General features: G+C 41.9%; 1 protein-coding gene and 2 long non-coding RNA genes across 19 annotated transcripts in view; all 3 read right to left on the bottom strand.

Moving 5' to 3' along the window:
* Positions 1–22,955: 22,955 nt before the first annotated feature.
* Positions 22,956–25,205, bottom strand: LOC113629049 (uncharacterized). Its single transcript, XR_003436352.1, has 2 exons — positions 25,092–25,205; positions 22,956–24,508 (listed from the first exon to the last, which is right to left on the bottom strand). It is a non-coding gene; the product is annotated as an uncharacterized LOC113629049 (long non-coding RNA).
* Positions 25,206–25,235: 30 nt separating this feature from the next.
* KLF7 (KLF transcription factor 7) lies at positions 25,236–148,305 on the bottom strand. 17 transcript variants are annotated; one of them, XR_003436302.1, is made up of 5 exons: positions 138,418–138,979; positions 97,575–98,205; positions 44,779–44,902; positions 30,294–31,491; positions 25,236–29,938 (listed from the first exon to the last, which is right to left on the bottom strand). XR_003436302.1 is itself a non-coding variant. In XM_027123002.1 (5 exons), the coding sequence occupies exons 2-5, from the start codon at positions 138,517–138,519 to the stop codon at positions 31,440–31,442; spliced, it is 912 nt and encodes a 303-aa protein (XP_026978803.1). In that variant the 5' UTR covers positions 138,520–138,657; positions 148,207–148,305; the 3' UTR covers positions 31,053–31,439. The 17 variants fall into 17 exon arrangements, 13 of the variants coding, with proteins under 13 accessions (XP_026978812.1, XP_026978803.1, XP_026978807.1 ...); XM_027123002.1 differs by lacking the exon at positions 25,236–29,938 and adding an exon at positions 148,207–148,305 and having other exon boundaries at positions 31,053–31,491; positions 97,572–98,205; positions 138,418–138,657; XM_027123006.1 differs by lacking the exon at positions 25,236–29,938 and having other exon boundaries at positions 31,053–31,491; positions 97,572–98,205; positions 138,418–138,657; positions 138,867–138,991.
* Positions 148,306–154,276: 5,971 nt separating this feature from the next.
* The window catches only part of LOC113629046 (uncharacterized), a 301,835-nt gene continuing 206,507 nt past the window's right edge, over positions 154,277–249,604 (bottom strand). Inside the window, exons 7-12 of the long non-coding RNA XR_003436346.1 lie at positions 246,364–246,477; positions 242,609–242,707; positions 231,710–231,797; positions 174,773–174,890; positions 167,235–167,237; positions 154,277–154,289 (exon numbers count right to left, since the gene is read on the bottom strand). This is a non-coding gene — a long non-coding RNA (uncharacterized LOC113629046). The remainder of the gene's footprint in view (positions 154,290–167,234; positions 167,238–174,772; positions 174,891–231,709; positions 231,798–242,608; positions 242,708–246,363; positions 246,478–249,604) is intronic.

Raw genomic sequence — 249,604 nt, 5'->3', positions numbered from 1 at the left:
TATCAACAGCTATATATATATATAGCTGTTGATAAGTCTGCAAACTACATTTCCCAGACTGCCTCATCAGTAGGCTTCCGGCCAGGTTCAGTCAATGCACAGGAGGATAGAAGGAAGGGAGGACCTGTGTGGGTCTGTCTTTCTGCTTCAGGTGACAGTTTACAGTAGTGGTTGAACTCCTCTGTGGTTTAAGCTGCTGTCCCGACCACCCCTCACTCTGAGGTCCCAGCTCCCACCAGGTAGCCCCTGGCTTCTGGCCAGGGGCTAGAAGGTGTCACATCACCTTTTTCTTGTGTTTCTTCCGTCCTAAGTGTGGCGTCAGCTTCCTGCTGTTGTTCATCTCTGGGTTGCTTCCCCATCTTCTGTTTTGTCTTCTCCTCTCTTCCACCACCTGCATAATCAGTTCTTCTATTAAATTCCCTCCATTTAAAATAGTTCGAATGGTTACCGTTTTCTTGACAGTCCAGTCTGTTCTTTTCTGAGACCCTTCCTTGGATACAGATTACACCTTAATCATATTTCAGGTCGCCTCGCCAATAATTAAAATTAATCACACATTCACAACAGTAATAATAGCATTTCTCACCACTCAGCCCTAGTTTGTGGTGTGCTTACATGCAGCCAGTACTATGCTAAGCACGTCACTCCCATTAACTCATCTTATTCTCTCCAAACCTTCTGAGCTAAGTGTTATTATTATTATCCTCCCCATTTTCTAGATGTAGAGGCTGAGGCTGAGAGAGTTTAAGTAACTCGATGAAGGTCGTGCAGATAACAAGTATCAAAACATTGATCTGAAAGTATGTTCATTTCGAGCCCCTAGTTTTTAACCCCTCTGAACATTTCGATGACAATCAACGCTGCATAGTGAAGGCATAGCACTCATTAAGAGTTCCACGCAGCGTGTCTTTGAACAACCCTGTCCATTCCCGGCCTTAACCCTTTGGGGTTATTCCTTCTGCTTAGAGGCATTAAAGTGGATCTTTTGTATGTGTCAAGGACACAGGGAAGAGAACAAACGTCCAAAGCTGAAGATGACTATTAATCTCCCTCAGGGTGCTTGTGAGGGATGAGAAAATCACCTTCTACTCCAGGAGGGCAGCTGCAGTGCCTGCTGGCCTCATGGCTGCCAAGTGAGTGTGTTTCCTGAGCTCCCTGCAGGTCCCGGCTGCCCGGAGAGCCGCCCGCCTCTGGAGCCAGTGCATAGACTCTGATCTTTCCCTACCTCAGGGCTGAGAGATAAGCTGCAGAGAAAAATTAATAAGAGTGAAGGAAGAAACAGTCATAAAAGGAGGAGGGGAGGCTTCCGAAAACAAAGGGGGATTGTCTAGACACAGGCTGCCTCCTTTCTGCTGGCTTTTTTCCCTTTTTCTCTTTCCATTTTTTCCTAAGCTTTGTTTTCAGACTGATTTGCCTAAGCATTCTTTTCTTAGTCTTTCCCCTTCCATGTCTAAATATGGCGGGGGTTGGGAATAAGAACCAAATTAGCCAACCATTTTACCTTTGGGACTGAGTGATAAAAATAACAGCCCGGCTGGCTGAATCATTTCAATAGCATTGGAGGCATGTGGAGGAGTGCAGGGGGACCTGGGAGGAGAGGGGTTAAGGTTCTCACCCTGTATTAGAACTTGATTTACGGCATGGATCGAGTTCATGTTCCTCTCAGGGTCTGGTTTTGAGCAAAAGCCATGACAACCTGCTAAGTATGAAGTCCAGAATGGGCACGCAGCATACGAACATGCTGCCTTGGCCTCCGGGAAGTGGGCACTGGTGAGAAGCTGCAAGCCCCTGCTTACTTTGAAGTGTACGAAATGGTTTTGGTCCTTCAGCCCAAGGGTGTGGCCAGAAATAAGAACGGTCAAGTTTCTATTGTTGGGGGGCAGCTTACCCAGTCTGTGGCAGATGAAAATCTTCTGATTTTGTTTCTCCCACTAGCTGCTTGCGTCAACACCTCTTCCAGAAAGGCGGGCAATGGGCAAGACTTGAGAAATACTAGCAGATTGGCCAACTATTGTTTGCTGGCTTCTAAGCAACAGCAGTGTTGCTTGTTTAGCTGTCCTTGTTTTTTTTGAGTGCACAAAAAGTTGTTTTCGAATACCAAAAAATCAGTAGATATAGGTGACCCTTCCCATAAATTCCTGTTTAGATTTCTGCATTTAACAGACACCATATTTTCATTTTGACTGTATGAAGGGGAAAAAAGGGGTAAAAAGATAATCTTGCTGACCTTCTGGCACAAATTGGTCAATGGTACGTGTGTGTTAGTGCCGAGCAGCCCCACATCTTTTCACACCCAAAGCCAACAAATGCCACGATGATTTAACACTGCAAACATAAGAGCTACGGAGAATGCAGTTTTTATGAAAGCAGGGCATCTACATATAAATATAAGGATGGTGTAAAATGAAAAACAAAAGCAAAGAGAAAAACAAAAACAAATGAAAAAGAAAAACAAAATCCAAAGATAAATCCTACAGAAGATAGATGCCTCCTATTTTAATTATTATTAAAAAGAAAAATAGCAGATGGAGAAAGCTGAAGAAACATACATGTGGATTGAAAGACAAAGGAAAGTGGAATAAATGATGTCTTGAGATGCTCAACTCAGCAGCGATTATCACCGGCACATTCTTCCCTGACAGGAGGAGAAGTGGATTGATGTAAAAGGGCTTTTTCATTTTTACTTCCTGGAGTTCATGAATAACCGGCTTCCCAGGTGACAATTACTCTGCCTTCTCCAAACACTCTTCCCTACCCGCTTCCACCTCTCACAGAACAAGCACTTAATAAAAATCCTATTGGTCCTCTGGTGCTCTTCTTTCTCTGAATTGCAAGTTTGGCCTTGATGCAGCTAGAGTTTGGAGGATGAAAATAGGAAGAGAGAGGATGCCTTTAAGAGAAAAATCTCCTTTTCAGAACTGGGCGACCCTCCAACATCACCTGAAATGAAAACATATTCCCCAGCCCTGTGAACCTGTCAACAAGACCTAGACATCAGGCCCCTTGTTACCTGGACCAATTTAGACCTGCTGGAGCGCCTGATGGGCCGCATCAAAATGTGCCAGAGGCAAGAAGGATGTACTGGTCTCTGGGAAATGGCTGGTGCCTGGCTTCAGGGTCCCGGCGGAGGCACCGTCTAGAGGATACCTTCACCTAAGATCTCTCCCCAAGGGTTTCAGAAATTCCATGAAGATCGGTTTGTCGCATTGGGGTAAACAATGGGCCATATTTGCACTTCAGAACATCCTAAGGAGACAGGATTTCTCTTTAGACAACATTTCTTATTCTCCCAAGAACTATTTTTCCTCTTTTAAGATCCCAGTTTCATAGGGGAAGCTGTCATATCAGTGGCAAACACCCGAGTGTGAATCAACTTGTTCAAATTACATTTCTGTAAGCACATGTGTATGAAATAATATACCAAGGTCACTTTTTGAAGATGCTGGGAATTGACTGGGGGAAGGCTGGGGATGACTGTAAAGGTTACAAAAAATATAGGACCGTGCATCTGTGCAAAATGAAGTGGATAAATGTGAAATTTTACAACAATTCAGGGAAGGGGTAAATCATGGAGTGCTTCAAGGAGGAGGTAAGACTTGAGTTGGAAGGGGAGATAGAACAGAAGTAGAAAAATATAGTAATTATCCAACTTTTTGCAATGTTCACCATTTGGAGACATTTCTGAGGGAATGATATCATCTGAGCTAATAGTTTTGAAACATTAATCTGAAATGTTCTCTTCTGGCTCATGCTACCAGGATCTCTCCCCTGGGTTCTCGCCAGCTGTCCTGCCCTAAGTCCTGCCCTCCCCCAATCTCTTCCACAAAGAGAAGCAGAGGGATCTAAAGCTCTAATTGGATCCTAATGTAGCTCCACACGTTAAAACAATGAACAGTTTTAGGAGAAAATCCAAACCCACACATACAGATCCAAACTCACACCTCCATCCCCAACCCTCCCCTTTCTCAACACTGACCTTCAATCATGCTCTCTCCTCCCCATTTAGAACAATAAATCCTCCCACCCCCACCATTCCCCTACCACCAGAAGACTGATTAACTCTTATGTATCCTTCAGACCATTTCTTCCAGATCATTTCTTCTAGAAACCTAATGACCCTCTAGACTGGGTCCTTTCCTACTACATTTCAGCACTTTTCTGGACCCTGTGTATATGCTGCTGACAAATTAGTCATGGTCCCTGCTCTTCGTGGAGCTCCCATTTTGGTGAGACAAAACACAAAACCAGCAAATAAAGACATAAATATGCACGATCATTTCAGATGGCATTAAGGACTGTGATGAAAATAAAACAGGATGGTGGGCTAGGGACCAATGAGGGCAATGAGGGGTTCAGTGAGTAGGGAAGAGTTGTGCCCGGCTTGAGCAGAGGGCTCAGGGGAGTTTGGGGCCCCTTCCACATATTTCCCTTTTTTTTTTTTTTCGCGGTACGCGGGCCTCTCACCGTTGTGGCCTCTCCCATTGCGGAACACAGGCTCCAGACGCGCAGGCTCAGCGGCCATGGCTCACGGGCCCAGCCGCTCCGCGGCATGTGGGATCTTCCCGGACCCGGGCACGAACCCGCGTCCCCTGTATCGGCAGGCGGACTCTCAACCACTGCGCCACCAGGGAAGCCCCTCTTTTTTTTTTTTTTAATTAATTAATTAATTGTTTATTTTTGGCTGCATTGGGTCTTCGTTGCTGCACGCGGGCTTTCTCTAGTTGAGGCGAGCGGGGGCTACTCTTTGTTGTGGTGCATGGGCTTCTCATTGTGGTGACTTCTCTTGTTGCAGAGCACGGGCTCTAGGTGCATGGGCTCAGTAGTTGTGGCTCGTGGGCTGTAGAGCGCAGGCTCAGTAGTTGTGGTGCACGGGTATAATTGCTCCGCGGCATGTGGGATCTTCCCGGACCCGGGCTTGAACCCGTGTGCCCTGCATTGGTAGGTGGATTCTTAACCACTGCGCCACCAGGGAAGCCCCCCTCCCACATATTTCTTTTGTACCCTACACTTCCCCATCACAGGTAATAACAATCCAATGTAGTAAGAGCCATTTATTCATCTATATTCCCCACGAGGTTATAAATGCAGGGACAAGGTCTATCCATTTTCTCATTTCCCCCTAGCCACTTAACATCATGCATGGACTATCGTCCTTAATAAATATTTGTTGAATAAATGAGAGATTAGAAGGGGAAAGATTTTCATTAGAAGGCCATTATAGCCCCCCAGTTAGAGCTTATGAGGGCCTAGCTAAGATGGTGGTACTGGATATGATGAATGGCATTGTGGAGGAAATATCAACAGGACCTGTGACTAACAGAAAAAAGGAAGGAGATCAGAAGAAGAAGTAGGGGTTACCTCCTTTGAGGTTTTGAATACAGGTTACAGGGAGAATACTCACTTAAACCCATCTCCCTCTGGACACACAGATAGACAACATTACCCAGCCTCCTTTGCAACTAGGTCATGTGGCCAAGTTCTAGCCAATGGAATGTGAGCAGAATGATGTGTGCCACTTCTGGACCTGGTCTGTACAAACCTCCCACACAAGAGTCTCAGTGCCGTTTCTTCTCTTGGCATCTGGATGTCATCACCTGAGACCCCTCCTTGGAAGGCATGCATGCATTGAAGATGGCAGGACCACTGTCTATCTGGCCCCTGAATGGCAGTTAGAGCAGAGCCCACCCTTACTCCACCTCTGTCCTGCCAGGGGTGGGGTGGGGTGGGGGTCAGGGCTGTTGTTTCTACCTTGAGCTGTTGCTAGATTAAGAAATGTTTCTCGATCAAGAAATGAACAGAAATAGGGAAGGTAGGAGAAAAAATGGTTTAGGTTTGGGCATGGAGAACACTGATAAGTTTGGTATTAGAGAGTAGAGTGTGAAGTTTCAGAGATGTATTCAGTTGAAGGTGTCTCAGAGGAAGTTGGAAAAGCTACCCCAGAGCTTAGGACCAGATTGGGGATGTGACTTGTTTGCAATGAAGCTGTGAGAGGAGATAAAATTGATAAGAGAGGAGATAGAGAGGGAACAAATGGGCAGAATCTTTTGAAATCACTACAGTTTTAGAGATCAGGAGGAAGAATAGAGTCCAAAAGGGACAGAGGAGTCGTCTGTGAGAACCAAAATGGCAGGTGGTGTGGAACCAGGAACCGAGTGTTCCAAATCCTGTGAAGAGGTCCAAGAAGAGGGGCCTTGGGTCAGGGAATCTGACAGAGCTGAGGCATGTGGCACTTTGGAGCCCAGTAGGAGTAGAAACCAGATTTCACACTGGTGACGTGACAAGTGTGTGGAATCAGTAACTGCAGAATCCTTTTCTAGCCCCACAAAAAAATGCTAAGGTGAAAAGTTGAAAGCTACGTGAGTGGGTAGAGAGCTTCATAGAAGAAAGAGAAGTCAGTCCTCACCTGGAGTCTTGAGGGTATGTGGATGTTTTGAGGAGGACCCTACTGAAGCTGTAAGACAGAGAAGGAATGAGGAATGTGAAAATGTCTGGAGAAGAATTTGGGAGGGGCTGGTGTGAAGGACAGAGGTTGGGGCTGAGGGACTCTTCCTATGAGACTTCAGTGAAGGGAAACATAACTCTGACTCCAAGAGAGGTAGAGGATGTGAGAAGAGGGGAAGGGTGCCACTCTAGGAGCAGGTGGCATAGATCTAACCCCACAAGGATCACAGTCGCCCTTGAGGCTGCATACTTGGGAGCTATCCCATCTCCCTCTTATTCTCATTTCATTTGGATTCTCATGTTCACTTATGTAGTCTTGCCCCACCAGCTCCATGTATTTCTTGGTCACCAAATCATAAGATTGTGTCCAATGTCAAGGTCTCGGGGCCTGAATGGTATTTGAATATCCTAAAAAGGGATGAGAATCATGTGAAAGCCAATACACTGGCTGAAAGAGTAGAAAAGAACGGTATTTCACTCTTGTAATACGATTAATATGGAGGCTGTTCTGGAAAACAGACTGCTTCTCTTGAATAGTCAACTCTCAGGGACACGGATTCATGGCATAGAAAGGAAAATCTATTTTCTGCCCCGAGCATAGCGCCTGAAACTTTGTAAGCGTTCAGCAGATGTTAGCTGTTCTTATTAATATTATCATTAACAACTTTCCCCCACGGGGATAAAGTCTTCAGCCTAGAAACATCATGACTAATATTAGACCACGGGGTCATTGATCATTACAGCTGAAGCCCAGGACTTTCTATGGGGGGCAGGGATGGGGGGAGAGAGGCAGGATGACCATGGGCCTGGGCTTCCCACTAACGAAGAGACTCAAACTGATACTTCAATCATTTCATCAAATGAGGTGGTATCTTCAGGCTCAGAGTCACCCTGACAGGACTAAAAGAAGCCATTCATCAAACAACCTTAAACTTGTGCTCTATTTTCAGATCAGACTCCCTATGGTTCCCCAAGAATGAATATTTTTCATAAATGTTTATCTTGTGAGATTAAATTGCATTATAATCCTACTTAAGTGTTATTGGGTTAAATATAAACACAAGTTGTGGGATTCAAGATGTGCTAACTTTTTAAATGATTTTAAAGCCCCATTTTGACTTTCCTTCGTTTTTTAAAATTACATAAATGCCCCAAAATGTCAGAAATGATTCTGAGAGTACCTGGCTAGAGATTACCTAGTTTAGTAATTTTTTAACAAGAGGAGCACATCTGAGTCTCTGGTGGAATTTCTGGGAAAACAGTGCCCCACCCACCCCAAGAGTCTGAATCAGGAGGTCTGGGTGTGTCCAAACCTGCATCTATTCTGAAAGAGTTTCGGGATTCTGACCCCCAGTTTTGATTAAGATCCACCGATGGGGTCCAGTTGGCTCTGCTGAGTCTCTGTCCAGATCTCCTCCCACCGGCTCACAACCCGAGTGTCAGTTACAAACACATGCCCTGACCTGGAGGGCCTGGGGCAGGTGTGTTTGCGCTTTTCCAATATGAGCAAGCAAGTCGTTTGTTTCTTGCCACCCTTATTAAATCAGAGCCCGGAAGCAGGACACGAGCTGGGGCCTCCTAAAAGCCATGTGTATCTGATTTCAGAAACAATCAAAGAAAAGAGCCATCTCTCTCCCTCTCTCCTTCTCTGTCTTGAAATTTGGTTTGGGAGGCGTATGTGCCCAAACTTGAGTTTCTGATGAACTGGGAAGCCTGCTTTACAAATAGACTGCAGTTCCTATGCCACTGGGCAAAGAGCTGTGAGAGAAATTTCCACTTTCTTAGCGCTTCAACCCTCCCCTGCACCCCCATCCTGGAACTCTGTGTGTTGCCCTCAGGGCACTCCTCCAGAAGAGGGGCTGAAGTCAAAAGGTCTGGTTTCTCCCCTCCAGGACACACAGGGAGCTGGGACAGCTGGCCTCTGGTGCTCCAGGAAAAGACAGAGCATTTGTTGCTGTGCCTTAGACTCCTGGGGGACAGTACAGGACACAGATGCTGCCTAGAAAAGATCGACCATGTGTCATCCTTGTGCGTTCAGAGGGTCACGGCACATTAGCATTGGTCCTGGTGCCTCTCAAAGGGACAGGGCATTCTGTCACCAGATTTCATTCAAATTCTGGGCTTAATGTCTGCATATTTGACACTAAATCATGTCCTGTCTCATGAAATCAATGCTCTTGTCTTCTGTTGTTCTATAACTTTATATGAGTGAATCTCATCTCCCTCGTTCGATTGTAGGCTCCTCGGGCAGGAACTGTAAGCTGTTCATCTTTGTCTCCCCACAGCTTAGTGCACAGTTTGGGTTCACTGATTTCGCATCAAATGAACAAAAGAGTTCAGGAAAGTAGTCCCAATTTAATTCCTAATTACTGGTGCTAATAATATTAAGTCACATCCAAAGGTGTGACCCTTAGGCCTTGTCTCTGGCAGAAAGATGAAGAGCAGTAAAGTAGATCATTGAACACAGCCCTGCTGCTAAGGGTGGGTCTTTGCCAGTAAGTAGATCTGGGCTTTGTTCATTACGGAGGAATCATCTATGGACATCACCATTTCAAGTTCCTGAAGTTTCTTGAATACTGGAAACACCAAGAAGAAAGATAAGCATGATAATGGATAGCAATTGAGGTGTTAGACTTTGGACTTTTCTTACTTGAGGTCCAGGCCAGATACATTAGTCGCTGAGGACCTGAGGAAGTAAGCACCCTGAAACACAGCTGGTAAGAGTGTGAATCAGTATCACCCGATGCAGACAAGATTAACAGCCTTATTTAATCCATCAATTGCACTTCTAGGAATTCAACCTGAGGAAGTAATAGGACAAGTATGCAAAGCCAGACATTAAGGAAAGTCATGAAAATTTGAAAATACTGGAAGCAACACAGATGTCTACTAATGGGGGATTTGTCAGGTAATTTATGATATCGTCATACAATGCAATATTATGCTGCTCTCACAAAGATTAAGTAAAAATTTTAATACTGTATTTCATTATTTATAAGATGCCTCTTTAATAGCTCAATATCTTTGAAATTAGGATGTGTCTCACAGTCTACAGAAGCCGCTAATTATATCTGTAGCGTTTTTTTTCCTTCTTACAGGTACATAATCTTATAATCACAAGCATCTTTCACTCAATGAAGTATGGCATATTGACATGGAAGGAAGGCCACCATACATAAAGTTTAAAAAGACTCCTACAGAACACTACCTAAATAAGATCTCATTTATGTTCATGCATGCATCAAATTCTTGATAGTGATGGTTTGGGTAGGGTTATACGGCCTTTAACTTTCTCTGTATTGGGGGAAAATTTTACAGCATTCATGTACCGTTAGAAAAATAAAGATATTTTCAAATAAATCGGTTGCTTTGCCTTTTTCTTTCCACCCACTATGAGAAGAACTTCTGGATGGATTGCCCATGAAGGAGTCAGGTGAGCAAAACATCTTTCTCTTCTCCAGCAACCGTCAGCAACATAGTCATGGCCACAGGGCTATGGTTCTTGGTTCTCAGTGCTGCAATCTCGACAACATTTTGTGAAGGGACCTTGTATGGCTGAGCTCCTACATGACCTGTAATACGTTTAGTCTAACAGGATTGATGCCATATTTTCTTGTAATGAAGGCAGGGAGGTGTTGTCCGAGGACCTGCTTGGTGAGAGGAGGAAGGAGAAGGAAACAAGGTAGTTGTTTGAAGAAAGAAGCCACCTATTCTGATAATGGAAAAATAAAGGATGGAGAAGAAAAAAATAAGGCATTTAGAAGCTAAGTTTGCCATTTATCTTCTTCTGATCCAACAACTATCTCTGTTTGGTAAAGATGCAGCCAGCAGGGTATTATTACCTCCACCAGGACTGCAGGCTTGAACGGTAAATGCTTAAAAGGAGAATTCAGAACATGAGGGTGATCACTTAAAATTATTAAGACTTCTTTTTTACATTTTATTGTATTATATTATTTAAACAATCATGATAACCAGAGTCACTGAAATTTATTTAATGTGTGATTTTTAAATTCCGAAGCACTGTGCTAAGTATAATGTTATTACCAATTAAATTAGCATTCTTACCACTTTGCTCTCAATAACTTTTCAGCTGCTATTATCTGGAGTTTTAGTAGCATCTCATCAGTGAAGGCTCATTGTGGCTGGCCCGTCTGTTCCATTAATAATTTCTTAATTAAATGAGATGACAGCTGTCCCTTCTTTTCCTCACTACCTTGTCACTCTCTTTCTTTCCAAAGTAATTTTTTTTTTCTGGTCTTTCTTATTTTTTTCCCCACAGGCAGGCTTAGCTCCTGGTGTCGTTCACAAATGGATCTGGAATTTCTTCTCTGATCCTCACTCCGCCTACCCCAATCTGTTCCTTCTCTGTCTTCTTGATTTCAGTTCCATATTCATTTCTCCCCTTCAAATGCTTTTCTCACTTCTTGCCATCTTTCATCGCTCGTCCTTTCAGTTGTCTTGGGTTTCTTTTCTGTGGAGCTCTCATTTTTTCCCCCCAAACAATTCAGTCATGTTACCTTCCTTTTCTGTCTGTTTCTCTCTGTATTTCACCTTATGTTCTGTCTCCACCTAATAGGAAGACAGTTCTCATACAAAGAGACAAAATTAGTGCCAGCTTCATCATGGAAACCCCTTATGACCTGGCAACTGTCATCATCATATAAACAGTCCGCACAGCAGCCATCCGTTTATTTATTCAATTCCAAACATTTTTCCCTGGCAATTTTTCTTAATGAGAAATGGAGAATGTTAACTTTGGAACAAGCATTCTACTTGATACCAAAATATAGCTCCCAGGAGAATGTATGCCTTGAGTATGATAGTTCATCTTCTAGGATTGCCTTTTACTTGAGACTGTGTTGTCATTGTTTCAAAGTCTTTCCTCCTGTTGATAAATAAAGCAGCTATGAACTTTTTAAAAAAAATCTAGGATTATCTTCGAGTCAAGAATAAGAAAAGTGACTCTGGATTCAGCTTTTATTTTATCCAAATTGGCTTACCTATTTCTGAATTATGTACGTAGAAGCATTGATAGAACTAGAAAGGACCTTAGTGGGTCCTCATTTTATAGATGAGGACCCTGAGAAAGTAGAGCTTTTGGACTTGTACTGTGCAATACAGTAGCCACTAACCACATGTGGCTATTTAAATTTAAATTAAAAAACTAAAAAATTAAATGTAGCGTTCCTTTGTCACACTGGCCATGTTTCAAGTGCTCAGTAACCACAATGGCTAGTGACTACCATGTTGGAGAGCAGAGATACACATTTCCATTTCAGCAGAGATGTCTATTGGATAGCACTGATTTTGACTATACAAGGCAGAGGTTCACAAATCTGGGACTCCATCTTCCTGTAAGCTGAAGACCCCAGTGTCCTATAATAAACTTTCTTTTGTAATATTGTCTTACAGTATAGGAACCTGCGAGGTCACACACAAAGGGAAACTGAATTAAATGTAATTTCATATAGTTGATCACTCATGAAAAGATGCTTTTCAGATTACAAAGCACTTTCATATCCGTCACCATATTTGACGTTATAACAGCCCTGTATAATAGAAAGAACAGGTGTTTACATCTTTATTCCTCAGAGGAAAGAAAAGCAGCTCAGAGAATTAGGATTTGTCCAAAGCCACGATTCTTTTAAACTAAGACATCAACCCAAGTCTCCTGCTCCAAATCCCTTGATCTTTCCATCATGTTGAAAAGCACCAGGAGGATGAGTAATAATGTTTTAAAATGTGCATTAAGGACCTTCTTGAAGTCAGGTGCTGTGTCAAGTGTTTATATGTGTTATGTCATGTGACTCCCAACTTGAGATTTAGTTTTAAATGTTCACCTACCTACTTCACCTCTCCCCTTGAAAGTCTGGTCAGTTCTTACACTCACAGTGTCTAATTTAGCCTTGCAATAGCCTAGACCAGGGAAGGCAACTTAGATGAAGGTAGTTTTAGTCGAAGCGGAGAGAAATTAAGATTCTGGGGATAAGTTTTAGAGGCCCAGTTCACTGGATTTGTTGAGGGGGAGGGAAAGGGAAATTGAGGAGCCAGAAAGGACTCAGGTTGTTCATATAAGCTGTTAGTTGGATGCTGATACTGAGGCAGAGTGCTTTTCTAAAAATGTAAATCGGGTAAGGGTACCCTTCTGTTTAAATTCCTCAGTGGACCCCCATTGCTCTGAGAGCAAAGCCCCAATCCCTGACTTTTCCCTACAAGGCACTTCGGGACCTGGCCAATTTCCAGCCTCTCTCCTACCTCGTACCCCTGGCCCCAGGGACCTCCTTGCTTTTCTTCCAGCTCTGCAATCCTGCCCCTCCCTCTGCTTGCCTCTTGCTTCCTTTGCCCAGAAAGCTCTTCCTTGGATCTCCCTTTGCATGCTCACTCTCTTCTCCCTGGGTCTTTGTCCAAATGTCACCTCCGTAGAGAAGCCTTTTCTTACCATTCTTTCTAAAGCAGTCCACATGTCCATGATCGAGTCTGCACTACCCTGTTTTCTTCCTTCACGGCACTGCATCACAATTAAAATTAACGCATTCACTGATTTATTGCCTTGTTTGTCTACTGCCCTTGTCACCTGTGTTTTCTGAGCTAGCTTCCTGAACCTTGAACAGTGCCTGGCGTATAGTAGATGCTCAATAAATTTTTATTCAATAAAAAAACAACCTCAGAAATAAGTTCCATTATATTTTCATTTCACAACTAAGGAGGTGGAGGCTTAGATAATAACTTGCCGATTACTTCACATTTAGTAGGTGGTACAGTCAAAATTTGATCCCAAATATATCTGACACCTGAAGTCCTGCTCTTCATCATAGATCTATGTTGTGTTCTCATTTTTAAAAATTCCCTGCGTTCATTTGTTTATTTATGCATTCATTTATCAAACATTTATTGAGAATTTACAACGTAAGGGCCAGGCACAACAGCAAGGCTGGGCAAATTCTGGCTTTTGAAAAATGTGATACATTCCCTGTCTTCAGGTAGCTTAAAATCTAGCAGGCCTTTTGGATGGTGAAAATAGACCACCAGTTCATTTTATGTACTTATGAGATTTGTGTAAATCTTCATGTACTGATTATAACCGAAGAATCATAAGAATAAACTAGTTATTGAAAAGTCACTTCTTTGTCCTCCTCCCCTCCCATTGCAGGTGACAAGGATTTCTCTTTCAGATAATTTCTGGAATGGAGATTTTACAAGCTAATAACTGACCAAAATAAAATATACATAATTCATTTGGGAGCATCTGAGTAGTTGGTCACAGTAGACTGAATTATTAGTGACACAGGTGTGATTCCTTAAGTTGACATTAAAGGAAAACCCCAAGAAGAGGCAGAAAGAACACTGAGTTGGGAATTGAAAACCTGGGATCCAGTTCTGGTTCTATCCCTAAACTAACCTTAGCCAAGTCACAGTCCTTTAAAAATTTCTTTTCTCATCAACAAAATTGGGGGGGAAATGTGAGTCTTACCTACATCATGGCAAAATTGTGTGAACCCAATGAAAGAATTTATATAAAAGTGCTCTACTATGTAAATTAAAAGCCAGAAGTTCCATATAATGCGCCTCTAGCATTTCAGGACCTCATTTGTTCCTTAGAGGATGGGGAAGGCAAATGGGTCATAGGTACGAAGGCGCACAGGGGGCTCTTCCCCTTTCCAGCCTCATTTTTTCACTCCTTCGTGTCATGGTTTCCTGCCCCTGAGACTTTGATTTTTTTGGGGTTTTTTTTTTTGCGGTATGCGGGCCTCTCACTGTTGTGGCCTCTCCCCGTGCAGAGCACAGACTCCGGACGCTCAGGCTCAGAGGCCATGGCTCACAGGCCCAGCGGCTGCGTGGCATGTGGGATCTTCCCGGACCGGGGCACGAACCCGTGTCCCCTGCATCGGCAGGCGGACTCTCAACCACTGCGCCACCAGGGAAGGCCCCCCCCACCCCCCGAGCCTTTGGATAAGTTGTTCCCTCTGTCTGGAATGCCCTTTCCTCACTGATGATCTTTTTGAGACTTAGCTTGAACCTTTCTCTGTACAAACTTCCTGATTCCTTTTAGGCAGAGTCATTGTTCCTTCTGTTCTTAGAGACATCTGATATATTTCTCTAACAGTTCATGTAACTGTAGTGTCATTATCTGTGTATAGATGATGAGATTGGGAGCTTCGTGAGGGTAGGGACTGTCCTTTCTTCACGGGATTGTCTTTTCCACATCCCTCTTCTAGCGGCAGCTCATTTCCCCTACACCCATGTGGTTATCAGAGGACTCTCCGTGCTAGTCCAGTGTAATCCCTCTCCCTACCTGCGCGGATGGATTGGTTGGGAGTGAGCACCTGCCCGAAGCAGAGCATACCATCCTGAAGGGCAGAGCCGTTTGGTTTAGGGTGAGCTCCTGGTCCAATGTGGGAATTGGAACTGAGAAAAGGAACTCAATCTCTTTTGGTTTTGAAGCCATGTGTTACCGACAGCCATGTTTTTAGATGTCAGAGCGAACAAAATGGGTGTCTTGAGAAAGAGAAGAATGAAATAAATGAGCTGAGAGGAAGAGAGCTGAGATGCAGGGCTCTGAGCTCTTGAATCCCTATTTCTAGTGGTTCTAGAAGTCATGTTCCACTTCTAGGGTTTCCACAAGGATACTTTAGTATTCCTACAATAAATTATACTGCAATCCTTATAATGAATTCCCCTTTGTGCACAGACCACAGGATGAATTTCTGTCACCACCTAAAATGAATAAGTGAACATAAACATACAGTTCTAACTCATATATATTGCCTCGGGCATTTTTGCTTCCCAATGTCGAACAGTCTTAGCTTATCGTACTCATTAGATAAGTTAGTAAATTCAATAAGCCTTACCCCAATTCTTGTGCCATACAGTTTTCATAGTACTGAATAAAACCACCTGATCCTATAAAGGACCAAATATAACAATGAAGTTGTGTTTTTAACCTTTAAACATGGACTAGTTACTTTAATAAAAATATAATGAAACTCATCTTCTGAACAAACTTTTGGAATACTATTAATATAATAGCTCCAGTATAAACATAAACAACTATTAAGTGAACTAAATATTCAGGCATCTCTTCACAGTAGGGCCGAATTTGCTTCATGAAGGTGCTGGTCAGCACATGGTAGATGGGAAAGCGCATTACTAGAAGAGAGATGTTTTCACCTCAGCGTTGTTGCTTAGCACTTTTGACATTGGACCAGCCACTTGACCTTCCTGGGTTTGAGTTTCCTCATTCAAAAGACAAAGAAGAGGTAGGGATTTGGGCTTACGTAAGTCTATCCTCCTGACCGCACAAGTTTATCATGAATGTTAAATGAGGTAATAAAGCTATTGACAAGCTATTAAAACAATCATCAAAAGGAGTATACTTTCTCCATTATCCCACTATATCACTAGTGAACACTTGGATAAATCCTGTTCTCTATTTTGTACCTGTGGAGAGCTGTTATTAAAAATATACATAGGAACTTCCCTGGCAGGCCAGTGGTTAGGGCTCTGTGCCTCCAATGCAAGGGGTGCAAGTTCAATCCCTGGTTGCGGAACTAGGATCCCACATGCCGTGAAGTGTGGTCAAATGAACAAACAAAATGTATATAAACATACATACAGTCAAATCGAGTCACTCAGTTCCATCAGCCCATAACAGCTTTACTCTTCTAAGTACTGCAACCTGTTATTGGTTGGTGAAAACCACTCTAAAGTTCCTCTTAGAGAGAGGGGAGGGGTGGAGGGGAGAATGTCTAGGAATATTCTTTTGTGACCCTGTCTGGGCCCTTTCCCTCCTCAAGATTGCCCTCTCCTTTCTTCACCTCTCACTGAGTGCTACTTCCCAAGACAGAGACCTTTTACAGTAATAATAGTACGTTAGACTTGCCTGGCATTTTATTTGGAAGGAAATCCAAGTCATTTCACAAGCAAGTATTGTCTCGTTTTAAGGGCTGAGGAAACCGGCCCAGTGAGCCAGTGCTCCGGAAAACCACACCGCTTGTGAGGGACAGAAGCGAGGGGAAAACGCTGACTCTCCCATGCATATCATCTAGGACCCCTTAACAAAGACACTGTTCTTTTCTGTGCAAAAATAACAGATGCGGAAACACCTCAGAGCCCTTGCCCGCCGATGTGAAGGAAAAGGACGGAAATGAGTGGGCGCTTAATCACTGTTCCCCTCTGGGCCCAGCTTCCTGACCCTTCTTCCTCCCGGTACTCTCCAAGAATGGCAGGAAATCAGACCTCTAATATGGAAAAAATAACACTTAGCCAAGAAAATGGCAAACATTTCCACCGGGGTTGTGTTTTCTGAGAACCCATTGATTTGCTCTGGGGGGATGAAGAGAAGGATTGAACCTGTGACGCACCCCCCGCCCCCCCGGGCCTGTCTGGTGAGTCATCAGTTAAGGAGAATCGGGGCTGGCAAGGACCGGGGGTGGGGGCACGCACTTGGGGTGGCTGCAGGAGAGGAGGGAAGAGGGAGGCTGTAGCTACTGTGCTGTCTCTCCTTCCCTGAGCCCAAAGCTGAGGTCCCCAGTCCAAGACTTGTGGTAAGTGTGAGCACCTGGTCCGCTTTCTCAAGGACTAGGATGAGATTCAGATCTAAGAAACTCTGCCCTGAAATGTGCCAGCTTTCTATTAGCACCAACAGTGACAGCCAGCACCTAGTGGGCAGGTAACACGTGCCAGGCCCAACTCTCATTGCCATGGGTCCACTTGTGTCATTCTTGAAACAATCTTCCAGTGGCTCAGAGAGAACGGGACAGTCAACGTGGGGCATAATTCATAATTAGTGTCTGCTTGTGTTTCATGATGCTTTTATATTTATCTTTGAATATAAAGTCTTCCGATGTTTTTGCAACTTATTCTGAACCTGAAGAGGAAGTCCTGTTAGAAAGACCTGACAGACACACACACACACACACACACACACACACACACACACACACACGCACAGACCTGACACAGAAGGAGATGGAAAAGCAGGCCAATTTCTCTATCCGGTCATGGCCATGTTTTTCTGTAGCAGCTAAGTGTTGGGGTTTCGAAGTGTCTCCCCGAGAGAGGGAAGGCTCCCATTCCAGTTAGGTGAAGAGAAAGAAGCCATAGATCATCAGTGTATGAAGAGTTCTACAGGAGAAAACAGCATTATACATAAAAGAAGGTTTATCTCGGAAATACTGCAATGTAGATGATAAAGATTTTCCTTAATGTGCTAAATTGTGCCTTTTGTGAGTGTAGGGATCATATCTACATATTGCCATTTGCATAACCAGAGCCCAGCCCAGATATTAGCTAGCATTAAAACATTAATTAATTAAGTGAATTAAAACATTAATTTTTGCTTGATGAATTAAAAGAATGAACAGAGGGCTTCCCTGGTGGCGCAGTGGTTGAGAGTCCACCTGCCGATGCAGGGGACACAGGTTCGTGCTCCAGTCCGGGAGGATCCCACATACCGCAGAGCGGCTGGGCCCGTGAGCCGTGGCCGCTGAGCCTGCGCGTCCGGAGCCTGTGCTCCGCAACGGGAGAGGCCACAGCAGTGACAGGCCCGCGTACAGCAAAAAAAAACACAAACCAAGAATGAACGGAAAGACGAATAGTTCTTTGAAACCATTCAAATTCGTTTGCTGTTCTATGATTTCTGTATCAAATATTTCTTGAAGTTATATTATCACAGAATTGAAGAAGAGGAAAGGACTTAAGATTCATCTAATTTATTCTTTTTAATTTTCAAGAAAGGAAAAGAGACGCCCAGAAAATTTAACTGATTTGCCTCAGGTCACACAGCCCTCAGGAGGCATAGTTAGAACTAGGAAAATGTTTCCTGACTCCCTCCTCCACTGTCCTTTCCGCCTGAACCCCTTTCATGCTGCTTCAGAGATGGATGGATAAGGAAATTCCACTTTGTCCTTACTGTAATGGAATTATGTTTTTTTTTCTCTTATTGCCGCAGCTCTTCTCTTGATTCTCATGGATCTGCCTTAAAATGTTTTCTGATTTTTTTCCCTCCTCCTAAATCTTTTGAAAGGAGATGTAGCAGAAGTGTGGATGGGGAATTGGTTCTGGTAAAGTAAGTGGGTCAGTGCAAGTGTTGGAGTCTATTAAAAATTATGAACATAGAGATAGAACTATTGGCAAGGCCATGTTGGATGTTCCAAGATAATTGACCCCAATATGAAGAGGTTGGCTCTTGGACACTGCACCGGGGCTGCCATCTTTTCCTCCTTCCCCCTCTCAGCTCTGGAAAAATGAACTTTACTTGCCTTACCCCTTGCTCCCCACTTCCCCGCCCCCACCCCCACCCCCAAGCAACAGCTGATTCAGCCAGTGATAAGCCCTAGACCGGAGCCTGGCCAATGAAATTCTTTCTCATGGGAAATTAGAATTGGGACCCTGAGACTATGTCAGTTCCTGTGGGGAGCCAGGAGATGGGTTCTGCAGAGGCTGGAACTAAGGGAGTTACTCGGGGGTGGCTCTGGTGAAAGGTACGTTGGACAGTATACATCGGGTAAGGAAGAAGAGAAGCTCGTTTGTGGAAGGACGAGCAAACAGGCAAAGGAAAACAGAAATGAAACATGAGGGAGGCAAGGACTCTCAGATTCTCTCACGGACTATTTTTCCCACAATGGGTTTTCATGAAATCCTCCTGCAACTTTTTTATTAATCCTTTCATCATGATGCAATTGTAGTTATTTTTTGTGCTTTTCAAAGAGAGGGTGGCTTTTGAGTTAGAGAAAGAAAAGTTGAGCAGAGGATGGTTTGCTTTTAAAGGGGCAGGTTTGCTTTTAAAGGAGCTGGAAAGGGAATATGACCTGGAGAATGAAGGGAAACGGAAGAGAAGAGAGCCTGCAGAGAGAGGAAGGGGATGGAGAAGACAAGGCACTGGGAGTGCCAGCGCTTGTGAGGCTGGTGAAGCTGAGGGGAGTTGGGTGAAGGTGGCTGCCTTCCAGATACCCCATTGACTCCGTGCCCAGCCAGCCTCATTTTCAACCCCAAGAGCCAATCAGCTGCTCATCACTGCTGCACAGGGAGAGCATCAAAGGGATTTAATAATGGTTGGCAAATGTCAAATTACATTGAATCTAAACCAAATTCCAGACATTGAGGGTTGTGTAGTCATTAACAATCAATTAGTGCACTCCGCTTTCAGTCAAGCATTTTTCACACCCTCCCGTTTGCATGACAAGGAAACACAAGCGTTGCTTCTCTTCCCCTCTGCGGCTGAGCAAGGCATCACTTCTTGAGTTTAGTCAGTGGAGGAACAAACTAGCCCCTGTTCTCATTGTTTTCATTTCCTCGTTTGCTCCCCGACAGCACTTTCAGGAGTGGAAGGAAACATTAAGCGCCATTCGTACATCCCGTTCTGCAAGCATGGGCTAAGGAACGAGACATGGGTCATTTTTTATCTCCTTCTTGGGAATCCTGAAGTAATAAAAAGGTAAAGAGGATGTCAAGAATCATCTAAAATCTTTTCTCTAGTTGGAAGCCAGGGACTCTGGGCTGCTGTCCGTGGAGGAGGGATGCATACCAATTACACACCGAGGGCATTAGGTGAACTCATTTCACCTCTAATGGTCCACGTTCTGATGCAGCAGGATTTCATTCCAGCAACAGAGCCGTAAACATTTACCACAAAACAAATCGTCGCTCTATTGATTGCTGAGTATCTGCTTCTTCCTTCCCTTTCCAAATTAGCTCAGATTTATGGCAATTCTCTTCCTGTTCCCTGAGCTACCTGCCTCATCCCTGGGGTGCTGTGGGTCAGAGGAAGGAGATAAGCAGGAATCTGTATCTGTACATTTTCAGGAAGAGCTTTCACAATCATTTTTAAAATTCCTTCTTTGCTGCTATATTTCCCTGCTAGGTCTTCCACAGGCCTATTTTTAGAACAGCTTCCTCAGAATATATAAAAGCCCATATTCTCCAACTGTGACATGAATTCTTTCCTCTCCTTCAGTTGATAAAATATGGATGTAAAACTGAGCTTAGCTCAAGGGGCTTTGCTGACAGACAGCAGACTCACATGGGCCCCTCCAAGCTCTCAGTCCCAGGGGACTTGTGCTTGAAGGATGCACTTCAATGGCATAAAGGCGGCAAAGGTTTAAGAAACAAATAGGACTTAACCCAGAGGGGGTGTCATTGGTGTCTCAGAAGCCAAGGTCAGGGCCCAGTCTTAAGCCCAAAGTGTTAGGTAAGTTGTTAGGTCCTAGTAACAGGCTGGCATTCCTATGCCCTGGTTAGGACCTCTGCCAGGGACCGTCTTAGCACAGGGCATAAACTGCCAAGGCCAACTGAGAGGATTGAGTCAAAAGCAACAAAATCAAAACGCACTGTCCCCAAAGAGTTACCACCAGAGGTCTTATCTAAGAAAAGACCCAGAGAAGGTCCATCTCAGCACATTTTCAGGAGAAGGTTCCTGGGACTTAACCTGATCAGCTACCTCCTTGGAAGTCACTCAGATGGGGCTTTTCTTTGCTTCGGTCCCTTTATGAAGTCATTTGCCTACACTGTGGCTCCGCAGTGATGGGCAAAGAACTGCCTGCCTGACTCCTTACCCCTCCCCCTTCCCGAGGCCTGAAGTTAGCAACCTACTTTCCTATCCATAGTCCCCATGTCTCTCATCTTCCTTGCACTTAAAGTCTTTTCTTGTGAAAGGTTGTAATACACTCATTCACATTAAGGTACACATCATGGATAAAGTATAGAGTTACCTCTTCCTGGCTAGCTGAAGTTTTAAAATAGGGAAGTGTTTAGGCAAAAAAAAAAAAAATTTTACTAGTAGAATATCAGGTGCCTGGAAGCTGGTTGGAAGAATATTTTGGGGGCTGAGTTGTGTGTATGTGTGCATGTACAGGTGGTGGGCTGCGGATCCCAGGAAACATGCTGTGAAGGTGAACACATCTTTGATGCCATGTTTCATAGCATGCATTTGTTTCTAGGCATTGATTGTTGACTGGGGGAGGACACAAGGAAAGGGTGATTTCCTTGCTGCAGTCAACGCCCAGTGTTCAGAGCTCCATTCCCAGAATAATGGCATGACCTGGCCATGAGCCCATCCACTGAGAGTGCCTTGCCCTGAGGGAAGATGGGTGTTCCAAGGATGGGAAAGCAAGGCAGAGAATGCATGCTCACTCCACTCACGGCTGCATTATCTTCCTCCTAAGAGACCTCTGGGTCCTTAAGTAACTTCCCAGTCATCAAATCAGTCTTTATTAAATTTTCACATGCACTTAGTTTTAGATTCAATTTGAAATGTGCTCCAAGGAGCATCATATGGACTAAATAATTAGCTAAAGAGAAATGGTACAGAAAAGATTTTACAGAATGGCACAGAATGATGCCTCTCCAATACCACCAAGAGTAACTGAGTCTTGCAATGTAACACAATTATGTGTGTGTTTATTTTGAATTATACATTTATTTTCATTTATATTTAAAGAGGAAACAGTCAAATCAGTGGTTTCAGGAAATTTTTGCTTAGGACAAAGCTAAAACAGGTATTTGAGATTTTAAAAAGTGGGTCGATTTAAAGAAAAATATTAAGGAAGTATTAGAGCAAAGATATCACAAGAATCTTGAGGGCCATACTCAAGTGACTAAAGTTTAAGAAACAACGTCAAGACTGGTTGAGCATTACTGCGTATCCACAACCCTGGGTTGACTCCTGTTCTGCAAAGGACCTGCTGTATGACATTGGGCAGGTTGCCACCTCTCTGAGCCCCGGTATACTCAAGTACAATGGTGCATTGAAGGAGATCTCCAAGATCCCTTCCAATTCTAGCAAGTGATGCTTTATCTCTATTATAGGTTACCGTCTGTGACTAAAGGTAAGGAAATTGGGAAATAAAGTCAGTGTTGTCAATGGTGATGTTATTGATAGACACACATAAGCATCAAGTTGGCTCCTGGGTCACTGAGGAACAGTGAGGGGCAGAGGAAAGTCGAGTCAGGGGACCTACGAGCCAGTGCTGTCACTTACTGTGTCCCCTGGGCCTTCACAAAGTCACATGCCCTCTTTCAGTCCTAGTTTCTCTATTTGTGAAGGCAAAGCGTCATGGTTGTGAACGATACCTATTCTATTACTATGCAGTCTTGCTGGACGGCTCAAATGCAGTGTACACGAAGGGAAAATTCTAATCAAACAAATCTTGTTCTTCCCTAACCTTGTAGCTCTCTTTTTTTTTTTTTTTCGGTACGCGGGCCTCTCACTGCTGTGGCCTCTCCCGTTGCGGAGCACAGGCTCCGGACGTGCAGGCTCAGTGGCCATGGCTCACGGGCCCAGCCGCTCCGCGGCATGTGAGATCTTCCCCAATCGGCGCACAAACCCGTGTCCCCTGAATCGGCAGGCGGACTCTCAACCACTGCGCCACCAGGGAAGCCCCCTTGTAGCTCTTTTGTCATTTCAGTATTTTTAAATGTAGTGGGGTGGTATGTATAATTATGTTAATTTTAAGATCAGGCAGAATTTTAAGAAAACAATAGGTTGAATTGACGTTCAAGCCAGTCAGTACTGATAGTTTTGAACAGCTGGGATAAAATGTTTAATGTTGAAGAAGGAATCACAAATTGGCTTATCAGGGGTAACCCAAAAAACTATCATCATTCACCAGTCACCTCAAAATCTCATTTCAGTTAAAAGTTTTAATGATCTCCCCTTCTAAACCTATAATCCTAAGTGGAAGATGATCTAGCTATAATAAATTATTTATCAATTCCACCGAGCTCTGCTTTTTACAAGGTTCCTTTCCATTAGCACAGAATTTCCAGTCGGATACATAACCTCAGATTAGAGCTGTCACAAAGCCTATGCACTTTACTCCCCTAGGTTTACCCAGGTTACACTTTCTGACTACTGCCTGTTGAACTAGAATTATACTTACATTTTGCACTTACTAAGTGGCCAAGCTTGCTTCTCTGATCTGTGAGTTGACGAGGAGATAAATATTGCTAGAAGGCAACACAAAGAACTTGCAACTCGCAAACAGGGAGGACACAGCAGAGGAAGTAGAGTCACTCGGGGTAAAGACTGGAGTCATTTAGTTTGGGGGTCAGACAACCTGACAGTCTGGAATCATCCCTGAATTATGTTACACGGCAAAAACGGATGCTAGAAAAATTGTGAAGTGGGTAATGTATTTTTAGACATATTTTAAACAAAAGTTATGTCTCTAAATGTGGAAGCTTCAGTCATCTAGAATATTCACTTATGTAAACCATCTCCTTTCCTTATGGCAAAAATATTAGACTTACCAGCTTCCCCTCTTATCATCTCAGCGGGGTGTAGGTTGTCCCCCACTTAAAATGTTCAATTTGATATGCTTTGACATGTCAGGCTTATTCTTACGGAAAAATAAGCCATGCTCTAAGTAACACTGCAAAACTATCTTATCCTTCCTCGCACAAAGAAATTTCTAAGCCAATGACTTTGGTTATGAGATGGTTAAATTACTCCGCTAGGCATGGACCTACTAAATGACCAGGGACCAGGAGGTGGGGCTGTGGACTCCAGGGCTGGTTCTTTTCCCACTGGAGCCTGTAGCTTCTTGTCAGCTGGCTTTGGGTTGCCCTTTTGCCCAGCTCACTTGCTTACTTGAAAGATGTGGCCGCAGATCTTTACAACTTTCAAAACCATTTTCCTGGCCCCTGACGCATCTACTGTTCTCTTTCCCTTAAGTTTTATTAGGGTGAGGCCACAAGCGCTCAGCCTCCCTTCCCAGCCCCCTGCAACACTCCTCACACCCGTTTTCCTGTTCAGAGATATGCATGTGCCCAGGCAGCAAGTTTGGTCACCATAGTCACAATCTTTAATGTGAAAATTGATCGAAAAGTTTCTCGTCACATTCGTCTGAGGAGGGATAGAAGTGATTCACCACTGCATCCGTTTCCCTAAGTCCAAAGCGTGAAAAGAAAGCTTGAGTAGCACTGTGTCCAGTGTAGGTGACAAATGTGTTCGTTTGTGTCTCCCAGTTAATGATAGCACTTTTCTCGGAGATTCGCCCTGCAAGGGGTGCTGGGATTGTAACAGCAGTTAGGTTCTCTACCTTTCTGCTTACTTGGATGTTCTTTCCTGGAAGTCGTGTGGGGAAGAGAAGATTTTAGTAAGTGTTCTTTTCAGTTCTGAGAATTCTCCCTAGGCCTTCCATCTCCCTCTTGTCAGTGTTTGCGGCTGCTTATATCTGCATCTACCTTCTCGTACTTACGCCTAGCCACCCACATGGCTCTGCCTCTGGTTAGCCTTCCCTTCCCCACTTTGTCACCAAACTCCTATAAATTGATTCCTCAACACCTCACCTCCATTATTCCTTCTCACATTTGCCTTCTTCTCTCCTGCACCAAGCGCTTCAAGTTGCCCTTTCCAAAGCTGCTCCGTTTAATGCTACCCCAGAACAAACCTTCCCCTTCTCTCACCAAATAAACTGCTTTCAATAAGCTGCTCCTAACCCCCTAAACAAATGACATCCCACAACCCACCTCGTTCGAAAATATTGCTTTTCATAACCTCCAACCATTTGCTCTCTACTTCCCCTTAAAGAAATAAACTGTCTTTAGTGTTCCTTCTTATCCGGGCTCTGAGCTACCTCACTGAAACCATAAAATACACACACACACACACACACACGCCCAACAGCCTCCCAAATGAAGAAAAATACCTAATACAATCTCTTGCCTTCCCTTTTTCTCTCTGAGAAAGAAAGTTCTCCTGAGGTATATAAGGACCCGTTTGGATCTCTCTGAGGATTTTTTTTTCTCCCTGGTGAGATAAGCTAAGGAGAAATACAGTAAGGCATTCCAAGGCCAAACACATTCTACTGTTTATTACACATATTACATTCTTAAATAAAAATGCGTCACATAACATTTTTTGCATAGATATCTTACAATATACCAATTTAAAAAAGAATTATGAAACAGACCAGTAACAAAAATAAATTTTTTCTTCATTAATAATTTTGTAACATTAACATACCACCATCATATAATACAAATAATAGTTTTAAATCTTAAGACTTTTGTACAGCAAAAAAACTTGACAAAGTAATATATTTATATATATATATAAAAAGCTTAAAAAAAATAAAATGTCAAAAAAAGGCATAACCGAGGGCTATAAGACTGGGTACTTCTGTGATATATTATAAATACCAGAGAAGGCCTGAGAGAGAGCATGTGACCGAGGGAGGTGTGGGAGGGGTAGGGCTGGGAGTAGGTCTCTCCAAACACACTTGTTAGACACGTCTGGCAAAAAGAAAACGTACAGTGCAAAAATAAAGTTCTTCAAGCAACTGTTACGAGCATGATAGAGAGTTGAAAGAAAAGTGGCAGTGGCTGGGAGGTTGCATGGTAGGAGGAGGGAGAGGGTGACAGGAGAGAAGGAGTTTGGGGGGCATTTATGGAAAGGAAGGGGGAGGCTTCAAAAACATTAAACATTTATTTTTGCCTCTGTGTTAGCAAGGAGATCTTGGCTGTAACAGGTGTATTTTTCCTCCCTGGAATGAAGCAGAAGTGAAAGATCAAGAAATTCAACTAAATCTGGGTTTAGATAGAAAATGCATGCTGAGAAAAACAAAAACAAAAAGGTTGAGGACCAGCCAGTGAGCCCCAAAGCCTTTCGGGACCTAGATTTGCAGAAATCATTCTGCCTCAGGTCCAAAGGCCTAGGATTAAAATGTCCCCTCTCCCCACCCTCAGCCCCTCCCCTCTACGTGGAACTCCCAGTGTGTTTTCAATATACTGGCAATTATAAGCATCCATCCCCCCCAAAAGATATTAGGCACTGGTGGCTACTCCTCGTAAACGTCAGTAGCCTAACTGTTTTCCTTCTGCGAAGGTACATTAGGTACACGTGCACACGTGTCTAGCTGCGTGCACGCATACCACCCTCATTATTCTGACGTGGGGTGCATTTTATGGCAGTAGACAGAAGCTGGAGTCAAAGCAGTTTACGATTCCAAAGCTCACAGTTGAAAAAAATTGTATAAACAGTCCCCAACAAAGAACGCATCAACCTTCCCTCGTGACTGCTGAGAGGGAGCCCTGTTCGAAAAGAGTATCTCGTTTGGGATATTTGTGAAGTGACGGCCTAGGATTTCTCTCTCCGTTTTTGATACCTGTTTCCCGAGGACTTATACGTAAATGCAAAACACCTGAAGAAGACAGTACTATACTGGAAGGGTGCACGGAAGAAAGTTAATTGCAGCTTTATTTTTCCCTTTTCCAGGATCTATTAGGAATCAACAGAGGAGATTTAAGCCAGTGTTAAAAGCGAGAGAAAACCCTGAAGCCTCAGGCAGTTCGTCATGGGATCTCACATTTACAAGCAGTTTTTGCTTCCTCTGACACATTTTCGTTGTTCCGTCTCAAGTCTTCCCAAAGATCCTCATTGAGGAAAGTAGGCCATCAAAGAGGCATCGATGTATACTCAGGCCAGCCCCTTTTCAAACTGAGATATCACCATGTTTACCGAAATGTAATCCAGACCCGGAATGCAAATTCTCTCCTCCTCCCTCCACCCCACACTTGGCAGTGGCCACTTCCGGAAGATGCCAGAGGACGCTTCCGCAAGTAGATTTCAACCAGGTTCTACTTAACGAATTTTCACTTTGGCAAAGATCTGGGTGCAAAACTGCGGCCAGAAATGCTGGCCCTCATAAGATTTTTTTCAAAAAGAAACAATGAACCTGATTTTTGTAGTTAAATATGTTGCATCTCTGACTTTCCCAACCTTCTTCCTTCTCCTAAAACCAACTCATGCAAAAGAAAAGCCAAAAGCACTTTGCACTATATTTTAGATTTTATGAAGTGACTTCCACAGAGGAAACCATTTTGAACCAATAAAACTAATCACTAAGATTTGTTGTTCTTGCCATTTGAGTTCATTTCTTTTGACTTTGCCGTAGAATTCAGGAGTTGGAGCTATAGGCAGAATGTTCTGAATGCACTGGCTGAGCTACCCTGAAAGTCCCATTTATTTCCCCTTTGATGCAAATAGACATGGCTAATCTGGAAGCTTATCTCAAACTGAGATCCTTAAAAAGAAAATCTTCTCTGGCTTCTAGATTCAAAGAAGAGTTTTTAAAACATAGGAATCAGTTCTGCTAATCATGCGTGAGGTTGGCCGTCTTTTTTTACCCTGTTATCATCAGGCAATCAAAGATGTGAAAAGGGCACAAGAGGTGCAGGAGGGGAGGACAGGGGATACTTGAAGGGCTTTGCAAGGGAGAGCACAGAGAGGAGAGGGAAATGGTCAGCATGAAGTTCATTCTGGGGGTCTCCGATATTTTTATAAAATGCAGCTCTGTCATGGAATCCAAACATCTCTTTTTCGGGACATAATACTCATCACCACCAGGCATTAAGCTGGGCAATGAACCATCAGTGGGGCAGGAGGCCAGTAGCCAGGAGCAGCATTATAATTTCAGGTTTCCACATCTTTGACTTACAGCCGTGTGGTAGGAGATAGAAGCACAAACTGAAATAAAGAAAACTGTCAATGGCTTCGAAACACTCTTTTCCTATACGTCAAACTCTGAACCCTGGATAAACCGAGCTTGAGAGGACAACCTCAAGAAACACCGTGCCAGGTTTTTCCTTTCAAATTTGAGATCCCCTGGAATGTTGGGCGGTAACAATTTAAATGAGAAAGCGGTTTACTGTATTTCAAAGGTCCGTTAAAGCACTGTTCTAAATAACCTGTCCTCTTGGAAGCAAACTAGCTTCAGGTTATTTCTTGGAAAGCCTGTTCACGCCAGCAGGCTCTTTCCAACCATCTCTGCCGTTTCAGAGATGATGGACACTTGATCACAAATCCATTTCCAAAATGATTGGGGCTACTTGCCCCCCACCCCACCCACCACGGACAGGACTGGTTATCATTCAGAGGTGTCAATCGGGCTAGAGAAGAACAGTTTCAAAGCCATACACTTAGCGCCCACCAAATTCTCAGGCCAATTCTCACAGTCAACAAATACCTGAAGCAAGCAAGCCAGCCCCACCATCGAGGTTCAGTGCACCCTGCTCAGAGAAAGGTCAGGAGCAGATTACAAAGGACCTCACTGGTACAAAAGAGAGAGAAACTGCCGAACATTTCAGACGCTGATGAAGACCAAATGCCCTTCGTTCTGCCACGTTCAAATGAGATCTTTTCAAGACCACAGATGACAACGGGAAGCGAGCAAGCAATGATTACTCTTTTGCATTTTTTTTAAACTTTTTTTTTAATAGAGCCTTGCATTGGTCAGTTCAAAAATTAAATTAAGTATTATAAACCCTTAATAATAATAGCATTTCGAGAGGCAAGAGCAACTCCAGCTGGGCAGAGAACGTTTGTAAATCGTGGCAGCCATGGCTAACGCCATCACTGGTGTGTGCGTGCAGTCATGCTGGAGGCTGCTCTAGAAAGGGAAATCAACGAACCAACAAAACCTGGGGTGTCTAAAGTTTCATCTAGTGCACTGACTGGAGGCGCTACAGTCTAATACAGCTGAGGGACAAGGTCCCTCACACATCCTTCATTGAGAAAGGATGCACCACACATTCAAATATAATCCCATGGTCCGCCCTGATGGACTGGCTACAAATGCACTCGAATGCAGTCGAGAACTATGAGATTGTCAGCAAGCAGTGCTCCAGAAACGGTTTCTAAGTCATGTCTAGTTTTAAATCTTTGGAATAAAACTGATTTTTTAAAATACCCTCCTACTAACATATACATAATTGCCTCTGGCAAATGGGCAGATTTTGTGTGTATGTGTGTTTAGGGTGGTTTTTCTTTTTTTTTGCTGTTTTTTTTTTTTTTGTTTCATTTTTCTTTTTTTTTTTCTTTTTTTTTCTTTTTTTTGGTCTAAATTGAAAAAAGGAAAAAGGGAAAGAAAACTTTAAGGGCCGGACCTCAGAATGCCCCAAGTGTCCAATTGGCAGCTACAGCATTTGTGATAAGGAGGCTCCTTTGCCCTCAGACGAGTAGTTTCAACATGTCAGTGAAATCAAAGTTTGCAGAAAGCTGAGAAACCAAATGCCAAGGATCTTGAAGGTTGCTGTCATAAATGTATCTGTGTTTCTTACATTATTATTTCCTTCAAAGACTTCACTTTTGCATCCCAAATAGGTATGGGGTGGCATTTTAACAGTCAATGAGTCAAACAGTCAAGGAGGGCAGGAGGGGAGCCAGCTGGATGAAGGAGCAGCAACCATGGGTGGACCAAATGCCATTTTTGTTTTTTTAGACGTGTCTTGAAGGGATGGTCCCAGAATATACAAAATATACAATCTGCCCTAAAACCACCCCGCTTGCTTGCATAGGCCATTTAATGGTCCTAAAGGCAGTCTTTGGAGTTGAGGCCAGTGCCAGCTAGCTAAGAATGCGGGTAGATGGAGGCCGATATTGGATTGTGTGTGTGGGATGGAAAGTGAGGCATGTAACCCCCTCGGCGTCAGCTTGCAGAGTAAGAGTGAGGCCTCTGTTGATCCCGGGTGCTCTAGGTCACAAGTCATGGTGGGCCTAGCCAAAAAAAAAAAAAAAAATCAGAAATATGTCTCTCTTTTTAGACAGAGCATGAGAGAAATATCTCAACCCTTTCTTTAAATGTCCACCCTTCATTCCCACAATGGCATTTCAAACTGTGTGTTTTAACAAGTGGGGTGATACGACTCAGTGGGTATGAGAGAGGAAGAAAGGGTGATGGTTTTTGAAGTCACTAGACTTGGGAGGCATCCTCTGTTCTCCCCACTCCTGGAAAGAGTGATATTTTTGGCTTTTTGTCAGGTCGTAACCCAGAGTTAGGTTAAATATGCAGCTGCCCTTTGAGACTAGCAACATCTATGCTGAAACTGGTTATAGGGTAGCAATGACATACAGCACAGGGTTGATCACTGTAAGCTGAGGTCAGGATGCCTCAAGGGGGATGAGAAAAGTGTGATGTCCCATCTGATTGGCTGCTTCGAGAGCTGGACATCCAGGTGCCGAGAGAGAGTCCTGGAGAGGTTTAGTCCATGGAGAAAAGATAAAACATTTAAGCTTCCAAATAAGCTTTTCAAGTTTTCGTTAGCAAAAAACAGAGATTAAAAAGAAAAAATCTAGCACTGGCAATAAGGTGAGGCTCAAGGGATATACTGTGATTTATCATCAAGGACTTTATTCTCTTGGCCACTTTGCAGTCATGCTAGAAGTTTCCAGAATCCCTAGTGCATATGGTGTGCAAGAGAGTCAAAAAGTAAGAAAAGAAAACTCCTCCCTGGAGAGTGAAGTCTAGAGAAATGCAGGCCAGAAAGGTGTAAGGAGTTATTCCAGAGTCTGCCGCCACTAAGGCCGTTGGTATCAACTGGATAGATCTCAATAGTACTAAGAAGAACCAAAACTGATCAACAGTTCTGTGAGGAAGTCGGACGCACGGAATAGTAGGACTTTTCACACACAAAGGACAAATAAACCAAGAGTTAATTTTGGCTACCAAACTGCAATTTGGTTTTCTAGGTCATTTTCCCCCAACTATTTAAAAAGAAACATTAGTGCTACACATATGCAACTTTAAGACGTTGTATTCTCCTATCAAGTTGCACTGAGAAGCAAGTTAAATAAGCCCCTCTTACTGCCGTCCACCTGCAGAGACGTCATATCCATTTTCTTTGATTTCCATTGGCAACAGCGGGAAATAATTCCAATAGTGCTGAAGTAAGCAGCCAGACTGCCTTGCTGAGTTCACCTGGTTTCCTTCTTCTTCGTCTTCTACCATCTGGCTAGGGCAAGGCATAAAGAATAGACGTATATATTTTAAATATAGCTGAGTGCATGACAGTGTGTGTGTGCGCATGTGTTGTGTGTCTATGTGTGAGTGCGTGTGTGCGTGTCTGTGTGTGTCTGTGCGTGTGTGTACACAGAGGTTTAATAAGTGAGAACTTTCTTCTGCGAGGCAATGGGTCCCCGCCTGAAGTCCAGCCCCCTGCCTCATGGCATTTCCTTCAGACAATGGCCGGCGCCATGGCAACTGTGGCCTTTAGGTTTTTTAGATATGTCTCTTCATATGGAGGGCAAGATGGTCAGACCTGGAAAAACACCTAGGAAACATAAAAATAACAAGGATATTAGAGAGATTTGGGTTAATAACTTAACTTCCATCATCCCTTAGAAAACAATTAGCCCTACCTTAAAGAGAAGCAGTGCATGTGTGTTGAGAAATAAGGTGTGTAGAGAAGGTGAGCTCAGGAGTCAGACTGCTTGGGTTCAAATCCCACCTCTTCCAATAGCTGTATGACTCTGAGCACCTTAACCTCTCTGTACCTTAATTCCTCCTCAATAAAATGGGGATAATTACAGCACTTACTTCATAGATTGGTTGTGAGGATTAAATGAGATGATCTATGTAAAGTGCTTAGAAAATTCTCTGGCACATGGTAAGATCTCGATGACTATTAACTATCATTATCGAAATTGTCATTATTAAAGAAGAAATGAATGTAAAAGTGTGTTGGAAATGACGTGTCATGCCCGTATAGGGTAAATAAAGAATGATTAGCCTGTACCATTGAATGATGAAACTCTAACATTTCAACACCCAGATTTCAGTCCTAAGCTTTACAGTGGAAGCCCAGAAATGCTGCCTGTGATACCTGCAGGTCTATATAGACACTCTATATTCAAGTCGAGAAAAAGCTCATGTTTATTAAGGATGGTATCATATGCAGGCATGTGCTAGCTATTTCCCCAATCTCACCCCAATAATATCCTCAGCTGCCTTCCATGGTAAATCTTTGCACCCCTTTTGTATGCATGTGCTAAATAAGGACACTGAGGCTTGGGTCACACAGCCAGTGAGTGGCAGCCATGGGGTGAGAACCCAGGCAGATCTATAAGCCCACTCTTTTGAACTGTTTCTTGGTACCCGACGTCCACCGCTGAGTGCCTTTGTCAGCCTCAGAGCTGATGCAGTGGTTGTTTTCACTCCTTCCCCCTTCTTCTGACACCACCAACTTGATCTTGCCCAGGACAGCAACTCTTCTGCGTTCTCAATTGTATGGGCCTGACCCTCCTCCTAAGGCTGAAGTTTTATGGCCACAGTGATCTGCTTTACTGACAGTCATGTGACCCACAAAAGTCAATGACAGCCAGCTCTGGGACATTTGCTGAAACTATTGGAAGAGAGAAGCTCTCTTTCCACTGGGGCTAAGATACTAATACTGAAGCCCGGAGCTGCTGGTGTCCATATGGCCATGTGGGAAAGAGCCTGCTTGAGAACGAAGTCAACAGAGAAAAATGGGGCCAGGGGGTAGAAAGGAAGAGAGAGTTTCTAGTCCTGTTGAAATACATCTGAGAACCTGGACCCAGCCAAGCCAAAAGGCAAATCCATTTCTATTCTTCTTAGTTATTAGAGCTAATAAATACCTTTGGAAGCCAACACCAGTCTGAATTAGAGTTCTGTACTTATAACTAATAGAGTGGCCATTTCCATATCCCCAAAGCCTACATACAATCTCAGGTTCTGGCTGGAGTCCCAGTGAAGTCAGCACCTCAGACAGCAGTCATTCTTAGCTCTGGGTGTACATCCTCCCTCAGATCCTCTTCTAGAAACTGGCCACCCTCCTACCTGGGAGAATGTTCCCAGGATCCCCTGAGGCCTGAGATAACCCTCACAGTCCAAAACTCTTGTTGGGATATTAGCAAGCTGTCCTGCTCGGGTTAGCAAGGTTTCCTGTTCAGTGCAGAATTTCCCTGTATTTGTTCATTCCCCAAACAAACAAACAAACAACAAACAAACAAAAACCAGCCCTATCCCCTGATCCCAACATTTCTCCACACACCTTTTGTGTTCATTTCATAAACAGGTACACATGCAGGATAGAACCTCAAGGAAATGAAGCAAAACACAACAAAGGTAAAATGAAAAAAAAAAGGGAAAAGTACAGTAGAAAATGATCTAATCCAATAATGTGTTGAATAATAGTAATTCTAACTATAACCACTTATTTCAGGCTCTGATTTGGTATGAGAAAGATACTTGGATAATCCCTTAGAGTTCCATTGAAAGGGGATTTGATTTACTATAAAACAGTGATAAATTTTCCTTAAAAGCAAGTACTTGATGTCACTGGTACAAGAAAAAGCAATACAGCCTGCAGGGAATTTAGTATTTGACTTGCACGACTCTGTCCTGTCCTGAAGGCACACTTAGTACTGCCCACTGCCTCCTCTCTTTCTTTCCCTCCCTCCCTCCCTTCCTCCCTTCTTTCTTTTCTCCGTCCTTCATCTCAACAGCTTTGAGGAAGAAGATCTAAGCCAGGAAGTTCTTTTTGTAGGTATTTCCTTTTTAAAGTTAACATCCTCACGAGAACTCTATATAAAGACAGTACCATTCTTATCCCCACTACCAGATGAGATACTCATCAAAAAGAGGCAAAGCCAAAATCTGAACCCAAGTAGCCTGACTCCAGAGCCCAGGCTCTTCGCCATATCTGCTTTTTAGGCTGAAAAGAAGGTCAAGCTGAGCTGTCAATTTAAAGAGTCTGTAGTAGGCAGAATAATGGATGGCCCTCCCCAGATATCTACACCTCATCCCCAGGACTTGTGAATATGTTAGGTTCAAAGACAAAGGGGAGTTAAGGTTGTGGATGGAATTAATTTGCTGATCGACTGATCTAAAGATAGGGAGATTACTCTGATTTATCTGGGTAGGCCCAATGTCACCACAAGGGTCTTCAAAAGTGGAAGAGGGAATTAAAAGAGAAAACCAGAGAGATGGCAGCAGGTGAAGGACTCAACAGCTCTGATGATGAAGGAATGGGGTCAGGAGGCAAGGAATGTGGGCAAAGCTGAAAGCTGGAAAAGACAAGGAAATGGATTCTCCCCTTGAGCCTCCAGAAAGCAACAGAGCACAGCCCCCATCTTGATTTTGGCCCCAGTGAGACCTGTGTTGGACTTCTAACCTACAGAGCTGTAAGATAATAATTTATAAAGATAAATAAGGGTGATATAAACTTGTGGCAATTGGTAATGGCAGCAGCTAGAAAACTAATCCAGAAGTTAATCTGGTCAGACCTGAGCAGTAAGGACCTGTAAGAAAGCAACAGAGCAGGTACTAAGAATCCTGCCTGTCCAAAAGAGGCACATGGGGATTTGAGACAGTAAGAAGCAAAGTATAAGTCATGGCAGTACAAAACCTCTTTCTTTTCCTTTCCATATCCTGAGAACATACAGGACAACAGTATTCTTGAGATAGGACTTCATTTGAAATTACCACTCCGTAATGTATGTGTTCCATCCTTTTATTCTGCATTTACCACTTGCCTAGCCTGTGCTGGGTATCTAGCAATATATGTACAAGCAACTATCTTTACCCTTCAAGTTCTTTCAGAAAAAAGTAAACCGAATCTCTGACATGGTATGAAATGTAACTGCACCCCTCTTGAATCAAACTAGCATCATTATTTTTTTAAATTCTAGGAAGTACATGATGTTTAGAATTAGACTAGGTGGTTTCTGAACTGGAGATAAAGAAGACTGCAGGGCAAGGAATGTGGGCAGCCTCTAGGAGCTAAGAGTGGTTCTGGCTGATAGCAAACAAGGAAATAGGACTTCAGGCCTACCATAGCAAGAAGTATTATGATACTCTGAGGAGAGAACCTAGCCAGGCCAAGCTGGATTTCTGACCTACAGAAATATGGGAAGATAAACCACAGGCAGTATGGCCTTTGCATTCAGAGGTCTTCGTTGAAGTTCTCACTGAGTTCCTCCTTTCTTCTCCCAAGCCTGGCAAGCATTCTTGTGATTACGTCTTTGAATTCTTTATCAGCACCATCATTCTTGAGAGATCAAGACAGTGTTACTGAAAACCATAAATCTAAAGAGGGGTGGCTAACATTTTTATAAAACAGTTGAAGAAGATGAGGAATTGATATACAGAGAAGTTCAATAACTTGCCCTAGGATATAACTGTTACAGGACTGCCCTCCAGACTTCCTGAATAAGTCAAATTGTGGTTAACTGATCATCATCAAGTCATTATGACAATCCAGGAATAAGATCTTTCTGTCCAAAAAGGACTTCCGTACTATATGAATAGAAGTAGTTAAGAGGAGGCATCCTTGTCTTGTTCCTGATCTTAGAGGAAAAGATCGCAGATTTTCCCTGCTGTATGGCTGATAGGGTCTTGGTGCTCCGGCCAGGTGCCAGGCCTGTGCCTCTGAGTTGGGAGAGCCGAGTTTAGGACACTGGCCCACCAGAGACCTCCTGGGTCCACATAATATAAAACGGCGAAAGCTCTCCCAGAGATCTCCATCTCAACGCTAAGACCCAGCTCCACTCAATGACCAGAAAGCTACAGTGCTAGACACCCTATGCCAAACAACTAGCAAGACAGGAACACAACCCCAGCCATCAGCAGAGAGGCTGCCTAAAATCATAATAAGGTCACAGACATGCCAAAACACACCCCCGGACATGGTCCTGCCCACCGAAAGACAAGATCTAGCCTCATCCACTAGAACACAGGCACCAGTCCCCTCCACCAGGAAGCCTACACAACCCACTGAACCAACCTTAGCCACTGGGGGCAGACACCAAAAACAACGGGAACTATGAACCTGAAGCCTGTGAAAAGGTGACCCCAAACACAGTAAGTTAAGCAAAATCAGAAGAGAGAGAAACACACAGCAGATGAAGGAGCAAGGTAAAAACCCATCAGACCAAACAAATGAAGAGGAAATAGGCAGTCTACCTGAAAAAGAATTCAGAGAAATGAGAGTAAAGATGATCCAAAATCTTAGAAATAGAATGCAGAAAATACAAGAAATGTTTAAGAAGGACCTAGAAGAACTAAAGAGCAAACAAACAATGATGAACAATACAATAAATGAAATTAAAAATTCTCTAGAAGGAATCAATAGCAGAATAAATGAGGCAGAAGAACGGATAAGTGACCTAGAAGATAAAAGAGTGGAAATAACTACCACAGAGCAGTATAAAAAAAAAAAAGAATGAAAAGAATTGAGGACAGTCTCAGAGACCTCTGGGACAACATTAAATGCACCAACATTTGAATTATAGGGGTCCCAGAAGAAGAAGAGAAAAAGAAAGGGACTGAGAAAATATTTGAAGAGATTATAGTTGAAAACTTCCCTAATATGGGAAAGGAAATAGTCAATCAAGTCCAGGAAGAACAGAGAGTCCCATACAGGATAAAACCAAGGAGAGACACGCCAAGACACGTATTAATCAAACCGTCAAAAATTAAATACAAAGAAAAAATATTAAAAGCCACAAGTGAAAAACAACAAATAACACACAAGGGAATCCCCATAGGTTAACAGCTGATCTTCCAGCAGAAACTCTGCAAGCCAGAAGGGAGTGGCAGGACACATTTAAAGTGATAAAAGAGAAAAACCGACAACCAAGATTACTCTACCCAGCAAGGATCTCATTCAGATTTGACAGAGAAATCAAAAGCTTTTCAGACAAGCAAAAGCTAAGAGAATTCAGCACCACCAAACCAGCTTTACAACAAATGCTAAAGGAACTTCTCTAGGCAGGAAACACAGAGAAGGAAAAGATCTACAATAACAAACCCAAAACAATTGAGAAAATGGTAATAGGAACATACATATTGATAATTAGTTTAAATGTAAATGGATTAAATGCTCCAACCAAAAGACATAGACTGGCTGAATGGATACAAAAACAAGACCCATGTATATGCTGTCTACAAGAGACCCACTTCAGACCTAGGGACACATACAGACTGAAAGTGAGGGGATGGAAAAACATATTCCATGCAAATGGAAATCAAAAGAAAGCTGGAGTAGCAATTCTCATATCAGACAAAATAGACTGTAAAATAAAGACTATTAAAAGAGACAAAGAAGGACACTACATAATGATCAAGGGATCAATCCAAGAAGAAGATATAACAATTGTAAATATTTATGCACCCAACATAGGAGCACCTCAATACATAAGGCAAATGCTAACAGCCATAAAAGGGGAAATCGACTGTAACACAATCAGAGTAGGGGACTTTAATACCTCACTTTCACCAATGGACAGATCATCCAAAATGAAAATAAATAAGGAAACACAAGCTTTAAATGATACATTAAACACGATGGACTTAATTGATATTTATAGGACATTCCAACTGAAAACAACAGGATACACTTTCTTTTCAAGTGCTCAAGGAACATTCTCCAGGATAGATCATACCTTGGGTCACAAATCAAGCCTTGGTAAATTTAAGAAAATTGAAACAGTATCAAGTATCATTTCCGACTACACCGTCATGAGACCAGATATCAATTACAGGAAAAAATCTGTAAAAAATAGAAACACATGGAGGCTAAACAATACACTACTAAATAACCAAGAGATCACTGAAGAAATCAAAGAGGAAATCAAAAAATATGTAGAAACAGATGACAATGAAAACACGATGACCCAAAACCTATGGGATGCAGCAAAAGCAGTTCTAAGAGGGAAGTTTACAGGATACAATCCTACCTCAAGAAACAAGAAACATCTCAAATAAACAACCTAACCTTAAACCTAAAACAATTAGAGAGAGAAGAACAAAAAACCCCCAAAGTTAGCAGAAGGAAAGAAATTATAAATATGAGATGAGAAATAAATGAAAAATAAACAAAGAAAATAATAGCAAAGATCAATAAAACTAAAAACTGGTTCTTTGAGAAGATAAAATTGATAAAACATTAGCCAGACTCATCAAGAAAAAAAGGAAGAAGACTCAGTTCAATAGAATTAGAAATGAAAAAGGAGAAGTAACAACTTACACTGCAGAAATACAAAGGATCATGAGAGATTACTACAAGCAACTATATGCCAATAAAATGGACAACCTGGAAGAAATGGACAAATTCTTAGAAAAGCACAACCTTCCAATACTGAACCAGGAAGAAGTAGAAAATATAAACAGACCAATCACAAGCACTGAAATTGAGACTCTGATTGAAAATCTTCCAACAAACAAAAGCCCAGGACCAGATGGTTTCACAGGTGAAGTCTATCAAATATTTAGAGAAGAGCTAACACCTATCCTTCTCAAACGCTTCCAAAATGTAGCAGAGGGAGAAACACTCCCAAACACATTCTACGAGGACACCATCACCCTGATACCAAAACCAGACAAAGATGTCACAAAGAAAGAAAACTACAGGCCAATATCTCTGATGAACATAGATGCAAAAATCCTCAACAAAATAATAGCAAACAGCATCCAACAGCACATTAAGAGAATCATACACCACGATCAAGTGGGATTTATCCCAGGAATGCAAGGATTCTTCAATATACGCAAACCAACCAATGTGATAAACTATATTAACAAATTGAAGGAGAAAAACCATATGATCATCTCAATAGATGCAGAGAAAGCTTTCAACAAAATTCAACACCCATTAATGATAAAAACCCTCCAGTAGGCATAGAGGGAACTTACCTCAACATAATAAAGGCCATATAGGACAAACCCATAGCCAACATCGTTCTCAATGGTGAAAACTGAAACCATTTCCTCTAAGATCAAGGAGGAACAAGACAAGGTTGTGCACTCTCACCACTATTATTCAACATAGTTTTGGAAGTTTTAGCCACAGCAATCAGAGAAGAAAAAGAAATAAAAGGAATCCAAAATGGAAAAGAAGTAAAGCTGTCACTATTTGCAGATGACATGATACTATACATAGAGAATCCTCAAGATGCTACCAGAAAACTACTAGAGCTAATCAATGAATTTGGTAAAGCAGCAGGATACAAAATTAATGCATAGAAATCTCTTGCATTCCTATACACTAATGATGAAAAATATGAAAGAGAAATTAAGAAAACACTCCCATTTACCATTGCAACAAAAAGAATAAAATATCTAGGAATAAACCTACCTAAGGAGACAAAAGACCTGTATGCAGAAAACTATAAGACACTGATGAAAGAAATTAAAGATGATACAAACAGATGGAGAGATATACCATGTTCTTGGATTGGAAGAATCAATATTGTGAAAATGACTATACTACCCAAAGCAATCTATAGATTCAATGCAATCCCTATCAAACTACCAATGGCATTTTTCACAGAACTAGAGTAAAAAACTTCACAATTTGTATGGAAACACAAAAGACCCCGAATAGCCAAAGCTATCTTGAGAAAGGAAAATGGAGCTGGTGGGATCAGGCTCCTGGATTTCAGACTATACTACAAAGCTACAGTAATCAAGACAGTATGGTACTGGCACAAAAACAGAAATAGAGATCAATGGAACAGGACAGAAAGCCCAGAGATAAACCCACACACATATGGTCACCTTATTTTTGATAAAGGAGGCGAGAATATACAACGGAGAAAAGACAGCCTCTTCTATAAGTAGTGCTGGGCAAACTGGACAGTTACATGTAAAAGAATGAAATTAGAACATTCCCTAACACCATACACAAAAATAAACTCAAAATGGATTAAAGACCTAAATGTAAGGCCAGACACTATCTAACTCTTAGAGGAAAACATAGGCAGAACACTCTATGACATAAATCACAGCGCAATCCTTTTTGGCCCACCTCCTAGAGAAATGGAAATAAAAACAAAAATAAACAAATGGGACTTAATGAAACTTAAAAGCTTTTGCACAGCAAAGGAAACCATAAACAAGACGAAAAGACAACCCTCAGAATGGGAGAAAATATTTGCAAATGAAGCAACTAACAAAGGATTAATCTCCAAAATATACAAGCAGCTCATGCGGTCAATATCAAAGAAACAAACAACCCAATCCAAAAATGGGCAGAAGACCTAAATAGACATTCTCCAAAGAAGATATACAGATTGCCAACAAACACATGAAAGGATGCTCAACATCACTAATCATTACAGAAATGCAAATCAAAACTACAATGAGGTATCACCTCACACTGGTCAGAATGGCCATCAACAAAAAATCTATAAACAATAAATGCTGGAGAAGGTGTGAAGAAAAGGGAATCCTCTTGCACTGTTGGTGGGAATGTTAATTTATACAGCCACTATGAAGGACAGTATGGAGGTTCATTAAAAAACTAAAAACAGAACTACCATATGACCCAGCAATCCCACTACTGGGCATTTACCCTGGGAAAACCATAATTCAAAAAGAGTCATGTACCACAATGTTCATTGCAGCTCTATTTACAATAGCCAGGACACGAAAGCAACCTAAGTGTCCCTCGAGAGATGAATGGATAAAGAAGATGTGGTACATAAATACAATGAAATATTACTCAGCCATAAAAGAAACAAAATTGAGTTATTTGTAGTGAGGTGGATGGACCTAGAGTGTGCCATACAGAGTGAAGTAAGTCAGAAAGAGAAAAATACCATATGCCAGCATATATATATGGAATCTAAAAAAAAAAAAAAAAGGTTCTGAAGAACCTAGGGGCAGGACAGGAATAAAGATGCAGACGTAGAGAATGGACTTGAGGACACGGGGAATGGGAAGGATAAGCTGGGACGATGTGAGAGATTGGCATGGACATATATACACTACCAAATGTAAAACAGATAGCTAGTGGGAAGCAGCCACATAGCACAGGGAGATCAGCTCGGTGCTTTGTGACCACTTAGAGGGGTGGATACGGAGGGTGGGAGGGAGACGCAAAGCGAGGAGATATGGGAACATATGTAAATGTATAGCTGATTCACTTTGTTATGAAGCAGAAACTAACAAACCATTGTAAAGCAATCATACTCCAAAAAAGATGTTAAAAAAGAAAAATTAGACTAGGTCCCTCACCACTGAGGTTTTATTTAAATCCAGTACACCAGCAAGATACTTAGCCATGATTAATTTATATTTATTAATTTATACTTACTGAGTTCCACATAGGAATAGTAAAGTAAAAAGTAATAAACTCAGCATCTAGAAATGCAGAATCAAATAATTGTAAGGGTAATACACCCCCAGAGGGTATTTGTGACTCTACAGCAGTCAGATGACCTTGAATAAGAAGGTCCTTAATGATTGAAATTTGTTCATTACAGAGAACTAGTCAAACCCCTATTGTAGTTTCTGCTGCTTATGAAAAAGGCCCACTAAAGTCACATGGGCATTAAGCTGATAGCAATCCTCTAGGGCACTGAAGGGCCAGATAGGGGTTGGTATTTGTCACCACCTCTTACTGAGCTGACTTAGAGATCAAAGATCAAAATGCCTCCTCTGAACTTCCCAGGATCTTGGAGGTACTACCCCGGGAGCAGTCTCCCTGGATTATATCTGCATATGACCACTTGTGGAAACAGCCCTGACAACCACCATCAGCAGCCTCATGCTCTGTGGGCTGAGAAAGAAGATTCAGCGCTGTAAGCAGCTGATCACTGAGTGGGCTGCACTGTTGAGTTTGACGGTAAGAAAATGGCAGAGTCACCTCACTGCTTTCTCCTCTAACCCAAACCTGAAGCCAGAGGTCGCAAAACCCAATGTCTTCAGGGGCCAGGCAGATAAAGTAAATGGGTGCAATGGGTGAAGTGTAAGAAACACACAGCACTGTTAAGCTATGTGATTCCACTTCTGATAAGGCATGGATTAAGAGGACATAACGAGAAGTGTGATGATATACGGCGAAGGATGCTCTGCCTTCTCACTGGGGAGACTGTGGTGGGGGAGGAGGGACAGTGAGAAATGAGTGACCACAGGGCCATCACTGAAAGGTAGTGATGACTCTTCAGCGCCAGAAAATCACGGCCACGTGGGAATGTGAGCCCACTGTGACCAGATCTTCCGCGTTTTTCAGACAAAGCCAGGAATAGAGATCTTTGTGGCACTTAGCAATTTTAAATGTTAGCAAGACAAAGAAAAACTCATGTATGTTTAATCTACCCTTCAGGCAAAATAAAATTATAAGTTAGACTTATACTTTTTTGCATCTAGAAATGCAGAATCAAATAATTTGGGCTCCAGGAGGTACCTGCTTTAAGGACAAGAAACCCTAATCCTAGTTTGGCCTCTAGGCGGTCTGATTGCTAAATTAAACGAGGCAAGAGATAGGTTTCTTGGGCTCATACACCCTTTGGGCCCAATAGGCTGCAGTGTCCTGCTAAGGGCTACAGATGCCCTCTGTTTCTGAAGGTAAAGTCTTCTAAGGAATGCCAAGTCCCCGGTCACTCCAGGCTTTCCTTCCATTGGCTTTGGGACCACTCCAATTCCCCACGTCACCTCCCAGACCTGCTCTATTCTTAGTATAATTCCTGCAACTGAAGTACAAGGTGCTGCCTGTCAGGACACATGAATGAGACTCCTCTCCCTGATTTCTGACACTGTTGAAATGCACTGACTCTTGGTCCATGTCACAGGACTCTGAGCTACTCACCAGCTCCCCCAAATACCACGTCACAGAATTTGTACCACCTGTTCCTCAAATTTCTAACTCCAGAAACCAGAGTATATTTCAATGAGGAAAATAAAGCAAAAGACTATAACCAAATTACCCATCCCTGACATCTCCTTCACTGAAGGAGATCCAGTCGGTGTGAAATATTTCTCCATATAAATCACACAAATGGTCAGGTTTAATCCTAATGTGTCAAGTGCTGGACAGTTGCATACTGCTTAGTAACTCGGTGGACCTAAAGAGAGGAATACTAACTCTGGCAATTTCCCCAGATTGTGGCCATCTCTAATGCACCACCTCCAAGTAACAGCCTCACCACCCTTCAGGGCAAGGCGACTCGTGTGTACCTACTACCACCACACTTCGACAACTCACAAAGGATCCTCTTCATCCCCACTGATATAAGGCTCTTCCTCAAAGGGCTGTGGTCAAAGAGTCACCATCTCTATAACTTCTTTATTAGTAGCCAGGGTTAGAGAGGAATGAACTTGAGATGGGAGTCGAGAGATGATATCAAATAAGGAGAAACATCACTGAAATATAATCTGTAGAAGAACAGCTGCTGATTCACATAAATTTAGGGGGACTTTGAGGTAATGGGATAGAAATGAAAAAACAGGTTGTGTTTTTAGGTAGCAGAAGAGAGCTCCAAGGGAATGAGAGACAATAGCTTCGTGGAATGTACTTCCTCAGCCCTGGGGTGGGAGGTTATCTTTGGGCTCCAGGAGGTATGGGGGGCTTTATTTAGTTCTTCAAGAATGAAGATAAGAGGAAAATAGCCTCTTCAGGAAAAAGGAAAAAAAAAAAAAAGGAGGAAAAACCTGAATACTCCTTTATAAGCATCTTAAAGGAGCTCCAAGCCAAGTGGCCACCCATGAGATTTGGCCACTCTTGCCCTGCTCTCCAAACAAACAGGCACTACTCCAGAGGAAGGTCTGGTGAGGGAGGTGCCGGCACAGTGATGAGGGGGGCAGGATGGGAAAACCATTGCATTTCCTCCGACAGAGAGCCAGGCCTCTGCAGACATCCTGCTCACCCCTCCTGCCAGCCTGTGAACTGCTGGCTGAGCCGGGGAACCCTGAGGCTTTCAGGGCTTTTATCGTATTAGAAGCATTTTTCTCATCATAACCGAGACCTTTAGTAGTGCATTAAAAAGATGGTTAATTTTCTTAAGCTTCCTTTTAAACACAGAAATAGGATTAGAAGGCTAACACGCTCAGATGCAAGCCCATTATTTGATTATGTCTAAACCTAATCCTGCCTTCACCTTGGCCTGCAGAGTCTCCATTTTGGGGTTTATTGGTTGATAATGCCAGGGCTGTCAGATACTATTACTTGCGTAGAATCTGCTGCTACGTGCTCTTTCTTCCACTATCAAATGCTGAAGGTTTGAAATTGAATTATAGGATAAGTTCTCAAAGCCTCACCAACTTTTAGAACTTTGTACCTATTTTCAAAGAAGAAAGGATGGTCCAGGCCCCCCAAAGAATGGGAACTCTCTTCAGCAAATTCATTTCTAACAGTGCTTCGAAGAAAAGCCTTATAATTCACCTTCCCTCCATTAAGCAGGCTTTCTATTCTTTCACGTTATTAAGGATGAGGAAAAATAGTGTTGATGTTAATAAAAAGATCAGAAGCTACAGGTGACCATTCTCTATCCTATCACTTTTCCTATTATACTAAAATTATCTGTCACATCATCCCCTTGAGGGTAGGAGCTATGTCTTATTGATACCCAGTGACTATCACAGTTCTGGTGCTCATTAAATACTTATGTAACTGATCCAAGAATTCATATCATCTCTTGGTTACATGCAAGGAGGCACCCTTATCTAATTGGTTTTCTCCATGGAGAAGTAAAAGGCATTCCCAGGCCTGAGTCTCTGCAAGAGAGGCTTGTGATAAACCCAAGAGCACACGACCAGCACCCCCCCACCCATTTCAGCAACTCCCTTCCCCATCCCAGCAGCTTCTAAGTTTCTTTACCTGTCGCAGTGGTTGCATTTAAAGGGCTTTGCACCTGTGTGTTTCCTGTAGTGCCTTGTGAGCTCATCGCTTCGTGCAAAACGCCACTCACACCCTTCCCATGAGCACTTATAAGGCTTCTCACCTGCAAGAAGAGATGGAATGACCATGGTCAACAACAGGAACAAAACGGGCACACACCTGATCAGGGTCTGCTACCTATTCTACAGTCTTGGAAAAGGGCTGTGAAATCATTCTTGAAAGACTGCATTTCCTAACACAGTATGTCACATTTGTTTTTTTTTTTTTTTAAGTCTCCTGGTGTTTTTCTTGTTGTTATTTTATTTTATTTTATTTTTTAACCTTCAAAAGTGGTTTCACAAGATCTTCAAATCTGGAGCTGTCATTTCAGTTCCCAGAGTCAGAGCATTTCCTTCAACTGGTGAGGGATCAATTTTTATTTATTTTCTATTCCCTGGAGCACTTTGACCCCCTCCCCCCGACTCCAAGCAGAAAGGAAATGTGCTATTTTCATCTGAACCACAAATGTTTCTAATTCTATTTTTCTCCAGAACCTACAGTAATTTACCATTTCAGCCTATTTAGTCTTCTCCCTCTCTTCCCTCCTACCACAAACTGTAGCCAGGCAGCTGACTGACAAGGCAAAGAGCTCAGGTCTCCCAGAACCCCAGCTCCTTCCAGTAAATGTGAGTGGATGGACAGTCACGAGTAAAGGCTACAATCTGAGAGTAAAACAAAAATCACTTAACGATTCCCGGCATTTATGTAAAATACAGTTTCAAAAGTCCTATTTAAGAAGCTCATCACTTAATGACTCCAGAGCGTTCATATTTGAGCGTGATACACATTATTACAAAATATTTTTAAAGTCAATTTGTAGAGCAAGGTTTCAGCCACGGTGAAGCTGCTTAGAAGCACGAAATTCGAGCTCTGTGCTCAAGTGACCTTTTCGCACAGTAAATACAGATGGAGGAATATGGAAGAGAAAGTACATGATTTTCCTAAGACCTTTTTTTAACCCATCAACGTCTGTCATCAAACATGACAAATACTTACCCTTCCAACTGTATGGTGGGCTGGTTCTAATAAGAAGAAAAATGATCTTTGAAATCATGAGAGTTACTGAGCCCTGTAACTGAGAGGCTGGTTAGCATAGCAGTCAACAGCTCTGAAGCCAACCTTCCTAGGCTCAACTTTTGGTTCTGCCCTTAACTGTCTATCCTTGGGCAAGTTAATCAACATCTCTGTGCCTCTGTTTTCTTAGAGATATGTACCTTAAAGGGTTTGGAGAGGATAAATTAATATACATATGTACTATATATAAATTAGAACAACGCCTGGCATAGGTAAGTATTATAAACTGCTAAACCTGAAATTTCCAGATACACAAGTGCCAAAGTAGTACGGCTGCCCCATTATTTCTCCATTTTTAATAGCTCAACGTTCATTAGGCAGCACTTAAGGAGACATTGCCCAGGTACTATACTTGACCCAGTTTCTTCTTTCCACCTTTTTCCTTCCCTTTGAACCTAACTACAAAGCATTCACAATTCTTTATTTGTATCACCTAGAATTGAACCAAACATGATTGAAAAATTTCATTTCATTAAATTGGTGCCCTAGTGGGCTGCTGCTCTGTAAAACCCACGGAGAAGAGGAATGAGAAACACAGGCATTTCTTTTCAATCGAACCAAGAGGACATGAAGGAGGGCCAGAAGCGCAGGAGGAAACCCATTCAGTTTTGGAAACCAGAAAAAAAAAAAAAAAAAGAATCACTGAGCGGTGTTAAAAGTTCACTTTCTGGATACGTAAAGCCACAATTTTGGAAAAGTGCGCTTGCTGCAGAGAAGGTGAAGAGTGGAGGGGTCAAGTCAGCTTTGGAGTTAGCACACCTGGGATCTTATTCATTCTTTGCAGACACCAGGCCTCAGGGTCCTTATCTGTCAAGTGGGGGTGAGATGCCTGTGTTTATCGTGAGGCTTACATAAGTTGTTGTGTATAAGGCATTTCCAAAGCCTGGCACAAGGTAAATGTTCAATTAATCTGAACCCCCTTTCCTCCCTGTTCGTCTATATTCTCAGAGGCTGCTGAGGAGACAGGTCTAACTGGCCGTCAATACGAACTTCCAGGGCTCAGGCTCCAGACAGCTGGGTCTGGAGTCACTCTGGGCAAACTAAATATTGGAAACCAGAGAGTCTTTTAAAGTTTTAAGTATTTTCTCAGTATACTGATGGAGAATGGACCAGAAAAACTGTGCTCTTTAGATCTGCTCTGAATGAGTGGGTTGCTGAAGGGGAAATAAGAGACCCAAGTAGGAGACAGAAGTGCCCTCTCAGAGAGGCCTGTTGGCATCATTTACTTAATGTTATTGATCACCCACGAGGCTCTGTTACTTCAAACAAATCTGACACAAACAACAACAAGAAACAGAGAATGAGGCACCAAAGACTTCAGAAATTCAAAATACCTTCCACCCTCAAAGGCCTTCAAATGAGAGTAAAATTGGAGGGTCCTGGAACCTTGGGTACCAAGCGTACCCCAAATGCAACAAGGCATCTGGAAATCCCATGACATTCTACAGCAACAAGCAGAGACATCCAGTCCCCAAAATCAATCCCACAATCGAACAGACCCGTCCATCACAGGCAACCACATTCTGAAGGACACAGGAAGGACACAGAAAATGAGGGAGATTAAAGTAGATGTCTTTGGGTATATTTTTTAAAAATTTCAAGGAGTTTGCTTTTCCCCTTGCTGAATTTTTTTAAACCAGTTTTGTTCTGTTCTATTCTGACAAATAATTTCAAGGATTTAGTTATTTCCCAGAAAATAATGTAGATGCTCTGTTAATTCCTGGCACAAACCAACCATCCTCTTCCCAGTAGCTATTTCAGTGTCCTTCCAGTGGCTGTGTCCCTTTTGCCACTGCACAGACAGAAACTAAAAACAGTTTGACTTAGCTCTGAATCGTGTCACCTAACATTGTTTCCTGCTTGCAGCAGGTGCTATACAGAATAACACTACGGACAAGACCCTCTGTGCCCTGCTAGTTTAGCCAAGTTATGCTACAGTGATGCATCAGGTTATTTTTCTAGCTCCTGAGTAATTGACCTACAAGTTGCCATTTCCGCAAATACTCACTAATAAGAAATTTAAAATAACCAAGAAAGAACAGAGCCAAATGAAGGAGTAGTGCCTGAAACAGGGAGAGTTCAGAAATCAGAGGGACAGGAAAAATACAAAGAATTGGGAATACAATTTCCTATCTAATGCTCACAAATAGTGTGGTTAGGCTGGCCTAGTTTCTGGGTTCTGTACCCACTTCCACAAACTAATATCTACTCTCAAGTAAGTGAAATTCTTCCGTCAGCACTTTGCATGGCCAAGATTACATCCTCCAGACACCAACACCTGACTGCTGGATCTTGGGGGCAGAACAACACCCACAATGCATTAGTTTTTATCCTAACACCGTACCTGAGGGTTTCTGCTCATTTTATGAAAGGCTTGGGTTTCCTTCTTTAGAAAAGAACGGCTTTCTTTATAAAAGAAAACAAAGTCTTTTAGAAAAAAAAGACAGGGGGTGAAAGGGATGTAGGAGAAAAGAAGGAAGGAAGGAAGGAAGGAAGGAAGGAAGGAAGGAAGGGAGGGAGGGAGGGAGAAAGAAAGAAAAGAAAAAGGCAGTTCAGTAATAACTGAAGAGATTCATGCAAAATCAGCTCATCTGCCTCACCCTCCCTTCTGTCCTTGCTCCACTCCAGGTCCTATTCCTGGGTATAAAACAGAAAATGTCATAGCCCTGCCCCACGCTACACTTGCGGCACCTAGAATGCCCAGCATTTGGCTCACTGCATCTCAAGAGTGAACAAAAATGTTCAAGAGAGGTCTCTGTGAGACAGGCAAATGGGACACAGGCTTCAAACATCAGGACTCAAGTCCCGAAGGAGTGCGTGAATGAAGGCAAGCACGTGACAAAGAGGATGTACAGGAGAGCATGACAGTGCCTGCACGGTTCACAGGGCCCGCAGTTGAAGCTGCTCTTCAGAATTTTAGGGGGAACATCAAGAACTGCTTTACCTTTCTGGAAATTATTAACCCCAGGAAACTCATTTCCCTGGGGGAGTATGTGTCACGTCAGACGTGATAGTAGGTCTAATCAGGTGTCAATAGATTTATAGCCATGTGAGGGCTCTTAAGGAGAGTTAAGGATGCTTGAGAAACAGGACTGACATTTAGCAAGGCTGAATCATGGCACAAATTCATGCTTCCCCACAAAATGGCCTCTGAAATGGAATGTGGTCTAAAGCAGTGTGGCATTTTTTTTTTTTAGTTTCTTATAGAGTAACTCTTCCTACATCACAAACATCACATTTGATTGATCAAAATATATTGTTACCATTACCTTTTGAACATGTACCTCCAATACATGCAGATTTATTCATGAATTATATAAACGTACTAATGTCCTAATATATTAGGATATTACAAAACATACACTCAATATAGAAATTTAAAAGAATTAGGGTCAATTAAATATAAATAGAAGTTATAAATTTTTCTTCCTGCACTCAAAAAGACTGTGTTGCACAACCCTATTTCGAGACCGTTGCCCTACAGGGTAGATGAAAACAGCTTGGCTCCAAGCTCACTGGTCTCTGTGCTTCTATCCTTGGCCCCTATGGTCTATTCTCGCTGCAGCAGTCAGAACAACCCTTTGAAAATGTAAATCAGAGCATGTGTGTCCCTTAAAGGGGACTTCAATCTTTATATTTCCATATAATTGTTTTCTTTAAAATCCCCTGGATTTTATTTTATGCATTTAAAAATATTATTCTGCAGAGGGTTCCACAGGCTTCACCAGACTGCCAAAGAAGTTCATGACCCAAAAATGGTTAAGAAGGTATTAAAGTGTAAATGCTCCAATGGTTTCCTATTGCTTTTAGAATAAAAGTCAAAAGCCTATAAGGTCCTGTAGTATAGAGTCTACATGATCTGCCACCGCCAACCTGATTCCCCACGCCCTATCTGGCTGCTCCCACCTCAGAGCCTTTGCACTTGCTACCTGGAACACTCCTGTTGCCTCACTTCATTCAGGTCAATGTTCAAATGTCTCCACCTCAGAGAGACCTACCCTCCCCATCATCTGCTGAACAGCAGATTCTGTCATCTATATACTACTTAGTCACTCTGACATTAGATTGCATATTGTTTGTGTGTACTACTGTCTGCTTCCCCTAGGAGAGTATAAGCTTCATGTGGGCATCTCTTTTGTTCATTGTGATACCAACAACACTAAAGCAGGGCCTGGCTCAATCCTGTAAAAGAAACTGCATGAATAAAGCATCCTCATTTGCAACAAAGACCCAGGTACAGCAGAGGGGCTGGACAGCCTGAGTGATTTCAGTCCCTCTCCATGTACTGAACTGGAATAAGAGTAGAAAATGTTTGCTTGCTTGTTTAAATCTGGCCACGCCTCTGTAACAGGGACTACAATGTGAAACTCTACAATGGATTAACTATTCCTTCACCATCAAAGATCACTTCCCACTTCTTCGCTATCTGCCCGAGCCTAGAAAAGGAGTATCCTGAAAACCTTCCTGTAAATCTTCATCTCAACCCTGGGATCAGCCTCCTGAGAAACATCCCCTCTGGGAAACCAAGTGCATCCTTTTACAGAACTCATTGTAGAGGTTCTCACTGAAGATGGGTTTGGGAGAGCATAAGTGATACGTCAAACATATTGCACTATAAGTTTGCCTTTAAGATATAGATTGTAGCATGAAGTACGAACAGGTGTCAGAATCTTGCATTAAAAGTCTCTTGAAAATAAACATTGCTAATGCAAATTTTCTGCATTCATTTCCTGATCTGCAAAGTTTCAAGTTCCTAATCCATTTCCTAAGGAGACTAGGATGTTGATGTACCTATGTTTCTGTTAAAACTAATTCTATTTTGTTTTATTTGTTTAAAAAATGTAGCTACTAGATTTCTGTTATCTGGGCATGTTAGGGTCCTAGTCTCCTTAGGACTTGGATTAGGAATTTGAAATTCTGTAGATCAGGAAATGGAAAAGCAAAATGGAAAGGAGAAAGGGTACTCTGTAATGGGTTTATATTGTCACCTAGCACATCTAGAGGAAACCAGCAAAGACCCATCAATTGCTTTCACATCACACTCAGCAACACTAGAGAATTTAAACACCTGGGGAATACAGATACTGAGAGAGAAAATGTCACAAAGCTTTCTTAACACTGGACAAAGAGGCTCATCCACCAGAGGGCAGACAGCAGAAGCAAGACGAACTACAATCCTGCAGCCTGTGGAACAAAAAACACATTCACAGAAAGACAGACAAGATGAAAAGGCAGAGGGCTATGTACTGGATGACGGAACAAGATAAAACCCCAGGAAAACAACTAAATGAAATGGAGATAGGCAATCTTCCAGAAAAAGAATTCAGAATAATGATAGTGAAGATGATCCAGGACCTCAGAAAAAGAATGGAGGCAAAGATGGAGAAGATGCAAGAAACGTTTTTAAAAGATCTAGAAGAATTAAAGAACAGACAAACAGAGATGAACAATACAATAACTGAAATGAAAACCACACTAGAAGGAATCAATAGCAGAATACCTGAGGCAGAAGAACGGGCAAGTGACCTGAAAGACAAAATAGTAGAATTCACTGCTGCAGAACAGAATAAAGAAAAAGAATGAAAATAAATGAAGACAGCCTAAGAGACCTCTGGGACAGCATTAAACGCAACAACATTCGCATTATAGGGGTCCCAGAAGGAGAAGAGAGAAAGGACCCGAGAAAATATTTGAAGAGATTATAGTCGAAAACTTCCCTAACATGGGAAAGGAAATAACCAGCCAAGTCCAGGAAGTGCAGAGAGTCCCATACAGGATAAAACCAAGGAGAAACATGCTGAGACAAATAGTAATCAAACTGGCAAAAATTAAAGACAAAGAAAAAGTATTGAAAGCAGCAAGGGAAAAACGACAAATAACATACAAGGGAACTCCCATAATGTTAACAGCTGATTTCTCAGCAGAAACTCTACAAGCCAGAAGGGAGTGGCATGATATACTTAAAGTGATGAAAGGGAAGAACCTACAACAAAGATTACTCTACCCAGCAAGGATTCATTCAGATTCGATGAAGAAATCAAAAGCTTTACAGACAAGCAAAAGCTAAGAGAATTCAGCACCACCAAACCAGCTCTACAACAAATGCTAAAGGAACTTCCCTAAGTGGGAAACACAAGAGAAGAAAAGGACCTACAAAAACAAACCCAAAACCATTAAGAAAATGATAATAGGAACATACATATCGATAATTACCTTAAACGTGAATGGATTAAATGTTCCAACCAAAAGACACAGGCTTGCTTAATGGATACAAAAACAAGACCCATGTATATGCTGTCTACAAGAGACCCACTTCAGACCTAGGGACACATACAGACTGAAAGTGAGGGGATGGAAAAAGATATTCCATGCAAATGGAAATCAAAAGAAAGCTGGAGTAGCAATACTCATAACAGATAAAATAGACTTTAAACTAAAGAATGTTACAAGAGACAAGGAAGGACACTATGTAATGATCAAGGGGTCAATCCAAGAAGAATAACAATTATAAATATATATGCACCCAACATAGGAGCACCTCAATACATAAGGCAACTGCTAACAGCTCGAAAAGAGGAAATCAACAGTAACACAATAATAGTGGGGGACTTTAACACCTCACTTACACCAATGGACAGATCATCCAGACAGAAAATTAATAAGGAAACACAAGCTTTAAATGACACAATAGACCAGATAGATTTAATTGAGATTTATAGGACATTCCATCCAAAAACAGAAGATTACACTTTCTTCTCAAGTGCGTACGAAACATTCTCCAGGACAGATCACATCCTGGGTCACAAATCAAGCCTCAGTAAATTTAGAAAATTGAAATCATATCAAGGATCTTTTCTGACCACAATGCTATGAGATTAGAAATCAATTACAGGGGAAAAAAACGTAAAAAACACAAAACACATGGAGGCTAAACAATATGTTACTAAATAACCAAGAGATCACTGAAGAAATCAAAGAGGAAATCAAAAAATACCTAGAGACAAATGACAATGAAAACATGACAATCCAAAACCTATGGGATGCAGCAAAAGCAGTTCTAAGAAGGAAGTTTATAGCTATACAAGCCTACCTCAAAAAACTAGAAAAATCTCAGGTAAACAATCTAACCCTACACCTAAAGGAACTAGAGAAAGAAGAACAAACAAAATGCAAAGTTACCAGAAGGAAAGAAATCATAAAGATCAGAGCAGAAATAAATGAAATAGAAACAAAGAAAATAATAGCAAAGATTAATAAAATTAAAAGCTGGTCCTTTGAGAAGATAAACAAAATTGATAAACCATTAGCCAGACTCATCAAGAAAAAGAGGGAGAGGACTCAAATCAATAAAATTAGAAATGAAAAAGGAGAAGTTACAACAGACACTGCAGAAATACAAAGCATCCTAAGAGACTACTATAAGCAACTCTAGCCAATAAAATGGACAACCTGGAAGAAATGGACAAATTCTTAGAAAGGTATAACCTTCCAAGACTGAACCAGGAAGAAATAGAAAATATGAACAGACCAATCACAAGTAATGAAATTGAAACTGTGATTAAAAATCTTCCAACAAACAAAAGTCCAGGACCACATAGCTTCACAGGTGAAGTCTATCAAACATTTAGAGAAGAGCTAACACCCATCCTTCTCAAACTCTTCCAAAAAATTGCAGAGGAAGTAAAACTCCTAAACTCATTCTATGAGGCCACCATCACCCTGATACCAAAACCAGACAAAGATACCACAAAAAAAGAAAATTACAGACCAATATCACTGATGAATAGAGATGCAAAAATCCTCAACAAAATACTAGCAAACAGAATCCAACAACACATTAAAAGGATCATACGCCATGATCAAGTGGGATTTATCCCAGAGATGAAAGGATTCTTCACTATACGCAAATCAATCAATCTGATACGCCATATTAACAAACCGAAGAATAAAAACCATATGATTATCTCAATAAATGCAGAAAAAGCTTTTGACAAAATTCAACACCATTTATGATAAAAACTCTCCAGAAAGTGGGCATAGAGGGAAACTACCTCAACATAATAAAGGCCAGATACGACAAACCCACAGTCAATGTCATTCTTAATGGTGAAAAGCTGAAAGCATTTCCTCTAAGATCAGGAACAAGACAAGGATGTCCACTCTCACCACTATTATTCAACATAGTTTTGGAAGTCCTAGTCACGGCAATCAGAGAAGAAAAATAAATAAAAGTAATACAAATTGGAAAAGAAGTAAAACTGTCACTGTTTGCAGATGACATGATACTATACATAGAGAATCCTAAAGATGCCACCAGAAAACTACTAGGGCTAATCAATGAATTTGGTAAAGTTGCAGGATACAAAATTAATGCACAGAAATCTTTTGCATTCGTATACACAAATGATGAAAAATCTGAAAGAGAAATTAAGGAATTTAAATTAAGGAATGGTAATCTCCCGTTTACCATTGCAACAAAAAGAATAAAATACCTAGGAATAAACCTACCTAGGGAGACAAAAGACCTGTATGCAGAAAACTATAAGACACTGATGAAAGAAATTAAAGAAGATACAAACAGATGGAGAGATATACCGTGTTCTTGGATTGGAAGAATCAATATTGTGAAAATGACTATACTACCCAAAGCAATCTATAGATTCAATGCAATCCCTATCAAACTACCAATGGCATTTTTCACAGAACTAGAGTAAAAAACTTCACAATTCGTATGGAAACACAAAAGACCCCGAATAGCCAAAGCTATCTTGAGAAAGGAAAATGGAGCTGGTGGAATCAGGGTCCTGGATTTCAGACTATATTACAAAGCTACAATAATCAAGACAGTATGGTAGTGGCACAGAAACAGAAATAGAGATCAATGGAACAGGATAGAAAGCCCAGAGATAAACCCACACACATATGGTCACCTTATTTTTGATAAAGGAGGTGAGAATATTCAATGGAGAAAAGAGAGCCTCTTCTATAAGTAGTGCTGGGAAAACTGAACAGTTACATGTAAAAGAATGAAATTAGAACACTCCCTAACACCATACACAAAAATAAACTCAAAATGGATTAGAGACCTAAATGTAAGACCAGGCACTATAAAACTCTTAGAGGAAAACATAGGAAGAACACTCTTTGACATAAATCACAGCAAGATCTTTTTTGACTCATCTCTTAGAGAAATGGAAATAAAAACAAAAATAAACAAATGGGACCTAATGAAACTTAAAAGCTTTTGCACAGCAAAGGAAACCATAAACAAGACGAAAAGACAACCCTCAAAATGGGAGAAAATATTTGCAAATGAATCATCGGACAAAGGATTAATCTCCAAAATATATAAACAGCTCATGCAGCTCAATATTAAAAAAACAAACAAGCCAATCAAAAACTGGGCAGAAGACCTAAACAGACATTTCTCCATAGAAGACATACAGATGGCCAAGAAGCACACATAAAGCTGCTCAACATTACTAATTATTAGAGAAATGCAAATCAAAACTACGAGGTATCACCTCACACCAGTTAGAATGGGCACCATAAGAAAACCTACAAACAACAAATGCTGGAGAGGGTGTGGAGAAAAGGGAACCCTCTTGCACTGTTGGTGGGAATGTAAATTGATACAGCCACTATGGAGAACAGTATGGAGGTTCCTTAAAGAACTAAAAATAGAATTACTATATGACCCAGCAATCCCACTACTGGGCATATACCCAGAAAAAACCATAATTCAAAAAGACACATGCACCCCAATGTTCACTGCAGCACTATTTACAATAGCCAGGTCATGGAAGCAACCTAAATGCCCATCAACAGACGAATGGATAAAGAAGATGTGGTACATATATACAATGGAATATTACTCAGCCATAAAAAGGAACAAAATCGGGTCATTTGTAGAGATGTGGATGCATCTAGAGACTGTCATCCAGAGTGAAGTAAGTCAGAAAGAGAAAAACAAATATCGTATATTTACGCATATATGTGAAAACTAGAAAATGGCACAGATGAACTGGTTTGCAGAACAGAAATTGGTATACAGAAGTAGAGAACAAACGTATAGACACCAAGGCGGGAAAGCGGCAGGGGGTGGGGGGTGGTGCTGGGATGAATTTGGAGACTGGGATTGACATGTATACACTCATGTGTATAAAATGGATGACTAATAAGAAAATAAATAAATAAACATTAAAAAAAATTGGAAAAAGAGTAACCAGTAAACATCACTCCATAGCTTGGCAATCCCTTCTCAGGGTGTATGTGCTACAACTAAAAAACACTCCACGTTATTAACGCTGCTTTGGAAAACTGTCTCAGAGTTCCTCTTAGATTCCAGCTAAATTTTTTTTTTTAATGATAATGTTTGAAACATTTATTTACTAAATCACTTTGAGATTGATCTACATGAATTCAATAAATTAAACATTTAATGGAAAATTGTAGTGAGCAATGCAATATACAGGTCATGATGCTGTGACAGGTTTGTAAATTCTCAAACTCAAAGAAAACGACCATGGCCCCGTTTTCCAGATTGCCACTTTTAAGGTGGAAATGGCTTCCAATTATTATTACTAACATTGTTAAATATTATTAATAATCATTGTTCCAGCTGAATTTTAAATATTTTTTTCCCAAGGTTTTTAGATTAGGGGAGTGATGGAAAAATGAGACAAGGGCTTTATTTTCCTGAATTTCAAAAGCATTTATAACTATTACATAAAATAAAATATGTACTCATTTATTTATGCTCCATGTTGATTGTTTTCATTCATCCATTTACTTGCTCACCCAAAAGCCAACTGGGTGCTAGGGCCTGAGTTACTGAATTTATGCAAAGCACCAGACACTTTACAGACCATACAAACATTTACTCTATTTTTTTTTTATTTTTAAAACAACTAATAAAATAATAACTGGCCTAGATTAGGTTAACTCCTCATTGCCTGGATCACCACCTTAAAATGGTTGTTTAAAAATTTATAAATTGGGGGGCTTCCCTGGTGGCGCAGTGGTTGAGAGTCCGCCTCCCGATGCAGGGGATGTGGGTTCGTGCCCCGGTCCGGGAAGATCCCACATGCCGCGGAGCGGCTGGGCCCGTGAGCCATGGCCGCTGAGCCTGTGTGTCCGGAGCCTGTGCTCCGCAACGGGAGAGGCCACAACAGTGAGAGGCCCGTGTACCGCCAAAAAAAAAAAAAAAAAAAAAAAAATTTATAAATTAAAATTTAAACCTTATATCCTTAATGAGGTATAGCTCCTACTTCAGAATATGGAGAGAGGTGAGAAAGGATTTTGACTTAATCCCACAGCTGTCAACAACTGCAGTGTCCAATACAGTAGTCAGAAACCACATGTGGCTGTGAGCACTTGAAATGTGGCTAAGGCAACTAAAGAACTGAACTTCCGGGCTTCCCTGGTGGCGCAGTGGTTGAGAGTCCGCCTGCCGATGCAGGGAACACGGGTTTGTGCCCCGGTCAGGGAAGATCCCACATGCCACGGAGCGGCTGGGCCCGTGAGCCATGGCTGCTGAGCCTGCGCGTCCGGAGCCTGTGCTCCGCAACAGTGACAGGCCCGCATACCGCAAAAAAAACAAAAACAAAAACAAAAAACTGAACTTCCAATTTAATTTAATGTAAATTAAAATTTGAAAACTGAAGCAATATAAAGAATATTTTATACTCTTCTTTTGGTAAGACTGTATTTAACTTTAACCATTGAAAATTTAGCATATGGATTTAGGCATGCAATAAGTATAGAATACACCGGATATGGAGGACTTATTAATAAAAAGAATATGTAAAATATAGCTCAATAATTTTTCATATTGATTTATGTTGAAAGAATATTTTGGATATATTGGTTTAGATAAAATATATTATTAAAATTACTATTACCTATTTCTATTTACTTTTTACAAAATGTGGTTACTAGAAAATTTTAAATCACATATATGGCTTGCATATATTTCTATTTTAGACAGCACTAGTTTAAAATATAGCTTCTATGTAGAATTCCCACCATTAATTCAAGTGTAAGGCCTCATCCTTTCTAAACTCTTACCAATGCCCAGCACAAAAAGCTATGTTACCACCCTGCTATCCAGATTCACAAACCCTAACACACATCATCCAAAACAACTCATCTCTGTCTGCAGGTAAGGAGGCAAAGTCAAATACTGATACTTCTGGTCTAACTCACTGATAGTGAAAATACCATCAGCCTCTTCAGTGTGACAACCTGGGTTCAGCCAACATTAATCGTTGGTTCTAATATGCACCGAGCAATGACAGTGCTAGAGATTAAAGCAAAAGCAAATGGTCTTGGCACTAAAGGAGTTCCCAGGTGGGGAAGCCCCACGCGTGAACACAAACAACACAAGCCCAATGCAACTGATCAATGTGTGTGCATGGATGTGTGGAGGAGGCCATCCCTAGACTCTGTAGGACCCTCAGGGTAGGCTTCCCTCAATGCCCTGATGAAACTTGAATCATTGGTCTGGTGGAGAGATAAAGGACTAGTCATCCAAAACCAGATTCTTTTAGCTCTGGCTTTGCCACATACTAGCAATACAGCCTTGCAGAGTCAGTTAACTTCTTCTGGATTTACTGTTCTTAACCGCGTAGAAAAGAAATTTTAAAACATCTTCCCTCTTCTCTTGTAGTTATGAAGATTCAATGGAATCTAGTACATAAAAGTGGTCAATTACGAAGTCCCAAATGGATAAAAGGTGTATTGACAATGATGGTGATATCAAAATGGAGTTTGCAGGTGTGCAGGAGGCCAGAGAAGACTATGGGAACAGAGATCTCTGTCACCTCTGTATGCAGGGCAAGGGCACAAGGGCTTCTCCATGAAACTTAAACTGGAGCCCAAGCATCACACTGAATCACTTCTCAGACCCACCTAGCTTTGTAAAACACGGCCTGGAAATACACAGGATTAAGCAAGTCTTTGGGGACATATTCCATTTTTAATGACTGTTAACTTTTTCTAAACGTTCCTTTGGAGGTGAACTGATAGATTCTTAGTGAATTTGTCTGAAATGCTGAAGGAAGACTGGATTGGTCATGAAAACAGGCAACCATCACAGATGCTGGAACAAGTATATCTCTCAGCAATTATAGAGTTTTTGCAAATGTGCAACCTGTGAGTCCAATACATTTGTTTTTAGATACCACAGCATGTGTCCCATAAGGCTAGGGGTATCATAATATTCTCAAAGTCAAACTGATTTCTTATTTTATCAAAATGTATACAGCATTCTAATATTTTCAGTAAGTTACAATTAATTCCCTTCCCCCAGCAAAACAAAAACAAAATCCCACAACTCTTAAGAGAGTAATTCTCAAAAGACTGTAAACTCACTTAAAAATTCAACACTCATACCTGAAGTTATATGATCTCACGCTGTAAAACAGGTAAGCATGACCATTCGGGGAACTAAATGTCTTTCTGGCACCATGGTTAATTTTTTCTTATTTTGCTTTGATTCTTACTGGCTTCTTTTGGTTGCTGTTGTCCAATATTAATTTTAAAAATTATTTTTATCAGCTTTTTAAAGATAAATTCAAGGAAAGTTTAATATCAATTTGGAAATTTAAGTACATTTTGGTGATTACCAAAGTTACAATAAAAGTTAAAAGCTAGATAGAAATTAAATTTGAAGAAAAAATTTGTTAAAACATTTGTCTCTTTTCCTGTTACAATAACTACACCATGTGAATTTATTTGAAACTAATTTGTAGGGCATTTCCTCCATTTAGCAATAAAGATATTACTCTGTAAGCCAGGTCTCCACAATTCAATGTGATGTATTTAGGTAAGAATTTGATTAAGAACTATGAATTTCAAACTCATGGCCAAAATCTTTGATTTTTGTATTCAAATGTAAATATAGCATGATTGCAAAGGATACATGCAGGAACAGTGTATTACTATTACAACCATGACCAAACTATTAATTTTTGAATCATTTAAAAAAATTTAATTTTAAAAATGAAGAGGAAAAAAATGTAACTTTAGCCCCAATCAACATGTTCCAAGCTTAGCTGATATGAAAAAAGTATCACCAAGCCACTGTGAAAGTAGTAATATCTCTAATGCAGGAGTGTGCCATGCCCTTCAGAAGCAAACCAACATAGAACAGGAACCCTTCCCCCCAAAGGTCCAGCGAATTTCAGAGGCTGGTAACTCAGGTGTACAACTTCAAGTGAGTACTGGCAGGAATTTATTCTTCTAGCATGAAGGGAGGTAGTAAGAAAAAGAATAATGGGTAGCACAGAGCTTTGAAAGAGAGTAGGCCTTATACCTACTGGTGAGGATCTGGGAGAACCCGAGGGCAGCGGGAGAGGATTGTGTATCTGGGATTTATGAAAAAAAGAGGGGCATGGAGGTCCAGTAACAGTGTGTCGGGAGGGTAGGCTAAAACAAATCTCACTGGATCCAGGACACATGGTAGTCACCAACTGGCACATATCACATTAGTAGATGATGCCTAATTTATTATCTTAGATACACGGAATTTTCCTTTTTTGCTAACTAAAAATTGGATAATATAAGCTTGAAACACATATATTAGGGTACAGAGTTAATTTTCTGCTACATATGTGATATATATGGAAAGAGATGGACCGGTGGTATAGAAAACCATAAAACTGGATAATCCAAAAACCACGTTAGATCTGATTTTGGAAATTATCAAATGACTAGTGTCAGCATCCTGAATTTGTTCTGATTCAGCTAACGCAATCATTAATTGTTATTCCCTGATTATACAAATGCAGATGGTAGAGAAGTGGTTAAGCAAATCAATACTGGATAAGGTAATTTGTCTTAAATTAAAAAACAAAAAGGTAACTTTATCAATCCTCAAAAAGCCCAAATTGTATCATTTACATACAGACGATGGAGATATGGGCCCTCACCTGGACCAGCTACCATTCAAGCTGAATAGATATGGATCCAATTCCCTAGAGATTTCGAGTCAAGATTTAAAGCATCAATTTGTCTATATAACTTAACTCTCCAAAGATTAACCCCCTTTTTTCCCAGAGACCAAATTTCCCCATTAGCTAAACCATCCCACATGCATACCTGCCCAAGTATGAAGTTTAAGGAAATAAAACTCAAAAGGAAAATATTAGTCTCTTATTTTGACAAATGATAACTTATGCAAGATGCTCTTCAAATACCACTGCCTATGTACTTTGGAAAAGATGTCCACAAAACCATCTCACTTTTTTCCCTACCCTTATCTATCCACTACTCCTTCCACAAACCCCTCACTCTCCAACATTCCCAAGCAGCCCGCCCCAGCCCTTACTGCTTACGGGGATGTCCTCAACTCAAGATGTGTCTGTCTTCTACATGTCAGCCCAAAGTATTTCTCCTTCTCAGAAAACTATAGTTTTGTCCGAGTTTTCACTCTTTGGCCACTGTTTGCTATTTCCTATAGATATTTATCTTTTTATGCCTTGGTCTTTTGCCCTGCCTGAGTATCCAATGTGTCTAGGAACAGAGCTAGATGCTTTCTCGCTTGCCTCTTTGTCATCACCCACTGTCGAGTACCAGCTCAGGCATTCTCAGTGCATATAGTTCACTCAGAATGACACTTACTAATGAACAGGTCAGTGATCAATCAGAAATCAACAGTAACATCCTGCCTTCCAGATTCACAAACCCTAACATGCAATTGTTTCCGACACACCTCATCTCTGTCCACAAGTGAGCAGGCAAAGTCAGATACCAAGACTTCTGGTCTAACTCACTGATGGTGAAAATACCATCAGCCTCTTCAGTGTGACAACCTAGATTCAACCAACATTACTTGTTGGTTCTTATATGCACCGAGCAATGACAGTGCCGGAGATTAAAGCAAAAAAGTAAAGGGTCTCTGTTTTAGAGGGGTTTCCAGGTGGGGAAGCCCCATGTGTGCACACAAACAACAAAAGCCCGATGTGTCTGATCAGTGCATGTGCGTGGATGTGTGGAGAAGGCCATCCCTAGACTCTGTAGGACCCTCAGGGTAGGCATCCCAGAAGAGAGAAGCCTCACTGAAACTTGAAGGATGCCAGGGACAAGGGAAGTGGGCATTTCAGGGAGAAGGAACAGCAGATACAAAGGCCCACAGATGCGGAACAGTGGGGTGTCGCGGCTGAGGTGAAGGGGGAGTATATGAAGAGGAATTTCAAGAATGGACTGGAAAGAAGTAAGAAGCACACCCTTAGGGGTCTTGATGACAAGCCACCCCCCTCCCAGGAGACGGATTTCCTTGAAGTGAGAGTTCATGTCTTTACATAGCTGTATCCTCAGAGCCTAGCCTAATGTGTGGCACCAGTACCTCACAAAGCATATCCTCTGGGAAGCGATTCTGGACCAACTCTGGTAGAACTGGGTGCCCCTTCCTCTCTGATCCTATAACTTCTTCAGGAGAGTCTCATCTTACTGCTTGAGTGATTTGTTTACATGCTGTTGCCTCACAAAACCAACTGGTCCCTGCAAGGGCAGAGGCCAGGTTTACTTGCCTTAGTATTTCCAAGACTTATTTAGAACAGTGGAGACATTTCAAAGACCATCAATTAACTTGATCGAACAAACATGCATCTATGACTAGTCCTTAGTTCAAACCCTCCTTCAAGCACTGTAGCTTAGATCCTCCTACAACCTCTTTCTGCTGCTTTGTAATAGGAATTAGGAAGAAAACACAATGATTGAAGCCACCCATGGAGTCTACATTCACACACACACACACACACACACACACACACACACACACAAAACCACCCCCCCCAAATCTGCAAACAATTCAGCACAAACATGTTGACACCCACATATGTAAAAACATCCCCACACAATCTGTCAGACTATATCCCTCTAACCTCAAACAGCCTTAATTTTGTCTGTGCTAAACCCACAGCTACAAAATACTTTTCTCTTCATTCTTCTACTAAATATTCAACGTGGGGTGAAAATGTCAGTGCAATGTGATTTGATACTTTGGAAAGAAAAAAGTGCAAGAATATTAAGATGTGGTTAATTTGACCCTATAGGCTTACTTTCTCAAAGTTATTCATTTCCCAGTCACTTCATATTATGCCAATAATGCAATATTCTCATAAAATGCAAAATGTAAATTAAATTTCCATTCAGAACTTCTGGCATACCACAGGAAGCTAGTTTCCCTGCAGTTATTTTGACTGTGCAATGTGCCACAAACTAAAATGCACTACGATTTTTTTTCTTACCATATTATACTTTTAGAATTTCTGAACTGAAGTGCTTCATGTTTAAATGTCTTAAAAAGAGGCTATTCTTAAGTCTCAGAGCAGAGCAGCAACAGCCAGTTGTCCTTCTATAGTCATTCTCCCTTTTTCTATCATAAGAGAATCCCCAGATTTTAGCCATGCTCATTGCTACCCAGAATGAGAATTCTACTTCCCAGCTCCTTTGCAGTTGCATATCGACATATAACTAACTTCTGGTTGATGGGATGTGAGTGGAAGTGACAAGTGCAATTCCAAGCTGTACTTTTAAAAGTTGGGACATCCTCTCCCCTTCCCACTTTCAAAATAGTTGCATGAAAACTAGGTTGATATAAAGCAGGCCTGGGAGTAGCCATCTTGAATTGCATGGACATGGGCGATCCCTTAAGGACAGAAACCCTTGGGATGGGGGAGGGACCAACAGGACAGGAGTCTGGGCTTTTGAAAACTTCTCAGAGCACACCTGCCTCAGAGCCTGGACTTTTATGTGAAAGAGAAAAAAAAATCTTCCATCTTCTTTAAGCCTCTGTTAGCTTGGGTCTCTGTCAAAAATAGCTTCATTTATGTTCTTATTAATTCAAAGGGTAAACAGAAAGCAATGAATGAAAATAATACATGCCCAAATGGAAAACTTGCAGTAAAAGCATTATTTCACATCTCAATCTCATTTTTTGTTTTATTCAGAAAGGTTGCCAGAACTTCTGGAAATGGAGTATCATGTTTGCAAGTACAGTTCAGTGGAAAATACATACGCGCGTGCACTCACACATACATACACACACACACACACACACACGACTCACAATCAGGAGACCTGGATTCTAGCCTTTACTCTTACTACTTAACTATTTGGTCTTAGACAGTTACATACTCTTTGAGTCTCACTTTCCTCCTCTGCAAAATGGGGCTAACCTCTCTCTTTTTTTTTAATTAACATCTTTATTGAAGTACAATTGCTTTAAAATGTTGTGTTAGTTTCTGCTGTGTAACAAAGTGAATCAGTTATATGTATACATATATCCCCATATTCCCTCCCTCCCACCCTCCCTATCCCACCCCTCTAGGTGGTCACAAAGCTCAGAGCTGATCTCCCTGTGTTATGCAGCTGCTTCCCACCAGCTATCTATCTTACATTTGGTAGTGTATATATGTCAATGCTACTCTTTCACTTCGTCCCAGCTTACCCTTCCCCCTTGCCATGTCCTCAAGTCCATTCTCTACCTCTGCGTCTTTATTCCTATCCTGCCCCTAGGTTCTTCAGAACCTTTTCTTTTTTTTTCTTTAGATTCCATATATATGTGTTAGCATAAGGTATTTGTTTTTCTCTTTCTGACTTACTTCACTCTGTATGACAGACTCTAGGTCCATCCACCTCACTACAAATAACTCAATTTTGTTTCTTTTTATGGCTAAGTAATATTCCATTGCATATATGTGCCACATCTTCTTTATCCATTCATCTGGTGATGGACACTTAGGTTGCTTCCATGTCCTGGCTATTGTAAATAGTGCTGCAATGAACATTGTGGTACATGTCTCTTTTTGAATTATGGTTTTCTCAGGGTATATGCCCAGTAGTGGGATTGCTGGGTCATATGGTAGTTCTGTTTTTAGTTTTTTAATGAACCTCCATACTGTTCTCCATAGTGGCTGTATCAATTTACATTCCCACCAACAGTGCAAGAGGGTTCCCTTTTCTCCATACCGTCTCCAGCATTTATTATTTGTATATTTTTTGATGATGGCCATTCTGACCAGTGTGAGGTGATACCTCACTGTAGTTTTGATTTGCATTTCTGTAATGATTAGTGATGCTGAGCATCCTGTCATGTGTCTGTTGGTAATCTGTATATCTTCTTTGGAGAAATGTCTATTTAGGTCTTCTGTGCATTTCTGTATTGGGTTGTTTATATTGAGCTGCATGAGCTGATTGTATATTTTGGAGATTAATCCTTTGTCAGTTGCTTCATTTGAAAATATTTTCTCCCATTCTGAGGGTTGTCTTTTCGTCTTGTTTATGGTTTCCTTTGCTGTGCAAAAGCTTTTAAGTTTCATTAGGTCCCATTTGTTTTGTTTTTATTTCCATTTCTCTAAGAGGTGGGTCAAAAAGGATCTTGCTGTAATTTATGTCATAGAGTGTTCTGCCTATGTTTTCTTTTAAGAGTTTTATAGTGTCTGGCCTTACATTTAGGTCTTTAATCCATTTTGAGTTTATTTTTGTGTATGGTGTTAGGGACTGTTCTAATTTCATTCTTTTACATGTAGCTGTCCAGTTTTCCCAGCACCACTTATTGAAGAGGCTGTCTTTTCTCCATTGTATATTCTTGCCTCCTTTGTCAAAGATAAGGTGACCATATGTGTGTGGGTTTATCTCTGGGCTTTCTAGCCTGTTCCATTGATCTCTATTTCTGTTTCTGTGCTACTACCATACTGTCTTGATTACTGTAGCTTTGTAGTATAGTCAGAAGTTTGGGAGCCTCATTCCCCCAGCTCCGTTTGCCTTTCTCAAGATTGTTTTGGCTATTTGGGGTCTTTTGTGTTTCCATACACATTGTAAAATTTTTTGTTCTAGTTCTGTGAAAAATGCCATTGGTAGCTTGATAGGGGTTGCACTGAATCTGCAGATTGCTTTGGGTAGTAGAGTCATTTTCACAATGTTGATTCTTCCAATCCAAGAACATGGTATATCTGTCCCATCTCTTTGTATTGTCTTTACTTTCTTTCATCAGTGTCTTATAGTTTTCTGCATACAAGTCTTTTGTCTCCTTAGGAAGGTTTATTCCTAGATATTTTATTCTTTTTGTTGCAGTGGTAAATGGGATTGTTAATTTCTCTTTCAGATTTTTCGTTGTTAGTGTATAGGAATGCAAGACATTTCTGTGATTTAATTTGAATCCTGCTACTTTATCAAATTCATTGATTAGCTCTACTAGTTTTCTGGTAGCATCTTGAGGATTCTCTATGTATAGGATCATGTCATCTGCAAACAGTGACAGTTTTGCTTCTTCTTTTCCGATTTGGACTTTATTTCTTTTTATTTCTTTTTCTTCTCTGATTGCTATGGCTAAAACTTCCAAAACTATGTTGAATAATAGTGGTGAGAGTGGGCAACCTTGTCTTGTTCCTGATCTCAGAGGAAACTGTTTCAGTTTTTCACCATTGAGAATGATGTTGGCTGTGGGTTTGTCATACATGGTCTTTATTATGTTGAGGTGGGTTCCTTCTATGCTCACTTTCTGGAGAGTTTTTTATCATAAATGGGTGTTGAATTTTGTTGAAAGCTTTTTCTGCATCTATTGAGAACATACAGTTTTTATCCTTCAATTTCTTAATATGGTGTATCACATTGATTGATTTGCGTATATTGAAGAATCCTTGCATTCCTGGGATAAACCCCACTTGATCACGGTGTATGATCCTTCTGATGTGCTGTTGGATTCTGTTTGCTAGTATTTTGTTGAGGATTTTTGCATTTATGTTCATCAGTGATATTGGTCTGTAATTTTTTTGTGTGACATCTTTGGTTTTGGTATCAGGGTGATGATGGCCTTGTAGAATGAGTTTGGGAGTGTTCCTCCCTCTGCTACATTTTGGAAGAGTTTGGGAAGGATGGGTGTTAGCTCTTCTCTAAATGTTTGACAGAATTCACCTGTGAAGCCATCTGGTCCTGGGCTTTTGTTTGTTGGAATATTTTAAATCACAGTTTCAATTTCAGTGCTTGTCTGAAATTTCAGTCTGTTGATATTTCCTATTTCTTCCTGGTTCAGTCTTGGAAGATTGTACCTTTCTAAGAATTTGTCCATTTCTTCCAGGTTGTCCATTTTATTGGCCTAGCATTGCTTGTAGTAGTCTTTCATGATCCTTTGTGTTCTGCAGTGTCAATTGTTACTTCTTTTTCATTTCTAAACCTGTTGAGTCTTCTCCCTTTTTTTCTTGATGAGTTTGGCTAATGGTTTATCAATTTTGTTTATCTTCTCAGAGAATGAGCTTTTAGTTTTATTAATCATAGCTATTGTTTCCTTCATTTCTTTTTCATTTATTTCTGATGTGATCTTTATGATTTCTTCTGCTAACTCTGGTGTTTTTTTGTTCTTCTTTCTCTAATTGCTTTAGGTGTAAGGTTAGGTTGTTTATTTGAGATGTTTTTTGTTTCTTGAGGTAGGATTGAATTGCTATAAACTTCCCTCTTACGGCTTCCCTGGTGGCGCAGTGGTTGAGAGTCTGCCTGCTGATGCAGGGGACATGGGTTCGAGCCCTGGTCTGGGAGGATCCCACATGCCGCGGAGCAACTGGGCCCGTGAGCCACAACTACTGAGCCTGTGCGTCTGGAGCCTGTGCTCCGCAACAAGAGGCCGCGATAGTGAGAGGCCCGCACACTGCGATGAAGAGTGGCCCCCGCTCGCCGCAACTGGAGAAAGCCCTCGCACCGAAACGAAGACCCAACACAGCCAAAAATAAATAAATTAATTAATTAATTAAACTTCCCTCTTAGAACCGCTTTTGCTGCATCCCATAGGTTTTGGGTTGTCGTGTTTTCATTGTCATTTGTTTCTAGGTATTTTTTGATTTCCTCTTTGATTTCTTCAGTGATCTCTTGGTTATTTAGTAGTGTATTGTTTAGCCTCCATGTCTTTGTATTTTTTTACAGATTTTTTCCTGTAATTGATACCTAGTCTCATGGCATTGTTGTCGGAAAAGATACTTGATATGATTTCAATTTTCTTAAATTTACGAAGGCTTGATTTGTGACCCAAGGTATGCTCTATCTTGGAGAATGTTCCATGAACACTTGAGAAGAAAGTGTATTCTGTTCTTTTTACTTGGAATGTCCTATAAATATCAATTAAGCCCATCTTGTTTAAAGTGTCAGTTAAAGCTTGTGTTTCCTTATTTACTTTCATTTTGGATGATCTGTCCACTGGTGAAAGTGGGGTGTTCAAGTCCCCTACTCTGATTGTGTTACTATCGATTTCCCCTTTTATGGCTTTTATGGTTAGCATTCGCCTTATGTATTGAGGTGCTCCTATGTTGGGTGCATAAATATTTACAATTGTTATATCTTCTTCTTGGATCGATCCCTTGATCATTATGTAGTGTCCTTCTTTGTCTCTTGTAATAGTCTTTATTTTAAAGTCTATTTTGCCTGATAGGAGAGTTGCTACTCCAGCTTTCTTTTGATTTCCATTTGCATATAATACCTTTTTCCATCCCCTTACTTTGTCTGTATGTGTCCCTAGGTCTGAAGTTGGTCTCTTGTAGACAGCAAATATATGGATCTGTTTTTGCATCCATTCAGCCAGTCTGTATCATTTGGTTGGAGCATTTACTCCATTTACATTTAAGGTAATTATCAATATCTATGTTTGTATTACCATTGTCTTAACTGTTTTGGGTTTGTTATTGTAGGTCTTTTTCTTCTCTTGTGTTTCCTGCCTAGAGACGTTCCTTTATCATTTGTTGTAAAGCTGATTTTGTGTTGCTGAATTCTCTTAACTTTTGCTTGTCTATAAAGGTTTTAATTTCTCCATCGAATCTGAATGAAATCCTTCCCGGGTAGAGTAATCTCAGTTGTAGGTTTTTCTCGTTCATCACTTTAAATATGTTCTACCACTGCCTTCTGACTTGCAGAGTTTCTGCTGAAAGATCAGCTGTTAACCTATGGTGTTTCCCTTGTATGTTATTTGTTGCTTTTCCCTTTCTTCTTTTAATATTTTTTCTTTGAATTTAATTTTTGATAGTTTGATTAATATGTGTCTTGGCGTGTTTCTCCTTGGATTTATCCTGTGTGGGACCCTCTGCACTTCCTGGATTTGACTATTTCCTTTCCCATGTTAGGGAAGTTTTCAACTATAATCTTTTCAAGTATTTTCTCAGACCCTTTCTGTTTCTCTTCTTCTTCTGGGACCCCTATAATTCAAATGTTGGTGTGTTTAATGTTGTCGCAGAGGTCTCTGAGACTGTCCTCAATTCTTTTCATTCTTTTTTCTTTATTCTGCTCTGTGGCAATTATTTCCACTAGTTTATCTTCCAGGTCACTTATCCATTCTTCTGCTTCAGTTATTCTGCTATTGATTTCTTCTAGAGTATTTTAAATTTCATTTATTGTGTTGTTCATCATTGTTTGCTCTTTAGCTCTTCTAGGTCCTTGTTAAATGTTTCTTGTATTTTCTCCATTCTGTTTCCGAGATTTTGGATCATCTTTACTATCATTACTCTGAATTCTTTTTCAGGTAGACTTCCTATTTCCTCTTCCTTTGTTTGGTCTGGTGGATTTTTACCTTGCTCCTTCATATGCTGCATATTTCTCTGTTTCCTCATTCTGTTTAACTTACCATGTTTGGGGTCTCCTTTTTGCAGGCTGCAGGTTCATAGTGCCTGTTCTTTTTCGTGTGTGTCCCCAGTGGGTGAGGTTGGTTCAGTGGCTTGTGTAGGCTTCCTGGAAGTGGGGACTGGTGCCTGTGTTCTGGTGGGTGGGGCTGTATCTTGTCCTTCTGGTAGGCAGGGCCATGTCCGGAGGTGTGTTTTGGGGTGTCTGTGACCTTATTATGATTTTAGGCAGCCTCTCTGCTGATAGGTGGGGTTGTGTTCCCATCTTGCTAGTTGTTTGGCATGGGGTGTCCAGCACTGGAACTTGCTGGTTGTTGGGTGGAGCTGGGTCTTAGTGTTGAGACAAAGATCTCTGGGAGAGCTCTCGCTGATTGATATTATGTGGGGCCAGGAGTTTTCTGGTGGTCCATGTCCTGGACTCAGCCCTCTCTCCTCAGAGGCTCAGGGCTGACACCTGGCCAGAGCACCAAGTCCCTGACAGCCACACAGCTCAGAAGAAAAGGAAGAGAGAAAAAACAAAAAAAGAGAAAGAAAAAAGCAAACAGACAGAACCCTAGGACAAATGGTAAAAGCAAACCTATACAGATAAAATCACAAAAAGAAGCATAAACATACACACTTACAAAAAGAGAAAAAGGAAAAAAAAGAACATATATATATATATATATATATATATGTATAAGGAAGAGAGCAACCAACCCAATAAACAAATCCACCAATGATAATAAGTACTAAATACCATACTAAGATAAACATAAAACCAGAAACAAATGGGGCTAATCTCTTCTTTGATGTTGGCCTCACAGGACTCTTATGAAGTATGAAGAGAGATGATGGCTGGGCAAGTGCTTTTTATTAGGTAAGCAAACTTATTATTAAAATATTCCCAACAAACATCCTTCTTTATGCAAGGTGGCTCATATCAACACCCAGTGGCTGGATGTACCTTCTTGGTGAACAAAAGGTCTGCAATCACCTGTTTCTAGCTAATGTGGTTAGAGATCAGTGTATGGTGTTAGGAGCAGACCACCTCCTGGTGCTAGTCTTTCAATGAACGATCAGAGATGTCACCCTAAGCCCCAACTTCTCAACTTGCACTGTGTCACTGATTAGAAACACAAAGGGTTTGAACCAAACCGCGCAACTTTTTTTTTTTTTTTTTTTGCGGTAAGCGGGCCTCTCGCTGTTGTGGCCTCTCCTGCTGCAGAGCACAGGCTCCGGACACGCAGGCTCAGCGGCCATGGCTCACGGGCCTAGCCGTTCCATGGCATGTGGGATCTTCCCGGACCGGGGCACGAACCCGTGACCCCTGCATCTGCAGGCGGACTCTTAACCACTGCGCCACCAGGGAAGCCCCAGCGCAACTTTGTAAATAGAAAAATAGCTCATAGTCCATGTACCACTAAATACGGTATACATCTCACCATGCCACACATCTCATCCACTAAAATATGTCTGCTTTTTCTGTTGGATACACGGATGGCAGAATCAAATCCTGATAAGATGTCTCTATTTTCCTTCCTCACATAGATATACATATAGCAGAAACCAAGTGAGAGAGAAAAACACAAAACATTATACACAGACAGACAATAAATGCATCTTTCCCGAGAAAACATCCTGCATGATCATCCTGAGCCAAGACTTGTGGCTCAGTTCCATCAATCCTCAATTGATGATGATATTTTATAAATCCTGGGGAAACAGGGTACTGGCTAATATTTATCCAGCAGTCATTATGGGCTGGCACTGCAGCACTCTAAGGGCTTCAAGGCTATTCTCTCCTTTAATCCTCTCAACAGCCCTATGAGATACATGCTATCATCCTCCCGCATTTTATAGATGAGAAACTGAGGGTCAGAGAAATTAAGCCACTCCCCAAGTTCACCAGCTTACGAGTGGTACAACCAAGATTTAGACCCAGGAAGGCTCACCTTCAGAGTCCACATAATTAACCCTTATCTCACTCTGCCTCTTATTTAAATGCCAACAATAAAAATAAATGTTCATATTCCTTTTGGAGATATTTTCTGATAAAATAAATCTTTCAACTGGAAAGAATACCAGAACTCTTTAGAGGCATGCATACAGTAGCTGTTGTAACTTTTAAAAAATGAATATGTGAAGGAATATTATCCACGGAGACTAGAAGCCAGGGATGTGAACTACCCCTCACTCACCCCTGTCAGGTCCCACAGTCTCATCTTTAGCTCATATAATGGTACTACCCACTACAGGACCTCTGTGTGGGGTAGGCAGGCAAAGTGATACCACATATCAACTTTACCAGTGGTTTTCCATTTAATTCCCTTCACTTTCTCAAAAAAGCATCAGTTTAGCCTGACACAGCCCTAGATAAACCAAAATGGTAACCCCCGAGGCCAACAGAAAAGCAATGGCTTCATTCTTTACCCATGCCTCCGACTGCCTGAAAGCTCTGCAGGTCCAAAGGTAGACTGAAGATGGCTCTGTGTTGGGCTGTTTCCTCAAACTCCTACCTCTCTGCCACATCCTCTCCCACACCTAGCCCAGAAGCCCAAAGAGGAGGATCTGGTGTGTCCTGCAGGGAGGGGAGAAACACAATGGGACTGGAGAAATCGGGAAGGGGCCAGACTGCTGGGTCCAATCTGGAAGTCACTAGTCCCATGTGCCTCCCGAGCATTTGAAATGTGAGCAATCTGAATATAGCTGTGCTCTAAGTGTAAAATACATGCTGGATATCAAAGACTTACTATGGAAAAAAATGTAAAGTAGTTCATTAATAAATGTTAATATTGATTACATGTTGAAGTTATTTTAAAGTCTAGTATTAAAATTAATTAATTAGTATAACTAATTACTTTTAAAATAAAGCTGCCAGGATATGTATATATAAACACACATGTGGCTTGTATTACATATTTCTATTGGACAGTCATCTTACACACCACACGTAAGGATTTGGACATTATCCTAAGAACAATGGCAGCTACTGTGAGCTTTTAAGCGGAGGCATACCACGATCAGATTTGAATCTTTAAAATATCACCCTGGCTACAAAACGGAGAATGGGCTGCAAAGGGAAATAAGCTGATGTGGCAGACTCTCTAGGAGGCTCTACAACCATCTGGGAGAGAGAAGACTGTGGCTGGAACATGGACGGCATTGCTCCTAGCAGCAGAGAAGGAGAGAAGTGAACAAAATACAAAACATAGTTAGAAAGTAATGCCCAAAAGTTATAGAAAATGAATGAATAAGGGGGAAACAAAAGGTTGTGTACAGGGATGACTCCCAAGGTTCTGCTATGAATAGAGTGGGTGGGCCATTCAGTATCCACTCTCTAGTAATTATACATCCAAGTAAAAATAGCCCATCAAGTTATCCCGGGGTCGCAGTATCCTGCCTACATTAAGTTCTTCTGCAAGAGTCATGAATCATGGATGCTCTGAGTACTCTGGAACTAGCATATGCTATTCCAAAGTGCTTTCCTTCTGAAGAGCTCCCAGAACAAGTAACTCAAGATTCTGCCAAGACAAGAATCACTTTGGAAAGCTGTTGGAAACGATGATGTTTATTGCTGCTACGATCAGGAAATGGGCTGAAAGCACAGCCAATGGGATGGGCTGTGGTGGAAGCTGGGTGGGGTCTTTGCTCCTATGCCCCTTCCTGGCTTCTCTCCTAGAAAATTCCAGCAGAATACTGCAGGAGAACCGACTTTGGAATCAGATCTTGACTTAAAGTCAGCTTAGCTCCTTATTAGCTGGGTATCCCTGGGCTCTTCTAGGCCCCTATTTTTCCTCCCTGTGATGGGAAAATCACCACCCACCTTGGGAGGATTCAGGGCAGGGACACAGGTACAGCACCAGCAAGCAGCCTGATTAGCAGAGCAGTGCCTCAAACCGGGGCTGAGGCCTCCCCTCCTTCAACCCATTCAACATCCGTCTTCCAGAAAGGGACAGGCGGCAGGTGTGCGTGAACCTCCTAATCTTCACCTGTCTCAGCTCTGACAGGTGAAAGCATGACACCATCTCAAGAGAAGCTGGGCTGGGTGTTTTCGGCATTAACCTCACGGAGAACCCAGCTCCGAGCCGAGGCTGCCAGGACAGGGGACAGACACTCCTTGCAGGGCAAGCATTATCATGAATAATTAAGGCAAAGCTCTGCTTATCAAAATAAATGAACAAAGGATGCCTCCGACACGGCAGCCACTTTTTTTTGGTTGTTTCAGGAGACCGTTTTTTCTCAGTTACCCCGCTCCTTCCAATTTGATCATCTTCAGAGGCCTGCCTATCAATTTGGGTTAATTACCAAGCTTCTCCTCCATATAAAGCTGTGGCCATAAATCACAAATATGAGTGTGTGTGAAATTATATAGCATGGGGCCCAGTGTAATAACAAACACATTTATATTTCATAAATGCTGTTTTCTCCACACTCAAGCCGGCTCACTGCTCGGACCCCAGCGGCCGGCAGGCACCCACACCCGCCCCGTGGGCAGCGCGCTGGCTTCATGTGCCAGCCTCAGACCTGCGATCTGCCGGCTCCTCTCTGCGCCGTGGTGGGCAAGGAATCATACCTGCTCACGGCCCAGTGTGCTGCACAGCGGAGACACAAATGAGCAGGTGACCTTTCAAGCCGCGTCAAAATGGGCCCTTGACCCCGAGACCTCAAAACTTCAGCGGTTTCACTGTCTGAATCAGCCAAGTGAAAAGACCCATGTTTGCACAATATGATTGTGTTTACACAAAGATTTAACGCCTCAATAGAGCAAAAGCTGTTTAGTTAATTTTAATTATTGCTTTATTCTTCTCACAACAGATTTTTTTAAAAAATGTTTAATAGTGAACTCATTGTAATTGATCCCATAAACTTTGTGCCTCTGGTCCTTCTAACTCGTGCGATGACACTAGTGGGAAAGATGCATGAAAGGTTTTCCTTAGTTGAAAGGATTATTTCCAGTCCCTGCCATTGCTTATTTAACATTCTTTGTGGAAAAGATGGACACCAAGGAAAACCACAGGAAAAACTTCAAGATCTGACTGTGGGAGGGGGGGAAAGACACACATCGGTTAGAAAGCGTTCTAATGCTTAGCAGCAAATTCTAAGCAAGCAAGAAGCTCGTATCAAATGAGGATGAGGGCCCTGCCAGTTCTAATGGTTTGTTATGATCATTTCTTTGGCAGGTAGAATAAATAAAAGGGGGAAGTAAATATGAGGATGCACAGGAACCCAAGATCAGACGAAATTAAATCTACAGGCGAACAATCCTCAAAAAGCAGAGCCCTCAGGGGTCATGTGTGCTGTTTCCTTCCACCTTCCAGAAATGTGGCTTTTGGTGTTAAAACCTTTTCTTTCTTCAGCTCTCCGGAAGACAATGCAAGTGTTTGTCACTCAGAGGTTCCTATAGATCCTTTTGGCAGAATGCTAGAAAGCAGCTATTCTTCACCATGTGCTTTTGTGAATACAGAGGGAAGATGGCTGCACACAGCAGCAGAATCTTCACCTGAGTTTGGGATCTTTGCCCACTAGGGGATTTATAATTACTGTATTGATCAAGTGTTTTTCTCCTTAAGACGTTTAACACGTCCATAAACATCCTCCAAAAAGTGGGGCAAAAGAGGGATAAACAGGATTACTTTTTAACTCTGTAATTATCATACAAATAAAAATAAAAGCACAAATTATTTGTTCAAACTCCCCAAGCAAAGCTCTGGTATACCTAAGACAGCAACGAGTAACCTACACACCAATATCCATCCATCCACAGCTTCTCCCACCTCCTCTCTAAGGCACTCCATTTGGATTTTCCAGTTTAGTAAGGAAAGAGGACTAAGGTGCATTCTTGTAAGGGGTCAGGAGAAGTTTTCATTTATTATTTCTCTCCATACATTTTCTAAAATATGCAAATGCGCTAGTACTGAGCTATCACTTCAAGAATCAATGCCTTGCACTTGTTGGCATCTTCAAAGCTTTCTTTCTTAAAATAGAAAAAAAAAAACCGAAGATTAAAGATTCTTAAATTCAATCTAAATAGAATATAGGAATAGATAAGACAAACTTTCAGTTCTCTTAGCTATTCTAAACTTGTCATAGTGGATACATAACAACTCACCTGTTACTTAGCATATGTGTGAGATAAGGATGGCAAAAGTTAAGCCATTTAGTTTGCTGAACCATAAACACAACTAAACTCCTTTATATTCGGTTTGAATTTAGCCCCATCCCCGCAAAAATAACTGATTTCCAAAGGACAAACAGAATGGGGTATGCTTTAGAGTTCATCACAGAAAAATCATTCTCAGAGCGTTAGTCTCCTCATCTATAAAATGGGAATAATGAGAACATTTACCTGACAGGTAAGTGAGGGTTAAATAAAATGAGGTACGTAAAAGCACTTGGTGAGCTATGACAACCTATACAAGTGATATCTTATTGCTTACTTCCTTGGATAAAGCAATAATGTGTTAAGCAGCCATCCAGGCTTGGTCCCCAACTGCCTTCTCATTTCCAAAGCCAATCTGAGTAGGACTGCCTCAGCCTACCCTTTCTTTAGTACATCTGCTCTGGGGAGCTGACTAAATAACCATTGCCTCTTCAGGTCATCAAGATAAATATTACTAATTCCCTACTGTACCTAAAACTAAGGTCCAATAACAACTGTGATCCAAAACATGGCCCTTACCATGACCCCAGGAGGCCAGCCCACTAATCGCAATCTCTCCAAGTGGCAAGGGATAAGCTAATCTGTGTGAAAGACACAGATGTCACGTCCTCCCTATAGCCACATTCACATGTATGAGAGGAATAATGTCAGCAGTATTATCTCCAAACAGCAAGGACAATGCCACACAATTATAATAGCATATTGTCCATTGTATCTGGGGATGACATGTCTGACAATGTTATTTTCTATGCATGTGAATGCAGCTGAAAGGGCCAATGCATAATTCACATCTCCTGACAAAATGCAAGCATGAAGTATGTGTCCATTAGATAATGCCACTTAAAATCCTTTTACGTGAGGTAGCACCTTTCTCCCTGGGAACTCAAAATGCTTCACGGTACTTTCCTCATGATGCTGGTGTGAACCAGACAGTGAACGATAGCAAATGCACTGAGGCAGCACATACCAGTATAATACAGTTTTCCCAATAAAAGGTCCATTTTCTGACTGAAAATATTTATTCTCAGCCTTATTTCTGCCCTAACAGTCAACTTTCTCTTTGATAATAAGGAAACAATTGTTACAATTTGGCGAGACTGCTGTACATGAGAGGACGGGTAGAAAATGATCGTTAGTGCCTGGTCAGCTGGACCCATTTCCTGGCTAAAAGCCTCTCTACCACCTACCAGCCTGGCAGCCCATGTGATTTAAATCCCTGCCTCAGCAAAATCTCAAATTATTACAGGTCAGGAGCCTTCAGCAAGAGGGGAGGGGATGTCGCTTGTGAGGAGCTACAATCATGAATGTTAATTCTAGAAAGCTAGGCATCGGGTAGAGGTGAAGAGATTTCCCTATATCATGAGGGGGGGAACAGCACATCTTCTGAGACCCAAAAGAAATAATACATTATACAGTAGTTATATTCTGTCAATTTTTAAAAGAGCACAAAAGGGAAGGCAAGACCTGGCTGTAGTCTTAAAAGGATGAGGAAATATTTTGCAAGCGGTGCAGAGGAACCCAAAGAGAGGGAGCAAAGGACGGCTAAGGTTGCGTTAGGCCAGGGTTTCTCAATCTCGGTCCTGTGGACGCTTGGGCCCCATGAGTCTCCTTTGTGGAGGCCGTCCTGTGCACTGCAGTGCGTTTACCAGCATTCCTGCCCTCCATGTACCAGATGCCAGTAGCAATCCCCCTCCAAGATGTGACAACCCGAAGTGTCTCCAGACATTGCCAAATGCCCCGAGGGGGAAAATGGGCCCAAGTTGAGAATCAGAGCATTAGGCAACTAATGATCTCGCATTTGGGGAGTGCAGCTGGGCTAAAAGGTTTACTCTCACACATAATGGGCAGCCTCTTCAGCCACTGAGAGGAGGTCCCAATACCCACCCCCACCCCAACAGTCATGCGACTTTCATGTTCCTGCCGGAACCTCATTAGTTTCTCAAGTTCTTGGAGGGTCAGGGAAGGCCCGCCGAGTGGATCAGCTCCTGTGGCGAGCAGGCAGCCATGTGAGGCTGTGCACACAGGGTGGCCAGCTGAAGGGCGGAGGAGGGCTGAATCCAGCTCTGCTGCTCAAGCACAGGCCACGTCTGCCCACGGAAGGTGCACCTTTTTCTGATTCACAAAAGCATGATGTGGGTTAGCAGCAGCCCTCCTGGGCAGCTAGCAGCCATCAGATTCCTCTTTTCCAGGTTCATCAACTGATGTACCTCATACAAGGGGTAGCAACACAGCGTGCAGATGAGAATTAGCAAAGCAGGTTTTTTGGTGACTGAGGAGAATCGAAAGTTTGAAGCAGCTACATGGAACATCTCCTTTCCTCAACCCCCAAAGCATGCTTGCACTCCCACTATTGCTTTCAATATGGAGCCATGCGAAGAATAAAGACCTGCCTGCCCGAAGAGCAGGAAGAGAGGAAGCTAGGAAGTGGGTCCCGGTGTTTGTTTATGGCTAGGGCTAATCATGACTGCGTCAGTCTTCCAAGACCTCTGTCTTGGTTTCTCAGGTCTTACCAGAGCCAGAATGCAGATACATCCAATCCACAGGTGAAGAGGAGTGGACAAAAACAGCCAGGACTTCCTTGGACTTTTCCTCCATATCCTGCTTCAGTTGACTGCAGATGACCCACAATATTTCGGAGTGATTAACAATGGTCCTTTTAATAGAGACAGCAGAAATAATACTATACCTGCTCTGTAGTTATCCTCTGATAATAAGGTTTTCTTTTGCAGTTCGATCGCTACTAACAGCTAGCTGGTTTCCTTAAGATCTATGGAACACTGCACTATTCTCTCCATCATCCTAGCCTAGTTTGAGGCCTTCTACCTATTTTAAGGATACTTTAAACAGAAATGATTCCATAGAGCCTGATCTGATCTACTAGTGGCAGGGCTGTTGCTCAGAATAGAGCTTCTCCTTCTTCACTTTCAATAGAGGAGGGTAGATCTCATTAGTATGGGAAGCCAGCACTAGCCATTAGCGTTGAGTAAGAGTTGCCTCTGCTAACTATTTCTGTGCACAGTCACACAACATGCTCTGAGTTTTCTCAATAAAACAGCTCCTTCCCAGGGGGATGAAGTTGCCTCTTCAAGGGGCCTCAATTTACATATACTTTCTCAACCATTTAAAGTGAAACCTCCTTGAAGCATCATTTCACTTCTGAAGAATCTTCCTCCCCATACTTCCAGGGAGAATTTCAATAATGATAAAATGGAAACCTCTACTTAGATAGGAAATAAAAATGATATGGAAAGTAATTACACTTTTAAAAAAAAAATCACAAAACTGATTTTAGGTTTACTTTGCACCACATTTGTTTGTTTGCTATAAGGAAAGAAAAATAAGGTGTGCAAACATGCTTATTTCTATGTAAATGCAATGTATCACCAAAGAGTACTTAGGACATGCGCTGTGCACATCAGAGGAATGAAATCCATAATGGAAAGGCATGGGTCTAGAAGCTTCCCTTTACTCTTTCTTAATGAATAAAACAGTTGGGAAAATCCTATAGTTGCTTTTAGTCCATTTGATTTCTTACTTTATACTCTGTATGATATCAAGAAGAATGACTACAAAGGAATTTGGTCCAGTTAAGAGATAAAGTGGTACCCTCCTTAAGATGTTAAAGATGCTGCTTTGTTATTAAGTTAGAAATGTTCATGTTTGCACAAATTCTATTAGTGCCCATATCAACTATAGATGTGTAATAATTTGCCCATTCTTTCTTAAGATCAGATCCATCATTGAAGTAATAAGTCTTCAAATGTCTTGTTTCTTTTAAACTATATTCAAAAGGTAAGCAGAGAGAAGAAAGACTTCAAGATTCTAATGTGTTTTCATAGCTAAAGGATTTAGTTGAGAAAGCAGGCTGAAGGGGCGCAGGTGCCAGACATTGTGTAGAATTTGCACTTATGCTCCATTAATTGCCAGCATATCTTCCTTTCCCTTTTTCCTCCCCTCCCCCCATTAAATCCCTTTGGAAAACAGCAGAGCAGCAGGCCCAGACTGGTACCCAGCAGCAACACCAGGAGCAGAAGTAGCCAATTAGCCTCCAGAATACAAAGAGGGGGAAAAAAATTGATGCAGTTACCTAGCAACCAGAAAGAGCAGAAACAGCTGTGTAGCAGGCCCAGGCTGGTACCCAGGCAGAAACAGGATAGCCAATTAGCACACTGTATTTAATGCTGATGTGGTTTCCTAGTAACAGGCTGTACAAGTCTGTCTGTTGCATTTTCTCCCTCCCTTCCTCACATTTTCCTCAATCATGCACAGTATTACTATTTGCCCTAATTACTGTTTCTCCACTGCTTCAAGCAGCCATTATTTTGTCCCCAGAGAAATTGGAAGAACTCAGAAAAAAATCTTCTGTAATGACAGTATTTAGTTTCAAATTCAGATTAGCTGTAAGCCTTGAGACACTAAACAACAACAACAAAGAACGAAAAAAACAAAAAAGCCAGCAAATCGCCTTCTGCCTAAGTTTATAAGTAGCCTATAGTACCTTTTCTTCGTGCTAATATTCACATGTGAGTGAAACAAGAAACATTTAATAATGCATACCGTCATTCTTCCATACACTACATTTTCGAATAGGCTGAATCCTCTGTGTGCTTGAATTTATTCATATTGATTTCCTGACACTCTCTCCTGAACACTGGGAACATAAAATCTCTTATTACCTATATCAGAGAAGGGAGATGTATCTTTTGTTGCTCTTTTTAAAATACTGATACTATGTCCAATAGGCTCATGACCAATTGAGAATTCTGTATGAGAAATCATTATTTCCTTTCTACAATAGAAGTTGAGTACAGGTGAAGAGTGTGTGAATACCGCAGTAAGGGGATTCAAACGCCATGTTGTAAGTTCACAATCACAGTAATGAATTCCAGTGAGGTGATATTAAACCTCATGAACATACAAAATGAAGACAGAAAACATTTAAACATGACTATCGTGCAGCTATTCTAAAATATTTCCAATTGCACACTGCCCATCTTATATACTAGAATATGTACTGGCGTCAACCTTTTTCCTAGGTTCTAGTCATTAGGGCACAGATTATATAATTTCACATTTTTAGGGCATCCTTTAGACTCCTAGAACCTGTCTCATTTTAACAGTACCTTCAATATTGGAACAATTTATCATCCTTCTTACAAAATTCCCCTGCTATGAAAACTCCAAGGGCTCCAGAAGAAGACATTAGACACCATAACACACTTCACTGGGCAATACTCTTCCACGAAGGAAAAGGACCTTCTCCATTGAGGATGGCTTCTGGCTTCCTGCCCACAACAAAAGGACTGATGGCTTTTGTCAACTTTAGCTCACCTAGTGGAATGGTTGAAACTATTGTATCCCAACAGATTTGGGATTTTAAAAAGTTTTACATTGTTTGCTTGAAAACAGTATGCATGATACTGTTTTACTTTACTGAGTTCCATAAATTAAATGTCAATTACAGTAATGGAAAGAGGATACATTCTGAAGACAAAAACAACAAAAGAAGTCTAAAGTATATGCTTGCTGACACCAGATGAGTGGCTTATCATATAAAATGAGTTTTAAATTGTAAGTGCATTTTTATTTTGCAAATAAAATAAAAGGATTCTAACCTGACTGCAGGTAACTTTTGAAGGGAAGAAAAGGAAAAGATGCAAAGTCCAAAAAGGAAGAAAGTCTGCCAAGTAGGCCTGGTTTAAGACAAAGCTGGACCTAGGATCCATAAGGAATTAGTCATGGGGCGCCCTGGTCTTCCATCCCCCAAAACTTATTGGCTTCCATCCTGGGTCAGTCTCCAACTCACCTACCTCAATAAGCACAGATAATAGAGGAGGAGGCAAGGTGAACATAAATATGGGACAGACCACAGAAAGCATATTCTCTCTGCAGACACCCTTAAATAATTTAAGTAGGTTGACTTCCATTATATAAGCTAGTCAGGTCCTAACACTGGCAACCAAATATGGAGACACTGCAGGAATGGGGGGTGACTCTGTCACTGGCTGGCCAAATAGCCGGCACATTAAAAAGTCACTAACTTTTGTTTATTTTGAATGGTCTTCCTTCTATTAACATTTGGCTTAATAACTGTCCTGTCAATATATTACTTTAAAAAATGCCTGAAAAGAGGTTACTCTTAGAAAATGTAGAAAATCCATCAGCAGGGAAATGGGAAAGAGTGGGAGGTGGAGAATGCTGCTCCAGCTTCCAACACGCCCCCATCTTGACTCCCTACTTGCTTGCAGATTCCTGAAATTCCATTGAGTCTCCTATAACTGAAGATTCAAAACATAATAAAAGATTTCAGCGTTTTATACTGGTTGATGGACATGTAATCCACCAATCAATAGTGTCCAGATCCTTTCTGAGGTAATGCAGGGTAAAGGAAGGCTAAAAAGGCAGGAAGTGACTCAATATAGGAAAGCATCAAGTATAAGATTCTTTGGTGGGGCATGAAGAAGGAAGGAACTGAGATTTTTAGAAAACAAATTTGCTGCCATCCAGTTCGCCTCCATTAGACTGGGGACAAATTGAAACTGCCTGGTTTAAAGGGCCACACTCTCTCCATTTGGTAGCTGATGGCCTGGCTTTGAGTCCCATTACACATATATCCATAGTAGGCTGGATTCCCAAAGAGTTCCATTTGCTTACCAGAATTAACTTCTTTCTATGAAAAGTTTGTTTCCTCATGATCCATATTCAAGGTTTCAACTACAATTTCTACAAAATTCAAACTGAATATTTTTCAAAGAAAGGCACATCATTTTACAAATACTTTTTCATCTGTCCTTGTATTTCAACTAATTTTTTCAAAAGAATTATTCCAAAGCTGAAAAAAAAAAAAAGCTTTTGGTTTTGGTTTTATTACACATGACTTTCTTGAACTCCCCTTTGTTTCCTGATTCAAACAGAATCACTCCATTACTATTTCAACTTCAGGAGACATAAAAAAACTATTGCCGGGGTCTTCCCTGGTGGCGCAGTGGTTGAGAGTCCGCCTGCCGATGCAGGGGACGCGGGTTCGTGCCCCAGTCCGGGAAGATCCCACGTGCCGCGGAGTGGCTGGGCCCATGAGCCATGGCCGCTGAGCATGCGCATCCGGAGCCTGTGCTCCGCAACGGGAGAGGCCACAACAGTGAGAGGCCTGCGTACCGCAAAAAAACAACAACAACAACAAAAAACTATTGCCTACCACCAATTAATTCTTACAATATTATCTTTGCCTGCACTCTTTACAAAGCTCCATTTAACTTTCCTCCAACCTCCCAATATAATATATACAGGATAACCATAATGATCATGGTTATTAATATCCTTACTGTATTAGAAACAGCGTCTATACATTATTTATTAAAGGGAACAGTTTTTTTCAGGTTCACACTTGGCCTTCCCAATGCCATTCCTTCATTTGCACAGACTTCTCATGAACCTCTTTTCCTCTTTAGCAAACAGAGCTGGCCTAACCTTTAAATCTTAGAATTTATAAAATTCGATTACTTCCATTGCCTTTTCTGAAATGAGATTCCTCTTTTCTCTTCCTTCTTCCTACCTCCCATCCCCAATCCATGCTCTATTCTCTTCTGAAATCAGGTTCTAAATATAATGGCTTTATGAAACCATATTTCAGGCTTTTGTATCAAAAAATGAGGTTCTCAGAGATGGGGGAAGGAACAGTAGTATAGTGGGTGTTCAATAAGTATTGTTTATGGTGAAATACTTTTTAATTTCATGATTTTTTCTTTCTCCTCAATTCTTATTTTAACATATTTATTTACTTTGTGACTACCAATTATCCATTAAAAGGACAACTGGAATAGGCATCCCACAAAGCCTGCAGTTATTACCATATTATAATAATAAAATAAATGTGTTTGCTGTGTATATGCTTAAGTTTAAGCCATTCTACTCAATATATGTTTACCTAAATTTATCTTCATAAATGTTAAGAGCTAGCATATTGCTAAATTATCATGTGGTGAAGCTCTAAGATTTTCCTGAATCATAAAATTCTCCCATCAATTTTTTTTCCCCACCTCATTCACGCCCCTTCTTTCAAACTCTTTCTCTTAAGCCCCTGAATATGCTAAATCCAAACTATCAAACCCTCCCATTAAACTCTCTCCACCTTGTGAACTGAACAGTTAACCCTTATGCTAGTTTCCATCCCATAATAGGGGTTTAATGAGTTTCTGCCTCAACACATGGATAAACTTCATTAGCAGCCATGTGTGTCAGCATATTAAAGGCCCTTTAATGTCTTAAAATTGCCCTATTTCAGTTGCTATTGTATAAATTCAAAGAATTCTTATCTATGGCGCTGAGGAGGTTGAAAGTGGTCGATGGGCCCCCTACAGTTCCAGACTGAGGTATTTAATTTTATCCTGCTGGTACGCCTGACCTCGAATTAGGGTTTCTAATTTTATATACATTAGTGTATTATCACATTGGCATCATTTTAAAAGATGAACAGCCTCAGTAAAAAACACCCTTTCCAGAAAGAGAAGAGCGGCTTCGTATCTCTGAATCATCCATGCTGCTTCTGACCACGGACAGGAGCCCTAATCTCATTTAATGCCCTGTCTTCCTTTAGAACTCCTTATCTGACTGGCTCTTCCCTTCTTAACTGCTGGTCATTTCTGTGGCACAGCACCTGACATCTACGGGCACTTAATACCTGTTTGTAGAATGACTGAATGAACAAAGTAAATAAGAATACTACTAAATTCTACTAAATAGAATGCAAGCCTAAGGGACATGGTACAAATTTTAATTCTGCCAGTGGCAGGTCGTATACACTGGACTAAGGCATATTTATAGTTTTGGTCCTCAGTTTCCACTATATGTGATAATGCTTGTTTTTATTACTTCATATGGATAGACTATTAACATTTGTCATTTTAATGAGTGAATTGGGAATGTTATAAGAAAGTCTCTCTTTAATTAAAAAAAAAAACGGTTTAATAGTAATGACCATAATAATAGTAACTATTGCAGTAACAGTAATGGGCCTGGAAACGGAAGATCATCCCTTTGTAATTTCCTTGCTCTGGCTCTCAGTCACTTGATGAGGCAGTATGTTTAAGGATCCTGCCGGTTCTTACCTATTTAGAAGACACTTAAAGTAGTTTTCATTGTCAATTTGTATTTAAATGATAAGTTTCTCATTTCCTCTGAATGGGTTATGAAGAAAAATATCTGTATGGCTTCTTTTCCCCTCATGAGTTAGCACAGAAGTTAAGACCTCGGACTGCAGCAATACTGTCTGATTTGAATCTTGGACCAGCCATCTAGGACCTCTGTGACACTGGACGAGTTACTTGACCTCTCCTGGTCTCATTTTTCTCCTCTTTGAAATAAGAATAGCACCTGTGTCATTAGATTAATATGGCTTAAAGGGTTATATTTGTAAAAGATTTCTGTTAAAAAAAAAAAAAAAAGACAAAAGGCCCAAAATGGAGTCATTTGTGCTAAGCCCCACATCATCAAATCAAGACTTAATACCTAACTTAACTATAGTTTTAGCCTCCCCCAAGAATGAAATCTTAAACAAGTCAATCTGGAATTACCTGGTAAGCACTAGTGAGGTAATCTGCCTGAGAGACCCCTGCCATCCTCCCTAAAGGAAGATGATCTTGCCACAAACAGCTGTTTGCTGGTATAACTTCCTTGTCCTGCCACCTTCTGCCTATAAAAGTCTTACATTTTGTAGAGCTCTTCAGAGCTCCTTGCTATTTGCCAGATGGGATGCTGCCCAATTCTTGAATCACTGAATAAAGCCAATAAGATCGTTAAAATTTACTCAGTTGAATTTTGTTTTTTAACAGATTTGGAGGCAGTGGCGGGATCCAAAGGAAACTTCTGATGGCTTCAGAGATAACGAGAAACACAGGCACTGGTACCTGTAAACCTTTGAGTTCTCTGTCTCATCATTTTCAAGGGCTGTGGGTAAGTTCCTCTCAGCTCTGAGTTCTGCTCTCTTTGCATTGAGCTCCTGATCCAATTGGCTTTCCAGTGCAAGGTTAACGGGCCAGCCTAGTATGATAGGAGGCTCTAACAGAGTGCCAATCCTTAGCCCTTGGTTAGACCACAGCCCCAGTCCAGGGCTTAGTGGGTCAGCGTGAGCTGGCAGACGGTCCCACCTGGAACCCAAGTCCCTAGCCCTTGGTTAGTCCACAGTCCCCATTTATTAGAGACTGTTTAGTCTGTAGTTCCTCATTGGGAACAGCTGGTGGTGTCCACCTAGCACCTTCTCTTGGCCAGTATGCAGTAACATGTCTTTGGTTACTGCTGGTATGTTAGTGTGCATATGAGGTAATGACTATTGCTAATGGGAATCTCAGAAGACAAAAGTCACAAAATTGATGGGTATGGTCGAGCACTTAAAAGCTGTTAGAGCGCTTGTCACCTAACTCAAAAGACTCCTGTGTTAGGATAAACTGGTCACAAAACAGGTTAGACTGACACCAGGTCACCTGCCAATCCCAAGAAAATTTCCACACAACAAGGTGTGCTGTAAAACACCACACAATCCCCAACCCAGTGCCACATCCCTCTTGGGTATTAATTCTGGCTCCGAGAGACCCAAGGCTTAGCTAAAAAAATTAGGATCCTTACGTTTCAAAGAACTGAGTACACTACCTCTGGCACACCTGCTTATTTTATGTCTAAGAACCATGGTCCCGGAAGCTATAAATATCTTAACAACAATGGCAAAACCTTACTAAAGACAACCTAGAATTACAACGGCCATTATAGGGCGTGTTCCATTTAGACATGATCATTTAAGAAAGCGTGCCTTAAAACAAGGGTTCCCAAATCAAACAAATAGAATGGGATACCTACCGTAATTGGCAGGCAGAGGCTCCAAAGTTCCAAACTACCTTCACTGAAAGATGTGTTATAAAAGGCTAATGAAAAGACTCAAGAGGTACCTAAAACCAAAGACCACAGGAGGGACACAGTTCCTACTGCTCCCCTTTACCCCCCTTTGCTGTAACATTCCTTCTACTGTCTTCTGTTTGAATTGTCTTTCAATTCTGAAGAGACTACAGGACTGAACAAGTCTGCCAAGTTAGTGGCCATACAGACACCCCCATATCTACCCTCAAAGGAAGGTCCCCATATGCACCCCTCCCAGAGTTGACAGGACTCCGAGAGATTTTCTGGTAAACTGCTACATTATTCCCTTAAACAGCCAAGGAAAAATAAAATTTAAATTAATGGAAAAACCTTGTCAAATTCTGGTAAATACTATAGCCTGCAGATGGGATCCTGGGAAACTGGCAGAAGCCAGCAAAGAGTGAGAGTTCTTACCAGAGGGAGCTCTCCTGAATTTCTGTCTGTTATGCCCAGTTGGGAGAGGAAAATAAAATTTCACACTGCCCCTTCCTTTCTAAATCCAGATCCATTGGTTATTGATCCTTTCTCTCCCAAGGACAGCTGTTACCTTCTTGTTTGTCTTGTTTTACGTCCTGAGAACTTGGCTTGTCAATTTGAGGGCCTCAAGATATGACTGGGCAGAAATGTAGGTTACATCCCATTTGCAGCTAGATATGGCTGGACAGAAATGTGGGTTAAACCCCATTTGCAGCTTGGGTATACAGCCAGCCCTCAGGGGAATTGTCTTTTTTTTTTTTTCTTTCTTTCTCTTTTTGGCTATCTTTGGGAGTGGCTCCGAATCTTGGGAGGGTAATAACTTTTGCATCCTCTTTGGGGACATCTCTTGAGTCCATAGGATTGTTCAATACTGCCAGTATTTTTTATTTCATTTTATTTATTTATATTTATTGCGTGTGTCAGCTGAAAACTGACAAGATATTTGAAAGCATTTTTTAAATAGCTCTGTGATCAGAAGTTGGCCAAACTGGAAGCTGATATTCAGAGCCTGACAGAAAAAAATTTTTAAACCTTCTCCCCTAAGATAAATGAAACTATGTACCCAGGAGGAAAAAAATAAAATAACAAAAACTATTCTGATGCCTTTGTGGAAGGATTTACTAAAACATTCCGAAGACAAACAGCTCTAAATCCAGAACATAAATTTTCATTTCCATCTTAGTTGGAAATCCTCTCCCCAATATAAAAAAGCAAATTGAAGATAATGTGGTTGAATAAGCAAATCAACCCCTTGATAATCATTTAGGCTACAATCCACTTCTTTGAGAAATTAAAAGCAACTGCCCCTATCTTACAAATTTTTGCAAAACCAGAAATGCAGCTCTAGAAACAATTCGAAGTCCAATCCCCAAACCTCCCCTATTCATCTCAAAAGACTTGTAGGTATTGTAAAAATTCTGGCCTTATGAAACAAGAGTCCTTCTCGGACGAACTTACATTCTTTTCCTGTGCCTTTGAGATGTAAATGTTCTACCAGGTCTTCTCCAGGAAATTGTATCTAGGCCATATCTCTTTGAAGTGCAAACTCCAGGGAGGTAATTCTTACCAAAGGGAAAAAAGGGGGTAGGGAGTTATTTGGAACTTAGACAAATGAAAAATCTTAAGTGTCTTCTTCACAAATATTAGTGAAAAGCTTTAGCCATCTGAGCCTTAACTTATTCCATCTGCCAAACACACAATTTTGATCCAACTTATTTTATATAACTAGTGAGTTTTGTATTATTGTACCTAATTCATGGCTAAAATTTGAGGATGGAAGCTCTAAGGTCTCTGAGTCAGTCTGTATGTTTATGTGTGTCTATATACACAGTTGACACTTGAACCACAAAGATTTGAACTGTTTGGATCCACTTGTTTGCAGGTTTTTTCCAAGAGTAAGTATTTCAGTACTATATGATCTGCAGTTGGTTGAATCCGCAGATATAGAGGAACCATGTATACAGAGGGCGGATGATGAGTTACACACAGATTTACCACTATGCAGAGGGTTGGCACCCCTGAACCCCACATTGTTCAAGGGTCAACTGTATATGTGTTGTAGATGTGTGGTATTTTCTACCTCTGGATGGTATTGCTAAGATTAATTTGTAAAGGGCTCCATTTAATTGGTTTAAAAACAAATGCTATATAAATTAAACATAGTCTCAGAAATATGAAAACTCAAATGTTTTTCAAGTTCACGTGACCTAGGATAATCTTCAGTAAATAAAAGCTAGTTTAAGTTTGTTGGCTTAATTAAAATAGATATGTCTTTAGAGTTATCAACATTGAAAATAATGCAGACATACAATTTTATTCTACCTGGGTTTACTAGTCAAATAAGTTCATGTTATCTCCATTACAAAATTTTTCAGCAAGAAAAATAACTTGGTATGATAAAATTTTCATGAGTAATCTAAACATAACTGTTGAGAACAAGTGATTTAAATAGATGTAAGTGGGTAAGCGTTTCCACTATCCAGCAATAACTATGGTTTATGGTATATCTACTTAAATAGTTTCCCCAAATCTTTTTGGTAACTTGAAACCTTAAAGTTTTGCTAAGTTAAATTAAATGATGAATAGTCACTGACTATCTAGATCATTTCCATATAAATACTGGAACATTAGTCCTGAACACAGGTTTATCTTTTAGCTTCTTATTACTGAGAAACTTGGGTTTATTAGTAGACATGGGTTTTTTTTTTTTTTGCTACATTGGAAAATTTATTATGAGAAAGAATATACTTCTAGAAATTATGAAATGTATTTATAAATTTGCCAATCCACAGAATGCCCATATAAGAGACAGTCCACAATTTCTTACATCTTAGTTTTCACTATGAATTAAGGATGCATTCCTTATTTTCAATATTATCAATATATGTAATTAAAACTACTTAGAAAAAATAAGGGTGAAGGAAAACAACTGTGTATGAAAAGTAGGTAAGGAAAGTAAAATGACTGATTGTTCCAAAATGAGAAAGAAAAAAAAAATAGGACAAAATTGTAGAAAGTTTGTGGAAAAGGAACCTTGGAAACAAATTTTATGTGTAGTCAGGCTGGCTAAGATTAGAATGAATTTATTTACGTTTAAAAAAATGAGTTTTAATATCAAAAGTACACTAGTATAAAATTAGAATTGGTTTTCTCTGTTAAAATTACAAGGTTTTATTGTACTTTTAGTCTGCTTTTGATAATGGATTGTGAAATTTTCTTTATTTTTTAAGTAATCTGCCTGGACAGTGAAGATTTTGTGTCTTACCAGCAACTTACTGTGCTTCACACTGTCTTTATCAGGTCTTTGACTGCTTGAGAAAACCCAATCTTCTCAATATTAAAAGAGCTAAGTTTTGCTTACAACTATGTAACCTTCTGTATTTGCCTTTAACAGTATCTACTGTCACTATTAAATGGATATTTTTGACACACTTCCCCCCAAATCAAATTCTAAGTGAAGTTTTTTGACTTCAAACTTTCTTTGGGATTTTCCAGAGGGCCCCTGGAACATCTCAAGAGATTTATTCTGTCTCCTCATAAAAAGAAAGATGTTAAACTAAATAGGCTTATTTGATATGTTAAATTAAATAAGAAGCATTGCCAAATAGGTAACAATAAGTCTTCTCTATTTTGTATTTGTATATGTTATAAGTGTTCCAGAAATCGTATGAAATTCTTAAATGTTAAATGTTCTGGTAAAATGTTATCAGTCGTAATTCCAGTTACTATCTTAAAATGTATATCACAGAAATAAATACACTTCCTCGGCAAATGAGTTCTCATCAGATCTTAACAGTGGGCATTTTAAAGTCTTTTATAATTTACAGGCAGTTATTGTTTTACTCTGATATTTTTGCAAAAGTGAGACTCATGGAAAGGACCTTACCAAGTGCTTCTGACCACTGACACTGCTGCAAAAATAGAAGGCACTGAACCTTGGGTACATATCTCACAGCTGAAGAAGGTTCCACCTGACATCTGCTCCTGGGCAAACTCTGGAGACCTGCAAATTAAACTGACTAGGAAGAGAAGTAGCTGACATCAGTATAGACTGCTTCCACCCAAGATGCTGAATCAAGACTTCATACTTTAACGAAACATTAAAAACCTTTCTTCTTCTCTTTGTTTCCTTTACTGTGGCATTGGCCTGGAACGACAACACCATCATATCTCCCAGGCCATTACTAAGGGGGATAACCTTTTAGACTGCTGGATTTGCCATTAAAAACTCCAACCTGTCCATAATGCTAGAGACCCCCTGGTCCTTCCTGCGACCAATTTTTCTTCTATTCCTAATGTCCTGTAAACTACAATTGAACCCCCCTTAGAAGTCACTTAGAGGGTCTAACTTTTATGGCCAGGACATTCAGTGCCTTGTTTTTACTTTTCTCTGATTATAGCTGTACTTGCCCAACTAGACACAATACCTAGACAAACCATAGTACATTTGCACCTCGACGTTCTTATGATTATCTAAATCAGATCTTACCCCAATCGTGAAAAGATCTTACCAGCTGCACCCATTTTTGCAAGGAATTTAGAACAACTTTTTATTTGGGGCTAGGAGATTTACTTTCCAAATGCACTGAAAAACTAACTGACCCCTGGCTTGAATGGGCAAGTGCAACGATCCCTGCAAATGAATCCGTTAACAGTGCCACCTTCATGGGAATGATTTGTGCCCTCACATGATTAATCTTTGTCTGTGGTGATTATCATTCTCCTTGGGCTTATGCATACCTAGATGGCTGGTACATAACCAGGCAATGCCTCTTAGGTTACCTAACTGTGCCCCTAACCATCCACAATCAAACTGAGGCACCTCATTGGTCAATTCCCCTGATTTACATTGTCAAGTTAGAAGGGACCTATCAGAAGGCTTCAGGACTCAGGATTCGCTTCCTTTGGCAGGCACTTACTTCCCTGGTTAGAAGTGAGTACAAATGAGACTATGATCAGGAACCTTCCTTAACTCTTGAAAGTATTGCAAAATCCACTGCTAAAGCAATAGCTGCCCAAGAAAATTCCTTAGACTCTGACCAAGGTTGTTCTTGATAATGGGATAGCCCTTGATTATCTTTTAGCTGAACAATAAGGTGTCTGTGCTGCATCCAATACCACTTGCTGCACTTGGATTCACACTTCTGGGGAAGCTGAAACTCAGCTACATAAAATCACTGAATAAGTCACTTGGCTTTAAAAAGTGACTCCTTCAATGAGGTCTTCCTTGACGTATTTGATTTTGCTTGGTTTGGGTCTTGGGGAGCATGGCTCTGAAGTGCACTCCAGACACTGGGAATTTGTCTTCCTTACAATAATCATAGTAGTCTTCCTGGTGCACTTTAAATGCACGTTTAAGTGCATGTTCATGGTCACTAACCACCAAGCAAGTAACACCCTAAGACTGAAATGTCAGAAAAGGGATGAAGAGAATGACCAACTTAAAAAGTGTGAAACTTAAGTCATGACCTGTGAATAGCACACAGAGAATCAGCAAAAACTGTGAGATCTTCAGAGCAGTAGCTGGGAGTGGCATTAATGCGTTAAATTTTGATCACATCTCTAAGGCTGAGTTTGATCAGAAAGGGAGAATTGTTAAAAAAAGAGACAACTGGCCCAAAATGGAGTCACTTGTGCTAAGCCCCACTTCACCAAACTGAAACTTACAATTTTAATATAGGTTCACCGGCCCCAAGAATGGAATCTTAAACCAGTCAATCTGGAATTACCTGATCAGCGCTAGAGAGGTAATTTGCATGATAGATCCCTGTCTTCCCCTAAAGGAAGGTGACCTTGCCACAATCAGACTCTTTGCTGGTACAACTTCCTTGTCCAGCCCCCTTCTGTCTATAAAAGTCTTTTGTTTTGTATAGTGCTTCAGAGTTCCTTTCTATTTGTTAGATGAGATGCTGCCCAATTCATGAATCACTGAATAAAGCCAATAAGATCTTTAAAATTTACTCAATCGAATTTTGTTTCTTAATACTCTGAACAATACCTGGCATATAGCAAGTGTTTATAAGTATTTGTTGAAAAGTAAAATAAATTATATTTCAAACTTTAAAGAACTTTCATTATATGTATAAAATAAGCACTTTTGTTTGCCTCTTAAATACTACACTCATCTTTTTGTTTGTAATGTTTTTACTCACCTTTCCATTTAAAAACAATTTCCCTAAATCCTAATTAAACTTAGAGATTGTGCCACATCTTGATTCATTATGGCCACCCCAAAGCAGATATAGAATGCTAAGTAAATTGCACGTCCTTTTTATCTTTTCACTTAGAAAGCATACTTTTATATTTTTCAGTGCAAAATCTAGAATGTCCTATCACCACCCATGGATTAGGCTAAAGCAACCCCAGTCTATAGAGAGCTCTCCAAGTAGCACAAGAGAGGACGTGGCCTCTTTTCTTCCTCTTCTGTGACCAACAACCAAAGACTTCATTGCTGGCCTTTGTCCAGACTTTACCAACCTGACTCATCTTAATAGTGTAAATGTGGACATGCTTTTATATGAATTTCCATATTAGAAAAGTCTGCTCGCTTAACACAAAGCACCATTTCAATCACAGACTTTCTTCCTTTCCTACCCAGCAGTGATCAAGAAGAAATGTGGAATATTATTCTTTCTCATTTTGAATAGAAACTACTAACATTTTAACAAATTGATTTTTGCTGAAAATAAGCATAATAAAGTGGTTTTTTTAATTGAAAGTGAGAGATTCCCCTGTGTCAAAATATAAGAATTATTTAGCTGTCTCCAAGAAGATGAATAAAACTATGAACATAATGGTTGACTTATTGAGAAAGAAAAATATATTATACAAAGACCAGAAAACAGAGTGGGAGAGAAAGGTCTGTAATGGCTTGGCTGCTAAAGGACATTTTTACGCTCATGCCAGCACTAAGTGCTCTTCCCAATGAATAAACCATATGTCCATTTTTATATGCTTTCTTTCACTAAGATTCTGCTACTTCACAATATTCCTTTTGTCCCAGTCCCTGCCTCATCTTCTGCAACCCCCAGCCTGGCTCCCCCATCCCTCACTTCACCTCCTTGGGCAACCAGTATTTGTGCCCTAGCTACCAACTTGAACATCTGTTACCTGAAAAAAAGAAAGGCCACCTCACTGCCTAACATCCTCCAGGGCAAAAAGTTTGAAGGATTCAGCATCCTCAAAAAACAGACACAGAAGGGAAAAAAAAAGAAGCAGCAGCATATCTTTTCCAGCTCAGTAAATCCTATCTGTATAAAGATTAAATGGATAACACTTTTAAAAATTCTTCAATGCAAGGAAGTCCATGTTACCAACAACGTATTGTCTTTCTTTATGCATAGACAGAGACCCACACATTTTATTTCACATTTGCAAGTGTCTCTTTTTCAACATATTACCATATAGAAGAGATAGATCATATATATAACCCTAGAGAACAAAATGCCAAGATTTTCCCTCTTTCTCCTGGATGGTTTTCTCTCTCTCTCTCTCTCTCTTTATGTCCCAGAACACTTCCCCAGCTGAAGGATAAGAAAATATTTTCACTGAATTAAAGTGAGCCCTGTGTTAAAACAGCTTGCCTGAATCCAACCAGAGCCCTTCAGCCATGGCTCACAGTCCCAGCCGCTCCGCGGCATGTGGGATCTTCCCGGACCAGGGCACGAACCCGCGTCCCCTGCATTGGCAGGCGGACTCTCAACCACTTCGCCACCAGGGAAGCCCCAGAGCCAATTTTTTTAAACTTCATTTCAACACTTAGTCAGCAGCTCTTCCTACTCCATTCACTTCTAGCAGCAGACTCATCTCCAACCTGAATTCCCATCACCGTATACCTTTGCCCTCAAGCTTTTTACTAGTCTACTTCCTTGATATGTTTGCACTTAATTTGATTCCATCCTTCATGCTTTTTTCATTATTCTTAGTTCATCCACACCACATAAATTATCACTTTTGTTTTTTTCAGTTCCCCATGTGCCCCCTTCACACCAATTCCAAATAAATACTTCCGATTCTCATCCATTTCATCCAAATTAATTCAGATTCCCTCTCCTAATCCCCCATCTCCACTTCTGCCTCCCCTCCTATCCTTCCTATCCTTTCTACCTCCCCTCCTATCCTTCCTATCCTTTCTGCCTCCCCTCCTATCCTTCCTATCCTTTCTACCTCCCCTCCTATCCTTCCTATCCTTTCTACCTCCCCTCCTATCCTTCCTATCCTTTCTGCCTCCCCTCCTATCCTTTCTCTTTCTCAAAGCACCTACTTTTCCCTCCATGCTTGTCTCTGCAGAAGGTTTTACTGGCAAAATGCTTCTGGAGGGTGCAAGGCCATTGCTTCCTGTGTTGTTTTAGGAAAGTCATGCTCTACATTACCATCAACTTCAATGGGCCAAGGCCTGCATGTCCAATTTCACCCTCCATGAGTAATGTCCTTGTATCATCACCCCTACACTGAAATTATGGAAGTGAGGAAAGAAAAGCTTCTTGTTCTTTGGTGGCATTTAACTTTAAGTGGTTTATTTCTAGTTTACATAAAGCTGTTTTTGCACAAAATCACTGCTAATCAAGATCATCGGCAATAGTCACAACTATAACCAACCCTATGACTATCCTTAATGAGCTCTTACCATCTGCCAAGTATTTTACATATGTTTACTCATTTAATCTTCAAAACAATCTAGGAGGTAAATTATCCCTCTTTTACAGATGAGGAAATTGAGGCTCAGGGAAGATACATCATGTATCCAGGTCATAAATCTAGGAAGTTGTAGAGCCAGAATTCAAACCCAAGTCTCCCTGACTGCAAAGCCCTGCTCTTAACCACTCTGCAGTACTGCCTTTCTAATAATGCACGGTGCCTTCTTGGGTAAATTCCCCACGGGGAGGAGTCTTTCCACTTTAATTCGCTATAAGGCAAGAGGTTGCAGGTGATGGGAAACATAATGAGCTCCACCTTGATAATCACTCTGAACAGAAAATGCCCAAAAAACAAAGCACAAAATATGCATCACTCCTCAGAGTTATCCTTCTAACACATCCATTGGAAAGAGGGGATAGGGAAAAGAAGAAAATGCTCTGGACTCACCCCCAAAAAAGACTCTCTGCTTCCCCAGAGCCGTCCAGTCTCACACTAGGCAGGACATAGCCTGTCTCACGTCAGTAATGAAAAACTGTGCTCATAAGCATGAATTCCACACCCCCAACAATGCTCAACCTTCTTGCCTCATCCTGCCTTCTCTGGTTTCCTGCGGGGAACAGGAGATGAGTCATGGCTGAAGCCTGGGAGCACTGCAATGTCTTCTCGTTACTTTACTCATTGACTTGAGAAAGAAAGACATATAAATAAAAACTACCTCCAGGACAATATCAGAGAGAGGAAAAAGAAAAGCTGAAAATTGAAGGAAGCTTTCGCCTTGATGTATGTGGACTGGAGGACTTGAACCCAATCTCCAATGGGAACCCTGAGTGGCACCTGAACCTGAGCCACAGGTTCAAAAGTTACCTTAGGGGACCTTCCCATGAACCAAGCAAGGGCAGAAGGGAAAGTCAGTTCGGAGTTAGAGGACAGCATGCCTAAGTCCTGTGGTGTGAAGAAGCAACGTCCACGCTCATCCCCCCGTGGGAGTACCTTCCAGGTTCGCGGTGGTGATGGCTTCTAGTCACACATTATGTACTCCTACCTCAGGGAAGCTTCTCTGTCCTGCACAAAGACATTTCACAGACCCCCTCCCCCCAGAAGATTAAAGCTGAGAGGGGCCTTAAGATCCAGATTGTTTGGCAGATGTGGAAAATGAGGCCGCCAGTGAGGTAAAGCGATGTGCTCAAGGTCACAAAGCTAGTTAGTAATAGCACTGGAGTAGAACCCAGGTTTTCCTGATTTTCCAGCCAATGAACTTTGCACTGTACACTTCCTTGGTGACACAGCCCACAAACCACCACAGAGTACCTGGAAGACAGGCAGTAAGCCCGAAAAGAACTCTCACCAACACATCTCCTAGCCTAGATCCAATCCCCTATTTCTCCCTGACAACACTCTGATTCTGCTGTTTATACTTTCGGAGGTTTTCCCTGTTCAGCTTGTACTGTGCACGCAGTATGCAAAAACCATACCAGCAATACACTGTCAGGGACTCATTAAAAAACCCCAATGATAGTAATTGCTCCTACGATGCTAACCCCAAGAAGAGCCACCAGCCCTAAGCTTCCAACTCAAACCAGAGAACAAAGACCGGATTCAAGGAATATGCTAATCTCACTCTTTTCTCTGCAAACCCCCCTCTACCAAATTATCCCATCGCTCCCAAGATCAACATGATTCCTGGGAGTCACCACAGAAGTCCTGAGGAAAATATACAGTCCCCACCGGTCCCCAGCGCCCTTACCACACACACAGCAATGTAATCACTTTAGCAACTTCTCAGTAACAAGCTCATTAAAAAGCAATTCTGCCATCTCTCCATAAAGCATGCGCCAGAGAACAATGCAAAAGAGGAGATGCCAATTAATTATAGAATGATCACCTCTAATGAACTCTGAAACCCTCCTGCTGTTGGTGACTTTGATGAAAAATCAGGGATGCTGGAAAAAGAGTGAATAGGGACACCTTGGCTACCTTGCTCAATTGTGAATTTCAAATGTACCTCCTAGGATTCCACTGTTGATCCAAACTGCAAAATTGCACTGATAAAACAATGAAAAGTACCAGGAAAGTGACAGGTGCACATATCACGTACGGTTGTGAGTCACACCACCAGAGCCCCTGTTCAGGCATCCTCAGTAGTGTCTGATTCTACACCATGGTTGTAGAATTATTGCCTCTGAAAGTGTCTCCGAGCCAGTGAGTGACAAACCCATGTCCTGTGCTCAGGACACCTGGAGATCCTAAGGTAACGAGTGAGTCGCCTGCTTCCCCACCCAGGCCCACCTGCCTCTCTGCACCTCCTAGTTGGCATGGAGGCCACTTCTCGGAACAGAGAGAAGCCCTTCCCACCATGAGGCTAAAGGAGGAAAAAGAAGAAACCACGTGCGGCCAACTTGTACCACTACCTGTGTGAGTCCTCTGGTGGGCCTTTAAGTGGGAGCTTTTTGTATAAACTTTCCGGCACCCGTTAAACTGACAGCGGTGAACCCTCTTCTTGTTTTCGGGGCATGCCTCAGCCCCTACCCCTCCTTGTTCACTGTCGCTCTGTCCACTCTTAACTGTCCCAGCTGCCGCCACGGCTGCCGCTGCTGTTGCCACCCCTCCCACCTTTACTGAGCTGAGTGCAGCCTTCTTGGCCACCAGTTTCAACGTCACTGTGCCATCCACGGCTGAGAGAGTCTGTGAGGTTTTGACCAGATGGCGGCTGAGCTCAGGGGACGAGGGGGGCGTTAATGAGGTCACTGCGTTGAGCTGGGCCTGGTTGACGGCTGTGTAGCTGTCTAGAGAAGAGCTGGTTGGCTGGAGGCTGAGGCAGGTCTCAGATAGCAACTTGTCCCGAGAGAGCAAAATGTCCACTGCCGAACTCTTCTCACAGATGGTCGCTTCCACAGGGAGCAGCAGGGGGTCTAAGCGCCGGAAACTTTCCTCAATGCACGGGGGAGGAGAAGCACGGAGGAAACAGTCTAAGTCCTCACCAAAGGTCTCCGAGATCCTCCTAGGCTCCGTCTGCAGGTAGCGTTCCAATTCAAGGCATGTCTGCAGAGGGGAAGGAGGGAGGGAGAGAAACAGCCATCAGAAGCAAAGAACACCACGAGACCACATGTTGACAGGCTGAGGAAGAAGATACAGGAAGGAACAGAGAATGTTTCATGGCTCGTATCTGAAATTCTCTTGTTGAAAGGTCTGACCTTGTTATTTTCTCCCTGGACACTTCTGAAGAGTTCACAAGGGTCACATGATATGAGTTCAACTACTATAGTTAATGGGGAACTAGAAGCCCAGAAGGGCTATCTCACACCATCAAGTTCCCTGAGAACATTTAATGTTAAAATGGTCTCATGCTCCACAATCCAATTCAGCAGGTGAGATGCTCTAAGCCTCCCTAGGAGTTCCCGCGCAAGCAAGAAGCAAATAGAATCAGACAAGATTTTCATATCAAGACTCCACACAGTCCAACTTAATTTTTCAAATAGACTTTAGCAAGTCACAAAAATAGACCAGTTTTCCAACTTGCCCTTTAGAATAAACCATGCCCACCCAAACTAAGTCATGAGCTGAACCAACAGCAAGCCCTGCCTTGGGAATGGATTCCCTAACCAGCAGGAATGGACACTGTTCTAAAGAACGCCTTGTATAAAACCTTTGATGCACATGACAAAACCCCCATTGTTTACAGCAAGTTATTCAAAATACAATTGCTACATACTGTGTGGCAAGGAGCATGAGTCCCATTATAATAGTTTGACATCTCTGACTCCACAATAAAAATAAGTTCCATCATAGCTATTTGAATTGGTACAGTCATAAGACACAATCTATTTCAACATAAAGTTTTCACCCAGTAAAGAAGTGAGGAAAAAGAAACCAAAAAAACAGAAAGGTTCAGAGTTTCAACAAATCTTCATCCATGGTGCATGTAAGTCTTTGTAAGATGGGGGAAGCGCTATTATGGCCAAAGCGGATTTTAAGTTTATAATCTAAAAGCTCTCCTCACTTAATCCTACTCTTCCAGAATCTGGTAGAAAACCATGGTGCTAACTTATACTATCAGTTCAATTCGCTCTAACTTCTGGGGCTTCAACAAAGAAAACACTGATGGCAAATTTAAAATGTGACTAGCTCCTAATTTACTGCCTCTGTAGAGCTTCTATGTTTTCAACCAATGTTCTGATTCTAGGTTTTTATTCTGTTAAGAATCTATTTTAATGATATACCTAGTTGTGTTGTATCTGTCAAGGATTTTATTTTGGTGACATTTCAAAAGATTGGTTTTTAATCAGCCTTCTGGTAAAACTCTGCATTACTGAATAAGAAAAGCAGATTTTTAACAATGAATCACCTTTGGGTCTCACTATTGATTTTTAATAGGATAAACTAATGAATGGTTCCAATCTTCATTCAACCCTCATGTCACAAGTGTTCACTCAACTACTGTGTTCACAGCAAGGTGCAAGGCTTTCTGTATGTTAGAAGAAGAAGACGGTGATAGATCCATGTGATGTAGGTGCAGAATAAACAATTACCAGCTAAAAATTACATGAATTTATAAGCAAAGTGGTACCAAATAACATAACAATAAAGTATGTTGATAAGTTCTTAGGGGATGAGTGGACAATGAATTCTGTACTCTATATTATGGAGGTATTAATCAAGTAAAGCTTATTGGAAAAGTAAGTTTGATTCTATTTTGCTTATTGATTAAATAATAGCTCTTGCTGAGTAGCTTCCCACCACTTTATATCCGAAACAAGTTCTACCACCTTCTCAGGTCTAGGAATTTGTCTTATCCTTATTTGCCCCTTTTCTGAATTCTATGTTTCAGAGATTTTCCCTTTCATTTTTCCATCTCATTGCTAAAAATTATCATTTACTTCTTTCCAATATTGAAACCCTCAGTGTTAGCCCCAGTCAATTCACTTCTGAATTATAAGATATTACCCCTGAAACCTCCCCTTCCCTTTTTAAACCATCATCTGCCAAGTACAGTGTCTGGTACCCATCAGGTACATTATGTCTATCAAACAAAGATAAAATCAACTTTATACTATTATTTTGATCATTCTATTCTACTCCACTCTACAAAAGCCACCTGCTGACCCTAACCTGGACTAGGCTGAGGCTAGCAATCCTAGAAATGACCACTAATACATGTCTTCTAGAACATAATTGTAATACTCCTTTAGCTTTGCCCAAAGAGCAGAACCAGACCATAGAGACACAGATATGTTTCAGGTAGAAATCAGCTGAATCATAGGTTATAAGAGGTCCTTCCCGGCCTCACAAACAAGGACGATTTCACACTCACAGTCACCAGTGTCTGTGGATACAGCTTTCGGATGTCATGTCATCTTACATATTTTTAGCTCACAGAATCAAAAGTCACTAAGAAATTGTTGTGATTATTAGGAAGCTCAGATCTCTTCATACTCTAAGGAATTCTAAGGAACTGAGATATTCTAAATGCATTTACACACTCTTCAGGGAGGATAAAAAATAACCTACCCAGGGCTTCCCTGGTGGCGCAGTGGTTGAGAGTCCACCTGCCGATGCAGGGGACACAGGTTCGTGTCCCGGTCCGGGAAGATCCCACATGCCGCAGAGCGGCTGGGCCCGTGAGCCATGGCTGCTGAGCCTGCGCGTCCAGAGCCTGTGCTCCGCAACGGGAGAGGCCAAAACAGTGAGAGGACCGCGTACCAAAAAAAAACAAACAAAAATAACCTACCCAGTATGCCCTAGTTTGAATCCCAGATTGAATCCCAAAACACATGGATCACACTAATTATCTAAGGATGGAGATACTTCCCATGATTAAATGTGGGAAAATCTGGACCACTTAAGAGAGGTTATCACTTGCAATCCTAATACAAGGCATTATTATTCCATCTGAGAGTTAGAGAAGCATGAGTACCCATCAGAATGTGCTGAGTAGCCCTCTGAAATCATTATGGAATATTTTTGTCTTGAGAAATCTACTTCTTGTAATATTTGCTGGAGATGAAGCTTAGATAGAAAAGAAGACTTTGTCAACCAGAAACTCAACAGGAGTGTTGGAGATTAAAATGTTAATGAGGAGGAGGATTTCAATGTTAGATTATTTCCAAGCAAAAGAGACAGTTTATCACCAATGTTTTTGAAAAATAATTATAAGAACTCCCTTAAGAAACGCCTATGATGTTTAATTGGAATTTAAGGTATCAGTATTTACTCAGAGATTTTAATACATATACACACAGAGGTATGTATAGAAATAAATGTGTATATGCATGTATGTGTATATATACATGTATTTCCTAGCTCCATCAATGAGAAGAGTCTACAAGCAAAGACACCCCAGTAGCAGTGAGCACACCTGGCATGAAGATCTTGGTTTCTAAATATCACTATCCAATAAAGGGAACCAGAGTGCCTTGGAGAAATAGTTGATTGAAAGGCTGAGGCAAAGAAAATAAAGATGAGACTAGAATATACTGTCATACCAGAAGGTAAGGAAGTGCTCATAAAGTGATGGAGGCATGTCAAAAAGACTCATGAGCCAACCTGAAGGAGTTCTCAAAGTCCAAATCTAGGCAACGTGAGCAACAAAAATGAATAATGATAACAGATTCTAACCCATGGAACATGATTAATATCCAAGAATCCATAGTGATATAAATAAACGGTTGAATAAATAAATAAATGGAGGAGATAGATCAGCTCCTACTTATAGTAAAATTACAATTAATAAACATAGAAGTATTGAAAATAGAAGTATTGAAATAGAAAATCGCCGTTAGTCAAACAACAAAGTAGTAATGAGTACAGGCAAGAATCACCAATGGATGCTAAAATTAATAGATGAAGGTATAATGAGAAACAAGATATTTGCCTAGTCTCAAAGCACCCACCCAACAAGACATTTATTAATTACAAAGACAAAAATAATAATTTTACAGTAGAGAAACCTGGCATGCACCACCTTCACCATATGATAAAATTTTGCAGCGTATTGATATCATGCTCCCCGGACATGATAGGCTGAAAAGGGCACAACATTATTCTGTGCCATTCTTGCCAAAAGTACCTAACTTCAATCTAGTCATGAGAAAACATGAGACCAATACAAATTGAGGGCCATTCTACAAAATAACTGGCTGGTATTCTTTAAAAGTATGAAGATCATGAGGAACAAAGGAGAAGTTGTCACAGATTGCAGGAAACTAAGGAGATAAGACAACTAAATGCAATGGATCCCTGCCTGGATCCTGGATGAGAAAAAGGACACCGGTGGGAAAAATAATGTAATTCAAATAAAGTGTATAAATTAGTTAATGGTATTTTATCAAGGTTAATCTCTTGTTCTGATACTTGTATTATGATTATGTAACATTAAGGGAAGCTGCAAAGAGTGTATACAGGAACTCTATGTACAATTTTTGCGACTTAATATAAGTCTAAATACTTTCAAAAGAGAGAGAGAGAGAGAGAGAGAGAGAAGAAATGCCCATCGGCGGCACACTAGGAGTGTCTCCAGATTGCAAATTTCGATACAGAGTTCAAATGTTTGTTTGTCCACCAGAACCAGAGATTTACTCTGTCCCAATGACACTAGCCAGCAAACTCCAAATTGGAGTCAGCAGATGTCAATTTAATGACATAAATCATGGCTGTCTGGTACCTCACCTTGGAGAAATGAGGCTTTCCTCAGCCTGACCTAACAATACAACTTAGGGTTTGAGCCACTGGATCAGCCTCCACCTTCTCAAAAATCCACTACCGTCAGCAATGGGGAGGAAACGCACCCAACTGCAAAGCGACTTTCTTATTATTTATGAGTCACAGATGAGTTTTGTGAAGGCTGTCCGATATCTCAATTTCAAAATGCATGGCTTCTTCTAGTTTCCTAACAAACATCACCTGAATTTGGTTTTGAAATGATCACCCTGAAATATTTTAAAATACTCTCCATTCTCTTCATAGCCTTCTTGTTGAAACATGCTTATTAAAATGATAATCCAAGACCTAGTTTTTAAAAAAGAAAAAAATTCAAACCTGTTAACTGCCATACCTGCTACTTCTATGATAGGATGCACAGGCAGAATTTGACAGAAAACAGGATAATCCAAGTCTTGCAGGACAAATTAAGTTCACCAAAATCTCCCTGCTGTTGGCAAGAGGTAGTTACTTTCACAGGATCAAGAAACTTGGTCATATGTGGGCATGATGATGCCAAGGTTACCAAATGGCTCTTGTTCAACCTGTCCTTATCTCATCATAATTTACATGAAAATTGCCAGTCAAGATTGCAAATATCTCCAGGTGCTTTTGCCATTTCCCCTAAAACCCTCCCCCTAAAGGGTTTCCCTCACCTATTTTTCCTCTCCTTAACTTCCCCTCATGCCCATATGCTTGACACAATCTTTTATTTTCTCTCCCACTAATCATTCTTTCATCCAAAGTTCAGCATAAAGTCTATCTCTTTCAGGAAGCCTGGTTTAGGAAACACAGAGTTAAGAAAATATGCTGGCTGTCAAGTGTTGAAAGACAACCCTCCTCAATCCTGGACAATTAAACTGTGTCTCCAAAATGAATCTAAGGGTCCATAAATTGGTAGCATGTCTGGTTTATTAAGATTATGATCTCCTTAAAAGCAATGACCATATTGTTTAAATCACATAGGTCTCAAACAATAAAAATAATCTTTTAGAGCTAAATTCTACCTTTGCTATCTCAGATGGGAGATATGTCTAAGTATTTGAAGTGGTGGAGCACTGTAAGAACTTTCTAAAACATAAGCTTGCTTCACAACCCCCATCCATCACCACCACTGAAACTATACCCATGTTTGGTTGGGGCAGACTCTAGTCCAGCCTCCTCAATGCCATCCCTTTAAAGCCAAATGTTTTTAAAACACAAAAAGTTCTAGGCTTTTTTTCTGTCTTTTAATTAGAACATAAGACAAAGCCATTGGTCCAATATTCTTGCCACCACTCAATAACTGTGTCACTAGGAGTAGTTATTTGTAGTCTTTGGATCCACATATACTTGAGTTAGTGAGTCAAAAAAGAAATAGAAGAAATAAAAGAAATGGCATTTTGCTAATGATTTCTTTCTGGAATAATATAGTCATTGAAATAAAGTGCCACCTACACTACTACCTGTGTTCATAATCAATTATCAGTCATTTGTGTTCCCTTTAGCCAGCTGCCCTTCATTCTAAGTATTCCACCTATTTCATTCACTTAAAAGATCCAAGAGTTAAAAGAACAAAGAGATCAAACAAACTGGGGAAAGAACATAGAGGCAAAAATATGGGGAGATAACAGCAATCTCCTTCATGGAAACTTGCAAAGTCATGCTTCTTCTGAGATCAGACCTTGACCTACTGATGTTGATGATGATGATAATGCTGATGCTTCCAGCAAGGAAGGGGTGAATTTTGGCTCCAGAAAGAATGCTCACCCAGTGAACTGCACACACAGGTGAACTGCACTTAGCTGCCCATGGGAGCCCCTTCCTGACATTTATTATGTGTGGTTTTGTCACGTGCTATTAACCATGGTGCCACAGTCCCCAAAGAGTCTGAAGTATAGAAACAGGGAGACTAAGCTCTTACCTTCCTCCTGGGAGTGTCCCAAAGCTTAATTACTTTTCTGTGCTCTGAAATTCACACACAACCCAGAATGGAAATTCAAAGTGACACAAAACAAGCTACTGACAGTAGGGTAATTTGTGCTTCTTTTGTAAAGCAATCTTCTAAAATACTCATTCTTTCTAACATATTATTAACTAAGTTCACACTTCACACTTTTTGGCAAAATCTTTATTCTTCTAACTCCAAGCCAACTTGAAAACTCTATAGGATTGCAAAGATTGATATTTATGGGAACTTTGTGATTTTTTTTTTCCCCCTTCAAAGGATGGTATGATGTAATGGTTCTGACACATTTCTAGTCTTTTTAAATTAGGTCAGAGTTGAAAGATGGGAAAGGAAGTTGAAAGCATGGCCAGAGTTCTGGTACCAATTTTTCTGAGGGATTGGGGGAGGGAAAGGAAGCACCATAATTGATAAACTCAGTAAGCCTGTGGGAGAACCTCACATAACAGGCACCTCAACTTTTTGCCCATCTTCCTGGGTTTCGACATTTCAAAGCAGTTCTGAGGAGGAGAATGTAACAGTGAACCTAACTCGTAGCAGAGAGGAGGTATGAACCAGTGACAAGAATCAAACTTGTAAGACCTAGAGATAGATTTTAAACAAACATTCACTTTTTCTTGACTTTCACTGCCAGAAAATATTTGGGTGGAAAGTTAGGAGAGAATAAATTCTGTCTAGAAATTGTGGGTGAGCAAGTATATGGTATAAGTGAAAATCTCTTACTGCGTTTTTTAGCTATTAGGTTAAAAAAAAGGAACCCACATCAACAGCACACCCCAGAGGTACAACAGTATTACCCATCACTGTCAGAACTGCTGAACTCCGCAAAACCACCACAGCACTGTAACCAGTGTAAGATGCCATTCCTTCCCACTGTCTCTCACATCGACTGGTTGCTGGAGCTGAAACCAAATTAAGTATTTCCCTCTAGTAATCTGTAAATTCTGAGAGACAGTGCTATGAAAATTAACTGAATTCCAAACAAACATGAAAGTTGGGAAATCTCTACCAAAACCCCTTCAATGTTTCTCCTCCCCCAACTATTTTCAACATACAAAGAAAATATTTGTTGTATATTTTTCCTTTGGGGAGGCTGGGGAGAAAGGAGACAAAATTAAAGGCCTGGGGAGAGCATGACGTCTCTGAAATAGACAGCCTCAAATACCCCTTTCATCTCCCAAGGATTCCTTAGTTGCAGCGCATTAAAAACAAACAAACCAACAACCACCAAACAACTCAAATCCGAATTAAGAGTTAAGGCGAATTTTACAGCCATGTAACCTGCGCAGAGTTGGGGCCCACGTCTTGTGCTCCTTGTCTCCCAGGCCTCCAACAACCTGGAAGAGCTCTTTCCTCCTTCACAGTGTCTGTGACCCTTAAAATTCAGTGTCCACTAGGGACAAGGTGGCCCATGCACGAGAGGCCATCCTATCTTGGTTCAGGGTTCTTCTTCCATGTGTTACTTTTCAGAACACACCAATGAGAAGTCTATCACTCTGGCCTCTACCTACAATTACTGCACCTACCCTACATCAGCCCTTAAGGAGAGTCACTCGCTCTCACTTGGCCACTGAACTATAACTAAATTCAACTTCTGAGTCATGGAGAGACACCACTGCTCATCACAGCTAGATCACAGAACATGCTGGGGTCCACTATCAACTTGCTTCCCAGCTAAGTCTCCATTTAGCTTGACACACACTGGAGGAAATCCCATTTGTTACTTTAGAGCTTGAAAGTAAGTTTCATTAGATGTCTCTGCTTCAGTTATTATACTTTCATAGACAAAATAAAATTCATGCCTTAATAGTCAAGGAAAAATCATCCTACACTAGAGCAAAGACCCAGATCTGGGCTGAGAGTGTGGTTTAAGAAAGAAAAAAAATGTACAAGAGACACCCCCAAAGGAAAAGCCCATCACTGCGCGGGAGAGGGCCAACCAGTCCTTGCTCGAGAAGAAGGGCACCCTGCTCCAGCAACTCATGAGAGCCCAAGGACTCGGGAGAAGGCCTCCCCCCTGAGGGGTGATGCTTCGCGAGAACAATGATCCTGACAGTTGCTCAGCTTCACCATTAATTCTCCATAAAGAGCAGTTTTTGCGATGAGCGCTTGTGTCAGGAGGGGCCTGATGGTTCAGAAACCTGTAATTATTCTTGGCTCGCCACCCCCCCACTGCCTCTGCACCTGTGTCAGTTCAAGGCACCAGCTGGCCATGTCTTGCCTCCTGCCTCTTAAAGGGGTGGATTGCGGCTGGGAGGGGGCGGGTGGGCAGGGGAGCCTTCATTGAAAACCCACACTCACGTTACTTGCCTCTTCTTCCAAAATGCAAAAACAAAACAAAAATTTTAAATTCACCAATCTCATCCCTTCCCCCAATGGGTCTTGCCAAAGGAAACAAATAAACATTAATTGGCTAGAGAGCCTTCATTCAAACCAAAATTACTGAAAAACACAGTAACAGGGAAAGGTCTGACAAGGGGTTATTAATCCTGTTTTACAACCCGCTCTTACTCACCCCCCTACCCGCTCCTGTGAACTTTGCACACACACGCACACACCCTCCCCAAACTCCCTGGGCCCCTCTGCACTGAGTGGCCAAGATCGGAACATGCCGAACCCATGACATCATCTCCCCTTCCTCTCCCAAATCACTTGCACAGGCTGACTCAGGCTACTGGGATTTTTTTTTTTTTTTTAAAGCAAGCTCATTTCATTGACTCCCTTCTGGACCATTGTTATATCCTTCTCAGTCGGGTAAATTAAATATATCCTTCCTCTACCTCCCATAAAAAATACGTATACATACATGATTGTTTTTCACCCCAAAGCACAGCTGCCCAGGTGTACAATGTATACACACACACACACACACACAAACCCACTCGAAGCTTGAATTTCCCAAGAACAACAGGTTCAAATCCCATCGGGGCCCTCAGTGGCAGATGCAATTTAGTGGCTGGTGATCACAGAGGATATTTTCAAAACCAAGAGAGTTTAAGCACTTCCACTGTGGAATGCTGAAGACAACGTAGCGGCACTAAGAGGAATGTTTGTTTTGCTCCTCAGACTTCGAAAAGTGACAGCCAAAGACATGATGAAACCAAGCCCTAAGCCGCTTTTCCTGACATAGATGGTTGTTCATTTACTTAATTTAGGGTCCTTGGAATCAATTTCCCAAAATATTCAAGGTGCCTATGTGGGTGTGCTACTGTGCTGCTCACCCCAGTTAAGGAAACAGGCCCTGTGTACCCTGAAAGGCAGAAGCAAGGGGGTTAAGAGTTGGCCCTGGAGACAGACTGCCTGGGTCCAAAATCAGGTTGCACTACTTACTAGCTCACATCACTGCTGGGCAAGTTACTTGACCCCTCTGCCTCAGTTTCCTCATCTGTAAAGTGAGATAACAGAAGAATCTACCCTGCAGAAGTGTGTGAGAGTTCAATCACTCTCAAGTGTCAAGCGCTTATAACAGGGCCTGAAACACACACTATGGATGCTATAGCCAATATATAATGTGTTCTTTTCATCACACATCTAAGAAGAAAATAAATATATCAAGGGCACGGAAAGGGAAGATGAAAACACCAAATAATTATCAAGGTAAAGCAAAGCTGTTGAGTGGAAAAGGTTAAGTGAGCAGGGGACTCCGGCTGCATGACCTACCTCACTGCGCTGTTTTCTCACCTACCAGGTGAATGGATGGGGGTTCTCAGGAACCTACTAGTCTGGAGTTCCAGGAGGCCATGAAATAGTGGTGGAAGGGTAAAGAAACATGGGAATGGCTCATTCAGAACAGGTTTGAAGGAACAGACCAATGGTTTTGCTGCCCAACTGGCTGGTGAAAGGAAGGAGGCTGCAAAACCCAGAAGAAGGTGGTCTTTGGCCTCTTCACAGGCACCTCATGGCCTCGCTCATGAAGCTTAAGACACTCACTAACCCAAGTTTACAGATACTATGAAACGAATTCTCTGGTTCACCGTGGATATGAGCCTCGCCAGCATCTAAATATAATCTTCACTAGAATATGGGCTCCTCGAAGACACCCGGACTTGTTTTTGACTCATGGCCTGATTCAAGCATTTGTCTTGTCGAATGAATGAATGAAGCAACTCTCAAACAAACAATTCAGTCAAAATGTCAACACAATTGATCACAATTCTGGTCCGGCAGGGGTCGAAAGTATGATACAAGCCCAAAATTCTTCTTCCTCCACCAAAAGAACACCAGAAACAATATGTATGCATATATAACCAACAACAGTCCTTGTAGGCTTCAGCAGTATTTTAATATTTAATTACAGGTGATATTAACTTGTCTCTTCAATGTTTTTCATTAAAGAAAAAAAAAAAAGTTTAAATGCTTACTGTCTGGGATACACCCAGCATTCCCAAATGAGAGGCACATTTAGATTCCCACAAGGCCATAGGGCAGCCCTGTGTAGGAAGTAAAAGCCATTTCCTCATCTCAGAGAATGTTCCTCTTCCTCCTGCCACTTCATCTTTTCTCCTCTGGCCTCCAGAAACCACCAGGAAGAGAAGCCATAAACACAAGTGGACAAGGTGCTGTTCAACTCTCATTTGTATTGGTAAAAAGAACCTGGCCTGGGAATCAGATTCAACACCTCCCTTTCAAACACTGCCTCTTCCCTTCCCACGGAACTACTAACCCTGAGCAGGGAGTTCTTTCCCTTCCTGCAAAGTGAGTGAACCACCCTCTCAAGACCCCTTCCAGCTCAAGTGCTTGCTGATAGTACTTCAGTGGCCTGCCATCACACTTACTTCCTCGCCATGGCAAAATCAAATCCTACATGAACCAGTCTTGTTTTCTTCACCTCTTACCGCCCCCCTTCCATTCACACAACCACACCAAGCTCAGGGCCACAGTGCCTGCTATTCCTGCACCCCAGAATCCAGACTCCCCAGGTCATGGCATACCTGCTTTCTTTTAATGTTGTGTTTTGGTTTAATTGCCACCTATTCAGAGAGTCCTTTGATCTGCCTCGATAAACTAACCCAAACACCCTCTTCATTCTCCCTCAGACTACCTTGTTTATTATTTGTTTTTTAGTTACTTACCAAGCCCTGGAAAGATCTAAATTATTTGTTTTCATGTTTATTGTCCATCTTTCCATACTATTAGGGAAGTTCCAGCAGAGTAGGGACCTGGGCTTATGTGCCAATGAATCTCCACACCCAGCACAGGGCCTGGAAAAGGCATCTAAAGATACTAGTTTAATGGGTAAATGAATCAATGAAGCCATTAGTCAATGCTGAATTCCAGGGAGGACTTTAGCTGGTCTCACCAGCCAGGAAAGCTATCCTAAAATGTCTACCTTATTAGGTCAGAGGACTCCATCAATGTTTCTCCTCCGTTCACATTTAGCACCGAGAAAGCACTCACTGACTCATACTCATCAGACTCAGTAAGATGGAAACTCTGCTCAAGACAAAGAGATCAGCCTTGGGTCCTCACACCTGCACATTTCAAACAGATGCAAAGAGGGTATTTCTTCTCAGGAGTCTGTATTGCATCATGTGCTCCAAGTGTCGCTCAGATGAACAAACCCACCCTCTCCTGGCCTCCACAACCAGGTTCCTGTTAACTGGTGCCCTGAGGGAACAGATTTAAGATAGAGACTCAACCATCTTACATCATTTATTCCCATTTCTATTACCCAAAAGGACCTCCCTGAGAAAGGCAACTCTGGCCACTGGTCTCTGAAGCACTTGAGGGTCACATCCATTTGGTTCCCAACACGGGCATCCCCACATTCACTGATATTTCGATGAAACAGTGCATTCAAATCTCGCAGGCAGGGAGGACGCATGTTTTTTGTCATCCTAAATAGCTGCACACTTCACTTACATAGGTGAGGTCCTTGGAAATTCCTGTTTTGGCCCATTCTGGTGACTTTCCCATAAATTCCTAAACACAAAGCATTTTGTTCCTCTCCATTCCCTTTAAGAATTTTACATAAAAAGATATCTCTACTGAGAGGTGCTATTTATTTCAGTATCATTATTTCACGGATACAGAGCCCTCAAACACTGAACCTGGAAGTAAGCCAAAATCCAATTAAGAGGGTATGGCGCTTAAACTAGGCAAGAGCTGAGGGTGAAAATATTGAATATAAGCTGTACAGGGTCCCTGTGTGTGTATGAACACATGTATGCGTGTGTGTGCACATGCCACTGAAAATGAAATGTAGATTCTTTTTCACGTCTTTCGGATGCCTTTCTCTAAACCCGTCATTGTTCTCAGAGTCACAAAGTCATTCCCTTTCTTGTTTATTATGTTAGGCAATAGGAAGCTTTCACATGATGGCTGGAAAAAGATGAGGGAGAAAGAAAGAGAGGGTTTTCCATCACGTAAAGAAAAGAAAAATCGTGCTTGGCCCATTTCTGAACCACATTCTGATGTTGCAGATTTCAAATTAACAATTCAACCCAACTGGACAGGGAGGAATCAAGTGCTGAGGCCCTGAAGTTTGGTTTCCAGTAGCTCTGGCATCTCATTTAACCTTAGGTGGCTTGCCTGGTACCGCAAGACATGCACTTTCAGGCGCACCAGACTCTCATTGAAGAAGAGACACTAATTTGAATCATCACTGCCATCCCCTCTCCCCTTTGTTCCTGTTTGAACCAATTTCCATACAGTTTCAAAGAAATCATCAGCCCATGCAAAGGGAAATCCCAACGGAACAAGAACTACATTAGCAGCATAAGGGGGAAAATCTAATTTCCAATCTAGTTGCTTTGTTGTTTCAACCTCCAAGGAAGGTTGCTACATATGCACAACATAAAATTAAGTTTTAAAACGCCACCATGATTTAAAATTAATAGAAACTCTCATGGGGAAAAGGTGGTTCTTAGTACAAATCTCCTTACACAATTGAAGGTCAACTCCACCAGAGCTTGTGGGTGGTCTGGGTCTTTGAGGTCTCAATTGTCTCAATCATCTCAGCCAACAAAATATTTTAGAACGGCATATATTCATTGAAACCAATGCACATGCTACTTAATAGTTTATGGTGAGTGAATTCTCAGTGTAAGGTAGTATCCACATTAAAAATTCTTAAACTACCTTGTTGACAGACCTCACTGAGATGTATTTTAATGGTCCAAATTAAGGATTCCATTTTGGCATGACAGGATATGCCAATGAGACTTCCTAGTGCCCTACTTACTGGAATAAAACTCATGGCAAGACACCAGTGTGACTACATCATTAATTAACCTGAACCACATACCGGAACATTGCTGCTAATAAAACTCCCCTATAAAGAAAACATGTTTTCTCTACTGAGAATCCTGGAATGTGGGCCCCAGCAGAGCCACAGCCTTAATTTAGGAGATATTTTGATGTTGTGTCTATATCTGCAATTGCCATAAAATTTGCTTGTATTTGGCTTGATCTTCAATAAATTGAGTTATTTTTTTCCAAATTTTATTTTATTTTTAATACAGCAGTTCTTATTAGTTATCTATTTTATACATATTAGTGTATATAAATTGAGTTCTTGAATGTGCTTCTTGGAAAAATAAAATTAAAATGCCATCCACACTACCAGGATTTGCAAACAACTATATGAATGAAAGGATCACTTTTGCTAAGGCAGGGATGCTTTATCTGTGCTGTTCTTAAAAGCATACTCTGAGCTCTGAACCCACGATTCACTGAATCAGAGATCTATAGAAACCTTCCATTTTCTCTAGAAAACAGGCTGACAGAATCGGGAACAAATCATAACTATAGCAGCCAGGTGAAACTGGGACTTTTCCAATCCAATCCATATGAAATGACATATACCTTTTTTTTACGGATAATTCTTTTGTGAAAAGCTTCTGAAAATGGTTGTCAATATTTTCATGTAACCTCAAAGTCCCCCTGTGAGACCAACTAGACAACAAGGATTAAAATCCCCATCCTATTGATGGGGAACCCAAGCTAGTAAAGAAAACTGGGTTTTCCATACTTCTATAGCCACACTATAGACCAGAAACAGAACCAAAAGTTTCTTGACTTTTTCCCTTAGGCTTTTTTTCTGGTCCAACTCTGAACCCTCTACCACGATCTCAAAACATTCTAAAAAATTCAACAAACCATCTGCAGTAACCTTGAAGGAACAGGATTCCTGACAAAGGTTCAGGATCTTCCCAAATTGTAAACATAATACCCGATCCCAAATTTCATTTCACAAACTTTTCAACTACATATGTAATTTCTCCTGGTGAGAACAAAAAGAGGTCTTAGTTTTGACAACAGCCTTTATTAGGAGATTTCTGAGTTTTCTCTGACTGTTCCAAATCTTGGTTGGATTGTTAGAAGTAAACAGTATTTTAGTCATTCCAATCTGTCAACATCAAATGTCATTACTGAGATAGAAAGAAATGGAACCAGTATCACTTTTTAAGATCTGAACTGAGAAAATTTATAATTATGGTTTATTAAGGACCTAATTTTACTTGTTTATTGGATTAATACCAAATATATGAAAACTGTAAGTGACACACTTTTTTTAAAGGGGGTATTTGAATTTGCCATTCAACATTTGAAAGAAAATTTCCTAGTTTTTTTTTTTTTTTTTTTTTTTGCAGTACACGGGCCTCTCACTGCTGTGGCCTCTCCCATTGTGGAGCACAGGCTCCGGACGCGCAGGCCCAGTGGCCATGGCTCACAGGCCCAGCTGCTCCGCGGCATGTGGGATCTTCCCGGACCGGGGCACGAACCCGCGTCCCCTGCAATGGCAGGCGGACTCTCAACCACTGTGCCACCAGGGAAGCCCTCCTAGTTTTAATAAACATAAAAATGCATATTTCACTAAACCAGATTCAACATTCCCCCCCAACCCAGAGCCCTTCAGAATACTGGATCTTAGCCCATTTTCAACACCAGTATTATCAATCACTTATTTCTTTTGTTCAAGATTCGAATAGAAAATGCAGCTTGAAAAAGAACATGGAAGGAATAGAAGCAGCAAGAAGAGGAGGAAAAATAGCAGTAATGGAAAACAGATGAACAGCAAGCATTTCACTCCTGTGTAAAAATCCTGGATGCCAGCAGCTCTTATCAGGTGACGTACCTCTAACCAAGGGGATCCATCAAACTTTGGGCAGCAAATCAACACAAGGGCAAAACTGACACTTACCCCTGCTCCCTACATGGAACCTAAAGCTTAATTTTAAAGTGGTTTTATCTATAATCATTTGGTAGTAAACTAAGAAGAAAGAATTATTATTGCGATTCAGAAATATGTGGTTGTGGAAGACCATCTTTATTAAAAATCAAGTAATGTAGCATCTTATTGGGAGGGGTACCTAATCAATCTCGGATATCAAAATCTTTCAACTTTGGGACTTTTTATAGGTATATAAAATCAAAGGCAATGTGGTGTCACGGAGAGAACACAGACTAAAGTCAGGAGGACTTTTACCAGCTCCTCCTATGTAATTAGCTTTGTGGCCTTCCTGAAGTCACTTCTTCTTTGATCCTTGGTTTCTTGTGACCAAATCTTGCTTGCCTGAAGGAAGCAAGGCATGATGAAGATGGAATTTACTATTCTGATCCCTCTGCTTATAGGAGTCTTCACGTATCTCAATTTCAGATTCTGGACTGCAATTTCTGCCCAACCTCCCAGGTGAGGTCCCATGAAACAAGGCCAGATAGTTGTCCTTGAGATGCTGGGGTAGACAGGTGTTGTTTCTAAGGATCCCCTCCTCTAGTAGTTATCAATGCCCTGCCTGATAAATCTAGGTCAGGATTCACAAACTCAAAACACCTACAGGGGCCAGGAGGCTAGTACACATTAGTGAAAAGAATATGACAGCAGAGACTGGTGGGAACTGTGGTAAACACTTCCACCAAGTTTTCCTAGGAAATTGCTTATTTGAGGAGAGACCCAGCTGGAGGAAATCACAAATGAGCAGCACCTTCCTTCGTCTCCTGACCAGCTACTCTTGCCCAGCACCACGCAGCTGGAATCCCTGCTCTCAAGAAGAATCTTGACACAAGAAAGGGAAATCTGCAGAGATGTCACCACGAAAAGTCAAGCAGGAGAGGGTAAGCACGTACAAGTCTACAAGAGCCTGGAGGTCTGGCACCCAGTTTTAAACCTCCCTTGGGCTAAGCACAGTGCTCGGTATAATCAACAGCTGCTCAATAAATTCTTCCTAAATGAATTTTTTAAAAAATCTCGATTAGGAGCCACTATTACTTATCATTCTGTGCTCTTCTCAAGGGTGACTGGATCAGACTGGTAGCTTTGTCTTAGCAGGATAACGGCCAGGGAGGAAGAACTCTGCTACGATATGTAGGTTACACCCATTTGAACTCTGTTGGCCTTTCAGGGGCAGGTACTGTATTCGTACTTCTTTTAAATTAATTTAACAATTATTTACTGAGCCTCCACTTTACATCAGACACTTTGCTAGAGATTTCAGGGAATCCTAGGGCTCAATATCTACCTATAAGATGCCCATGGTATAGTAGGGACAGAGGGATAGAAACACATACAATTAAAGAGAACAGGGTATATGTGTGACCAATAGCTAGGACAAACAATGTGTTATGGCAACACAGCAAAGGAACCAACTCACTCTCCTAGAGAGGTCAGTGAAGGCCACATGAAAAAGTCACATTTGAGCTAGACCTTGAAAAACAAGTGAGCTTTTGTCAAATGTAGAAAGGGAACAATAACATTCTAGAAAGAGCACACAACATGAGCAATGATGTAGACACATGAAAGCCCCACTGTGTGCTTGGAAAAGGGTGAGCAGTCTAGGGGGTCTGATACATGGGGTATCTGTAAAGGGGCAGCAAAAAATGCATCCCCAGGGCCTAGAAAATGCAAACAGTTTTTGGCTGACAATGACGTTGCTGGTTTGTTCTAGGTTCAGCTTTACCAGTATACTTACTAAACAGCAATGGCTATTTCTCTAGATCCTCAGTGATAATTCAGGGAAAGATCAAGAGCTCAAAAGATATTAGTGAGGCCTAATGGTCATATTAATGCTACCAAGTAATACTCCTGAACCCAAATGTTTTACAAAGTCATCTAAGGCATTTTCCGTTTCAGATTCATACTAATTTAAGACATACATATAACAAACCTTAAAATGAGAACAAAAGAAGATGAATATTACCAAAAATCTTAGCTTAAAAAAGTGCTACTGGATCATGCACAGAATTAAATTCAGCCCTGATTTTCCTGGTAGCCAAGGCAAAAAGATCAATACTGAGTTAAGAAATTCTCATCATCAAGTAAAAGAAACATCAGTTCCTCAGATATCAGTTGACCTGTGTATGCCACCTTTAAAGCAAGAAGAGGAGGAAGACGAGAAAATGTGGAATAAAAGAGAAAGAACAAGAGGAAAAAAGAAGATGATTATCTCCCCTTTTTAAAAAAAGTGAAATTTCCTCATTAAAACCATCAACTGTTTTGTTGGTGAGGGGACCAAAGGTTCAGTGCCTGGATGTGTTTTTTTCCTTTGTAGCCCCTTTCTGTTGATGTTTTTCTGGCTTTCTAAGCAAAGAGGAAACCTCGCCCATTCCTGTAGACATGCATTTATGACCACATTCTCCTGGCCAATAACCCTAAGTGGCTCCTTTTGGCACCTCGCAAGGGTGGAACGTCAATTGGAGCTGGTCATCAAGCTGCTGCTACCACTCAGGTTGAACGCTGGCAAGTTCAGAGAGGGCTCCAGGGCAAAGCTAACTCATTAAGGACAAAATGTGCAGGCACATTTGACCTTTGGAAATCCAGCCCTGGTTGGAAGCTTCCAGATTCAAAACAAAAGCTCCAGGGCTGGAAAGAGAGTTGGAGGAAGCGCACTGTGAGTGCTGGCCCCATCCCCCATACATTCCCCTGTGACTGAGAGCCTCATAAAATCAATAGAGCAGCATTATTAACTCCGCAATATCATAACAGAAGGCTTTGCTCTCTGCCTTGGTGGAGAGCAAAGACGGCAGAAAGGCAGGCTGGCTCCAAGGGAAAGGATGCCTCATTAAAGGCTTAACTCTCAGGAGGCAAATGCGTTTAAGCTCTACAGATGAAGCCAGTATTGATATAGCACCTCCCCCACCCCCATAAAAATCTTGCCCTTGGTCAAGGAGCTGTCATAGTGGAAGGAAGTACAGGTAGACCAAGCTAGGTCTGAATGACAAAGAGTTATTGTTTAGTGCAGACTTCCAAAAAGTCATGCCAGGAGGCTAACCCAAGGCAAAAGTTTCAAAAACATCGTACAAATGTTGAGTCACAAGTTGTACAGCATCCCATTGCTGCTAACTTTTCAACTTGTTTTCCTGGGTCACCTACAAGTACCAAAATGAACATTTTCCAATGTTTTCACCAGAAGAAAATACAGAGCTTTTGTTATACCTGCATGGAAATGAAACCACCAGCCCTACGCTTGTGTCCCTTCTGATTTGCTTAGGACTCCCAACCAGCTGGGAGTCACTGCTTCCCTCTCATAGGTCACATGACCCAATTCAACTGCCTCTATCACCAAGTCAGTGTCAACAAATCTCATGCACACCCGATGAACAAGGTTCATTTCATGCTTCCCTTCACATGAAAATGTACCTTGGTCTCTCCAGTACCCTGCCACCATCCCTTGGTAATGCCAGTAACTGTCACTGCAAGGCTGAAAACTGGCAGATGTTAAAGGTAAGCAAAGTTAAGATTTCAGATACATCTTTATCCCCAAATCCTTCTCCCAATCATGCAGATCCAGCAAAAGTCTTACTGCTGTTCAAGTCACTGTTGCCTTCAGTGCCTCTAATTCCGGCATTTGATTCTAGATAGAAGGTTAAGCATCCCCTGTTGCAAATCATACTTACATCAATTCAATCCATTTGCTGTTAAAGAAGCATTACTCTTCCCAGAAAGTTTTTTTTCCCTTTAGCTATGTACCAAGCCAGAATCAGACAAATACGACCCGATATGTTTATCGATATTATTCACATCACTCAACAGGACGCAATGGCAACTCACCAATCCTGAGGCAGAACTTAAGGAACAGAATGTTCATCGCATCTGTATATTTTTAAAACTGCCACCACTGATGACCATAAGTTACCTACTGCTTTTTCATATACAGATTTTATAAGGAAGTGCTGTACAGTAACATATCATTAAAGCCTTAACTGACATGCTTAGTCAAAATCTCTTGCCTGCCATGATTTGCTGTGTGATGTGAAAAGACCCATTAGCTTTTCCTTTTCTTTACTTCCCTCGTTTTTTTTCCTATGAAAGGAATAAAATAAATCTATTAGAAAAAAGAGTTGAGGTTAAAAAAAAACCTTTAAACAAAAATATACTTACTCAAACAGTAACAATACATATAGGATACAGAGCATGACAACCTCTTTGTTTAGCAAGGTTAAAACTCCAGCTACATACATAGAAAAGAATTTATATACCCAGGAGGAGACTAGTAATATATGAAATACAGGTGTCTAAAGGTTGTAAGTATCCTCAACCCAAAATGTCTGTTCCATTTTATATTTCCTTTTTGAGTGGTAACTATACACTTCCAGGAAAAAGGTTTGAGAAGAACATTTTGGGAAGTATATAAAAAAGCTATGAGATGAATAGGAAAATTCCTTAACTATTTCAGATGTGACTGGGAAAGTCACTGAAGAAATGCTCTCTCCTGACGCCCTATTCTTTTCCTTATATGCCAATCACAACGCACACATCCATATGTATCTATTTATCTTCTGGGTCCACCTCTAGACTCTAAGCTCCATGACAGCAGGGACAATATCTGTTTGGGTCACTACTACATTCTCAGTGCCTAGCACAATGCTTGGCACATCAAAAGCTCTCAAGGAAGGAAGAGAAGGAGAAAGAGAGGAATTAAATGAATAAATTAAAGAAAAAGAACCAGAAGAGTGACATCACTAAGATGGTGATATAGGTGGTTCCAGACTTCACAAGAAGAACAACTAACAGCTATTCATGGACAAGACATCACTGAGAAAATCCTAAAGAAAGAGAACCAAACAAAAATCAAGAGGAGAAATGAAGCACAACTACAAAACTGAGTGTTCTCTACTTCTTTCTCAAGAATTCTGATGGTTTATTGCAGACGAGTGTGACTGTTCCAACTCCTTCACCCCTCGTTGGTGGATGACAAACTCTGATCAGCAAGGGCCAGCTGACTTCAGGGACTAGGAGTGAGCTCTGTTCTGACGTGAAGTGGCCAAGAAGAGGTAAGTGGACAGGTGGATAGGTAAGGGACAAAGTAGTCTCCACAACCAGAGTGTTTTGGAGACACAGGATTCTTCTGTTCTCGTCTCTCCACCTCCACCACTCTTCTGTTAAGGCTACCTGCCTATAGTCTTCAAATTCTTTCCATTTTCACCTGCAGGGTGAGGTCGGGGGAATTCAGGACACACTAGAACCGGACACGCTCCAGGTCGCTCCCCTTCCCAGACTGCTCCTCCTTCCTTTCCGGCCAGTGGGCCTAAGACAATGGACCCTTGAGCCCCGCCCCTGAGTCAGACCAATGTAAAACTGTCACCCTGAGCCCCTCCCCTTGCTGTGCTGGGCTTCTCCCTGCCCTCCTCTGGAACTCCACAGAGGCACAGGGTTCCCTCTTCCAGAAGTAAATATCTCCCAGGACATCCTGGAAGTAAAGCTTCCAAACTTCTTTTTACTTCCTTCCCTCACTCCTGCCCAAGAAAGAAAGTGATCAGTGATACTGGGAGAAAAAACATTAAGAAAAGAAAAAATACTGGAGCCTGTGCTCCTCTCTTGTTGCCCTGACCTCTTCCTGGAAGGTTCTGCCACCTGCCGCGGGGGAAGCACTGAGGGGCCAGGTAGGCAGGCAAGGCTGCCAACCTGCTTGCTGTTCTGTGGAGCACACACTTCCCGTAGATGGGCCCGCCCACAAGCAGCCAGCGGGAGGGCGACAGGAAATACTGGGAAGCCAGAGTGACATCGCACCGCCCGGCGGGGTCCAAACACAGCTTTATCAATTTTTACACCTGATATTTAACCTCTCTCTCTCTGGTTCCCGTATCTGTTTTCTCAAATAGGTTAGGGAGGGGAGAGGTGGGGTTAATTTATTGGCCTCACTAAAATAACGGCAATCATGGTATAATTATAGACAACTGTCAACAGTCCAAATTGTTGATAATTATTGATCTTCTCAAGAGGCTTGGTATTTTTTAAATGAACATAAGACTAAAATATATATATATATAAAAAACACGAGGAAAATGTAAGTGGCCCATCACTCCATCACCAGGATTGTCTTAAAAAAATTAAAAGTAATGACCACATGTGAAGGGCAAAAACATTTAAACAGAACAGAAAAGGTGTAAAATCTCCCTTTTCTATCTCCCAGCACCCTCTCCTCCTCCTCGAACTGTCAATGAGTACTTTCGTATATCCTTTTATTTGAAATGTTATGCATATCAGCAAATAGACAGCTTTATTTCTTCTTTTTTCTCATTTACACAGAACGTAATTGGCTTTTCATTTTGATAGCTGGGAGGTCCCAGGTAAAAAGAGGCTGGAGAGGGGATGGCCTGGATTCCTTCTTGATTCCCCCTCTGCCCCCTGCCCACAGCTCCCTTTGCCCCACAAGGACATCACCCTGCTTTCCAAGGTGTTCCCTCCTACCACACATGCCCGACTCCCTCAGAGCAAGTGCCTCAAAATGAAGTAAGTCATCTGATAGCTATAGAATAAGACGTCGCCACTGGGGGAAACACGGGACTCTGTATTGTTTTTGCAACTTACTATGAGTCTATAATTATTTCAAAATAAAAAGTGTTTTAAAAATGAAATAAGTTAGCACTTGACTGGGAAAGCCACAGTGGAGGAACCTGAAAGCGAGAGGACAAGGAATAACAGATGGCGACAAAGCTCTCTGATAATATAATGTGCCTGTGCCAGCCCCAGCCTCTGCTGCTTCCATGGTGTTCACTGGCCAGGACTATAGCATCAGCCGGGTCTTGAAACATCTTAGGATGCGTTTGATTTTCTTTAAAGAACAAAACAATGTTTTCCAATAAAGCTGTTTGTTGCAAACTTGAAAATGTTACCACTAGGTCTGAAGCAATTTATGTTTTTTTCTTAATAGTTGAGTGTGTTTCTATCCTCTTTTAAAAAAAAAATCAAAACTAAACTTTAAAAGTACATAAATATTTAATTTTGCAGGGAAAGGTATGGCTCTCCAGATGGGGAGTCCATCCAATTCATGATCTCAAGCATTTTATGGCCACACTTCCCTGCAAATCACATTGATGGCAAAAATCCAGATGCATACCTAAGTGTTTTGTCACATTCCTGACCCCAGAATCAAATTTCTCATGTGGGAGGTTGAGCCAAAGGTATGTCCTGACAAACTCCTACAGAAGTAGATTCCTGTCCCTCTCCATCTCCACTTCCCCTTGAAAGTCTGCAGCCACGGCAAACAGGCAGCTGCGAGCTTCAGGGACCCCCTTCGACTCTACCTAGGGTGAGGGGAGGGCCGTGGCTGCCATCTGACCCAGGCAGGCAGAACAAGAGAGGCCCGTGCAAGCCACCACATGGGCTGCTCCCAGGGCCATCGAAGTTGCAAGCCTTCGCTTTGAAAGAACGTAGACAGACGGAGTTACTCAACCCCACAAAACAGGGATGGGCTAAAACCCTAGTGGCCTCATAGACAGTGATCCAGATGCACCCTCATTTCCACCAGTGCTCCAGATGAGGCAGTAGGAGAGTGGGCCTTTGGACCTGACACTCTGGGCCCCCAAATTCTTGTCAATAGGGCACCTGTCTTAAGCAGCATGGAGATCTGAGCATCCTGAGTTGAAGAGTTCATGGAGCTTGACCAACATAGTGTGGTCCTCATGTCAGAGAAATCAACCTCCCTTCTTATCTACAGTTACCTCCTACCAGGGTTGTCTTGGGCAGGATAAAAGTCCATGTCCCAGAGAGCACGCATGCTGCTCTGTCACTCCAATCCTTGTGTAGCATAAGCTGGGTTTCCCTGTAAGTCAGCTGAAAGGTCCTGGTAAGTCCAGGACTTCCTATCCAGGCAAGTCCCCATCTTCTTATCATCAAACAACATGAGACAGACATTGTTAATGAGTCATTTTAGCCACCCCAGACTTCCACTTGCAGAAGCAAACTGTCCCCAGGGTTCTCCTTTCTATACAAAATCCAAACTTCCTTCATCCTTGGGCACCAACACACATACACACACAAATGCACACAATTGTTTCATGAGTGTGGTAAAATATTTTAACTTTTAAAAATTTATCTTAAAAAATCAATTAAGCTAAATGTATTATCTTAATCTAGTAGTTCTGACATACTATAAATTATATACTAAGTTTACTTTTTCAAAATTTATTTAAAAGCTAACACACACACACACAAAGAAATTAGAAATTATGTCCCCACTTCTAGAAAACCAGTAGGAAGATTTTTCAAAGTGCCATAATTAAGGCACAAGTAATAGCCCCATTTGAACAAGTAAGAAGCTACTATATCCCTGCTGAGAACACTACACAGAAATCATAAGGAAGAAGCAAGTCAGCAAGGAGTGCTAGTTTAAGGTTTGAGACTAAAGTCTCCCCTACCACAGAATAGAAAACAACAACATTATATAGCATATGACAGTTTACAAAGCACTTTCACAGCCATATATCATTTGATTATAAGAATCCTATTATTATAAACCCCATACTGCAGATGGGAAAATGCAGCTTAGCAATTTGCCCTGGTTTATACTTACAAAGTCAGGCCTAATTCCAGTTTTCTGACTCCAAGTCCCTTGATTTTCTACCACACCAGCGTTCCTCAAACTTCATTTCATTCCACCTTCATACATTTTTACCAAATCAGCATTCCATCTGTGTAATCATTTCCCTATTATCTACATTTTTAACTGCCTCACTAAGGCATTATGTATTAAGGCTGAATATATTTTAAAATACTCTTCCTGTAAATGTTCATCAATAAAAGATAATCATAAAATTAAAAACAATAAAGCCAAAATGATATTATTAACTTTTAGCTGAATGTTTGCCTGTCAAAATCTCTGGGTCTGGGATCTATTGTCGGAAGGAAGGAAGGAAGGAAGGAAGGAAGGAAGGAAGGAAGGGAGGGAGGGAGGGAGGGAGGGAGAGAGAGAAAGAAAGAGAAAGAGAGAAAGAAAGAAAGGTAGGAAGGAAGGAAGGGAGGGAGGGAGGAAAGAAAAAGAGGCAAGAAGGAAGGAACAAAGGGAGGGAGGGAGGACAGGACAGAGAAGAAGGCGGAGGAGAAGAAAAGATTATCAAGCCTTAAAGACATACTACCACAAAGCTGAGTCTTTCTCCTTGAGTTAGTCAGAAGGATTGAAAGAAAACTAAAAAAGGGAATAATAAGGCCTCCCAAGGTGATTCTGTTGTTATTTAACGCTGTGCTCACGAAGCCCTTGGAGTGCAGCCCACCCTTTGAGAAGCACTGCCTTGAGCCATGCCACACCATGCATTGTGTTAACATGAGAATGCATTTGAAATACCGAAAAGGGATAAATTGTGAGTTTGGGATTAACATATACAAACTACTATATATAAAATAGATAACCAACAAGGACCTACTGTATAGCACAGGAAACTATACTCAGTATCTTGTAATAGCCTATAATGGAAAAGAATCTGACAAAGTGTGTGTGTGTGTGTGTGTGTGTGTGTGTGTGTGTGTAACTGAATCACTTTGCTGTACACCTGAAAGTAACACAACATTGTAAATCAACTATACTTCAATAAAAATTTGAAAAATAAATAAATAAAATATTGAAAGGGGGCTCACATTTCTTGATGGTCCAATACTCGCTTGGACTTAAATAATGTTCTCTAAAGCTCAGGCAGGTTACCCGCAAATTGAGGAGAAGAAAACAGATTGCAGTGAGATGTCTAATGGTCCTCAAATTCTAATATTTGTAAAATCCTAGTCTCTATGAATAGGGAGCATAAAAACAGAGATCATGAATGCAAAAACAGGAGGAAAATGTAGGCAGGCACATCCTGGATAGGAAGACAAATGGTTTGCATTCCGCTTCTCTTTCACAGAAGAACTGTGCAAGGACATTTGAAGTCCACATAATGTCTTTCTTTCCTTTTTCCTTTTCTTTTCCTTATTTTCTATCTTTCTTTTCTTTCTTTCTTTCTTTCTAGGGATATTTTTTCAGAAATATTTTAATAGCTGCCAATTCACCCAGTAAGATAAACAGCTGTTAGTTTAAAAAATTAATTAATATATATATTAACAAGATAATGAACCTGGACCTTTACTTAACACTCAGAGTTTTTAAAAAAGAAAGAAAGAAAAAGTAATTGGAGATTGGAGAAAAGGAGAAATACCCGGCATCAAGTAACTTAATGGAATGACAGGGGTTTTTTTAACAGGAAAAGAATGACCCTGAAAATCACCAGCTGGTCAACCTAAATGATATCCTTAGTAATATCAGGGAGCCAATACAAAAGAATAAATTTTTTTAAACACCCCTAATGTAGACTAGCATCCTGAAAGCATTAGAAAATGAAGGCCAAGTGCCTTGCTGGCAGTATTTGAGTGCCAAGCGTAGGAAAAAATGCAAATTACTTGATTCTCAGGAAAGTACTTTATTATAATTCCCTGGAGTTCTTCACACAAAAAGCATCACTTCCTCAGCGAAACAAGTCATATAAAATCTACTTCCACACAAAATAAGCAGTTAAAGCAGTTAATGGGGTTCTGTACAACATGCTTCTATGTCAAGACTAAGAAACCTCAGAAATGGTTACATGTTTTTCTATCACAAAAAGGAGTTTTTCCCACCACTGACCAGTTGGGTCTCAGGAGTGACAAAAGAAACAGTGACAATGGCAGTCATTTGTTAATGAGGGCTGTTAGACCAAAAGAACTTTTTGTTTGGTATTGTCCCATTTCACTCCCATTTCCACCAAGAAGAGGCCGCAAGCTCAGGAAACTTAGAGTCAGTTTCCAAATTGGAAAATGTTGCAAATACCAATAAGTAATAAACATGCTCTGCAGACACTGCTCAGCCCAGGCAGGGAGAGGGGTAAACCAGATGGTCTTTTCCAACCCAGATTTCGATGATCTACAACAGAACCTGGATGACTAGGAGAAATTGAGAAGCAATTTGGAATCTGCTTTATAAAACAGAATCCCAAACAAAGACATTCAACAAGGCAGAGAAATCTAAAAAGAAATGAAAATGGATTCCAAGTAAGAGTAGTAATCAAGCCAGCTTGAGACTGATAAAGAAATAAAGGTTGTCCCCAAATCACAGCGTTTTGGAGGGGAAGGTGACTTAGAGAGCTGCCAGTCTGGGGGTCACAAACCCAAATGCATGCTCACCTGGCCAGAGATCAGAAACGAAGCGAGGTAGAAATAGCGGAGACAAGGTTAATTGAAGAGTGCATGATCTGTCTAAAAGCATTCCAATTAAAAATAAATTGAAATATGTATGCTGACCAAATAAAACAGCTCTTGAAGCCAGTTTAGCCCAGGAGCTTCCTGTTGGTATCTCTGATCGCTGACTATTCCTAACTCTACGCTACTATATACACATGAGGAAACTGTGGACCAGAGAAGTCACATTATTTGATGATAAGCACGGAATAGTGTTTGTAGGTAGCAGAGCCAAAATGATAAGATTATATTACACACTGAGATGAAGTTAAATAGAAAAAATGAAATGACATTAAGGTAAAAATCCTGCATGTCCTTGGATCAGGTACTAAGTTCACATGGGTTATTCTTTCAGAGGCCAAATTATATTATCATCTAGCTAAACACAAAGCTTCTGAGAACTGGGGGAAGATGTATGCAAGGAGAAGTTGTACCAAAAAAATAAATTAAAAAATCCTAAGTAGTCAGAGTCAGATATTCAATTTTTCAAAAACAATTGTTAAATCCATAATTAACTTTGTCACAATGGTCCTGAGTAAGATGGCAAATGGAGCTCCTGACTTCCATTTTCCAGACAGGAAAAATGAGGTACATAGAACTCTCATGGCTTTTTTTTTTTTTTTTTAATGGATTCTTTAAAGTTACATGTTCAAGGTTCCTTCTAGACACTCCTCAAAGAGCAAGGTAAGGAAAATCCTTTCCATACTTGGTACTGGGGAAGAGTACATTTTAAAAAATTGGATAAGTTTAAGACTCTTTTTTTAAAAAGTGAAATTCCAAGGGAAAAAAATCTCATTGAGATATATTAAGTGGTGTGAAATCTTCCTAGGAAATCCATGAAGTGCAGAGAAGGATGAGAACATCCTCCCTTGGGGCAGCTGGAAACAGATGAGACAAAGAACTGGAAACCTTCTTTCTGGGAGCCCTCCCTCCTGCCAGCCAATGGGACCTTCCTTCCCTGGATTCTGTGTATCTAAGAAAACACAAATACACACTCCTCAGAAGGAGGAAATGCAGTCTGCACACAGGGCTGGCATCTGTAACATAAATCTCCCCATAGGTGCTGGGCTAAACCTTCAACATGAGGAAATAATATTCGAGTTTTATAGCAGTATAGGCATGATTCTTCCCCCTCCCCATAAAACTCGCAACATGGAACAACCACATCAAATTATTGCTTTTCAGAGGCCAATTCAAAAACACCCACTTTATCACAGAAAGAATATTCCTTGTGTATGTGATTGCTTCCATTATGTCTTATTTGAAGGGGGGAAATGAAATAAAAATCCTATCGGAGATATTTATAGATCTCATAAAACCTGATTCACTCTCATAAGCTGCTGTAAGCTCAGTCATCAGGTAAGGCAGAAAAGGCAGGTGTAGTAACCAGCACTGTATTATAGTATATGTGCCTAATTCTGGCTCGTAAAGAAAAATAACCGCATGCTGGAAAAACTTAAGGGAAGTAAGTCAGAAGTAAGACTGGAAAGAAAGGGAACGAGTTGGACATTTGTGTGAGCAAGTCAAGCAAATTCCAAGGATATCAAAGGGGGCTGAGTTTTGGGGACAATGGGTATTGCTAGTATTTCCCCACTTCTGCGCACCAGTGACTTCATGAGAGCTCTCTTGTGGGATGGATAAAGGAACACCATGTCCAATGCCCAGCATTCTCCCTGGCCTGGCCTTTCATCATTCACCTTCTCTTAGACATTCCAGAATCACTGGGATCTTAGAGAGACCAGTGATACTATTTAGAAAAAGAGCATTGTGTCACTCTGCACTGTTTTCAACAGGAGGAAGGATGGTTGAAAACGGGGAAGGAAAGAGCATTTGTTGAGTGGATGCCATGTACCAGACACTGGGCCAGAGAGCCAACATGCCTGCCCTTACCTAGGCATTATTAACTCCATTCCACTCATGACAGAATGAGACTCAGAGACGTTAGGTGACTTTCTCAAGGTTCCAGCTCTGTCTGATTTCAAGGCCTCGTGTAATTTGACTACTACAAACACTACGACATTAAGGAGCCCTAGCACAACCCAGTTCTTTTTCAGATGAGAAAACCAAGGCCCAGAAAGAAGACAGACCAGAAAGCTGTTCAAACCCAAACAGTTCCACTGAGTCCCAGGCCATGACCTTTGGCTCTTGCCCTGGTGTCTCCTGCCTAACTAGGAGTCAGTATAAATGTAAAAATTTGGAGTCCTGAGCATACTGCCTGGGTTTGCATTCTGGCTCAACCACTTACAAGTTGTGTGACTTTAGGCAAAGTCATTTAATAACTCGAACCTCAATGTCTCCATCTGTAAAGTGGGGATAAGAAGAATATGTATCTCACAGGGTTGGTGTGAGGATTAAATGAAATGATGCACATAAAGTGCTCAGATGAGATCATCTCTAGGAAGTATTTGACAGATATTAGATATTATTATGATGCTTATTATGATAAGAGGCAGAATAGCCAAGTGGAAAAAAGGAAGAGGGAAGTGTGTTCCACCACTGGTTTTGCAACTCATTTGCTTTGCGGCCACATTAAGACAACTTGCTTAATCTTCCTCTGCCCCAATTTTCTCACCTCTGAACGGGAAATTCTGTAATACCTGTCCGTTCCTTAGGTACAAAAAGAATGTGCCGATGACAAGAGGTCCTGAGCAAAACACCCTGAGCCCTTAAGAAAAAAAGTTCAATACAGATGTTTGTTAGACTCTCACAAGCCAACATGAACATCTCCGTCACAGAGGAAATCATATCTTGGTCCATATCAAAGAAAGCAAGGACCTTGATATAGGGAGGCAAATGCACAGGGGAGGGCTGAGCCATCTTGGAACGCAGAAAGCAAAGCCAGAGACGCAGTCTGTCATTGAGCAGCATCTCAGGGAGCTCACTGGAGAATCGGTCCTGCACAGAGGCCTCCTCACAGAAGACATCCTTCACCCCTTAGGCAGGAACTGTGCTCTATTAACAGGCTCTACAGTGGCCATATGAACAAACACTAAGAGCTCAAAAGGTAGGGCTGGGGCAATCTATTTCCACTCCTTTGTGTGATGAGCGAATTTGCCGCCTCTCCAAAAATAAGAGCCAGCACTGTGACCACGCCATTGAATTCCTGCTACCTCGGCTCTGCAAGGTGAGTGTGAAAGCGGGGTCAGGAGCAGGCAGACACTTCCTTGCAGAGCAATTGCTCCACAGCTAATTGCCATTTTCACGGCCGGGTTGAGCTTTCCAAAAGATATCCTTCAACCCTAAGCTCTGAGCTCCTCTCATGATGTTCTCTCTTGCCAACCGTACCCCCATCAAAGACAGTTTATAGATGAAAGGATGTAGCTACAGTACATACATTTTTGCAAACATCACAGTTTGAAATAGAGGCATTTCTAAGGCTTCTTTGTGAACATCGCCACATGCCCACAGTCATTACCACAAGAGCTAAAGCCTTCTATGGATGAGGAGGCAGCCTCCTTGCCTGAATGTCCTCAGCGGCAATTCTTCCACAGTTTATTTTTGCTCCTCTTACTAGAAACATGGGTCCTTTGAAATTCTTTATAAACAGAGTCTACTTGCAAACAGTGAGGTCAGAAAGAAATATGTAGAGCTGCTACCTAATGCCTATTTGGCATCATCCAACAAATGTTTGTGCATGCATCCATCTCTTTAAAACCACAGAGCAGGCTGAGGTAAGTGGAAAATCATGGTCGAGAGCTTGCCGAGAATGAATTATTTGAAGCACGGCATGGTTGGAGTTTAATGCCCACCACCACAAAGGTACCAGAAATGGAATTTGACCAGGTTAAGCAAACCTCTAGTGGGTCATAGGAAATGTGAGCTAAATGAGAAACACTTTAGGGTAAGGGAAAGTAAAACAAGGAAGATGAAACAACACTTGGACAGTTGCTATTAACCGAGGAGCTGGATGAAGTACATCCACTGTCCTGCTTTACTATAAACCTCTATTACACTTAGATTCCAAGTTATACAAGAAATGAAATATTTCCATATTAGTAGTAGCCACCTGCAACTCTGGTATCTCTGATATTAACCCTCTATAGATTAATGGCTCAAAGCCTTGGCTGCATATTGGAATCACCCAGAAGCTTTATAAAAACACTGAGGGAGTTCCCTGGTGGTGCAGTGGTTAAGAATCCACCTGCCAATGCAGAGGACGTGGGTTCCAGGAAGATCCCACATGCCGTGGAGCAACTAAGCCTGGGCGCCACAATTACTGAGCCTACGATCTAGAGCCCACGGGCCACAATTACTGAGCCCACATGCCACAACTATTGAAGCCTGCACGCCTAGAGCCCGTGCTCCGCAAGAAGAGAAGCCACCGCAATGAGAAGCCCACACACTGCAACGAAGAGTAGCCCCTGCTCACTGCAGCTAGAGAAAGCCCATGCACAGCAACGAAGACCCAAAGCAGCCAAAAATAAATAAATAAACAAATAAATAAATAAAATAAATTTATAAAAAAACAAAAACAAAACGACACTGATACCTGGGTTCCACCCAAAGGAATACTGATTTAATTGGTCTGGGGTGCAGCCACAGTTGTGAACCATTACTACAGACATAGTCAAATCTTAAGTCACATCATTAAGCCCAAATATCTATTGAGTATCTACCACGTGCAAGGCTTTCTAAGAACCTGAAGGGTTATGTATTAAAAGTTTATTATCAAAATTATAACCAAGGCATGGACTCTGCTCTAAATCATGCAACCTAACTGAAAAAATAAGGCAATGGGGGAAAAAAAAGAAAAGAAAAACTATACTACAGGACAAAACTGAAAAGCATCATGAGGAAGTAAAAAGTTCTACACAAGAGTATAGAAACAGCAGCAATTACTGTTGGCCAAGGGAAAGCGAGGGAGTTTCCTGGAAGATGTGGCAACCATCTGAAAGTTAAAGGATGGGTAGAATTTGGACAAAGAGACTCAAAGAGGAAGAAGAAGGAAAAGGCTGAAGGAAATGACATAAATGAAGAGAGAAGCAGGAAAAGTACAGTCATTCAATTTGGATGGCGGTTACCGCACATGGTAACAAAGGGGGAAACTTGTGACTACTACCTAGACCCAGTCTTGGAACATCGTGACTCTTAGACATTTGGCCTCATCGTATGTAAAAGAGGGCCCCATTGACAGTTTGGAGCATGGTGATGGAGGCAGAAAGTCAGTCCAGCTGAGGTAATGGGGCTGCCCTGGGGCAATGGCAGAGCAAGAAGAAAGTGGTAGACCATGGTGACGTACTGTAAGAACCAAATCAATGGGATTTTTCAACCAATCAGAGTGAAGGGAAAGAGAGGAGCCAAAGATGGCTGGACCTTCAAACCTGGATCACAGAAGAAAGGTCAACTCAATAAAAGAAACAGGGAAGCCAGGAAAGGGAGGAGAGAAGTTGACGAGTTCAAGCTTTGGGACATATTCAGCTGAGGTCTTCATGGGACAACACCAAAAGCCTTAAGTGTCAGCCCCAGGTTTCCAGTTCAAAAATGTGGGCCTGAAACTCAGGAAGATATTGGAGTTGGAGCTGTAGATTACAGCTTTGAAGAAATAAAGAAGTTGACGTGTTCAAGCTTTGGGACATATTCAGCTGAGGTCTTCATGGGACAACCCCAAAAGCCTTAAGTGTCAGCCCCAGGTTTCCAGTTCAAAAATGTGGGCCTGAAACTCAGGAAAATATTGGAGTTGGAGCTGTAGATTACAGCTTTGAAGAAATAAAGAAGTCTCCATTTGGGAAGAAATCTTCAGTTTCTAAGATCTTAGAGGTGAAACCAATCTGTGAGCCAAGTTTCAAGAGAGAATTTTCACCATCATAACTATACTAGAGATTGGGTGGAGAAGGGCCAAAAGTCACTGAGCAGAGTGAAGAGCACCCTGCGTTTCCTTTCCTCACTAGGGACACTGAAAATTGAGCCTTGGCTTCACCCTCCCACCCCATAAGGACTTTTTAAAAACCGCACAGAAGTTGTCTCTCTTCCCAACTGCTTATCACAATGTGCAATGTTTTTTGTTTAAATTTGTAAAACATTACAACCTCACTGCCCATCCAACCCTCTCAAGAAATTTTAAAACACTTCAAAAGAGATTTTTCTGAATTGGCACATGATAACTGCTACAGTTTCATGCAGTCCCTTTGTTGGCAAGTTGTCAGAGACAAAGCATTTCAAAACTTCGCATTTGACGCTTTCCACATAAAACCCCAGTTCTAGCATCCATCCAACTCCCTACCGCATACATCTCAATGCACCCTTCTTACTCTCGCTCCGTTTGTTATCATTTAAGTGACAGCACTTTTTTTCATAAGGCTGGAGTTGCAATTGGGGGCTTTTATTTTGTTTTTTCAGTACAGTGTACATTTTCCAGGTTACCACACATTATTAAAAATGGAAAAGAGATTAAATTACACACATAAGCTTTCTCCAAGATATTCAATATCTTGGTTTAGGGCCCAGACAATTCAAAAATTCCATGTACTAGTATTGTTCAAAGTAAAATGGGGGTTTTCTTGCTTCCCTTTAAGGGGAGAGGGGGAAAGAGAGAGGAGGAAAGATGAGAAGTGACTCAAAGTATATTCAGAACAGTGTGATGAAAAGCAAGCAAACTGATTTGGGCATCTGAAAGAGTACTGGGCCTGGGACCACCATCCATGTTAACAACAGCTGGGTGACCTTGGAAGGTTCAATGCTTCATCTGGCTTCAACAATCATTTGGTCCTAGCCTAGTGTTTTAGAGTTAAAGAAACCAAGACCCTTTCAGGATTTGAAATTCTAAAATTCTCTGGGTCTAGCTTTGGTACAAGGCCTGGGGCTTGACTTTCAATATGACCTCAGGAAATGTCAATAAACCCATATTCAGAAATAGATATTGCATATGGCTCTACATTAATTATTTTAATTACCTATAATCATTTCCGAATGACACAGACATGGATGCTGTTTCCTGGTCATTATGGACATGCGTATTCATTCACACTGTCGACTCATCTGCCCTAAAAGGGCCACCAGCCCCATTACACCATTAGCTAAAAAAGCCTAAGAAAATTTAGTAAATCTCAAGTATGTTTTATAAACAAAGTTGTAACGAGGTGGGTAAGTACAGAGAGGCATGGGTCAGTGTTCAAATACTGGACTTAAAATCTCTTTTTTTTTTTGGCAACTGTGTTCTAATACTGTATTACTTAATTCTGAACATGCTCACTCTCCCCTACTGAAGTCAAGCTCATAGAGGGCAGAACTATATCCAATTCAAATTCGCATCACCCAAACAGTATTTTGCACATAACCAGAGCAAAGGAATGAAGTACTGGCGGTGAAATATTTTCCATATTTTAATATAAACAGAGAAAAGCCCACAAGGTGTGACTGACTGCCTCTACCAGCTCAGAGGCATGACCAATCTTAGGTAAAAGCCTGTTCCAGTAATGCTCAGTCAGGAATGGTATCACTATGAAATCAGAAGTCACTCCCACCTCAAGCAGGCTGATTCCGGACTGATCACAAAGCTGCTGCCGACCCCCCGCTGTCCATCTCTATGTCACGCATGTGGTGGATGGGGCAGCTGGAAGCTGCTCTAATGGAGAGTGCAACGGACACAATACACTTAGCAGGACCAAGTTCTCAGGGTCACAGCAAAATGCCAAGTGAGGAAAACAAAAAGGATTCAAGGCAGGAGAAATGATTCTCCAAATTAGCAGCAGAAAATGAAGGCCAAGGAACAAGAAGGGAGAGGAACAAGATCATGACTGATCTTAGGTAAAAGCCTGCTCCAGTAATGCGATATTTGATTTGGGGAACACTTAAATTAAACTAAGTAAGGATAGCTTCTCACGCGGATGCTCTAAAATGAGCACACAATGTAACTGGGAGGAGGAGTGTTTCTTAACTTGTGGATGTTGCATGTAACATTAATGATTAGATGCTGCATCTTGCTCCACCGACTTTAACACCATTAGTACTTATAGAGCTTCCTAATCACTGTACTAGGTAAGATTTGGCAATTTGGGTTAAAATATTTCCACCTGTTTATGCTAAGCAAGCACTCAGCTCATTTGGGGAAACAAAGGGGTTTATTTGTAGAGAGATAAATCTCCACCCCTCACCCTTCTGGCATCGCTCAGGTTACGTTGGGGAGCTGTCCTAAACTTTCAGCAAATCCCAATTCCAAACATACATGCTAACTGATAGATTGAGTGAACCGGAATCACAGAGGCGTTCTCTGCATTCACCAATCATGGAGTCCAGCAAAGGTGATTTAAAACCCCTTGCACGCTACTGACAAACTGCAGAGATAGTGGGTGTCTGCCACCCGATCTGGCCAGCTATCCCATCAACATGAGCCAGTTCGGACTGGCCAGAGGAAACTGTCTTCTCTCCCAAATAAGCACACAGTGATTAAAGAAGACTGCATTGCCTTCTCGTACTCAAAAAGTTAAAATACAGGAATTCTCTGAAGGGAGAAGAATCTGAAGATTTATAAGAGAATGGCTACTGAAAGCTCCATTAGGACCTTCTCTAAACTATTCCCGTTCAAGTGGAGAGGCAAATAGCCCCCACTGGCATTTATATTTAGAATGGGCTGGGAGAGAGGAAGAGCACATTTTGCACACTGAAGGTCTCTGACATACCCATACATAAATCATTTCAGGGTGAGGTGTCACATCTTCTGCTCTGCCCTTTAAATGGATTGGACCCCAACATCACATCCTCCTCAGGGTAGGGAGTGGGGGTGGGAGTTTCATGGAGAACAAAGAAGTCACCACTTCCTTTATCCCCCCAACTAAAGACAGATGTAGTAAAAACATCTGCGTTGTAACATTCACTCACTTCAAAATACCAAACTACAAACAGGTAGACTGAGTGATAATGTTTGAGAATCCCTAAATCTACACAAAGATGTATCTATTAAAAAGAACATGGAAATTAAAATTAAAAAGAACATGGAAAGGCCAACTGTGTGATAGATGGCATTCACATGTGCTTTCATTTGTAAAGCTACATTTATTGAGTGACTGCATCCTTATTTAGAAAATCTGGAGAACAGGGGCAGTTCTGATTTTTTTTTCATCTATCAAGTCACTGTTTCAAATTTAAAAAAAAAAAATAGAGTTATGGTAACTAAAGAGCACACAAATCACATACAAAAAAGAAAAAAAAAAGCCAGCTATTTTATCCTTTCAGTGTGGTTAGCAAGGCTCCTTTGTGTCTACAAATTTCCCTGGGTGGTGCTGTTGCCAAGAAATTCTAATTCATGACAAGGTTTTCTGCAAATTGGGGACAGAGGCAAACCTGCGGATGCAGGGACCCTACAGTTTGCTTTGTCTTTCTGGCTGAGACAGCACCAGGCTGCTCGGGCCTCTAGAAGGCAGTGCAAAGGCAAGATCCCAACATAGGAGAAGCGATGTAGCTCACAGATCAAATCCCATCCCTTGCACCATGAGGCTGTTCTTGGCAGGCAACCATTTTTGTAAGTTGTCCCCTAGAGATGCTTCATACCAAAGGCCCTTGTAAAAAGTGTTTCAGGGTGCCTGAAACCAAGATGAAATTGCAGTGTTATGGGGACGCTGTAGTTCTTACAGTAGCCAAGTATGCCATTAGTTTAAAACAATGGGGGAATGGGGGAGGAGGGAGGAATGTTCTATGATTTATTTATTTGTTTCCAGTAGCAGTGGAAAATTTTCTCTGAGCAAAAAGGAGGCCTGAAACTGACCCCATCTGCCAATTATGAATCCGCATTAACAACAAGCATAATTCCATAAGAGTTTTCAAGTAAACATACCATGCTCCTCAATGGCATGAAGCAAAGCTAAGTGCAAATAAGACTTAGAACATCATTACTTGACCTGCACTCATGAAATAGCAGTCTAGGTATAAAGAATATATCCAAATTCTAAAAGTCTTTGTAGCTTCCCAAAGAAAAATAACCATCAGTATTGTACCAAATCCTCTTTTATTTTCCAAGTCAGCAGTGGGTCCAGAAAAATCATGATTTCTAATGGCAACAAAACTCATGAATGGGTCCCCCTTTATCCATCATCAAGTGGTACCCTATACGCTACTCTTAGTTTCTGTCCTACCTTTGACTTTTTCCTACTTTTCCTCAGACAGCTCTTGGAAATTTTCCTGCAAGTTTCCAAAGAGCTTAAGGCTGGTAGCCTTAAGAGTTGTGCGTCAGCTGAATTCCATAAAATAATAGACCACATAAGCACAGTGTAATTTACAGTTATATGACAGGCAGGGATGATGTTACTTGGGCCAAATGCTTAAGTATGCAGTCAGAGCCCAGGAATGGAGAGCTGTTAATGTAGGATGTCCATCTGGATTTAAAAACTACACCAACAATGGTTTTCATAGTTGGAACTGTATGAGGCTAAGACAATATTGCCCAAAAACCCAATGTCAAAATGACGACCCCTGTGACAGGAGGGCCATGACAAGCTCACTGACTATTAAGCAGAACAATTATCCCAGACTTGAGTTTAAAATAAAAACTCCAAAGAGTCCATCCTTAATTTTCAAATGCACAGATGGTCTTGAGTTTATCATCAAGCCACTCTGTTTCTTACGAACCAAATCAGACTACTGGAATCTCTGGACTTCGCTCATCTCCTCAAGGTACACCGTTCACTTTCAGGAGTACATCTAATAACTGCTCCTCATTTGACCTCTAAAATCTGATTACCCCAGAGCATCAGGAAACTTCCTCCTGCCTGGGGTTCTTTGTAGCAACCTTCTTGAGCTGATTTGAGCACAGGAACCTTAAAATTTCACCATGTGATGGTTGATTTAGAACCAACAGTTGCATATAACCACACTCCCCTCCTTTATACTCAGAAGAGGCAAGAGGGAGGGGGCAGGTAGAGGGAGGAAGGAAGAGACAGAGGTTGGAGGTTATGTCATCAGCATGAACTGGGAGGCACAGTCACCTTTACAGAAAGCATTTGTGACTACAGAGCCCACAGAAGAAAGCTCCTTGGAACGATATCTCATTTAGGACCGTGTCCTCACAAGTTATGTTTCAGTATGGATTACGAGCATGCCTCTGAAAGAGCTTGGCAAAGGGTTTTAAGCTGAGGGCAGTTGGCAGTAGGAGAGGATTAACGCAAGAAATACGGGGGTGAAAATTTATTTGCCCACAGATACAAACTAAGCTAGAGATGCCCTGAAGGAGGTGAGATGAAGGATGAGGTGGGTGGGAAGCGGAGAAGGCTTCTAAGGAAACAAAAGATCCAGTACATCCTCTAATTATCAAACCAATGATGTTTCTTTACAGATCTAGACCTTCTCAAGGATGCTCTAACCAGATCTAGAAAAGCAGGTTTCCTCTGGAGAGGCCTTCCCCCAAAGCAGGCTTTACTACTGTGAAATCTTGAACCAAACAAAGTTGTGTGATTCATCAGGAGGGAACGTTGTAACAAATAAAGCCAACTTTCTTCCCTCCAACCCTGCTTAACAGTTAGTCACAAACAAGGGCTGCCTTGGGCAGGCTGACTAAATCAACAGATTCTCTTCCCTAACCTGTCTAGACAGTTGTTAATAGGCAACCGATTCAACACCAGTGGGCTGACAGTGTGAAATGAAGACTATTTCAGAAAATGAAATTCTGGCAACCTTTTGGTTTAATTAGCATGTGAAATAAAAGCAGGAAAAAGCTCTAGTGAGACCCTTCGTGAGATAGTCTCATCAAGGATGGGGGAAAGGATGCACTGGAGAAATGCCTTCTGCTAGAAACATGTGAGCTGTGCGTGCATTTAGGGAAAGACAAAGTCAAACACATCTGCCAGCATCCTTGGGCAGGAATGTATGTGTGGAAGCACAGACACCAGAGGCCAGTACCTGGAGAAACTCCAGCCTCGAAATCAGGGGAGAACAGCAACTAGCAACAATGGTACACAGGATAGGCTCCTTATACCACAAGCCAAACCTCACTCGCTAAAGCAGCAACTGTTACATCCCAGGCTCAAACTGGCAAATCCCGCTTTGTATCCTGTCGGAGGAAATTCAGCCGTTCATTAGCCTTAACAAGCTGCTGTCACGGAGCAGAGAAGTTACATGAGCAGCCACACACCAAGCCTCCTGCCGCCCGCCCCAAGGGCAAGCACGTTTCTCCCAGACGGATTGTGCACGTTCACACTTCCAATGTGCAAATCCGAACTGTCTTCTTGCACGTTCCATGATGCACACTGCAGAATTCTGAAAGAATGTTCGCGTCCCTCCATCCCCACCCACCATCTTTCCTGCAGAATGTCCCCTCAGCAGCTCCTAATCCTTACTGAGAAAACCACTGTTTCCGCAGCAGATCTCGCACTTTCCACTAACCAGCACTTTCTTTATTCCACTTCACAAAGCCCAGTGAACTTGTCACCAGCCCCGCTTCCCCCTCACTGGGACGCCTAGCCAACTTGGCATCGGTGCCCTTCAGCATCTTAGGAGTTTCTTGACTAGTCCTCTAAAACAAAGTCAGAGGCATGGAAGCACACACCACCCTTTGTCGGAGGTTGTGCTAAGTGGAGAGGCACACCAAACGAAAGAGAAGCAAGGACACCCACAGACGGTGTTCTCCTTCCGAAGACACCGCACTGGGGAAACCTACAATGCACGGTCAGCATGAGATAGACACATCTTCCCATCCTCTTCCGAGATATCTTTGAGTATCCTTTATCACTGGGCTCCTCTTCCTTCTGCCCAGCTTCTAATCTCAAAATCAAGTTCCTATTCTTTACTGATACTCGCTAATTACTAGGAAAACACTCCGCTTTGCTCCTACCCCCTCCCCCCCATCTGACGGTCTTTAGCACCAGTTGAAAGAGATGAACCTGATTTAAGGTACCAAGGAGGTAGAGCTCGTGCATGTAGGGACGCGGTACCTGTCTGTGATGGCTCGTAAAGCCCCAAACCACCTTCCCACCCGGCTCCTCCGAACCCCAGAAGTTAGGCAGGTCTCTGCTGGGGGGCAGTGAGCCGCACAACGTGTGCGCAAGGATGTGTGTTGGTGACTGAAACGCAGGCAGCTCCGACCGGCCGCTCAGCTCAGCACACTAAGGGGTTAGGGGGTGGGTGGAGAGGTAAGCAGATGACTGTTTCCGAAAACATTTTAAACAACAGACAGCCAAAAAGGGGGGGGGGAATTAAACAAACGAACAAACAAAATTCAACCCCAAGCCCACACCAACGCAGCCCCTGCGTCTCCGCCGCCACCACACGATTTACACAAGTAATTTAAATCATTCACCTGCTGCCAGGTCTCCTCCAGGGATGGCAAAGCTGAGAAGTAGCCGGTGTCGTGGACAAGTTGTAGCTCCTGGAATATACTATAACTAGCCAACACGTCCATGCTGCTGCTGCCGGGCAAAACGGGAGGAGAAACCCTCCCCCGAACACAGTTGGGTCTGTTTGTTTGTCAGTCTGTCTGGCTCACCCCCCAAGGAGGCAGACATCCAGTGGCCCTTTTGTTTTGTTTTGTTTCAGTCAACTAAAAAGGAAAAAAAAAAAAAAATCAATGCAGAAGAGAGGGAGAGAGGAGGTGAGAGAGGAGAGACTGAGTGGGGTGGATGGAGAGAGGCATCCAGCGTGTACAGTGCAGACGGCTGCCAGGAAAAGGGGACTTCACGGGAGTAACAATTCCCTTCCAGGGCTCTAATCACTCCAGCTCGTGGATCAGGAAGGGGGATGCAAACTCACTGACACGAAGCTGCCATCTATTTCTGCAGCGCTGTTCGCTCCTAATGCAATCTTTGCTCTTTATTTTGGGAGGTGGCATTTTTTTTTTCTCGCGATCGCTTCTCTCCCCCTCTTTCCTTCCCTCCCCACCCCCACCCCCATCCTTGCTAGTTTGTAGTCTCTCCCCCCCCTCCTCCTTTTCTCCTCCTCCTGCTCTTCCCCCTCCCCAAACTCCCTCCCTCCGCCCGGCTCTCCGCGCAGCCGTGGGATCTCGGAGGAGGGCGTCCATTAGGCCGCGTGTGACCATGTATGGTAAACAGGGGGCTCATGAAGTCACTGAGGACCAATGGGAAGCGTGGAGCAGGGCCTGGGGCGGGGCTTGGCCCTGGCGGCGGGCGCGGATTGGCACGCTGCGAATCTCCCTGCTGCCTTACAAGGCGGTGCGAGGCGAGCTATTTTTAGAGGGCTATATAAGGGGGCTGAAGAGGCCGTGCGGCGCCCGGGGAGCGCGAGCGCGAGGGATTGGGAGGGTCGCGGCGACACTTGCACCGGCTCCCGGTACGCTGAGGCGACTGGGCTCGGGCCGCACACCGGCCTCCGACCTTCGCTTGGGTGCCAGGTGGAGCCCCAGGCGGCCGGAGCCTGCGCCCCTCAGAGGGGAGAGGGTCGCGTATCGCCGTTCTGGCGTGGACGCGGCCGGTTAGGAGGTGAAAGTCCAGAATGCGGGGTCAGGATGCCTCCCGGAGGAAGAGCGAGGCGGGAGGACGAGGAAGCCGGCATGGGGAGGAGGGCAGGTCACTTCCCACTCCGCCTCCCTTCTAGGCCCGAGGGCAGGGAACCGCGAGGGCGGGGCAGCGCAAACGAGTTCCTCACTTCCTCAGAAATAAACCGGGGGGTTGGGAGGAGGGCGGAAGAAAGAAAAAGTCACCAAAAGCCCCTTCACGAATTCCCCACAGGCTGCCAGGGTGCCGAGAAGAAGCGCCAGAGGAGGAAGCGCCACACAATGGAGCAGAACAAAGGGGAATGCGCGAAAACAGCGGCGGGGGCCCGCCTTGCGCGCCTCGCGCAGGCCCCGCCCCCAGCCCCGCCGGCGCCCCAGTGCGTGCCGCCGCGCCCCGCCCCACCCCGCCCGCCCAGCCTTCTGAGCCGACGCCGGGGACCGGGCGGGGGTCAGCCTCGCACTTAGAGTTGATTGGAACTGGACGTTTTGCTGGGGAGTGTGTTAAAGACAATAGAGGGAATCCTTGTAGACGTGGGGTGCAGGCAGGAGCCGGCAACTTGCTTGGGGGCTTAAACGTGAGACTTCCCATGCGGCTTGGAGAGAGGGTGTCCGTCTGCCTAGCTGCGGTGGTGAGAGGAGGACCTGAATTGCGCTATGGCGCTGACATATAGAGATGTATAGATAGAGAGCCTATTATCTCTTAGCTGAACTACGCACGTTGTGAGGGTTGACCGGTTGTTTGCTTGACCTTAAATGGTTAGTGTGGTTAAAGCTTCCCCAAAATGCAGTGTGAGCTGAACTTCCACTTTTGGAATGATTGCAGAATTTGGTACTTATTCTGAAATGAGAAACTTAAATTCAACTCATAATGGAAGAAACACATCCACCTTAATCGCCCTTCTCAGCTGTCTCTCCTTCTGACTATGTGGGACTCCATATCACAATATTTCGAAAGTTCTACTTTATAGAACAAACACAGTTTGAAGTTCAGTATTTGCCAGGGGAAATTAAACGGGAATTATTGAGTTGAGGAAAGTCTAGTTTATTTGCTTTTTGATGTCTGGAATTCTGTTGGTCAGATCTCCAGCATCCAGTGTATAATTGGTGAATGTACTGTAAGTGTGTGTGCATGGAATGTACAAGGATCTTGGTACATTTAGCATTATGTATTATACGCATTCGTGGTGCTAGGGGATAAATGGTATGAAAAGGGTAAAAGTCCTACACGAATAAAGTGATATTATGATAGCACACATATAAGTGCCAGTATGAGAAGTCTGCGTGGGCCTTTCCCAGAAGTAGAAAACCATTTAGAGCCATCACATACCAATTAATGCATTAACTTGATCTTGATGGCCATTGATACTGCCACTTACTACTGTGTGACTTTGAGCAAATTACTGGCTCAAACCCTCTGGCTACCCTTCTCAGACACAGGAAAAGTGGTATCTGCCTTGCCTGATTGTTATGAACAATCAAAATGTTATAATGTTTGTTAACTCACCTAGCATAGTGTATCTGGTGCTAATAGGTGAATACTAAATGTTAGCCATCATTGTCTCCTGACTTTAGCTGAGTAAATTAAATAATATCTGAACCCATCAGACTTGTAGGGGGATATACCAGTCTTAGAGAAGAAGAATGTAGAAACCTCTTGCCAGTTTGGAATAAGGTCTGCCCCTGCAACCCAACATGCTATCCTGATTGTGTGTGGGGATGGGGAAGAGATCACTGACAAGTACTGGGGCAGAAGACATGTTCAGGAGTAATAGGGGAGGGAAAGGATCTTTGGCTCAGCGGCCATGGCTCACGGGCCCAGCCGCTCCGCGGCATGTGGGATCTTCCCAGACCGGGGCACGAGCCCGTGTCCCCTGCATCGGCAGGCGGACTCTCAACCACTGCGCCACCAGGGAAGCCTGGACCTTTTTTTTTTTTTTTTTTTTGAATTTTATTTTATTTATTCTGTTATACAGCAGGTTCTTATTAGTTATCTATTTTATACGTGTTAGTGTATATATGTCAATCCCAGTCTCCCAAATCATCTCACCACCACCTAGGGGAGGGAAAGGATCTTAAACGTAGGAAACACAAGAGGCAAAAAGCAAGGCAAGACCAAAGAACATAATTTGTTTGAGACTCAACTGAACTTGTTTTTTGTTTTCTTTGTGTTACACTATTACCATTTTCAACAAATTATGACATACCTGTTAACTTTGAGGATTTTAAGCACAATGTGCCAAGCTGTATGGGCACATAAACATTTTCTATGCTGTGTCTTATTTCATCCTCATGGCAGCCCCAGCGTAGGTATTTTTATTATCCCCAACTTCATGGATAAAGATACCCAGGCTTGGAAATACTAAGTTGGTCAAGGTCACACAACCAGGAAGCAGCCAAACAGAGGTTCAAATCCAGGACCACCTGACTTCCAAGACTGTGCTCTGCATGGGGCTCTCTGCAAGGTGAAAGACTTGAGTTTCTTGGCTTTAAGTCAAGACTTGTTTATAAAAATTGCTTGGGTGTGGAGAGGGAGACTTCCATTGAGGTTTTTCACATGTAAATATCAGCCATCCAACTTATAGAAGAACTCAACCAAAATTTTACAATGTAAATCCTAAAAACCTCATTATGAGTTTTTTCAAAGCTTTATAGATTAGAGATCTAAGAGATTTATGTAACAAGGCGCTCCTAAAGGCATATTTTCAGTATTAGTCATATTTAGCTACTTTTAATAGCCTAGAGACCCTAGGTTCACATTGCAAAGCACATGGAAAGAATCCGAATGTACAAAATAATCAACAAATTAAGATCACAAGGGAAATTTGGCAGCCAAGCAAACCAAAAATAAAGAGCACTGCTACAACTACTGCATACCGAATGCTTTCTCTGTACCTGGCATTTTACACATGTTCACATCTAATCTTCACCACAATCTTGTGAGGGAGCTATTACTGCTCCATTTTCACAGATGAAGATACCAAAGTTCAGAGTGGGCACATAATTTGCCCATTGTCATATGTCTCTTAAGTGGCAAAAGCAGATTCAAATATAGGTCTGGCTCCAGGTTGACTCCAAAGTCTATGTCCTCTACATGGGTTGCCTTAGAAGATACTGATGATACTTTTTAAAGTATCACCCTTTGGAAGTGATCCTGTAGGAAACACCTAAGAGTAAATAACAAGTTACCCACCAAGAACTGAGAAATGAGGATATTTTATAGACAAAATAGTAAAAATTCAATATGCAAATAGAAACAATCAAGACATCAGACTGTTACTACTAGAAAAGTTCTGTGTCATTAGTACAGAAAGTCCTTAATATCCTATTGTGATTAGCACTGGGAAAGCCTCAAAGTAAATCTACTTAAAACACGGACCAAATTTCAGAGCAGTTAGTGAAAAAAGGTTTGCTGGGGACTTGTCTTGAAAATAAAACTCAACATTTTTAAAACACATTTATTCTATCCTACATTGAACAAAATTGATAAGTACAACCATGTGCTAATTATAGAATGAATAAATAATAAATCAAGATGATTATTGTTGGCTTAAATTTTTCCTAAGCATTGTGAAGCACCTTACAACATGCTTTATTTCATATTTGACTTTCAGAGAATAATAAAAAAGAGGGTCACTTTTTGTAAAAATGTTTCAGAGTTTCTTCAGTTTTCCCAAGGGTCTCAATTAGTTCTTTGATGTTCAAACTATTCTCTTCTGAAGTATCAATATAGTCATCAGCCCAGTTGATTTTACCTTCATGTGTTTAACTCCATGGATCCTCATGTGCCAGTTTTACCAACCTCACTTTCACTGACCTTACACCTTTTGCAAGATTTGCAATAGAACTGAATGTGTTTGCATTGTGCTGTAAATGTTCACCATCATTGTGTGTGTGTGGGGGGGGGGGAGGTGTTTAAAAGAGGTGTTTGAATGGAGTATTAATTTATAAGTGGCCATATCATTAATAATACTTTCATATACCATTGACTTTTGCTTCTCTTTACAATCTTACTATAGTGGAACAAAGTGTGAGCTTAGGCAGCAGGCTTTGTTTGTATCAGAGAAAATAAGAGTGACAAGGAGATGGAGATGGAGATGCCAAAGAATGCCAAAGACTCTCTGAGAGACAGTTTGAATCTGAAAGGAAATGTATGTGGCCATACATACAATGACATGCATACATACATACATACAACCAGAGAGTTATTTCATGATTGAAAAAAAAATGGCAGCTTCCTCAGGCCTCTCATGTCCTGGACAAAATATTCCTTGAGGATACACATCTCTTCTTGTTTTCATTCTCTACTTACTTTCAGCTCATAATTTGGCTTCCCACTTGTTCTGCCTGCAGGGAAAGAATGTGCTGGTTACAACCACAGGAGCCTGGTGGTCATTGTGACAGTTCTGGTTGTTTTTGTCCACACAAAGTCCTTTTAGTTGTACGTGTGTCCCTCGTGAGTTCAGTGAGCATGGGTCTGACTCCCTGGGTGTGTTCAATTTTGAGACTCTTCCATGTTGAGGTTTCTGGACATGATGGGTAAAAAACAAACACCACCACCAACAAAACCCTTTTCTCAGTGAATTAACCAAAAACTCTTGGCACGTAGCCTGCTGATCTCCAGAAAACATCCCAATCTTGCCACTGACTCTTCAGAATTCTGTGGGTATGTAATAGTTTAATAAAAACATTTATTTTTTTAATCAGATGGTAAAGTCAACCCTGAATGTTGACTTTGCTTTGCAGTGGGCTATGCTAAAATGATTAAGGGGAATACCTGGGGTGCATCACCAGTGATGGGCATGTTGTTCTGATGCAAGAAGGCAGGCTATTTATTGCTTAATAAAAAATTGACTCACCGCAATGATAAAGAGAAGGAACTCAAGAATTCAGCAAAAGTTCACTGTCAGGAACGTCCTGTCCAGACCTTAGAACGTTGGACATTTAATGCCATTATGACCTATGACGCATAATTCCTATGGAGATTAATGACGGTAGCCACATTTCCAGCCTGAGCTACGAGCACTTAGAAGTGTCAATATTCTCCAATGAAAAACAAAATCATCATCTGAATTCAACCAGTCACTCAACATATATTATGTAAAACATTCAGTCATTCGGCATATATTATGCAAAACATTTGGTCATTTAACATATATTATGCAAAGTACATAGGTTGAAAATAGAATGGTAAACACAGACATGTTTACCACTGTAAACAATGTCAGATAGTAGAGCTGTATCTCAGAAGTTAGAAAAAGCATTTGAAGTATCTAGTCCTACTTTCACAGGTCCACTGCTTCCCTCAACAATATTCCTTCCAGGAGATGCCCCGTTGCTCCAATGATGGGGAAATCCCAGCAGGCACTGGGATAAACCACTATGACTGAGTCTGGCTGGCTAATTTTTCCCATCTGAGAATAGCATCACAAGCTATTCAGGGGTTTCTGGACAAGGATTTTGGAAAAGAGACTGGTAGAAGATGAGAAAAGATTTTAAATAATAAAAAGAAGAATTCCTTTGACTATGTAATGATAGAAATGCCAAGACAGTTGTGAAGCTAGTGAGAAATTAAGTTGCTAATGTTTTAGGGATTATTGTCCTTTGCAGTGTGTGAGGCAGTTTGTAGGATTGTGTTATGTTTCATCCTGAACAATTTTTATTGTGACATGGTGAATACAGCACAGCATTACTATTAATGTATAAATATCACTGTCAATGTTTTATCAGGATATTATCATTTTTCTTTTACATATGCCATTTCCAAAGGGTTTGGTACACATTTAATGGGATTTAACAGCAGAATGAATCTCAGATTTGGTAATGGAAATCAATGAGAGGATAAGATTGATTTGATAGAAAGTCTGGACCGCTAACTTTGCTGACAGTGACCATTCCTTTAAGTGAGGGATACCTATTCCACAAGTGCCCAATGATAAGTTTTTATGTGGATGATAGATCTGGGTAGTTTGGAAGATTAATAATGTCAGCAGCAGTTTTTTGCTGACTGGTTGCTCATTTGCATTTCACCGACTTTGCTTTACCAGAAGGATGCTTATCTGAATGGTTAGAAGAGTCAGCTGAGTCATAGTTTTTAATACTGGTTACTGCTTTTCTCAGGAGTAAGCAAGGCAAATGCCCTAAACTTCCATTTATGCAGTCCAAACGGGAGGGGCCAGAGGAAATGCCTCAGTGTCCACCTCAGAATGCTTCACAGCCCTCTCCTAGCTCTCATCATCTCCCCCTACTGCTTTGCAACGCTCAAAAATTGTTCTAAGCAATCATCAGCATCATCACATTTTGGTCATGCCCAAGCTGGTTCCCATGTATGACATGCTCCTCTGCTTTGCTAGGAAGCTAGGGAAATCCCATTTGATGAAGACCAACAGTGAGTATAACTCAGAGAGGCTCACTCCTTCCACCCAATTTGCCCAGATGTGAGATTCAACCCAACTCCTCTGTGCCATACATTAACCTATCCTTTGATTTTCTGCAATATCGATTCTTGATCTTTGAGGATGTTCTTGTTAAACCCCTCTTAAGTGTTATTGTCCTTTCCACATGTTCATGTGCATCATTGCCCTTTTGAGATTATAAATTCTTAGGGAACATTTGTCTGATCACCCTATAGAGAATCTAATATCTGTTATGATAAGCACAAACTTTTTTTAAAACTAACTTTAAAAAGATCATACAAAATATTTTTAGTAAAATTTAAAAACAATATTACTCCTTCTCCAGTATTGTTAGGACACTATTGTTTGTGCTGGCTTCTGTTAGGTTGACCTAAGCAGGAGGAAGTGGCATTACCTTAAATGATGTCAAATATGGTTGAAAGAAAAAAGATCTAAGGCTCCTGGCAAAATTCTCTGTAATTAAAATACCAAAATCTGGGCTTCCCTGGTGATACAGTGGTTAAGAATCTGCCTGCCAATGCAGGGGACATGAGTTCGAGCCCTGGTCCGGGAAGATCCCACATGCCACGGAGCAACTAAGCCTGTGCACCACAACTACTGAGCCCACGTGCCACAACTACTGAAGCCTGCATGCCTAGAGCCTGTGCTCTACAACAAGAGAAGTCACTGCAATGAGAAGCCCTTGCACCACAACAAAGAGTAGCCCCAGCTTGCTGCAACTAGAGAAAGCCCATGCCCAGCAACAAAGACCCAATGCAGCCAATAAATAAATTAATTAATTAACTAAAATTAATTTAAAAAAAATTTTTAATACCAAAATCTACATAAAGTATATGAGATATGTTATCAAAGAACCCACTTTACTGAGTGATTCAGAGATAATGTAATTTTTAAATAAGGTACTACATAGTCTATCAGGAAACAGCCACTGTTACATGTTAAGAGAGACTGTAGTCTTGAATATTGTAACATTTCACAAAGTGTTGTAATAACAGACTTTTCTGGGAAGGTTAGCAAAAAGGAAGCTGGAGAATAGAATTTTTTAAATTTGAGTTTCTTTTATAATGACCTGGGGTAGAGGATGTCCTGATGCTAAATGACCTTTAAAGATCACTTAGACAGACTAGAAAAAGATCTACTTTAGTAGCTTGAAAGTAAGTTATTTGGCAACCTTGAATTTCCCCTTTCTGACTTGTCTTTACCATGGCAATCTTCTGATCTATCATTTGGTCTTCTGAGTGGACTGACTTATACAAGATTGCCCTTTGTAAACACGTAGTATCGATTCTATTTATTTACTTACTTGTTTATTATTTCTTCTACTTCCAGAGGAGAAGTATGAATAAAGACATTAAAATACAGGAAACGTAATACAGAAAACTATTAGCCTTAAAGAAAAGACAGAAGTACCAAAGAATAAGGGAAGAAGAAATATAGAAGGTATCCATTATCATTCCAGCTATGTCTCCCATTAAGCACTGATCAAGGTATGTTGCTATTTATAAACTACTTCCTTGTAAATTTGCCTAGCGTGAACCAATGTGGAGAATCTTCTTTCTGTGAATGTAGTCATTTGGTTTTTAAACTGGCAAAACTGAGCTTCATATTTTTCAGTTCTGGTGGACCCACTGAGATGTGCCCAGGTGGTCTCATTTAAAGCCACATCATTTCATTTACTCAACAATTATTGAGTACCTATTTTGTCAAGCACTAGGCTGGGGAATGGGACTATAAGGATGAGTGAGATATGATTCTTGTCCTTCTGGAACTAACATGTTAAGTGAAGAGAGATTTAAATAAAAAGTAACATGAGGGCTTCCTTAGTGGCACAGTGGTTGAGGGTCCGCCTGCCAATGCAGGGGACATGGGTTTGTGCCCCGGTCCGGGAAGATCCCACATGCCGCGGAGCGGCTGGGCCCGTGAGCCATGGCCGCTGAGCCTGTGCGTCCGGAGCCTGTGCTCCGCAACGGGAGAAGCCACGACAGTGAGAGGCCCGCGTACCGCAAAAAAATAAAAAAATAAATCAGCATGTTTTTATCCCACTGGAAGTAATTACCTAAGAGAAAGCTGAGAGGCTATGAAGCTGAGCAGAAAACACAACTGAAAAGGAAGCTGAGCAAAGGATTCAGTAAATTCAAAAGGCTGGAAGTATAAATATTAGAGTTTAGAGTTGACCAGGAGGTTGAGGGAGGAAAGATGTGGAGGACAGAAACAGGCTATACCTTACCAGGACTGAAGTCTGGCTTTGACATATCACAATACTTGATTGGAGTAAAGTAGTCTGCCCCTAGTCAAGCTCCATTCAGAAGAAAAGAGTAAATCCTCTCTGCAAAAAGATAATTCAGAACCTTGAACTAATCTACAAATTTTTTTATACTTAATGTCCAGCACTCAATTAAAAAGAAAGAGGCATAAAAAGGTAAAACTTCCCCAATACCAGGATTTAAAAAATCAGATAGTAGAAATTGACCCATAAGAAATCCAGACATTGTCATTATCAGACATACAATTTAATTTTTTTTTAATTTTATTGGAGTGTAGTTGATTTACAGTGTTGTGTTAGTTTCAGGTGTACAGCAAAGTGATTCAGTTATACATATACATATATTCATTCTTTTTCAGATTCTTTACCCATATAGGTTATTACAGAATTTTGAGTAGGGTTCCCTGTTCTATACAGTAGGTCCTTATTGATTATCTATTTTATATACAGTAGTGTGTGTATGTTAATCCCAAGCTCCTAATTTATCCCTCCCACCCCTCATTTCCCCTTTGGTAACCGTTAAGTTTGTTTTCAAAATCTGTAAGTCTGTTTCTGTTTTGTAAATAACTTCATTTGTATCATTTTTAATATTAGATTCCACATATGAGTGATATCATAGGATATTTGTCTTTCTCTGTCTGACTTCACTTAGTATGATAATCTCTAGGTCCATTCATGTTGCTGCAAATGGCATTATTTCATTCTTTCTTATGGCTGAGTAATATTCCATTATATATATGTACCACATCTTCTTTATCCATTCCTCTGTTGATGGACATATCGGTTCCATGTCTTGGCTATTGTAAATAGTGCTGCAGTGAACATTGGGGTGCATGTATCATTTCAAATTACAGTTTTCTCCAGATATATGCCCAGGAGTGGGCTTGCTGGATCATATGGTAGGTCTATTTTAAGTTTTTTAAGGAACCTCCATACTGTTCTCCATAGTGGTTATACCAATTTACATTCCCATGAATAGTGTAGGAGGGTTCCCTTTTCTCCACACCCTCTCCAGCATTGATTGTTTGCAGACTTTTTGATGATGGCCATTCTGACCACTGTGAGTTGATACCTCATTGTAGTTTTGATTTGCATTTCTCTGAGAATTAGTGATGTTGAGCATCTTTTCATGTGTCTCTTGGCCATCTGTATGTCTTCTTTGGAGAAATGTCTGTTTAGATTTTCTGCCCAATTTTTTATTGGGTTGTTTGTTTTTTTTGTTTCATTTTATTTTTGTTTTTGTTTTTTGACATAGAGCTGCATGAGCTGTTTGTATATTTTGGAGATTAATCCCTGTCAGTCACTTCGTTTGCAAATATTTTCTCCCATTCTATGGGTTGTCTTTTTAATTTATTCATGGTTTCCTGTGACACTTTAAAATAACTGTCATTAATATAATCATGAAATTAAATGACAAGATATATAGATATAGATAGATAGATATCTCTATATATATATATCTCCTGTTGGTTCTGTTTCTGTACAAAACCCTAATCCACAGTTTAACAACAGATTAGACACGGATAAAGAGAGAATTGGAAGTTGGTTAGAAGAAAATATTCAGGCAAAAGCCTGGGGATGCAAAAGATGGTGAAAAGGAAGAAGAGCACAAGTGGCAAGGGGACAACATGAAACATTCTCTCATATGTATAACAGGATTCTGTAAAAGAGGAAAGAGAGAACAGGAGAGAAGGGGATAATGACTGAGAATTTTCCAAAATTAAACGAAAGACATCAAAAGCCACGGACTACAAAGAGGTATAGACTCCAAGATGGATAAATACAGCAAAACTATTTCTAAGCAATTCATAGAAAAACTGCTGGCAACCAAAGAAAAATCTGAAAAGCATTTAAGTAAGCAGTATTTTACTTTCAAGAGTACAAAAATAAGATTGAACTCTTTATTCTCAACAGAAACATTGTAAATAGAAGGCAATGGAATGACATATTCAAAGTACTGAAAGAAAATAACTGTCAATTTAGATTTCTATACCCAGTGAAAATGTCCTTCAAAAATTGCTGGGGGCAGAACCACCCTAAAATATTACTAAGGAGAGTTCTGAAGGCAGAAAGATAATGGTGCCAGATGAAGATATGGCACCTCTGGCTAGGTCATCACTTAAACAAGGACACTGGGCTATTTGGCCTGACTCCATCTTGGGGCATAGATACTGGTTCCAGGGTATTGTGGCTTCTCCTTTTGGATCCATACAAATTATTAGTTTAATAATTAATTCAAGAATTTTGCTAAGAAATGGTGTCAAGATTCAACATACAATCTGACCCAGGAGGGGATCTTGGTAAACCCCAAAATAGATTGTTATAAGGATACACATGGTACTAAGGAAAACAGGATTCTTGGCTGTGCGTCTATCTCCTGGGTACCCTAGCATTGCTTTTTAAAATTTAACTAATTTTAAAATAACATTAAAATAACTTTTAAATAACCGCTCACTCCGTTCTAATGCCTTCTAGACAAGTCTATACCATTTGTTTACAATTTTCCTTGATTATATGTCTCTCCTTCCAACTTCTACACATTCTTTTAGAATCTGAGCTTATTGAAGCTACCCTAAGACAGTCAAGGCAGTATCTCTAGATGCCTTACAATTTTTTCCTTAGTAGAGTCATTCATCAATATGTTGTCAGAATTTCAGTTCTGAAAGATTCCTATCCTTTTTGGGTTCAGCTTCCTTTTCAGCGATGTAGATCTTGCTATTCAAAGTGTGATCCTTGGACCACCAGCACTGACAACACCTGAGACTTGCAGAAGGGCAAGCCATGCCCCAGACCTACTGAATTGCAATCTGCATTTTAACAAAATCCCCAGGTGATTTGTGTGCATGTAAAGTTTGAGAAGCACTGTTATAGGCCAAGGACTCATCACCTCTCTTTTTCTGAACTTGTTAAAAATGGCTTCCTGAAGCCTAGAGCCAGTACCATCTGGCTACACCCACCCGCCTTACTCCTATTTACTCTGAGATAATGGGGTTGTTCCCTGTGGTGTCACTGCCACTTCACAATTGGTGCTTTCTTGTTGGTAAGAATTAGATTTAGAGGAACCACCATTCCCCTTTCACTTCCTCTAACTTCTAAGAGAAGTCTGTTTTGTTTCAACTTTCCTTCATTTCCAAGACATAGAAGCTGAACTACCTCCTCCTTAATTATCCTTTTATATCTGAACAGACTATTTACAACATACTATATGTAAGTTCAAAGGTACTTTCATATCTGCTACTTTACTTGGTCCTCACAACAGTTCTATCTAGCATTAAAATGCTCAGAGTATAGGTTATTATTCCCATTTGTCAGATAAAAAAGCTGAAGCTTAGTTGCTAAAGCAACTTGAAACCATTTAACAAGTAGTGGCAATGTCAGTGCTAGTGTGCAGACCCCTTGTATTCTTGCCACTGCTCAGTCAGCACGCCAAATCATTAATTCAAATCTCTGAGCTGTGTTGGAGGGAGAGCTACCCGTCTTAGCACAACCAAGCAAATACTCTCTCCCCTATGGAAAATGCTCTGGCTTATCTACCCAATGCCCAACTTCCTTTTTAAATTTGCTGCCAGAATCCTAATGCTTTGGGTGGACTATGTTCAGCTACATACGTATTTTCCCAGCCTCCCTTGTAGTTAGGGGTGGCCAGGGGCACACTTCTGGCCAATAGGATGTAAATAGAAGTCTTGTGGAATGTATTAGTTTGCTGGGGCTGCCATAACAAAACACTACAAACTGGGTGGCTTAAACAACAGAAATATATTATCTCACTGTTTTGGAGGCTAGAAATCTGAAATCAAGGTGTTGGCAAGGTTGGTTCCTCCCAAGGGCTATGAAGGAAGTATCAGTTCCAGGTATCTCTCCTTGGTTTGGCATTGGCTGCCTTCCTGTTCACGTGGTGTTCTCCCTGTATGCGCATCTTCGTGTTCAAATTTCCTCTTTTCATAAAGACATCAGTCACATTGGGCTAGAGCCCACCCTAATGACCCATTTTAACTTGGTTACCTCTGTAAAGACCCTATCTCTAAATAAGGTCACATTCTGAGGTACTTGGGGTTAGTACTTCAACATACCTTGTTTAAGGGGACACAATTCAACCCTAACATGGGGAGAGTATGGGCTTCTGGAGAAGACTTTGCTTTCCCCATAAAAGGGGACACCACAGTGTGCCAACTTTCCACTGTCCTTCCTTCTTTCTGCCTTATATACTGTCTCAGTGGCTGGAGCTGCCCAGCCTTATTGGGATTAAGAGCGAAAAACCAAGAGAACTAAGGAATTGAACCAACATTAGGAACTGCTTGATTCTTCATCTTGTTACATGAGACAAATTAACCCCTACGCTAAAAGTCCTTGTAGCAGGTTTTCTGTTATTTATAGCTAAACACATCCTATTATATCACGTTTTCAAAGAACTGGCTTTATGTGATTTTATCAAATAACACCAATTAATCCAGAGTAAAACTGCTAGTTATTATCAAGCTATGTTTACGAATGATTAGATTGAAAACAGGGTTGACTGAATTGAATAATGAAAGTACCATAATTTTGCAGACATTCTGGAAAACAATGTCTAAGAAAAATACGTATGTTGGAGGCTGTCCACCAACTGCCACCCAACTCCCTTTTGTTGCTTGTTCTTGAAGGTGACTGGGTCTTCCAGCCCCAAGTGGTGTTCTTGACAAGCCAATAAAAAAGATCCTGCTTGCTATTCTTAGCGCTTATACTAAGGCTCTAGGGTGAGAAATGAGGTCATGACTTGTAACCCTCAACAGTGGAAATTTTAGCAAGTCCCTCCATGTACTTCTTTGATGACTGAACATGAGATCATCTCTGCAGTTAAAATTTATAGTCTTAACTGCACCTCTGTTCCCTTTCACACGCCACATCCTGTAATGATCTCTTTTGGAATTCTTGGGGAAGTTAAAGAAGTCTGACAGCAGTGACTGTTGTTTCTCCAGATACTGAAAGTGTGAAAGAAAGCGCTGGGGAATGGGCAAGGTGCAGTTACCAACAAGCCAGGCGGGATGCCTCCGAAAGACAAGGACTAGAATAAGGCAGGAGGGGAACCTCGGGGGGAAGAATTTAAGGAGGCGCTTACACTTAGCACCAGGCAGTGCAGGCTCAGCACCTCTTAATTTTTGGCCTGACTTTTCTCCTGCCTCACCCTCGTCCCAGCCCTACCTCCGAGCAAGAATGATCTCTAATGGACTATTACCCCCTTAAATTCATTTCAGTTTCTACGTCTGCTTTTTGCTTCTAAACTGTATGTTTTATTAATTTCAGTTGAATAGTTACATTTTTCACCATAATCCTGATAAGAACACAATTACAGAAAAAGATATTTTCTTTTCTTCCTACCCAGGCATTTAATTTTTTTTTTTTTTTTTTTGGTACACAGGCCTCTCACTCTTGTGGCCTCTCCCGTTGAGGAGCACAGGCTCCGGGCACACAGGCTCAGCGGCCATGGCTCACGGGCGCAGCCGCTCTGCGGCATGTGGTATCTTCCCAGACCGGGGCACGAACCCGTGTCCCCTGCATCGGCAGGCAGACTCTCAACCACTGCACCACCAGGGAAGCCCAGGCATTTAATTTTTTACAATGATAACTCCAAATAAGTGAGTACCTATGTGCCCAAGCTGTGTAGTGTATTATGTGTAATACACACTAAGAAATTCTACAGTCTAGGCATCCATATCCCACCTGGTAGATGAGTCCCAGAGACAGTAAATGACTTGCCCCCAGCCCCACAGAAGATAGGGTCACTCCAACAGGAGTGCCACAGCTGCACCTGCTACCTGCGCTCTCTTCAGGCCTCAAAATCCATGGTTTCCAAGCTTTTCTTGTTTTAATCCCCTTAATCACCACAAGTTCTACCTCTTCATCTCCTGGTCAGATTTTTCTTCCTTGTCTAAAAGATTTTACTATTGCTTTGCTTTTGTGGTTTCTTACTCTTTTCCAGCTTAAAAAAAAAAAATCATTGAGTTTCAGAGTAGATCAGTATGTCAGGTTTTCTCAAAACATTCTTTAAAGCCATTTTCTGACTTAAATGTCTAGAGGGCAGAGCTAAATGGGGCCACCAGGTAAGAAAGCAGGACGGCTCCGCACACTTAGAGAGGATGAGGAGGGAGAAATGGAAAGGAAAAATCTTATTAGGCTTTGTAGGTCAGGGAAATCCTTTCTAGCCTGGATTTTTAAACCTTCTGAATTTTAATTGAAAGTATTTCTCCAGGGTATTTACTTTAACATGACTGTGCACTCTCAAAAAAATATTCCCTATCCATATTAGAAAAATATTACAAATCTCAGGAAGACAAGATTGCATTAGAGGGAAGAATCTGATGATGTGCCCTTTCTGCTTCAGACAGTAACCATGAAATTGTTGGCAACTACAAAAGTTGCCAGACTTGTTTTGAGCGTCTCTGCTGGGAAAAACCTAATGCTTGTGGGTATGATGCATGACTCTCTGGTCCCACCTAGGAATCACCATTAATTCTTAAAAGAAGTGAGCAATACTCCTTTTGAGAGATTTATGATCATCCACACCAGAAAGTGCTCCCAAATTAGACAGTAAAAGATTAGTTTTAACCTCTCATAATAACCTGGGGGCTATTGTTAGAAACGTATGAAAATTAATAAACAAAACTTGAAGTCATCCCAATTTCCAGCTTTGGTCTTGAATGCAAAATATTGCTTATTCTTTTTTTTAACTTTTTATTTTATGTTGGAGTATAGTTGATTAACAATGTTGTGATAGTTTCAGGTGTACTGCCAAGTGATTTAGTTATACGTATACATGTATCTATTCTTTTTCAAATTCTTTGTACAGTCCCCCCCAACACACACAAATACACACTCCAAAAGATAGAAATTCTCAATTGTTTCCTTATAACAAAGGCAAAATTCAGTGACAGCTAAGTGTTGCTACTCATCTTTTCTTAATTTGTGTGTATGTACATTTTTGCTCAAACTAGAAATTACTCTCTTCTTCCTGCATATAGGAGTATCACTACAACTGTGATTATTAGTAGTAATGGAGATTTTAATAGTACACTTGTTTAAATAGTACTTTTTGTCTTTCAGGCTCAATATATTTTTTTATAGCATATCTTCTCATTATTATCTTCCCATAAAGGAGGTGACTTATGATTTCTGATGTATAGATGTAAAAGTCAGGGCACTAAAAAGCCAGGTGACAAAATGTGAGGTCAAACAGCCATGAAAAATTGATCCTCCAATTCACTTCCTGAATTCAAATTATTTAGTTCTCTTTAAAGACAGAAAATGGAGTACAGTAATAAGTAAGAAAGAATTTTCAATTGAAAGAGTCCTTCAGCATTAGAACACGTTTCCAAATTAGGGATCTTCCTTTCCAAATTCCTTTAACCATAGCATGGAAGACTGGGTATTTTGGATGGGTTCAAGGCTGACCCACCTGAGCCAGGGCATTTACTGGATAATCCTGTAAGGAATCTGAGTAGAGTTCTTGTGATGCTATGACTAAGTGATCATGCCCTGCCGGCTTCATCCACCTCTTATCATATTTTCCCAGCACTCGCTTATGAGGAATCACTTTGGCCCCTCCTTGGAAACATACTTTCCCACACTACTTCAGAGTTTTTGCTGCAACTCCACTGCAGTATCCCCACTTAACACTGTGCTCCCCGCTGTGGGATTAGAAGGAAGTTTCCCTTCCCTGGGACTCAAAGCTAGAAGTAGTCTCAGCACTAATGAAGGATGTGCAATATGTCCATTGCTCAGCCATCCGTTCTGATCCCTGCGCTCAGGTGGAGGGGTCTCTTCTCTCCAGGTTGCTGCCTGATTCATTGGAGCCAACTCTCCACCTTCAACCTTGCTGCTATTCTGCAAGTCTCAGGGATCTTTGCAGTCAGAGGAGGCTCAGAGATAACAGTATATGGGCATGGCCATGACCTCCACTGTCAGCATTTAGAATACAGGGTGATTCAACCCAGCCATGAAACGAGAAGGTAGATGGGGTGGAGATGGGAGGGCAAGCATCCACTATCTGCAACCCGTGAGACTGTTAACTTCCCACCTTAGCAGGGGCAGGGTAGCAGCAGCACGAATCAATCTAACACACAGGCTCTCTGGGTTTTAACTCTAGCTTAGGTGCTTTTTCTGCTGCGGTTTTCACATTTAGACCTAACAACATTTTTTCTTGATAATGACTATGCCCATCAGGTATATGCTCCCTGCTTTTACATATAATGGTTCTAGTGGCCAGCTATTGATTTTTGGTCCTCTAGCATCCTGAGTTGTCTGCATAGGTAATCCTACTCTGATTTTCCTCTGAGAGCTACCTCTTTTCCAGTCATAGCCCATGAGCTTCAGGATGGACTTCATGCATTCTCAGCTCCAGAGCTGACGCATGTGGATTAAGCATGGCCCATCAGAATTTCATATTTCCCTGGATTATGTGAACTGAATCTCAGGACTTCCCTAGAAGCTACCTGAAGAGACTTGCTCTAGCTTTATCAATCTGAGTGTTGAGTGTTGTCATACTAGGAGCCAAAGGCCACTGAGCCATATCACATAGAGGCTAACAATTTCATATTGGATCCGTATGGCAGCTTTGTTGAGGACTGAATCCTACTGACCCGAAGCTGTACCTATTCCTACACTTTTAGTAATAAAATTCCTTTTCAGCTTAAGCCAGCTTGATTTGGGTCTTCTGTCACAATATTTTGCAATTTGCATAAAGACTGATTGAGCTAATACACAATACTGTTGTAAGCAGCACATGAGATAACGCGTATAAGGGAAATTTCAAGCGTAGGAAGAGAACTATGAAAGCATGAAAGATTATTGTTGATCTACCATAAAGGTAAGCCCTCTTGCTATTCTCCCTCTTCAATCATGATATTTAAAATCTGATTCCTGTGAAGAAATTGTGCAAAGTGATGTATGAAGACCTAGCTCATTAAAGGTTATTTGGCTGTATTTTTCTGTCATTCCTTTTGGAATTGAGCGTAGTAAAACACGAACCGATGAACAAGCCTCTCATCCTAAACTCCTGTCACTCTCTAACTCCTCACCTCCTATCACCAAGTCTGTAATATACTTCCTTAATTTCTATTTAGTCTGTTCATTTTCTGCCACATCTATTGCCACTATTTTAAACAGGGTCCTCATTATTTCTTATGTGAGTTATTGAAATTAGAATGTGGTGTACATGTCTGAAGAAGGGGACACTGGAGGAGTTTTAGGCTTTGTTAGAATATTGGTTATATACTTGCTGCATGACCCCAAACTTAGTGTCCCAAAACAACAATAAACATTATTTCACATGGTTTCTGTGACACTAGGTTTGAGAGTGGCTTTGCTAGATGGTTCTGATTCAGGTTCTCTCACGCGATTACAGTCAAAATGTTGGTTGGGGCTGCAGTCATCTGAAGGCTTGACTGGGACTGGAGATCTGCTTCCAGCTTGGCTCCCTCACATACCTGGCAAGCTGCTGCTGGTTGTTGGTAGGGGGCATCTTCCATACCACACAGTCCTCTCCATGGGGAGGTTGAGTTGATACTGACTGGGGTTCTTGGCCTTCCCCAATCAATAGTAATTAACTAGAGGCCAGACAAGAAATTCAGGCAAGGCTTTACTGGCACCCCTGCTGCAGCAGGGGGTAGTGAGAACAAATAACAGTTTGCCTTGCTTGCTCTCTTGGGGTGGGGTGGGAGGACAAGCTTGTTCCTTATATGGAGTGAGGGTAGGGGTGTGTCCAGGGGTCCGGCCGGAGGGGTGGCTTAGGTGTTTTGCCCACCCCTCTGGTGGTGTTGAGTGCAGGGGGCATGCTCAGTACCCTGCTTTTGCTCCCAACACCCTGTTTTTGCTCCTGGCTCTTCAGAAGTGGTAGTAGGGTTTTTTTGGTCTTTTTGTATCTTTTGTCCAGAATTTGCCCCAACTGGGCATGCACACAGTTATTTTTAGTCCCATATAGTTTCTTTGTATTTTGTTGCTGGAAGAAAGGTTTGTCCAGGTACAAACACTGCAGCACCGCAGCAAAGGGTCCCAGGTGCCAGCCTGTCTCAGAGTGTTCTCATGACATAGTAGGAAGCTCCCTCTAGAGCAAATAATCAAGAGAAAGCAAGAAAGAAGCCACAATGTCTTTTATGACTAAGCCTCAGAAGGCACTCTTCATCATTTCCACAATGTTCTTTTGGTTACACAGGTCAGCCCTAACCAGTGTGGAAAGGGGTACAAGGGCATAAAAATCAAGAGGTGGGAATCATGAGGGGTCATCTTGTGGCTTGGCTACCACTGAAAACTTCAGTCTGGGATGTTCAGTTTTGAACATAAAGTACTTATCAAGCACTATCAAGGTGGGGATGGGCAGTAGAGAGCTGGACTTCTGGGTCATGAATCAGAAGAGAGATGTGCACAATGAGTCATCAGCAAAAAGATGATAGCAGAAGACATGAGAGTGAATAAGCTCACCCAGAGAAAGGTAGAAGGACTGAACCACTGATATCTGAGGATGGACAGAGAAGGAAGAGGCTGCACAGAAGACTGAGAAAAATCAACCAGAAAGGTGGAAGAAAAGCCAAGATAGACTGATACCATCAAAATCAAGGGAGTTTCAAGGAAGGATAATTGCTAACTTCCCACTGAATTCTAGAATTCTATGATCCCAGTTGACAGTTGTAATGATATCAGGTTTTGCTAAGAAACTGATACAATTGAAATAGAATCGTAAAAATCCAAAGGTTTTTGGAAGTTGATACCTAACAGATTGTTAAATTTCTAATTGTCTTTGCAAGCACAAAATAAAGAATTTTTTTGTTTCATCTTTGGTGGAGGTGACAGATTTTGTTTGTTTTGCTTTACAAGTTAGTATTTTCTTTCTCTGTACATTCTGTCCATATATTTCCTCAAATTCTTTCCTGGTTATTAAAAGAGTACTCATCATTATCTGAAATGCCAGACTCAGTTATCAACCTCTCCTGTTCTCCTCCTATCTCTTGAGGCAGCAATCACTCCATTACGTTCTCTGTGATTTTGAGGGTTCCAGAATCTCTAGACCACCGCTCTGGTCTGTGACATCATGGGATATCAGAGTTTGCAAGAATTCTGTCAGGCTCACGGTTTTGGGTTGGTAGGTTGCTGCTCTGGTCATCTACAGTTGTGAGAAAAAAACTTTAGGAAACATACTTTAAGTAGAAATATGAACTAGTCATGAATACACTAGATATTTTTGTTTTGTTTGTTTGCTTTGCCTTTGAAAGTCTTCAGGTTGGATGTGTGTGGCTTAGAGATTTGTTCTGTTTTGTTTAGGGCTATTTTAGTCAATCTATGATCTATTTATCCTGCACCTGACCAAATATATTTGCTCTGACCCATTTCATAGATAGCTGTTTGCTGTTTACTTTCCAGGGAGGAAAGTTCTTGGTCAGTCAAGGAAAATATTGCAAATGTTAGCAAGAGAATCTGTGTGACAGCTTAGCAAACCAATTGTATTTTGACCCTCTTCTCTGTATTCTAAAGAGCTCAAGTTCAGGAGGAAAATAAACCAAATTTATATTAAAGTAGAAATCAAATTCTTTCCATGAAAATGAAACCTACAAATAAATTAAAACTGGCACTCCTAAATACCTCATAATAGCACCTGACAGCACTATCCCCAATTTTCTTTTCTCTCCATCTCTCATTACAGAAAAGACACAGGAAACATTTCATTCATTTCTGGAGTAGGGCCACTTCTGGCATGGTGAGCCACAAACTCGATTTAACAGCACACAATAAAGCATTTCACAATAGTGTATAAAGACAGTCCAGGCCAAAAATGCTACTGTTCAGTGTGAATTTATCTGTGACTTATCTGGAATGCTGTTGAGCTGACCTTGGCCACTATTTATGAGTTGAATTGTGTCCCCTCAAAATTTATATGTTGAAGTGCTAACTCCCAGTATCTGAGAATTACTATGTTTGGAGATAGGGTCTTTAAAGAGGTAAAGTGAGAGTTGAAATGAAATCACTAGGATGGCCCCTATTCCAATATGACTTGTATGTCCTTACATTGTATATGTTCTTATAACATGTCCTTAAAAGAAGAGGAGATTAAGATATAGACACACACAGAGGGAAGATCATGTGAAGACACAGGGAGAAGGTAGTCATCTACAAGATAAGGAGAGAGACATCAGAGGAAAACAATATTATTGACACCTTGATCTCAGACCTCCAGGCTCCAGAACTATGAGAAAATGATTTCTGTTGTTTAAGCCACCAGTGTGTTGTGCATTGTGTGGGGCCCAAGCAAACTGATACAGCCATGGTGTCAGGCATAAATAGTTCTACAGTTTGGATTTACTGGGGGATTGCATCTCTGAATGCCAGAAACACAGGATGTGTTAGGCATGGTGGTTCTCTCCGCTTTTGCCCCAGTCAACCAATCAGCTCTACTCTGGACTCTCACATCAATTCACTCTTGAATTTAGTTATTTTTAAAAATTCATCTATTACCTATTACAATTTAAGCTAGCCCCACCAATAAGTGCCTAGAGAGCTATGTTTCTCTCAGTATGTGCGCGCGCGCGCACACACACACACATGCAAACATACTTTCTGTGTTAATAACTAATAAATATTCTAGTAAGTGTTCTAATGGCCAACAAGAGGCAAATTCTTAGCAAGCTGAGGTACTTTTGTAAATGAGCTACATGGGAGAAATTCAGAGTCCATTTACGTTATTCCCCTTAAATCATATATTAAGACACAGGGATTTAATACGAATCTGTCGGGTACAGTGAAAAGCCTCTCCTAGACATTTTTCTTGGCTTCTTAATTGAACTCAGAATATATATTTGGGATAATGCCCACAAACATGAATTAAACATAGGAAATGGATATCATTAACATATGAACTAAAATAAGTGCTATAAAACAATTTTTTAATCTGAATTAAATTACCCCAGTTAATGCAGAATGTTTATGGAATTTTTGCTCTTTAGGGCAACAGTGTTCTCCTTGGCTCTCCCAACTTCTCTGGAAGGGAGGGGGCAGAAAGAAAAGGGAGAAGAGCTTCAGTTTACAAGTCAGGAGACAGAGGTGCAAAGAAAGACTGGCACTGCTCCCACCATTTAATGCAGGGGTCTTGACTGGGCACACCTACCTCAAAGAAAATTTTAAGCCTGCACCCTCGAAGTATATCTTTTTATTCATTTCTTTGTAAGTGATATATACTTGTTTCACTGCAGTAATATATTACGTACATTGTAAAGCATGCACTAAAAATAGAGATTTTGTAAGAATGACTTCAACATTCATCTTCTTGTCACAGATTTTCCTGTGTCCTCTCTGCCTTGGAAACCACTGAATTATTGAGTGGGGCAGATCGGGCAGAGCCCCACAGGGGGCTGATCCTCGGGCTCCCTTCAGCACATCTGTTTGATCACACTGCCTCTCACCAGTTTTCGGAAGTAAATAACTTTGTTTGTGCAAAGGAGCACGTGCCAGGCACTGCTTATACTCAGGGTCACCATATCATCTCTCTAGAAACTCCCTGAGGGTCAGACATTAAACAGAAACACATGGGCTTTCTTTCCTTTTGGCTCGGTGGTAGCTTTCCCCATGGTACCAGTGGTCCAAATACACAAGTTTAACTGGAATTACACTCTAAGGTATAGTCATGGTTGCACTGAAATATCACAGTAGAAGAAAATAATCAAGTAACGGGAACAAGTTCAGCATTAAATGTTTTGGTCTCTGTACCTCCTTATAAGTGAACGTAGATGTGTGGGATAAGCTAGGGCAGAGGTCTCCTCTCCACAACAAATATTTGGGAGTAAGCATTCATTTTTAAGTTCAGTAATTCCCTTTGCTTCACTTCAGTTTCTTTTCATTTGTATTAAATTTGAATTAAATTAAAATCGATTCTTCCTGTTTAAAATAGTAAGTATAAAATGACCCAGTGTTATAAAAACATTCCTATTTATCTATTCTCAGAGTAGCTTTACCTGAGCAATCAATGATTCTGATTTCTGGGTTGTGAGGTTTAGTGTGGTTTTTCTTTGCTTCTTTCCTTTTTTTGTTTTTACTTTCTGCCTTTACTCTTCCGTATTACTTACAATATCTTTGTAATATAAAAACATTATGTATATTGTATAAAAACTATAAAGGAATTTTCCTTTAAAAGAAATGTCAGATATTCCTGTCTCAGTCAATGAATAAATCAATCTGAAAAATCAGTTGCATCTAAAATTGAAAGGGGACTTTGCAGATCAGAGCAAAGCAGAGGACATTGTTCTTTTGGGGTTAACTGCACAGGCTATCCCTGTGGAAATGAAAGCATGGTCAGCTTCGAGGCCCTCCCCCAACCAAGGGAGACAGGGTCCACACTTCCGCATTCTCCTGCACTGTCTACACCACAAACAACAGTACCCTCATCTGCAAGATAACTGGCTAGACTTACAAGATACACCCTCAGTCCTAAAATCATTTTTTTTCTTTATATTTAGCTGAATGATTCACGAAAGCCCTAAATCCTAGAAACCTGGAATTTTAAAGCTGGATGATAGTTCAGAAATCACCTAAGAATTGTAATCCCTATACTTTCTAGTTGAAGTCACAGTGCGAAGAGATGCAGCATCTTGCTCAAGGCCACCAGGATGTGGCTGGACCCTAGATGGTAACCTTGTCCTTCTGACTTCAAGTTCAACAACAGCCACTCTGCTAACCCCAGAGTGGCACATTTCTGGTTCTCTTTTCATTTGTCCTGACTTACTATTTCTATTTATGGCTTTATTATTGTTGCGATATTGTTGTCAGTTGTCCCAAACCATCTGTGGTAAGAGGTGGGGGACTAAATATTTACACTGTAAAGGACAGGACAGCTCTCCTAACCCCCAGTGCAAGTGTTCTCTCCAAAGAGGCTAGCGTGTCAGAAGCCTGGGGTCCACTGTTACTTCATGGTCACTGACAGTATCTGCTGTGTCCCTGGGGTCGTGAAGACTTGCAGTAGTGATAAGCATACTGTGCACACTTACAGGCTTCCTTTCCAGCTGGAAATTCCTTGAAAGTGATTTCTTTTAATGTTTTACTGGCAAGTCATGTATCTATTCAAGAACTTATTTAATAATCATGAATAAAATTACCAAAGGTGAGAGTAGAAATTCTTGTTAGAACAGACTCACAGACAGAGAGAATAGACTTGTGGTTACCAAGGGTGTGTGTGTGTGTGTGTGTGTGTGTGTGTGTGTGTGTGTGTGTGTGTGTGGAGGGGGCGGGTTGGAGGAGGGATCGATTGGGAGTTTAGGATTAATAGATGTCAACTATATATATAGAATGGATAAACAACAAGGTGCTACTGTATAGCACAGGGAACTATATTCAATATCTGTGATAAGCCATAATGGAAAAGATTATGAAAAAATATATATATATATATAAGACTGAACTGAATCATTTTGCTGTACAGTAGAAATTAACACAACATTGTAAATCAACTATCCTATAGAATCAACAACTAAACTCTATAAAAATATTTATCTATATAACACTTCAGTGGTGGAAGGACAGAAAAAAACTGCATTGACTATTTCTGACCCTGAAAACACAACTAATTAGCAATAACACCAAAAGGATCAGTAAGTTGAGCTTCCAGGTCTGGTAGGGTATTAAATTAATAATGACTTGCAAAAATTCAGTTATAATCCACTTAATTATTTCATGCTAGATGACTGCTCAAATTGGTGTCAATAATCTTTTAACCAAAGAAAATCAGAAGAACCTGCTACATTAATATTTTAATATATTTATATTTTTATGCCCTCTTTATTTCCTCTCTTCGTTTGAAAAGGTACAACCAAGGTTATGGATTGTATATCTTCTATAGACCATTGACATCCTGATAGGGAATAGTGGCCATCTTTGAACAACCTGCCTTTAACTTACTGGTCTTAAATCAAGGCTGTCAATCATTGTTGGAACAGAACAAAGTGAATTTAATGCAGTGAACACACATCCATTAAATTCAAGTCAAGGAATAGGAGCTGTTTTAAATAAGGCTTAAACATAATACAAACCCTTCCATGGTCAAACACAGAAATAGGGCTCTTGATTATTCACTCTATTTGGTGGCGGAGAGGGGGGGCGGTTTACATACCATAAGAATCACATATAAAGAAATGCCAAACTCCAAGGCAAAACTTTTTAAACATAAGAATTATATTGAGAAGTAGCCCAGTGCCAGTTTTTATCTTGTAGATTAATATAGAGAGGTGTTCATCGTCTTGTTTGAAAAATAAAAACTTATTATGTAAATGTGTATTGATTTCATCTCAATAACAAGATCAACAGTAAAAATAAGTATTAGACAGTTGTCGCACAAAAATTAAAGGCTTTATGCTCTGTGTGTGTTTATAATAATAATAACAGAACCTTAAGGTGTAGCAATGAAGAATTAGCTTATTTTAAAGCAATTGTGTGGGAGGCAGCTAATAAAATTACATTGCCATTATATACACTTGTCTTTCCACAAGAATAACAGCAATCAAGTCAAATTAAATTTAAAAGAATACACTAAAATACTCACTGCTCAAAGGTGATCAACAGATCTTTCTTAAGCATCTAACTGTGATAATTAGGAGGATAATGTTTGATTTGCCCATAAAACTCATTATTTCTTTTCTATTTCTGGGATTCATTTATCTCACTTACCTGTGACCTGTTTAGTATGGATCTGGGTCACTTTTAAATTAAAGAGTATACATCTTAGTGTAACGAAAAATCTACGAAAGGACTGCGGATATAAATAAAATGCGGGCATTCCCTAAATTACAAATATCCAATTTATGAACACACATGCATATGAGCAGAGACCTGGGGAATAAAAGGTATAACCAGTCTTGCCAGCCCCAATGCCTACAGCCTCATGCAGGTAAAATAAAATACATGAATAGAGCCACTCTTTACATGGAGGCAGCCTCTATGCAGGCTGCCAAATTATTGCTACATAGGAATAAGGGGCAGCAAATCCACTTTCTTACCTAAAATCTCTAAATGTTTGAATATTGGACATACCAATTCAAAACTTTTAAAAATATTTTGTAGGCCACACAGAAGACTTCTATAAGCCATTATGAACCTTCTTCAATGTAAAACTCATGATGGTCAAGAGAAATAATTCTCCAGTCTACGTTTATTCAAAATGTGAAAATCTTGTCTGTTCTGCTTTAAAACATGTTTTCAGAATGTAAAAGAGTGGTGAATAGGGGAACTGTGTTAATAGAACATAAGTGACACACTGTGGCTTCCCTGGTGGCGCAGTGGTTGAGAATCTGCCTGCTAATGCAGGGGACATGGGTTCGAGCCCTGGTCTGGGAGGATCCCACCTGCCGCGGAGCAACTAGGCCCGTGAGCCACAACTACTGAGACTGCACGTCTGGAGCCTGCGCTCCGCAACAAGAGAGGCCGCGATAGTGAGAGGCCTGCGCACCGCGATGAAGAGTGGCCCCCGCTCACCGCAACTGGAGAAAGCCCTCGCACAGAAACGAAGACCCAACACAGCAAAAATTAATTAATTAATTAATAAACTCCTACCCCCAACATCTTCTTAAAAAAAAAAAAATGACACACTGGTTTTTCACAGTTTTCTGCCAGCACATTAATGTTTTGTGTCACACAGTGATGGCAGCTGGATGCAAAGTATATTAGCCTAGCTCAAAGCAACAAGTCACAGAGGAATACAGTATTGGTCCGTCCACCCCGCTCTGTCTTAGAAGTGATTACTGACTTCTAAGACAGAGCAAAAAAAAATTATTTACACAGTTTTCCCCAATCTTTTTGTATTTTGGCCTTGTACCATTATCTACAGACTCAATACTTCCTTGAACATCCCTTTCGTCAAGCCACCTTCATTTTTAAAGTCTTATATTTGCTGTAGTGTATATTTATTAAGAAAACAGTATGACTGATTTATAAAATACTAAAATTTGATTGAAGTTACTGTTTTATTAATACTTCGTTTACAATGTTACCTCAGTGTTCAGTCGGTCCGCCTCAATCTTATTTTTCCCAAAAGTGCTGCTATTTTGGGTATGGGCTTCTACAGAACACAAGTTCTCTCTTAGGAGTACATATATCACATTATAGCAAAAATATTACCCATTGTTGACATATGGATGTGGGATTTCAAGTTAGATCTGTTCACTAATTAATGTCATTAAACTAGCCTTTCAAAATATGTGATTCACTTTTGGCTAAGCCCTTTGTTCTTAATCGGTTTACACTGCTATAATATAAACACCATGGACTGGGTGGCTTAAAACAACAACATTTATGTCTCATAGTTCTGGAGGCTCGGAAGTTCAAGATCAAGCTACCAGCAGATCTGGCATCTGGTGAGAGCCTGCTTCCTGGTTTGTAAACAGCTGCATTCTTACTGTATCCTCACATGGCCGAGGAGAAAGAGACTGACAGGCATCTGGTCTCTTCTTCCCTTTATAAGGGCACTAATCCCATCATGGGAACTCCACCCCCATGACCTCATCCAAACCTAATCACCTCCCAAAGGCCCCATCTTCAAATACCATCACATTGGGAATTAGAGCTTCATGAATTTTGAGGGGACATAAACATTCAGCCCATAGCACCTTTCCCTATATGATTTCATTTAATTTTCTCAACTACCTTACCCTCTCAGCAGCTACAAACTGATTAGAAGTGGTACCAGGCAGCCTGCTCCTCTGGGGACATGGTGGTGAATAAGACAGATCTGGCCTGTAGTCTCACAGAGCTAAGCTCCCTTATCAGGTAGATGGAATAGTCCTGTTATAAATGCTTACCTGGCCGACTAAAGGGTAGTCTATGTCAAGGGAGCACTCTAGACCCCAGAGGCCAAGAGCATGAAGGAAGCCTCCCGTCACTGTGTTCCCTGTCACTGCCCTTGGGAAGGGGCTGGGGGTTGTCCCACACCACATGCCTTTCACCCCCACCACCACCTTTAAAAGACACCATCAGCTCCCAGGGACTCTGTTGCTGACTGACTCTCGCCTCACACCTCTCAGCTGTGTGACCCTTGCCCTCTGACCTCAGAACTGGTTGTTGGGATACAGTGTTTCTGGGGCTTGAGCATAGGCTTTCCCTGTACCTTTTTAGCTTAAATTGCTCCCCTGCTCATGGTTCTCAGCTTTTGGTCTTGCCTGAGGCAAGTATCCCCTATTCCTTCTCAGCCCTGCAGAATGTCTGCATTTGGCCAACACCGGCTTCCTGCCAAGGAGGGGGTGGTGTGGGCGAGGGTTGGACATTGGGCTCCATTGTTGCCATGTCTGGGGCTCCTACACAAGCATTCCTCAGTCCTCCATGATCCCTCCTTGTCAGGCTCTGAAGCCATTGTCCCAGGGAAACAAGATGTCTAAGTGCATAGCTAGTTCTTTCAACCACATTAAATTTATAATCTAAAAATCCCTACGCTTTGAAAGGTGTGGCTTGGAAGGGAGATATCCACTTTTGACCAGTGGGATGTCTCATGGAAAACCACAGAAGACAAAGAAACGAACTTTACTTAGGAGATAGCAGAGAGTAGAGAGGAAGGAGATATGTTGATGATTAAAGAGAGGGGTAGATCTAGGGGTTTACTTGCAGTGAGAGGGCATTTGTTAGGGACCTTGATATTAAAGTGAAGAATGTGGACCTTTATTGTAAGCAATAGGAAATTCTTGATCAGAGGAGTAACATGATGGTTTCTGCACTTGAGGACAGTTGCATTCCAGCAGGTTTTAGAATGGGTTGGACCAAAGAGAGGCAAAAATTAGAATAAACATCTAAGAGGTTGTTGCTATCTATCTATCTATCTGGCAAAGAGAATCCAAACAGCCAGGGGAGTTTGAGAATTAAAGGGAGGTACAGGGCTTCCCTGGTGGCGCAGTGGTTGAGAGTCCGCCTGCCGATGCGGGGGACATGGGTTCGTGCCCCAATCCGGGAAGATCCCACATGCCGCAGAGCGGCTGGGCCCGTGAGCCATGGCCGCTGAGCCTGCGTGTCCGGAGCCTGTGCTCCACAGCGGGACAGGCCACGATGGTGAGAGGCCCGCGTACCACAAAAAAAAAGGGGGGGGAGGTACAAACTCAAGGGACATTTTAAGAGTTTTTAGGAAGGAATTAGGAGGAACTTTGTCCACCCAGATCATCGCTTTTCAAAATGGAGATCTCAATAAAGTGAAATTTCCTGCATTTCTGCCAGTTTTTAAGACCTTCAGAGAGAGGAGTCATGGGAACAAAAGAATTTCCATAATGAATGAGACTCTCTGGTCCTTGCACTCAGTGTCCCATTGACCACAATAACCTGGGATGCCCTGAGAGTACCAGCTTCTCCTCTAGGAGTCCAGATGTGGGGTCAGAGGACCACTAAGTGTCTATATGTACACACACGATCTCGAGCCATTGATGTGCTGAATACAGAATATATCAGAATGCACTTCAGGAAGGGATGTTCAAGAAAGTACTCCCATACCGGTTATAAAACTCCACTGCAAATAACATCAGCATCTTAGCACCCGCTCTCCCTATGCTGTGTAATATCCACTCAGGAAGGAAACAGAGACTTGATGATATGTTTTTCTACTTTGAGCATGTAGGAGAATTGGCCTTCTCTAGAATCCCTACCAACTCATGTCCTTCATTTTCAACATCTCATTTAAAATTCAATTAATTGAGGAAACTTTCTAAGGTTACTCCTAAACTTGGTGTTTTTCCTGGCCCAGGAGCCCAAAGTATATAACCCACATCAAGGAACCCTTTCACACACTTTAGAAATTTTAGTATCAATAAGTTAGGCTATGAAAAAAATCACTTTACCGTAAAGGACTCCTATAATAGCTGTTTCTTTCAGCGCTTCGCAAGATTTAGTACCCATTCATCTTTTCAAGAATATAGCTATTGCACTGTTTGTGACGCAACTATGTCTTATTTAGGCACTTCCTGTTACTAGTTTTGTAATTATATCCTTTGATCATTTTATGAATGCCTTCTTTCTGATTATATTATAAATTCCATGGGGGCACAAACCTACTGTATTAATTTTTTGGTATCATTTGTAGTTCCCACTGTTATTTCTTGGTACACAGTGGGCATTCAATAAATGCCTTTCCCATCAGATCAAGTTGTTAAATCAGAAGAGAAGTCAATGGTTTATAGTTAGGTCTAAATCTTTTGTGACTGGAGAAGAAAGGAAATGGGCAGGTATCTCAGCTTTAAAATGGCATGGGAAATTTGGGTTTTTCTCTGTAGCAATTCGAGTAGATGATATTGGATTAACCATGTAGCAGGGATCATGGAAGTGCAATACAAAACCCAGATGACAGTATGAAATGTATTTTGTGTGTATTCACAAAATTCCACAGAATCAATCACCCTCCCTTTGACCGAGTTAATATGAACTCCAGTGGCAGTAACCCACGGACCTCTAATAGAATTCACCGATGGGAAATAGTAACAGTTCCCATGGAGGCATTACTTTCGCTGCCGACTGTGATCTATGGATGACAGCCTCCCAGAAAACACATTGACACAATAGGCTGTAATGGCTCAGATGGGGCCTTTATGCTATATCGGGCCAGTGATCCGCAGACAATGTCTCGCCAGGAGGTTTCTCAATTGCCTTCTCCAAAGCTTTCCCTCATGCTTTCAGGGCCTGTCCATGTTCTTTCCGGAGCTCAGGGATGTCTGCCTGTGCTCTAAGGCTACCGAAGCTTGCCTCAAGGCATCTCCATTACACTAATGAGCCGCTGAAAAGCCAATGAGAATATGAAGAATAGCTACAGATGGAAGATTTTCTCCAATTTGCAATGATGTAGGTGTAGATGTGCTTGCTTATAAAGTGTAATTAAGCTCCAACAGTCAGATTTGGGCTTTATATCTTTTCAAGCCCTGTTAACCAGTTTGAAAACTGCTTTGTCCACACCTAAAGAGAACTTGTTACCCATAGGCCAGTTGGTCAATCAGTCAACAAATGTTTGGTAAATATGCATGTTCATAATTGTGCAAGGCATTGTTCTACAACACGTAGAGAATAATTGACTTCTGCCCTGAAGGAGCTTCTGATTGAGTTAGAAGAGGTGAAACTGACCCATGTGAACCCATCTGTAATTATAGCCAAATTGCTAGGTTGGTGTATTCTTTGATCTGGACTGTTTTGACAATTATGCACTCAAAGCTGCCTAATAAACACCTGTACTTCACTCGTCAATGCTTTAATACAGTGACGCAATGGGCACATGACCCGGCACTGAGCAGTAACTCAGATAGGTAGTACATGGCAAAGGAAAGAGTGGATTCACCAGCGGGTGCTTAAAAGACCTGAATCATACATTCTTAGAGTAAATCAAGGGCATATGGGAAGTAGGATTGGGGAGAAGGGAAGAGGGGGAATTACTAACATTTACAAACACGAATTACACCCCAGACACTTAACAGGTTGCCTCATTTTCCCTTAACAAGTGCCCCATGAGGTAGAGATTAACATCATTTTACACATGAAGAAATAGCAGCACAGGGAGGTTACCTGTCTTGTCCCATGTGACACAACGAGAAAATGAGCAAACCAGGACTCAAATCGAGATCTGTCTGCTCCAAAGCCCACACCCTTTCCACTCCCTCAAAATCCCTTTCACACCTTCTATCATCTTGACCAAAGCAACTGTATAACTGCTGTCTCTTCCACCTTACTATGTGAATAGTATTCTTCAAAATAATTCTGGGCCCCTGATTCTGTGTTGGGTGGAAAAAGGGAGGGATGGAGCACAAGAAAATCAAGGTGAAGAACAGATTTCAGAGACTACCTTCTGCCAGTTCACAAAGTTAAGGCCAGGGCTGGTGTTCCACCAGGATGCCTAGTCTGGCATACTAGCCAGCATCCATTCTAACTGGTCAGTGCAGAAGTTATTGAGGATATGACATATTTTTAAAATATCATCCTCCCCAACTCCTTAATGGGTTTCTGAATTTGGAGGCACTGAATATTGGTTTTTGAGAGGAATAATGTCAAATTTGAATGCAGCTCTAAGGTTAAAGGAAGGCAATACAAATAACACTTATTGCTGGGAGAAACTTTATACTGAGGAAAAAATCATTATTTCAGTCATGTACTTTATATATTTTTAAATACCCTTAAAATTATTAGAAAACAATCATAACATTTGTATATAAAATTTTAAATACATATTATAATTGGTCTAAACTTATGACATAGAGGACTCAGATTTTTATTTGTTGTATAGATTCTTAAAAAACATAACTATTCTTCTAGCTACCCCAATCCATTTCAAGTATCTAACTTCTCAGAGATAAGCACTTTTAACAGTTTAATGTATATCTAGGTGTTTTCTATCCATAGAGGAACAGAAAATATATTTGAAATATGTGTTTGCTTTACAAAAATTTAGTCATAATTACTACTCTGCAGCTTGTTTTTTGTACATAATGTACCAAGGACATCATTCCTTGTCAATATATAGAGATCCATTTTGTTCTTTTCAGTAAGTACATAGTCTGCCTGTGTATGGATGTGTCATAACTTCTCAAGCCTTACTGACATATATTTAGAGTGTTTTCAATGTTTTGATAAACAATGCTACCAAAAATATCTTTGTGCATTTTTCCCACTTACATGAATACTTTAATAAGAAAAACACACTCTTTTAAATACCCTGATCTCCTTTTAGCAAATTAATGTCAGATATTCATCTGTGCCTATTTTATAGAAATACATACATATATTTAGTATGACTGTGTATAATTCACTGACATATTATTATGCCAATATGATAAATTCGTGTTAGGATAATATATGAGATGTGTTCTTGATCAGATACATCACCGAATATAATATTGCACTTATAATTAACAACAATTTTCTTTCAGTTACAGTCAATGGGTACCCAAAGCAGTGAAAATCAGGCACTATCCTAACAGGTTTCAGAAACACTGTCAGAACTCAGAATAGTAACTCAGCGAGGACTGGAATAATCATAGAAGGCTTCTTGGAAGAGCTGGACCCTCAACTGCCTTGAAACATAAGGAGGATTTGGAGAGCCTAAGAAGGGGCAGGTGAGAATATGAACCTGAGAAGTCAGGACCACGGACAGAGCAAAGATGGGCCAATGGAAGTGTACAGTTTGAGAGGAGCTGTGAGAAGAGGCGCGAGGGAAAGTGAGGCTTCATGATGAGGATTTTGAAAAACAGATCAGAAGGTCTGGATTTGCTGTAGAAAGAAGAAATAAGGACCAATGGTCAGTTTGGGAGAGTATTTAACAAAGCTGACAGCCATAGGAAGTAGGGCTTGAAGAGGAAAGAAAGTGACGTATTGAAACAGTGGTAGATCCAGGGCCTACACTAGGGTAGTAACCCCACAAATAAAAAGGGTTAGTAAGTGAGACATTCCACAGGAAAAATCAACATGATCCACAATAGTGGTTACTGCTTAATTAGAACTTACTCTGTGCCAGGCCCTGTGTTAAGTGCTCATCATCTCATTTAATACTCCTCATGATGACCCTTTGAGTCTATATGATAACTAACCTCACAGATAAGATACGCTAAGACTCAGAGAGGTGAAATGACTTGCCCAAGGTCACAGAGATTACAAATTACAGAGCTGGGATCCCAATCCATTTCCATATCCAAAACCAGGAACCAGAGCTGAAATGCAGATTTACATCACAAACATTATGGAGATTCCATTCCATATTAACTCATAGCTTCAATAAAGGAGATGGTCCTTTATTTTCTAGAGTGTTTCCCTCCTTCCAAGAAAAACTATGAAAAGATAGTTTCCTAAAAAAAAATGACTGAGTTCAAATCATTTCTGGGATAGTTCCACTCAAGCTTATGAAGTGCTTAAGAAGCAAAATAACCTAAATTCTGGGTTATATGCAATTCTAGGTTATATGGAAATATGCAAAGCCATGGAACATTCTAGAACTATCCACACTGAAGGGAGGTTAAGTTTCCTCTCTGATGGGGGCTGCTGAATATTAAAGATGCCTTGTGTTTTGGGTACCATTGATTGTATAATGATCTTCAGCCCCTCAGGATCATTGTGTTAGCACCAGAACAGCCCCATAAGGGAGATTAGCAGGACTATTTTGCACTTTAATTGATTCCTTGAAACATTTCCTAGATGAGGCCATTATTTGCATTTTCCTAATGGCCAATCCAAATGTAGAGCTTCTAATGGTTGGGATGTGACACACAATAAGTTTGTGGCCATGTAAAGTAAAAACAAAGAGGAATCACAATACTTAGTCCCATTTCTCCAAATGCTAAACCACTTTCTCTTCCCAGTAACTGCCTATATAAATAAATAAATAGGCAGTCCCATGGAAATACAATTTCAGAGTATGACAAAAATTCAACTAAAGCTACCTGTAATGGATGAGATATACTCAAAACTCCCCATGCTAGAATAATACAATACAAGACAGAATCTAAATCACAAACATGACTGCTACTTGCCTAACCCTTATAACAGTCTTCAGTAATACAAGATCCAGAGCCAACAGACCAGGGTACAAATCCTGAGTTTCCAACTCACTAGCTGTGGAAATCACTTCTCCAAGACTCAGTTTTCTTATCTGTCAAACAGGGAATAAAAATGCTACTTACTGCCTTGGCCAATTATGAGAATCAAATGATATAATGCATGTAAACTGCTTAGCATGGGGCCTGGCAGATAAAAACTCAGATTTGTTCCTATTACTATTTTATATACATTTAATGTATTCTATGCAATACATCATACCATATACAAATAATGTCTTTTATTCACTTTTTTTTTGACACTTTGTGTGTGTGTGTGTGTGTGTGTGTGTGTGTGTGTGTGTGTGGTACGCGGGCCTCTCACTGTTGTGGCCTCTCCTGTTGCGGAGCACAGGCTCCGGATGCGCAGGCTCAGCGGTCATGGCTCACAGGCCTAGCCGCTCTGCGGCATGTGGGATCTTCCCGGATCAGGGCACGAACCTGTGTCCCCTGCAATGGCAGACGGACTCTCAACCACTGTGCCACCAGGGAAGCCCAACACATTTTTTTATTATTATTATTTTAAAATTTTATTTATTTTTGGCTGCATTGGGTCTTCTTTTCTGCATGTGAGCTTTCTCTAGTTGTGGCGAGCGGGGGCTACTCTTGCAGTACAAGGGCCTGCGGTGGCTTCTCTTGTTGTGGAGCATGGGCTCTAGGCTCACGGGCTTCAGTAGTTGCAGTGTGTGGGCTCAGTAGTTGTGGCGCCCAGGCTTAGTTGCTCCACGGCATGTGGGATCTTCCCAGACCAGGGCTCGAACCTGTGTCCCCTGCATTGGCAGGTGGATTCTTAACCACTGCGCCGCCAGGGAAGTCCCTATACATTGTTTCTGATCTTTAAACAGCCCTTCAAAAAAGGTGGTGTTAACCCCCTTGTATAGATATGGCAATGCAGGTTAAGACCAGTCATGTGACTTGCACCAAATTAAATAGCTGCTAAGTGTCAGGGTCTTGCTGACCCCAGAGCTCAGGTGTTTCACATGAGGCATTCTGTCTCTCAGAGTTACCTTGGTCCCCATGCAAACCACCATCCTGACTGAAATGTTGAAGTAATTCCCATCCTAAGTCAGTTTCCACTGCCAGCCCAGTACTCAGCTCGAAGGATGATGCTCCAGCGAGGCTCGCCTACCAGACAAAGACACACCAACATGAACATGTTTCAAAATGTCTTTCACCATAGAAACTGGCCACTTTGACAGGCATATTTTAGCAGGAAACAAAGTAGCTTGCTTTCCAAAGTGCTTGCTCTTGCATCTCATAACCAAAGGAGAAGAGCAGCATCTTGGTTTTTTTTTATTGGCCCAGAAGCTTTCAGTTACGTGAGTTTGGCACAAAATGACAGCTGTTAACCCAGCAGGCCATCTCTTGGCATTCCAGTGATGGCTACATTAGTGCCACCACAGGCCCAGACCTGTCATAAGCCTTTCGTGAACCAAAGTGCCACTAATTTTCCTCTTATAAAGACCACAAGATGGTATCCAGGCTGTGCCTTTCAATTTATATTGTTCTGCCATGCAGCAGCAAGATCATGAATTTTAAATGCCTACTGTGATTTGGTCCTATAACTCCACCATGGGCCTGATGCCATTACAGAGAGAATGGGGCAAAGTAAGTATAATATTATTTTTATGGTGAAATCTACTTAAAATAAATCCTGAGAATTGAGAATAAATTTTGTTGAAGATCCTCATTAACTACGAATTCCCCCTTCTCCCCCCTGCCCTCACCTCACCCTCTCACACATTATATAAGCCTTATTGTATAGGACTCAGCATAGGACTAAAACAAGCGTCTTACTGCCTTCCACAGATGCTGGTAATAAAGGGTAGAGATAGTGGAGATAAGATAGAGGAGAAGGATAGAAGAAGAAAGAACTGGAGGCCAGTGTTGATTGCTGCTTCATTAATAACTCATAATCTGTCTCTCCAAACCCAGGCTTCCCCTTAACTCTTTTTCTCAACTGATGTTACCAATATTCTCCTAAACATCCAGGCTTGAAGCAATGAAACCAAATCTTTGCCTTGTCCTCACTTTGCCACTCACACCTCGTCACTAAGTCTGTGGATACTTCCTTTACAATATCTCTCACCTCCAACCATTGTTTCCATTCCCACTGCCATCACTGTAATAGCGGTAATTATAACCTAACAACTGAATCATTGCAATTGTCAGTTTATTGTAAAGTGGATAAGAATTCAACTCTGGATGCAAACAAATCTGGGTTCAAATTCTGGACCAGCCACTTGCTAGCTGGGCGATCTTGGACAAGTTACTTAGTATTTTCAAGACTCATCCAAAGAACAGAGATAACAGTGAGTGACTACCTCTAGAGTTGTTAAAAATTATCAAGATAATACATCCAATGTGCTTACGTTATCTTTTAATTATTTTGCATAATCAATTTCCTCCCTCTGTACTTCACTCTACATGCCTATTTTAAGTTTCTCTTACTAAAATAAAGCAGTAACAGGTCATCTTCTGTTGCAAAACCTAAACTCTACTCCCAGCACATAAGACAAATACCAAATATCTTGGCCTCTCATTCAAGACCTTTTTCTATCAGAAGTTATCTTCCCATCCTACCTCCATTTCATTACTATTCACAGGTCATACCATTCTTTTCCCTTTCATCTCCATACCATCTCCATCATCCAAATGTACACAAACTTAGAGTCTACTTTCGATCCAGCATCCTTCATAAATGTCTTCTTGATACTTCAACCCAAGCTAGTCTCCTTTCTCCACCAAACCCTGTAGTTGACACCTATTTCCCATGTCATTTATGTTGCAAGGTACATATTGCCAAGCTTGAACTCCTTCTTTCATGTATTTACATCTTATTTTTGTAATTAAATGAGGATGTTTTTCAGTTGCAACCCAAGAGACCACCTTACAAGTGAAATTGTCTTAGAACAAAGCCTTTTGATTCTACAGTAACTGATTTATTTGGTTGCAGTCCAAAATGTACACATCTCACATGACACCTTGTCTGATAAATTTCAGAAGAAAATGCCTTTAAACAATGTGAACTTGGACCCAGAAAGGACTAAGAAGATATCAGTGTCCTCTATGTTGGCTTGGTAGTAGCCAAGGTGAAGCCAATGGTGACTATCTCAGGCTGAGGTCCTTCTTCAAGGCAGATGCCTAAGGCGGGTCCCTGGAAACAGGGAAAGGGCTCTTTGGGCTATGGCCATATGTCAATGGACAGAGATAGAATCCTTATCTTATGGGGCAGAGACCAAGGAGCCATAGCCCACCTCACATGTTGAGGGAGCAAATAGGGGAACCCCATCCTAGGTGACATCCATAGTATTCCTGTTTCTGATAATGGAATTCATACCACAAATCGTGTTATTTGAATGGAGCCTTTTTGCATACAATGAATCATAATGAATAAGAACTAAATAAGGTACCAGTGTGAATGAATTCTATTTCATAAGAAGATGAATTTTCTTCACCCTCCATATCCTTCTTCCATCCTTACTAAGCAAGCCATCTGTTTTTCCCAGCCAAGTTCAACAACAGAGCTTTGTCCCGATCCATTTGACAAGTTATAAAGCCAAGTTCTGCATTCCCAGAAGTCACTGACAGTTGGACCTAGAGCACCAGAAAGTGAGCCAAATCAAAACCAGGAATGGGGCTTCCCTGGTGGCGCAGTGGTTGAGAGTTCGCCTGCCGATGCAGGGGACATGGGTTCATGCCCCGGTCCAGGAGGATCCCACATGCCGCGGAGCGGCTGGGCCCGTGAGCCATGGCCGCTGAGCCTGCGCGTCCGGAGCCTGTGCTCCGCAACAGGAGAGGCCACAGCAGTGAGAAGCCCGCGTACTGAAAAAAAAAAGAAAAGAAAAACAGGAATGGACAGAGCAGAACCAGGAACAAGGAGAAAGTGGTGGTACGTTCTTCTCAGAAACTGTGTCACCATGGCAGCAAAGGAGCCATACAGGGAGGTCAATGGGAGATAAGATTGCCAAAATTTAAGAACCAAATAGTATAACCAGAAGAAAGAAGCAAGCTAACGGAAGGTAAAAGTGTTTGGACTATGATAATCTTCATCATCATCATCACAGTTGCCTCTCTGGACCCCTTAGCCCTAGGTGTGGTTTGGAATTCAGAATTTTGGGGCTTTAGATCCATTGACTATATTAATGTAAATGCATCCATATTTCTGCAGCAAATCACACTAAGTGGGATTAAACAGAGCCAGTAAATAGCCTCATGTCAGTTCAGGTCAGACTTTGCCATCAAATGAGTTTTGACTCCAATTTACAAACACACAAAACAGCTTTTGTTTTTAGAATCCAGGGGGTTCAGAATTACAAATGAGACCATGGACTGAGAGAACACTTGTGAAGTGTGAAGTGATGAAGGGTATGAGGACTTCCACATACTCGCTGGATTGAATCTTGGATGAGGGCATCATCTCCACTGCAAAAGGAGGAAGCTGAGGCCCCAGGAGATTAACAACATACTCACAGTCATCTGAAAACTCGCTTACATTTGAAAACACAGCTATAGATAGGTATCCGATTTAGAGATAGAAATCCCACTTTTCTGACTATGTACGTAGTCACAGTCAAAGCCATTCATGTGCAGTGAACCCAGATTTCTAAGAAAATTTTGATTTGCTGTAGATCTATTTAACTATATTCTGGGGTCTGTATTCATCTCATACTGCCACTTTATTGGCATTACAATTGCTTTCAAATGTCTCTCACTATTTTGGAATTCTTCCTTGATGACTTTGGGTTGTATTGGAGTAAAGAGGGTCACTTATTCTGAGGCTGATCATTGACATCGGTGACTCCATTTTCTGCTAAAGACAATTTGTGGGGAATATATCTAAGGTTATTTAAAAACTCATTTGATTCCACAATATCACCAGCAATTATCTGATAGCATGAGGTCTGCAAGAGAGAATTTTGTTCAAAAAACTAATTTTTAAAATGGTACAAAAAGGAAAGGATATCACGTTGTCCTCCCTACAGTCTGCAGATCATATTTGTGCATAACTATTATGGAAGCGCAACAGACAATTACACGTCCACCCGAGCATGCAGGGACAGCTTCACTGATAAAACATCTCTGTCCCTGCACATTGGCACCTTGCTCCTTCATCTGATACTCATTCCATTCTGCAGCCTCTCCTTTAGGTAGAGAGCAGCTTCAAATTAGATGCTCCGTTAGGTCAGGGGTGCCCACTCCCAGCACCACTCTAAAGATGCCTCTCCTTTAGTCACACTTGCATCATGATCAGCTCAACTGAAACCACAATGGGAGAGACAGTAGAGCATACCAAGGGGAAGGGGACAGAAACCACCCACCTTCCCTACCTTCTCCCCTCTGCCTACCTTCTTGAGATCCTGGGTCTTCTCGACAACCTTACTCTGTAACCAGGCAACATTCAGAACAATTTAAAAAGCCATGATCCCCGAGGGATGTATCATCCAGAAGCTTCTCCAAGTTTCATGGTACCCAAACTCTCTCCCTCAAGTGGACAGATCCTTTTGGAAAATAAATACCTATTATTTGAGACTTGTTTTCTCCAAGTATTGATTTTCCAGAATATAAACCTAGTCACTTGCCACATCTATTTCCCTTCGGACTTAAGTGTTCTGAGAAGTAAGTTGATTTCTTACACTTGAACCTACAAAAATGCAGTTTGGAGAGAGTAGAGTGTAGCGAGGCTAGGAGAACGAGAAGCAGTCCTCCTGCTAACGTGTGTGAAGATCTTCATTTGACTACTGTTAACATTAATGAGGGTGATCTGCCAAAATCCCTGTGCGCTGAAATGGAAATACGTGCTTCGGTATAGAGATTTCCTGTTACACTGTTTATAATTCACTGTATGAGGTGATCAACGTGTACTATAATAATGGCACTTATACATCACACTTGGAAAATGCTTTTTATTGACTTAATGTGAATATTATTGCCATCGTTTATTACAGACATGTTATCTTGTAGTAATTGAAATACAATATGGTGTCATTAATCATCCTGAATACAAAATGTTAACTTTAAACTGGTCACACTGTATTAAGTGCTCCTTTACCCATAAAGCAATTTGATTTGCAAGTCTGTGAAAAGCTGGATGTTTAGGATTTAGTGGGACTAGCACATGGAACACATTTCTCTGTTAGACTTCTCAACAGTCTGCTTTAACTGAAGTAAGTTTTATTGTTTTGTTCGGGTAGGTTTTCCCTTTGATGAGTACTTTATTGGATAAAATGATTGTTTGAAGTCATTTTCACACAACATAAGAACAGGACTGTTTTCCCATCTCTTTGAATTGACCCTGAGAACTAGTTACCTACCTTCTCCATATTTGCAAGATTTAACAGACTGGGACCTTAAATAAAGTAAGTGATACTGTCAGATGAAAATAATTCATGGAGAGTAGCGGGATGATTGCAGATCTCTGCCCACACATCATTCTGGTGTGCACTGTTCCAAAAGCCTCATTTCTTATCAAATAGTGACTGAGATTCTATAGGTTAAGTGATTTTGGGGTCTCATGTTTCTTTTCATATGACTGAGTGTATCTAATTACAAAAATCACTTACGTCCTGCAAACCACGGGTACAGGTTTAAAAAAGTCTTGTTTTCTTTTGGCTGAGTAATACACAAAGGGAGAATAATTTGGTTTTGGATGTAACATTTACCTTATAATGAAGAAACATTTCAGTCTACCTTTAACTCATCTTTTACACCAGAAAATATTTCTTAGGCATATGACAATTTACCGACATTATTAAATAGTTCAATGTGTAAGAAGCCGCTTTCTTTATTTAGTCATTTACAAAAATAACTCACCGGGTGGTATTTTTATATTTTAAAAATTTGTACCGTAATTCCATTCTGGTTGAAAGTCTTTTTGTGGATTACAGAAGTAATGCATGCTCATTATAGATAATCTACAAAATACAAAGAAAAAATTAAATCACCCATAGTGCCTCAATGCAATATTTTCAAAGACCCATGTAACCATCTGAATGGTGCAAAGATGTTTAAAATACTCTCTGAAGACTGTGGCCTTTCCTTTTTATTGGAACACAGCCATAAGCAGTTTAGGACCCTCTGTGTCATAGGTTACGGAGTGATTCTGTGTCATTTTAAATTCAACTTTTGTCAGTAGTACTTCTCCTCATAGAGACATTTATTTCTGACCACTTTGCAAAGAGATTAAGATGAAAATGTATGAAGAGTCCCAGAAGATAGCCTGCTTTGAAAAGCTGTTTACTTGCCTTGGGCATGATTTGGGAGGGTAAAGGTCAAGGATGAGTCACAGGAAAGCCCCATTCAGACGTGCTCAATACTCTTTCATCTCTCTCTGTTTTTGTTGACACCAGCTGTGTCTACCTTAGTCCTCCTGTGAGTTTACATTTTTTTTCTTAATAATCTAAAGGCAAACCATAGAAAAGGGGCACGTGCTGTAGAAAGTAATGGTGGTGGAGCAGGTGATGGGAAGAAAAGGCAAAGGAAAAAGAAGCATAATGGGCCGTAAATTCCTTTTTATAAAATGTCAGAGAAAACAACAGCATATTTGACAAGACTTGATTTGACCCAGAGCATCAGTAGAAGCTGTGATTCTTAAAATTACCCAATACCTGAAACAAAGGAATGTTAACATGCTAATTTCTTAAAGAATCTCAAAGTGCTTCCTGCAGATTTTCTTTTTTGTATCATAGGTGACAAATATGTTTCATGATTTGAAGGATTTGGTAATCATCAACTTTAAATACAATTAGCCTAGAAGATTATATGCAATGCTGGTATTTTGCATGTATGTTTCCAATAAACAGGACTATCTAAGTAAGATGTTTTACCTTAATCCGCCCTTTCCTACAGCATAAAAGTAAGGGTGACACGGCATTTAATGGATTTCTAAACCCTTCAGTGTGGGAAGTGTGGGAAGTAGGTGGTAGAAGGAAAATTGGTTCCTCTTAGTCAAAAGAAATATGTGAATGCATGGAAAAGATAAGAGAGGAGAGTTTAAAAGAGGAAGAAAGGAAAACAAGAACAGAGACAACAGAAGTCCTGAAACTACACTGTCATAGCCAACTATGTGATGAATCCAATTAAGAAGACATTAATTGCTTGGCTCTAGATTGATACATTTATTGATGGATAATGACCAGTTGTGGCCCCACCTGTGGAAGGCAGCTGTTGGAACCCTGAGTTGAGGTTTATAGAAAAAGCGGTGTTGATGCTGTGATCTACAAGGAAAAACAGAGGGCAACAAAAGCATCAAAGACAGAGATACCCTAGGTGACATCTAGGGAATTTTCAGCATATTATTATTTCATTTTTCTTTCAAAGAAAAAAAAATCTTTAATATGAACGACCAAGGTGGGGTGTGACAGGGAAAGGAAAGAAGAGTCATCTCTCTGGAGAGATGGGGCTTAGCCTGGAAGTGATGGGTAAGGTTGAGATGCTGAGTGCCCTGCAGTAACCCATGGCAACAGCCATTCCCAGAACAGCTGTCAAGCAGTGACTTAAGTGGATGACCCAAGTGCTGCGTTTGTTTTTAGTTGGTTGCTTATTTTTTAACCCTGATATATGGCTTTGAACACTGAGAGACTCTCTTTTTTGGAAGAAATAAGCTGGTAAATATTTTAGGTTGAGAATGTACGTTTTCTTAAATACCCAAGGGAAACAATTTTACTTCCAGGAGCACCAAGGAACTGGTTAATATATTACCCTTAAAAGGCCAAATCCCAAAAATGCCTTGTGCAAATACTATCATTCTAATTAATGCTTTCTGTGGTCTTAAGAAAATAGTGCTGCAAGGGCCGTCTCTCCCCTCCTATCCTAGCCTAGCAGAGGCACGCTACCTGGACCTGAGCTCTAAGTCCTCCAGCAGTTATTAGTTCTCTAATTCAAGGCAGCATGGACTCTTTCCACACCTCAGTTTGTACATCTACAAAATCAGGGTAATCACAGCAATGCTATGAGAATTAAGTGAGTTAAGGCAGGTACAGCACTCACACAGTGCATGGCTCATGATTAATGTCCAGTAAAAGTGAGCTAGCTATTGTTACCATATTTTATCAAGTGCAAAATGCCATCATCGTATGACACCCCATTAGTTTATGTGCCACTATGAAAAACAATTGATGCCAATAAATTGCAATACAATGCTTTCTTAGCTTTTTATTTTATCCTTTTGCAAAAGCTCTTTTAAAAATATTAGATATGTATTTGATCACATATCACTCTTGTGCCTGCATTAAAAGGGAAATGTACATTAAATAAATACCTTTGTATTCCTGAAGTTTTTTAGCACTGAAGCTGATTCTACTGAATTTCTTTTTGAATTATCAAAGCTCTGTACGAAGACCACCAGGGAAAATTGCTGATCACACAAAACTGGGTTTATCAAACTGCTGAACAAGAGAAAGCACCACCTTCATTGAGTCTCAGCAGCATTTTCTAAAGAGGAGTCAGGGTAGCTGTAGGATTTAGGGAAGTCTGTGAGTAGTCATCGGGTGGTTTGGAGCAGAAGACCGTAAGCGAGGGCTGGGCAGGGAAAGGTCAGAATTTGTAATGAGATGAGTTGCCAGAAGTCAGTGGTCTTATCTTGGAATGAATGGGTCTGAACAAGCTGATGTTAAAACACTTGAGTTTGCTGTGCATATCATGGTTTGTATAGTTTATCTGCTTTGCTAATCATACTACAGTCGTGCCAGCTGTGGTTTCTGTTTTATTTTTGACGCTTTGTCATCAATGTCCACATTTTTCCACCCAACATCATGCTCTGTACCCTTAAGACTGTCAGCGATGCAGTGCTTCTTACTGCCTCCAGGATTTCCTTTGCAGTAGCTGGCACCTGTTGTGAAAGTTTCGATGCCCGTGTATGGTGTTGACAGCCACGTCGTCGAAATGGCTGCCCTGCTGATGGTGACGTTGATATGCCGCCTGATTTCAGAATTGACAGAATATGAAAAAATGTGTGTCTTAGAATCAATGAAATACAGTAATAATTTGATGACAATAAAATCTAATTCTCATCTTGGAGAGGAGAACCAACTATACATTTATGTTCCCATTAGAGAACTAGCCACTTACGAGAGATAAGTGAAAAGATCTATCATAAAATTACAGGACAAGAATGCTTATCCCTGTAGATAAGCCCTTCTACCCCCTCAATGAGGCCAAAAGGGAGTTTTTATTGTTTCTTTTGTTCTGATCCTTATCATTTTAGCATTAATTTTGTTTCCTCAATTTAACAGTTCACTAATTTTTCAAATCTTTTTCTAGTGAGAAAGTATCTGATCACAGAAGAAGTCATCTAAATCATGTAGAGAGGAAAGTCTGAAGTGTCTTGCCTATAGAATCGTTGTGCCATAGAATGAAACTAGAAGAGATATAGATACCCAAAGGTATGTTTTTGTTTGTTTGTTTGTTTTTTGCCATGAGATCTTAGTTCCTGGACCAGGGATCAAACCCAGGCCCCCTGCAGTGGAAGCACGGAGTCCTAACCACTGGACCGCCACAGAATTCCCTCAACGGTATGTTTTTAATTGGATTTTAAAAAACTGGGTGGATTTGAACTTCGTTCCACTGTAACTTTCCCAATGGCAAAAACTAAAAATGAGCACAATGACAGCTCCCAAGAAGATAAGTCCAGGAGCAAACAATCCATTGGGACCCTGACCTTTGGCCTCACTGTGATTTCCAAGAAACAGTGAGTATGTGTCTGTGTGTTCCTGTTCATATGCTGGATGGGGGTGCAGAGGGAGAGAACTGAAAATCCATTTCTAATGTCAATATTATGTTTTCCTCTGAAAGATTACCCAAAGTGTCCGGCTCACAGATAACAGCCACATCACCTTATGACTGGAAGGGGTCAAGAAAGAAATCTTATATATTACCAAGGGGCCCATGAAGCTCTTTGGAGATCCCATAGAGTGAATGGGGCTCCATGCCCTTCCAGATCTGATAGGAACTCAAATTAAATTAATACTGAGTCAGAAAACAAGGGTAAAGAAACTCAAAAATATTCTGATTTCTCCATGACTATCTTGATACATTTTTTGAGATATGAAAAGTCTGCACTGCTAATGTCCTGCACATATGCTTTGTCTCTCTGCTGGGTAATCCACACTGGGTGGAATTGCTTCTTGGCTTGCTTCTGGATTAGGAAATGCTCTCAGCTTTAGGCTGTGCAGAATGGAGACGTTCAAATAAAAGTGTGAACATTTTTTTCTGTTCATTTGTAAGCAAAATCCCTCCCCTACCCCTTTCCTAACCCAGTGTCAAACGGGTTGTTTCTCCAAATACGATTCAGATTTTCTTCACTGCAGATTATTCACCCTGTAGGGTTTCTTTATCTGAAATTATCCTGGGGAATCTTTGTGTTTGAAGCACAAAATGATATGAAAAGTCGAGTTAAGAAAAAAAAAAAAAGCAAACCTAAAAGCCAAAGGCAGATGTTGGAAGCAGGAAAATCATTCCTTGAACTCCCCAGGAGTTGATCAAAGAGACAGCCATAAATTGCAACAAAGGCAGAGATCTACTCTGCTCTGAAAGCCAGCCAGAAACACTGGAAATGTTTCATTATTTATTTCATTAATTCTGTGATAGCAATCTCTACTGACAAGATTTGCAAATCTAATCATTTATTAATGAAACGTGTCTGGTGGATTGTGCCCAAGATCTTCCTTAGGTCCCAGCCTCTGAGTGGCTGAAGCCCTTTGCTAGCTGCCAGCTTGCTCTCTTGCCACAATATGACATTGGGATTTCCAAGGTCTTCACCAGGGACTTCCTCTCTGAGCTCACAGGCATACTCAAAGGTGGCTGCCTGCACAGCCCTGCTCTGAGGACCAGCACGATGGCCATTATCCAGTATGAGTATAGGAAACCTGGTTTCATCTATTCATAGAAAACCTTCTCCGAGAGTCACAACACAGTGTGTGTGGTTTTAAGTCATGGTGCAGACAGGAATGAATCTTCCAAGCTGTATTTGCATTGTTGCTACTCACTCTGATGCAGAGAAGGCTTAACCTGACTCTTGACTAAGACATTGATTTTTCCTGGAAATTTCACCGTGGTTTCAGATATTTCCAAAATCTCAGCCTGTTTCCTTGGCAACTGTCTAAGCTTTATTCCCTATGAACCAATGCGGCATGATTCATCAGTAAACAGTGAAGCAGCATCCACCCAACTTACAGGCTTCCTAAAGATTCCCTGGAAAGTGATCCTTGCCCTGAACTATTTCACAGGCACTGTTGTTGATATTTCACAGAGCGCAGCAAAAAAAAAATAATAAAAGTCCCATAACCTTATGCATGGGGAACAACAGCATTGATGGAGATAATGAAATGCAGAAATGAAAACCCCTCAGCAAAGCCCCTTTAGATGTGCCTAAGCTATGTTCATTAATCTGTGATAATTAGACTTATTTGCAGAGGTTAACAGCAGTGGCACATGGTAATTAAGCACTCTCTCTCTACCAGAGGGATAGAAAACGCTTCTTGTGTGACGCGTGTCCAGTCATCAAGATATTTTATGTTTGCTTTAGGACTCAGGTTTCCTATAGGAGAAAGAAATTGTGTTCTAAACAGCCATGACCAGATATTTCTTCCTATAATGTGCAGCAACATCGAATTCTAGTTGTAAGCTCTGGAGTAAGAGTGACCTAGGGTTAGAACCATTTTCTCCGTTACTGACTGGTTGTATCAACTTGGACAAGTTGGTAAATCCTTTTGCCTCAGTATCCCCATCCTAAAACGGGGATGAAAATACCTTCTTTGGAGTGTTTTTGTGGTAATGTAGTAATGACAATGATGACAACTGTGAACATTCACTGAACGCTTACAATAGCATGCACTGTTTTAAACTCCTTACATAGATCCATTAAATCCCATTTTACAGATGAGAAAATTAGAGCACAAGAGATTTAGTAGCTTGCCTAAGACCAAGCTTTGGGAGCAAATAATTTAATTCACTGTGAGGCATCTAAGTCCCTTATGAACAAACTTCCCCCAAATGAGCATGGACTCGCCACTTTGAAAAACTCATTCTCTCTCTTTCCTTTAGAGTAAGAATAATATTTATGTACCGAAACAGCTTTATCTTTGGCAACAGTCATCACGTGGGCTTCGGCTAGGTGTAGTGGCATAATCCTATCTATGAAGGAATCCATTAATAAAGAATTACTGGAATGCAGAAAGGAGATGTTCCAATTCTCCCCAGTTTTAGCAATTGCACCAAATAAGGGAATATATGCAAAGCTCTTAGTGTGGTGCTTTGTGCATACTAAGTACTCAGTAAACAGTAGCTACTATTAGGATAGAAGTGAATGTGCAGAAGAGCTGCACAAAGGGTGAACCATATTTTTCACTTCACATATGCACATGAATGTGGACTTACTCAAGACTGCAGTTAGCCCTAAGTTCATACATGGTGGGATTTTGATCCATTTCAGTCAAACAGTAGCTAGATTGCTTGTAGCATTTAAAAGGATGAAGGAATAAAACTGGACCCCTATCTTACACCATCTGTGAAAATCAACTCAAAATGGATTAAAGATTTGAATTTAAGACCTGAAACCATAAAACTCCTAGAAGAAAACAAGTGACAAGCTCCTTGATATTGGTCTTGGCAATGATCTTTTTGGGTTTGAAGCCAAATGCAAAGGCAACAAAAGCAAACAAAACAAGTGGGACTACATCAACTAAAAAGCTTCCGCACAGCAAAGGAAACCATCAGCAAAATGGAAAAGCAACCTATGGAATGGGAGGATATTTGCAAATCACATATCGAATAGATAAAATGTGAGTATCCAAAATATATGAGGAACTCATGCAACACAATAGCAAAAAACCCACAAACAACCCAATTAAAAAATAAGCAAAGGACCTAAATAGAAATTTCTCCAAAGAAGATGTATAAATGGCCAACAGGCACATGGAAAGACGTTCAACACCACTAATCATCAGTGAAATGCAAATCAAAACCAAAATGAGATATCACCTCACCCCTGTCAGAAAGTACATCATCAAAAAGACAACAGGGGGCTTCCCTGGTGGCGCAGTGGTTGGGAGTCCGTCTGCCGATGCAGGGGACGCGGGTTTGTGCCCCGGTCCGGGAAGATCCCACATGCCACAGAGCGGCTGGGCCCATGAGCCATGGCCGCTGAGCCTGCGCGCCCGGAGCCTGGGCTCCACAACGGGAGAGGCCACAACAGTGAGAGGCCTGCGTACCGCCAAAAAAAAAAAAAAAAAAAAAAAAAGACAACAGATAACAAATGCTAGTGAGGTTATGGAGAAAAGGGAACTCTTGCATACTGTTGGTGGGAACGTAACTTTTTAGAAGCACTATGGAAAACAGTATGGAGCCTCCTCGAGAAGCTAAAAGTAGAACTACTAGGACTCCCACGGTGGTCCAGTGGTTAAGACTCTGCGCTACCACTGCAGGGGTCACCGGTTTGATCCCTGGTTAGTGAAGTTCTGCATTCCCCACGGTGCGGCCAAAAAAAATAGAACTACTGTAAGAGCCACCAATGCCACTTCTGGGTATATATCCAAACAAAACAAAATCACTATCTCAAAGAGATATCTGTATTCCCATGTTAATTGCAGCATTATTCACAATAGCCACAGTGTGGAAACAACACGTGTCAGTCAGTGTATGAATGGATAAAGAAAATGTGAGATATACACATACATATATCACACACACACACAATGGAATATTATTCAGCCTTAAAAAAGGAAATCCTCTCATTTGTGACAACATGGGTTAAACTGGAGGGCATTATGCTAAGTGAAATAAGCCAGATGGAGAAAAACAAATACTGCATATCACTTATATGTGGAATCTAAAAAGCAAAGTTGAACTCACAGAAACAGAGAGAGTAGAATGTTGGTTGCCAGGGAGGATTAGGGAGAGGCTGATAAAAGTGTATAAACTTTCGGTTACAAGATGAATAAGGTCTGAAGATTTTAAGTATAACATGGTGACTGTAGTTGATAATACTGTATTGTATATTTGAAATTTGCTAAGAGAGTGGAATTTAAAGATTCTCACCAAAAAGAAAAAAAAAAGGTAAACATGTGAGATAGTGGATGTGTTAATTAACTTGATGGTGAGAATCCTTTCACAATGTACACAAATCATCATGATGTTGTGTACTTTAAATCTATTACAATTTTATTTATCAATTATTCATCAATTAATCTGGAGAAAAATAAGGGAGGGGAGAGGGAGGGGAAGAGAGGGAGAGAGAGCTAAAAAAAGTAACCAAACTTTCCATTCCTCAAATCCTGGAAAGCAGAGTTTAAAAGCTCTCTGGTCCTGAGAAGGAGGGAGGTGTTTTGCCTGTATTTTAAGATGTTATCAGACCAAGTCTGAAAGTAATAATGGGATTATAGCTGCTTTGCCTCAAGACAGGGCTCTTCTTTAATAGTTCACCTTTGTCACCATTGCTCTTTATTCATGTGGTGGTTGAAGCCGTGCTTGTTTCTCACACAGTCTAGAATAAGGATCTCAGCAGAGAGATGAAAGCCCAAAGACTGAGCCTGGCTGATTTTCCACACACAGCTGGTACATTCATGAGCAGCTCCCGATTCCTCTTTCTACACAAGGGTGCAAATGGGCAGCATGGCACTTGTTTTTGCAAACCCTCTTTTTTCCTTTTTTTTTTTTTTTTGGCTTTTGAAAGACAAGCGTTGACACTTCCCACAAAGAAAGAAAATCCCTTGCAGCACTAAGGAAAGAATTAATGGAGCTCTAAGGAATGATCTGGGAAGTCCTACCAGTCCTCATTCACGTGGGAAACCAGCCCTACACCTTCCTGCAGTTGATAAGCACACAAGGCGGCCTCCAATTTACTCTTGGTTTGCCCATGCCTCACCTTTGTCATCTGACCTGAATTTTCCCCTGCAAAATCAACCTTATTCAGCTTGTGGCATGCTGACACTGTTAATAGAAAACAGGCCACACCGACACCAACACGGCCCCGATTGCTTCAGCTCCTTTTTTTTTTTTTTTTTGAGGGAGGGGCAATTTTCTAAACTGGCAACAAACAGCATCTTTCGGTGGGGTTTTCCATTTGTATACTGAAAGGAGACACAAGACTTAACTAAGTAATTGTTCAAGAGTAGGCCTTCCTACACCACCGTTCTGTGACATCGACTCAATGTGGTGGAGCTTTAGAAAAAACGTTTGTAAAGCTCTTCAGCGTGCCAAATTTCCAGCACAGGCAGGATTCTTTCTTTTCATTAATTGGACCAGACTTTCCAAGCTGTCTTCTCATTTGATGGCCGCTTTACTTAAAACTCCTTTTCCTCCCCAGTTTATGACAGCGGATTTCATGATGCAAAATAAGAGATACGCTGAGTCTCCCTGATAAGGTTCTACATGCGATTATTCAAGTAATTGTGTGTCTTGGGTTTGAATTAAGAGAATCTAAACTGAAAGGACAAAGATTGAAAGAGATAGAAAAAGATTCCTCTTGTTAAAGTAAATTAATTAGTTGGATTTATATGAGGAGACAGAAGGGAAGAAGCCAAGCTGTGTCCCATATTAATAACTCACTTGGGAGAAGCCAGATTGGATTGAAAGCAAAAGATGGGAGGAGGGGGAACACTGAGCCTCCTTATACAAGCAGCAGCCTCGGTTTTCCTCTCTTTGCGCTCTATAACCTTTACACACACAAACACACAATCTCATTCTTGACCTGAAAATGATGTCATCTTTCTTTTTGACTCACCAACCAGACTACATTAATCCCCTGCAGCGTGAGGGCCAGCAGGAGGCTGCTTAAGGGACTTCAGGCCTGTGAATAAATGATGACCCAGTGGTTAGGGGCGGCAGCCTAGATACATTCAGGATGCATTAAAGCAATTAGCTGGAAGAGGAGTGAGCACAATTTCCAATCCCCAAGAAGGCCCAGGCCGTGCTTGGACCAGGGTGAGGAGCTTTACAGCCGAGGGCTGGTAAGAGCCACTTAGCAAAATGGCTACTCATGAAAGGAGTGTGGGGTTTGCTCCCTTGGCCTTGTTTGATGCTAGAGCCATTTAGGGGGGATTTCAGGATCATGGGAGCTATGAAACTAATTACTTTTGCAAATTGGTAGAGACAACTGTAGTGACAAATTGGTAGCCTTGTCACAGATGATTCTAAATCATGGTTTGCAAACTGGCATGCCAGTGGTTGAATCTGTGGCATGGATGATTTTTGCTTGGCCAGACCGTTCATTTTAGGCCAATATGAAAAAGTGAAGAGATTTCACAAAAAAACCCAGCAAGTCTAGAATGGATGTGCCAGTGTTCCTGTTTGACACTATAATTTGCTGAAGCTCAGTACCAGCTTTCCTCTTATACCAGCCACGTGCTCTCCAGTTCACCACAGTCCTCACCACTCCCTATGACCTTACTCTCAATCCACTTCACTCATTTACTCGATTCATTTACATCTACCTGGGCCCTGCAGGGGGTTGAGCTGTCACCGCTACTTGAAATGGCTTCTGAGTTAGACTCAACCGGAAATAAAAGGTTAAATTCTAGAGCTCCTGAGCACAGTTTGCACATGGACACTCCTCAGTCCCTGCTCCTGGAAGGGTTACCTCTCGCCTTGCATGGGAGCCTAAACCCTTCATAAGGCAGCCATGCTCCCAGATGCAGACCTGCAGCTTTGGAATACACACACTCAGCTATTTCAGCCTGGTCAGGAACGGTGGCCGGGAAGTGGCAATTAGAACAAAAGGGCATCTGAATACGATTTTAAATTCAGTGACAATCACAGGTTTGGGCAGTTTCCATGCCCACCAAAATCTGAACAGTCAAAAATGTCACAAGCTAAATAAAATGCCAGCCAAGAACAGCCTCAGAGATCCAGAAACCGCTTGGCATGTTTTGTGACACTCACATCACAGAGCAGCGAGATGTAAGAAATAGCTCCTAACAGGTAAGAACTCCCTAGCCAAGGTCCACAGTGCTGATTTCTCTGAACAGGCACTAGCCTCTTGCCATGATGTTCCCTGCTTCCTTAAGTCAATACAGCTTTGTCTACATTTTTCCTTGTTCACATGAGCTTCCATTTGGAAACGTCACTTAAAGACAAAAGAAAGAGCTCCAATGACTTAAGGAAACCAAATCATGCATCTTCTCTGAAATTTCTGCCTCCTTCCCACTCTCCTCCAAACCTTCAGATGCTTTTCTCACTTCTTGCTTTTAATCTCTTTTCTCTTCCCTCACAGTCACTTAGCCCCAGTGGGAATGAAGTGCTAAGTGGCTGCCCCCTCCCTCCTCTCAGCTGGGACACGTTTTGGTGCTTCTAAAAGGCATCTTGCAGACTGCTGTTGACACAAGAGTCTATGTCAGCAATCCCTTTGCTTAAAACTAGAGGACAAGCATGTTTTAAAAAGATGGCTGAAAAATGCATGTGACTGTAATGCCCCAGAAGAGACTGTAACAGACTGCAGTAAAAAGTACCTGGTACAGGGTCAGAAAATGAATAATTCAAACTTTCCTCACATGCTGAATTAACTTTATTTCATGCTTCCCCACCCCCATCCCCTGACTTCTGCTTCCTTCTAGGCTGGAGTTGGCTGGAGTCATTCAGGTGTGCAATTTAATCCCTCTAGGAAACTTCTTCTGCTCTATTTGGATCACAGGAAGTGAGAGCAGTTGGATACGCTTCTCGCCCTGCGAGAAGGGGTGTCATGTGGAAGCTTGCAGAGAGAGACGGGGCCCTTGGGGCGTCCACCACACCCGTGGAAAATGACCACCAAATGTCCTTCCACTAATACTGATAACCAGAGGCTAAAGCAACTTGGGGTTTAGAAAATGTCCCTCTTTCTAATTTCACAACGCTCACTTTTCTTCAAAGATTGTTTTTTCCCGCAACTTCCTCACTCACATTACCAACGACAGGAGCAACGACCTTCTTCACTCCACCCAAAACAATTAAAATCCTCTTTTCTCACTCAGCTCTGGAAAGCAGGCAGAAGCAGGCACTCCTACCTGCTTTAATGTCACCTCTCCCATCCCCCAGTCCATTACAGAGTGTGGCATTATCTTCCCATCGTTTTCCAGCCACAAAGCCATACAGGGCAGCAAGGTCTATGAAAGCTCAATTTTCACCTAAATTGTACTTGCAGGCCTTTTTCCCTGATAAGCTTGGCAGGAAGAGTGGAAGCTGGTTAAGAGACACATGTTCACATGTGCAGGGCTAAGAGGAAGATGTGAGCACGCCCGTGCATAGAGTGTGCTTTCTTGGTTATGGTTTGAAATAAATACTGTGTGTCTTATTGAGGATATGGGGAGCGGGAAGGGTAAGCTGTGACAAAGCGAGACAGGCATGGACATATATACACTACCAAACGTAAGGTAGATAGCAAGTGGGAAGCAGCTGCATAGCACAGGGAGATCAGCTCCGTGCTTTGTGACCGCCTGGAGGGGTGGGATAGGGAGGGTGGGAGGGAGGGAGATGCAAGAGGGAAGAGATATGGGAACATATGTATATGTATAACTGATTCACTTTGTTATAAAGCAGAAACTAACATACCATTGTATAGCAATTATACTCCAATAAAGATGTAAAAAAAAAAATACTGTGTGTCTTAAATGTAATGCTATTGAGAGAAGATGGCATACTCCAAGGCAAAAGGAGATCTGGGTTTTACCTTAAGAAACTTGTTCTTGTCATTATGGTAAGTTCCATAAGAATTCTTTCAACATTGTCCAGTAGAACTTTCTGCGATGATGGAAATGTTCTTTATCTGTGTTGTGCAGTATGACGGTCACCAGCCACGCGGGGCCATTGAATACTTGAATTGTGACTGAGGAACTGCATTTTTTTTTAAATGTGTGAATATGGTATTTTTTTTCAAATATCATCCCAATTTTCTTTTTTTTTTTTGAGTGGATAGTATTTCATTTTTTAAATAGGCTTTTAAAAAATTAAGGTATAACATGCATACAGAAAAGTGTGCAGATCCTAAGTGTGCAGCTCCATGAGTTTTCAAAGAAAACACACCCATATAACTAGTAACCAGGTCAAGCAACAGAATATTAACACCATGAGGAACTGCATTTTTAAATTTTATTTTAATTAAATAGCCACTTGTGGCTAGTGGCTACTGTATTGGACAGTGCAGGACTAGATGTCAAGACATATCCTATTCTCTGTTCCATTTTTTGCTGTTGTTGTTTAGCCAGCCTTAAGTATATCTAACTCCAAACACTTCCTTCAGAAATTCTTTCAGTATTATCAGAAATGAGGAAGGAAGGAAGCAAACTCTGGATCAGGCTCCTCCAGGCCCAGACCTGGGAAAGGTGCTTTCACACATGAACCTCATTTATGTTTGGTTGAAACTTTACAACTCTGTTCTGAATGATAACTATCCCCATTTCACAGCTGAGGAATCTGAAGGTGATGAATTTCGGTAAATGGCCTACAATCACAAGACAAAGAGCTTGCAGAACTGGAATTTGAGTCTTTGGATCCAGTCCAGTACTGGTTCCATTATAAATAAGTGGTGTTATTCTCAATGCTATTCCCATTTCACAGAGAGGGGGAAAAAGTCATTAATTACAGAAGAAAGTCCAAGTAATTGCTCTATGACTGGTAGGCATGGAGATTTGTGGTCTTTAGCTGCAAGTTTCATTCAGATCCAAGTACACATTGAAAGTATTCAATGAAGGAGCGTACAATGACCTTGCACTTCTTGGTGCCAATGGTGTGGTCTGAAATGACCAAAGTCGCTCTTATTGCTACTGAAAGATTTTTGAGAACTGCAAGGAAGAGGAGGTGTGTGTTAGGCAAAACCAGATCAAGAAATTTGGAATATGTCCAAAATAAAAGGTCCTAAGAGTCAGGGAGAAAGCACCCTCCATCCAAAAGAAATCAGTGCCTTGACTGCGGGAGAAAGTAGGAGAATTACCAAGGTTTGGGCAAGTCCTGTTGAAAGAGGTGTTTTTTCTCTTCCCGGGCTACAGCTGGAATCCCTGGCTACGGTACTAACCAGGAGGGTGGTGAGCAAAAAGCTCTTCTCTGCTGGTAGCCATTCACCCAAGAAGTTTCCTAGAAGGTGATGTTGGTTGTGATTAGAGCCTCCTCTCTGAGAGGGGGAGTTGTCTCAATTCCCAGTCCTGCAAATGCAGCTGGTGGCTGGGAAGCTGCCGCCTGGCATTCTCTCCAGAGAGAGTCTCAGCTGCTCTTGCCGTCTAGAATCATCACTTGGTTTAGTTTCCCAGGGTAGGGGGTGAGTATGTCAGGGGAACGGGATGGCGGTGATTCGCCTTGGAAGAAGCCAGTGACCCCTGTGCAAGCGATTTCTCACACGGTGTGCCTGCCCCCAGCGGGGCAGTGGGCTTCAGTTACTCTCCGGTCCCTTGCTGGCTGTTCACTTTCTACACCAATAGGCTCTGAGGTGACAAGTTCAATTCCCAGTTCTGTCAAACCTGCATTTTCTTCCCTGACCTACTTTTCCCACTCTGCAGTGTTGGAACAATGCCTTGCTCTGTTCCCTGTTTAGACCCATCTTTTGCCTGAGCTGGTGCAGAAGCCCGGGCCTTTGCCAGGCTTTTTGCCTTGAATCCCTGACAAGTGTTGATGGGAAAAGAAAAAAAAAAAAAAAAAAGAGAGAGAAGGAAAAAAAAATCCTCACTACAAAACAGAGTTCGGCTCTCCCACAGATACCCCAATTCCAGCGGGAGTAAATGCTCTTGTTGGTAAGGAAAGAAAGCAAAAGGTCAGGCTTCTCCATTCACCTCTCTCCCCTTCACCCCAAGCTCCCAGGTGCAGTGAGACGCAACTGAGGCAATGCCAAGAACACTCCTGACCCCGTGAGTATCAAAGAGGCGGCTGCTGCATTTGCTGGCTCTGACTGAGGCTCCAACCAAGACGGCTCTCAGCAGCACTTGCACAGCACGCCCTCTGTGAGCCGTTCCTGCAAGGAGCCCAGGGCAGCCTCTCACAAAGCCCTCCAGTACTGTCTATGGGGCAAGCACCACGCGAAGTTTTCTCAGGCTTCCGGCCACGAGGGGCTATAAAGAGAGCGGTGTGACCCAGCAGCCAGGGAGGCAGCACAAGTGAAGATTCTTTGTGATGTGTAAAGGAAATGCGAAGATCTGCCAACGAACGCAGGATAATCTGACACAGGAAGAGGTGAGAGGTAGAGAGTAACAATAAAATCACAGCCATCCTTAGGGACTGCATGCTGTGTGCGGGATTGTTACTAAGTGTACTAAGTGTCTGTTTGTCCCAAGATCCTATAAGGCAGGTACTATTATCACCCCCACTTTACAGATGGTGAGGTAGAGGGTGGTACATGGCTAGTCAGCGGTCAGGCTAGGATATGCACCCACGGGGTCTGCGCCTGTCCCATCCAGCCTGGACTCTGCCCAGCTAACACCATCCTCCCATCTAGCTCCTACCCGCCCCCCTCATCTTACACTCAGGACAACTTGGTCTGCGGCGTCCTCTCTAGCACCCCAGCAGCCCTCTAGTCCCTCCTCACCCTCCGAGTCTAGGCTGCACACCTAGTCAGTCCTGTTCAGGGAAGTGTGCGCGGAAATCTCCCAGTGGATTCTGGAGGAAGGATTTCCTCTCAGAGAAAAAGAGAGCGCTCCACAAGGAAAATGCTGTTGGTTGCATCCCCTTTCCTGCCGGGTCTGCTGCTACGTGAGGACACAGAGCTTAGAGCTGTGGCATCTTTTCTTGCAGCCATGAGGGAGTTCACCTCTAATATACTGGGGATAAAAACGAGGGAAGAAAAGTGCTAGGAACTTGATAATACCATTGAACTACTGTACCAACCCTGGAACTGACAGCTTTCTGATATATGGTTTGATTTAAAAAAAACTTTAAAGTTCATATTATTAATCTACCACTAGTTAGGTATTCTGTTACTTGCAGCCCAAAGCACCTAACTAATAGAGGTACCTAGAAGCAGCCCTCTAGAAAGGGTGTGAATGACTTTCTGTTCTCAGTGTTGGTCACTGTGTGCCCCACCCAGACTCACACATCTGTTCCCCTCCCCAGGACACTCTGGGAAAGATAACCTGGCCATCATCCTGCCTCACTTCCTAGCTTTGGCCCTCACTACTCCTTCTGCAGGGAAAACCTCTTCCTAGATCTTCACAGGGCTGCGTTTTTCTCTTCACCCAACTCTCTGTCCTACACACTGTGTGTTTCCTTCATGAAACATCTCATGCTATGTAATTGTTTGTTTAAAATCTCTCTGCACTTGACAGTTTGCCTGTCTTACCTAGAACATCTCCTGGCTCATAGCAAGTGTTCAGATATTGGTGTGAAATCCCCAGCTAATTCTGCTGTGTGTTTGCTAAGGTGTCGCAGTGGGTCCTTCTCCTCTTTGTCCTCCACCTCCTCTTCCTCCGTCCTCCTCTTCTTCTCCTCCTTCTCTTCTTCCTTTTCCTGTTTCATTTTTTATCTGCTTCTCTTCCTTCTCCTTGGTCAAATCTGACTGATGCCATTTATGCCTCCTTTGATGAGACAGATGAACTCTCTTCCAAGTTAATCTTCTCAAATTTTTAGAATCACTGCCCATGTTCAACAGCTGAAATCTCAATGATCATTTGATCATTTCCAGTGAGGCTCAGTTTTTATGCTCTCATTCCAAGTTGGGGTGCTTTGATGGAATGACAATGTGAGGATGTTTTTAAGTTTCTTGTGTTCATTTCACTATATCATTATGGTGGTTTTCAGCCTTTTAGACATTTTAATCTATGCTTAATTATGCTCATTCCCAGAGGCTCCTTAAGAGCAAATGACACAATTTTTTTAATCAAATAAATAATACACATGAGGCCTGCTAAGACTTGATAGAAGCCTGTACGATCAGCTGAAGGGAATGACTGTGATCAGAGGGCCTGAGAAACAGGGGCTGTTAGAGAGTCATCACCTTCCTCTCTGGCATTTCTAGCCCACTCAAGAAAAGTCTTCGAAGCCTGGGAAGACAGAGTTTTTGCCAACCCTGTACCCTAGTCTGTCCTCAGCTGGGATGGAATCTGCTAAATCTGATTCTTCCTGGTGATCAGTTTTCTCTGCAAAAGGATAAGTGTGGTTCATTCCTTCCCTCCAAGGTGGCAACATGGAGTCCATGTGGCTGCTTTGAGAAAAGATGAAAGAACGTCTGCCGCAGTGAGTCCCAGAGGCTATAACAAAATACCAAAACCTGGGTGGCTTAAACAACTAACATTTATTTCTCACAGTTTTGGGAGAGTCCAAAGACTCTTCCAAGGAGGCTGGGGAGTCCAAGATAAAGGTGCTGGCAGATTTGGTGTCTGTTGTGACCCCTCTTCCTGGTTTTCAGATGGCCATCTTCTCATTATGTCCTCACATGGCCTTTCTTTGATGTGTACACATGGGGAGAAAGAGAGATCTCATTTCAGATCCTCGTTTTATAAGGGCATTAATCCCATCATGAGGGCCCTACTCTCATGACATAATCTAACCCTAATTACTTCCCAGAGGCCTCATCTCCAAAAACCATCACATTGGGGATTAGGGCTTCTACGTACGAATTTGGGAAGAGCATGAACATGCAGTCCATAGCGGGCTGTCCTGCCACTTTGTAATGATGACAAGAATCAGTATAAGGTTAGGACATTGGACATCCCTTTCTAGAGCAATCTGGAACCTTTCAGCTTGTGATGGGCATCTGCTGATTCAGCCTGTCCAGAGCTTAGTCGCCCTTCTGCTACACTTTGTACTCTTCCCTTGTCGTGAACAGCTTAGAAGAACTATCAGTTAAGTCTCCTCACCCTTATCTAACCACGAGGTTGACATGAGGCCCAAGCCGGGATCAAGCAGATTCTCTTGGGAATTTTAATCTTGAACAGAACAAGGACATAAATTGAAGACTCAGAACACTGGTACTTCCCCAGAGAGACTGTCCATTACTTTGTGCTACCTAAATTCTCTGGTTCTAGTATATTCTTACTTGGTCTTCAGCTTTGGCTTTTACTAAATGACTACTACATATCCTTCAATTAATTGCTTTTTTCCCTTGTGAGTTGCCAGGTTAATATGTGTAGCTTACAATAAAGGGACCCTAAATTATAGACTTTTTAAACAATGAAGCCCAGAGCTCTACACGTGCTGCCACCACTGAGGCCCCCGAATGTGTTTTTGTTATATGTCCTCTTCTAACTCTGGTAATCCGTGTGAAAAAGGCCCAAATAATTGGAAAACAAAAACCCTGGGTCACTATCTCTCTGGTCTGCCATGTCATTGTCAAGTAGAGAACAAAAGCAGCAATTCCAGAGGCTAAGGATAAAAGAGTCTTAAAAAAATCTTATCTGTCTTAAAAGCCATGAGTGAAATCAAGGAAACTGTTCAATGCACCTGACTCACATGATTACCGTGGGTCAGCCATCAATATGTAGATAGAAAGAAAATAATTGGCATAAGCTCCTTGAAATTTCTGCCTACAGCCTCCCCAAGGAGGCCTTGGGGAGATTCAGATACCATTTGAACAGCCAGGGCTTCATAATGAGAACTGACATTCTAGTGTGTAGTACAAAAGACACTTCCCTCCTGGAACACCGAAAAGTACTTTAATCAGCCAAAAAGTTGCTACGGTAAAAAAAAGTGAGGAGGGGATAAAATAAATCCCTCATCTATTGCTTCCATTGCTATGCCTGCCTCCTTCTTACTGTCCAAGCCCCCGTGGCATCATCTTTGCCTACCTCATTAATGCCACTTGCTCATTGCTATGCCAGAAAGCCCAGCTGATTACCAGGAAACCCTGAGTTGAAGGTTGCCTGGGTTTCAAGTTGCTTATGCACACAATTCACTGTGTTAGCAGTTCCCTCCTTTCCTTAAGTCACTCAGTGAGTCTGTAAAGTGGGAAATCAGCTTTGCATTGTCTCTGGCTCCTCACTGACCGGTCAAGCCTCAGGGTGCCTGTGGAATATTTGATTAGTTGTAAACTCAAAACAACCATCACAAAGAAAGATAAAAGGTTAAAACCACAAGGAAGGCACCCCAGAGTGAAGAGCCTGAAAGATTGGAAAAGGTAAGCTGAAAAAATACTCAGACTCCCACAGCAGAAGCTAAAGATAAAATGAGGCATGTTTCATGCCCAAGGCAGAAAATTAAAAATTGAGCAGGTTCTATTCTGGGAGGTGTATTGTGAGGTGAGGTCTCCTTCCTACCCCACCCCCAGCCCCTGTCATCCTCTCTGGAGTCCAGTCTTACCAGCTGGCATGCTGTGTTTTCTTTATTCCCTCACTTCTAGCTGAGAAAAATGCCCTATTACTAGTAAGTGGGGTCACCAGTGTCGTCAACAGGCAATATTTTCTTTTTTCTTTTTTAACATCTTTCTTGGAGTATAATTGCTTTACAATGGTGTGTTAGTTTCTGCTTTATAACAAAGCGAATCAGCTATACATATACATATATCCCCATATCTCCCCACTCTTGCATCTCCCTCTCACCCTCCCTCTCCCACACCTCTAGGTGGTCACAAAGCACGAAGCTGGCCTCCCTGTGCTATGCGGCTGCTTCCCACTAGCTATCTATTTTACATTTCGTAGTGTATATATGTCCATGCCACTCTCTCACTTCGTCCCAGCTTACCCTTCCCCCTCCCTGTGTCCTCAAGTCCATTCTTTACCTCTGCGTCTTTATTCCTGTCCTACCCCTGGGGTTCTTCAACCTTTTTTTTTTTTTTTTTTTTTTTTTTAGATTCCATATATATGTGTTAGCATACTGTATTTGTTTTTCTCTTTCTGACTTACTTCACTCTGGATGACAGACTCTCACTCCATCCACATCACTACAAATAACTCAATTTTGTTTCTTTTTATGACTAAGTAATATTCCATCGTATATATGTGCCACATCTTCTTTATCCATTCATCTGGTGATGGACACTTAGGTTGCTTCCATGTCCTGGCTATTGTAAATAGAGCTGCAATGAACACTGTGGTACGTGACTCTTTTTGAATTATTGTTTTCTCAGGGGAGATGCTCAGTAGTGCGATTGCTGGGTCATATGGTAGTTCTCTTTTTAGTTTTTTAAGGAACCTCCATACTGTTCTCTATAGTGGCTGTATCAATTTACATTCCCACCAACAGTGCAAGACAGTTCCCTTTTCTCCACACCATCTCCAGAATTTATTGTTTCTAGATTTTTTGATGATGGCCATTCTGACTGGTGTGAGATGACATCTCATTGTAGTTTTGATTTGCATTTCTCTAATGATTAGTGATGTTGAGCATTCTTTCATGTGTTTGTTGGCAGTCTGTATATCTTCTTTGGAGAAATGTCTATTGAGGTCTTCTGCCCATGTTTGGATTGGGTTGTTTGTTTTTTTGATATTGAGCTACATGAGCTGCTTGTAAATTTTGGAGATTAATCCTTTTTCAGTTGCTTCATTTGCAAATATTTTCTCCCATTCTGAGGGTTGTCTTTTCGTCTTGTTTACTGTTTCCTTGCTGTGCAAAAGTTTTAAACTTTCATTAAGTCCCATTTGTTTATTTTTGTTTTTATTTCCATTTCTCTAGGAGGTGGGTCAAAAAGGACCTTGCTGTGATGTATGTCATAGAGAATTCTGCCTGTGTTTTCCTCTAAGAGTTTTTAGTGTCTGGCCTTACATTTAGGTCTTTAATCCAATTTGAGGTTTTTTTGTGTATGGTGTTAAGGAGTGTTCTAATTTCATTCTTTTACATGTAGCTGTACAGTTTTCCCAGCACCACTTATTGAAGAGGCTGTCTTTTCTCCATTGTATATTCTTGCCTCCTTTATCAAAAATAAGGTGACCATATGTGCATGGGTTTATCTCTGGGCTTTCTATCCTGTTCCATTGATCTATATTTCTGTTTTTGTGCCAGTACCATACTGTCTTGATTGCTGTAGCTTTGCAGTATAGTCTGAAGTCTGGGAGCCTGATTCCTCCAGCTCCGTTCTTCTTTCTCAAGGTTGCTTTGGCTATTTGGGGTCTTTTGTATTTCCATACAAATTGTTAAATTTTTTGTTCTAGTTCTGTGAAAAATGCTATTGGTAGTTTGATAGGGATTGCATTGAATGTGTAGATTGCTTTGGGTAGTATAGTCATTTTCACAATGTTGATTCTTCCAATCCAAGAACATGGTATATCTCTCCATCTGTTTGTATCATCTTTAATTTCTTTCATCAGTGTCTTATACTTTTCTGCATACAGGTCTTTTGTCTCTTTAGGTAGGTTTATTCCTAGGTATTTTTTTGCTGTTGTTGCAATGGTAAATGAGAGTGTTTCCTTAATTTCTCTTTCAGATTTTTCATCATTAGTGTATAAGAATGCCAGAGATTTCTGTACATTAATTTTGTATCCTACTACTTTACCAAATTCATTGATTAGCTCTAGTAGTTTTGGGGTAGCATCTTTAGGATTCTCTATATATAGTATCATGTCATCTGCAAAAAGTGACAGCTTTATTTCTTTTCTGATTTGGATTCTTTTATTTCTTTTTCTTCTCTGATTGCTGTGGCTAAAACTTCCAAAACTATGTTGAATGATAGTGGTGAGAGTGGACAACCTTGTCTTGTTCCTGATCTTAGAGGAAATGGTTTCAGTTGTTCAGTATTCAGAATGATGTTGGTTCTGGGTTTGTCATATATGGCCTTTACTATGTTGAGGTAAGTTCCCTCTATGCCTACTGGAGGGTTTTTATCATAAATGGGTGTTGAATTTTGTCGAAAGCTTTCTCTGCATCTATTGAGATGATCATATGGTTTTTCTCCTTCAATTTGTTAATATAGTTTATCGCATTGATTGGTTTGAGTATATTGAAGAATCCTTGCATTTTGCTAGTATTTTGTTGAGGATTTTTGCATCTATGTTCATCAGTGATATTGGCCTGTAGTTTTCTTTCTTTGTGACATCTCTGGTTTTGGTATCAGGGTGATGGTGGCCTCGTAGAATGAGTTTTGGAGTATTCCTCCCTCTGCTATATTTTGGAAGAGTTTGAGAAGGATAGGTGTTTGTTAGCTCTTCTCTAAATGTTTGATAGACTTCACCTGTGAAGCCATCTGGTCCTGGGCTTTTGACTGTTGGTAGATTTTTAATCACAGTCTCAATTTCAGTGCTTATGATTGGTATGTTTATATTTTCTATTTCTTCCTGGTTCAGTCTCAGAAGGTTGTGCTTTTCTAAGAATTTGTCCATTTATTCCAGGTTGTCCATTTTATTAGCATATAGTTGCTTGTAGTAATCTCTCATGATCCTCCGTACTTCTACAGTGTCAGTTGTTACTTCTCCTTTTTCATTTCTAATTCTACTGAATTGAGTCTTCTCCCTTTTTTTCTTGATGAGTCTGGCTAATGGTTTACCAATTTTGTTTATCTTCTCAAAGAACCAGCTTTTAGTTTTATTGATCTTTGCTACTGTTTCCTTCATTTATTTTTTATTTATTTCTGGTCTGATCTTTATGATTTCTTTCCTCTGCTAACTTTAGGAGGTTTTTGTTCTTCTTTCTCTAATGGCTTTATGTGTAAGGTTAGGTTGTTTATTTGAGATGTTTCTTGTTCCTCGAGGTAGGATTGTATTGCTATAAACTTCCCTCTTAGAACTGCTTTTGCTGCATCCCATAGGTTTTGAGTTTTTGTGTTTTCATTGTCATTTGTCTAGGTATTTTTTGATTTCCTCTTTGATTTCTTCAGTGATCTCTTGTTTATTTAGTAGTGTATTCTTTAGCCTCCATGTGTTTGTATTTTTTACAGTTTTTTTCTTGTAATTGATATATAGTCTTATAGCGTTGTGGTTGGAAAAGAAACTTGATACAATTTCAATTTTCTTAAATTTACCAAGGCTTGATTTGTGACCCAAGATATGATCTATCCTAGAAAATGTTCCATGAGCACTTGAGAAGACAGTGTATTCTGTTGTTTTTGCATGGAATGTCCTATAAATGTCAATTAAGTCCATCTTGTTTAATGTATCATTTAAAGCTTGTGTTTCCTTATTTATTTTCATTTTGGATGATCTGTCCATTGGTGAAAGTGGGGTGTTAAAGTCCCCTACTATTATTGTGTTACTGTCGACTTCCCCTTTTATGGCTGTTAACATTTGCCTTATGTACTGGGGTGCTCCTATGTTGGGTGCATAAATATTTACAATTGTTATATCTACTTCTTGGAACAGGCCCTTGATCATTAAGTAATGCCCTTCTTTGTCTCTTGCAATAGTCTTTATTGTAAAGTCTATTTTGTCTGATATGAGAATTGCTACTCCAGCTTTCTTTTGATTTCCATTTGCATGGAATATCTTTTTCCATCCCCTCACTTGCAGTCTGTATGTGTCCCTAGGTCTGAAGTGGGTCTCTTGTAGACAGCATATGTACGGGTCTTGTTTTTGTATCCATTCAGCCAGTCTATGTCTTTTGGTTGGAAATTTAATCCATTTACATTTAAAGTAATTATCGATATGTATGTTCCTATTCCAATTTTCTTAATTGTTTGGGGTTTTTTATTTTAGGTCTTTTTCTTCTCTTGTGTTTCCTGCCTAGAGAAGTTCCTTTAGCATTTGTTGTAAAGCTAGTTTGGTGGTTCTGAGTTCTCTTAGCTTTTGCTTGTCTGTAAAGGTTTTAATTTCTCTGTCTAATCTGAATGAGTTCCTTGCTGGGTAATCTTGGTTGTAGGTTTTTCCCTTTCATCACTTTAAATATGTCCTGCCACTCCCTTCTGGCTTGCAGAGTTTCTCTGAAAGATCAGCTGTTAACTTTATGGGTATTCCCTTAGATGTTATTTGTTGTTTTTCCCTTGCTGCTTTTAATATTTTTTCTTTGCATTTAATTTTTGATAGTTTGATTAATACGTGTTTTGGCGTGTTTCTCCTTGGATTTATCCTGTATAGGACACTCTGCACTTCCTGGACTTGATTGACTATTTCCTTTCCCATATTAGAGACGTTTTCAACTATAATCTCTTCAAATATTTTCTCAGTCCCTTTCTTTTCCTCTTCTTCTTCTGGGACCCCTATAATTCAAAAGTTGGTGCATTTAATATTGTCCCAGAGGTCTCTGAAACTGTCCTCAATTCTTTTCATTCTTTTTTCTTTATTCTGCTCTGCGGTAGTTATTTCCACTATTTTATCTTCCATGTCACTTACCCGTTCTTCTGCTTCAGTTATTCTGCTATTGATTCCTTCTAGAGAATTTTTAATTTCATTTATTGTGTTGTTCATCATTGTTTGTTTGCTCTTTAGTACTTCTGGGTCCTTGTTAAACATTTCTTTTATTTTCTCCATTCTATTTCCAAGATTTTGGATTATCTTTACTATCATTACTGTGAATTCTTTTTCAGGTAGACTGACTATTTCCTCTTCATTTGTTTGGTCTGGTGGGTTTTTACCTTGCTCCTTCATCTGCTGTGTGTTTCTCTGTCTTCTCATTTTGCTTAACTTACTGTGTTTGGGGTCTCCTTTTTCCTGGCTGCAGGCTCATAGTTCCCGTTGTTTTTGGTGTCCACCCCCAGTGGATAAGGTTGGTTTAGTGGGTTGTGTAGGCTTCCTGGTGGAGGGGACTGGTGCCTGTGTTCTGGTGGTTGAGGCTGGATCTTGTCTTTCTGGTGGGGAGGACCACATACGGTGGTTGTTTTGGGGTGTCTGTGACCTTATTATGATTTTAGGCAGCCTCTCTGCTAATGGGTGGAGTTGTGTTCCTGTCTTGCTAGTTGTTTGGCATAGGGTGTCCAGCACTGTAACTTGCTGGTCATTGAGTGGAACTGGGTCTTAGCGTTGAGATGGAGATCTCTGGGAGACCTTTCGCTGTTTGATATTATGTGGAGCTGAGAGGTCTCTGGTGGACCAGTGTCCTGAACTCAGCTCTCCCACCTCAGAGGCAGAGGCCTGACACCAAGCCGGAGCAACAAGATCCTGTTAGCCACACAGCTCAGAAGAAAAGGGAGAAAAAAAGGAAATAAATAAATAAATAAAATAACCTTATTAAAATAAAAAAAAATTTAAATTATTAAAAAGTAAAAAAACCTGGACGGACAGAACTCTAGGACAAATGGTAAAAGCAAAGCTGTATAGACAAAATCACGCAAAGAAGCATACACATACACGTTCACAAAAAGAGAAAAAGGAAAAAATATATACATATCTATATATTTAAAAAAAAAGGGAAGAGATCAACCAAATCAATAAACAAATCTACCAATGATAAGAAACTCTAAATACTAAACTAAGATAAACATAAACCAGAAACAAATTATTTGCAGAAAGTAAACCCCAAGTCTACAGTTGCTCCCAAAGTCTACTGCCTCAATTTTGGGATGATTTGTTGTCTCTTCTGATATTCCAGAGATGCTGGGTACATCACGTTGATTGTGGAGATTTAATCCGCTGCTCCTGAGGCTGCTGGGAGAATTCTCCCTTTTTCTTCTTTGTTCGCACAGCTCCCAGGGTTCAGCTTTGGATTTGGCCTCGTCTCTGCGTGTAGGTCGCCGGAGGGCATCTGTTCTTCACTCAGACAGGACAGGGTTAAAGGAGCAGCTGACTCGGGGGCTCTGGCTCACTCAGGCGTCGGGGTGGGGGGGCACGGAGTGCAGCGCGGGTCTGCAGCAGCAGAGGCCGGCGTGACGTTGCAGCAGCCTGAGGCGCGCCGTGCATTCTCCCGGGGAAGTTGTCCCTGAATCACTGGACCCTGGCAGTGACAGGCTGCACAGGCTCCCGGGAGGGGCGGTGTGGATAGTGACCTGTGCTCGCACACAGGCTTCTTGGTGGCGGCAGAAGCAGCCTTAGCATCTCATGCCCGTCTCTGGGGTCCGCGCTTTTAGCCGCGGCTCGCGCCTATCTCTGGAGCTCCTTTAAGCATCACTCTTAATCCCCTCTCCTCGCGCACCAGGAAACAAAGAGGCAAGAAAAAGTCTCTTGCCTCTTAGACAGGTCCAGACCTTTTCCTGGACTCCCTCCCGGCTAGACGTCGTGCACTAGCCCCCTTCAGGCTGTGTTCACGCCACCAACCCCAGTCCTCTCCCTGCGCTCCGACCAAAGCCTGAGGCTCAGCTCCCAGCCCGCGCCCGACCCGGCGGGTGAGCAGACAAGCCTCTCGGGCTGGTGAGTGCCGGCCAGCACCGATCCTCTGTGCGGGAATCTCTCCGCTTTGCCCTCCGCACCCCTATTGCTGCGCTCTCCTCCACAGCTCCAAAGCTCCCCTACTCCGCCACCCGCAGTCTCCACCCGCGAAGGGCCTTCCTAGTGTGTGGAAACCTTTCCTCCTTCACAGCTCCCTCCCACTGGTGCAGGTCCCGTCCCTATTTTTTTGTCTCTGTTTATTCTTTTTTCTTTTGCCCTACCCAGGTAAGTGGGGAGTTTCTTGCCTTTTGGGAGGTCTGAGGTCTTCTGCCTGCATTCAGTAGGTGCTCTGTAGGAGTTGTTCCACCTGTAAATGTATTTCTGATGTTTTTGTGGGGAGGAAGGTGATCTCCGCGTCTTACTCTTCCGCCATCTTGAAGGTCTCTCCCAGATTTCCAGACAGTATTTTCAAGGCAATAATCATAGAAAATCTTAGTGAGGTATCAGATCCTAAGCGCTTTGTGTGTGCACCTGTGGCTATATATGCAGACCCCTCTGCATAAGTGGCCAAATGCATCCTTTAACACATCTTCTGAATCTAAAGGCTGGAATATGACCAAGGTCATGCCACATTCCCGAGGGCACTCTACATCACTTTACTGGTTGATGTGGAGTATAAAAACCTGGCCCCCTTGCTTTGATTTGAGACATCTCTGGAAAATCTATTCCAGCTCCAGAGTGCCCTATTAAAAAATGGTAGAAAAATACTGTAATTGCACTGCAGTTCAACATTTCCCTCTGCTCAATCCTGTTTTATTCACTCCCTCAACAATATTATCCTGAGAGTACTCCCCCAATCAACTTATTGCATTAAGTTTTTTTTAGAAAGGTAATAGACTGAAGGGGTCTTGAAATCCAACCTCCTACCCAGTCACTGTAGAAATCCCCTCAGTGATATCCTTAAGAGAGAATCAAGTGGGCTTTTGTTGAAACTTCTCAATGTTTGGGGTTCCACATTAACTCACACAGGAGGTAAGAGGAGGTGGTGGTGCCACATCAGGGAGGCCAATCTCTGACACCAGGGTAGCCATGGAACTCGGTAAGGTGATGAACCGTGGGTCAGAAAAAGAGTACAGCTTCTTGGAAGGGACAAAAAGATGGTATGGAAACGTATTAAAATGTGATAGTCCAGTAAATATTAGTGTCCAAGAGCTAGCAGGAAAAAACCACCGGATAGTATGGCATCATTTTCCTTGCAGAGTCAAGCTAATAAAGGAATATAGTGGGCCATCCTGCCAAGAGTGGTATAGAGACAACACAGAGAATTTATGATAAAAGGCCAAGGAAATGGGCAAGTGAAAAGGAGTTAAGAATACAAGGACACTACAGAGAGAACCGTTAAAACAAGCATCATGTTCCTGGTTTATCTCCTTTGCACACTGAGCTCCCAGAGGCTTCCAACAGAGCTCAGTACGGAGAAGACTGACACAAAGAAAGCCTGGACTGTCACATATCTAGCATGGCAGGGAAAAGTAGAAGGAGAGCCTCTGAAACATGCAGTCAGCTGATTTCTAGTAGTCAATCAGGATGGTAATTTTTGCAGTTACTGTCGGCAGACATGGTCATCAAACTTCATGATGATGGTCTAAATTACTCTGGGCAAAGCCAAGACGAAGGGTAAGGGAGCTGGTGATGAGTTGGTGTAGGTCTTCTTCTGGTGGGAGAACCTCCATACAGGAATTTCAGGTGACATCAGAGAATGTATGGATTGTTCAAGTAAACTCCAAAAAGGGGACAGGCGATTTGTATAAGCGCGCTACATGTCCGGGACAAGACGATAGGGAGTGATGAGCACCATGGACCTCTCTTACGCTTTACCTAGCAGGAGCATTTTCAAACACTTTGCTGTCTAAAATATTGTGTTTATGGCTGAATTTGACTCCCAGGCTGCGAATGTGCAACCCCCATTGTGAAAGATGAAGACCTTCCCAGATTATCTCAGGCAATTCCCTGCTGCTGCTATTGCGCCCACTCACAACTGAATTGGTGGTCTCACAATTAGGTTTATGTTGTATTCCACGTCAGAGAACAACCTCCCACGTACCCCTTTCTGTGTCGTTGCTGCCACCATTCCTATCACCATTTCTAGCTAATTAAAATAAGTCAGTGCAACCGCCAAGATGGAGGGGGAGAAATTGACCAAGTGGAAAAAGAAGAATGTTGAATAACATTAAGCAGAAAAAGTGAAAGGCACAGTGAAGACCTCCAAGACTGTTCAGATAGATGTAATACCCCATCTCTTTATATAGAATCAGACCTCAGCATCTAAAATCACTTTCTCCTTCTTGAAGAAAAGGAAGGCATGGACATCTGTTGAATACCTGGACGGTGCCAAGTAAATTCCAGCTACCTTTCCTAGAAGGAACCAGAAGAAAGTAGGGTGGGGATGGGACCATAATTTTTCCTGTGGGCCATGCAGACTCTGATTCTTAGGCCACGTAATCTTAGCTGCCCAGCTGATTTTTGTTATTTTACAAGTCATCATGCTCTTGAAAGCAGCAATGCAGGAACCGAAGGAAGAATCCATACATTAAATGTTTGTAACTAATAATAATACAGAATAAAATGAAGAAAACATAAAGTGAAACTGAAAACCTGGTTGAGAAATTTACTTCTAAGCAAGGCCTTGTTTGACTAATGCCATACACTGCTCAGTTCTCTGAGGCTGTGATCAAAGGGCCATCCGGGCACCAAGTGGAGATGGAAGTGGGAGGAGAGGCAACAAATTCAAAATCAAAGCCAATGGAGCCATTGCAATGGGACCACCCTTACCTCACACTGGAAAAGAATGGAGGGTTATTTTTAAAGCAGAAAGATCTTCCAGATTGTTTCCCATTCACTTTACAGACAAAGTCACTGAGGCCTGCCGTGGTTACATGATGAGACCAAGTTTACATGCCGATTATCTGCTGAGGACACTAAGCTATATCGCAGCTTCTATTTCAAACTTCACCTCCAATTCATTACATAATTTTGCCTCATTTCTGAGATTATTTATGCCTCAGCCTCTCCCTCATTTTAAAAGACCCTTTCAACTCCTAAAACTCTACATTGATTTATTTCACAAAGATGTACTGAGCATTTAATGTGCACCCAGCCCTATTCTAAGTGCTGGAGATAAAGTGGAGAAGGGTCAGTGGAGAACAAGGCAGATAAACCAGGAATTTATGTTCCAAAAGGAAGATGTTTGGTAACATTAGTTGGCCAAGAATATCAAATTTATTAATATCCTTTCATTGAAGTTAATTTTTCTTTCTTTTTTTTTTTTTTTTTTGCCGTACGCGGGCCTCTCACTGTTGTGGCCTCTCCCGTTGCGAAGCACAGGCTCCGGACGCGCAGGCTCAGCGGCCATGGCTCACGGGCCCAGCCGCTCCGCGGCATGTGGGATCTTCCCGGACCGGGGCACGAACCCGTGTCCCTTACATTGGCAGGCGGACTCTCAACCACTGCGCCACCAGGGAAGCCTGAAGTTAATTTTTCCATGGAACTTAAATTATCTTATTTCTTTACATAGGAGTTCTTATATAAAAATAATTAAGGCTTTCTTAGAAACCAAATCCAGACTTATGAGTTCTAATATGTATCAGTATTATTGTTATCACAGTATTAAAAATAATAATGCTAGGGCTTCCCTGGTGGCGCAGTGGTTGAGAGTCCGCCTGCTGATGCAGGGGACACGGGTTTGTGCCCCGGTCCAGGAGGATCCCACATGCCGCGGAGCAGCTGGGCCTGTAAGCCATGGCTGCTGAGCCTGCGCGTCCAGAGCCTGTGCTCCTCAATGGGAGAGGCCGCAACAGTGACAGGCCCGCATACCGCAAAAAAAAAAGATAAAAATAAAATAATAATAATAATGCTAAAATAGATCACTGTCACTGCTTGCACCCACCCCATGACCCCTGGACACCAGCCTACATTAGAATCTAGCAATGCCTGGAACCCATCACTGAGGGGAAGGAGATTAGAGACAGACTGGTTAAAAAGGGAAAAGAAAATAAAAGGAGAGAAAAAATAGAAACAGCCAGGAGGGAGTAAAATAATATTAATAAAAAGAGAAAGAGAGAGAAGATGGAGCCAGAGAATGAAATAGAGAGAACACAGGTGTGTCTGGGTAATGGAACTAGGTTGAGGTCACAGAGGCACCTAGAGCACTAAGTTGAAGGAGGTCACTCTCAGAGTCTTGCAAGTGCCTAGACCTCTTGCTTTCCCTCCCCAATCCCAGCACTGGCTCCCAGAGCCCTTTAGTAGCCACATCAGTGCCACTGGTACCTAACACTGGCCTGTACACATGCAATACCATCTTTAGTTTACCCCTCCTGGAGGTAGGGGCAGAAGAACTGCTGGGACTCCAGTTCTTTCTACCTCTTGTCCCACCTCCTTCCTGAAGCTGCTCTCTTGTTCCAGGACTCGGCCTAACTCTCTTCTCTGTTCAGGTTTGTTGAGCTGTTGAGCACTTCCTAATTGTGTCGTGTTACTTCTGCATCTCCAACTGGCGTGTGAGTAGTTTGAGGACAGGCACCATGTTTAATAGTCCACAAGGCCAAGGAAAGTGATGGACACACAGTAGGTTCCAATTAAGTGACTAAATGAATAAGCGATTGGTTGGTTAGTTATGACGTTGCTGCTCAGCTGTAGAGCTAGAAAGAGAGATAATGACCTTCAGCTCATATTTCATAGGCTGCCCAAATCACACCTCATCCCCTAAAGTACAAAGAGTTGCCACTATCACGTGTCCCCTAAGCAACCACATTGTCCCACACAACAGGTGTTGTGAGAAGAGAGCTGAGGGTGATATTAAGGAGGGGTCAGGGGCCCCAGTGGGCGGCAACAGAAAAAGACAAGTGGGATATAAAGCAACTCTCTTTGTGGAAAGGAGAACGAAACTTGAGAAAACTAAAAAACTATTATCTTTGCCTCAATAAAAGAACGCCCAGGGGCTTCCCTGGTGGCGCAGTGGTTGAGAATCTGCCTGCCAATGCAGGGGACACGGGTTCGAGCCCTGGTCCAGGAAGATCCCACATGCCGCGGAGCAACTAGGCCCGTGAGCCACAACTACTGAGTCTGCGCGTCTGGAGCCTGTGCTCCGCAACGAGAGGCCGCAATAGTGAGAGGCCCGCGCACCGCGATGAAGAGTGGCCCCCGCTCGCCGCAACTAGAGAAAGCCCTCGCACAGAAACGAAGACCCAACACAGCTCAAAATAAATTAGTAATTAATTAATTAAAAAAAAAAAAAAACGCCCAGATTGCCATATATCTCCACTTATTGAGGGGAGTGGGAATCTACTGTGCATGTAGCTGAAATTCAAAAGAAGTCAATTTCCATAGAAAATTCCCAATTTCTAATCCAGTTAGAATATTGTTGAGATGTTAATTCCAACACTACAAAGGAGTTCTAGTCGTTGGGTATCTTTATGTTTATAAGTAGTCCTCTAAGCCCAAGGAGGGGGTTTAACCACTGCATACCGCTTATCTGGGGCGTGAGAGCCTGCCCTGGGTCCTGTAAGCCAGCCCGGCCCACTGGCAGAACAAACACAATCTGGCCTGTGCAGGTGAATTATAAACAATTACAGTTGTTTAGGACAATCGCCCTCAAACGCCATTTGCTTGATCTCAGCACGCCTGGATCTTGATCCTACCTAGGCACCACCTCCAGAACACTGCATCTACATCCCTTTTTAGGGCAACCTCTTTAGCCGCCTGTTTTGACAAGGTCTCACTGATCCCGGATCCTCAGTTTGCTCCCCCCACCCTCCGGCTTTCCCTGGGCAACACAGCCCTTGTCCCGTGGGACATGCCATGGGGCTGGTATCCTGAATGATCCAACCCTAGTGGCCCTGTGAGTTCAGGGACTCAGACACTGGGAGCCGTGAACAAGCCACCTAACAGAAATGGCATCACTTATCAAAGTCGCATTTGGGCCGTAATGAGGTCTGAATTAGGCTGGCTGATAAAGGTAGGCCAAACTCCCCCCTCTGCTGTTATCTACTTCAACTCATTTACTTGGGGCTTGTGGGGACCCCGAGAGAATGCACAATTCCTGGGCACCACTGGGGTTCAAACACATGAACACATCTAATGGAAAGGGAAGGGAGAAGGGGAGGCAACCTCAGTCAGTGTGCATGGAGGGAAGGCAGGCCACCTGAGAAAGTCCTCACCACGAGGGAAAGAGCCTGGAGTGTGAACCGGACCCAGCATCAGGCCCTGAAATCCAAGGGAAGTCATGGTTCTGGCTGAAGCTGGTGGCAGATATCTGAATGCTCCCATCTCAGCTCTGGAATGTATTTCATTGAAAGGGGGAGGGGATGGAGGAAAACTTTGCAAACTTTTATGGAGTTGGTGGGGAGGTGAGTATCAGAGGGAATGGGACTTCATTCTTACTCACCAGCTAGTAAAGCGTGGGAATCTGTCGGTTACAACAGCACCAAATATCCTAGTTTCCTTTTAAGGCTGTCAGGAGATATCTGATCTGCCAGAACCAGTCCTGCTACCCTTTCTCTGACCCAGCGATCAGAGGCCAGAAATGTGGTACCATCAAGCTTCGGAGCCTCCATGGTTACAGAGAAGTGGGCTCTCCCTGTGCAGAGGCATAGGAAGCAGTTCATAACCACCATGTCCGCTCAGGTCCTTCAATCCATCATGAAAGCCATGTCTGCTATCCAAAGCCATCCCTTGCTCTAGCAAAGATGACAGGAAGCCTTTACTCTATTTGTATATCCAGTGTGAGCCTTGGCATCCGCATCCAAATGCTGTCTTTACTGTACTCTGCCCTCTTCTAGCCAGAGAGGATGACAAGCACAGCCTACCATGGGGATCTTTTCATGTTTCTAATCATTCCAGACATGCCTCTGGTTTTCCTCCCTGGCCCTCCAAGCTCACGATCTGTTTCCTTCTGTGGTGAAGTTGGGTAAATCCCGCGGCCTGGTGTGGAGAGCCGTGAGCCATGAGTCTCTGCTGCTTCGCCCGTAAGTCCCAAACAGCCCAGTGGGATACAACTCTGACCGCCCTACCCCCCAGTGTTCTTCATCCACAACTGGTGCCTTCAGGAATATGTCTGTGGGAAGCAAGAGAAGTTTCAAATACAGTGGAACAGAGTCATTGACGTTTTTTTCTTTCTGTGCGGACTGCAAGAGAGTCCCAAAGGCTGGTTGACTCCCCAATTAAGTAGGCACAGAGCAAGACCTGAGTCCAACTGCTGAGCCATTTTAATCTGTTTTAGATCTGGTTTGCTCAGGATATGGAAAGGAACAAGGCTCCCAGTGGAGCTATCATGTAGCCAATGTCTAGAAGTACATTTTTTTTTTTTTTTTTTTTGGCGGTACACGGGCCTCTCACTGTTGTGGCCTTTCCCGTTGCAGAGCACAGGCTCCGGACGTGCAGGCTCAGCGGCCATGGCTCACAGGCCCAGCCACTCCGTGGCATGTGGGATCCTCCCAGACCGGGGCACGAACCCGTGTCCCCTGCATCGACAGGCGAACTCTCAACCACTGTTCCACCAGGGAAGCCCTAGAAGTATTTTTTTAATACATGAAATTTAGAAAGAATTTGAGTATTTTATGCTGGAGAGATAGATGGTTGAGTGAAATGGTTGGGGAAAAGAAACATTCAGTTCAAGTGATAGCAAAGGACATTTAAGTGATCTAAATATTTGTCAAGCTGACTCACTACGTCCACTCTCACCTGCTTGAAATCGATATGTTCAAGTCAAACACAGTCGTCTGCATCTGAGTGTGGAGAAAGAAGTGAAACCTGAACTGGCAGCTGGGAAGGGAGAGAAGAATCGGACAGAGAGGCAGGACAGGGAAGCTTTTTCCACTCAGTGAGACACCTAAAACAAGTTGTTAATCCCCCTAGAGTTAGCTTTTAAATTCTGTGATCCAATGGCAAGCTTTGGTTCATCGAGACATCATGAAAAAGGGTTAAATACTGATGACAGTGTATGCATTTTTGGGAAAAATGTAAGAACGTGTCTGTTAGAACAAATGCTTTCTCTTTTTGCTTAACCTTGAATTTCTCAGGATGCAGACGTACTACTCTGCACAGAAGGAATGGACAAGGCCGAGCATGCTGTTTTCCTCACTTTTTAAGGCGTTCCCTTAAGACACCTGTGTCAAGCCCTTTTCATTCTGAGTCATTTGAGTTCTATTCCAAAAACAAAAAAGAGCCCTTTGATTTAACATTGTTTTTCACCAGATGCCTGCAAGTTGGGAGCTGTCTGGCGCTAAAAGTACTCCTGATGCTTGCCACCTTCTGAGGTGGGTTCACAGAGGCGTTACCACCTCATTAGGCCCTGCCCTGAGTGCAACATGGAAGTAGGTGCTATCCCAGTGAGAGTGAAGGGTTGGAGATCCACTGGCCACAGATGAGTCTGCACAGCTGTGTGGACAGCAGTGTACCCAGGGGCCAATTTCTGCCACCCCTCAGTCACTGCCACTGTGCAACCGAGGACACGTTGGATCTTGTGACCAACTCTATGCTTGTAGACGGATGGAAAGGACTCATACAGGCTCTTTATGATCTCCTCTGGAAAGGGGCTCATGAGCAGTGACCACTTCTGTTGTCATCCTTAATGCGGTAGAGGGATTACAAAAATGCCCCCAGTCCTTGCCCTCTCCCTGTGGCCACACCTTTGCAACGTGAATTTGCATTTCCTCCTGTTGATAAGTGAAGTTAGTTTCCCCACCCTTTAAACCTGGGCTGGCTCTATGACTCACTTTGACCAACAGAATGTGGGGTAAGTGATGATGTGCCAGTTCTAAGCCTCAGCGTGGAGAGGCACTGAGCACTTGCACACTCTCCTGAACTCTATGACTACATGAACAAGCTGGGATTGCTGAATGAAAGAGACGCACAGCCCAGTCCCACGGTCACCCTTGCTGACAGACAAACAACTGACAAACTTGTGAGAAAGTGAGGCCTTCCTAGACCAAGCGGCCCTCAGCCAACCTGCTGGCTGACCGCAGATACGTGAGTGAGCCAAACCAAGATCAGCCAAACTTGGCCCTAGTCAACAGAACTGCCCAGCTGACCTGTAGACTTGTGAGCAATAATAAATGCTTGTAGTTTTAAGTCACTAAGTTTTGGGGTGACTTGTTATACAGCAATAGTCAGCTGATGTACTTATTCATCTAAGGGAGAGGGCATGTGCATGACAGGGTGGTTCAACTCTACCCTTCATGCATTCACATACTCATTTATTCTACAGATATTGGTTAAACTCCTACAGAAATCAGGTACCATTCCAAGTTCTGGGGACACAATGTCCCTGCTCTCTTAGAGTCTGCATTCCAATGGGTGAAGACCAACTACAAATAAATAAATAAATGAGCAAATAAATATCAGCCAGTAGTAAGCAATATACAGACTATTTGAAAGAGTATATGATAAAGAGTAACTATGTGGTTACCTTAGGTTTATGGCCAGGGAAGTCTCATTGCAGAAACATTTAGATTGAGATCTGAACACCAGTATGGAGTGAGCCATGTGAAGATGGGGGGAACAGCACTCTAAGCAGAGGGAAGAGCAAGTGCAAAAGCCCTGAGGCTGGAATATGGGGTGTCTCGAGAACAGCGAGAAGACTGTGTATCTAGAGCACAATGGGAAAGGGAAGGGGGGTGGGTGGGGGCAAAGAACAGAGCACGTAGGGCTTTTAAGCCAGGAAAAAGAATTTGGATTTTATGCTAAATGCACGAAGCAAGCCATCATCGTTTTTTAAATCAAGAGAGAGCAACACAATTTGATTAATGTTTAAATGAATCCCTCTGGCTGATGGGCATAGAGTGGTTATTAAGGAGCAGAAGTGGAAGAAGGGAATCAGTTAAGAAGTTCCTGCAGTAATTTAGCCTGAGCCAGAGTTATAGTAATGGAGATTAAGAGAAGTATGTTTTAGGGGAAGAAGTGACAGGACTTGGGATGAATTGGATGTGGGAGATAAAGGAGAGAGAGGAATCAAGGGTAACGTCTAGATCTTTGTTCGGTAATTAAATGAGCTGAAATGCAAGAGGCTAGGGGAGGGCAGGCTTGAGGGTCAGGCAACTCGAGTCTGAGACGTCTACTAGGACAGGAGAGAGACCAAGCATGTGAGGGCCACGTGGGCCTGGAGTCCTGGGGAGGGGTCAGCACTGGAGAAGTAGGTTGAGGGTCAATAGCATGAAGATGATATAAGCCTTGGGTTGCATGAGTTCACCTGAGGACAGTGATTAGAAGAGACAGGAGCCCAGGACAGAGACCTGGGACAGGCCAACATTTACGGGTTGAGCAATTGAGAAGAAGCCAACAAAGGAAGATGAGAAGGAACAACCAGCAAAGGCAGGGGCAGATGAGAAGGTACATATAGTATCACCAAAACCAAGAGGGTAGTATGGGCAAGAAGAGATTGTGGTCAATAGTGTTGAATGCTCCTGACTGACACAGAGAGCAGACACCTTCCTGCAACCTTGAATGTGGCAAACATTCAAATACCTTTTTCCCCTTTCAGGACAATAACACATCCCAGAACATAAAATGGATTGTAAAATTATTTTCTGGGCTCTCTGTCTCTGCAGGCTTCTGCTACTGGATAACTGAGATTACTTAAAACCAATTACCCCCATTTTTCCTAATCGCTGTGCTCCTACATTCAGTTATTCCCGAAACTCTGCCACTCTCCATAGGCCTGGAAATATAATGGTCCAGCCGGTTAGTTCATATAGATTCTCTGGAAACTCTAAGCTTCATGCGAACAAAGTTGGCATCTGTCTTGTTCACACTATATCCCAGCCTAGTACTGTACCCATCCACAAATAAATTCAAACGTTGAGTACATGAAGGAATGTCAAATCCCATTTGGTCTCCTACCATCACTGCTGCTGCACTTGGCTTCTTCTGGTAACCATGCTGTCCCTACCATCTCCCCCTGTGGACAGATATAAGGCTTTTTTTTCAACATTCCCCAAAGAGGTTTCTAAAGTCTGGGATCCTATCTTGCTTTTCAGTCTTTATAGGGTAGGATGTTGCAGCTGAGGCCAGGTCCCCAGTACCATTGCTGACTTCTCTGATGTGGACTTCTCATTGGCTGGTGGGACTTTCCTGGTGGCCTGCCCATCCCCATAGCTGGGACAAGTCATACCCTTAACTATCAATATGTTTAAGGGTCTCATCTCCCCAGGACCTTGCCTTTAAGATTTGTTAACTGTTTTTTTGCTGTGTAATTTTTCAGCTGCTTTGTAGTCAGTTCACACACATGCAAGGTCTGTAGGGCTGGATGCTAAGATGAGTCTGTGTCAGCTTGACCCAAAATGTTGTCTAAAAGTCAAGGTTAAAATACCTGGCACTGATATCTGGGAACATCCACATGACCTCTTGACCCCTGAAAGTGCATTACTTTTTGCCTCCAACTCTGACCTGGATGCTTATGTGTGAATTAGTATCAAAGTTTACACTTCCAGTAGTTCGTTTGGACCCTCTCTCAAAGGAGGGCATTCAGTAAACATTCCAACCAAACCTAGAACAACTTACCTGCTAATTCCAGTGCAATTCTGGTTTCTGGGACGGTCAGGTGTTAGGAGGCAGAGCACTAAAAAGTTAACCTCCTGTGACCTGAGCAAAAGGTCATCCTTTTCACCTTTAAAATAATTTCACCTTTAATCATGAGGGGTTTTTTCAACGTTCAAAGGCTTTAGTAATTATTTGGGGCTTAACCCTGTAACTCTTCTACTACCACCTTCTACTGTAAGGAGCTCATATTTCTTTGGCCCGTGAGAGGAAATTACCAGAGAAGCAAAATCAGATTTTAGCTGAAGTCAAGACACATATTAAATCTGATGCTTCACAGCTGAATACAAGCCCCTCCACCTCCAACAGGCTTCTCCTGTTGGGCAGACACTTAATAAATGCTTTTGATGAAGGTCCTTCTGTCTTAAAAGGAAATTAGATTGTTCTGACACTATCTCCCCATCACTAAACTGTCGGTTATTATCCAGCAGCCTGTGATCCTCTGGGTGTTTGCAAATTGATTGTTTAATGGTTTGCATTCCTCTATGTCCACATTTCCAGGGTCAGCAGCCACATCTGCGATTCCCAGTGTAGGTGATGTGTTTGTCCTTGGCTGGTCTTTGGGCATTTCACTGAATACACACACACACACACACACACACACACACACACACACACACAAAGTTTTGTTTCAGAACAGTTCCCCAAGCTCTTCATTTATTCCCTTCTTTGTAGTTATTGAGTACTGAACATGTATGGACTAGCATTGGGCTAATTAATGGCTAGGGATACACTGGGATGCAAGACAGTGTAGATTCATGTCCTCATGGAGCTTAAAATCGAGTGATTGTAATTTCATATCATAGTTAAGACTGTGGATAAAATAAACAGGTACTACGATGGAGAATAAATGGGAAGGCCACTGAATAGGAAAAATTTAAGCTGAGATTTAAATAAAATGGGAAAGGGTAGCCTTAAAAAGTAGGTGGAAGGAAGTGATGAACGCAAAGGTCCCAGGGTGAGAGTATCATTTGGTCCAGGAACTAATGGAGGGCAAAGGGGAGTGAACTTTGGGAAGAGGGTGACAGGAGGGAGAGGGTCTGTGACAGCATCAGGAGCCTTACAGGTAGGGCAAACATACATCCCAGTTTGCCAAGAACAGTCCTGGTTTAGACCTTTGCCCCTGTGTTATTATTGATAAGGCCTCCTTTGCCTCTCCAAAGTGTCCTGGTTTGCACAATAAATTCTATGGTCACCCTACCTAAAGGCATGTCAAAGAGTTGGGACTTTATAATATGTAAGATATGAAATCATTGAAGGGTATTAAGCAGAAGTATAATACGACTGGATTTATGTTTCCAGATTGTTCCACCTTGAGTCTGAAGGGGGCCAGCTGTGGAAGTGAACTATACTAAGGCTATTTATTATAGGGGCCCAGGAAAGGCAGATGGTCAACAGAGCATCACATTTAGAAAATAGTTTATGTTAAGCAACATTCTATCATCTTCTCTCTTTTCAAGCCCCTGCTGTTGCCTCCAGTAGATTAGACACTGTGGTGCTCTGTGGAGACTCCCCACCCCTTTAGAACTGAGCCACTCAGTCCCCCAGCTGCCAAAAGTGGTAGCTGTAGGTGGTTCACAGCTGAATGCCTCCCCAGGGATTGCTGAAGGGAGCTGCCTTGCTCAAAGATGCACCCCTTCCCTGGGGCAGAACACATCTCTCTAATTGGTCAATATAGGGGTACAAAGGCCCCATCCCCTTGCGTCAATTTAGGATATCTCTGAAGGGCCATCCCAGCTCTAGGCCTCTGTTGCAGCTGCATCACAATTCAATTTCTTCTACACCCCATCCTGCTTCCTTCACACCTCCACAGGGGTTGTTTCCCAGACCACTCCCCCCCCGAAATCACCTGTATACAAATATGCGCTACAGAGCCTATTGCCTGGGTAACCTGACACACAATTCCAATGTTAGCACAACTTTCCATTAAAACGCGTCTTTGGCATTATCTATCCTGGCATCTCCACATCTAATCAAGAGATAGAGCTTCCCCTCTGCTTTTCTGTTGGGTATACAAAGGATCTTTTCCTATTGTCTTTTATGTCCTTTGTAAATTGAATCACATCGTTTGTTTTGACCTGGATAATTTTATCCATAAATGGTTGCATTGGTTCACGACACTGGTTCTCTGTAAGCTGGCACCCTTCCCGCTTTTCATTGCATTCCAAGTGGTCTTGTAAAATAATAGCTCGTCTTTAAACACCTTGAGTTTTGATTACCTACATTTAGTTTCTTATTTTGGTACGTGAATTATTTCCTTAGAGAATGTAAAGATGTCATAAATTCCCCCTTTATTTCTTTTATTCATGAGATTATTCCTAGCACTTCTATATAGTAATTTGAAATTTATTGAAATAAGTTACAATGGGACCCCATTCTTTATAGCTTGTTATCACCAAGAATGCAATATATCATGGATTAAATCGTGCTCTCCCAACACATAACTACAATAGCAAAAGATGGATGCTGGGTCATTAAGATATAACAGGAGAGAGAGTTGGTAATCTTTGTAAAGTAACCCATCAAGTCTTCACTCCCTTACAGGCGTAAGAGGGATAAATGTGCATGGAGGTGATAGGATGGGGACCCAGAAGCAGGAGAATGTTCACACACTTGTAGCACTGGGGCTGACCTATGCATCCTGGGGAAGTCTGCTGACTGATTTCCAGCCACCTAGCCACGTGAAGTCTCCCTGTTCTCACCTCTGCTCATAGTAAAGGGCACATGGGAGAGGGAAAGAGTCCTACATAGACTTGCACACTCTAATTCTCTCATTCAGTCATTCAACAAATATTTTTGAACACCTACTATGGTGCTATGCCTGGGTAGGACTGTACTAGGCAAAGAGCATCTTGGAAAACCATTTGTGTCCCCTCCACCACCACCAATCATGACTTACATTATTCCTTTTGGTATTGAATCTCAAAACAGGATAGTAAAAATATTCCACTGTTTTTTTCCCTTTTAAAAACGTTCCTTTCATTAAAATTTAAAACTTCTATTTTAAGTCATCTGCTCTGAGCATACCTTCTATTGTGGAAATCTTTACTCCTTCTATTAATTTTTCCGGCTATAGAAAGATTAGGCCAAAAAGGGTATCTTCCTTAGTTGACCCAGAACTAAACATTGTTCTTCATACTTTCAATAGCTTGCTTGCACCCTTATTTCTAAAATATTGGCTATATTACGTACATATCATCTCCAGTTTGTGTCACAGTAGAAAGTATGTGGAAACCAGTTAGAACTTCAGCTCTGTAATTCATGAGCTGTTGGATTGGTCTCCTTATTTAGTCTCTCAGAGCCTCAGTCTCCCCACCTGTCAAATGGGGACAATACCTAACTTAAAGGATTTTATGAGGATCAAAATGAACACTGGTGGTAAAGGCTTGAACCTCGCCTGACACATTCTAACTGCGGGTTCCTCTCACTTTTCACGCTCAGAAAGTCTTTGTTCGTTCACTTGACAGATACACACTGATGCTTAAATTGGGCAAGGCACTGCTTCAGGCCCTAAGGATACAAACTGAATAAGCAGGACAATGTACCTGGTGGTATGCAGTTTCTATTCTATGTAGACAGACAGTGAATAGATAAAAAGAGAGCAGGCAGTGATAAGTGCTAGGATTAAAATCAATCAGAAAAATATATGGGGCTTCCCTGGTGGCGCAGTGGTTGAGAGTCCGCCTGCCGATGCAGGGGACACGGGTTCGTGCCCCGGTCCGGGAAGATCTCACATGCTGCAGAGTGGCTGGGCCCGTGAGCCATGGCCACTGAGCCTGCGTGTCTGGAGCCTGTGCTCCACAATGGGAGAGGCCACAACAGTGGGAAGCCCGCGTACCGCAAAAAAAAAAAAAGAAAAATATAATAGGACGTAACTGGATATGGATAGGATCGATAGAAAATAATTATAATATATAAAAATATATAAACAATAATAATTTATTTTAAGTAGTCAGAGGGCCTCTCTGGGGAAGTAAAATCTGAGCTGAGACCTAAATGACAAGAAGGAGTTAAGCCAACTGAACATCTGAAAGAAGAGCTTTCTAGAAAGAGGGAATAGCTAGGAGAGCCCTAAAGCAGGAACGGAGTTAGAGGGCTTTATACAAGGAGCGGGAGCGTGGTGGGCAGACGCCCATCCATCGTAGGCCATTTGGTCAGAGTAAAGAGCTTTTTTTTTTTTTTTCAGTGCCACGTGGAGCTGTGGAGAATTTAAAGCAAAGGGGGGGGAGCAAGATCTGACTTAGCTGACTCTGAACACCAACAGGAAGGATAGTTGTGACAGAAAGAGTAGAGGGAGAGAGATCATTTAGAAGGCTATTACAGTAATCCAGGTGAGAAATGCTGATGGCCTGGACTGCCATGGGGGCCACAGGTTGGTGAGAACTAAACAGATGCTGGAGAGATCTTAGAGGAAGAGTCAACTTGGCAAGATAGGTGAAGGAGGTACAAACTACTAGGTATAAAATAAATAAGTGACAAGGATGTAATGTACAACACAGGGAATATAGCCAATATTTTATAACAACTTTATATGAAGTATAATCTATATAACTCACTATAAAAATAATCACTTGGTTGTACACCTGAAACTAATATTGTAAGTCAACTATACTTCAATAAAAAAAAAGAAGAGTCAACACCACTTGCAGCTGTATTGACAAAAGGTGGGAAATGAGGAAAAGCAAGTGATTTCAGGGAGGACTACAAGGATTTGACTTGAACCACAGAGGTGTCATTTCCTGAGAAAAAACAAAGGAAGGAGCATACTTCTGGGAGAAAATCAGGATTTCAGTTCTAGAGAGTAAAAGTTTGAGATGCCCATTAAACATCTAAGTGAATATGACAAGAAGACAACATATAATTAAATATATGAGCATGGATTTCAGGGGCGGGATCAGGGCTGAAGATACAGAGAGATAAATTTGAGAGACATCAGCCTAATAATGCTACTTAAAACCACAGAACTGGATGAGATTCCCAGAAGAGAGGGTGTAGATGGGGAAGAAAAGGGGTGAAAGTGCAAACAAGCAGAGGATTTTAAGGGGGAAAGGCCAGTATAGAAAAAACAAGAGAGTATAAAATTACAAAAGCCAAGAAAGTATTAAGCAATGAGGGTGTGATTCACAATTTTTATAGCCACTGGGCTTGCTTTACAGATACTCCATTAACAGCAAACGACATTAAGCCCAGTCACCACCCCGTCAACCCCAAGAGCCATTTCAGTGTTCACTTCTCAAATATCTCAGTGTTATGGGTTGAATTGTGTCAACACAGTAAGTTATGTTGCAGCCTTAACCCCCAGCATCTCAGAATGTGACCTAATTTCGATATAGGATCTTTACTGAGATAATAGAGTGAAAATGAGGCCATTAAGGTGGATCCTAATATGACCAGTGTCCTTACAAAAAGAGAGTACAGACACACACACACACACACACACACACAGGGAGGATGCCATGTGAAAATGAAGACAGAGATTGGGGTGATGGAGCAGAATCCAAGGAACACCAAAGATGGCCAGCAAAGCACCAGAAGCTAGGAGAGAGGCATGGACAGATTCTCCTTCACAGCCTTCAGAAGGAACCAACATCTTGACTTCAGACTTTTAGTCTCCAGAACTCTGGGACAATAAATTTCTGTTAAGCCACCCAGTTTGTGGTACTTTCGTTAGATGGCCCTAGCAAACTAATACTGTCATTATGCCAGAAGGGCAACCATAGGTCTGCAATACTTTCGTAGCTGAGGTCTCCTTTCCCCACATGCAAAGAACAAAATAGACTTTGGGACAGTGTTAGCTACTGTGGGACACATCCATGGCCTTTGTTCTCAGTGTTTGAAAATGAAACTTTGCTGCCAACACTTGTAAAAACTCTTGGAACAAAATCACCCACGGTGAGCACTGTCAGATAGTGGGTTGATGGTACAGGAATCCCACTTTTGCCAAGAAGTAAAGGAGAGAAGACTGCAATATTCAGGGAATAAATGAAATAATATGATGGAATGAAACAAAAACCAAGCATGTTTATTCAATATAAAGTAGTAAGGACAGCTTTCCATAAAGGAAAGCATGGCCCATCTGGCATTCAGACCCAGAAGTAACCCTAAGGGAGGGAAGGTGCAGGCAGCTCTCCTCCCCATTTGCCCAAATTAGAGATGGCTTGTTTTGACAATGTACACTCTTTGAAAAGCTCCTCTTTCACTCTGCCTATTTCTGTTCCCACAAGGCACACACTTGGTTTCTATTTTTATCCTAAATTTATAAAGTTCAAAAGAAAACGTGACTCGTTTTTACATTTAAAATTTGGAAAGTACCCTTAAGGTGTTACAGTTAAGCTGTTTTTGATCATAAGGAGCAGATATTCACAAATGTGTTCAACTCAGATGGAGTCTGGGGGGATGGTGACTACTGTCAGGACCCGCGTGAGGCAGTACGAGAGACCTTCAGTAGAAACCAAGAACTTTGATAGTAAAAATAGATCACACTTACATAGTGTTCCAGGCACCCTGATAAGTACTTTACATGTGTTAACTTATTTGTTTCTCACTATAGCCCTATCAGGTAGATACTGCACTTATACCCACTTTACAGATGAAGAAACTAAGGTACAAGGAGATTAAGTACCTTGCCCAAAGTTACAAAGCTAGTAAGTGATGAGCCAGGATTTGAACCAAGATGAGCTGGCTCCTTTGAGGACTAGTCTATGCTATCCCATGGGAACCTGAGTGGAACTGAAGTAGATTAGGGATTCTCCCTCTCGTCGTCCTTCTCTCCACCTTTCTTGTATTCTCCTTCTCCCGGTCCTGCTCTTCCTCACCCTTCTCTTTCCACTCTTCTCCCTCCACCTCTCTCTGTTTCAGCATTTCTGTTCCCCCTCCGTGTGTCTACTCCATTCTCTTTTGGCCCCTGACTATCGTACTTTTTCTGTATGCTCTGTGTCTCCTTTCTCTACCCAATAGATTCTACTTACTCCTAGTTTCTGCTTCCGTACACCTTCAGCCTGGACATGGCCCGTTGTGGCTATACCAACCTCCCATTGCTCACTCTATCACTGAGATTTCTTGAGTTCAGAATCTCAGTGGACAAAATCCAATTGGGTCACTCCGTTAGGCGCCCCCCGATCTCATCGCCTGCAACTATGTGTTGAGTCATAAGGAACTAATCATGGCGGCCACGTAGGGCCAGGCCCAGGGCAGCCACTGAGAATGATGCCTGCTAAGAAGACTGTCACCTTTGTTTTTGTCAGAAAAACCGCCTACTGATGAATTCTGTCACAGATAAGCCTGCCAGTCCAACCTCTACCCCGCCCTGGCCCGTGCCTGAGCACTGATGTCCCTGGTGTAATAATGCCCATGCGCTGTGTGTCTCTGTGTGACGGCAATAGCTGATTGCCAGGGAATAAATGAGAACCTTGTCTGGCTCCTCCAAGAGAAGACAAATGGGCTGGAGTTGCAAGGCATATGTGATCAAAGGGGGAACCCAGGCATCTGGAGGCAAGAGACAGTGAACCATATCATTTCATGCGGAAACTCAGCAGAGACCAGCCTCTTCAATAAACCAGAGTTCTCCGTCTGTGTTGGGGGTAAAAGCTGGAAACTAGAAGAGAGAAGCTGGCTGGGTAAAGAGACAAAAGGAACTCAGTCTAAGCCAGGGGTAATCCCCTATTTGAACTAGGAAGAGAATCCTGATTTCTCTGGGAGAAAAGAGAAGAGATGCTGAGCTACAAGGAGGCTGGGCTCACGGAACCAGACTAAGACATCTTAGAGTCATTAGAGCACGTGGAATCTCTCTATCAGGCTTGTGCAGTCACTGAACAATGAAATAGGCTCTGCAATATTTATCTGCACTTGCTCACCTGAATATATAAAGGAGTTTAAAAAGCAAGTCTGCTAGCAATTTTTTTTTTCTGACTCTATTCCAGAAAAGTACTTTAAATGATACGTTACTATGTTTCCACATATCTTTTAACAGCAGATTTGTTACAGTGCTGGACAAGTGTTAGTATCCTAGTGTTCCCAGCCTTTCAAGATCACTCAGCCTTCCTTCTAGAAATGTTGCTCTCTTCTTTGATACAGTAGATTGACTGAAAACAGGTTTTCCATATACTTAGAGAATAAAAATATATTTTGCATTAAAAATAGAATCACGGGCTTCCCTGGGGCGCAGTGGTTGAGAGTCCGCCTGCTGATGCAGGGAACGCAGTTTCGTGCCCCGGTCCGGGAAGATCCCACATGCCGCGGAGCGGCTGGGCCCGTGAGCCATGGCCGCTGAGCCTGCGCATCCGGAGCCTGTGCTCCGCAACGGGAGAGGACACAACAGTGAGAGGCCCGCGTACCGCAAAAAAAAAAAAAAAAAAGAATCACAACAGACACATAGACCGATATTTAAACAAAGGATACACCAAATCTCATATGCTGACACTAATCCATTTTTCAATATTTTCAGAAATACCTAACAAACAATCCTACCACTAAATCGGAATTTGTGGAACTAGCATAATACGTTGATGACTAACCTTGTCAACTTATTTTTTAAATAACCTTCATCGTGTATGTCATGTTAGTAAAGGGTTCCCCTCTCCCATGCGTGAAGTTCCAGAATGAAAGTGGGTTGTTGCCATGGCAACAGAATACAAGGCAGAGAACTTCAGAGAAGGGGGAGGTCTCTATACCCAAGGCCACAGCTACAAGAAAACCCTGGGCCCCAGAGTGGTGGCAGCAAAGAGAAGCAACTTGCTATGACTTCACACAGCCCGATGGCCCGCGGTTGACACAGAGTTCCCCCAACTGCTAATTATTTGCATAACTCTGGATCTTTCATTCAGGAAAATAAAGACTTTACAAGTATGCATTGATATACTTATCAAACAGTTTTTCTCTTTGAACAGCCTAGTATTAGAAACTTTCTCCAAACACCTAGCATAGTGCCTTACACATAGGAGCTACTTAAGAAGTGTGTGCTTAGCTATGTACTGGATCCCTTCTTGAAGCAGGTATTGCTTAGGACACAGATATGAAAAAGACAAGTTCCTTCTCCTCAGAGAGCTCACTGTTCAGGGCGTAGACAAGCATATATCAAGATCCATATAACATTACATGTCAGCTTAATGCTATAGCCTTGCCCAGATTCTCAGAGGGGGAGAATCCAGAAGACAGGCACACCCCAGAGGAGAAAGAGGGGAAGGGGGGAAAGGGGGACAGGGTGTGTGCCACACGATCTGACTTCTGAAGGGTGAATAAGGAGTTATGGGCGCTCCTTGTCTGTCTGTCTGTTTTTGTCTGCTTGCTTTGAGATAGTCCTGGCAGAGAGGGCAGCAAGGGTAAAAGTTCAAAGGTAAATAGCAGCACTGTCCATGGCGGGAAAGGACATGCAGTTTGCTTTTGCTGAACAAGAATCTGTAAGGCAGGGAATGATGGGAGCTGAAGCTGGAGAATCAGGCGGCTACGGTGTGAACACAGCATGGAAGTCCCTCCCCGGGAGGACCTGGACTGTATCTACTGGGCAGTGGAGGCTCCAAGAAGCCAAAGCCTTCTTTCCGGAATTACTCTCAGCAGCAGTATAGAGAATTGCTTAACAGATAACAACTAGAGTCAAGAGGACCACTTCCAAGGCTGCTCCAGACATCCAGGCAAGAAACAATAAGATCCTGAATCAAAATGGGGTGTTAGGGATGGAAAGGGTGAGGACAGATTCTACAAACATTTAGTAACCAAAATCACATAGCTCCTCAGCATGATTCGCCTCCCCAAATCCCTGAGACTCAAATCTTCATTCTCCTCTCTATACCAATTTTAACACTAAGAAAAACCTGGGCAAGGAAGGATAAGATTGTCAGCAACTGAAGCTCCTTCAATAGTACATACCATCACTGAACCACTTAAAATGATCGTAGTCGCTTTAAAACGTACTGGTTGGGGCTTCCCTGGTGGCGCAGTGGTTGAGAGTCCGCCTGCCGATGTAGGGAACGCGGGTTCGTGCCCCGGTCTGGGAAGATCCCACATGCCGCGGAGCGGCTGGGCCCGTGAGCCATGGCCGCTGAGCCTGCGTGTCCGGAGCCTGTGCTCCGCGACGGGAGAGGCCACAACAGTGAGAGGCCCGCGTACCGCAAAAAAAAACAACAACAAAAAAAAAACCCTATTGGCTGAGTTGATAAACAGGCAAAATTATTTCTTTCTTGGATTTATTCCAGTACACTGTTTCCCATCATTATTGGTCATGGGGTTCAGAAAAAGAAGGGAGATTTTTAGAAAGATTCTGAACAATATATCATTGCCAACTCAGAGTGGCAGGCAAAACAAAACTGATAATGCTTCGTACTGAGATAGGATCGTTCCTCTGAGGCTCTCCTGGTTTCACAGTGAATATTAATTTTTAGAGCATTCCTATAAAGTAGACAAGTGGCAAAAGGGGTTGGCTTCATTTCAGTGGGGGGAGAAAAAAAAGACACTAGTGCCTGGAGAGATGAACTGACTTATCAGAGGTAAGGCTGGTTGGAGACAAGCCTGAGGGCAGACTTTGGGCTTCTTGGTTTCTTCCCCTGCTTTAATCATCTAGACCCATCCTTAATTAGGTTATAGAATTTAACACAGATCTGTCCAGATCTCATCTGAAAAGAGGAAGCGAAGACCTGGGTAATTTTCCAGATAATTTCTTTAAAAGAAAAAAGCAAACCCTCTTTCCCCCAAATTATTTATAATTGATGCAATACAGGAAGTCTCGCTGCTTTTTAATGAGTTCCCAAACGCAAATTCTGCCATTTAATTTTTTGGAAAACTGCATTTGCCTAAAATATCTCCGTAATTCTAGTGGAAAGGGAGGTTTTGCCTCAGTTATGAAAATGACCTCGATTTACTTCTTGGTGTAGCTATGGGAGAGGTGGGCCCTGCATGGTATGTATGCCATAGGGTCCAAGCCCTTCAGCTGTGGCCAGGGGTACATGGATCCCCTTCGGTGCTGAAATGGGGATGGAGGGAAAACCCCACGCTCCCATTCAACACTATGATTCTTTCTGTTTTCCATGAGAAAAATGTGGGTGTTCCTCATTTACTTAGACTGCAATAGACACCACCTGCTTTGTTTCATTTGTATGCAGGTGAAAATACAGGACTTAGACTAAGAATTGGAATAAATGATTTAGTTCTTACTAAAGAACTTTAGTTCTTACAATTCTTACTAAATTGGACTCAATTTATTTTTTAATATATTTATCTGATGGGTAAATTGAGCTAGCAGTGATAAAGCATGGAAATGACTGCATTCCCTGTTTTTTTTTGTTTTTGTGGTTTTTTTTGCCAAAGCACATGTCCCATTTCTTTGTCTGACTCTAGTCCCTGTTATCTGCCACGCTGCTTTTGTCTTTCCCTCATTCAGCCACTCTTCCCTTACTCCTGTCTTCTAGTATCTCTCGGGAAGAGTCACATGCCCCTGGATGCTTTACTTCAGTGAAAACCTTTGATTACGGTGTGGTTCATGGGCAACAGTTCAGGTGAAAAGAAGGAGTCCTATCCTGCAAGCTATTCTGGGGGCAGGCCATGAATCTACAGGGGGATCCCAACAGTTCGTCTTTTTACTGGGGCTCGTAGACAAAAGCTTCAGACCTTAAGGATGAGCAGTGGGCTGTCCTGCTGCTTCCAGCAGTCAGAGAGCCAAGAACAAAAGATGCTCACCAGGCCACCTCGGTACCCAGCTGGAGCCGCTGGGTGTCTGACACACGCTTCTCCCCTGAGCATACACTCACCGCCCCCCTGCCCAGCTCCCTGCACCCACACCCAGCATGGAGTTCTCTCTTCTGCGTTACACATCGTCCAAAAGGAGGGCCCCTCTCTGAGACTGTATCACTTCATTTTACACCCTAAACAATTAGACAAGATTTCCCAAAATGTAAGAGCAGTCAGCAGACTCTATCCAAAGGATCGGCTCTGAGAGGAGAGAAAAGGAGGGAGCGGGCAGAGGAGTCGGGGACGAAGGCAGAGGCTCCAGAGTCTTTGTTTCTCTCCCATCTGGCTGGAAGCCAGAGGCAAAGATCGAAGAGACCTATCCTTTGTCCACTGATCTGACAGTCATCCCAGTTCCCAGTCCGCAAAATCAAAGTGAAACGCAGTCACACATTCATGTCCATAGCTCACAAGGTTACTGAGAAACCTAAGTCTTCCTGTGCCTGGTGGAAGCAGCATTTCTATGCAGCATTTCTGTTTTCAAGGTCACAATAAAATTAGGAATTCCACTTTCTCACTGTTAGCCTGTCATTGTTAGCACTCTCCTAGTCCTCCAAGGGACCAAAAGCTTGTGCTCTGTGGCTTTAAGGGAAGAGAGAATCCTTCTCAGGCTCTCTCTATCAAGTCTGGTTAGGTTTTAGCATGTAATGTTCCAGGCCATAAATAATTCAAAAGGCATGAAGAAGATTTTCTTCATTCTACATCTATCCCTGCACACAACACCCTCCCCCTTTCCTTTCTGGCTTATAACAAATGCTAATTTAATCAACTGGCAGTAAATTGTACTGGTTGCTGACTCATGCCAGACACATCCCCTATGGACTTCACGGAGGTTTGCCATCTCATTTGGAAATGAACAATAAAGAGGTGCAGTCCTGAGCTGCCCACCTTTCTTCTTTTGTCCTCCTTTGTTTCCTCCTATCCCTCCCCCCTCCCCCAAAGAGGATTCTTCACAGTGTATCCGTGATGTACATACAGGGAATTCACATCTCAGCCACGCTGCCTGCAAGGGTCTGCGCTCCCTGCAAGTTGCACAGCCACCTGACCCTGATGACGGGGATGGGGATGTCCCCAGTGCTCCTGAAGGCTGTTCTCTAGATAAAGCATGTGGCAGGGGAAGGGAAGGCGGTGGGGGGGGGGGGGGGGCTGAGAAGAAGGGGGGGAAGGGGAGTGAGGCAGAGCCAGCCCTCGTTATCCAAGCTGTGAAAGCATGTGTGTCAGAGAGGCTCCTTGATAAAACCATGCACGGGGATGGAAGCTGATTAAAGAGATGGAGAAACAGCTCCCATCAGTGGGCCCTTTTTACCTCTCCAAGCCAGCAGAGTGGGGAATCCTTCCCCTGCGGACAGCTGTAATGGAGGGTGGAGGGGAGGAATTTCCCTGGAGACAAGCCAGGAGCAGCAGGTAAAGGGGCTGGGGCTGGAGAGGATGGGACAGAAAGAGATGCTTCTAAAAAAAAGGACCAAGAGATGGGAAAATATTTATGGGAAGCCTAGGGTCTATTTCCTTTTCCTTTTGCTCTTTTATTTTAGCTATAAATGTTTATAAAAGCTTATAAAGAAGCATTCTCCGTCTCTACCCCAGAGGGATTCCTTTAAAACCCTCCCCATCATGATTATCCAAGTATGTGCTGCGCACCAATATATAAGGAGGAAATGGAAGCTCACTTACCCTCTTGTCTTCAGATGCCTCGTAAAGCGCTTACAGTGTTCCAAGCACCAGCATGCACTATTTTGTCTGCTTTCTCCTCCTGACCACCCTGAAAAGTACACAGCTGGTAGCATTAGGTCCCTTCTACAGACAGGCAAGTCTCCATGCAAGGGCTGATAGGTGGAACAGTCCTAGCTGACACTATTTCCACTAGACAGCCTGCTACCTGGGGGTTTGCACACAGTAGGTCTTACTGCTTAGATGTTAGGCTTATCGTTTACTAAGCAAATGGGATAACAGCACAGCATCAGAACTTCTGGAAGGGTCTGCTCCCCTGGTCATCAAACCCCACCCCCAGTGTTGACCATTTGTGCTTTTGGTCTTGAACTACAGAAGAGCTGTTTTTTGTTTAATTAGTACCCATCCACCTCACTGGCTCCTAAAGTCCTCCTGGCCAGGTGTGTGGAGTTTTTGTGTCCCTCACAAGGTGAAGAAGCAGGCCTGAGTCACAGAGAGCAAATGCAAATTTTCTGGCTGGTGGCAAGCACACCTGAAGGCTTTTCAAGTGCGGAACCCTGCCAGGGTCACCCTGATTTTCAAATCGCCCCACTGAGGTTGATTTCTCCTTCCTCCAGTTTGGTCCTTCCTCCAGTTTGGCAGCTCCACTCCTTCGGGCTCTGTTTTGGATGTACGTGCATGTGTGTGCACGTACACACATATATGTCTTAGACTGACTGCATTGTTTCATGCCCCTCTTTGAGGGTTTTTTTCTAAAAGGCTTCCTGCTGCCAAATAGGACATACACAATGGCAAAAGCACTTTTGCCTTAGAATGAACAATCAACTTCCTGTAGGAAACTCAGAAAGGGGAGCAAACAGGGGGCCCTCTTCTCCCCCAGCACTGTCTGTCCCGGCACAATATTCCACCCTTCTCTCTTCTAATTCACGGCTCTACGACTTTGGGGTCACTGGGGAGCCAGGAAAGGATCAACCTGCACTGGGGGAGGCTTCTGCGCCCAGCACACGGCACGCTGAAGCACACACTTCACTGGCTAAGAATGGAAGGCGTGGTTCACTTTGTCCTTATTTGACCAGAAAGCTCCACATGGAATCCTCCTCAGTGCCTCCCTGTGACTCCCTGGGGGGGTCGTAAATAAGCGCGAGGCCTGGTATGGCTTCTTGGCTAAACGTTTGCACAGTAACTCAAATGAGGCAGCAGACATGAGTCAGAAGGGAGAAATAAGCTCAAGAAGGGGGGCGTGGGGAGCTTCAGCTTCTCCAGCCGACAAGATGGTACTTTACCCATTTACCCAGAGACGCTCGCCAAGTCTCCAGGGACAGACTGCAAGTCCTCCCCCACCCCCACATTGCACCACCTGCTAGAGCCATTTGCAAAGCAGCTGGTAAGAGCAGCTAAGTGAGCGAGCCACACGTCCATACTGCATGCGCGAGGCCAGCCAGGCCCTTGCGCGTCGCTGAGAGGGGCAATAAAAAGATATTAAATATTTTATCTATTTTGAACACTCACAATTCAAGCCAGGGCTATATACAAAGTGAGGACATAAAGTTCGGGGATAACACTGGTTCTGCGAGATTAGGTGCAGTGAAAATATGAAAAGATAATAGTTATTTAATTCCAGTGGTCATGGTTATGTGTGCAGTGATCGGTGGATCCCCAGATTCATCCTTGCCTCCCAGAGACAGGGCACAGGTTATTAAACCTCCCTGGTATGCTTCATTTTCTCTACTGGGGATGAGGAAAGGGAGGGCTTCTTCCAGCTGCTACGTGCCACCCTCTAAGGGTCTGAAATAAAAGTGTATACTGAATGGATGAACGGATTACTTCTTTTATTCATTCATAATAAAACTCAGGGCTGCCTCGAAGCTGTGCTTTTCCATTTTAAGTCTGTTTCTCTCTCTCCCTCTGCTCTTTCTTGACAGTTGTATCAGCCTGCTCGTGTGGCCATAACGAAGTACCGAACACTGGGAAGCCTAAACAGAAACTTATTTTCTCACAGTTCTGGAGGCCGAAAGTCCTAGATGAAGGTGTTCACGTGGTCTTTCCTCAGTGTGTGTCTGTGTCCTAATCTCCTCTTTCTATACAGACACCAGTCACAGTGGATTAGGGCTCACCCATATGACCCTTATTTACTCTTATCATTGTACATTATTTACTCTTTTAAAGGCCCTATTTCCAAACGCTGTAACATGCCGAGGTCCTGAGGGTTAGAGCTTCAACATGTGAATTTGGGGAGGACACCATTCAGCCCATAAAAACAATTAGGATTTTTTTGTGTCGCAGGACCAAATATGTGAGTCTCTGCGTGCATAAACGTTTCGGTAAACACATGTCCTGCCTTTGACACAGGAAGACTCAGGCTCTGCCCCTGCTGTGTCCACTTCCCCGCAGGCACCACCACTCCTTCCAGCCCACCCACCCACCCAGGTGAAGACAAAATAATTCCACAGCCTCTCTGTAATAACAGAAAGGAAGGGGTTCTTTTTTTTTTTTTTTTTTTAAGTGTTTTCAGCCATTCTCTAACGTGGCTTAATTTGGCTGTGTTGCATCTTCGTTTCTGTGCGAGGGCTTTCTCCAGCTGTGGCAAGCAGGGGCCACTCTTCATCGCGGTGCGTGGGCCTCTCACTATCGTGGCCTCTCTTGTTGCGGAGCACAGGCTCCAGACGCGCAGGCTCAGTAATTGTGGCTCACGGGCCCAGTTGCTCCGCGGCATGTGGGATCTTCCCGGACCAGGGCTCGAACCCGTGTCCCCTGCATTAGCAGGCAGATTCTCAACCACTGCGCCACCAGGGAAGCCCAGGAAGGGGTTCTTTATGTATTAATCTTTTAGTCAATTGTTCCACTGCAGAAGGAGGAAGGACAGCAAGAATAATTACGGTGGGATGCGGGGGGGGGAGGGGGCCTATCAGTGCTTTGCCTTTTATTTCTCCACTCCTGCCAAGGGACTCCCTCATTTTGGTCCCTTTGAGTGAAGGCAGCTTCTGCCTGGCTGCCTCTTTATCAACAATAAAAACAAGCAATCTATTTTGGTCACAGAATGAGGTTCCGTTTGTTTTGAACATAAACTGGGATTCAGCATTTGACCAACCTAAGTTACAGGAAAACTCCAAGTGGCAGGTTTATACCTGACTCTCTCCATTTTGTGTTTTTCCTCCACCAGGGTACCTCCAATTCCCATCAAGTGGCCGTGTCACATTACCGAGCCAAAAGTCACTGAAGGAGCCTCATTTCCTACTGTCCAAGGCCGAAGTCTGTACCATTTGAAATCTATCCCTGCTAGGGAAGCCCCAAACATGCACCCAGCCCATTTCAAGACAAGGATGCTGAGACCTTTCAAACAGTGAATTTTGGCCTCATTAACTACAGAATAGTTAAATGGATGAGAGTCAACAAAGGACACTCCTGTGAAATTTTTTAATGCTTCAAAAACTGCCATTTAAAGTTGTTTGGGCCTTAAACCCATGTTTTGTGTGTGTGTTTTGTTTTTTGAGATCCTCCTCTGAGCCTGCATGCTGGAGACATGACAAATTTGGTATTTCAATCCATACGCCCATTTGAGTTCTAGGAATGCACACTGGTTAGGTTTTAAAGTCATCTTGTAGTAAATTAAGTCAGAGCTAGATATTGATGCCGATATGTACTCAAACAGACAAGGAAAATTAATTGTAAGAAAGGGGGAGGAAAATGTCTCCCATTTATCTTCTTCCTATCTCATAATTTGAACCTATATTTCTAGAGATTTAAAAATATGGTAAGAAGAAAGTCTTAAGTGACCAAGATTCCAAGCCCAAGAGTCTAACCCCAGTGAATTAATACTGTTTGTTTATCCACTGCGTACAGGGCACAGAGCTGTGTACTGAGCGATAGTTAGATATGTACACCACTGTCTTCCACGATCATGGAATCAGAGTAAGGAGACAATGAAATATAAAACCAAAATTCACAATGGAAAGCAGGAAAAATGGTCAGTTCCAACTAAGTGTGACAGATACTCAGTGCTATTAGGGTTTGGAAGCAAGAATGATCACCCCATGAAGGGGTCTCAGAGGAGGTGATATTTGAACCCAGGTTAGCAGCCTGGACCTGCTCCTGCTTTTAGTGAGTATGGGCTCACTGAAGGCTTTCGAGCAGGAGAATGAAATATGACAAAATTGGTATTGGAGGAGAGTACCCTGGCACAGGGCATGTGATGCGCTGGAACAGGTAAGAAGCAAGGCTGGACGACCAGCTTGCAAACTGTAGCGGTGGCCCAGACACCAGGAGACTCACACCTGAGCTGAGGGTTGGCAGTGGGGAGAAGAGGAAGAGATTGATGTCTGTGAAGAAGAAGTAGAGCCTCGAGTCCTACTGACTATGAGAGACAGGGTACAGGGTCCTGACCCCTGACCAGCTCACCAAGGAAGACAACTGTCCAGAGAGAAGGTCTAGGTCCTGGCCAGGCAGCTCTCCCAGACTCCCTCCCTTTTCCCATCCGCTAGAAACAGCAAAACCATCCACCTCACCAGGCTCTCCAGTGGGAGTCTTAGGTCATCCCAAGAATGTAGCCTTGTCCTCTGAACAGACAGGAAGAATGTTCAGGGCACAGGGATTAATTACGTAAGGTCTGTTGTCAAACAAGAAGTCCCAGAGCTCCCTCTGGCTTCAACCCCAAACCCAGTCCTCCATCCGAATTGTCCTGAAATGAACATAGTCTGGCTATGACCTTAGACGATTCAGACGTCAGATCACATACCTCTGTCCTTTTTTTGATTTTGTAGTGACTTTTTGTTGGCTCTGTAAGCATCTAGTGTCTTCTTTCCCTGTCTCCAACAGCCCTTATTTCTATGTGAGTCTCACACATGATCCCGGGGGTCACAGGGTCTGGATTCAGCTCGTCAGGGCCCTCCATCCACCTGTCCTTGTCGGAATACTTAAGCTCCTGGTTCGAATGTCCCCTGAAGTCAGACACCTCTAAACTAAAATTTCCTTTATATGAAATAACTTTATTGTTTGAGCTCTGTATTCTGCTCCTTGCTCTTAAAACGTCCCTGACACAGGCTCCTTGTTGAATGGTGTCATTGCAGAAAGGGCTCTGGGAAGGAAGGGCTCCGTCCCTCTTGACTGAATTGGCCACGTGACCTTTTTCAATGTCCTTCATCTCTCTGGGTTTCAGTTTCTTCATCAGTAGCATGAGGGGGTTGTACAAGCTACTCTCTAACAATTCTTCTGGCTTTGACGTTCAGATTCTACAGCCCCCAGTGTGTTGCTGAAGCCCTAGCAAACTCGGCTGTTCACCTCCTGATCTGTCCTCCCAGACAGTCTTGCCACTGCCTCTGTTTGACCCCACACTGTGGTCTATGAGCACCAGGCAGACTGCCTCTTCCAGAGAGGCTAAGGGGTCAAAGGTGGTTCCAGGGTGTTGAAAACATGTAGATATGAATCGACAGTAGCATGAACCGAAATCGAGAGTCTGTGTTTTCTTTTTCTGTGGGGACAGGGAGGATACTGGGAAGAGTGAGGGGGACATGGGGTGGGAGTAGAAAGCCAGGTCACTTTTCGGCATATGGAACTGGGGTGAGTGGGAGACTGCCAAAAAGGAGCATTCAACTAACTATAGGAGAGTCCACGCTAGAGGCGAGGTTCCTAAACTTGAGCATAAAAATAGCCAGGAGATTCTGAGCTGGCTGAGGGTTTAAATAGGGACAGACCTGGAAAGAGAGACCCTACCAGGAGATATTCCAGTGGAGGTAGTGACATAGAGGGGAGAGCTGGGACCAAATAACTGGGGACAGTGGAGAGAAAAGAGATAAGAGTCTGCAGGACTTAAACCTGACAGGCAACCATATTTTTTGAGGAAAAGAAAGAGGAAAAGGAAAAGTCAGTAGAAGGTAAAGGAGGAAGCAGAAAAGGGAACAAAGTTCCCCTGAGTTGCTGCTACACGCTGGGTTCTTCACATATTCCGATGCATGGAAAACCTTGAGAGTGAGTATTATAGAAGCAAGGAGGAAAAGCACAGTCTAGGAGAGGCATCCTGGGCTTATGTAATGGAGCAGTGGGGAGGGGGCAAAAGAGGGGTTGTCAAGCCAAGTCCTGGTCAGGGCAGCAGCACCCAGACCTCGGCACAGCCCGAGAATGACGGGTCCCAATCTCTTGCATATTAGAGACGGTAGCAGACACTTTGCATGCCCTGCATCACACTCCCTCGCCTAAATTCATGCCTACCTCAAGCTCTCTCCTTCAGCCAGCTCTCTCTGCTTTTCAGCCTTAGGGCCTTTTCTGAAGCCGTAGGAGCTTCGCACAAGGAAAGCTCAGACAGAAGAGTTAATGCTCCCTTCCCCCAACCTGCAACTACTGAGAGACAAGAGTCCGTGGATCAGTGCCCCAGCCCCTTTCTGTATACAGACAGTGGATACCTCAATGATGCACTATGGTGATACCCTGCCTCAGTCTCCCCACGACCTCCCTCCCGTTTTCTGGGACTGGATCCCAAATAATTATCTACACTCAGTCTTTGAGACTCTACTTTCAGGAGAACCCAGACCAAGATGGATGAGTCAGCCTTGTGGTGGCAGACTAAGAAATGCGGGCAGAAACACGAGTGCATGTTTCCTTTAAAGCCCCCGAACGCTAAAGAAATAGCACAGATTTCTGCTCATCTCTGTAACGACGGAAGGCTGAGCTGCGTCCCGTGGGGCAGGCAGAGATGCTACTTTGGGTATGATCCACGGGCCCTCATTCATAAATCCTCTCTTGACAGGGTGAACAGGCAGTGCTACTTCTCAGGACTCTTTGTTGAAAACACAAACAGGCGTGGGTCCCGCCCACATCGTAGAGAAGGGCACTTCCCCCTCAGAGGGTTACCTTCCCCAGGATGGGGGCCACAGTCTGGAAGCCTGCAGCAGTAGGAAACCCAAGAAAGTGTTTTGTTTCACTGTCTGACTCATCCCCACAATGTTTTAAAAACCAAGGTAACTTAGCAGATGTGAAGCTTAATTGCAGTAGAAGGAGCTCAGCACTAAGTTTACACTAAGCACCTTCAGTCCTCTGTGTGCTACTGGCTGGTCCCACAGGCATCTGAGTCAGCAACGCCACTGCTAGCATATTTGGGAGAAGGGGCTTTTGTCTCAGTCCACTCCTGTGTGGGGTCCTGCAGCTGTGTCCTGTCCACTGCCTAGCTCCTGAGTATCTCTGTTCCACCTTGGACTTCTCTGATGCTCTTGCTGCCGTTCACCTCCCCCCGGACCTGCAAAAACCATCTGTCTTTAATAGTGACGCTTCCACTCTTGGGGTAAGGGTGGTCCTGGGAAGGTTAGGTAGCACTCCCCGTTCTCCCATCCCAGCTTGGACTCTAACCCACTGCATAATTCCCAGCCACATTAGCTGCAGCAGGTCACTGACCCTACCGAAGCACTGAGAAGATCACAGGGCATTTCAAAAGCCAGAATAGAAAACTGAAAGTGGAGGCCTGATGTCTCTATTCCCTGAGCACGTCAGCACTTGCTGGGCCTCTCTGCTCGCCCATGCTGCTCAGGCTCTATTCCTCCTCGGCGCCTTTCCTGCCCCGCCATCTCTCTCTCTCTCCTCACAGTGCTAGTTTCCAGACTCCAATGTTGGGCTGCTACCGAGACGTCCTTCTCTTTCCTTTTGAAAACCAACCAACCATCTTTTGGTAGAGGACACTCTTACCTGGGTTGCATGTTTTATTTTTTTTTTTAAGTTTTTCATTTAAGAAATTGCCTTAATACTTTAATAAATTAAATTGCCTTAATAAAGCAATTTTAACTCTTCATTGAGCCAACGTACTCCTTTCAAAGGAGACTCAGACTTTACATATCCACTGGACTATCTGAAGATTTTTCTTAAAGAAAACAGAGTGAGGTGGTATTACTTCAGCATGAATCAACACTCAGACATTCACCCCAACCTGGAGTTGATGCACTGTCACTATTCCATTCAACCCTCACAATGCCAAACACATCCTATACCACTTATAAAGGTTGTCAAGGTTTAATATTAAAAGGAAATAAAGTAAAACCTATGGCCCAAAAAGAGCGCATGGCATTCTCCACCCAGTGCTCATTCAAAGCTAGGGGTTGGATAGCTGCCTTAGAGGCAGAATGGTCTGAAGACCAGACATCTACACACGGATTTCCCTTCTGTTTTCTCCTTTAATCAACTGCAATAATTTTCAAATTTCAGTGTGGATAGAAATTAGAACACAAGGTTGTATGTTCTATGGCTGATATAAGGGCTTTTCAAGGATAATACTAAGTTTATATGATGTTCACGTTTGGTGTTGATTATAGAACCTAAAAATATCACTCCTAAGATGTGACTCTTCTGTTTGGAAAGCTTCCTTCAACAAGAATTCTGCCTTCAGGGACTTCCCTGGTGGCACAGTGGTTAAGAATCCGCCTGCCGGGCTTCCCTGGTGGTGCAGTGGTTGAGGGTCCGCCTGCCGATGCAGGGGACGCGGGTTCGTGCCCCGGTCCGGGAGGATCCCACATGCCGTGGAGCAGCTAAGCCCGTGCACCACAACTACTGAGCCTGCACTCTAGAGCCCACGAGCCACAACTACTGAGCCCACATGCCACAACTCCTGAAGCCTGTGTGCCTAGAGCCCGTGCTCCGCAACAAAAGAAGCCACCACAGTGAGAAGCCAGCGCACCAAAATGAAGAGTAGCCCCCGCTCACCACAACTAGTGAAAAAGCCCACATGCAGCAACAAAGACCCAACACAGAAAGAGAGAAAGAAAGAAAGAAAGAAGGAATTCTGCCTTCCAACTAGAATTTCTAAATGGCTGCAAATTTTTAAATGGTGGGGTTTTGTTGTTGTTTGTTTTTTTTCTTTTGTTTGTTTTTGTTTTTTTTCCTTTTTGGTCTCGCTGCCCTTGGAAAGAGAACTCACCCTTCGGGTCTGGAGTGTCCTGTTGAAAGCCACCCCTGACCCTCACATCACCACTTAGCTGTTTCTGTCTCTGGTGTAGATAGAGAAATGGGGAGTGGGGGACTGGCTTTCTTGCTAACCAGCTGAATGACTCGAGGCTGCAAAACCCAACACCGTCCATTTCATCTTGACATTTGAAAGCAGAGATCTCCTTGAGCCCATCACATATGTCCTGCATTTCCCAGCTTTATTTCGAGACCTATTTCATCTGTCGCTGTTTATACCTCTGCTCAGGTTCCTGGTAAATGGTCTGTTTCTGTCAATGACTTTTTCATCTATGTCAGGGAAAGGCCCATTAAACAAATCCAATGGGACAAGTTCAGAGAGTTTGTCAGTTCCTGTCACCTTCAGGTCTGGCTGTGCAGTGGAGCACAGACGCAAAACAGACTTGTCAAGATGGGCAGCTTCTTCTGGAAGAAGTTTATCTCAATGGAGAGAAACATGTGATGGCTGAAAAGCATCGAAATACCAGCACCTCCGCCTGGGAACAGCACAGGGGGCTGAAAAGAGCTGACTGCGAATAAAGTATCAATCCGCTGTGCACAGGAGGGGTGGGGGGACAAGGATACATATCCCAAATATGAGTGGGTGTTTGGCAAGAGGAAGCTGTCATTTCTAACATCAGTAATTATTTTCAACTTAATAATTGATAATTATTGATAAGAGAAGTGAAAGTATTTTATGTCTTACTTCTCTGAGGAGGTAGAAGAGAACTTCCACATGTTCCCATTGCAGAGTTGACTAAGCCCCTGTACCCTCAACCTCATATATTCGACCTCCCATCTTTCTGCAGCGAGTAAAAGGTCCCGGTAGCACTCTAAGCACAAATCTTCTTGTCCACTGGAGTCTCTTGCCTTATCGCCTTGTCAAGCACTCACTCCCAGAGTTGTCCTTTGCCTTCTGCATTATCTGTTCCTCTCTACTGGTCATTCCTTTCGGCTTAAACATGCTATCATGACTCCCATTAAAAAATCCAGTCTTTTAACCCCATATCCCCTTTGAATTGCCACCCATTTTTTTTTCTCCTTGCTTTTTAGCAAAGTTCCTTTCTCTACTTCCTGCTGCTCCCCTCGTTCCCTTAAACAACCTCAGGGAACAATTGTTGTTATCAAGGCCACCAGTGATCTCCACACAACCAAATTCAAGGACTCCGTTTCACAACATTTGCCCTAATTGGTTGCTCCATGTAAAATGTGATATAATACGTTTTCCTGCTTATCCAGTCATCATCTGCATCCCCACGCCACACACACACACACTGTAATATAAACAATTCTCATGGGAAAATAGCAACTTCGCTCCGTTTACCGTGTGTCCCCAGCTCCTAGATCACTGCCCCTGGCACATGTTAGGTCTTCGATAAATACTTGCTGAATAAATGCCTGAATGAACAAATCGATTGGTTTGGCTCTGCTGGTTATCTGGTTATTGGTAAGTAAGGGTAATAATTTCTTTGAGACATAACAGTAATTTCTTCAGCCTAATATTTTGCCATGGTCTGGGAATGTGATGTTGTTCACTCTCAGAAATGGAGTGGTGAGGCAAGAAAAGTGAAGCTGTTATGTATTGAGTGTCTACTATATGGCAAGCACTGGACTAGCCACTTTCATATACAATTTCTCCTTTACCCCTCACAATCTTATAAGACACAGGCTATTATTATCTTCATTTTGCAAATGAGAGAGGTAAATCAGCTTGTCCAAGTTTACCCAAACACGAGTCCAGCGGTGATGAACTCATGCAGTTTTCTAGTTCCTTTGGTGCTTAGATATTAAATGCTGTGAATTCACAGAAAACCAAAGCAACTGAGCTGATAAAGATATAAGTCAAAGCTTCCAAAGTAAAATATATATTCTTTTCGGAATATTTGTGGTGTTGTTTCTATTGTCAAAGAACATCAGAGTTTCACCTAAGTAAATAAAACAACAGAGCTCAAAGGGACTTTATTGCTTGTTTTCTTTCCCCAGCACACTCACCTGAGGCTTACAACCATTATCTATAGGATGCATGTAGTTGTAGAGCAGCCATCTGGTTAGGGGTGCCAGATAAAACACAGGATGTCCAGTTAAACTGAACTGCAGATGAAACACAAATAATGTTTTAGCCTAAGTATGTCCCAAACATTGCACGGGACATACTTATTCTCAAAAAATATTCATTGTTTATCTGAAATTCAAAGACAGCTGTGCTTCTACATTTTTATTTGCTAAATCTGTCAACCCTATATGTGGCAAATGTGTCCTTCCATGCTTGTCCCTCCACTCTGCCAGACAGTTTTATCAAGGCAACAGAAAAAGGAAAGAAGCAAGGGCCACTATGAAAAGACTTTGAAGCAATTAGAGCCAATGACTGCTGTCTTGCTTTTTATGAGGGAAGGCCTGGGACTGCTAGGAGATAAGTTTTGTAATAGTTTAGGTTTACCTCCAGACCCCTTTGAGCACCACCCTCTGCTTCTCAGGCCTTCTCTCTGCTGCTCAGAAACTGAGCAACTGTGGACAAATCCCTTATGTTCTCTAGCCTCATTTTACCCATCCACAAAATGACGGTAGTCTTAGGTGTTAGAGAGAAAAGAAAATAGGTGATGTGATGGGACTAACTTCTGTAGATATGATAGTTGGGCAAGATCTCAGTGAAGTTTTTTAACAGAAACTCGAATGGTTAGAAGAGAGCAGCCATGTTCTCCAAAGAAGACACAATACAGATGGCCAAAAGAACATGAAAAGATGCTCAACATCACTAACTATCAGAGAAATGAAAATCAAAACTACAATGAGGTATCACCTCACACCAGTCAGAATGGCCATCAACAAAAAGTCTATAAACGATAAATGCTGGAGAGGGTGTGGAGAAAAGGGAACCCTCTTGCACTGTTGGTGGGAATGTAAATTGATACAGCCACTGTGGAGAACAGTATGGAGGTTCATTAAAAAACTGAAAACAGAACTACCATATGACCCAGCAATCCCACTACTGGGCATTTACCCTGGGAAAACCATAATTCAAAAAGAGTCATGTACCACAATGTTCATTGCAGCTCTATTTACAATAGCCAGGACATGGAAGCAACCTAAGTGTTCATCAACAGATGAAAGGATAAAGAAGATATGGCACATATATACAATGGAATATTACTCAGCCATAAAAAAGAATGAAATAATGCCATCTGCAGCAACATGGATGGATCTAGAGATTGTCACACTAAGTGAAGTAAGTCAGACAGAGAAAGACAAATATCATATGATATCACTCATATGTGGAATCTAATATTAAAAATGATACAAATGAAGTTATTTACAAAACAGAAACAGACTTACAGACATTGAAAACAAACTTGCAGTTACGAAAGGGGAAACGTAGTGGGGAGGGATAAATCAGGAGCTTTGGATGAACATACACACACTATTATAAACAAGAATGATGACTAATGGAGACATACTGTATAGCACAGGGAACTCTACTCAGTATTCCGTGATAACCTACATGAGAAAAGAATCTAAAAAAGAATGAATACATGTATATGTATAACTGAATCACTTTGCTGTACACCTGAAACTAACACAACGTTGTACATCAACTATACTCTGATAAAATTAAAATATTAAAAAAAAGATAGACAAAGGAAAATTTCACTGATAAATCTTCTAACATTATGGCTTTATTCACAAAAATAAAAGATACTAGTACCAAGGAGGGGAAAAAAAAAGAAGAAAGCAACCATGAGAAGAGTGTGTGTGTGTGTGTGTGTGTGTGTGTGTGTGTGTGTGTGTGTGTGTTTATGTCTGTGCAACTACAGATAAGATAGAGGAGATGAGGGCTAGATGGGCAAACGAGTACCAAGTGTTTAATGGGGACGGAGGATTCCATACTGACCTGTCTTTTTAACAAAAATAAAAGGAACCAGATTCAGAGTAAAGTAAAAACTTGACAATGGGAGCAAAGCAAGACTAATCTATAAATCACATTCCCTGAAGTTGATTTAAGTGGTGAACAGAAATGCATGCTAAGTGAGGAAGAAAATATAAAAACTGGGCATAAACACAGCTTGAAGTTATGATCAAATTAAAGTTACAACAAATTTAACCCCATTGATACTTGACATTGTGTATCTGAAGAAGGGCCGTGCTACGGACTGAATTGTGTCCCTCACTTCAAGTTCCTATGTTGAAATCCTAACTCACAATGCAATGATATATTTAGAAAAAGAACCTTTATGGTGGTAATTAAGGTGAAATGAGGTCATAAGAGGGGTCGTAATCCAATAGGACTGGTAGTCTTATAGGAAGAGGAAGGGAGAAAGATCTTTCTTCCCAACTGCATGCGCTGAGGAAAGGCCACATGAGGACACAGCAAGAAGACGGCCATCTGCAAGCCAGGGAGAGAAGCCTCACCAGAACCCAACCAGGCTGGCACCCTGATCCCAGATTCTAGCCTCCAGAACTGTGAGAAAATGTATTCCCGTGTTCAAGCCACCCAGCCAATGATATTATTGTTATGGCAATCTAAGCAGACTAAGACAGAGTGAGAAATTAAAATATGTTTAGAGGAACACTCACACACCCATTTTAAGAGCCTTATTGTGTGAAAAGTCTACAGCTATTTAATATCAAGTAGAATATGGAGCGAGAAAGAGAAATGAAGTCAGTGAGATAGACAAAAACAACCTAGCAATTAATGGAATAAATAACCAGGAACGAAGCCTCTTTTCCAGCGTTGGGACCAGCCTTGGGTTTACCAGGTTCCCAAATGAAAGGAAATGATCGTGGGAGATCAGCCATCTCATGTGGAGGGCACAACTGAATGAGCAAAGGCAAATGTGCAGCACGGGGAGAGTACCCAGCGCCAGTTAGAAACATCTGAACTCTAACTTTGAAAAATTCCAAGACCTTTAGTATATTGATTCATCCATTCTCGTTATTCTTTCTCTTAGGTTTTAAAGAGAAAAAACAAGGCACAACCCCTTGTCCAAGGTTCATTCATTCAAGACTTCATGTCAGGGAATGGGAGTATTCAAGATTTAATGATGTGGAGATTCCTGCTCACAAAAATGCTCAGTTCTGTAGGAGAGATGTTCAGAAAATCTGAGCAATGCAAAGCCAGTTTTGCAAAAACATTGGATAAACAACTGTCATAAGACTGGATGGATGGATGGATGGATGGATGGATGGATGGATGGATGGGTGAATGGGTGAGACAGTGATTGTTACAGACGTTCACAGAAGGGCTAGAGTCCTGATGCCAGCCTCTGGCTGTGTTCAATCTATTTGAGCACAGGCATTGATCATTCTCTGACAAACTGATAACATCCTGTATATGGCTCCTCTACTATGAGCATCTAAGAAACACGAACATCTTATTTGCTTTTGTTTTCCCAAAAACCTAGCCTTGTCACCATGAACTGGGACTCTGACAATTCCATTGACTCTTGAGCTGTCTTGTTCTCCCTGTCACTACTGGGGGTCTGTTTAATGAACTCATTCATTTATTCATTCAATAAATAGTTAAGTGCTTGCTACATGCTATGTATTGTTCTAAGTTCTGTGGCTACATTAGAAAGCAAATGTGCTTATGTTCTGCTGAGAAAAAAAACAGAAAATAAACCAAAAAATAAAACATATAGTACATCAGAGAGTGATAAGTGCTATGGAGAAAAGTAAAGCAGGGAAGATGGACAGAGCAAGCCAGAGCGGGGCGGGGGGTAAGATGTTTAAAAATGTGCTCAGGGAAGACTCACCAGGAAGGTGACCTGTGAGCAAAGACCTGGAGGAGTTGGAGTGGCCCACACAGCTCTCTGGGGTAAATGTGCTCCAGCCAGAGGGAAGAACGAAGCTCAGATACCAGAGTGTGCCTGGAATGACAAGGAAAACAGTAGATGGACCATTGCATCAGGACAAAGGAAGGGGAAGACAGAGGATATAATGTCAGAAAGAAGAGGGGAAGGGAGAGTCCCATGGAGGGCCCTGTTGGCCCTGGTAAGGATTTTGGCTTTTTTTTTTAACTTTTGAATTAAAATGGTACAAACAAACTTATTTACAAAACAGAAATAGTCACAGATGTAGAAAACAAATTTATGGTTACCAAGGGGGAAAGTGGAGGAGGCAAGGGATAAATTGGGAGATTGGTACTGACATATCCACACTACTATATATAAAATAGAGAACTAATATGTATCTACTGTATAGCACAGGGAGCTCTGTTCTGTACTCTGTAATGACCTATATGGGAATAGAATCTAGAAAAGACTGGATATATGTATATGTATAACTGATTCACTTCGCTGTACAGCAGAAACTAACACAGCATTGTACATCAACTATACTCCAATAAAAACTAATTTAAAAAAAATTTTATTATTGAGGTATAATTGACATGCAACACTGTATTAGTTTCAGGTGTATAACGTAATGATTCAATATTTGTACACACTGTGAAATGACCACCACAATAAGTCTAGTTACCATCCATCACCACATTAAGTTACAATTTTTTTTTCTTGTGATGAGTACTTTTAAGATCTACTCTCTTAGCAACTTTTGAATATGCAATATAATATTAACTATAGTCACTATGCTCTGTTTTACACCCCCATGACTTATTTATTTATTTATTTTTGTTTTTGTTTTTGTTTCTGTTTTGCGGTGCGCGGGCCTCTCACTGTTGTGGCCTCTCCCGTTGCGGAGCACAGGCTCCGGACGCGCAGGCTCAGCGGCCATGGCTCACGGGCCCAGCCGCTGCGCGGCATGTGGGATCTTCCCAGACCGGGGCACAAACCCGTGTCCCCTGCATCGGCAGGCGGACTCTCAACCACTGCGCCACCAGGGAAGCCCAACTTATTTATTTTATAACTGGAAGTTTGTACCTCTTGATCCTCTTCACTCATTTCACCCACTCTCCCAACACCCCTCCCCTTTGGCAACCACCAACCTGTTCTCTATATCAATGAGTTTTGTTTTGTTTCATTTGTTCATTTGTTTTATTTTTTAGATTTCACATAGAAGTGAAATCATACAGTATTTGTCTTTCTCTGTATGACTTATTGCACTTAGTATATTACCCTCAAGTTCCATCCATGTCATTGCAAATGGCAAGGTTTCATTCTTTTTTATGGTTATATTCCATTGTATATATAGCTATACCTATCTATCTATCTATCTATCTATATCACATCGTCTTTATCCATTCATCTGTTGATGGACATTTAGGTTGCTTCCACATATTGGTTATTGTAAATAATGCTGCAATGAACATAGGGGTGCATATAACTTTTCAAAGTAGTGTTTTTATTTTCTTTGGATAAATACCCAGAAGTGGAACTGCTGGATCATATGGTAGTCCTATTTTTATTTTTTTGAGAAGCCCTTCATAGAGTTTTCCATAGTGGCTGCACCAATTTACTTTCCTATCAACAGTGCCCTGCGTTTCCTTTTTTCTACATCCTTGCCAATACTTGTTATTTCTTGTCTTTTTGATAATGTCCATTCTAACAGGTGTGAGGTGATATCTCATTGTGGTTTTGATTTGCATTTCCCTGATGATTAGTAAGAGAAGGTGGTGACTCCGACCAGGTGTTAGTGGCAGAGGTGGAGAGAATATTAGATTTTAAATATCTTTGGGGAGTAGAGTCGATAGGACTTGCTGGTGGTTCGGGTGTGGGGTTTTAATGAGGAGACTTCCATTATGTTCCCAAGCACCCTTGGTATAAATAGTGGCTTGCTACATGGCATCTTCTGCTGAGGGCCCTCCTTTAACTGATTGGTTGGCCCAGTTTGAACTGGGATCCTTCCAGCCCCACAAGTCCCTTTCCCACCTCCACAATCATAACTGTGATTAGGATTGATGGTCTCCCCACCCCTACAGCCTCCACTGACCTGTCACCCTTTTTTTTTTTTTTTTGCGGTACGCGGGGCTCTCGCTCTTGTGGCCTCTCCCGTTGCGGAGCACAGGCTCCGGACGCGCAGGCTCAGCGGCCATGGCTCACGGGCCCAGCCGCTCCGCAGCATGTGGGATCTTCCCAGACCAGGGCACAAACCCGTGTCCCCTGCATCGGCAGGCGGACTCTCAACCACTGCGCCACCAGGGAAGCCCGACCTGTCACACTTTTTGCCAAGCCCAGCCCAGGGTCCATCCTATAACTCTCCATTTCCTACCTCTCCTTGCCTGCATTTAGGTTCCCATAAGAATGGAAAATATGGGTCTGAAGGAAGAAAAGGCTCTATCTAGATGAAAATGGGTCCAAGTGGGGAGAGCAATTCCAAGCCAGGATAACTGTTAAGGGAAAGCATTGGACCATGTACTGTAGCCCTGAGACGATCAGAACAGCAAGACCAGACATTGAAAATCAGCACCTTTCTAGTTTTCTACCCACCATCTGTTTTCAGATTTCAAGGCATTTGGGGTCAAACTGAGATGTCTGCAGTTGCCATCTGAGAACAAGAATAGATAAAATATCTAAAGAGAGTGGCTCTTGCAAACTGTTCATCTTACTCATGATAGTTTAAGCAACAAAGAAAAGAAGGGACAAAAGAGAGAAAGGAAGAAAGAACAAAACAACAAAAAAAAGAAAGATTGGTTCTTTCCCATTAGCTATTTTATAGAAACCAGCAACGGGTTATAACCACATACTACACTATTTACCTAACTTTCAAAAAGAATCCAAGCCATCAACCCCCTGTATACTATCTTATGATTTAAATCAGGACATTTTTTATGGCAGCAATTAAGAACTCCTCTCAGAGAATGAGGCTGAGCCTGCTAAGTCTAACCAAATCATTTTTTTAGTATTAAAACATACACTGCATAAATACTTTGGAACACAGTTGATGCAATATATCCTGACTGCTTTTCAAATTCCTGATCAGGATTTCCAGACATTCAGAAATGCCGGGGGTGAGGATGGGGGGCTGCGGGCGGGGGGGGGGGTGCTATGTGCACGTGTTGTCATTTTAAAGGATCCAATGCTATAATTCTCTCATGTG

Source organism: Aethalodelphis obliquidens, unplaced genomic scaffold, assembly GCF_003676395.1.
Source record: "Aethalodelphis obliquidens isolate GAN/ISIS:26980383/991018 unplaced genomic scaffold, ASM367639v1 scaffold2, whole genome shotgun sequence".
NCBI lineage: Eukaryota > Metazoa > Chordata > Mammalia > Artiodactyla > Delphinidae > Aethalodelphis > Aethalodelphis obliquidens.
The sequence above is the reverse complement of the archived record's forward strand: the minus strand, read 5'-3'. Positions and strand labels throughout refer to the sequence as shown.

Bases quoted from the DNA above. Each gene is read 5' to 3' on its own strand.
- KLF7 (XM_027123002.1), bottom strand. From the start codon at position 138,519: ATGGACGTGTTGGCTAGTTATAGTATATTCCAGGAGCTACAACTTGTC. The intron at 98,206-138,417 runs GTGAATGATTTA...TCCCCTCTGCAG, and splicing joins TGGAGGAGACCTGGCAGCAG to ACATGCCTTGAATTGGAACG. The intron at 31,492-44,778 runs GTAAAGAAACTT...TATGTTTCCTAG, and splicing joins AAATGCAACCACTGCGACAG to GTGTTTTTCCAGGTCTGACC.